This window comes from Carettochelys insculpta, chromosome 2 (genome assembly GCF_033958435.1).
Source record: "Carettochelys insculpta isolate YL-2023 chromosome 2, ASM3395843v1, whole genome shotgun sequence".
Taxonomy (NCBI): Eukaryota; Metazoa; Chordata; order Testudines; family Carettochelyidae; genus Carettochelys; species Carettochelys insculpta.
In genome coordinates this window covers 232,491,118-232,779,475 of record NC_134138.1, presented here as the reverse complement: position 1 = coordinate 232,779,475, position 288,358 = coordinate 232,491,118, and the positions used below count along the sequence as shown (strand labels likewise).

Here is a 288,358-nt window from a genome sequence, read left to right as displayed (position 1 = left end):
AAAACACCACAGGGATTGCAATAAAATCACAATAGCTGGAAATTCTGTTGTTATCAAATGGCTGATACTTAGCAGATAACCTATATACATATGCACATCTTAAATGCCCTGAAGCTATACTCACTGCATATAAGCCTTGCAGTTCACTGAGCTGTAAGTCACATACACAGACTCTGGGGCCATCTTTTCCCATACGCAGAATAAGCAGCTGCATAGGGCACCTGAACATTTGGGGCCCCACTGTGTCTTTCTGTCCGCACACCCACCTCTTTCTGTCCCTGCTCTGTGGCTCTGCTGCCTCCAGAGGATCTAGTTATTTAAAAGTTAAAAAGCCAGAGCTATTAGCAGAACACTGAGCCTGTAAAAGACCCATTCAAGTGGCAATGAAGCCTTTCAACAGGCATCTGCAAACTCAGGTATATACTGTCAGTTTCTGAGTTTACTACACAGAAAAGCAAAAAAAGCAGTCCTGTACCCCTTTAAAGACTAACAATACAATGTACTAGGTGATGAGCTTTTGTGGGACAGATCCACTTCTTCACTGGTTCCCAGATCTGATGAAGTGGGTCCATCCCACAAAAGCTCATCACCTAGTACATTATTTTGTTATAGTGCTGCAGGACTGCTTTTTTTGTTCTGTGAAGATACAGACTAACATGGGTACCTCTCTGTGAATTTACTGTGATAATCTACAGGACCCTAGTTTAGAATTTGCTTTAAAACTATTTTATTAGCATATTCATGGGCAGCGGTATCATAGGCAGGGGAAGGCCAGGCCTTCCCAAACTGCCTCCCCAGCACCGCCCACACTCGGCTGCGGGCTGCCTCACAGCTCAACTGCTCTGCAGAACTCTGGGGGTAGGGCAGACTGCAGCCGCACCACCTGCCAACTGCCCAGAGCTCTGGAGCTGGGGCCCACGGCCTCATTTTGGGGAATGACGGGGGGGCTAGGCAGAGGCCACAGTTGGGGGCAGGGCCTTGGGCAGTGTGTGGGGCCTCGTACAGCAGGGCAAGGCTGGGCATACTTGCCGCCACAAGCCCTGGGGTCGCGTACCACCCATGAGTGTGTTGCCAAAGATTATAAAATCACATCCCTAAAACATCATCCCTCTCCCCGGGCTGCTGCTGGGCATAAGGGCATCAATTTAACAGTACTGCCTGAGATCCCATAAATCCTTAACCAAAGAATGAATGGACACAGAGCAGACATTCGGAATCTCAACACACATAAGCCTCTCAGTGAGCATTTAAATGGAGTGGGCCAGGCTATTAAAAACCTGAGACTATGCATCCTACGACAAAGAGACTTTAAAAGCTGATTGAAATTTGTGAACTGGGTTTCATATTCAAATTCAACACATTAACAATTGGTATGAACGAAGACAGCAATTATCTCAGGCATTACAAGGGTTGCTTCCCTTCCTTTGATGTTCATAATTATCTCAGGCAAGACACTTAACATCCCCCACCCCTCACACTCCTCCTTCAGTTCATGTATTTGATTTGTCAATTTTTATTGCAATTGTTTTTGGACCTGTACTATATAACTGGGTCTGTAGTGGAAATTCTATAGATCTGAAGAGATGGGTCTGTCTCATGAAAACTCATCAGCTAATAAGCATCGTGTTAGTCTTTAAAATACTACACAAAATACTACCCTTTTGTGTAATACTGCTGAGGTGCTGTTCCTTTAAGAGAACAGACAACCCCCGAGTTGCTCAGCTAAGAGCTGTTGAAGACTGGAAATGGGTCACATAATAAAGCAGACAAAAGGAAATCAAATGGCTGGATCTGTTCATCTATTATCTTGAAAAGACACCAAAATACACACTGGAATAGGCCACCATCTACTTCAGGGATGATGATATTGCCTGTACAAGGTGGCATGCAGCATCTTGTACCAGTGCCCAGTGAGGCTAGTCACCGCTATCAACATTTGACTCTAAAGAATACCAATTCAGACAAGCAAACGAACTGCTTTGACCCTGAAATTAGCCTGTAGGCTTGTGAGGTCAGCATGTACTGAATAATCTCCATTCCTAAATTAGAGTCAAGTTAGAAAAAATACACAGGAGACACTGAACCAAGTTCTCTGCTGGGGTAAATCAGCATACCTACCTTGAAGTTAAAAATGCAGAAGACAGACATGTTCTCTCTGAATTTTGGGCAAAGAATCAGGTCGCTCCTCATTTTAAAAATAATTCTTTACATATTACAGAGCATCTTCTTCCAAAGATCTCAAGGTGTTTTAGGGAGGTACATTAATTTCTCCATTTTATATAGGGGGTAACTAAGGCACAGAAAAGTTAAGGCCTAAATTTTTGACTATCTGCTACTACTGCATACTTCAGTGTTTAAGTGTCCTGTTTTGGATATCAAAAATTAATGGGCACCTTAGAAAACTTATACACTGGGACCTCTGTACTCCAGGTGTCCATGATGTGAGACCACCCCTGGTACAGATGTGGGGACAGGTGGCAGCTCTTTGTACTGCCACTCTCCCTCCCCCACAGCTGGAGGAACAGCAGCGCAATGATGCACTTCACCAAAGAGGTTTCCCTTTTACTCCCATAGCAGTGGGGGTGTGGTGCCTGGGAGTGATGGTGGGCACAAAAACACCTGCGCCCCCAGGAGTGGGATGCCAGGTAAGCACACCACCCCCTTGCCCCTCATGCACCTTCCCTCCTTCCCTGACCCCATCCCAGTACCCACCATGTCCCACAAAACTTCCTTAATCTGGCATCCCTCTTGGATTAAAGAGGTTCAAGTGAATTATTGACTAGCCCCAAAATAAATAATACATCCCAAGTCTCCAGACTGTCAGCTCCATTTTCCATCCACTAGACGGACACCTATAACATTTGAACCAGTTCACCCATTCCTGATCCTCACTGTATTTTTGTCTAGATTATTTATCCACAAACACTGAGAAGGTTCCCAGTCCTTCCATTCTTGCAGACAAAATCGCTGCGAAAGTCAATGGGAGCTTTCTCCAGGTAAGGACTGAAGCTGTGGGCTGGAAACTAAAGAGTAACTCAAGCCAGAGAAAACACCACCCTCTTCAGAATCTAGAAAAAATATAATCAAAGTAAAAGAAAACATTAAAACAAAGGAAATTATTTTGAAAGAAAGAAAGGAGACAAGAACTTCAGGAAATATCTCCTCTTCCAACCTGGTCTAGAAGCAAAAGCAAATTTAAAGATATTAAGCGTTTTTGGTTTGCAAAAGCCACCAAGTTATAACATTTTGTTCTGATTTTGTACCCTCCACAACACTTGCAAAGACTCCAGGAGGCTCATCTGAAAAGCAGTCCAGGCCCATTTATCTTCCTTTCTCTCTCTCTCTCTCTCTCCGCTCAGTAACTCCCATTATATTTGCAGTTCAGAGAAGCTCAATCCTTGCTGTCTAATTCTAATGCAGAAAACTAAATGTTATCACGCTATTCATTAAGTCTGGTCCATTAACCAAATGTCGTGTAAGCCCCCAGAAGTGTTCTACAGTCAGAGAAAGGAGCAAAGAATCACAGGAAGATAATCTGACTCATCATGAACTGCGACGGAGTACCGCTGATCTCTCCCAATACGGGCCTCAGCATTCTTCCAATGCCTTCCCTTCTCTTCCCTCCCTCCCTCCCCCACTCCTTCACAGTTTTCCCATCTGTTATCTCTATTACTTGCTTTTCCCCAGCTTTTATTCCTCTAGGCTAACCAGTGAACACCGTCTGCCTGGTCACTCTCTGACTTAACTCCATGGCTGGGGCTAGATTGTCATGTGAAGAAACATGCAATTAAACCCACCTTGTATACATCTGACTCCCTTCCATGTGGAAAAGGGATCAGTCAGCCACAAAGCAGTATTCCCACCAAATGCTGTGGAGAGCTCCTTGCAGCATCCAGGAGTTGCTCACCTGGAGAGGAGTGCGCTGGGACCCCAGATAGGGCAGGGAAGACTCATTCCATACTCCAGCCCAAAGGGGAAACTCCTCAAAAAGTAATACAGCCCGGGCTAGTATGCATTCCTGAGGAGTGCTCATGCCATGCCTTTAAAGACTAGCTCACAGGATGCCAGTTGGCAGGGAAGGCACATCAGTATGGTTCTACTGCGCTGATAAGATGACAGGGAGCCTTCAGATACAGGCCTGACCCACCAGTGGTTCCCATTAGCTCCATTGGATTTGGGGGCTGACCTTGGTTCCATTTCTAGATCAAACTGGGTCCCCAGTAGAACAACCTGGAAAGAACTCCATTCAGGGAACACCAATGCAGTCCTCCCCCTGGCCTTGCTGCCCCCCAGGTCCAACAATGGGAAGGCTGATGGGGGGTAGTTGCCCTGGGGCCCAGATATTCAAAAGGGCCCAGGGCTGTTCAGCTGCTACTGTGTCAACAGCAGCAGCCAGAGCTCTGAGCCCTTTAAATCGCCATCGGCGCCCGAGGTGGTGTACCCCCAGTGGCACTGAAGAGGTGGGCAGAGAGGCATGAGACTAGCCCTGCCACCTGAAGCCCTGCCCTTTGTGCAAGTATGGAACCCCCTCCTCTCCCCTCCCTTTGCTGCCTCCGTATTTTTTTTTTAACCGAGAATCAAACAACCTGCCTCATGGTTTCTGCAGGAGTTTCCTAAGGAGAGCTTAGTTTGAGTGCTTCTGCCACTCACAACCCCAGGAGGACTCCCCCCCCCCCCCCCCCAAGAACAGGGCAAACTCATCACAGCTTATGGCAACAATCCAGAGCCTTGTGAAATGTGTTTCCCAACCTTCCACATGATTGTGCCCCCTCACAGGTTTCTAAAACCCACCACAGTTACCCAGCAGTCTGCCTGGGTTTCCAATCCCATTCTCAGTGTCCCACCAAAAAGTGCCTTGCAACCGATGGCACTTTAATTGTCCTAGCAGTTTCTCACCACCTTACTGCTCTCTCTTCTTGTCAGTCTCTCAGTCCAGTGAGTGCTGCATGGTCCTTCCACACCACAGCAACAGACTTTTGGCAATACAGTACATGGGAGACTCTGTAGTCCCCGCTCCAAGGCATCCGTTATCTCCAAACACAAACCCTCAGGTCCTGCACTGCACAGGTGTTGCGTGCATTGCTCACCAGGGGATGCACCGTATGGATTTTTTACTCTGAGCCTCACCTGACAGCACTAGTTTCATTAGCAGATAAAAATACTGTATAGTGACCCCCCTCACCACCCCGCCCCAAGTTATACAAAGGTTGGAGTGTGGTTCTGAGCAGGCTGACATTCACTCTATTTCTTATACTGGATGAATTGATGTACACCTTCCTAGCCTATAAGCCACATTCAGTGGGACCCATCCACACTGGGGCATGAGCTGTGCTTCCTGAAGAGGTTAACTTGTGGGGGTGGAGCCAAACCACACTGGAAACAATGCTGAGACTAGCCAGCCAAATCAAGTCCAAACCATTTAAGTCCAATGGGCAGAGGAGAGGGGGTTGCTACAGTAATACCATGATATGATTTTGTCAGGATCTTGGGTTTTGTACCTCAAGCCCCCCTCCCTCTTCCACCCTCAGTTGCAGGATGGGCAGGGTTCAAAACCACATAAGAAGCAAAAATGAATTTATAAAGAAAGACCAAAGCAAGTACATGGGACGGTCTTTCCCATATCACCCCGGTGCTCCTGCACACATAGTCCACACAGTCAGTGGGCTGTACAGAACAGAGGAGCCCAAGCAGGGAGAGGACCTGCATTAAGAAGTACAGTATGTGTCTCTGTATCTCCACCCCCTTCCAAAAACTGTGAAAAAGTGCCATGTGTGCTAACACATCACGAAGCAGCAGTAATTTGGTTACATGATCGGTGATCCCCACACAAAGCTATCAAAGGGCCCCTAGGTGGGTCAGCAGCCACTGGCAGCATGACTACTGGCCACCAGGGCTGCTTTGACTGCTGGTGACAGGACACAGAAGGAGGAAAAGCAAAGGATGAGGCCTTGTAGCTGGCAGAGGTCTGCAAAAGTGGAGCCTTTTTCTATCTGCAAAGCTCTGGCGTCTGCTGTCCTTGATTCCTAAGTCCAGGGGTTTGCCTCCTCCTCATGCGTCTCAGACTAACAGGAAACTGTGCTGACACCACTGGTTGGGTTTTTGTATTTGTTTCCTCTGCACACATCTTTGCCCAGGGAGACATCTGGAGCATCATGATAATTTTAATGAAAAGAGTAAACTCACATCTCCACTGCCAGGTAATACTTTCACAGATGCTAAGCAAGCCCCTCTATTGTAAGTAATGAAAATATTTGAGGAAGCTGAGTGCAATTTAATGAAAAAGGTGCAAAAGGAAACTCTGGACCAATTCAGTTCCCTCCTCTCTTTTTCTGCCTTACATTCACTTGCAAATGATTAGACACTTGCAGCAAAAACATATATTTTAGTTGGGAAAAGTCCCAGCAGGCTGATTGGGTGGGCCCTTGTGCTTTGATTGAGTGCCAAGTCCCGCTGTCTGGGAAGGAGGAGACCAGAAAAAAAGTTCTTCCTGTTACAGGCCTATAATAACAAAAATGTTAGCAGAAATCATGAGAGGCAAGTTGACTGAGTTCAGCAGTGGAGGGAAATTGTACTTTAAGGTCTTCTCTCCTTTTCCACATCCTCTCTCCTCACTTGACAGCCCCTCTCTTCTCCAAGAACAGTCTCATTTGTTTTTGAAGGGGTCTGTGCGGGGCTGTTCCTCAGAGAAACAGTCTAACTGCTTTGAAATGAGAGTCCACTGTGGCTCAAAATGGATAAGTGCACATCTATGTAATGCTGACAGACCCAGGTTACCAACCCCAGGGATAGAACCTACAAGCATAGGGTCTAAAGCCCTGCACCCTACCACATGAGCTAAAGGCCTGCTGGCTCTCAGCCAACACTGTAGAGTAGAGACTTCACTCACCCCACATGAGGTCGCAGTGCCTCTGGGTACTACATCTACATTACCCTCTACAATTTGCCACAAAATGGCCTTAGAATGCTTTGGCCTGAGGATCTTGCCAAGGAAATGGTGAATGTGAACTAGGGATGGCTATTTCAGTAAACAGCAGCAAGCGCCACTCAAGAGACCATCTTCATATACAAAATGCAGTAAATTGTAGTAATTAGTTGCAACGTGACTTGCAACGTAAAGCTTCAAGTTCTAATGTGATTTAGACATTCCATCAGCACACAGACTGTAATGTCCCATCTAACAATCTCATTTGAGCTGTTGTTTCAGCCTGTAACACTTTATTTAGGATTTGTCACCTTTCTGGTTTTTATGTAGTTTGTTCCTGATAAGCCTGTTCACAAGCCTTCCAATAAAAGGGTGGAAGTGGTTGCTATGTAACCATTTTGCCATTGATTGCCTATATAATGCACCTTTAAATCTCTGCCTGAAGAGAGGCAGCCATTTTGTGTTCAGGTCAGTGTGGACCTTCACGAAGGACATGTATGCAGACACACAGAATGCTCTCCCAAAGAGACAGTCAAAACAAAAAAGCAGCCCAGTAGCACTTTAAAGACTAACAAAGTAATTTATTCGGTGATGAGCTTTTGTGGGACAGACCCACTTCTTCAGACCATAGCCAGACCAGAACAGACTCAGTATTTAAGGCACAGAGAACTAAACGTAGTAATCAAGGTTGACAAATCAAAAAAATATAATCAAGGTGAGCAAATCACAGAGCAAAGGGCAGAAGGGGTGGGGGGAGTCAAGAATTAGATAAAACCAAGTACACAAAAGAACCCCTATGATGAGCTAGAAAATTCCCATCCTGGTTCAAACCATGTGTTAATGTGTCAAATTTGAATATAAAAGAAAGTTCAGCATACTTTTGCATACTTGGCTTTATCTAATTCTTGACTCCCCCCCCCACACCTTCTGCCCCTCTGCTCTCTGATTTGCCCACCTTGATTACATTTGTCTGATTTGTCAACCTTGATTACTACGTTTGGTTCTCTGTGCCTTAAATACTCAGACTGTTCTGATCTGGCTATGGTCTGAAGAAGTGGGTCTGTCCCACGAAAGCTCATCACCAAATATATTACTTTGGCTGTGTGTACACGTGCCCCAAACTTCGAAATGGCCATTTGCATGGCCATTTCGAAGTTTACTAATGAAGCGCTGAAATGCATATTCAGCGCTTCATTAGCATGCGGGCGGCAGCGGCGCTTCGAAATTGACGAGTCTTGCCGCCGCGTGGCACATCCAGACGGGGCTCCTTTTCGAAAGGGCCCCGCCTACTTCAAAGTCCCCTTATTCCCATGAGCTCATGGGAATAAGGGGACTTCGAAGAAGGTGGCGTCCTTTCGAAAAGGAGCCCCGTCTGGACGTGCCGCGCAGCGGCAAGGCTCGTCAATTTCGAAGCGCCGCTGCCGCCCGCATGCTAATGAAGTGCTGAATATGCATTTCAGCGCTTCATTAGTAAACTTCGAAATGGCCATTTGCATGGCCATTTCGAAGTTTGGGGCACGTATAGACACAGCCTTTGTTAGTCTTTAAAGTCCTACTGGGCTGCTTTTTTGTTTGGATAGTATATAGACTAGTATGGCTCTCTCTCTGTTACTATTCAAAGAAACAGTGTTTCTTGTTTCAATGTTCTTGTATAAACTAAGTCATTGTAACTGAAAGTATATGTTTTGTTGTTTAAGTATGGAAAAATGTAAAAGAAGCAAATATGTGCACTATGTAATCTGTAGGTGAAAGTCAGTGGGTTGGTATAAGATTTGACACGATTAAATGGTTGATTCCTCATTGTCTTACACCTGTAGTAAGAGCTTAGGCCCATTTTGTACTGTCTACGCAATGTGTAGGGTGATGCTGAGCCAAACTTTACAGAACTATAAAGAAGATTAAGCCCACCCTAGGTAGTTCTTTTCTGCACCTTTCCCAGATTTCTACTAGATTTAGTGTCCCTCTGCCAAGAGAATTGAGGAGCGCATTCATCCCATGACTTTAACTTCTCTTACATTCAAACAGTCTCTCTTTCCTCCATTGTTTTCCATCAATCTTTCAAAATGTAAGTAGTGATAACCCAACATGAAATGGTCCAACTTTTAAAATTGTGTGTTTAAAAGTTTGTAATTTAGGTACTATACATGTGGAGCAAGGGAGACCTGAACAGAAAGCATATTTTTTGATCTCTGATAATGAGTGATTAAGATTAAATTTATGTCTTCTTCTTATATCTTCTGTGATGCAATGTTTAGTAAGTAACTGAGAGAGGCTCCATGATATTTTTGCAATTAGCATAAACCCAACTTGGCATGGTGCAGTCTACACTCTATTAAACATATGCACCAATGAAGAATTTTGGGAGACAAAAGTATGAGAAACTAAGATGGGGTGGACAAAATCATGCCCACGGGCCAGATCCAGCCCACCATGCATTTGTCTCTGGCCTTCCCAGCTGATTAGCAGAGCGTGCATACTTACAGCCAGCAGCTTGTGTTCAGCTGCCCCTCCCCCACCTTGTTCTCTCTGCTGCCAAGTTCCTAGGATTCTCCTGCTAGCTGTGCGGAGGGGGAGAGGGTGGAGGAGTGAGGGTAGCACTGAAGTCAGGGTGTTCCTCTGCCCTCACTCCCCCATATCCCTTCTCTGCAGAATGGGATCAGTGAGAGGGAGATACACAGTGGAGCTGCTCCAGTCTGAAGCATGGATTGCAAGTAACTCAGGAGTGAAAAGCAGGGGTGGGATGACAATGGAGCAGGACCGATTTCCCTTAAGAAGACGGGGGGCAGCTTCTCTCAGAAACTTACCCAGCAGCCGCCAGCACATGCACTCTGTGTCACTGTCATACATACCCAGTCTGGGCCACACACACACATACACGCAAGACACTTAACTCCCCTCACCCCACTCCTTCAGTTCAATGTATTTGATTTGTCAGATTTTATTGCAATTATTTTTTTTGGACCTCTGTGCTATATAACTGGGTCTGGACTGGAAATACTATAGATCTGAAGAAGTGGGTCTGTCCCATGGAAGCTCATTACCTAATAAATCATTTTGTTAGTCTTTAAAGTGCTACATGACTGCTGGCTTGTTTTGTTAGAATACAGACTAACATGGCTACCTCTCTGTTACTACACATAGTCACTGTCACTTGTATACTGCAGCACACATTAAATCTGTGTCACAAGGTCTGTCTCTAACACACAAAGTATTTCTCCTTCACACTCACACACTTTGTCTTTCTCTGTAGTCCCCACACCCACCCCTTCTGCCCAAGCCCCGCCACTTCCTGGAGGCCCAGAGCCAGCTGGCAACCAGTACCAAACCTCATGGAATGACCCCTCTGCAAAAATTATTGCCCACCCCTGGACGAAGACCTACTATTAAAACACGTGTTGTGTGCATATGACTCTTCCCTCCTTCTTTTATGCATGCAATTATGCATGAACAATTAATTCAGTAAAACAACAACGCCTTTTCCCAAATATGTAACAAACTCTATGGCCAAAGAGGTTTGAACAAAAGGCAACTGACCCCTCCCATATTTTTGACCAGTCTAACTGCTATGCATAGTATTGTGGTTTTGTCAGGTCCCGTTTGGAACTCCAGCTATATCATTTAGAAGAACTTTATGTGGAATGCAGAATTTGAGGCATGCGCTCCTCTGGTGTGCTACTGACAGCCACGTCACCTCCTCCAGCTCACTTGTTTTTTTTTTTTATTTCAGATAATTCTCTGTCTTCTTCATCCCATAGATCATTACCTTGCTTAAGTATTACAGGTATGAAATATTTTCCATGTGTAAATTAAATACAACTCTGAGATATTTAAAAATCTTTAGTTTCAATTTGCATTTTAACTTTGTTTCCACTGAGGTGCTCCAATAACTTCTAAACTAGAAATCTATAGTGCTGTCATTCAAGGAGATCAATTGCTGTTGAACAAGTACTGTTGAAAGCAATCATGCTGTACTTCTGAATAAAGGTGTAAAGAATAGGGGAAAGCATTATAATACAGCTGAATAAAACCAAATTTATTCCCCAAAATCTGTAATAAGTGAATTGGTTGCACAGAGCCTCATATGCTGCTCTTGCACATTCCAGGACACACGCAAAAAAGTCATATCTTGGCAGTGCTCTGATTTCTACATTTCTGCCAAGGGCTGAATTCAATTACTGTTGCATCTATGGAAATACTTGCCTAACTAGAGGGGCTATGTCTGACTTTGATTAGTTTCATATAAAATGCAAAGAACACAGTCAAAGAATCTGGCCTGTCTAGAGAATGCTGGGAAGTTTCAAATATAAAGATGCATGAACCAGCCCCTAAGTTTTCTTTTTCCCTCTTGATTTTGCATGAATTTCAGCATACCAAAGAAGCGCAAGACAGGTAGTTGTGGAAAGCAAAACTCCTTTCTCTACCTGCAACATGGGAAACAGAATTGTAAGTGTCTCCACCCTCAACAATATGCTACAGCTCAGCTCTAGACGAACTGTTTCCAAGGCTAAGAAGTCACTGAAGTTTCCAAGAGCATCAAAACTGAAGGTCATCCTTCCACACACAAAGCCCAAGTAAATAGGCTTTCTCCAAGGAACCCAGAGAGACAGAGGGAGAGAGTGCCTTATAAATCCTGCCTCTCCTTTGGATGAAGCTTCCTTTTCTTTTTTATAATGCAATGGCTTGCGCAGAACTCAGCAGATACAGCTGAGACAGATGGGCTAATTACCGAATGTTTGTAGGTCAGCATCACGCTGCTGTGGACCTTCCCTGATGCAATTTTTGGCAGGTAACGTTTGATAACATGGCAGAATTTTTTTTCCAGTTAAAGCTAGGCTTCCTAAATGCAGGCCATTGCATAATACTATTTGTGGCAAATAATGTCATGATGGAAATATTCATGCAGTATGGCTATAACAGCAGAGACCTGGACACCCACCCCCACCGTGTGGACCACATTGGAGAGGTTGCAACAGATAAAGAAGAGCCCTAAAAGACAGAGGGAAAATTTGATTTGTGAAATGCTAAATCAATTAGCAAGTGAGTGCAGACATCAGGAACAATGCATGGAAAGAGAGCTGTGGAACCCTAGCAACCCCCAGGCTCTCTCCAGGCAGGCCACAAAACATATGGAGGAACAGGCAGAGATCCTCAAGTTTCTAGTGAAGCAGCACAGTGATCCCACACAGGTTCACCTCCGCTCCCACAACTGAGGTCAAATTCTTTGTCCAGCAACTTCCACGCTATACCCTCTCATTGCTTTTCACTCTCTGAGACTTCTCATGTTCCCGTGCACATCACCCCCTCTATGATATCTCAGTGGCTTGAGCGTTGGCCTACTAAACCCAGGGTTGTGAGCGCAATCCTTGAGGGGACCATTTAGGGATCTGGGGCAAATATAAAAAGATGGTGCTTGGTCCTGCCAAGAGTGCAGGGTACTGGACTTGATGACCTCCCAAGGTCCCTTTCAGCTCTATGAGATGATATCTGGACCTACTCACATTTATGGGTTGTCACCCTTTCCCAGCACCTCTCTTACCAGCTGTTGGAGGTGCTTTATTGTATATCAGTGCACAGTTTACCGAAGAATAAAGGCACACTTCTATATGATGGTTCTTGTCTTTTGTATATTGTTCAACAATCTCACAAACCAATCACAATGATCACTGGTGCAGGCTTTAAAGGCATGTGCCTAGCTACATGTTGCATTGTGGCAGCTTGGGGTGTGCAGCCTGGAAGCACCTGTAACAGAGGTGCATTTCAGTGACCCTCATTTTCAAAGTGCACCATCAAAGCTTCCCTGATGTTAACAGCGGCACTCTGAGTTTCTCTGATAGCTCTAGTGTCTGGCTAGGCAAACTCTGCAGCCAAGCACTGTGCTTCACCAACCCCTGGACAAACACTTCCCCCTTATTTTCACACAAATTGTTCAAAATGCAACCAGCCACAACAGCCATGGGAACATTGTCCTCACTGAGGTCTAGCCTGCCATATAGAGACACCTCCATCTTGCCTTTAGCCTCCCAAGGGCACTCTTGGCCAACATGCAGCATCCAGTCCACCTGTTATTCAAACATTCTTTACTGCTCTCCAGGTGCCCCAGGTGTGATTTCATGAGCAAGGGTTGGCAGGGGTAAACTGGGTCTCCCAAGATCACAGTGGGCACATCCACATCCCCCACTGTAATTGTGTAGTCCGGAAAAAATGTCCCTACCTACAAGTTTCTGTACAGGTCAGTGTTCCTGAAGATGGATGTGTCATGCACCTTTCCAGACTACTCCAAGCTGCTGTCTATAAAACGCCCACAGTGATTCATAAGCACGTGCAGCACCATTGAGAAGTATTATTGATGTACGTGGTGGTAAGGTGAGTTTGCGCTAAAATTGGACAATGTGTGTGTGCGCCATCTATTGCCCCCTGCCCCCCCCCCACAATTAGGAAATCCCATGTCTGCAAAGCCAGCCACTATATTGTGCACATTTTCCAGTCACGGTCCTCCACAGCAGAATGCAATGTATTGCCATGTACACTTGCAGCGGTACAGCACCAGTGGTAGCCTTCCCCAATCCAAACGGATTTGCAACTGACCGGTAGCAATCAGGAGCTGTCAGCTTCTGCACAGCTACTGCTTCTCAACTGAGAGAGCAGCTCTCATTCTGGTGCCTTGTGCCACAGGTCAGGGGCCAGCTCAGCACAGAGCTACAAGAAGTTTGCTTTATGCATCCTAAAGTTCTGTAGCCATTGGTCTTCATCCTGCACCTGCATTATGATGTGATCCACCAAACAGGGCTGGTTTCCCTAGTCCAAAAGCACCATTCTACCCTATACAGCTGCCCAGTGACTGCCAAGTGCCATAACAGGTGTCTACTGTCCATATCACACACACTGTCAGGCTCCTCCAAGTCTTCTTCCTTTGTCAGCAATTTCAAGATGATCTCCACTGCCATGTGTGAGGTCTTCAAGACAATTAACAAAGCTTGCAGAGAAGTGTGGGATTCATTCTTCCTCCCTGCAGATGTCGCAGTGCACAGCAGAGAATGACAGTTGGAAAAGAGGTGTGAAAGGACACCAGAAGCCCCTGGGCAAAGTGACAACTGACAGAATGTGTTGCACAGTCTCCAAATCCACAGGCTTTGTTCCACAGTTCCCCACCACCTACAGTCAGATGGTGCCACCAGGCACTGTGGGATACATACCCATAGTGCATTGCTCCCACTGCAAATCGGGGAATTCCCAATGTGAACACGGTCTACCAACAGAGTGGCAAGCGTGAATATTCATTAGTGACTTCGCTGCTGTTGATTTCTATGTGTTGGCATTGGTTTCCTCGACAAAACTTGGTAGTGTAGACTTAACCGAAGATGACCATTCCCCACACGTGTGTGCTTATGTGCAAAAACTGAAGCAGAGCTAGTGCTAGTATGTTCAGTCAGAAAGCAAATCCCCAGGTTTAAATATGGAGGCTTGAAAGACATGTCAGCTTTCTCTGAAGATTACACACACACTCTTAAAGCATTCAACGGCTGTTTAAAAACATGTAGATGAGGGCAGATAGAACCGAGGCAACTGTTGGACTCATTTTGTTTTGGCAGTACAGAAATGTAACTAGAAACAGAAGTCTGTACAAGAAAAAAAGTTTGAAAAAATGAAGAATTAAGCTGCATAAAGAATAAACTTGAAATTAGATTGTTTTGAAGGGCCTAAAATTATTCAAGGTGTAACTTTGTTAGATGTATATCAATAATACTGGAATTCCTCTTCAAATGTCTGAAAAAGTGTTGATTCTTTTTCCGCTCCAGATTGTCTTGTGTGTGGCACTCCCTAATACAATTTTTTTGTCTTCCCAACTGATGCTTCAGGTATTTACAAACATTAATCCAATGCCACTGATTCTGGCTCCCAACGTTAGTAATGAATTGAACACTGAAATGTAAAAGGCCTCTAAAGTTAATAACCATTACACAGTTTCTACAGTTTTACTGTGCACAAAAGTTTGAATGCACCCATTAGAAAAATTAAATGAAACCCGTTCCATTTCATAGCCTTGCAGGAGGAAGCAAGGTAGGAAAGCATGAAAGCCATCTATATGGGAATGGAAAGTTTTACGTGCTTAGCTTCACAAAAACCCTTATTTTAGTTCACAGTTGGATTTAATGCATGGCCATAAGGTACATATGTGTGTGTGCTTATTTGCAGAAACTTTGCCTTTACTCCCATTGACTTCAGTGGACTCCACAACCTGCCTAGGAGGATGTTTTTCCTGCGATTTAATCTAAATCTGCTATGCTATAGTTCGAACCCATTGCCTCTTGCCCAGCCCTTAATCTCCTATTTTCCAAACAAATCACACCCAGTTCCTTCAGCCTTTGCTCATGTACCTTGTGTTGAGCCCCCTGATCATCTTTACCACTCATCTGAGATTTGTGGAATGCTAAATCAATTAGCAAGTGAGTGCAGACATCACTCACCTCTGGATCTTTTACAGTTTCTCTGCATCCTTTCTTTACATTGGTGACCAAAACCAGACACAGTACTCCAGCTGAGACCTAACCAGTACTGAGCAGAGGGTGTTAGCCCCTTCCATGAGTTGTATGCTATGTCTCAACAACATTGCATTGCTGACTCATACTGAGATTGTGATGCACAATTCTCAGATTCTTCTCAGTGACTCCCCATTTTGTATTCGTGCATTTGGCTTTTCTTCCCTTAGTGTACCACTTTGCATTAGTCTTTATCAAATTTCCTTTTGGTGTCCATAGACCAGTTCTCAAGTTTGTCATGCTGAATTTTAGCTGTATCCTCCTAAATTTTCAATCCCCCATACCCCAGCTTTTGTCACCTGCAACTTTGATCAATATGCTCTCTATTCCTACATCCCAGCAACCAACAAAGATGTTAAATAACACCAGAACTAAAATAGACCTCTCTGGAACCCCAGCTGAGACTTCCCTTCAATTCAACATCATTGCATTAATAGTTCCTCTTTTCTGCCATTATATATACACTTTGTCAGAGGGGTCTTTGCCCACAAAAGCTTAAGCTACAATAGATCTGTTGGTCTACAAGGTGCCACAGGACTTCATTGTTTTTGCAGATACAGACTTGTCTACCCCTTTGACGCTATAGATTTAGCAGTTATTCTACTAAGCCCACTTATTTCCCTAAGAGTACTCTCTGTTGGGTCAATCATACACTGGCAGTATGGTCTACCTTCAGGCGTTTGGGGAAGTGTTACTTTTCACTTGGTACTAATTGGTTGCCTACACCTGGAGCCTGAGTACTGCACAGATGCATTCAAATTCCCTCAGAAGATATATTGTTCCTACTGGTATTTTAGACTTATAATTGCACATTTCAAGTACTTCAGGAACTATCAAGTTCTCCTCTCACATGTGCAACACCTAATTCATAAGCTATAAAAGCCCATGTCTGAGTTTTCAGCTTGGCATCTCTGGAGGCCTAGTGCCCATTTTTTATTAATTGTTCACGGTTCTATTCATGTTGCTTGCTGCTGTCTCACTCCCCCTATTACTGTGTGAATTATTATGTTCCAAGCTGCCTGGAGTGTCTTACAATCACAAGTGCCAACCTCAGAGCAAATTATCAAAAAACAAGGCTGACACCAAAATGGATGTTGTGTTCTATAGTTAGAATTTACTATCCCGGCAACAAATGTGTACTCCTAAAGCACTGGAGCATTCTTGTTACCATCACAGACAGTCCCCCTGGTGCAGGCTGGTCTATCTGGTCACCCAAAGGTGGTCACTTTACAACAAAAATCACAGCAATATTCAGTTTACTCCCAGGCCCAAACGACCAGTCACTTACCCCGGGTCATTTGTATCCACATCTCATACCAAAGGACAGGTCTATACTTAGGGAGAAAGTTGGCTTAAGACACACAACTCCAACTATGTGACGAGCATATCTGGTGTTGATGAATCTCAAGTGGAATTTCTGTGGCATTGCCACAGCATCTTCTAGCAATTTCCCTTACTCCTTGCAACCCCATGGAGTACCAGGGCTGGCAGCAGAGCAACAAGCGCTCAATTTCGGACATCCCTTCTAAACCTGCTAAATTGACCCCCTGGAAGATCTATGTCTGGAGTGTTGATCTCCAGTTAAATGTAGACGAGCCCAAAGACAACACCTATAGCCAATCCTGTAATAAACAAACTAAAGATTTATTATCAAGAAACAGAAATGGGTCCAGAAAGAAATGCCTTTGTGTACTGTCTCAACCACAGCTATAATGAAATCAGTTAATATATTATTTCTGTCAAGAAGGAATAAATATTATAAAGCCTAATGTGGCCAGTGGTCCAAATACAGAAATGTAGTCAAGTAAGGCAACATCAAATGGGGGATTATCTTTATTAGTGAGCAAGGACCTAAACTAAAGAGCTAAATGGTATAGTTACCTACTGAAATAAATACGGTCTGCTTTCTTGGGGCCAGACCTGCCTCTGCTGCAGTGACAAACCAGATGGGAACCCAGTTGGTTTGGCCTTCTGTGCGTTCGCCAGTGCAGGGGTAATCTCCAGAGGGCATATAGAGCAGCTCCAGTGGCTCTCTGTTGACATGCCCACACACTGGAACTCCAAGCACCAGGGCATAGCTGGAAGAAAGAGGGCCTGGCCAAAGTGCCACTGTGCTTTGGTGATCCCTGGCTGCCGAAATGGTCCTTAGGATGTAATTTGGGCATAATTCCACAAAGTCTCAAGGCTCTGAACTATAGTAGAAGCTGAGCCAGCTGGAAGCCAACCTCAGTATCTGGCAACCACAAGATGAGATTATACTGTGTTCATCCCTCCAACACTCACTCTCACGTACACTAAGGGTAGATCTACATAGCGAGAATTGACGTATCAGAATTGACTTTCTTACTTAGCGTATTCCAGGGCCCTTCAGGCTCACACCGACGTCCCTTACTTCATGCAATAGGGATAGCATGGAGCACAGGTGTCAATGACCAAGCTCAGAGATCGATTTTGCCATGTCTTACCACATGTGGCAAAATCAAACTCCAGAAGATTGACCACAGTGCGGTCAATCATCCAGTAAGTATAGATTAGCCTGAAGATATATCCCCAGCACAAGTCTAGTCATACGTTGGTAATAGTATTCCAAAAGTCTTCTATGATAGAGATGGTAAAATAGTACAAAAAGGCTTGCAATATTATCACATTTTCATAAAAGTGCTTCAGCTAGATTTGCTCTCTTTTTCTACTCTCTTTTAGGCAATAGGCAAATTAAGGTGCTTTGGAGATGGGTATGTTTTAAGTGAGTTATTGAGGAAATTTCATGGAAAGAGTGGTCACATTTGTGAACCCATGGTCCAAAGTAAATTCACAGTTCAAAATCTGACAGTCAGAGTTACAGTCATAACACTGAGGGATCTGAAAAATACTCCTGTGATTTGCATGTCCAATAAAATTTAAGCAGGGCATTCAGGTGTCACTGGATAGATCTCACTACAGGATGTAGGGCCATTTTGCCATTTTGTTACTAAATTTGGAGCTCTGGATGTATAGTTTCTCTTCATAATAATTAGAAAATTCTGTTTTGAAACACTGTTAGGTTTAATCCATCTCTGTCACACTATCTTGCCCTGCCATTGTCAGAAAACTATATGTATAGTAGATCCCGGAGTTTCTGGGCAACCTTGCATAACTCAAATTTTGGGCAAGTTGGGAGGAGCCAGGAACCAGGCGACAGCCTGGCTCCCAGCTCCCTTCTGCTGGCGAGAGCTGGGAAACTGGTTAGCACATCATTGGTCAGTTTTCCGACTCCTGTCAAGGGCAGCAACCTGACTCGAGGCTGCCGCACCTGACAGAAGCTGAGAAACTGACCAGCTCAGTATCTGGTCAGTTTCCCCACTCCTCTGAGTGGCGGGGAGCTGGCGCATGGCAGCCCAGAGCCAGGCACCAGCTCCCCACCACTCAAAGTTGCCTTAACCCAAGATATGCACAAGTTGAGTGTGCATATCTCGGGGTTCTACTATACAAAGATTTAACTGTGAGGCTCTGAATATGAATACAAGTTAAGGAAAGCAAACTGATGGGCATGTGCTCTAGTGAAGTTATAAATTGCTGTAACTGCATTGTTTCTCAACCAAATCTTTTTAAACAAGGCAAATGAGGATGAAATATGTGCCAATTATATGATCTTAAAATGTCTCATCTTCAAGTACACTAGTCACTTAACTGATGTAAAAATGCTTTTTTTCTGCACTTTCAGGTAACTCAAAGGTCACCTGAAGAGCATCGCAGGCTTAAGTTTATCACATCACCTTTGCATTGCAATATGACTCCCCCAAAATTGCTGCAAACTGCATTACTGTAAACTAACCAGCTCTATCTTCAGCACTTTCTACTTCAGTCACTTCTCAACTTCTCATGATGTTTCACAAAAGATGCAGCAGGCCTCCATAATTCTCTCTCTAATAACATGTTCCAGGTAATTGTTGGTTTCTTGGAATGCTTGTGCCTATACTTCAAGCCATAATTAAAGGAATCACATAAACCTTGGAAGAGTATTTGGAATCTGAAAATGGAAGTCTATTTCCAAATGTTAGGGAAGAATAGGAAGCCAAAGAGCTAAAATAGCAGGCTGTGGTGTCCACTTTGAATAGCCTGAGGAAGACACCTTTCTGTTTTAGCCATCAGGACTGGACATGCTACCATAGGGCCATTGACTTGCATAGGGAAAGAGGTCAAAGAAAGTGCCATCGGGTCTTCACAGAGGAAAGAAGAGGCACTTATTGGCAGAGAATGAAGACTGTGCTTAAAACTAAACAAATGATTGATTTCTAAAGTCCAAGAGTCAGTGCTACACATTTTTTTAAAGAGGAGGGATAGCTCAGTGGTTTGAGCATTGGCCTGCTAAACACAGGATTGTGAGCTCCCTCCTTCAGGGGGTCATTTAGGGATTTGGAGCAAATAGATTGAGGTGGGAGAAAAAGGGATGGTGCTTGGTCCTGCCAAGAGGGCAGGGGACTGGACTCAATGACATCCTGAGGTCCCTTCCAGCTCTATGAGATGTGCATCTATCTATAGATAGTATGGTTTTCCCAGGGGCAAAGAGTAAAAGACCTCCTCCTGCAGCAGCTCATCTACAACACTCACTGGCTTGGTTCTGAAGTCCCCATTTAAGGCTTAAATCTGGCTGTGCTTTCACAAGCAAAGGAATTCTGAAGGTGGTCCGGAGGGCTATGCTGCCATTGGAGTCCATAGCAGAAATTTTGAATAACTCAAGTTGAAATTCAGCTCGGAGGCTCTCAGAGAGTTGAATGGTAACTGCACCATCCTTTATCCATTGTATTATGTGGCTCTTTCATGATAAGAGAAGGCTCTGAACTATGTTCTTCCCTGAATCCAAACAAGCTCTTTTCTGACATATCTATTTTTGTCTGGATGCTCTTGCGGCTATGCCACCCACACTTACTCTAGGCCAGAAATGCTAAGTTAGGCACCAGCAAGGTTCTCTCCGAGGTATTGTTTGTCTTCTTAAAAACTGTGTGCCTGTCCCGCTAATAATTCACTTTCTCTTAAAGAGGGCCAGCCTTCAGTTTTTTGAATGAATGGTCTGACAATAAATAGCTTTTGCTAGAAAATCATTCTGTTCATGAAAAAAATGTTTTCTTTTTGCCAAACTTTTTGTGACTGTTTTTTATCAAACTGGTCTTGAAATTTTTCACTTACTCAAACCTGAGTTGCGTTGATTTCAGGATTCAGCATCACTTTAGAAGTCCAGACTGAGCAACCACAGGAAGCTTTTCCTGGCTTTTCTACAGTAAGCTCTGTTTTAACCAGTATTCGAATAACCTCACTTCTCAATTAACTGGCATGTGTGAGCGACCAGCAGCTCCTCCACTCTCCCACCCACTGCTCACCACCCAGAGCAGCTCACCGCACAGCACAGCACCCCGTCCAGAGCAGCTTGCCATGTGGGCATGCGTGCGCTGCCCCGGGCAGCTCCCCGTATGGTGTCCCACCCAGAGAGGCGCACTGCCTGGCCATGCGCAAACGAGCCAGAGCAGCTCCCCGCATGGAGGTGCCACATCCAGAGTGGCTTGCAGCACAGTCATGCACAAACTGCCCAGAGTGGCTCACCGCATGGCATGATGCCCTATCCAAAGCGACTGGTGGTGTGGTGCACCACCCAGAGCCTATTGGAACATCCGGCAACCTCCCAGTCCTGCGGCTGCCAGGTACTGGAGAGTTTACTGTCTTTCATTTGTCAATGAGTGTGACACTACTAGATCAGTTTCTTTTTGACTGGAAGACCTCCCCTTGAGGCCAAGAGTTAGGTGACCCCCCGCCTTCCCAACCTTCAACCTCTAGAGCTTAGTGCAGCAGCCTCTCCAGGCTACCTCCTTTGCGTTCTTGGTTCAGTTTCTCTGGCTTCCAGATTACACCCTTTTAAACCACCTCTGCACCTCCCTTCTTCTATTTCTCCAATAGCCTGAGTTAAAAATGCCACCTTCGCTACCTGCTGTGGCCATGTTATCCCCCCATCCCTGCTTCCTTGCTAAATCTGCCTTTTTGCATCAAGTTGAAGTTCTCCGCCTTAGTTTAAAATCAGCTGCATAGCCTGGCTTCTGCTGCTGTTTTATACCTCTTTACCTGTTAGTCCTCACTCCATCCCTCCCAGCACCACCACCGTGACCACTGTATCATTTGGTGGCTCCCTGTGGCTCTTCTTGCTCTTGTGGTCTTTCTCCCCCGACCCTGCTTTCTACATCTGGAAGGACCTCTCTCTTCCCTGTGTGCCAGTCACCCTCACTCTCCAATGACTGGTCAAACATTTTCTAGGCCAAGAGTTGGTGTTTCTATTCAAAGAAAAATTTTACATAAAGCATCTACTCCTCTCAAGATAAAAAGAATTTTGCCAGAAAACTAAACAACCTATATTCCATATTCAGCAAACGGTATTTTAGTTTCTAACCAAAAAATTTCATTTTTCAGGTTCTTTTTTTTTTTTAATTAAAAACTGAAATCTCCTTTTGGGGGAGTGAGTGTAAATGGGACTTTTTTTCCACCCAGCTCTATATTCACTCTTTTTAGATCCTTTCTAAAAATCTACCTTTGACATTTCTCCTTCCCTTTGCTGCATCATAAGAACATAAGAACATAAGAATGGCCATACTGGGTCAGACCAAAGGTCCATCAAGCCCAGCATCCCATCTGCCAACGGTGGCCAATGCCAGGTGCCCCAGAGAAGGAGAACAGAAGACAAGTGATTTATCTCCTGCCATCCATCTCCTGCCCTTGTTATGAAGGCTAGGGCACCATACTTTATCCCTGGCTAATAGCCATTTATGGACCTGACCTGCAAAAATTTATCAAGCTCTTTTTTAAACCCTAATAGAGTCCTGGCCTTCACAGCCTCCTCGGGCAAGGAGTTCCACAGGTTGACTGTGCGCTGTGTGAAGAAAAATTTCCTTTTATTAGTTTTGAACCTACTACCCATCAATTTCATTTGGTGTCCCCTAGTTCTTGTATTATGGGAAAAGGTAAATAATTTTTCTATATTCACTTTCTCCACACCATTCATGATTTTATATACCTCTATCATATCGCCCCTCAATCGCCTCTTTTCCAAACTGAAAAGTCCCAGTCTCTCTAGCCTCTCCCCATATGGGACCCTTTCCAAGCCCCTAATCATCTTAGTCGCCCTTTTCTGAACCTTTTCTAATGCCAATATATCTTTTTTGAGGTGAGGAGACCACATCTGCACGCAGTACTCGAGATGTGGGCGTACCATAGTTTTATATAGGGGAAGTATGATATCTTTTGTCTTATTATCGATCCCTTTTTTAATAATTCCTAACATCCTATTTGCCTTACTAACTGCCGCTGCACACTGCGTGGATGTCTTCAGAGAACTATCCACTATAACTCCAAGATCCCTTTCCTGATCTGTCGTAGCTAAATTTGACCCCATCATGTAGTACGTGTAATTTGGGTTATTTTTTCCAACATGCATTACCTTACACTTACCCACATTAAATTTCATTTGCCATTTTGCTGCCCAATCACTCAGTTTGCTGAGATCTTTTTGTAGTTCTTCACAATCCCTTTTGCTTTTGACTGTCCTGAACAACTTGGTGTCATCTGCAAACTTTGCCACCTCACTGCTTACCTCATTTTCTAGATCATTGATGAACAAGTTGAACAGGATCGGTCCCAGGACTGAGCCCTGGGGAACACCACTAGTTACCCCCCTCCATTGTGAAAATTTACCATTTATTCCAACCCTTTGTTTTCTGTCTTTTAACCAATTCCCGATCCATGAAAGGACCTTTCCTCCTATCCCATGACCACCTAATTTACATAAAAGCCTTTGGTGTGGGACCGTGTCAAAGGCTTTCTGGAAATCTAGGTATATTATGTCCACTGGGTGCCCCTTGTCCGCATGTTTATTAACCCCTTCAAAGAATTCTAATAGATTAGACAGACACGACTTCCCTCTGCAGAAACCATGCTGACTTTTGCCCAACAATTCGTGCTCTTCTATGTGCCTTGCAATTTTACTCTTTACTAGTGTTTCTACTAATTTACCTGGTACTGATGTTAAACTTATCGGTCTATAATTGCCAGGATCTCCTCTAGAGCCTTTTTTAAATATTGGCGTTATATTGGCCGTCTTCCAGTCATTTGGTACCAAAGTGGATTTAAAGGATAGGTTACAAACCACTGTTAATAACTCCGCAATCTGAGCATAGGATTCACTTACTACATAATAAAACAAAGCAGCAGAAATGTAGCAATTTACAGACTAACAAAATGATTTATTTGGTGATAAGCTTTAGTGGGACAGACCCACTTCTTCAGATTAATTCATCTGATGAAGTGGGTCTGTCCCAGGAAAGCTCATCATTGAATAAATGATTTTGTTAAAGTGCTACATTTCTGCTGCTTTGTTTTGTTGGAGTACAGACTAATGCGGCTACCTCTCTGTTACTATATAATGTTATTGCTTTTATTAACCTGTCTCCCTCTTTTCTTTACTCTCCTCCTGTGTTTAAACTCTGTGGTAATGGTGTTTTGTTTGCTTTTTTTGCAATCTTTGTAATGTCTGTAAAAGCACGTGCAAAATACACTGCTGTTTGAGTGTTTACTACACATGCCAATTTGCCTAGCTCCCAGACCTTACACCCCTAGGTGTAGTTCATTGTCCCATGTACTGGCACTTAGACCACTTACAGAGAGAAAAAATGAATCTCTTCTACAGCCTTAGCTGAGAGCCAGCTGGCTTTTAGCTCATACTGTAGAGGTTCCTGCACTAAGCTCTGGAGGTCCCAATGTGAGTCCCCCTGTGGGCGGTTACACTCCCAAACTTAACCTTTTCTTCTCAGGGAAGATATTTTAATAGGCTATCAAATGATAACAACCACCAGGCCTTGCTATTCATCTGTAATGTCTGCTTTCTTCTCCATCCTCCCAGCTGGCCGATCCTGTACAGAGCAATTAAAGGGGGACCTCCAGGTTGCTTATTGTGAGGGAAGAAGGGAAATAGTAACTCAAAAATGTACAACACGTGAAACATGCCAGCTTGATGAACCAGAAGGATAGTATCCTCTATTTCTTCAAAAGAGGGGACTTGTACAAGCAACAAGAATGCAAACTTCCCCACAGGCTGTTGGTGTCCCTCAGCCCTGACGTAGAAGAATCATTTCAAGGAGACAGTGGGTAGCCTAGTGTCCATTCCTACTCTCAGCGTACCAACCAAAGAGCTTTGTCTGCATATGAGGTAGATATCCACCCACTCAAAACTGGGCCAAGACCCCCACCACCCTTCACAGGGATCACCAGTAGTAATCCATATCAGATGAGGTCCAAAGCCTGGTCGCAAAGCACACTAAGGCTATTACAACAGGTACTGTACTTATTCAGATTCCTCGGTGTCTTTCTGAAAGCTGAGAGCATGACGCACAAGGGCGCACGTTAGCATTACTTTACGGATCACCAAGTCTTCCCAGCCATCATTCTGTTCCTGGTTTCCATTTGTGTTAACAAGTCTGTGTGCCCTGTCTCCTTTGGGTCTGACAACTGAGAGGCAGGAGCTTCATCTCAGGCAGAACACAGTGAAAGAAACAGCTCAGGAGAAGAAATGAAAAAGTGAGTTGGAAGGGAAAAAAACCCACCTACAGTGTGTGAACCATCAGCAGTAAGCTAGGAAGGGTTAATGGGTTTCCCTGTGAGCTTTAAACAGCCCCACACCCACCTCAGTCTGGAAACTCTCTTATTTCACTGTCTGGAAAACTTGGCAGCTTCATCCTCTGCATTCCAGTGGTGATGCCTGTTGCTGCTCTTGGATATTATAGCACATTGCTGCAAGCCTCAGTATTCCCAGTCGTTATTTGGAGAACTTCCTAAGTCCTGTTTGACTATTATGTCTGTTTACCTGTGATACTCTGGTTCCTTATCAAGGTTACGTCCCTCACTTGGACCATCAGCAATCTTAAGTGACACAAAGCAGAAATCCAGAACTACAGATCGTGTGTACACAATGGTAGCAAGGCTGTAGGTCCTAATTGCTGCATGTTAGTGTAACATTGCCTGCAAATTTCATCCCGTCTTGTACCTTTCCCAAAGCTCACAAATTCACAAATGCATCTTGTGATGATTGGATCATAGTGCTCCCCTTGAGACTGTCACTTGATGGGCTGATCACACCACTGAGCTGGCCTACCTGCCCTCTCCAGTGGTGCCCCACCAGCCTGTACCACTGATCCAGAACCTCTCAGCTCCTTGAGCAGAGGCATAGAGTTAAGAGCATCCAACAGAATCACATGGCTCTGGAGTTTGACAAAGCACCTTGATGTATGTTCCAAGGGGATCAGAACCCCAGATTAATTCATTTTACACTGTATGAAAGTTCATAAAATTTACTCTCTTTATCACTGGAAGAGAAGTATGCACAGCTGTTGTTCCCCCTTCTCTCCACTTCCCCCTAACAATTATTTACACTGGGTTTGATAATAAACAAAACTTATTTTATTGACTATGAAAAGTAGGATTCAAGTGGTTGCAAGTGATGCCAGATCAAAGTAAATTGCTAAGCTAAAATAAAACAATATATACCAGCTAAGATCAATACTCCAAAAATTAGTTACATGCAATTCCTTATCCAAATTATCTTGTCTCATTAACTAGGGAGCTTCTAGCTTGAACTCAATCCTTCCCCCTTCAGTCTCAGATATTTCCAGTACTCATCTTGATGGTAAGCATGGAGCGTCTTCCTGCCAACTCCCCACTTGTTTGGCTCCCTGCTTATAAATGGCTTTTGCTCAAAGCAGGAATCCTTTTTGGTTAGCTTCCACCCTTTCCCTTCTTCATTGAAAAGTACCATATTCAAAATGGATTCTAGCACTCAGTGATCTGGCAATATGTCTTGACAGAACCACAGGCTTACAGGAAAAGCAAGGCAAGTTCTAGATCACTGCCTTGAGCACCAGGCCATTAACTACCTTAAGTACCACTAATGGCTTGCACTAGAAGACCTAGATTAATAAGAAGGTTTACATGCAAATTTATAATTTAACATACAAGAATGACATATGGACACAAATATACACACACATTCAGAGGATTAAAAGCTTTTACATGACACATTTTTCATAAAGCATATTCAAATTATGCATATTCATATTGAAAATCACATTGTCATAAAAATATGGGGGTGAGGTGTCACCTTTTGAATGCAATAGTCATACAATGGGGCTTTCTTCACCTCTAAGTTACCTGAAAATCTGGCAATATTTATTTATATTAAGCTAAGAATAAGCCACAAGCTCCATTGTACATCCTTTGTAGCCAAAATGTTCTCTTTATTGGTAGACTAACCTGAGTAAGGAACATTTGCTGTATGCTGTCCAGGGCAATGCTTTAGGGAGCATGAGGGGTCACTTGCACCCCTATGCCCCCTCCACCACACACACACACTCGCTGTCAGTGCTGCACTGCTTCCTGAAGGGGAGCTCTAAAAAGGAGGGTGAGAAACTGTTCTCAGTGGTGTCAGATGGCAGAACAAGGAGTAATGGTCTGAAGTTGAAGAGGGAGAGGTGTAGGTTAGATATTAGGAGAAACTACTTCACCAGGAGGGTGGTGAAGCATTGGAATGGGTTGTCTAGAGAAGTGGTGGATTCTCCATCCCTTGAGGCTTTTAAGTCCCAGCTGGACAAGGTCCTGGCTCGGATGACTTAGTGGGGGTTGATCCTGCTTGAAGCAGGGGGCTGGACTAGATGACCTCCTGAGGTCCCTTCCAGCCCTGTGATTCTGTGATTCTGTGGTGAGTGCAGGATGGTCCCACCCCTCCCCCTGGAGAGGTGCAGCCCAGGAACAGTGCAAGCTAAAGCAGCTTGCATGGCTCTCAGGCTGCACCTCTCTGGGGAAGGGGTGGGACCACCCCTGCACTCACCGGAAGCAGTGGACAGGAGCAGAACCGGGTGAGGCGGGAAGGGGCAAGGCTGGAGCGGGGAGGGGATGGGAAGGGATTGAGGCTGAGTGTGATTGGGGCTGGAGCATGTGGCTGGTGTCCCCTCTGGAGCCCATCTCACCAGCTGCGATGGTACGCTGTGTTCACAACAATGGCAGGATTCCCGCTGATACCCTTTGCACTTGGGTCATCCAGAAGATCAAAAAAACTTCAGTGTGACTCCACATTTTGTCATCCAGGTGTCTTTATTTGACATACAACAAAATTACACTGAGCTGGTCAGGCTGCAGCATAAAGGATGGATATAGGTGTTCCACATATCCAAAGCTGCACAGAAAAAAAATCCTTGTGCGGCATGTTATGTCCATAGTTATGCTTTACCTACTCTTGAATTCATCTCTATATTCCTAATTTACCTTGTCCATTCTCAACAAATGGGTCCCTGGCAGTTCTCCCTCTTATCTCAGCTGGTCCACACATTCACTCATCTTGGCCTAATGCCCTCTTCATGTACCTCACTTCGCACAAACGTTTGGCTTCCTTGTTTACCACTGTAGTGCTATCATCCAAGAAATGGGACCTCCCTCCAGATGTTAATTACTCATATCAGGTCAGGCCTCAGCTATATTTAGTAGCTCTATTGATTTCAGTTAGACTATGCATAGAGTCATAGACGTGTAGGACTGGAAGAGATATTGAGAGGTCAACTCATCTGGCACCCTACACTCAAGGCACATCAGCAGAAAGCCATATATAAAGACTCCAGGACCTCGCCCAACATTATCTGTCTTTAAAGTGCTACTTTACTGCTTTTTTGTTTTGATAGTATATAGACTAGCATGGCTTTCTCTCTGTTATTATCTGTGTTAGTTTTCTTCAATATGTTTTCAAGATTTTTATGTTATTTTTCATGTGTCGCCCTCATTTTATATCTTTGACCCGCTTTGTGTTTCACATTAGTAGATTAGGAGCAAAGGGAGATGCTTGTGGTCTCCGTTCTTATTGCTGTTATCAATTTGTAATTTTTTTTCTTAACCCTGCTGCTGCACCTGTCCTCAGGTAAATGCCATCCAGTCCCAGATGGCCAGTTTTTAAAGGTGTGTAGGAAGGAAGTCATGGCTTGACTGTTAATCTAAGAACCCGGTCATCACTAGAGAGCAAAACTGAGAAATGTCAAACACAAAGCTGAGAAAACATCTGGGGAGAAAGGTAAGACTAAGCAACACAAAGTTACATTCAAAGAATAAAGAGTGGGCTGTCCAGATGACATAGGTGAAAAAACATTGATGGTCATCATAGGTTAATAAATAATAATTTCTGAAACAGCCCTTGCTGAGGACACAAAAGCCAAAATAACATGTGGTCTAAATCCTAATTAGTGCTACTGGAGTGGCCTGGGGTGGGGAAGAAGTATAAGGATCACGGAGACTCTGAGCTCTTTGAGTACTGAACTTTCCTTCTTTATGCAGTTCCAACCACAAGAAGAGCCTGGTCCATTTCTGGGGCTTCTGGACACTACGGCAATCTGTAATAAGAGAAATTCTCCCTCCTTTCACACCATCAGGGGGGAGCAGACAGAATCTATTTATATCACTAATGAGCCCATTACCGTGGCATCAAGGCTTACCACTTCACAATCTTTGAGGGGGAGCAAAGGAGAGCAGGTGCAACCAGTAGGAGGCCAAAACCCCCGATCAGCTGATTTCAAAAATACCTTGCAATTTTCCTCCTTGCACACCTGTTGGCACCCTATTGCAGCCACTGGGTGGAGCAGATGCTGATCGTTTTGAAACGGTAAGGATTATTGAGCACATTCCCCTCTGCAGGGGTCTCCTAGGTGAAATGTCACAATTGTGTTGTTAGTATATGACATTCTCAGCCTTACTTTCAGATATGTAATTTGATGATGTTACAGAACTCACATGAAAGGAATTCCAAGAAAGAAGTTTCTCTTGCAGAACACTTGCATTTTATTTTCTTTAGAGTTTATGTCTACTTTTGAATGTTGTAACTTTCTCCGGCTGATTATGTTGTAGAAATGCATGAGGGCCATTGCCATCCTTCTTTATATGCTGAAACTCCATACAAACACTAAAGAGACTAGCAGACTAGAGAGGTTCAACCTGTGTTTGTTAACAGTTTCCATTTGGAAGACTTGTAATCTGGCCTATATCTGATTCCAGCTGTGTGGCAGAGTAGACTTTCCTTTGTAGGCATTTTGAAAAGGATTGAAACCGGTTTGGGCCTCAGCAGCATAATGGAAGGATTGAGTTTCCAGGACTCAGCACCATCAGACATGCTATGCAGAAGGAGGATATAGGAGAGGGCTGGAGGTAGTCAAGAAAACAGAGGAAAGTGGGAGTACCCCTGCAGTTCTTAGCTGGCTATTACTACTGCATTCAAAGAGTAAATTGGCAGGTACTATTGGAAGGTCACAGCAATACTCTTCCCCTCTCCATTAGCTGCAGTGGGAAAGTGATATGTCTACAGTGAAACTCAGCTGCAGATTGAATAGGATCCAAGGGACTAGCATTCCCTTGTAACCCAACTCTTGCAGTTACTGTCTCTTTTTAATGCTAAATTATAGCAGTGCATCTTACTGTACCAATGTGATCACTAGCAAATGTGCTAGCTGTTGCTCTTTAAAGTTAGAGAGAAGCTAGAATTTTCCTGCTGTTACTTTGGAAAAATAACTGAGCAAAATAAAAGAAATTTGAACTCACAAAATATGGAGGCCTGAGAGCTGGGACTTCTCTTGCCATGCAGAGGGAGGGGATATCCCAGAAGAGAGAGTTGGGAGGTAAAGGGGGTGGAACTATTTTCTTGCTTGCATATATATAAGACCAACTGCAGTTTAGAAAAGCAGCTTTTGATTGGCTTAGACACTGGTAAAAAAAAATAAAGCAGAAATTCCATCATGCTTTAATCATGGTCTACTGCAAGTTTCCTTAATGACTTCCAGCTGCATTCTTGTTAGGCTATTGTTTCAGCACAGCTTCCAGACAAAATTTGGATCTGTTAACATTAAAAAAAAAAAAAAAAGTCCTTGCTCTGCCCTCCCCTATTTTCTAACAGAAAACAGATTTCACTTTGGTTATATAAATATGTGATGAGCTGGAGAAATAAAATGTCTGCCGCTGAGTTTCTTCAGTCTTCACGAAGCCTTTTGTTAGGGAGCAAAGGAAAATAAGAAAAACAAAGATATGCACATGAATCCCTATGGTGGAATAGTGAAATTTCTTTTCTCTATTTAAATGGAAATGTATTTAATGGGACAGTGAAACTGATTTTTTTAAAAAAAAGAACACCTCCCACTATATAACTGCAACATGTCTTTGAATAATAAATACCTGTACATTGATTTATGATGGGAAGCTCTGGAGTTGAACTGAGGCCTTGGGTCTATTCTTGACTCTGACACTGGATTCCTAGGTAACTTTGGGCAAGTCACTTCACTTCTCTGTGACTCAATTTCCCCACATGTTATTTGTCAAATATTTATTAAAAAACTCATTTTTTATCACCTAAAAGTCATTTTTCACAGTGTAACTGGTAAGTGGGGCAGGCAGTACATTATACAGCAATAATAAATAAAGCAGCCATGTCAGGAGGCTACATATTCTAAACCCACTGTAAGAGTAAGATACCATCGTTCCACTTTAGCATCAAATCTTGAAGTGAAAAGGAAGTTTGTCTTAGGGGGAGGGCTAACACGGATGCACAATCCCTCCTGGTGCTCCTCTTTTCATCATGCAGTTTATGCCCTGCCCCTCTGGGATTCTATTCCTGTGTAAATGTCTTTGTAGTTTACTAAAACTCTATTGCATCATTTATTTCTAACAAAAATATAAGTAACATTATTTAGCTGTCATATAGACTCCATCATGTACCCATTCAGAATTTTGCCATTAACATCAATGGGGCATATTAGCCTCAGCTGAAAGAAGAAAACTGTCATTCTGTCTATTGACATGATTGGAAGGGCCCGATTGCTAAAAAGTGGGGCCGATTTCAAAGTATGAAAGTATGAAAAGCCAAAGGACAGCATGGCTTTTGAGAGAGAGCGGGGGAGGGAGCAAGTGCACGCTCGGTGATTTGAGCAGTGGCCAACGAAATCCAGGGTTGTCAGTTCAATCCTCAAGGAGACCATTTAGGGGTGGGGGTAAATAGATGTCAGGGATGGTGCTTGGTCCTGCCAAGAGGGCAGGGGACCAGACTAGATGACCTCCCAAGGTCCCTTCCAGTTCTAGGAGATGCATATCTCCAATTTAAAAAAAAACAAAACAAAACAGAGGATATGCTCGTATTGAAGGCCAGTTCACCTGTAACTGAGCTGGTTTCTAGGGAAACACAACTCATTAAGAACAGGTTAGATAGATGTCTATCAGGGATGGTTTAGATAGTACTTGGTCCTGCCATTGGGACAGGGGGCTGGACTTGATGGCCTCTCGAGGTCCCTTCCAGTCCTAGTGTTCTATGATTTCTTCTTGGGGATGTATCAGGCCAGGTCTACATGCCAGTCTTCCCCTGGTATAGTCATGGAGTGTGAAAAATCCATAGTTACACAAACCTAGCCTCAGTATAGACAGGACTATGTTGATGAAAGGGCTTCTTTGAAAATCTCAAAATAGTAAATTAATTCGATAGACTCAGAGGCGTAGTCATGTTAGTTTGTAGCGGGGTGGCCAACCCATGGCTCTCAAGCTGCATGTGTCCCTTTGAGCAATGAAATGCAGGTCCTGCTGGAAGCCATGTACGGGGAGTGCTTATCACTGCTCTGTGCACACGCCCCAGCGCCTGGAGGCAGAAGTACGTGGCTGCAGTGGCAGCGGCTCTGATGAGTCCCAGGCATTGAGTTAGAGTGTGGGGGGCAGGTCTGGCTCTAGGGGAGGGTGGGGGATTGGGTTAGAATGTGTGGGGGGGGGAACTGGGAGTGCTTGGCTCTGGGGGAAAGGGAGGATTAGGGTTGGAGCAGGAAGGCTGTGGGTGCCTGGCTCTGGGACAAGGGTGGATGCATTGGATTAGAGCAGGCGGGCTGGTGGTGCCTGGCTCTGGGGGAGGGAGAGGGCATTGAGCCATATAGTATATAAAAACTAACGTCACTGCATTTTGCTAATCTGAGAGCTTCTAGGCAGGCATAGCGAACCTCACAAATTCTAATCTTGGGGGGGGGGAAGTGGGGAGGAGGGGAAAAAAGGCTCCCTTCTCTTTGATGAAGTTCTTTGCAATTGTCTGGGACTTGAATGCAATTTGCAGTGACCAGCCAAGTTGCTCCCTCTGGCCTGCAGCACAGTTTAATGATTACTTGAAATATTGGATTTAGGAGCCAAAATATCTTTGTGGATCCTGCCCTTTTGCCTCACTGGTCCTTTTCTCCTGTGCCTTCCCCATGTGTGTGGGATGGCTGGGCCCAAAAGGGCTTACAGAATCTTTTCCAGACTATTGTTTTTTAATCCTCCAAAGCTGCTCTCCAGCCTCACTTTGGATTGGATAGAGGCATCCTCTGGACATCCTGGTTGGCTGTTCACTTGCTGGGCCCCAAGTCTGGTTATTTGAAAGGGGCCTGAGCAATAAGCATGCAGACTGAACTACCTCAGGATACCTCAACAGGGCAGTGTGAGGAAACTTTAACGGTAGCTGCCTGTGCTGTGGAGAGTTTCAGCCTCTAGACCTTTCAGATTGATGCCATTCCCTGACCGCTACAGCTAGTCAATATTTTTTCACATAAAAATCTGCTTAATTAAGGAGGCCTTATTTTAAAAGTGGATTTAAAAAAAGCATCAGTTGAATTGTAATACTGTGGCTTGCAGACTGTACCATATGTGAATAACTCCAGTATGAAGTGATGTGTAACAAAAGCTTTCTCTGGATTGCATCCAGCCTTGGGCCATACCAAGATCCCAAAATGCAGTATGATTTGTACCTCCTTGACACGTCACGAAATGAAACAGTATTCTCTTGGCCAAGTTCCTACATCAGATTCCTTTTATCTAAGCCTCCACAGTACAGCCAAGTCCCACACTCTATCCTGGCTAAATCTGCATGTGTTTTCCAGATGAAAATTTTAACATACAGCAATGTGAACCAAGCTCAGATTTTAAGGTTTTGGTTTTTTTTTTTAAACTGCCACCTATAGTGTTTGTACTGTGGGGAGGAGCAGAGAAACCTTTTTTTCCTATGCTTTAAAAAGCCAAACATTTGCTGTTGATTAAAAGTGCTCTTCTGAACCCAGCTTTGGAGACTACTGATCATGCTCTATTGCAGTTTTGTTTCTTGGAGCAAAATGCACAGATTTTCTCTAGCTGCGAAGCAGTGGTTCTAAAGAGAGGCTTCTTTTTCATCCAAAATCATGCAGCTGAGCAAGTATCCTTTCCTGCACTTTTGCATTATTTCCTTGCAAACATTAGCAACAACACTCCATGGAGGGAAGTTGTAACCATGTCAGTGCCAGGATATGAGAAAGATAGGATGGGGATGGCAGGGTAACAGGAAGAACACTGTCATCCAGCAGCAGTCAATTATTTTTTTTCTCCGGGTCCAAAGTTATTGGTCAAGGTATATTCAAGATCCTAGCTCCAGAGAAAATAATAAAAATGATAACAAATAAATAAAATATTTCAGAATCCATTAAAAGTGATCCAGATTTGGGCCAGGGTCTGCCTATTGATTTCCCCTGCAAAACCTAGCTTATGTGCCTTATTTAATGTTGACCCCTGCATATCAATAGACTTGCTTTTGTACAGAGCTCAGCGCTCTTGAAATAATAAAACCATTCGGGAATGAAAACCCTTTTGCAACTTAAGCTAAAGCTGTCAAGTGCATGAAAAGGAAAGTACAACTCTTCTGTTCCACTGTGGACAAGAAAGAGAACTACCTCTTCTTGGGCTCTAGACCAAACATCAGGAAGGAGACATGCACTTGGAAAGAATGTTGGCAAAACATGTGGCTATGTGCTGAAGATGCAAATATTATAACAGCATGCAAGAAAACCTGCAGATTAAAAGGCTAAGGATTTTCCCTGCTCCTGAACCTCCATAATACCATTCCAGGGATTTGAGAGCTGCAGGATGACGTGGAGCAGGGGTCATAAAATCCAATTAGGAGATGGGTGTTCCATAGCCTGGATTTGTTCATAGGAGGACTAGGCACTTAAAATTAAAAGTCCCAGGGAGTGAGTCATTTTATCTTGTAGACTTTCCCCGTTCTCCAGACGCATCTACACTAGCCAGCTATTTCGAAGTAGCCGTGCCAACTTCGAAATACAGCCCGCTGCGTCTACATGCGCCAAGCACTATTTCGAAGTTGAAATCTATGTAAGGCGGCGAGACGTCAAAGTCGCTATCCTCATGAGGAGATGGAAATAGCGCCCTACTTCGACGTTGAACTTCGAAGTAGGGCACGTGTAGACGATCCGCGTCCCGCAACATCGAAATAGCGGGGTCCTCCATGGCGGCCATCAGCTGAGGGGTTGAGAGACACTCTCTCCAGCCCCTGAGCTCTATGGTCACCACATGCAGCAGCCTCTTAAAGCTCCCCGCCCCCTTATTTCCTGTGCAGAAAGTGGAGAGCTTGTGCAGGCAGCAGCACTGCCATGTGCCCAGCCTGCATGTCCTCAGCAGCCCCAAGCCACATGGCATCCAGCCAGCACCACATGGCACCCAGCCAGCCCCCCAAGCGTCCACAGGGCACCCCCCCCAAGGGGACCCAGGGCTCGCAGCCTGCCAGCCAGCGGCAGAAGAGGCAGCAGGGCACCTCCTGGACGGAGGCCGAGATCCAGGACCTGCTGGGGCTCTGGGGTGAGGAGGAGGTGCTCCAGGTAATGGGGAGCAAGAGGCGTAACACGGATGCATTCGCTCGGCTGGCCAAGGGCCTGGCTGCCTGGGGTCTCCCTGCCCGCACTCCTGACCACATCAGGAGTAAGGTAAAGGAGCTGCAGCAGGGTTATGCCCAGGCCTAGGACACGGCCAGCTGATCTGGGGCCGCCCCCTCCACTTGCCCCTTTTACAGGGAGCTCAGGGCCATCCTGGGCCCCTGGTACACCTCCTCCCGCCCCCGGCCACCCTTGACACATCGGCCGACGAGCCCCAGCAGGCCCCGGAGACGGAGTCCACCCCAGAGGCCAGCCCTGCACCACAGGGGCCCCCCCAGGAGCCCACCCCTGGGACACCGGAGGAGGAGGAGGGGGCTCCAGTGACAGGGGGCTCCAGATCGCCCTCCCCTCCAGCAGCTCCAGCAGGGCATCCGCCCTATGGGTGTCCCCCAACTGTGGGAGCGGAGCATTAGGTATGTACCCCCCTGGTGCATACCCCCGGGTGTTAAGGGGAAGGGACAAGAGACATGACCAGGGCCCTCCACACACGCAGATGACCATGGCCCCGAGGACAGCAGTGGCATGTCCCTCAGAAGAGTCCATCAGCCCCTGCCCCCCAGCAGGACAGCACCATGCCCCATCCCTGGGGATGGAGGGAGCGGAATCTAGCGGGGGGAGTTGGACACCCATCAGCAGCAGCAGCAGCATCTCCGGGGGATGGGGATAAGGAACCAGCAGCAGAGGGGTGGGGGGACAAGGGCCATGGGTCAGGGCCCAGACTAATGTCTGTCTCCACTCTTCTTCCCCCCTCTGTTCTGCAGCTGCGCCATCGGAGGGCCCGGAGAGCACCGGCGCACCTTCTGTGGTCCTGGAGAGCCCACCGGGGCCATCCCACCAGGCCAGCCCCTCGGTGGAGCACACACCAGCCCCAGGATGAGCCTGACAGCAGCAGAGCTATCTGCGGGCGTCCACGGACCCCCAGCTGCTCGCCACCCTCCAGCGTCAGCTGGAGGTGTCCAAGCGGCACCTGCAGGTGGAGGAGCGGCGGCTCCATCTCCAGGAGCAAGCGCTGGCCTGGCGCCAGGAGGCTTGGGGGGCCTTCATGCACATGTTCGATGCCATCGCACAGCACTTGGCCCCCCCGCCACTCCGCCCACCGCTCCGCCCGCCGCTCTGCCCGCCGCTCCACCCGCCACTCTGCCTGGCATCCCTCCACCATCGGCCATCCTGGGGCCTGCCACCGAGGGGGACCATGGGCCTCTGGACTCCACCCGGCCCTATCTGCCAGTTCTCCCGGCCCCCACGCAGCCTTGACCGGGCATCCGGCCAAGACGTGGGTCGTTGCCCCCCAAGGCCCCCTCCTTTGGACTTATTCCCCCCATCTTTGTAAATAGTTCTCGTTCTACCCCTGTTTTGTACCTGCCCCCCCATGTACATAGTTCCCCCCTTCTTCTTCTGTTTTAATAATTAATAATACAAGGTTGCAGGGTTTTGTTTAAAAAAAATTCCATTTTATTGCACAGAAGTGTGTGGGGGGGGTGCTCTCGAGGTCTCTGTAGTGTGGGCGTGGGGGCAGGGAGTGTTGTGGAGGATGGGGGGGTGCAGTGGGTGGCTCACCCGCAGCTGGCCCTGCCAGCATTCGCCCCACAGCCTGGTCACAATGGGCCCGCAGGGCCTCCCGGACCCGGATCCCCTCAGGGTCGACCTGGCGACTGGGGCCAGCGGGTGGCTGGACATCGGCCCTGCAAGCCTCCACAGCCCAGCCCTGGAAGAAGGCCTCTCCCTTGCTCTCCACCAGGTTGTGGAGTGCGCTGCACGCACCCACAACCTGGGGGATGTTGGTGAGGCCTGCATCCAGGAGGGTGAGGAGACACCGCCAGCGGCCTTTGAGGCGGCCGAAAGTGCGCTCGACCACCTGGCGCACATGATTCAAGCACGTGTTGAACCGCTCCTGGCTGGCTGTGGACATGGCCTGTGTAAGGGTGCATGAGCCAGGGCCGGAGGGGTACACCGCATCTGCGATGACACAGAGGGGCATGGTGGTGTCCCCCACAGGGATCTCCTGCTGGGAGATGTAGGTCCCCGCCTCCAGCCGGCGGCACAGGCCCGAATTTCTGAACACCTGGGCATCATGGGTGCTGCCAGGCCAGCCCACATAAATGTCCAAGAAGCGGCCCCGGCTGTCCACCAAGGCCTGGAGGACCACGGAATGGTATCCCTTCCTATTGAGGAAGCATCCTCCGCTGTGCTCTGGGGCATGGATGGGGATATGGGTCCCATCCAGAGCCCCAAAGCAATTTGGGAAGCCCAGGCTGGCAAACTCCACGATGGCAGCATCCAGGTCCCCAAGCTGCACGAGCCTGTGGAGGAGCAGGGCATTGATTGCGTGGACGACCTGCAGGGGAAGTACATGAGAGAGCACCAGTGAGGGGTCTGCAGGGTGTGTCTGGCCCTCCCTCCCCGGGCTCCCCCCCCTCTCCCCCCCAAAGCCCCCCCCGGGCTTCCCCTCGCAGGCTCCCCCTCTCCCCCACCGGGCTCTCCCCCCTCCCCCTGGGTCCTCTTACCTCCATGAGGACAGCCCCGATGGTGGCCTTGCCCACACAGAACTGCTGCTCTACAGATCGGTAGCTGTCTGGAGTGGCCAGCTTCCAGACAGCGATGCCGACCCATGTTTCTACAGTGAGGGCACGTCGCATGGGGGTGTCCTGGTGCCGTAAGGCAGGGGTGAGCCACTGGCAGAGCTCCAGGAATGTCTGCCGGCTCATTCGGAAGTTCCGGAGCCAGCAGTCATTGTCCCACTCGCCGAGCACCAGCCGCTCCCACCAGTCCGTGGTCATGGGGTATCTCCACAGCCAGCGGTGTGTGCAGCGGGAGGGGGGGAACTGGGAGGGCAGCAAGGTCTGGGGCTGCTTCCTCATCCCCCGAGGACAGCTCATCTTCCTCAAATAAAAGATGGTTAGCTGCCTCCTGCATGGCACTGAGCAGGGCAACCACTGCTCCTCCGGGGTGGGTGTGTGGGCCTCTGGCTGCTGCTTCTGCTGCTGCTGCTGGGGGTCCATGCTGCTTCCACGGGGTGTACGTGCCTGTGGCTCTGCAGACCACATGCTGTGCAGGCTGAGTGTGTCCGGGAGGGGCCCTTTAAGGCAGCAGCTTGCTGTTGCCCTGGAAGTGCTAGTCCGCCCTGTGACCTGTCTGCAGCTGTTCCTGGCACACTTATTTTGATGTGGGCCGCTTTGGTGTGTAGACACTCCCCTGCAGTGCCTACTTCAATGTAGTGCTGCCCAACGTCAATGTTGAACATCGACGGCACCAGCCCTGGAGGATGTGTAGACGCTATGCGTCGAAATAGCTTATTTTGATTTCACTATATCGAAATAAGCTATTTCGATGTAGCATCCCCATGTAGACGTAGCTTCCCTGAAAAAAAGGAGACAGCAAAGCCTACAGAAAGCAAGTCAAAGATTTCCCTCCTTTATGAATTGTGGGCCTTGCAGTGTATATTCGGGAACAGCAGCAACTTAGTTAATGCCTTCGAGGGTAGTGAGGCAATAAATAACATACTTCATCACTCCTGAAGTCTAATAATTCTAAGCATTCACAGGACAAACAAGATAATTGAGAAAACTGAAGAAATTTTGGTGACACATAGTCTGTGTTTCTTCTTGCAAGGCTTTTAATTTGGAATTGCAGAATGCCTCGGTGGTGTGTCTGTCACCAAAAAAAAAATTACAGCATGAATACTCTATAAGTGGGATGTGGTTTAGTCAGTTGCCACGTCTGTAGAGATCCAATGCACAAAAGGGGAGGCGGAGGTAACAGAAATACCTTCTATTTGACAAACGAAAAAGAACTAACTAGGGCAGCTTGGAATTCCCAGTGCCACATCAGCAGGAGTCAACTCCTTGCAGTCCAGAGTTCTTAAAACTACAGAATGTGGAAGATACAGAATAAAGATGAGTCATAGAATAAAGCTGGCATTTTTGTCTCCAAAATCCTGCTTATTGCGCCTTTCTGCCCACCCCTTCCAAATCAAATTTCATGCGTAAAATTGCAAACTTCAACACTGAAACCCTAAAAATGTCACCTAAACTCATACATGAATATCTGTAGCTACACATATCGTCCCCATTCTGATAGTATCTGAGCACCTCATAATCTTTAATGCATTTTCATCACAGCACTCCTGTAAATTGGAAAAAACTGAGATATAGACATTTGGGACTTGTCCAGTGTCACATCAGAAGTCTGTGGAAGTGCAGCCAATTGAACAATTGAACCTGGGTTCCCTGGTACACCCTAACTGTGGATCATCTTTCCTCTCTTGTATTTAGGAACACAAATGAAAGTGGTCTGATTTTCAGATGTGCTGTGTCTCAGCTAAATTCAGGAGGTGCTATGGATACTCAGCACATGGGTAAGTAGGGCCACTTGTATTTAGATACTTACACATGGGTTTAGCTGCCTAACTTTTGGCAACTAGATGTGAAAATTGTGGCGATTTTACAAATGTGAACATTTTTAGGCTCTGTTTCCTGTCTTCAGGCTAATTCCTGCCCCCCTCCCTGACTTAGTAAGCAAAATAAAAATTAGAAATGGATAGTTCTGAATCATTTTTCTGAGAAAATAGATTTGCATTTCTTTTAATATATTTGTATACACCTTCATAGAGTAAGTATCAGAGAGGTAGCCGTGTTAGTCTGTAGCTTCAAGAACAGCAAGAAGTCTTGTGGCACCTTATAGACTAACAGATATTTTGGAGTATATGCTTTTGTGGACAAAGACCCGCTTCATCAGATGCATGACTGGAGGTGGTGAGGAGTGGCTTCAGAGGGGTATGTAAAGAATGGGGTCCCAGAAAAAGGGAGGGTCAGAGCTGACTAGGTCTATTCAGCAAGGTGGAAATGGCCCATTATCAATAGTACATACTATAATACAATATCACTTACAAAATTCTACCATATTTTACCTTTTTCACATTTTACCATGTTTTGATTTTTTTAAAAAATATTATATAGTGTTTGCACAGGAGTTTCATCCAAAATATGGAGGATGTAAATAATCCCTGCCCCACAGAACATACAGTCTAAAATATACAGAAAGCCTAAATAAGCTGTGTCTCCATATATTTTTTCCCCCAGTTTAACAACAGAGGTTTAGAAACTGTTAATAAATCAGAGCAGCTCCCTTGTGTGGATGCAGTTATGCCTTCATAAAGGTGTTAGTTATAGGGAGAAAAGTCCGCACTGTGTAGAGATAAGGTTGCCCAGCACTTTCCATTATAAGGCCCAGTTTCAGTTAATTTTTTTCTGAAGAAAAAGGGGGGAAAACACATTGTTTTTCCCATGTTAGCAAACAGATTGTAAGACTTTTTAAATAACACATAAAATGTGATCATGTAATTAATACTACAGCATAATAAATATACACAAGGGGGTCAATTAAGGTTACATAGCTAACCTTAAGCATAGCATTTCCTAACTTTTGAATTGCTTGACTTGGCAATTTTAACATTCCTATAACATTGTTTGGGATATAAAATCAGTATTACATGTTTCAGTAAATTTTCTGAAGCAATACAATTAAATCAGTGCAAAGACTATGTGTAGACAAGGACAATAATTTAAGGAAATGATGTGGAACAAATAAGCAAAGTGATGAGGACTGAGACTTAGACTTAGGTCCTCCTTGTTGGGCACATTGGGCAACAAGTGCTCGCCAGCAATTTCAGTCGGCTGCAAATAACTCCACCTCCTCCCATGATATACCAATGTTTAATAAGTCTTCCTTAAATGTGGTGCGCCAGGTCTTGAGTGGTCTGCCTCTCTTCCTTCTTCCCTTTGCCGGTATCCATCTCATTGCAGTCTTTGGGTGCAGTTGATCTGGCAGACGCAGAATGTGTCCAGCAAACCGCACTCTGCTCTCTGTCACAATATCCTGCAGTGCCCGTGAGCCGCATCTTTGTAGTATCTCCTCATTGGTAACACGATCGCGGTACGTGACACCCAGGATCTTTCGTAAGCAACGCTGGTGGAATACATTGAGCTTGTGTGCTACTCTTGACGTTATTTTCCACATTTCGCTAGCGTAAATGGCAACTGGCATGATGATGGTGTTATACCGTCGAACTTTTGTTGCAGTGTTGATTGTTGGTGCAGACCAAATTGGGCTCAGTCTTTGGAACGCTGCTTCTGCCTTACCAATTCTGCAGTTAACATCTGCCTCGACACCTCCATCGTTAGACAGAGTGCTGCCAAGATAGGTGAACCGCTGTACTTCTTCTATGGGTTGGCGTCTGACCACTTGTGGTATGTTTGTCTGAGTGTTCCCAACAAGCATCAACTTTGTTTTATCACTATTTATCCTTAGCCCAATTTTGCTGGCTTCCGCTTCCAAATTTGTCGTCATGCCTTGCAAGCATTCACGTGTTTCTGCTAGCAGTGCAATATCATCTGCAAAGTCCAGATCCATGAGTCGACACTGATCTTTCCATGAGATACCTAGGTGTGCATCGCTCATCGCCTTTCTCATGATGAAGTCCACTGCCAGAAGGAACAAGAATGGAGATAGGCTGCACCCTTGAGGCACTCCGGAGTCGATGTTGTGATGAGGGCAGTGGATGAAGTGATGAGGGCAGTGGAGGAAACTCATCTTGTTAGTTATGTGCTGCTGATGGTAGACATTCTAAATTCCCACTTTTGTATCGTTCAAACCCTTCTTTTCCCCCTCCTACCCTAGCAGTTTCCAACCACAACTGCAGCGTCCTTATGCCTCTCCCTCCCAACATTCATCTCTTTCCCATTGTATACATGAGCAGTACACTACAGATAATTACTACTTAGTTGAATCAAGCAGCTAATTTCTTGCATACATTGCAGAAGGGGTGGATCACCTGGAATGATGGCACAGGTTGAACCTCTCTCATCTGGCAACCTCAGGACCTGACCAGTGCTGGATGAGAGAATTTGCCAGACAAAAGGAGGTCAATATTTTCTAGCATATCACCAACACTTTCATGCTTCCTGGGCTCTTAGAAGACATTGGGGGTAAATTACAGCTAAATAACAGCATGGAACACTGACAGCCAGGACTGTTGGCTGAAAACAAGCTTTATAGGACCACAGGAAACTTGGCCACACCCATAATAAGTGGTTTTCTGGCTAACTAAAATCAAGCCAGATTACAGAGTTTGGCAGATGAGAGAGTTCCAGATTAGAAAGGTTCAACTTGTAATTGAGGAGAAGGTTTGATGATGATCTTGTGAAGGACAGTGTAAGGAGAATGCACTGAAGAGGGTGTGGGGAAAGTACATGTCATACATGGAAGAGAGGGAAAGAAAGGTACTTGATATGAAACAAAGTCAAATTAGTAGGGGGAGCAAAGTTATCTAGGCACTTTAAAGTAATCACAATGACATTAATTGAATTATTCAACACTATTGAAAAACATGGTAGCGCTGTCAGTTACAGGTTGGACCTCCCTGATCTGGCATCTCAGGACCTGATCAGTCCTGATTTGCTGGACCAGAGGAGGTCCCCTGCCACTGGCCCTCCAGGTCACCACTGCCTTTATTTGGCCCTGGCCCTCCCCACCCCCATCGCCAGCCCTGGCCTGGCTGCCACAGGCTGCTGCCTCCTGCTGCTGGCTCCAGGCCCACTGCCACAGGCCCTGGCTGTGGCCCTGCTGCCAATGGCTCAGGTCCTGGCCATGACTCTGGCCCTGCTACCGTGGGCTCTGGGCACAGCCCTGGCCCTGCAGCCAAATGCGGCCCTCTCCAGACTGCCAGAGACCAGCCCTGCTATCATCATCTCAAGCCTGGGGGTCTTTAGTCCAGCAACATCCATGGCCCTGCCAGACCATGGATGTTGCCAGACCAGGGAATCCTGTTTTTTAGAGGTACTTGCTGTTTTCAGGCATCGTCTATGTCTATATGTTAGTTATCTAGGAAACAGAAGTAAATGTAAGGAAAATATATATACATCCCCAAGCTAGCAAACAATGTCATTCATCATGCTTCCCTTCTTCCTTGTTTGAATATAAAGATATTACCCACAAATCCCTCTGTCCTCTAGTGAATCTTTTCTAGTGTGAGCACAAAGAGTCAGGCTGGAGTGGTTAAAGGGGACAAACCTGCCTCAAAACAGAAACAGTTGAACAGTTTTCACACTACTTAGTACCTCATTGGTTTAATACCATGATTTTTTTCAGTGTGATGGGTTGCATTCCCCTGGCTCTGAAAGGGTGAACGTGGCCAGGGGGAATGCAGGTAGGTCAGATGTAACTAAAGATGAAGCTCAGAGGGGGAAAAGAGCATGATGATGACTGTAAAGGCAGGAAGTCTGGAGCACCAAAGAACTGCAAAGAGAGAAGGAAGAACTCTGTCCCCAGCATCTGAGATCAAAGGCTGAAGAAGCTCTAGGACCTTAGTTTAAAATTTACTTTAATATTATTTCATTAATATGTTACTGAAAATTGTAAAACTCACATCTCTAAAAAAAATGTCTATGTCCCTGGCTGTCAGTAAGTGCCGGAGCGCCTGTTTAAAGTACTGCATAGGGCCCCATAAAACCCAAGGACATCCCTGCGTAGGGGCAATGAGGAAGCCCAGGAAGAAAGTAAGTCCTGGGACTTCTCTGAAGCAGGGAAATCAGCAAGAAGCCAGGAGGGACATGGAGCTGCTCCTAGGGTATAAACGCGTCTGCTGGTAAGCCACGACAAAGGAGCAGGATCTCCGTGTCCAGTGAGAGAGTAGGAGAAGGTGTTCACCTGAGGTCCTGTGTAAAGAAAACTTGAGAGGTGGCAGGTCAAGTCTGAAGTGAGCAGAAGCTGGAATGACTTTAATTTGAGATTTACTGTGGGATGGCAGGAGGAAGGCCTCTGACCCCTGCCCTGAAAGAAGGGTGAACTTGAAGAGGACAGGCTAAGGCAAGAAGAAGTCCAGAAGGCAGAAACAAGGAGGAGACCTTGGCTGGTGGTTATGGGTCCCTGCACTGGAACTCAGCTTGGGAAAGGGGACCTTCCTTCAGCAAAGAAAGCTTCAGTGTGTTTCAACTCCATCTCTTTTCCCCTTCTTTAGATCAATTACCAAATTCTCTATTCCCATATACACAGTCGCATTTTCTTAGTAAATAGCACCTTAGGATACTTGGCTAAACAGGACCCACCCTTTCTCACATGTGGTTGCCATGAGTGTGTGTGAACTGGAAAAATGTGCAAGTGCATGGCCACTTAGACATTAGATAGTTGTCTGCACAGGAAACTACTGATCTGGGTGTGCAATTGCAAGCTGAAATATATTCTGGCAAATATATTTAAAAATATAGCCCCAATTTCTCTTATATTTTATTTTACTTTATTGTAAAAATAAGTTTAAGGTGGTCTTGTAACCTACTATATTGTATCAGAGAGGCAGTCTGTATCTTCAAAAACAAGACAACAACTATGTTGTATCAGAGAGGTTAGTCTGTGTCTTAAAAAGCAACAAGCAACAAAGCCTTTGACAAGATATCTCATCAAAGGCTCTCATGTAAATTACGTTGTCATGGGATAAGAGGGAAGGTCCTTTCATGGACTGAGAACTGGTTAAAAGACAGGAAACAAAGGGTAGGCATAAATGGTAAATTTTCTGAATGGAGAGGGGTAACTCCTGGTGCCCTGCAAGGGTCAGTCCCAGAACCAATCCTGTTCAATTTATTCATAAATGATCTGGAGAATAGTAACAGAGAGGAAGCCGTGCTAGTCTGCACACTATCAAAACAAAAAGCAGTCAAGGAGCACTTTAAAGACTAGCAAAATAGTTTATTAGGTGAGCTTTCATGGGACAGATCCACTTCTTCAGACCATACGAAAGCTCACCTTATAAACTATTTTGCTAGTCTTTAAAGTGCTCCTTGACTGCTTTTTGTTTTGATCTGGAGAAGGGGGTGAGCAGTGAGGTGGCAAAGTTTGCAGATGGCACTAAATTGTTCAAGATAGTCAAGACAAAGGCAGACTGTGAAGAACTTCAAAAAGATCTCATCAAACTGAGCGACTGGGCAACAAAGTGGCAAATGAAATTTAATGTGGGTAAGTGTAAGGTAATGCACATTGGAAAACATAACCTCAACTATACTTACAATATGATGGGGGCTAATTTAGCTATAACTAATCAGGAAAGAGATCTTGGAGTTATTGTGGATAGTTCCTTGAAAACATCCATGCAGTGTGCAGAGGCAGTCAAAAAGGCAAATAGGATGTTAGGTTTTATAAAAAAGGGATATAAAATAAGACAAGCAGTATCTTACTGCCCCTATATAAATCTATGTTACACCCACATCTTGAATACTGTGTGCAAATGTGGTCTCCTCACCTGAAAAGAGATATCTTGGCACTGGAAAAGGTTCAGAAAAGGGCAACTAAAATGATTAGGGGCATGGAAGAGGTCCCGTATAAGAAGAGGCTAAAAAGATTGGGACTTTTCATTTTAGAAAAGAGGAGACGGGGGGACATGATAGAGGTATATAACATTATGACGGGGTGGAGAGGGTGAATAAAGAGAAGTTATTTACTTGCGCCCATAATACAAGAAGTAGAGGACACCAAATGAAATTAATGAGTAGCAGGCTTAAAACTAATAAAAGAAAGTTCTTCTTCACTCAGAGCATAGTTAACCTGTGGAACTCCTTGCCAGAGGAGACTGTGAAGGCTAGGACTATAACAGAATTTAAGAAAGAGCTAGATAAATTCATGGAGGTTAGGTCCATAAAAGGCTATGAGCCAAGGGTAGGAATGGTGTCCCTGGCCTCTGATTGTCAGAGGCTGGAGATGGATATCAGGAGACAAATTGCTTTATCATTGTCTTCAGTCCACCCTCTCTGGGGCACCTGGCACTGGCCACTGTCAGCAGACAGGCTACTGGGCTGGATGGACCTTTGGTTTGACCCAGTATGGCCGTTCTTATGTTCTTATGTTCTTAACAAGAAGTCCTGTGGCACCTTATAGACTAACAGAGATTTTGGAGCATAAGTTTTCATGGGCAAAGACCCGCCTCATATTAATAACACTCCTCTCATTTCTGGCTGGGAACAGCAGATTTTAGATGCTGTGTTAGAGGAAGTATTTTTTTCCCCCTCTTGCATCAACAGTTGGCTCCTTGCAGAGCTCCACAGGAGTTTGTTTCAGTGGTTTCTTGAACTTTCATGTGGTTACAGGCAACACTGTAGCAAGTTTAAAAGTAAACTAACTCAGTCAGCCTGGCACTGTTTTCTTTGGACTTACTGATGCCCTGGGATTTGTGTACCTTCATGATTTTAAGGTTTCACTGAAACCGCTCCCGAAGTGTGTACTTAAAGCTGTCAACCATTAAAGAGAAAAATAGTTGATTGGTTTATTTTCTCAATCTAAACACTTTTTAACATGAGGCAACCAACATCTGATTAGCCTGTCTCATATTTTGTCATTTTACGGGTGTTTTGTCCTGGATAATCTATATTTCACATAAAAACATGCTAAAGGACCATTATAAGGGCTACGTCTACACTAGGATGCTACATCGAAATAGCTTATTTCAACGTAGCGAAATTGAAATAAGCTATTTCGACACGTAGCGTCCACAAATCCTCCAGGGCTGGTGCTGTCGATGTTCAACATCGACGTAGGACAGCACTAAATCGAAATAGGCCCCACAGGGGAGCATCCACACACAAAAGGAGCCCCAGTCGGAATAAGGGCGCTAGGAAAGCCTGCGGACAGGGTCACAGGGTGGACTAGCCCTTCCGGGGCAACAGCAAGCCGCTCCCTTAAAGGGCCCCTCCCAGGCAGACTCGGCCTGCACAGCACAGGTCTGCAGAGCCCACAAGCACGCACACTTCGTGCATGCAGCATGGACCCCCAGCAGCAGCAGCAGTAGCAGCAGGCAGAAGCCCACACAGCCACCCCCGGAGCAGTGGCTGCCCTGCTCGGTGCCATGGAGGAGGCCGCCCAGCTTCTCCTGGAAGAAGATGAGCTGTCCTCCTCCGGGAATGAAGAAGCCACCCCAGGCCATGCTGCCGTCCCGGCCTCCCCCAGCCAGATGCACTGCTGGCTATGGAGGTACCCCACCAGCACAGAGTGGTGGGAACGGCTGGTGCTTGGGGAATGGGACAACGACTGCTGGCTCCAGAATTTCCGGATGAGCTGGCAGATCTTCCTCGAGCTCTGCCAGTGGCTCACCCCTGCCCTGCGGCACCAGGACACCCCCATGCAACGTGCCCTCACTGTCAAGAAACGGGGTGGCATTGCTGTCTGGAAGCTGGCCACTCCAGACAGCTACTGATACATAGGACAGCAGTTCGGTTTGGTCAAGGCCACTGTCAGGGCTATCTTCATGGAGGTAAGGGGACCCCAGGGGAGGGGTAGAGACCAGGGGGAGGGAGGAGCTGGGGGGGAGGGGCGAGCTGGGGCTCAAAGTTAGCCCGGCTATTTCGAAATAGTCGGCTAGTGTAGACACAGCTAAGGTGTTAAACCAAGCACCTGAGAGTTAGCAAAGACTAGAATTAGAGTTACCTGCGTAACCCTAATTCCCCCTGCTTTGATATATGTATTATGATCTTTAATTACATGATCACATACATTTTTTTCCACAGGAGCTCTTCCCCATTCAGGGCACAGAACAGTCCTGCTCTGGAAAGGAACCATGGTTATATACTGAAGCAGACTGTTGTTGGTAGGATCTCTGCCTATTTTGCGGAAGCTGGAGCAGGTGCAGTGAATGAAGCAGGAAGAGAAAGGACAATCTCTTAGTTAAAGCATTTGAATTCTGCTTGGAAGAGCTAGATTCTCTCCCTGCCAATGGCAGAGATAGGGCTGCTAGACAAGTCACTTAAACTTGTCACAAGTGGAATAGTAACAGAGAGGTAGCTGTGTTAGTCTGCACTCTAACAAAACAAACCAGCTGTCAGGTAGCACTTTAGAGACTAACAAAATAACTTATTAGGTGATAAGCTTTTTTGTGGGACAAACCCACTTCCTCAGATCTGGAGATATCCAGACAGATCTGGAGGTTTCAGTGAAACCTTAAAATCATGAAGGTACACAAATCCCAGGGCATCAGTAAATCCAAAGAAAACAGTGCCAGGCTGACTGAGTCAGTTTACTTTTAATCTAGCTACACAACACTGTACCCACATGAAAGTTCAAGAAACCACTGAAACAAACTCCTGTGGAGCTCTGCAAGGAGCCAACTGTTGATATCTCCAGATCTGAGGAAGTGGGTCTGGCCCACGAAAGCGCATCACTTAATAAATTATTTTGTTAGTCTTTAAGGTGCTGCATGGCAGCTGGTTTGTTTTGTCACAAGGGATCACGGAGGGTACATCTGTACTGCAGCAAGGAGTCTGCATTTTATCATGAGAAGTGTCGGTCAATCATAATAGGAGCTACTACCAGCCTTGCCTATTATAATTATTCATATATTGAAATAATCTGTTGCAGGCATAGTTGTTTCTGCATGAGCTATGCGCATCTTTCAGGCATGTTGTGACTCAGGAATTTTGTCACCTATGCACTGAATGAAAGGCATTCACTCTTGGAATCCTGCGAGTGCTTTAAGAGTACAGAGCAGGGAGGGTAACAGCGCAAATCTGAGTGGTACTTTGGTACGGACACCAAGTTAAGCACCAGGCCAGGCATAGATGGAAGTGAAAGTCACAGGCCCTTCCTTGTCTCTCAGGGCTATCACAGGATAAAATATAAGCTGAGCGCGAGCATCATATGGGCCTATTAGGAGGAGCACATACAGTAGTTAAATATGATCCTCGGTCATATCAGGAATTCAGTCTCCTTTATATCCTTTCCCCTTCAGGAGTAAGTTGTTGTTCAGACCGCACACAGCAGCCTTCCTTCTTAACCTTCACTCCGGGCCTGACTCATCACTTTTTACCACATACCTCAGTGAGCCAGGGTTCTAGATTAACAAAGTAGAATCCTAAACAGAGAAAGATACTTTTTCTTTTACATGTAGTCTTCAATTTCAGTACCCGAAGGCTATGACTTGCCCTTGGTCTATGCTATGGACAGAAACTTGGTACAAATTTCAGCAAAATCTTTCTTTGGAGAAAAGTGTCTCAGGGTCCTGACAGTTTTATTACCTGCAGCAAAGGAGGGAACCCCAGCCACAGAGTCTGACTGCATTCACTGGAGCAATCTGTAAAAAACAAACTATAAATTTGAAACAATAGAAACAAGCCACTTTTCATATCTTGAATTCTGCCTCACAAATGATTCTCAGTCCTTTCCTGAAAGAAGCACAGCCCGGGTTAAAGTTCTTGAGTTTGACAGGCTCAGATGCAACAGAATATCACGCTTGCAAGCAGAAAACAGGGATTTTAATTCCAAGTTCCACCCACCAGAGACTAATTTGGGAACAAATTCAACTAGGGATGCTGGTGGTGAAGCAATCTTTATACTGAGGGTACACTCTCAGAGGTATTGAACCAAACTGTATGGGAATTGTAATGGTACAGTGTGTGACTCTGGGTGGCGGAGCAGAGGGGTGTATACAGTTAGCTGAACTAGCATTTCATTCCTAGGTTTTTTGTAGATTTGTGTGAGGGAGGTTGTATGTGCGTAACAACCCAAAGGGTTTCACAGTAAAGATGTCTGTGTGTTATTGTTAGGATTGGTAGCTCCACTTATGAAGGTTGTCTGACACTTGATATCAGAAGACCCTGTTCTTAAATATCATAAGACCTGGTTCTTAAGTGCTTATAATGTCAACAAACTAACAATTTTGGCAGAAATTTGCATGAGGTGTTTCTCCCTCAGGCTGAAATTCAGGGCACAGGACTCACAGGCCATCCCCCTGTCCCCTTCTGTCTCCACAGGTCCACCACCCAGGAGCTGCCCCAGACTTGTCTGGGACCAGCCTGCAGCCACAGAGGGCTGGGAGTCAGCCACCTCACCTGACTCCACGTCCCTGCATGGTCACCGATGGGCCAGGTGCCGACAACAATGGGGTGATGAGGAGGCAGCCGCCAACAGGGCCATCCTGCAGGAGATGACCTCAGTGCTCCAGGACTGGCTGGCGATGGAGCAGGAAGTGTGGGTGCAGGTGGCAGACAGCCTGGAAACCCTGACCCAGGCTGTGGCCACCTGCCTCACCCAACCTCCCACTCCCTCACCAGCCCTTCCCTCAGCACCACCCACAGCACCTCCCGCAGCCCCCGCCCCACTGCTCCCAGGGTGGCCACCAACCTTGGGTCCCTGCTCCTGCCCGCCCTCCCACCTGCCGCCCACCTACCACTCAGCCAGTGGCTGGTGGCCAGTGCCACCAGGGCAAACAGGCTCCTCCCTCCCCACCAGCTCCCCCATCCCTGCCACGGTTCCTACCAACCCCAAGGCTGCCATACCCCCGCAACACTTCTACCTTCCCATTGTCCCAGCCCAACCCAGCCCGACAGGGTCCCTGCACCTGGGTTGATAGGGGATCCCACAGCTGCCCTGGCTCCTGGCCCTCCACCCCAGTGGACGAATGAGACCTCACCCAACCCAGTCCCCTCCTCCAAGTTGGTTCCCTCCCCCAGTGCCCCTGCCCCATCCCTCGTGCATATCATTCCGCCCCGGTACATAGTTGCAGGCACTCATTTTGTGTAGAGGCTTATGAACATGCAAGTTTTATTTACAGCAGTCAAGTTCAAGTTCCACCCCTATTCCCATGGCCTTATTGTGTGGTGGGGGGTGGTGAGAGGTAGGGGTGCAGGGGGGTGGTCGGGAGGTGGCTGGGGGAGGTTACAGTGGTCCCTGGGTGAAGGCTTCCCACAGCCCCCCCCCCACATGCACCCCCTCTCTGTGCACCTGCTGGCAGGGGCTGCAGGTGGCTGTTCGTACCTGCCAGCAGGCTTGGTGGCCCAGCCCTCGGTGAAGGGCTCCTCTTTGCTCTCCACAGTATTGCAGCAGCCCACAATACTGTGGAGAGCACAGCGGGCCACGACCACCACGGGCACGATCAGGAGGCTAACCTCCACCCTTGGGAGAAGGTATCTAACTCGCCTCTTCAGCCCCCTGAACACCTATTCAGCTGCGTTCCAGGCCTGGTTCAGGCGTGGATTGAACATGTTCTGGGATGGGGCAGTGTGTCCTGTGTAGGGCCTCATGAGCCACGGGTGCAGGGGATAAGTGGCATCAGCCACGATGCAGGGAAGCCTGGTGATGCCTCCAACCGGCAGGTCCCACGGGGGAGGTAGGTGCCCTCCTGCAGTTGGCGACTGTGCCATGAGTTCCAAAACACCCAGGCATCATGGGCCCTCCCTGACCATCCACAAACACGTCCATGAACCAGCCTCAGGCGTCGAGGAGGGCCTGGAGGACCACTGACTGGTACCCTTTTCTGTGTGTAAAGGTGCCGGCGCTGTGTTCTGGGGCACGAATGGTGATGTGTGTGCCATCCAGCATGCCAAAACAGTTGGGGAAGCCCAGGTCCACAAAGCCGGCAAGAGCAACGTCCAAGTCCCCGACAGAGACCACCCAGCAGAGGAGAAGGGTGTTGATTGGCTGGACGCCCTTCATGAGTGCAAGACAGATGCCTTTATGAGTTCATGGCTGGGTGGTACCCCATGATACTTCTGTGAAGAGCCCTCCTTCCCAGGCCTGTGCAGAGCCACCCCTTGCCGGGTGCTCCCTCCCATGGTGGGGTGCATGGCCCCAGCCTGGCTTACATCAATCAGGACTGCCCTGACGGTGGCCTTGCCCACCCCGAACTGATGTCCGCCGGAGCAGTGGCTGTCCAGGGTAGCAAGCTTCCAGAGGGCAATGGCTACCCTTTTGCGCAGCGGAGTGTGGGCCACATGCTGGTGTACCAGTGCTGGAGGGCTGGGGCAAGCCAGTGGCAGAGCTCCTCGACTCTCTCCCTGGTCATCCTGAAGTTGCACAGCCACCAGTCATTGTCCCAGTCCCCCCAGCACGAGGCGGTCCACCAGCTGGTGCTGGTCGGAAAGCCCCAGCATTGCTGGATCACCAAGGTGGGGTGCAGCCACTGCCCTAGCAGAGGGCCTGACGGAGGGGGCCTATGCAGCTGGCCCTGGCTGGGTTGACTTAGATGGGGTTGATCCTGCTTGAAGCAGGGGGCTGGACTAGATGACCTCCTGAGGTCCCTTCCAGCCCTGTGATTCTATAATTTAAGGTCCAAGGTCCAAGGCCCTGGGGTGCTGCTGGAGGATGGCCACCAGCAGCATTGCCAGCAAGCTGGATACAGCCTGCAGGAAATCCCCCTTGGGGAACTGCTGAGGATCCATAAGGGTCTCCACGGTGTCCTCTGTGGCTCAGCTCTGTGCAAAGGATGTGCTGTGCTGTGTACAGCCTGGCAGCCCTGAGCATGTGCAGAGTGTGCATGTTGAGAAGAGTCCTTTAAAAGACCAGCTGGCTGCAGGCCCCAGAAGGGCTTGTCAGCCATGTGACCTCCAGCTGCGCCATTTCCTTGCCTCTTAACTTCCTAGATGCTTCCTTTCAAAGTGCCAGGCCACTACTTTGAAATAGTGGATGGTGAATTCGATCTGCTTTGTGTGTGTGGACGTGCATTTCCAAAGTTTATTACTTTGAAGTTGAACTGCAAAATAAGCTCCTTTGAAATTATGGTGTAGTATAGAAGCAGCGCATATATCTAACCTCTTTTTAAAAATTTCTGATAATAGCAGTTCCACCAATTCCCATGGAAACAGATTGCAGAGCTTAACTACCCTTAGAATTAGAAGGTTTTTCCTAAGAACCATCTTAAAACTCCCTTGCTGTACATTAAACTTGTTATTTCTTTTCTGACCTTTAGGGGACACAGTTGATGATTTTTGAGGTCCCCACTTCATCATCTTTTCTCAAGACTAACCACGCCCACTAATTTTCTCCTCTCCTAATAGATCAGGTTCTCTAAAACTTCGACCCGCTGTGTTGCTCTTCCATGGATTCTCTCTAATTTGCTTACATCTTTTCTAAAATGTGGCACACAGAACTGCGCATAGGACTCCAGCTGAGGCCTCACCAGTGCTGAGTAAAGTGCATCAATTACCTCCTGCGTCTTACGCGACACTCCTATTGGTACACCTCACAATGATATAAGCCTTTTTCTTCATTCAGCAGTATCACGGTTGTCTCCTATTCCATTGGTGTCCCATTATAAACCCCATACGAGCCTCTGAAAAACTGCACTGGATACACTAAAAATGTATTCCTTCAATGAAGTCAGTCTCCACATCAGCAGTACACATGAATGATCAGGCTAGAATTCACTTCAGCCTTTATACCTACTTGTCTAAGCTGTCTTTGATGACCCAAAGGTGTGCCACTTCTAGCCACCATCTCTCACAAACCATCACAGATCAAAAAGCCACTGGTACATGATGGGCTAAATTGTGTGTTCCGATTGCTTTGTACCTGGAGGGGAAGGAGCAGGGGATCTATTCCCTCTTCACTTTTTTGGCCACACTGTCTCAGCCTTGGATCCAGAATGCACTCATGCTGCTCTCGACTCGCGCCTACTGTTGCACTAGCATTTCCAAAGGGGGTGTGGAGACATAAAGAGAGAAGAGAGCCATAGATGGTGAGTATCTTGTGCCCCTTCAAAGGGTCTAGCAACAGTTGTCCTCCCACACCACCACGCCTTTGCAAACTGTTGCAGGGCTGGGACACTTCCTCACCATGCCTTAAAACAACAAGTTAGGCTGCATCTACACTACGAGATAAAATCGATTTTAAGCCAGTTAGCCCAATTTTTCCCAGTGTCTGTCCTCGCCGTAAATTCCATTAGCTCAGTTTATGGACCACTAAAATCAACAATGATATCGAAATCCTAAAATCAAAGTAACCTGAGAAGAGTAGCATTCTATCCAAATTTACAGCCCAAATGAAGGGTAGTGAGGATGTGTCATGTCTTTACATCAAATTCATTAGCCTCCACAGATGTCCCATATGTGCCCAACAATGCACCACAGTTCTCCGCTCTGGCCTCTTCCATCTCCACTGCTCTCAGTTGCATAGGGGCTGGCTGTAGCTGTGGCTCTTCTAGCCGCCCAGGGGATGTCTCCCTCAGCAGTCAAGATTTGAGGGGGCTGGCCGTAGCTGGGGGTTTTGTAGCCGCCCAGAGCCACACATGTCTCCAGGAAGGCAATGTATTAACTATGCAATTACCACAGTTGTTGAACTAAGGCTTGCAGCAGGGAATATTCATGTCCTAAGGGTCTTCTTTTCCTTGTGAAAACCTGGCTGTAGTCTGAGGTATTTTAACCTGATGAATCATTTGCGTTTCAGTGTAACAACAGTGTCTACTTTGACATAAGGGTCTTCTTTTTCAGGCAGCCTAAATCCACCTCAAGTCTGAGAGAGAGTCAAGTCTGAGAGAGGGACCCTGTGGGCAGTCACAATTTGCATGACTGTCAGCTGAGTACCATCTTTTAGTTCCCCCAGCCCATCAGTGATGATTCATTCAAGTTTCAGTGTAACAACCGGGTCTACTTGAACATACTTACCAAGGCAGGGGAAAGAAGGGAAGGAAATGTGGGAAGACGGCGTCATATACCCACATCTACTTGTGGGGCCAGAACGCAATGGGGCTCAGAGAACTGTGGGATAGGTTCCCACAATACACTGCAGAAGCACTGGATATGAGCTACTTGTGTGTGGCAGCAATAAGTCGATTTTGTGGGGAGCGTGTGGGAAAGTGAAGATGCTCAAAATCGAATGGATAAAATCCAGCATTAAGAAATTGATTTTAATAAAATCGATTTTATCTCATAGAGTAGATGCAGCCTTAGTTGTATGGACCTGTTTGTCAAGAGACGACCCCAGAGGAATTAACATTTTTGAAGAAAAGAAGCAGTCCTGTAGCATCTGAAAGACTAACAATGTTATTTATTAGGTGATGAGCTTTCGTGGGATCAGGAGAATAATGCGTTATTCTCCAGATCTGGAGAAGTGGGTCTGTCCCACAAAAGGTCATCACCTAATAAATAATATTGTCAGTCTTTAAGCTGCTACAGGACTGCTTGTTTTGTTTTGTGCAGATATAGACTAACACCTCTCTGAGATATTCCAAGAAATGTGTCGCCACCTGCATAGGGCTGCTCATGGGTCACTTCTGCAATGCCAAGAGACAAAGTATCAATATCCGCTGCTTATTCCTTGAAATAATTGGACCTTTATCCTGGTAAAGTACACAAGCTCTCTGCAGACTGTAAGGTGTAATGCAGACACCAATCATACTAGAACTAACGGCATCCTATTCTTTGGCCATAATGGACAAAGGCTGGTATATAAGGTAAATGGATTTTTATGCAATTTGACTTAAGATAGAGGAAAACAGTTCACCAAATAAAACAAAAAAAACCCCAAAAGAATCCATAAATGTACATTTCCCTTCCATCCATCAGACTGGTACTGTAATTTGCCCCCATGGAAAGAAAGCAGCACATTCCAAAAAAGGACTGGGATTGTCTTAAAATATTCTCTAACCTTAAGCTGTTCCTTTTAGAAAGCAGGGGGAGGGGCAGCAGGGAGCCAGGAGGAGACAGATTTCAGTATGCAACTCAAAGCTGCCTTGAGGTTTTTCTAGCCTGCCTGCTTACCATTTGAGTTTATATGTGGATGCTTGCCCTGGAAACAGCTGTGTTATGTGTTGTCCCACCCATGCAAAGACATACAGAAAAATCTTCAAATATGCATGCAGCAGCACTCGGCCAAACCCTGAGGCTCCCACTTTGCTCTTATTCCGTTCTTCCTTAGACCAAGCTCATTTCTTTGCCTGAGTAAAATCCAGGGATCTGGGTATTTGTACACGTAAAATCTGCTACCGTTGTTATTATTGGTTGGCTTCTAACCAGCCCCTGTGCACAGTTGGGAGAACAATCCTCCCCACCACGAGCCCTAGGCAGAGGCTGGGTCATCACCTAGCGTTCCTAGGCTCTGAAAAGGAGCGCTGCTGGAGTCCAGCACTGGTGCTGGTGCCAGACTCCCTACAGGGTAAAAAACAGGTCAGGCATAATCCTGTGCCTCTTGCAACAGCCATGGGCGCTGGCCCCCCACTGGGCAGAGCACACACCGCCCTGTCATTGGGTGGCTGTCCTGAAAGTACTGTGCCTGTCTGAAGGATTGTGCCGGATCAGACACATATGCCTACCTGAGGCACTTCGCTGCCAGGAGCTGCTGATAGAAGCTGGGCCTTATCCCTGACCCGTACCGCACACTGTGGATTACTGCCACAATTCATCCCAAAGCATCACTGGCATTCCACGTAAAAATATTATCTTGATGGAGCCTCTCAGTGTTTTCCCTTACTGAAGAAAAAAAGCAGCAGCTTGGACCTTTTTTTTTAAAGCAGCGAGAAAATGGCTGGGTGAAAATTTCCTGGGGAGAGACTGAAGCAGACCTCTAAGCTGCAGTGGGAAAACAAGCCTGAGACTGACTGAGATGTGCTCATTGTTTCCATACTGTTTTGTTTATAAATTCAAACATTTCCCTCAGACCAGAGCTTTCATCTGGCAGCTATTTCTAGGTTAATGAGAAAAATCTTACACAAATTCCAGTGCAGCCAAGAGCCCAGCACTTTTATGGACAAGAAATGGAGGGGAAGGGGCACTCATGTTGATATTTACATTTCTCAGCCAACGACTGTACAAGTTGATTAATTATACAGCTGGGCTATAGGTCATTGGAGAACCAGGCACACATTTGTTTATCTTTTTTTTTTTCATGAGGGTAAATTTACACAGATTTTGCTTACAGAGGTAAGGTTGTTCAGAGTGAGGGAGCCCTTATTTAGGCCACACAGTTAAATGCTGTAGATCAATGTAGCTAGAATGGCTTGTACCTCTTCAGGCTTTAATACTAATGTTGCCTGTTTAATAGCTTTGCCCATTTCCTCCTGTCAGCTTCAGCATACAGAAGTGCTGTATCCTGGCAAGGAAAACAGACCTGCCCGATTTCCATTTGGAGATTTAATTTTTATGTCAGGTTTAGGGTGTGCTTTTACACCAGAAAGAAACTAAATTATCACCTCTCCTGCCACAAAAAGTAAATGTCTTAATAATAATAAAAAATCATTCTCTTCCTTGTTATGCCTTTTTCCTCCAAGCTTCTCAAAGCATGTTAGTAATTAGCAATTTATTAATTAAGCATAGCAAAACAGTGCTGTGGGGAATTGAGATACACAGGACTTTCTGCAGATATAACTGAAAGGGAATGCAGAAACTATAACATTACGTAACACTTTAGTGCTTGTACAACAGTGACTGACAGTAGCTGGGTTGGGATTGATTCCAGAACCAGCTAACACTACAGGGAAATTTAAGTAGGGGGAATTCAGGTAGGTGATTGTTGGATTTCAGCACGAGGCTGAGGGCAACATCCCTCCAAAAGCACAAACTGCCCAGGGATCTTTAATGAATACAAGTCGTCAAAAGTTCAGTTTTATACACATCATAAAGGTGGCACCTCAGTAATACAGGGTTCTCCTCCCCTAAAACTCTGCTAGGCATTGCTTTAGTTGGTCTCAATGTGAATCTGGAACAACCCATTAAATCCAGTTGGGGGTTGGAATCCTGCATAATAATCAACTCAAAAAATAAAATATTTTGAGAGCACACCTCCCAAATGGATGAAAACCACCTGGACTGGAATTAGGGTGACCATGTCTCCGTGTCCCGAATCATAGAATACTAGGACTGGAATGGACCTCGAGAGGCCATCGAGTCCAGCCCCCTGTCACAATGGCAGGACCAAGTACTGTCTAAACCATCCCTGATAGACATCTATCTAACCTGTTCTTAAATATCTCCAGAGATGGAGATTCCACAACCTCCCTAGGCAATTTATTCTAGTGTTTGACCACCCTGAGAGTTAGGAACTTTTTCCTAATGTCTAACCTAAACCTCCCTTGCTGCAGTTTAAGCCCATTGCCTCTTGTTCTATCCTCAGAGGCCAAGAAGAACAAGTTTTCTCCCTCCTCCTTATGACACTCTTTTAGATACCTGAAAACCGCTATCATGTCTCCCCTCAATCTTCTCTTTTCCAAACTGAACAAGCCCAATTCTTTCAGTCTTTCTTCATGGGTCACATTCTCTAGACCTTTAATCATTCTTGTCTCTCTTTTCTGGACCTTCTCTAATTTCTCCACATCTTCCTTGAACTTCGGTGCCCAGAACTGGACACAATACTCCAGCTGAGGCCTAACCAGCGCAGAGTAGAACGGAAGAATGACTTCTCATGTCTTGTTCACAACACAAATATGGGACAGGGAAGCGGGGTGGCTCCCTGACTGCCAAGGGCTGCCATCCCGGAGGATCTGCCAGCCGCCCCACACCTTGGAGTGCTAGGAAGGGGGCAGCTACCAAGCTGGTGCACTTGGAGTTTCCCTGAGGTGCAGGGAGCCAGATGGCAGCTGTGCTGGTGTGCTCCCCGTTTCCCCAAGCCATTGGGAGCTGAGCGGTAGATGCACTGCTGTGGCTCCCCCAAGTCACGGGGAGCCAGGAATCAGGGGGCACCCACGTACCCCAAATACCTATATGGCAAGGCCCCTTGCTGGCTCCCTCTTCAGCATGGTCGAAGAGCACACAAGTACTCTTGGCCAGCAGCTGCACCTGCATTCAACAGGGGGCCTGAATACGGGGCAATTAGCCGCTTTGCTAAAATAAATTGGGACACCTTGCTGGCACCCCAAATACGGTGCTGTCCCAGCAGAAATGGGACGGATGGTCACCTTCACTGTAATCCTCTTTTAATGCAGTAAACCCTCAATTTTACAGATCCCGATTTAGTAGACTTCGGAAACAATGGACAACCCAGTTGTCCTCAAAGTCGATTGGGCTCCATAAAATCCTAACCCGCCCCCCCCAAAAAAAAAGTTAAGGGATTTGTCACGGTCACCTGGAGGAACTGCCAGTGGAGTCGCATGCAGCTGGAGATGCCTGGCCATGTACAGTGGGAGGGGCCTCGCCACGTGGCCGGAGGGGCCTCACCACACGCAGTTGGAGCTGTCTTGCTGCAAATGGCTGGAGGAGCTGCCATCGACGCCAGAGCTGCCACGTGCTCCTCCCTCTGGGGCGGGGCATGTATGTGAGTGCCATCTGCCCATGTACGCACCTCACCCCTGGTGACAGAAATGTGTGGCAGTCGACAGTGGCACCTCCAGCTGTGAGTGGGGGGCAGAAGGGTTACAACCGCAGTCCTGGCAGCTTCAGCCATGTGGCAGGCTCCAGCAGTTCTGGCTCCAATACCTGCAGTCTGGTGAGTCCCAGCTTTGTTTTGGTGGGGAAGGCAGACTGGGGCTGAGGGAGCCTAGCAGGGGTGGGTGGGTAAATAACTGATGATTTTAAATATGTATTAAGATCAAAAGACTCATTGGGGGAACACTTGGGACAAAGGATATCTGTGTTTAAAAACTGATCCAGACCCTTACCCTGTCTTGTTTTAAAGGCTGGGGATAGCTTACAGGCTATTACAAAGACTTCCATTGATTTCTCCAATGGAACTAGAGCACATCATATGGATTTTTGTAAGACTAATGAGAAACTGGGACTCTTATTTAATCATTCGAGGCCATATATGTGAATCATAAAGCAGCAAATTAAAAAACACTTAGGCTATGTTTACATTACACGACAAAGTCGAATTTCAGGCAGTTAGCTTGATTTTACAATGTCACTGTCTTCACTGTAAATTCCATTAGCTGATTTTAGGGAGGGCTAAGGTCGATATCATAACATTGTTGAAAGCGGCTGGGTATAGCATCAAGTTGGAATTTAAAAGTTCAAATTAACGCTTGTGTGGAAACACCATGTCTATTAATAGACTTTATTAGCCTCCAGGGGTGTCCAGTATGTATCCCACAATGCCCCACAGTCCTTCACTCTGGCCACTTCCATCTCTGCTGCTCTCCAGGCACACAGTAATTAGGTAACAGGAAGCCTGCAAATTTGAATTTGGCACCAGAAGGCCCATGGCTGTGGGGTCATACATGTATGAGAAGCTGAGAAGTTTCTTTCTTTTTTTGCTATCAGCACTGTGAGCTCATCTATTCATTAAAAATAGCCCCAACACAGAGTTCATGGTTGTTCCTCTACCTCTGCATGCTGAGCACTTGGATTTTTTTTTTTCAGTGCTGTTGCGAGCCCCTGCCCCACTGCCCCACATGGCAGCTAGGAGAGTTGTGCTTGTATGAGAGGCTGAGAAACAACTTTTCTGCTGTTTACATCCGTCCCCTCCATACCTCCCCCACAGGTGCCGTGCAGTTGGGGTCTTTCCCATGTCCATCCACATCACGCGGCTAGCCCCTGACCCAATAAGAGGATGTGCCTGATGCTCAGTGCAGACCATGCTGCCAGGTGGCACCATGGCCTGGCTTGTGCGCAGTGAGGGCTCCCAAGATGAGAAAGATTTTCAGTGCTTGCTGCCGCTGGGGGGACCATGTCAACTGGTTCTTCAGCCACAGACGCTGCACCTCATTATGGTGATGAGAGGGTCTGACCCCTCCACAGGCAATTGGGGGTGCCCCTCCCACCTAAGCAACACTGTTTGTCAAACTTTGGTGAGCCCCATCCCCCGTGTTGGACAACTCTGTGTAGTGATGTGGGAAGCCAAAAATCTTTTCCCTAACCTTTTCTATCCACTTTCTTCAAGCTTTGGCTCCCTTAATGTAGGGAAAAATGGCTGGAGGGCCAGTTGAGAAGATACAGACACCTGCTGCTTTTTGTAAAATATTTGATGTTTCAGTTGTAAAAGAGATTTCAGTTAATTTGGTGATCTTTGCTGATTCCCTACTTTTCCTTCTGGAAAAATGGCCATTTGTTTTCCACGGGAGGGCAATATAATGTGGGAAATGACATCACATACCCACAACCACTTGTGGGGCATTTTTTCCCCATGCTGCACCAGAGAAAATACCCAAACTGCTATGGGAATAAAGGAACTGTGGGACAGGTTCCCACAATGCACTGCTGCAACAGTCAAAGTTTGGCAATTGAGTGTGGCAGCAATAAGTCAACTTTGTGGGGAATTTGTAGGGAGAGGATGATACAGAAATTTCAATTTATAAAACCCAGCATTACAAAATCAATTTTAATACATTCAAATTTATCTCGTAGGGTAAACGTAGCCTAACCCTTTTCTTTTCCAGGATACGTTACATACGCTTTTGGGTAGGTGATATTTTAGAAAACTCCTATCTGAATAGTCTCAGCCAATCAGATAATTGTAATATATTGCAAGATTTTGTTATTGAAGTGAAGAGGGGTCTTTGCTAATGTAGATGCTTACCAATATGAGGTATTTACCCCTGAATAAATAACATAAGTTCTCGAACTTACTGGCCTTTGCTGGCCTTAGTGATGGTGGCTTTGTGAGGTTCAACAAGAATCTGAAAGTCCTTTCTTCCCACAGCAAATATTGTCATCCCATCTCTCCTTCCTGGTCCAGTCTTCAGCTTACTTTCCTCTATTCACAACAAATCCAGAGACATTTTGGTTTGCAGGCATGAGCTCTCCTGTCTGATAAAAAAAACAATATCTAGGGATTCAACAGTTCTGTAAGGATGAAATTCACCTCTGTGCAGTGAGCCAACATGAGTCTTTGTACCACATACCTCCCATTTCGAGAGACCGAACAGGATTTAAATTTCATGTAGGTTTAGGTGCTGGAGCTAAGAATGCTGGAAGTGCTGCCACATCCCCTACGTTGAAGTAGTAATAATAAGCCAAATACACACTTTTGGCCTTTAGCACCCCACTGTAAAAATAGTTCCAGCACCACTGAATAAAGGTCTTGCTCTGGTCCTCTGTAGCTGTATGAATTTCAATTCCAAAAATCCTCTAAGAATCTTTAGCCCAAGATGGTCAAAAACCAGAGTTTAGATGGCTTGGTCTTCTGAGGATTTGTTTAGCAAGAGTAAAGAGCAACCCATCCTTATGTGACTAATGAACAGGTTAATAGACCTGCCCCCTGAACTCCTGGTGTTAAGTGTGTGATGAGTAGACTATGAAGACTCTACCACACTGAAAAACAATGATGAAAATGTTTGTGCTGGAAATGCTGGGATGTATTTCTCCACCTTCCTCTCAGATCATGCAAACATCACAGTGGACGAATATGGCTTCCAGATTCCTCCAAGCATTTTCCTTCTTCCTGTAATTTGAGGGGAAAATGTAATTACTGCAAGGACAAGTTTCGTGCTTTTGAAAATACATAAAGAATCTGATGCCACCTTGATATATAGGCAGCCCACCCAAAGAGACAGTAGCTGAGATAAGGGAAAGCACAAAGGTTGTTTCTACAAATGCCACTTCAGAGAAAGTGACATGCTAATAAATGGCCTGAAATATGCTAATGAGATGCATATGTAAATTCCTGGTGCCTCATTAGCATACAGTCACGTGATTTGGAGTGCGGAAGACGCTCTTCCAGACTTCAAAATGGCGTGTAGAAGCGTAGCCCCTGGGGGTGGTCTTCCAGAAGGAAGTCCTCCGTCCAGAGGCCCCTTCTTCCCGAAAACTTTCCAGAAGACCCCCAGGGGCCATACTTCTACATGACGTTTTGGAGTCCAGAAGAGCGTCTTCTGGACTCCAAATCATGTGACCTTATGCTAATGAGGTGCCAGGAATCTACATATGGGCCTCATTAGCATATTTCAGACCATTTATTAGCATGCCGCTTTTGGAGAAAGTGGCATGTGTAGGAACAGCCAAAGAGTATAGTGATTTAGCCTCAATTTTTTAACTTAAAGGACTGAGTCCCATACAAAGGCACACAGATACATCTGATTCGGATTGCCAGATTTTTGCCCAAGCAATGAAACTGCAGCAATGTGTTATTGCTGTTGTCTCCCTTAATCTCTAAATGCAGTTCCCTCTGTAGGAGTTTAGAAAAGAAAATATGGTCGCTTGTTACAAACTGCTAACAGACTCTTGGTTTTCTTTGCTCACTTTAAGTATTTTGCTTAGTTTGGCCCGTCACTCTGTTTTTTCTGGTAACCTCATTTTTCTCTTGGTCCGCTTTCCAAAACCACAGTGCACTGAAAATGAATTCCTTCTTGAGAGTGTTGCTGCTTTAAGGACTCCTTGCTTTTTACATTAATTTTATCATATACTTGCACTCTAGATTTTAACAACTATATTTCTACCAATGCAGGATTTTGGTACCATTTTGTTCTTAACCTTTTAAATGCATTCTGTGAAAGTATTAGCTAGTTACAAAGGAGGATCCAGCTGGCATCTTCAATGGAAATGATTACAGCAGAAACATTTGCAAGCACTTAAGAGTGGGCTCCCATAATTCTTAGCAGGAAAAGTTGAAAACTATTCAAAGTCAGTATACTGTCATCTAAACAGGGAAGATGAAAATGAAAGACAATGACAAGTAAAAAAGACTTCCTCAGCATTCAGGGCGTGCTAGGTGAAAGATTCTTAAACATTTCTTCTTCCTGACCACATATGCATGAGACATAAACGTACATGAAACACATAACTAGTTTGCAGGTTGGCTATAGTCATGGTCATAGTGATTTCTGCTTTCAGTTATACCTCTCTCTGGCATTCCCTCGAAGATCGACAGTATTCTGCAATGTGGTGGAAGTTTAAAAATGAGTACAGGCCATATACTCAAGTGGTGTAAATTTGTGTAACTCCCTTGAAGACAGTGCAGTCTTTCTACATCCTGTTTTTGTGTTGATGAAAAGGTGTTATGGACAAAGTCCACAACAGAGCTCCAGCCTTAAGAACATAGCATTAGAATGGCCAAACTGGGTCAAACCAATGGACCATCCATCCCAGTGGCCTGTCTTCTGATAGTGGCCAATGCCAAGTGTTTCAGAGGGAACAAACTGAGAAGGTAGTCATCAAGTGACCCATCCCCAGCTGTCCTGTCCCAGATTCCAGCAAAAAGAGACGAGGGACACTTCAGGGCATGGTTTTGCATCCTTGCCTATCCTGAATAATAGCAATTGAAGGACCTACCCTCCATAAACTTATCTAGTTCCTTTTTGAACCTTGTTATAGCTTTGAGGTCAGAACACCTTCTAGTAAAGAGTTCCACAGGTTGACTCTGTGTTGTGTGGAGAAATACTTCCTTCTGTTTATTTTAAACCTGTGGCCTATTACTTTCATTTGTTGACCCCTAGTTCTTGTATTATGAGGAGTAAAGAATACTTCCTTATTTTTCTTCTCCACACCAGTCATGGTTTTATAGTCCTCTACCATATCAGTTCTTCATTATCTCTTTTCCAAGATGAAAAGTCCCAGTCTTATTAATCTCTTTTCAAAAGGAAGTTGTTCCATACCCCTGATAATTGTATCGACCTTTTCTGAAGCTTTTCCTGCTTCAGTATATCTTTTTTAAGATGCAGAAAACAGATCTACACACAGTATTCCAGATCTGGGTATGTTACAGATTTATAGAAAAGCAATGTGATATTTTCTGTCCTATTATCTATCCCTTTCCTAAGGATACCCAACAATCTGTTAACTTTTGTGACTTCCCATGCACATTGCTTGGATGATTTCAAATAATTATCCACTATGGCTCTAAGATCTCTTTTTTGACTGGTAACAGCTAATTTAGACCCCATCATATCATAAGTATAGGTGGGATTTTATTTTCCAATATGCATTACTTTGCATTTATCAACGTTGAATTTCCTTTGACATTTTGTTACCCAGTGACCCAGCTTTATGAAATTCCTTTTTAACTCTTCATGGCCTGCTTTGCACTGAACTATATTGTGCAGTTTTCCATCATCTGCAAATTTTACCACTTCACTGTTTACTTCAGAGTATGTTGAACAGCACTTGTCCCATTATAGATCCCTGGGAGACACCACTATTTATCTCTCTGCATTCTGACACTTGATCATTTATACCTATCCTTCGTTTCTGATCTTTTAACCAGTTATGAGTCTATGAGAGTACCTTCCCTCTTCTCCCATGACAATTTACTGTGCTTGTGAGCATCTGATAAGGCATCTTGTCAAAGGCTTTCTGAAAATTTAAGTACACCTTATCCACTGGATCACCCTTGTCCCATACTGGTTGAAGCCCTCAAAGAATTTTAGTCTTGTCAGAGTTGTATATGAGCTACTGTGTGATGTTTTGCTGGGAATCAGTGGAGTTAAGATTGATGTGCCCAGAAGAAACATTGCATAGTCCTAATCATCAGAATCATTCCTGTGTTGGCCTCTAGAATGACAAAATAACTAAATTTTAGAGGCATATATGTCTGAAAAGTATCCAGGCTAAAATAATGTGAAAATAAAGCAACTTGCTTGGGAGATGACTCAGTGTGCGATGGACATTCTTTCTTCTCCCGCTCTCTTCCTACTCCACTCTCATGTATATAGGTCTTTTTACATTCTGGCCATTCAAGAGATTGAAATTAGAGGGGGGGAGAATTTTAGCTTATGTCTATCCAGGTCTGAAAGGTTCATATAATGGACCTGCTGCCTATTATGAGCCCCTTCCTTGCATTTCTGGATGTGTTCTCCCGCAGATGTGTCCACTTGCAGTGCTGCCAACTCACTGTTTTAGTGTGAGTACTGCCATATGTCCTGTTTTACGGAAATCCCCAGCTCTTGGAGACAAGTGATGCATGTATAAATCTTGTCTTCTGTTTTTAAAAGCTTGTGAATAAAAGCCTGGAAATGTGCCCAAAGTGCACCCTGAAGTTTCAAAAACAGAGGACAAGAGAAAAAGAGCCCAGTTTTTTTTTTAAAAGTTATCTCATGATTTTGAGGAGATGGATTCATGACTTTGAACTTTGGGGTTACCACGTATTACATGGAGTTTACTACAGCTTGTGAGTCACTGGGCCAGAGAGAATAACTGGATAGTCTGGTGATTGAAGCGTAGTGCAGGGAGGCGAGAGACTCAGGGTCCAGTGCTCCTGTTCCAATAACTCAATTGCTTTAGACACCATGGGACAGATTAAATGGCAGAGACAGGGATTTCCCCATGCCAGGGTATCACATAGCTCAGTGCTTAGAGCACTGTCTCTGAGTAGTGTGAGACTCATGTTCAAATCCCTTCTCCCCTGGGGTGGGAGGGAATTGCACCTGCATCATTACATCCTATGCATATGTTTTTCCCCCCCTCTGGGGTATAAGCTGGTCACCATCGCTACTGCTACCATCTCCTACCTACACGTGACCATCCCTTTCAAAGAGACATGGAAGTCAGTCCCAATTTAATAGTAATCAGAGTGTAGTAATTGCCCAACTGGTTCATTCCTTATTGTACCCTATCTCCAACTGTCATCAGTACCAGCTGCTTCAAAGGAGGATGTGAAAACCCCAGGAACAGGGTGGTAAATTCTAAGATGTTTTATATGGATGAACCCTGCTGAAATATGATTGAAGCCTGCATAAAGACCAGTGTAATTATTGTTGATTCCTTATGGTTCATCCTGCTATCTTCAACATAGACATAAGGGAGGGAAAGAAGTTTGTCTCTTGGCAACAGTCAGAGGTTGGAAGTTCAGATTGGGCCAGGAGAGGCCCTGCACAGAAATCCTAGGGAAGACTAGTCTTGAGAAGAGCATTCTTATGCTAAGGTTTGTCTATATCTCTATCTTCTGTGTTCCCATTTCCACTCCATCAGAGCACCTCACCATCTGTAATGTACTTTATCCACACAACATGCCTGCAGGGTTGGTAACTAGTTTAATCCCCATTTTACAGATGGAGACCTGAGGCACTGAGAGACCAGTGACTTGTCTAAGGACAGAGTCTATAACAAAACAGAGAATCCATCCCAAGTGACCCATGCCCCAGTTTAATGTCCTAACTGCAGGGCCTCTCTGCTGCTCTGTGTTTCTTAAGTCAGTAATGGGAGTTGTTTGATAACACACATTCTGAATATTTTCTGTTAAGAACAAAGCTGGGTCTCCAATCGCTCACACTCTATGCAAAAACATACTTATCTGGGTCTTTCTCAAACCCAGTTAGTGTGTCTTATATCCTGAAGGGAGAGACTGATATCCTGAATATATATATTTCACATATCTTACAAAGAGCAAACAAATGGCCATACTGGGTCAGACAACGATCTGTTGAGCCCAGTATCCAGTCTTCTGGCAATGGCTATACCAGGTGGCCCAGAGGAAACAAATAGAACAAGTAATCATCACATGATGTAATCATCAAATGACCTAGTGTGATTTTGGATACTAGAACTGACTAGCTTTTTGTTTCCTACTAAATTGTTTCTTTCAATAACATCTTGCAGCAGCAATTCAACAGTTCAGCTTTATACCTTGTTTAAGGGTGAAAAAAAATCTTTCATCAGTTTTAAAGTCCTTGGAAGTCTACTACATAAGAATGGCCAACTGATTTCCTCTGTACCCTTCATTATAGTATATATCTCACCTGTGTTATTTCTTTCTTTTCTCTTCCCTGCATTAAATTGCCCTAACATTTTCAATTGCTGACCAAATTGGAGTCTTTCCTTAGCATCCACTGCTTCCATTTTCTTTCTTCTATCTTGCTTCTGAAATTGGGTGACCAAAACTGAACACACACACTTAAAGGAAATCAAACTTTCTATATTTACATTACTCTTCAACATACTGCTGTGTTATTTCGTTAAACAGTTTAGAACCCCACACATTCTGGAACACAAAATCCCATTCCAGGTCTTCACTTGGACCACGTCTACAAGAGAAGCCTCTGTCGACAGAAGTTACTGTTGGAAGGGATTTCCAGGCAAAACTTCTGCTGACAGATTGCACCTACACATAAAAGCAGATTTCTATTCATCCACTCCTAGTATTTTTGTTTAAAAGACAACAAAAGAAAAATATATTTCCTGTAATTCCTGCCATTTTTTTAAAAACAAAACTGTTAGAAGTGAATGAAAAGAAATCTGACTGTGTCATTGCTATACAACAAATAATCTCCTATTCACTGGCTTTCTTTTTTTCAAAATGTGACAACTCAGAGGTTAGTTATTTAAATATTTGGATGTTTTTCAAGTAAGCCTCGGTGTGTTTCTTTCTTATTATAACATTTCTGCTGTTAATTTTGTCTCACATTTTACAAACTTTCAAAATACGGCCCCATTTGTGTTCATGAAATTCAGAGGGCTATTGGCTATCCTGAGTTAGCTCTCTGTGTCTATATCTCTTGTTGGAGCTATGCTAATTCATATGAATAATTAAATATTCATTGGGCTAGAGAGTGATGTTGATTGTATAGGCTGCTAGTTGTGGCACGCACTGCAGCTGTTGGAGACATCCTAAGGGAATGTCATAATCACCAAGCTATTCTTTATGTTGAGGAGGAATTCTCTTCCTTTCACTGACCAGAAATCCCACCCTGGAGCCAAGAAACTTTGTGTCAAAACTTTGATATGTTACTGATATTTTCATAGAAAGTTTATTGGTTTCAACTAATTGTATTTCTCATTAAAAAAAATAATCACAAAACTCCTGACTGGCTTTACTGGAGCCACGTCTACACCACAAGATAAATTCGAATTTAAGGCAGTTAGCTTGATATTACCATGTGACTGTCTTCACTGAAAATACCATTCGCTTGATTTAGGGAGCTCTAATATCAAGATTACAAAATTGCAGTTACCTGAAGGACATAGTGTCAAGCTCAACTTCAAAAGTTTGATTAAAGGCCAGTGTGGAAGCACCACATCTTCAAATTGAATTTATTAGCCTCCAGAGGTGCCCATATGTAACCCACAATGTCCCTCAAGTGCTCGGCTCTGGCTGCCACTCTCCAGGTGTGTAGGAATTAGGTAACAAGAAGACCATGTATTTCAAATTGTGACCAGGAAGCCTGTGGCTGTGGGGTCATGTTTGTATGAGAGCTGAGAAATGTCTTTCTTTCTTCGCTGTCAGCACTGTGAGCATATCTACCCATTACAAACAGCCCAAGCATGAATTCGAGGGTCTGTCTTTACATGTTATTTTTTCTGCCCTGCCTGGTGCCAGCCACTGCCCCACTGCACCATGTGGCAAAAAGGCTGTTATGGGGGTCGTGCTTGCATAAGAGACCAAGAAACTTCTTCTCAGCAGTTACATTTGTGTGTGAATCCCCCTCCCTCCCTCACAGATGCCATGCAGTCGGGGTCTTTCCTGCACTCAGCCACATCATGTGGGTAGCCCCTGACCCAATAGAAGGACGAGCCTGCCATTCAGTGCTGACCATGCTGCCAGCTGTCCTATCTCGTGCATGTTTAGGGCTCCAAGGGTGGGAAAGAATTTCTGGGGCTTGCTGCCACTGGGGAGCTGTTTCCCCTGGTGGCTAAGATACTGGGGGAGAGTACTTCAACTGGCCTCCCACTGGAGCCCCCCATATCCTAGCAAGGGACCAGTGGGGCTTGCAGCTTCCGCGGGGGGGAATTCTCCCCTGGTGGCTAAGTTACTGGGGGGGCCTTGCTGCTGCCAATGGTAAGTCTCCCCCCGCGGCTAAGATACTCAGGGGCACTACTTCAACTACTTCAACATTTCAACCTACTCTGCAGCTGCAGACCACAGCACTCTCTCCCCCACCACCAAAAATATTTTCAGAGACTTGCTGTCCATTGCAGACACCTGCTGAATTGAAAATCTTTTTGCTAACATCTCCTACCTGTCTTCCTGCTTTGACCCTCCTCAAAACCACGGGGTGGGGGGCAAGTTGAGGTTTCTGTTTCTGTTGTAAGTTCAGTGTATGAGATTTCACTGCCACCCCCCATGTTGGTAATATCCGTGTAGTGAAGAGGGAAGACAAAAATCTTTTTTCCTAGACTTTTCTATCCTCTTTCTTCTAACTTTGAGAATACAGTCTGGGTCCCTGTGTTGTTTTCAGGGATCAGATGCAATCATGGGAGCAGCAACACTCAGTGGATGGCCAGTTGAAAACAGCCTAGAAGCCTTATAGTGCACCAAAAAGCCAAAGACTCTCCCCCCTCAACAACTCTCTTTTTTCCAAAACTTTCCTATGTTATCTTTCTTCAAGTTTTTCAGGGTCCCAGGATTAGTATTATTAGTATTAATATAATATTATTAATATTATGAGTATTAGTATAATACTAATCCTGGAACTTTTCCTTGCAACAAACCCTGTTGCCAACTTTGTCCACATATTTTCTCTGGAGATACCATCACTAGACCTAACCACATGAACTACAGAACCACAGGCACATTCTCCTGTTCCTCAACTAACATCATATATGCCATCATGAGCCAACAATGCCCACACAGCATGTATGTAGGACAGACTGCAGATACTCTTTGGCAAAGAATGGATGGACATAGAACACGCATCACAAACCTCCAGATACACAAACCTGTCAGCCAGCACTTTAATGGAGCGGGCCATTCTGTTAAAGACCTGAAAGTTTGTGTTCTACTGAGAAGGGACTTTAACAAACGTCTGCAGAGGGAATGCTCAGAACTAACTTTCCTATTCAAATTCGACACATTAACTTGTGGTTTGATCTGGGACAGCAATTACCTCACCCACTATAAGGCCTCTTTTACATACTTTGAGGTTTTATCTAACTCTTAACTTCCCCACCCACCACACCCACCACTGCCCTCCCTCTGCTCTTCTGATTTGCCATCCTTGATAACAATTTTTGGACCTCTGTTTTTTATATGTTGAGTCTGTTCTGGTCTGGCTATGGTCTGAAGAAGTGGGTCTGGCCCACGAAAGTTTATCACCTAGGAAATTGTTTTGTTAGTGTTTAAAGTGCTACTGGACTGCTTTTTTGTATTATTTTCAGGGATCGGATGCAATCTCAGGAGTGGGGGCACTCAGTGAATGGCCAGTTGAGAATTCAGCTACAGAAGAAAGACATTTCTGTAAACTTTTTTGCCATCTCTGTGGATGCCCTACTTTTCCGTCCTTCCAATGGGAAAAATGGACGTTTGCTTACCACAGGAGGGGAATGAAGAAAATGCAATGTGGGAAGCTGGTGTCAAAGACCAGGGAGCATACCCAGGATGCTACAGGGATGAGGGAACTGTGGGATAGATTCCCACAATGCACTACTGCAACAGTCGATGTTTGCCAATTGAGCATGGCAGCAATAAGTTGACTTTGTGAGGAGCATGAGGGGAGGGGAGGATAGTCAAAACAGAATTTATACTGTACAGAATTATAAAAGCAATATTAATAAATTCAAATTTATCTCATAGTGTAGACACAGCCTGTGTCGTGTAGAGGCAACCTGTGTCAGCCACACACAGCTCTGTGCAGAGGAAGCTGTGGAGCAGAATGTATCTTGGGGTTGCAGTCTGTCCTGGAGTTCCCAAATAATTGCATCCCTCCCTGGTCTCTCTCTCAGGAGCTGATCCTGATAAATCACAGAAGCATAGATAATTAGGGTTTACTTTGCATTAGAGATATGTAGCATGTTCCTGTTGATAGGTAAAGTGAAGTCCATTTGTGATCAGTAAAAATCAAATGTCATTTTTTTAAAGAAAAGCTGTCTTGAGTATGTACTATAGTCTGCTTCAGTTAGTTGTAGCTGCTGTCTCTCTAAATATACTGCAGGCTAAGCGGTTATGGTGTTCATAGACTCATAGAAGATTGTGTTTGGAAGAGACCTGAGAAGGTCATCTAGTCCAACCCAATGCTCAGTGCAGGACCAACCCCAACTAAATCATTCCAGCCAGGGCTTTGTCAAGCCTGGCCTTAAGAACCTCTAAGAACGGAGATTCCACTTCCTTCCCAGGTGACCCATTCCAGTGCTTCACCACCCTCCTAATTAAAAAGCTTTTTCCTAATATCCAGCCTTCACCTCCCCGACAGTAACATCAGCTCCTTGCTGTGTCATCTGCCACCAGTGAAAATAGCCGGTCTCCATCCTCTTTGGAATCAACTCCCAGGTAACTGAAGGTTGCTATCAAATCCCACCCCCATTCTTCTCTTCTGTAGATTAAACAAGACCAGTTCCCTCAGCCACTCCTCATAAATCAGGCACCCCAGCCCTCTACTCATTTTCACTGCCCTCCACTGGACCCTCTCCAATTTGTCCATGTCCTTTCTATATTGAGGAGGCCCAAAACAGGGCACAGTACTCCAGAAGTGGCCTCACCAATGCTGATTAGAGGGAAATAATCTCTTCTATCTGTTGGCAATATTCCTACTAATGCAGCCAAATATGCCAAGACTGCAGGGGTGCTGGAAGTGGGGCATTAGGAGTTGGGCAGCCCCGGTGGCCAGAAGTGGTTTCCATTACATAGAGGGCTTACAGTGTTGTTCAATGACTTTAAGCATTCCCACTGTAAAAACTGTTCTAATGCCAGTGGACAGATACTGATGGCAGGGGGAGTGGAGTCATTCAAAATACCTCATGGGATCGGAATGGTGGGTGGGAAGGAAGGAATTGTACATCGTAGGACTGAACCTTAAACTGTAAAGTCACAGATAAACCATTCTTAGTCTCAGCAGAATTAACAGACAAGCCCATGCTGTGTTTGAAAGGGCCATTCCTATTTCCACTGAAAGATTAGATCAGAATGGTATGGTTGGTTTTTCCTCTCACAGTCATAATCTGCATAAGTTAATTGATAAGTTACATACCTCCCATTGAGGAAATCCACTCAGTATACGTGACAGAAGAGTAATTCATGGAAGCACTTAGGCTGCTTTTTGTTAGATTAATTTGTCAGCCTCCCAACAGCTTTATTGGGATCATGGGCATAATGGCAAGTATTCATATTCAAACTGTGAGGAGAGAATGTACTTTTTTTTAATTTTCTTTTGAGCTCATAAATATGAATAGTAGATTCTAGAGCTGAGCAATCCATGGAGCTCAAGGGGACGGACGTAACAATAGGAGAATCCTATTGCAGTTATCGCAGCAATGCCACATAGCTGACTAGCTAGCACAAAGCCAGGCCGTAGTTTTTCATGAGATAGATGCAAACGTGGCTCAGAAGTAAATTCTCCAAACCAGAGCGCATGCTCCCATATGAAGGAATGTCAAGGCAATTTTGCCACGCTCTCCTCAGGTCTGGCATACTTGCTTTTGAACACACTTCCTGTCCTCCATTTCTCCTGCTTCTGTAGATTTCCACATACGCTTGCTAGCATCAATTGCCAAAACAGACAGATCACATTGACAGCCAGTTCAGTCTGTTCCAAACTAGTCTCTCTTAAAACCCTGCACAATGAGATGCACAGTCTCCAAAGAGGTATATTTTTGAGCATGAGCAAGCACTCTGTCAGGTTTAGTCATTAGAAAGCGAAGAAATGAAATGCTGCATGTTATTCAGTGTGTCCAATGGCAGTTACGGCTCAGCTGTATTTTTTGCATCGCCTTCTCCACACAGGAAATGCTAGCAGGCACTTAAACGTGAAGCATATGCAGCAACAACAGTTACAGAGCACAGTGAGGAGTAAGACGGCAATTCCTCATTTGACACAAACTAAAGCAAAGGGATTAAGAAGAGGTCTCCCTGAGACAGGTGATTGCGTAAGCATTTCAGCTTTCATTTAAGAACACTACTCTCACCTTCATGGTTGAAGGGAGAGCTCTGAAAATGTGACCCAAGTGTGCCCTTAAACACGCAAATCGGAGCTAAATGAAAAAAACCCACACAGATACGTTTACCTTTTGTAATATGTCATAAGTTGGGGGTGGGGGCAGGTGTTACTCAGGGTTTTTGCACTCTTGGAGTTGGCAACACTGACCATCAAGACCATCAACCCAATCACGTCACCAGGCCCCCATCCAATCCTGTAACCAAAAGGTCTCAGGAGGAGGATTTTCACATACTTTACAGGAGCAGGAATTGGGGCAGGAAACATCAGCCCCAGGCTCCCTCTCTAACTGTGGGTTTTCTGGCATGTGCCCGTACCTACAAGCCACTGTGCTTTTTGACCTTCAGGGCAGTGAGCTGAGCTTAGAAATGGATAGATAATGTAGTCCAAGACATACAATATATACAGTGCAATTACTGCGAATGAATCACCATTAAACTCTAAAATGGGCACTCTCTTGATCATCCTTCTCTAAATAAAAGAGTACTGCTAGATGCCCTTGCCAGACGGAGACCATAGTTCCAACCTCCCCTTCCCAACTGCCATTCGTATCTTAAAGTAACGTATGTATTTAGTTCTTTAATGTGTCTGGTTTGAAAAAACATGAGTCATGTGGATTTGGTTGCAAGCTAAATAGCTATTATACTGACCAAAGGGTGTGCCCTTCCATGGGCTTTTCATTTTGGGGACTGTGTTCATATGCAGCAAGCTCAATGTCTGTGAAAAGCTCCACAGCACTGATTAGGGAGGAATAAGGACAATAGAAAAAGTTATTTTCTAAAATGAGTTTTAACAAAGCAGCTCAATACCGGCTGTGTATTTTGAACTACTATGAGTTCAGGATATATCACAGTTTTTGTATATCTACATAACAACCCTCTCAAATCCCCCTCACCCCCAAAAAAACCACAGATTAGACTTTTTCCCGGCTCTAACACTCCTTTGTTACCCATCAATGACAGTACTGAAGAAATGACAACCTAATTTAGAGAATTTGCAGCCATCCAGTCTTCTCTTTAAATGTTGCTGTAACTACCAGGTTGTTTCCCTCCTGTACTTTAAAGTCAGAAGCATAAACCTACATGAACTGTCTTTGTTTAAAGAGTGAAATCAAGAAAGAGTTGCAAAGAGTTTTTAATAACTGGAAGGGAGTGGGGAATAGCTGCAGCTCTAAAGTGTAATTGCAGTTTTAGAGAGAGACTCTAATTCCCAGCCAGCTGCAATGTATCAAGGCAGACCACAAAATGGCTTGGTAGCAGTTCCCCAGAGCACACTGAAAAAAAAAAGCTAGATGAGATTTTTGACTTTTTGTTTGTTTGTTTGTCAGTTTAATGGCAAAGGGTCAGAGAAAAACAGTTGTGCTGTACACCCTTGTAATAGGTGTTTCTAAATGCATATTTAAGAACAGATAACATATAAAACATTTCATCTTGGGTTTGACTTATACATTGAATATACAACTAGGACACACACTATTAATAAAAATGAATGGCTGAATGTTCAGCTAGTTTTGGTCAGATTCTGTATTCACATCTACTGGGAATCATTGCATTGAGTTAATGGTCCTACTTCATATTTACATAGCATTCATAAGTAAGTCTGGAATCGTTTCACTGAGTTAATGGAGTTACTTCATATTTAAATAGCATTTCCAGTATCAGCTATTTTTTTCTCAGAAAACAAAAGCCAGTACTCTGATGTTGACCAAGCTGTCTTTTTACTTTAATTCTCTTATATGTAAAGAAAATGAAGCCCTTGTTGCTGGGTGTGAGGTGTTGAATTGCCTGGCTGTAGTACTGTCTGCATCTACCTGATATTAAAGTTGGTATGATCACAGGGTTAAGGAAAGATTGTTTCCTCCCCCGGATTTGAAACATCTGAAATCACAAGAATGTCTGAGTTGAGCCCTGTCTAACTCCCTGCCCCCATCCTCCAGACTGCATTTAATTTCAGTAGACTATTTTGGTGGAAACCATTCCAGAGGTCTACTCTGACTCACGCTCTCCACTCTGCTGTACAATCTCTTTAAGGCTTTATTAAAAGGTCTGTCTTAGCAAATGAAAAAATAACATTTGCAGGCAACTTATCAGTTCCTTAAATATATTGAGCTTGAGCTGGCTAGCCTTTACCTCAGTGGCACATCTCAGGTGAGCAAAGATCATAGGCTCTTGCCTTTTTTTCCTGAAAGAGAGTAGCAGAATTTTTGGAGAGTTTTACTCGTACAACATGATGAGGTGGATATTTTTCATTCCAAACTCCCATGCAAGGGGTGAAATCCTGGCCCCACTGAAGTCAAAGGAAGAACTCCCTGATGTCAGAGGAGCAACGACTTCACACTACAACTTGCTCATTCCAAACTTTTACTAATTTGAGGGCCAGCCCGAAAAATAGGAAACTTGATACTGGAGACAGCTGCCCAGAAGCGCCAAGAACTAATAAATGTGGAGACCGCAGTGTGGCCCCAGTTCTGCTGATAGTGACTGGTCTCAAACCAGGGACTTTGCTGGATTAGGTGAGGTCAATGCTGGCAGCAGCGAAGGGTCCAGCATTAATGAAGTGGGGCCATGGAGGGTGTTCGGGGGAAAGGGCAGGGCGGCTGCGGAATCCTGCCGCTGAGGGCTAGGAGCAAAGCCGGCAGTCAGCGGTGGAGTCCTGCAACCACTTGCTGCCGGTTGCAGGGCTGCAATCCCACCACTGGCTGCTGAGCTTCTCAGCCACCCTACCTCTTCCTCCAACTCCACTCTGCCCCGCTCCCTCCCTGAGCTTGAACACCACAAATCATCTATCTGAAGCACCTAGAAGCTCTGAAAGGGTGGGGAAGAGTTGCTGAGTGCAGGACCCCTGGCTTTTTCTCATGAGTGCTCCAGCCACAGAGCACCAATGGATGCCAGACCACGGACGTTGCTGGACAAAGGAACTCCAGACTGTAGAGGTTCATCCTGCACTGGTTTAATTTCATCCAAGGGAGTAGTCCCATTTAAGTTAGACTGAGGTTCTCACCCTCATCTGCACACAGAAACATGATGCAGAACTGTGATGAAAACCCTTGTGTATAATTGCAGGCGGTGACCAGTTTATATTATGAAATGAGATGACTGATAGCCCTTTGTGATCCCACTTAGCACAGCTGTAGCAAGTATTTATAGTAACATTTCTGAATCTTGCTAAGATTTATATAGAGCATTTCATTCTGAAGCATTTCACAGACAACAAATTAATACACACTTAGAATTTCTGGGGTTTGGGGTTCAATCATCTCTTTTTTCAGGCTTTATTTTTGCAAGGTTTGAATTTTATGTCGATATCCTAAACTGGAGTTTTCTCTTTGTGTCTGCTGTTATGAGTAATGTATGCTCTGCATTATATTTTATAATGAGTAATACTTTGCAATGTTGCCTAGTGACCTTTAATATACTACTATATCCAACAGCACTGCCTAGAGCAAACTCAGGAACCTTGGTGCTAACCAGTAGGGTCTACATGGACCAATTAATGTGTGACACATTAGTGCACTTTCTCACTCACATCCCCCTGTAGTGCATATTGCCACTCCATCTAGCCAAGCCCTTAGATATAAGTAACCATTTCTGATAGTTTTCTAATAAACACTGATTTCTTTCTTCTGTTGGTCTGTGCAATGGGGCTGTTGTATCAGCATATAAAACATAGGAAGCTATATGCAGCACGCTTCCGCCATGACTGAAAGGCAGCAACCTCTGGGCTGAAACGAAGCTGCTGTTTAAAAGTATAAAGTAGCAGAAGAGTTTTTAGGAGAGAGAGTCAAAACTATAGACAGGACCAGCTCAGTACAATAAACATCCAGAAACCCTGAAATATTGTGTAGCTTTAAACTAGTCACCATTTAGAATAGTTAGAAATCAAACCACTGTCAAGTTCCACCTCACTGCAATGTTAAATCCACTTCCTTTCTCTGCCTGTGCAGTACATCCCAGATCCCCAGCTTTCCTCTTTCTTCGCTCTCCTCCGCCCCTCTTACCCAGGACCCTGCTTCTTTTGCTCTGTGCACAGCGAGCAGTCAGCCATGCTGTAACTATGAAGTGCCACCTGGACAGCCAGACACTTCTCAAAGACCCTCTTTCTACCTGGTTTCCTATTCAGCAGGAGTAAGCCTCCCTACCCCCCATTGTATCCACAGCACAGTCATCCTGGGCTCATGGGCTATTAAAGGCCTGAGGTCAGCTAGGAAGAACATAAATACACCTAAGCTGAAATTAGTTAACAGCCTAAGAGTGACCCACAAAACCCATCTTCTGCTTTTAATGTGCATGGACCACAGCTGGCTACAGCCTCAGTTTCATGACAAAAATGGCAATTCTAGCAGCACAGAGCCCCTTAGGGACAAGTAGATCCCTATTCAGAGCTCTAAGCTGAGGGAAGCCAGCTCTTGCCATTCCTCTACCTTTCCCTCTCCTCCATATCCAACACCCGTCTCTTTACTTTGTCTCCCTCTCCTTGCTTGAAATACCCAATGTCCTTTAACACATCCAGGTCTGTGTCATGCTCAAACTAGCGGACAGGCCTGCACAAGTCCCTGATTCGCAGTGCCATAGAGAAGGACGCCAATTTGGGAGTACCTGGACGCTGCTTCCTGTTTTTCCTGTGCTCCTGACCATCAGGGAGCAAGGAAACATACACAGATTTTGTGAATCATTTCTCCACCCATTCCCTCACTAGCCAGGTGGGAGAGGAATGCACACTGGCTGTGTACTTCCCCCTGGCTCCATGATAGTCAGGGAGACAGGTAGAAGGACAAGCAGAGCCACACAGCTGCTGCCTCCCCATCCACTTGAAATGATGCCCATGGCCATACAGTCAAATACTTGTCTATTAAGCCACATGAGTCCACATCACAGCTTTACATGTGTTTAGCTTGTGCAAATAAAGCTGAGAGGACCAGATACCCAGGTCTCATGTCCGTCTACTAGCACATAGGACGAGGGGCCCACCAGTGTGCAGAGCCAGCACAGCTGTCCTTAGCCCACTTGCCATAACAGCTCACCCCTGTCCCTATTGCAGCAAGTTGAGGTAGTTGTGGTGTTTGACCAAACATATTTTTGTGGCTCACTTTGGATGCAAGAGACTTAAGTTCAAGTGCGTGAACTCCATCTCGCTGGCCCAAGGGTTACTTACTTATGCAGAGTGGAACAGCTCCACCAGGAGAGTGAGGCAGAAAAAGAGACTATTCTGTGTCCTGGTGGTTAGTGTTCTTACCTGCTCCTTAACAGACAGGTGTTCAAGTCCCTGCCTGGTAGTGGGAGAGCCAGGCCCTTGAAATTAGTGCTCCACAGCTTGTGGGAATGCCCTAGAGCACTGGGCTATTACCTGCTCTGGAGGGGCAGGCATGTGTTCTCCCTTGTCCTTTTGTGACAAATCTCCTGAGGTCTCAGTTTCACTCCTATGCAGAATGAAAACAAATTCTGATGTGTGGCTGCTGGGCCATGTCTTGAAATTCCACCCCCCTCCACCACCAGACGTCCATCAGGGGTATAGTGCAAGAAAGGTGAGGGGGTTGTCAAAGCAGGGAAAGGATCGATGGGAGCTTCTAGTCCTGACGTCAGAGATCCACACACAGTCACAGCCATATTCTTAGCTTTCTGCCAAGCTGCTGTTGCCTGGCAGACCATGCCTGTGCTGCAGCGACACTGGGGAAAATCCCAGAATGCACAAGATGGGTTAGTACTGATGTAGGAAGCATTAACTGATGTGAACTTGTATAATACTAAAGGGAACATGCAGTTTAGAGGGGCTGGGGCCTCAGCCAACATGTCTACCTGTGGACCACCCCGAAACAGCACCAAGGGCTATGTGCTGGTCTGGAGGGAAACATTCTGCATGGCCTTCATTTCCATGTATGTGAATTGTCTATAGCTATGCTTCACTCCTTATTGTGCTGATAAGGAGAAATAGAAAGCCTACAATCCTTATCTTATGATGCTACTTCTGCCTTAGCAATTGTATCATGAAAGGGCCAATTCAACCTACTTCTTTAATGCACTTCCAGGGGTAAGGCGTCTATCGATTACTCTCTGCTAATCTCTTTGCAGATGTGCCTGAGTTAAGTTTTTGCTGAGACTTTGTGTACATGTTGAACCTCTCTAATCCAGAACTCACTCATCCAACATCCGTAATCTGGCATGATTTTAGTTAGCTGGATGACCAACTACAGTCAGTGTGACCAAGTTTCCCGTGATCCCCTAAAGTTTGTGTACAGCCACCAGCCCTGGCTCTCAGTGCTCTGTGCTGTTATTTAGCTCTAATTTACACCCCCAGTGTCTTGTAAGAGCCCAGTAATCAGTGAAAGTGTTGGTAATGCTGCTAGGCAATATTGACCTCCTGTGGTCTGGCAAATTCTCTCATTGGGCACTGGTCAGGTCCCAAGGGTGCCGGATTAGAGAGGTTCAACCTGTAGTTACAGCTCTGTTATGTGTCAGTGATTATTCATGCCTGCTTTCCTTTTTACAGACAAGTGGTGAGTCCTAGAAGACATTTGACTTAGTGTTTATTCTGCTTCTCTGAAAAATTTGATGTGTGTTTTCAGCTATTTATAAGGTAGTATCAAAGGCACAACAGCTAAAAAATTCAGGACAAATGTTCACTGCTCTTTTAAAATTACATGGGGAATAGGAGTGGTGCTTAAAATCATTCCAAACAGAGATAGACGAAGCCTAATTAATTAGGTTTAAAAAGAAGCCTTAATTTTGCCCGTCCTTGTGTACTTTATCTAGTCCAATCTTGGACAAGGCAGATAATGGGATTTCCACCATTGTTTAGAATGTGTTCTGATATTTCAGCCTAACGTTTGGTTACTGAGTTCCATCCTATCACTCCTAGTTAAAGTGCATCCCCTTGGGCCACCCTCAACAGTTCCTCTCCCTCCTGGAGCTTGATTATAGCTTTTGCTAGAAGACTCTCCTTGAATCACATGTGAGATGCAGACTCCTGAGAGAGAGAGAAATTCAAGAGATTTTTTTCCACCCCTAATTTCTCTGGGTGTATCAGACATTGCAGCGCTGTACACTAGTCGAAATTTAGCATTGCAGAAAATGACACAGTCTTGTCCTATGATTCTAACCATCTGTACCTTATGATATGAAAACTGCAATAGAACATTTATTCTGTCTTTTCTTCCTGAGCTTTTGACAACATTCTATAAATATCTGAAAACTACTGTGCACTTTATAAAAGAATAGAACAAATGGTGACTCAAATGTTTACTAGAAATTCTACAGTCTTCAAATGCTTGCAGGTTTTAATAAGATCACCATACTATAAGTTCTCTGCAGGAGCAAGATGCAGATTATATTCCTAAAGAGGAAATCAACCAAATAGCTCCTACAGTAGATGAGCAGACTGATATTTTAGACATCAGAGAATAGATTAAAAAATCTATTTCCAAAAATTCAATGTATAAAGATGAAGAAACAGCCTAACATTTGGTGTGAGGGAGGGCTAATTGTAAATCATTTCTTTTTCAACTCATCTGCTGGTTTCTGGATTGAGGAAATGAAATTTTACACTATTTTCTAGCTGATTCACAAATCTGACTCATAAGAATCTCACTGAGGGCAAGTTAGCCTTTGTTTACCAACCAGCATCTAAGTTAAAAATTGCCTGGTCAAGAGTTTCTCTACACCAGTTACACTAGGAAGCGGGGGCAGATGCAACAGAGGAGTAATGCTTTCCTATATCTGTTTTATTTGTTATTCCTCACCAATGAAATCCATATTAACCAGTCAGAAAATGTCTTTAATACTTCAGGCAAAGATTGCACATACAATCTTCCATCTTCCAGAAGGAGGCAACTACCGCTAGTCATTCACTGAGGCATTGATCCTGTCTCTACTGAATACAGTGAGAAAATTCTCGTTGATTTCAATGGGCCCAAGTTCAGGCCTTCACGGTTACTATTCAACAAAACCGTGCAGATATAGCTTGACAAAACTCAAGAGTTCACAAATATTGTCTCAACAGTCAGAGATGCATTAGCATCTAGAAGTGTGATTCCTTTATTCACTAATTCATTTTACTTAAGGCATACCCCGGCATGATTGTATGTTTCATTACATCTAGTGATTTGTCTTGCATTTGGGGCAGCAGTCTGGTTTTTGCTTCCAGCAACTTGGAAGGATCTGAGAAATCTGAGAGTCTGGAAACTGCCAAAAAACTTCAGCTGGGCCAATGCAGTTTAAACATCAACTGGAATGTGACACCCTCAAGTGCTTTCCAATGTAAGTTATGGATTTGGAAACAGCTGCAGAAAATGTAATTTACCATTACTGAGAGCGAAGAAAGAAGTGAACTCCCTTACAAGCTAAGGCATGCACGCCCCTCTCTAGCTCACTTTTCTCCTTACTACAGCCCCCTGACTCTTCTAGCATCCCACATATCAGGACTTTGTGCACTCCAGCAGGAGTTCAGAAATGGTGTGTGATTAATCCTGCCCTAAATTTCTCACCTTTAAGCAAACTGTAAAGCCCAAATTTTTAGATGCAAGTTTGTCTGAAGTGACCATGCAAAAGGTACACATGCAAATTGAGGCCGCATGTGTTCTTGCACAAATCATTGAGTTACCTGAGGATATCAGGTATTTCAGGTGCACAACTAGGGTCTGTGCAAAAGCTAGGAACTCATAAGAACATAAGAACATAAGAATGGCCATACTGGGTCAGACCAAAGGTCCATTGAGCCCAGCATCCCATCTGCCGACGGTGGCCAATGCCAGGTGCCCCAGAGAAGGAGAACAGAAGACAATGATCAAGTGATTTATCTCCTGCCATCCATCTCCTGCCCTTGTTCTGAAGGCTAGGGCACCATACTTTATCCCTGGCTAATAGCCATTTATGGACCTAACCTGCAAAAATTTATCAAGCTCTTTTTTAACCCTAATAGAGTCCTGGCCTTCACAGCCTCCTCGGGCAAGGAGTTCCACAGGTTGACTGTGCGCTGTGTGAAGAAAAATTTCCTTTTATTAGTTTTGAACCTACTACCCATCAATTTCATTTGGTGTCCCCTAGTTCTTGTATTATGGGAAAAGGTAAATAATTTTTCTATATTCACTTTCTCCACACCATTCATGATTTTATATACCTCTATCATATCGCCCCTCAATCGCCTTTTTTCCAAACTGAAAAGTCCCACTCTCTCTAGCCTCTCCCCATATGGGACCCTTTCCAAGCCCCTAATCATCTTAGTCGCCCTTTTCTGAACCTTTTCTAATGCCATTATATCTTTTTTGAGGTGAGGAGACCACATCTGCACGCAGTACTCGAGATGTGGGCGTACCATAGTTTTATATAGGGGAAGTATGATATCTTTTGTCTTATTATCGATCCCTTTGTTAATAATTCCTAACATCCTATTTGCCTTACTAACTGCCGCTGCACACTGCGTGGATGTCTTCAGAGAACTATCCACTATAACTCCAAGATCCCTTTCCTGATCTGTCGTAGCTAAATTTGACCCCATCATGTAGTACGTGTAATTTGGGTTATTTTTTCCAACATGCATTACCTTACACTTACCCACATTAAATTTCATTTGCCATTTTGCTGCCCAATCACTCAGTTTGCTGAGATCTTTTTGTAGTTCTTCACAATCCCTTTTGCTTTTGACTGTCCTGAACAACTTGGTGTCATCGGCAAACTTTGCCACCTCACTGCTTACCTCATTTTCTAGATCATTGATGAACAAGTTGAACAGGATCGGTCCCAGGACTGACCCCTGGGGAACACCACTAGTTACCCTCCTCCACTGTGAAAATTTACCATTTATTCCCACCCTTTGTTTTCTGCCTTTTAACCAATTCCCGATCCATGAAAGGACCTTTCCTCCTATCCCATGACCACCTAATTTACATAAAAGCCTTTGGTGTGGGACCGTGTCAAAGGCTTTCTGGAAATCTATATGTGGAAAACTCACATCTATTTAGCCATTTTTCAAATATGTAGATATGACTGTTTACTACAAAAATATTAACTAAGGGTAAAACTGTCTCATATTCTCCACCAAATGCAAAATTAATAGCTTCAAGCAATATTTCACAAGAGATCTATATCCTGAGTTGAATTTTATAAACTGGTGTTTAAAAGAGCACTCATAAAAACTACAATGGGACCAGGTATCCCCTAAAGCATAATGCTGTAAAAGAACTGAAAGCCTTTTATATTTGGCTTCTCTCCAGTTTTGTGGCAAGCGTAAAAGGAAGGAGCCAAGCCTCATTTGCAGCCAATGTGTTTATTTATTTTTACACGTAAGCCATACATCATCAGGTGAATTCAGTGAGGGAGTTCCACTCCAGTTGGCTGCATAACACAATATCCATTGCCAATTTACTTAGAGGGCAGAAAACAGGGGCAATCATGCTCTCCTTTGTGAACGGCAAGCTTTTCATAGGAGAGAGATAGGGAGAAATTGGAAAAAAAATAAATCCCCAAAGGTAATTGAAATGATGTTGCTTTAACCAATGGTCATGATGCTAGCCATTACATTCCTGAGGATCCATGCAGCTGCAAAGCCCCTTCATCTACTTGTCCCTCCATGCTCTGCCCCACAGGTAATCCTCACAGATCAGGGCTCTGTGAATTGTCGGGACTGTCCACCTGGTATAAGCCCTTCTAACCCCAGCCCCTTACAAAGCAGAATTGCATTAGTCCTTAAGTCTCTCCACAGCTGCTGAGGAAGATGTTGATTTTGTCCATATCCCACATCTGGTTCTGCATAGTCAACTGCCTTTTTTCTCACTGTGACACTTCAGAGGGTCCACTGTGTAGAGAATCAGTGAATTAGAACCCAGAGAAAATTAATTGTTAATAGGGAAAACCAGCCAAGCGAAGTATCACATATTAGGAAAAGAGTTAACAACAGCAGGGTGAACCATTATGAAAGTCTTTATTTATTCACCCATGAGAATATACTAACCCTGAGGTCCTGAAATGTTTTAACATGGGGACACTTCTCAGGAGGTATCGCCTCATAGACACCTCCCTTCCCATCTGTTGATTCTCATTAATTTTAAAACTCATTTAATGATTAATAAGTGATACCGAAAGACATAAACCAGCAACATCTACAATCATAGTTGAGCACCTGGTACCTCTTGATTGAATCAGATGCTCTAATGCTATACTGAATGACCGAATAGCCTCATCTCTATGTTTCTCCTTCACCTTCCAGCATGAAAAAGTTTCAGATTACAAATAATGCAAACTCTGCTCCCCCCCACCCTGTTTCCTATTACAAGTAAGGGAGGGGGGGACGACAAATTCCGTGCATGGCAAGGGCAGGGCGGCGGACGGGTGGGGGGGACACAGCTGGAAATGTTTGCATACAATCAGTCTAATAGAAACTACTTATTATGTTATATAGTTGCCTGCTGTCTACAGACAAGAATCTTATGTGGGTATTTAATGGAGGGGACAGGGAAGACTGCCAAGAGCCTTCAGTTTGTGTGCGAAAGGGCCAGGCACAATTACAGTTCCTGTGTCCAAGACAGCACACAGGCAATGGCCCTATGGTGCATCCATGAACCCCCAGAATCCCAAAGGGCTCGAGAGGAGATGTGGTCATGGCCCACACACACCAGTGCACAGAGCAGGACCAGAGCACACACAGAGTCTGCTGTATACTGGAAAGGGACACCCCCACTGAACACTGGATTTTCCATCTCACTGTTGAGCTGGATTAATTCCTGGTGCCCGTCTGGGGCTAGGGTAGCTCTCCACCACCCACCTTGCAAAAGGCACATCTGTGCCTTAAAAAGGTGTGATTTCCATTTCAATAATATGCTTATTAGAAGTTTGCACAAAGCAGAGCACACCCAAACATACTGTAATAGAAGAGACTTGACAGTGAGTTCACATGCAGTCTTCACTACTGTGTCTTCTCCTTATCTTCATAAGTACAAAAGCAAGTGCACTCACCAGGATTGCTTGTGACACGTAATACTCTACCTCCTTTCCTTCACAAAAGACCTGCATAAAACTACAGTAGCAAAGGTGTAAGACATTGTAAAAGAGACACTGCCAACCCAACAACATAAAATCTAATGAAGCATATTTGTCCCTGGTTTAACTCCATTGACTTCTGACTTATTATTATTTAACCTGTTTTTTTAATCAAGTTATTGTAATTTTGGTTGTTTTGGTTTTTTAAGATTGAGAGCCACTGAGAGCTTCATGCCAGTCCCAAGCCTGGATGAAGGAGTAGGGTTGGTCAGATGTGTGTTGATGCACTGACCGTCAAACAACAATACGAATGAAATCTGATGCCAGTACAACTAAATGTTAAAAGATGCCAGCTCAGATGTCACCCAGATAAACGAGGTCCACGATACCAATCGAGCAATCGGGGTTGGGTCGATAAGTTGGCTACCGAAAGAAAATTACACCTAACACATATGCTATCCATTGGAACATGGAATGTCTGAACACCGTAGGCAATTGGAAAATTAGAACTGCTTCAGAAGGAGGTGGAGAGATACTGATGTGATATACTTGGACTGGCAGAGATGTGTTAGACGGGATCAGGAGAGAGATGTGGTTGCAAAGTCATTTGGTCAGGAAACAAAACGAAGCATGAAGCAGGAGTTGGAGTCCTTCTTAGCAAAACAGCTAGAAGGGCATTATTAGGATACAAACCGGTGAGTGCAAGAATGATGGTAGCGGGATGCAAAGCAAAACTGTTCAACATCTCAGTCATTCAGGTGTATGCACCCACGTCGGACAGTATGGAGGAAGAGATTGAGCTATTCTATAAAGGCTTGACAAAGACGGTGGAGGAGATACTGACGAAAGATGTGTTGATCATCGGAGGAGATTGGAATACAAAGGTTGGAACAGATAATGAAGGTTGAGAGAGAGTCATGGGAAGGTTTGGATTTGGAGAAAGAAACGAACAAGGTGAGAAACAGTTTGAGTTTGCTACAGAGCATGAGATGATGATTTGCAGCACGAGATTCCAACAAAAGGACTATAGGAAGTAGACATGGCGATCGAATGACGGGAAGTCCAAAAACATGGCAGATATGTTTTGATAAGAAGAAGATGGATAACCTCAGTACAGCAGTGCTGAACTTTCCAAGGAGCAGATGTAGATTCAGACCACAGTCTAGTGATCACAAACATCAAGATCAAACTCAAAAGAAAATGTAAGACACAGTTTAAGAAAAGAAGAGATGTGGTGAGGCTATGTGAGGAAGAAACAGGGAATGCATACAGAACAGTGCTCAAAGAGAAGATTAAGAATATCACCATAGAGAAAGACCTAGAAAAGAATTGCAGGATAGCCATCGCTACAGAAGAGGCAATTGACCAGACTGTTCCAGAAGAAGAAAAGATCAACAAGAAGTGGATTACCCAGAAGACACTGAAGTTGGTTCAAGAGAAAAGAGCGTTGAAGATCAGAAGAGATGTTTCTGAGATGGCAGAACAGCAATATAGGATGAAATGCAATGAGATAAGGAAAGCAGCCAGAAAGGATAAGGAGAAATGGTTAAAGGAGCAATGTGAAGATATTGAGAGGTATTATGGCAAATGTAAGGCCAGGGAGGTGTATAAGACAATGAGGAATATTAATAGGAAATGGCAACCGAAGCACAGGGCGATCAGACATGAGAACGAAGAAGTGCTCATGAACAGGGAGAAGATTGTGCAGTGATGGACAAGATATTGCACCAATCTATACAAAGCACAGTTGGACCCGAGCATCTCAGAGAGACTGATTGAAGAATTGAAAGAGATATCTCCCCCAAGCATCAAGGGCGAGACTGACATTTCAAAGGAGGAGGTAGAAAAAGCAGTGAAATGACTAAAGAACAACAAGACCCCCAGAAATGATAAAATCATAGGAGAGATGACCAAATACGGTGGACAAAGCATGATTCAGGAAATAAAACGACTATGTAATATAGATGGAAAGAAGGGAAGGTGCCTAAGGAATGGACAAGATCTGTGCTAGTGACAATACCCAAGAAAGGAAGTACATTGGAGTGCAGGAACTACAGAATGATTGCCCTAACGAGTCATCTAGGTAAGGTGCTGATGATGATACTGACTGAGAGTTTAAGATTGCAGATAGAAGAACATATAGCAGTACAGCAAGCAGGGTTCAGAAAAGATAGAAGTACCATACAGCAGATATTGGCACTAAGATTGATAGCGGAGAAAGCTCGACGAAAGAACAAAAATGTATACACTTGCTTCATTGATTTTCAAAAGGCATTGACAATATAGATCAGAAAGTGACTTGGGCGGTGTTGGAGTCATACGGAGTGGATAGCAGACTAATATGGTTGTTGAAAGATATCAATGATAATGTGGAGACAGTGGTGAGAACATGTGGGGAGTTGGGAAGTTGATTTAAAACAAATAGAGTGACGAGACAAGGAGATCCAATGTCGCCAAGTATCTTCATTGCACATCTGGAGAGAATGATGGACAAGATCAAGCAAAAAGGTAGAAGGGATATCTGTCCACGGGAAAAGAATTAACAACTTGAGGTTCACAGATGATACAGTTATCATTGAGGAAGATGAGGAGAAGCTAGCGAAAATGGTGCAGGTGTTAAACGAAAAAGGGAAGTGGCATGGACTGATTATGAACATTGATAAAACAAAAACAATGGTATTTGGAGATAAGGAAATAGGAAGGAAGATCAGTGTTGGTGGTATTGAACTAGAAAATGTAGAGAAATTCACATATCTGGGGAGCAACATAACGTATGATCTAGACTGCAAGAAGGAAATAGCAACTAGAATAGCGAAAGCAAGAGTGAGTTTGAAGGCGATGGATAAGATCTGGAAAAGCAAAGCAATTAGCTAAAGAAGAAGCTGGGCGTCTTGCAAATGTGTGTATTCAGCAGCATGTTGTAGAGATGTGAGACATAGGTGATAACAAAAGATTTGAAAAGAAGAATATTGAAGTTCGAAAGGAGTTGTTATCGAAAGATTCTGAGAATAGGATGGATGCAGAAGGTCACCAATGAGGAATTATATAGGAAGTTACATCCAAAAGAGAACCGTTTCAGAAGGTTATAAAATGGAAGCTACAACTATATAGACATATTTGCAGAATGAACGATGAACAAAAAATCAAGACCCTAGTATTTGGTATAATGGATGGTTTGAACAGGGTAGGCCGACCCCATGGAGAATGGATAGATGATGTAGTAGATTGGTGCGGAGCTAGTCTACAGAAACTAAGCCACTCTGCACTGGATAGGGAAAGATGGAAGGAAATAGTGAGAGAGGCATCAGACACCAACGGGCGCTGAGCCCACAGTTATTGATGATGATGATGATTATTTTAAAAGTAATGGTTTTATGCCCTTTTTCCTTCTACTATATATCATAATCATGTCAACACAGCCTGGACAACAGAAATAGCCAACAAAACTAAATTGATGTGCTGCTTAAAGTAGACAGAGGAGAAACTATAAAATTCTGTCATGTGGCTATTTTAAAAGAACGCTCTATCGGCCTGTCCCTGCTACAACTGAAATCAATGGGATGGCAGCAGAGTCAGACTAATGGTGAGTGCTCTTTTTAAATTCCAGTTAATAGTTTATAACACTAGAAAATTTGCCTATGGCTAAAATGTTAGCTATTTGAGAGTTCGGGGTTGTAAAGTGAATTTAGCTTCTGATGCGACTTAAATTCCTGCAGGCAATGGGTAACATTGTCAGAAGTGCTTAAGTTTCATGTTTTAAAAAGACTTGGGCAACCAGATCTCACCAGTGAGACATAGGGTTTTACTTTATTTTGATAGTTTTGAAAAATTTACCCAATGAGAATATTCTTTCCTTTTGGGACTGCTTTAATAACAAGTCTACTGAACAAAGAAGGCATTTCTTGCTCCTCTCTTCACCATGAAATTAATGGAGGGAGATGTTTCTGTTACTAAGATCTCCCCTTTTGCAAAGCAGGGAGAGGAGAAAAAATTCGGAAAATTAAATTGCAAAGTAAAATACAGAAAATCACGTAGTGAAGCTGAAATTTAGCACCTAGATAACTTGTTAATGACAATCTCATCATGGGGTGGGTCAAGATGATCTCCAGTGTAACTTCACTGAAGTTATACCAAGCATGAATTTGACCCAATCTCCCTAGAGAAATATGCAATGTTTATGAAGGATGAAGTTGTCCATGGATGCCCTTGCATGTACAGCAAGGAGACCAGGCCCTTTGCTTTGCATGCTCCATAGGATATCTAGGCAAGGGGCTCTGTGCAGTTGCAGTCCTCACTGCTCACTCAGGGGTAGGTTCAGAGTAGCTGGGAAAAGACAAGACCTTAGCTCTTTCAGCACAATTATCACCAGAACAAAACCACAGCTGCACGGGAATTCAGTTGCACCCCACTAACTGGGTGCAACAGTGGACCTTCCACCAGGACATCGCCACCCACACACACCTGAGGTGCTGAAGATCACATCCCTTCCACTTCCAACACACTGATAATAAATCCAGAGCTGATTAACAAAGCTAGTAACCTCCAGCAATCAATCCCCAGCCAGCTCAGGAAATAAACGGGGGTTTGTATTGAGTCCTAGTGGACCCATTTTCCTTTTCCTTTGTGAATGAGGGCTACAGTTGAATTGCCCTGTGCCAAGAAGGTCTTGATGTCCACCAATTGCTCAATCCTGACTACAAACAGCAAAGATCTCCCAATGACAGTGAGAGATGAACTGGACTCCAGGAACAGTCTAACCAGTCATAAAGACCATCTCTATACAGAAGGGAGATGGTTTCAGAGAGAGAAAGAGACCCTTGTCTTCTCAGCATTGCTGTAGCTCAATAATGGGGCATTTTCTAGAACATAGGATTTATGATACTGGATTAAACTACTGGGCTGGACAACTATTTCAAACTGAAGTAGAAATTCAGTCCATGCTTAAAAAATAAGTGGGAAGAACTTACTTTTTCCTCAGACTGGACCATATTGCAAATAACTATGTTACAGTATAGGTAATTATAAAAAATAAATCCCATTGGGCTTTCCTCTGGAAGTCCCTATCTTTCTAATATTGCTTTTGTAAGAGTGTTTTTGGAGGATATTTTGTATTACTAGCAATTTCACTTTAAATTTTGCCCATCTGTTTAGGAAAGATAATTTATTTCTAAAGCTGAATAAGATGCAATGCAAAAATGAATCCTAAGACTATGTCTATATTTCCAGGAAGATCAACCCAGTCAGGATTGATCTTCCAAAGTTCAGTTTTGCGTGTCTGGTACAGATGCACAAAATCAATCTCTTGGGGGTCAGCAATCAAACCGTGTACCCTGCACGATCGCATGAACTAAGGGAGGTCGATCGGAGAGTATAGAAGCTTGGTATATACTAGGGAAATAAGTTGATTCCAATACATCAACTCTAGCTACACAAATGCCGTAGCTAGAACTGCATATCTGAAGTCAACTTATTTCTCTTGTATAGACTTAGGCTTAGAGTGGGGTGTCTGATACTAAATTTTTCCCTTTCCTTTTTTTAAGGGTTGGAGCTCGGCCAGTCACTTCTGTTATGCTAAAGTCTGCTGCAAGAGATATCATAGTTCTCTTTCAATTAACTGCAATGTTCCAGTGCTAGCAAAGGTGTTTACAAAATAAGAAATTTGTGATAGCCATTTTTTCCTCCCAGAAATGCATGATTTTCCACTTCACAGCATGGTTCTAACAGGAGAGAGAATTAATGGAAGGTCCTGTCTTCTTCTGAAACACTTTGATCTTGTCAAGCATCCAATGAGATGGCCTCAGCATGCTTGTATACTTGCTAAATATCTACCACATCACAGAACCAGATGACTGATTTCAGTGGGACTACCTCATGTATAAAGTACTATTTATTGTAACTAATAGTGTCAGAAACACCATTATTTTCTTGTTTGACATGAGTCTCACTGAGTGAGTTTGCTACATCTTAAGAAAAATGTTTCATCTGGGATCTTCTTTAACACCTTGTTTTGCAACTTCTTTGGAGCCAACGGAGTCACTTTGGATTTGCCCTGGCTGTGTGTGAGAGTAAAATTTAAATCTAATGGAACAAAATGTTAACTAGGTTCTCTTATATGTCATATTGTATTTCAAACACAGTCACACCCATGAAATATGTAATACAATCATGATGCAGATCACATTTAAGGTATTATGTTGTGTTATTGTATTATATTCTGTGTGTCTGTTGTCTGGTAGGGTGTATTTTGTCAAACTAAAACATGCCTTACAAGGCTATCCTTTTGCCTCAATAGATATGCTGTTGATGATTTAGCTCAGAGTAGGAAGATTTGTTCCTGATGGTTTGTTCTTGAAGGTTTGTTCCAATGCATCTGACAAAGTGGGTCTTTGCCCTCAAAAGCTTATGCGCCAATGCATCTGTTAGTCTATAAGGTGTCACAGAACTTCTTGTTTTTCCTGATGCATGTGATTACAGGTTGAACCTCTCTAATATGTTATTCCGTGGCCCAGCAACACCCATCGTCCAGAATGAGTTTTAGTGAGCCAGATATCCACTTATCATGGATGTAGCCAAGCTTCCCATTGTCCCATAAAGTTTGTTTCCAGCTGCCAGCTCTGGCTGTCAATGCGTTGCGCTGTAATTTGCCCCTAAATGTCTTCTAAGAGCCCAGTAAGAAGTGGCAGTGGTCATGTTGGTAGACAATATTGACCTCCTGTGGTTGGGCAAATTCTCTCATTCAGCATTGGTGAGGTCCAAGGGTGCCAGGCTAGAAAGGTTCAATGTCTAGCTGCTGTGTTCTTGGGCTGTAGAGCAGGTCCCATCCCATATCATGACTGAGTGAGACTAAGAAGCAGGGCTGGTCTGGCTAGAAGAAGACTTCCCGTGCAGTGATGGAGCGGGTCATTTCTTTCTCCTGTGACCAGTTCTGGAAATGGTACTGCTGGCCAAGAATCTTTAAAACAACCCCACGTGGCATGAGCGGCTGAGTCAGTGGAGTAGCTATTCCGCTTCCGATGCCCCCGTATACCCTGCAAAGTTTCCGCCAAAGGCTCAGCGCCCGCCGCACCGCTACGCCGCCTCTGGCCGGGCGCAGCGCAGCAGGGGAGACGGGCGCCTCGGATCCGCCGCCTTTGGGCAAGGGAAGCAGAGGCAGAGCAGGGCGCGGAGCAGCCTGGCCCAAGGGCGGCCAGTTTCGTTCGCTTGCCGCGGGAATGGCTCTGCCTTGTACCAGCAGCAGACTGTGTGTGTCGGGGGGGAGATGCTGCAGCTCGCAGCCCTTTTCTCGCCCCTGCCGCTGCTGAGCCGGGACCGGCTGGGATCCCAGCCCCCAGGGCCTGGCGGCTTTGCAATGAACGTCCCCCGTCGGGCCTTGGCTGTTTAATGAAGCGCCAGGTTGGGGGGAGGGGCCGGGCAGTGCTCCGCGGGCGGGAGGTGGATGGGGCTGCACCTCAGAGACGCCCCGCGGCCTCGGGCCCGGGGAGGGGAGCGGAGGTGGTGGAAACTCAGCCCCGGCCCTTGGGAAGGCCCACGTCAGCTTCCCCGTCGGCTGCGGGCCCGGCCGCGGGGCAGAGCCGAGCGAGCAGAGGCAGGCCGAGGCCGGAGACAGACTTCACCCCAGCGCGTCGGGCTCAGCCCCCGGCAGAGCACATCTGCCCAGGGCGAGGCTAGACCGGGCTGGGCTTGGAAAAGCCTCACGCACCCCTCCCCCCCCGCACTCCGGCTGCACTGGGAGCTCGAGGCCGAACGCTCGCGGGCGGGAGGGGGAGGGGACTCAGGGCGTATCTCCGAGCCAGCTGTGCTCAGCTGGATTGCTGCCCCAAGGCAAAGGTGCAGTGGGGCCTGAGCACGCGGGCCCAGGCCGCGCGGAGGGCCCGATGGAGCAGCGCCTGTGTGTGATCTGGACCTGTCCCACATTGTGCAGAACGTGCTTTCCGGGGAGAGCTCAGGCCGAGCTTCCCACCCCCACTACACACACACTTTCCTTCGCCTCCGGGCGCTCCGTGGGGCACCCCGATTGTCAGTGGGGTGGGAATTTAGCAGTGCCCCTGCCTGCCCCGCTGCAAGAACAGCCACAAAATCTCGGACTAAGACTCGCCCGGGCCCCAAAGCGGACTTAGCTGGCAGTCACTTGTGCTGGAGCGAGGGGCTCGGGCTGGTTGCCGGCATGCGGCAGGAAGCGGGCACCTAGGCTTATTTCTGGGGGACGGGCTCCCAACTGGGCTGGCTGCAGGTGGCGGATCAGGGCTGTGCGGTGCAGCAGTGCGGGGACCCCGCTGGGGTCCATAAGAGCCGGGCTGCCACGTGGGGAGCTGGGGGGAGGGGATCTGCAGGCCGATCCAACTTTCCTTGGTTGCCCCTGCTGCTGGCCCCCTACTCCGCCCACCTTGAGCCGGGCGGGGACCGAGGTACGGCAGGACCTGGACAGCTCCTGCTTTGAACGCGGCCGGAGCAGCTTCCCGGCGGCCGCTGGAAAGCTCCGCAGCTTGCAGGCCCCGCAGCCCCCGCCCGGCAGGAGAGCCAAACCAGACCGCGAGTCACATTTTCCTTTTTAAACCCTCCAAGTGGCCACGTCCTCAGGAAGAATGGAACCAATTTGTCCCCCCAGCCCCTCCCCCTGCCCCCCCCGTCCCGGTCCCCCCCGTCCCCCAGCCCCGCCCTCGCCCCAGCCGCCCCCCCGCTGCAGCCACAGCAGCGGGGCAGGTCGGCGAGCAAGAGCACGTGACGGCCTGGGAGCCTTGCAGGGGCCCCCGGTGCTGCCGCGCTGCCATTGGCTGCGCCGCGTTCGGGGAGCCGCCAGCCCCGGGAACCTCCTGCCGTATAAATACGGCCGAGCGGGGCTTTATTATTTTAGCGTCCCGGGCAGCAAGTTTCTGCTAAGTTTGGAGTTACTCGCCACGACTGTATGCCTGAGTCCCATAGGTAATATCTAACCGCCGACCAGGGGCTCTGCAACACAAGGAGTCTGCATGTCTAGCGACTAGACATGCTCAGCTTTGTGGATACACGGATTTTGTTGCTGCTCGCAGTAACTTCATACCTAGCAACATGTCAAAGTAAGTGTCTCCAGCTTGTTGGCGGGGTGGGGTGGTCTCTTTCGAGGGGGATGCCCTACACTCCCCCGAGCCGTCTTCTTCGAGGGTGCGCAGGGGTGGAGGGCTGTCAGTGTGGAGCCATGCATCTCATTTCATTGCCCCTGAGTCGTGCGGATTTGCTCTCCCAGGATGTATTTTCGTGGTTTTTTAGCCCCCCCTTCACCAGCGCCTCTTTTTCTGGCTAATGGTGGCAGCAGGCCAAGGAGTCCCCGCGCTCCCCTTTCTTCTTAAAGAAGATGGGCAGTTTACCGAGGGAGAATGGACAGTCTTGAATTGTGAGCAGCTGCGTCAGATCCTAGCGGGGGGACAGAGCAATGCTCCTAGCTCCTCCGAATCAGCACTTGTGGAGCATTTCGGACTAACTCTTGGAAAGGTCCATGGAAGGGCAGGGGGGTGATGGTGGTGGTGGAAAGCAACAACTTACCGTCTGGCAAGAGCAGAAACGCTAGGGCGTTGTGCAGCTTTGTCTGGGCTGCTGCTGCTAGCTTCTGCCCAAGTGGTGCCCTCTGGAGGTAGGAAAGAAGTAGTGCGGGGGACTCCATCTGTGGAGCACAGAGGGACTTACTCTCTGGAAAAAATGTCTCAGAGGGGTTAGTCTGTAACTTTAAAGACACCAAGCGCCTTAGAGATGATCACATTTATTAAGGCATGAGGATGCTGCAGTTTTGACTCCAATTCATGACATGAAGTGGGTTCTACTCAGGAAGCTCATGACTCAAATTTTTTAGTCACTGAAGGTGCCACAGGATTGCTTGTTGTCTCTGCAAAAGAGCAGAGTGTTTAGGTGTATTGAAGCCCCCACCCCACCCCAACGAGAAGTTCTTAACGTGCAGATTGCTCAGGGACCACTGGGATGTTTTCTAGAAAAGTTAAAATTATGCATTTGAGAGAGAGGGGAAAAAACCCTCTTGTTAAAAATAAAGACCTGACAATGAGGACAAAATATTTTTTACTTGAGCTATTGCGTAAAAAATGAACAAATATTCCTAGCATGGCTGTATGGAAACACTCAACGCTTCCCTCCCATACTCAACTTAGGACTAGTGCCCCCTTCTGGGAAACTTTCAAACCACAACTTAGAGGAGTGCAGGGGCCCCTTTGCTTTAAAGCAACATTTAAAATTAATTTACACACCTAACACTTGTTCTTTAAAATGGCTCTCTGTAAAATGAGCTTTGCATAGAACCCACGTGGAAGCATCTCTAGACAACTGATCTAAATGGCTAAATACATCTGTGCCAGCTGTGTTCCTCCAAATGGCACAGGGATGCCATATGTAAGCTTCTGAACACAACAGTCCCATGAATTTCACCTTACATATCCAATGTTACATACATGCAAACTTTGTTCTAGAGACTGTGCTTTTATTCAGTGACACCTTCTCTGGAAGATGGTTGGTCTGTCAAAAAGCATTATGTCAGCAATGACTTCACAACGGTTAGGAGTGTCGAATTGGCCAGAGCACAGAAAAGAACTAAAGATGTAAAAAAGTTATCACTGTAGTGGCTTTACAGCCATATTGGCTTCCTCTCTTCCACTATTCACTTTTCTAATCAGTTTGACCCTCACAAGTTTTTAGCCAAGGCTAACCATAGACATTTTTCTCCCTCTGGTGGCAAGAAGGAATAGTAACACATTTTGCAAATCCAGTAATATTTTTAAAGAGAAAGATCTTCCGAAAATGAGAGGGGTTTATGAGGGAATTCCATTATGTTGGTCAACCCAAGCTGACTGTTTAGTTGGGGTTGGCCCTGCTTTAACCAGGCTGTTGGACCAGATGACCTCCTGAGGTCTCTTCAAACCCTAATCTTCTATTCTTCTATGAACCCTAAACTTAAGAACTTATGATCTTTCCAAAAGGGTAGTAAGGAGATAATTTAGCATGAATTAGTTATCCTTTAGCATCTAAAATTTTACATTTTACTGCGAGTTTGGATAGTTAGAATTCAGTTTAGTATTTGGGAGCACAGCTAATTGATGTTTTACTATTTACATATGAATATTGTGTATATTGGAGTACAACTGTTATCTTTCTGCTATGCTGGCATTAGAGTTCATCACCATAAATTTCCAAACTGAAAATTGAAAAGACACAAACCCAATTTTAAGCATATCAGTTCAGAGTGGTCAAAATATAGTGCCAAGTAAAATTTAGCATTCTCAATTTTGAACCACTTTTTGGCTAAATTGCTTGCAGGTTGCAAACATTAAATAAAACGAGAACATAATTTTATACATTTTTTCACTTTGAGTATTTAAAGCACTAAAAAGAAGTGAGAACCCCTTAGACAATTTGTTGTGTAGTAGTTAATAACAAAAGGGTCCATAAAGAAATTTAATGGCTAGTCTAATGACTTTTCTATACAATGTCTCTGTAGTCATTGCACTTAGAATTCTCATATCAAAAATGTTGCTGAGTTAAAATAGGCCCCTCCTCCACTTCATAAAAATCAGTTTGCGGCTACTTATAAGAAAATGGAAATTATTCCTTTCAGTCAGTATCTTTGCAGGTGTAAGCTAGAAGCACTGAGACCACTGACAAGGGGGAATAACAGCTGCTCTACAGCTTTCGCTGAGGGCCTGTTGGCTTTTAACTCCTGCTGGAGGCACGCTGCCGGAGCCCTTAAAGTCTCAGGTTCAATCCCACCTGCTGTACACATGCTTCAGCGTTGCTTGATTTGTTCTTCTGTCTGTCTCTATCACACACGCTTGCTCTCCTCTCATTTATTTGTTCTTCCCCCTGACAAGGCCCAATTCTTATTTTGATGGGAGATTCTCCTGAAAAAGAGCAATAATATCAGATCCACATTGTACATCAATTCTTTCCATATAAAATGTAGCTCTGTATTTAGTTTTTGCAATCTTTCTCCACATAAATCTCAATACATGCTACTGTAAACTAATATTTTAATAATTAAATGTTGGGGGTATTTTAAAAGCATTTTTAGATTTATTGTAACCTACAATCTCTTTTTTTCTTTTTCCCCCTCTTTTTCCAGTTAATGAGGTCAGTATAATTTTATTTTATATACAGTAGTCATCTTTAATTAAACAAGCTGGGCGATTTTACCTTCAGAATTAATGTTCACTTACCTTAATTCCCAAGATGGTCATGGAAAACCTAGCAACTATTAAGTGCTGTAGGGACTGTCAAGAAATGTGCCCACCCCAATTTCCAAATGGGCAGGGCTTTTTTTAAAGAGACTGCCTTCATAGGTAAAAATAATATAAAGAGGAAATAGCATAGCAGTGACATTTGGATATTATACGTTGCCCTTAGGTTGGAGATTATCATGCTTTAAAGCTTAAATCTCTTCCTAAGCATAATTTTATCACCAGGATTATGAATGCATTCAGGTGTGTTTTTATATATACCTTTTTTGCATGTTGTGCTAAATATAAACTAGCCAGTTTTTTATACACAGGTATTTAACAAATAGCTGTGTGCATTAAAACCTAAAATAATGTATGCCATGTATATAATTCCTCCTAGATTTTTAGAGCAATGTCACAAATGTAGTCAATATTTTCAACTATGTATTTCTTTATAAAATTAAATTAAATACAGAATTTGATTTAAAGGGCTGAATCTCTATGCTTGTATGTTGTAGTAATTTTATTGTGTTTGGGAAGCAACTATCATTAATTAAAGTTTTGTTATAATTCATTCCTTTCTAGGCAACTGCAGGGCGGAGGGTAAGCATTATTATTATTATTATTATTATTATTATTATTATTATTTGTTATCGTTTGTTTAAGAATTTTGATAACATGAAATTGTCACAAGCAAATTAACGTTTTACTGGATATAGGTTGAAAAGAAAAGTATTGAATCTTTTTTTCAGACACTTGACCAATTTAGCACATAAGTTTTTAGTAAAGAAAAAGAAGAAAACAGCTGTTGGGCCATATTCACATTAGTATAAACCTAGACTCTAGATTTACTTGTTTTACTTAAGAGCAGAATTGCACATACAGAGAACTAAGTTATATTTGGGAAAACATTCTTGACAAAATTTAAAAAAACAGTTGGTGACATGCACGTTTTATACAACAGCTACAGCTATTCAGGTCTGTAATGGCAGAGGAAATATATGTTGTTTTTAGAAATAAATATTAGTGCTATTTTTCAGTGTGGAATAAAAAAATCAACTTTATATGGATGTTTCCACAGACTATTCTGTGTTTATCTAACTAAAATATTGTTATAGTCTACTCCTGCTTCTCAATAAGTTATAGGAGAAGACCAGGTAGAGGTACCAAAATAACTATCTGTGACATATATAAAATAGTGGTTTTGTCACACTTTCACAAACTGATTATTCTAAGCAGTACCATTTGTTTACATGTGTTCATATATTTTGCTGGAAGCCTACCCAGCATGTTACATTGTTTTCTTTTTCTTCCTGCAGGGTCCCAGAGGAGACAAAGGGCCACGAGGAGAAAGGGTAAGGGAACCATGATTGTTGTTCAGTTATTTATATTAGAATAATTGCCTGTGGAGGAATAATAGGAAAGAGCCAACCACATGTAAGCACATGTAATGAAATAAATGCACCTATGAGAGGTTTGTTTACATAAATTTAAGAAAGATATAGTACATGGCAGACCAAATTCTGCCCTGAGTGAAATGTGTACAACCTGATTAAGGTGCCTGGGACTGCTCAGGTGTAAGTTCAGATACCTTGGCTTGATATTTTGGGTCAAAAGTTTGAAGAATATTTTCCAACTGTACACAGCGGAGAAAGGTGCCATGAAAGTGGAGAAGAAAAACTGACACGGAAAGATGCATGCTCAGAGCTGGTTCAAAGATAAAACTATTTAAAACATGAAGCAGCATAGACAACACCTGCTCTGAGAAGCTTTTGTTAATTTTAAATCAAATATACAGTGACTTGAAAAACCTTTTGGTGGCAAATGTAAGCTGTGTATGTTGTATTCGTCAATGGGAAGGAGGTGTGCCCTACTGAATATTGTGTATATAACTGTAGACAGAGTTGGATACATATCTGATTCCAATTTTCACGTAGTCATACTATTTCCAACCATTTCCTTTTTCTATTTTGCTTTGGTGACACACAAAGTTTTTGGTAGGGTGTATTTTTATCATCACAATGTGCAATAGTGGTGGCTGCAGTTTTGCCTCATTTTTATAATGGAAATGCCATAATGTGATGCATCTTTTGTGTAATGATCACTTGCAATCTTTAAAGCTTGCACTGTAAACCATCAAGAAGCATACGTATAGCTGGGGCTGTAAATTTGCCCAACACACCTTATTTCTATCTAAATCAATTTCAGAATTATTTTCTTTATTGTAACAACATATAGATTTTGTGTATGCATGGGTGTGGGTGTGGGTGTGCATAAAGTGGATCCAGTCTTGCTCTGTCTGAAGTCAGAGAGTTTTTCCACTGATTTTATCTGGAGAGGTATTTGGGTCCAAAATACAGAGTATGCTAAACGGTGTCCTCTGACTCCTGTAACCAAGGCCAGAATGTGGCAGGTTTGCATAGGTGTAAATGAGGACAAATATAACACACAGGTTGTGTGTATATGCAGTTTCAAGCAATTATTGCAAATGGAATGTATCGTCAATTGTGATAGAGGAACAGAAAATCTTTGGAGTACTTTGTTTTGCTTCTCATATAATATTTGTAAGTGTTGGGCCAGATCTGGAGTTCATGTGAACTGGCCTAATTACATTGAATGTAATGGAGCAATGTTGACTTTCTACCAGTGGAGGGTTGTGCGCACCGAACCTCAGCTGACTTCCCTCCAGCCTTTGAGTTTGCAAAGGCAGTTTTGTACACCCAGTGGTTTGTGCCCACTGTTGTTGCATGCCCAGTCATTTGCACCTGCAGATTCTGCTGTTTGTGGGCACATATCAGTAGACCAGTGTCTGCCATCCATAAATCACTTTGACTATCCCTTTATTGCTGCTAAGTGTGAATAAGGAAGGCAGAATCTGACCTAGTATGTGCAAATTGTTGGTACAAAATTTGATGGTGTTCAAAATTGAACACCCCAGTTTAGCACCCAATTTTGAGAGCATGAACCTAATGAAAACTCCAAAGAGCCTCTAATGCACTAAAATGTAGTAAACATATTGCTATGATGAAGCAACTTGGCAACGGAAGTTCAGACTATGCTAACTTTTTAGAAGTTGACAGTGAGTGTTGAAATTGCATATATGGGAATGTTGGAGAGTATGTCCTTTTTTACTAATGATTTCAACTGTTCAGAGTCTTCTTCCACTATTTCTAACATCAACTTCATTTTCATGTTTTTTGACTCTAGGGTCCACCAGGTGCACCAGGCAGAGATGGTGAAGATGGTCCACCAGGGCCGCCAGGCCCCCCTGGTCCTCCCGGTCTTGGCGGAGTAAGACATCCACATTTTTATTATTGAAACTGATCATCCGTGCTTTGTAGCATATAATGATTAAATATACATCTGTCAGAAAATAAAGGTTTTTCACTTTAGAATAGAAGAAAACATTCTGTTGAGCTTGGAATGGAATGGGATTCTTCCTTCCATTTCACTGGAATGTTCTTTGAGGGGTATATTTCTCATGCTGAATTTGGGACCCTTATAAACGCCTGTAGGGAGCCTAACATGTGCATGAAGGGGAGAATTAACTCCTTAATTTCCTAATGCTATTTCTTTTTCTTGTCCAAACATCTTAGATATGACATGGTTTTCTATTCAGAAATTAATCCATTGAAATCCATAATGATTAAGCACATGGGCAAACAGAACAGCACTTTTTGCTGTTGTCTTCAGGTAAGGGGAAGTTAGTGTTGAAACCAAGTGCAGAAATAGTATAGGCTTAAACTCATAAATTACATCTTTCTTCCCTCTGAGTTTTTCAGTGTGAACAATATTAGTGGCTTAGTGCTTAAATAGATTGTCTCCTCTGCCCTTCTTACAGAAACAATCTGTGCTTCGCTTTTCCTGAAAAGGCCTCAATGTGCCTTGAAAGGCAGAAGGTCTTGGACATGATGTATTAATGGGCAGACACTGTAAATCACCCCAAAGGACCCTGGGGATTAGCCCGCTTTCCTCTTCAGTAGGAGTAGCAATGGGCTTGTTTCTTGTTGTTTGGATCCTTTTAGCAGACATAAAGCTGAAATAAAAAGACTAAGTTAAAATAGTAACAATTTCAAAGAAACCTAAGCATGAAAAGAGTATTTTCTATTTCATTTTGGTTTAAGAGGTGGACAATGCATTTTCTCAATAAATATTTCAGTAAAGCAAAGATCTTTCTGTAAAAGTCTGCAAGGCTCATATTGATGGAAACTCACAAGGTCCTGTACAATATTCTTGAGAATGTAATCACCTCAGATCTTCTGAAAAACTGCGGAGTCCTAACTCATTTGCAGATTCAAAGGGGTGAAGTGTTAAGCTCAGTTGATTGGTGCAATGATAAATGTACATAGCTCTTCCAATTGAGATTTGTCCAAAATGGTATAGGTGAGCTAGGAATATGTATCTCTTCTAAATGGACACAAATTTTGTGTTCTGAGTTTTCAGCTCACACTATCAGCCTCAGATCCTGTTGAATAAATGTTTCTGAGAGAGTTTTGTAAAATGCAATAGTTATTATTAAGGAAAGTTTAATTTTTGGACTAGAATCAACACAAATGCACTCAATAAATGTTGCCATTGTTACACATTTTAAGGAAATGAAAATAACCTCTTATCCAGAAAATATAACAAATATCAGGTAATGTGGGTATATAGTATAGATCTAAAAACCTGATATGTTAAGGAAGATCTTACATTTAATATGAATTTCAAACATTTTCTCTCCTACAGAACTTCGCTGCTCAATATGATCCATCTAAGGCAGCTGATTATGGCCAAGGACCCATGGTAGGCAAACATTCTCCTTCATCCAACAGCTTACACAGATATGTTTATCAAATGTTTCAGGTGGATCCTTACTAAATATCTGTGTCATAACTGACAACATAGTTTAAAATGGGTGTGATGATCCCATCACAGTCTGAGTCAATGTAAAGTTCTTGCTCTGCTTTTGATGTTGGGCAATTGAAAATATTTGTTGTGCATTTTTAGAGCTAAACCCTTTACCAGTGTATCTCACTGCAACACCTTTGACATCAGTACAGCTATGCTGATATAGACCAGTGGAAGATCTGACCCTTATTTTATTGGAGACGCTCATGGTCTGATCTTAGGGGGTCATTTGGTTTATTTTCCCTCCCTTTCCCCATAAAGAGACAAGAAAATTTTGGGGAATAAAAAAACGTTGACAGTAAAATTAATCTCTGTCATATCAAGATAGACCTGGGTAGAATCACCTCAGCTAACTCATCTGAGAACCACTGATATGGGGAACTTGTGGGAACAAGTACTGTACAAGTCTTTTGAGTTCATTAACATTGCCCAGCTTTAATGAGGATGTAATTAGGACCTTGGATTCCATTTTGCATCATCTACTCCCAATAGGTATTACATCTAAGAGTAATTAGGCAAAACAGACATAAAATTGTTCTCACAATACAGACTGAGTAAAGAGCAAATTGCGTTTGATGAAAAATCCTACATAAGACCTATCCAGAAGGAGAGCCTTTCTACCTACCTCTGCTAAATCTGCAGAAGCGGACATTTTAGAAGTACAATTGCTTCTCCATGTAGGTCAGGGTGCTTGTGTATGTGGCTAGCTGCATATGAGCTAAATTCTGTCTTCAGTTACACCTGTGTAACCCTATTGTAATCGAAGGTGTACATGAAGGTAGAATGTGTCACTGTATCTCCAAGCATGGTGCGTACACACAATATCAGTGATGTCAGTGTACCTAAAATGTAAGCAATGAGTTAAATTGTGCTGTGCAACCCACACTGAAGTTACTAAGGCTGGGGGAGGGGAGTGTTGGTTGTAATTCAGGCTGGGTTTACACTTGCTGTGGAAGATGGAACGCTGACGTTTGATCTTCTGAGGTGCTGTTTCGTGCATGCATGAAACAGCACGTTCTGGGGTCAATGTCGACCCCAGAACTCCTTGTGAGCCACAAGGATTAAGGAAGGCTGACAGGAGGAGCGCTTGCATCGGCATTCTGCAGTGAGGACAGGGATAAATATCAATGGCTGCAAAATCAATTTTTTTGGTATGCGGCTGGCATACCTAAAATTGCATAGCAACTGTTGATATTCAAGGTAAGTGTAGAACCAGCCACAGTGAGGAATTTGTCCCCATCTGGTTCAGCTAAAGTGTTTCATAATGGGGCTGATCATATGTTTCCGTGCCTGAAAATGGCTTGGATCTGAAACTTTAATAAAAAGATGTTGACACACCTAAGTTTCACAGCATTAGTTACACTCATTCCCTTCATAGCCAGCATATATCATTGCTCTTCAGATTGCTCAGCTGTATATGAACTCTCTTAATAGGTCATAAAAATGTCTTCATACATGGGCAGTGCATAGAGAAACAAATAACAGGGCATCTCACAATGCTTTAGTGACAACTCTGGGGAGAGATAAAATAATTTACAGCTGAGCCTCTAGATGGAGGTTGTCTCTGTCTCTGGGAGAAAATGAGAAAATATAAATGAGGATTCATTCAGCTGGGACTGTCACAGCAGCAAAGTACTCAGTAATAAATTTTCCAAAAAGGAGAGTATGGTGCTCCCCCACCAGCAACTCCATTGGTGCTCCATGCACAAAGATGAGTCCAAGCCCTCGTCTTCACTCATACTTTTTCCGACTCTGACAGCCCTAAATAATAACTTAGTACAGTCAGAATCAGTCTTTACTCAAAGCTTTGCTTATCCTCAGTGGGAGTTCTGAGTGCAGAAGCACCGAAGGATCAGACAGAATAGAATTTAAACATATTCAAAACGAATCTGAGCTGTGCCCATGTTTACTGTATGCCTACCTCCTGCACACACCAATCATGTGTATAATCTATCAAGTGAAAGTAAACAACTGTTGCGGGCACCAAGCAACAGTCAAGATTAAGATATCATTGTGAGGTAACCATGGCTAAAATGGTTAAAGATGATTTTTTTTTATTGGAAGCCACTGTATCTATGGGTACTCTATGAGAAAATTCTCTTAACATGAATGGGAAAAATGCACCCATATGGTGAGAAGAATGGACTTCTTTATCATTTCAAAACGTATGATTTCATTGTAAAAAATCTCTGAGATATTGAATTTTAGCAAAATCTACTTGTAGGAGGGTTTTTTCCTTCCTTTTTTTCTAAATCCTGTAGAAGTAACAGGGAAAATCTGTGTGTGCAATTCACCTTCCTGCAGAGAGCCAGTGCAAGGCCTTTGTGTCACTTAGACCCTATTTTTAGTGTTTAAGTGACACAAATACTCCACAGGCCCTGTGCAGGGAGTCCATATAAGGAAAATTTTACCCAGGATGATGGTGCATATCGGTGGCCAATTACATACTGTAAAATACAGTTTGTGCAGTCTCACCCCGAATAAGATTGCTCTCGATCCCATAGGGAAATGTCCTTCTTTCAATAGGCACGTGTGCTTTTATTACTTTTAATGAGGTCTGTTCACATTTTAAGAGACTCTGATGTTACCTAATTTAATGTATTAAAAAGCTGTTGCATATTCTTTCACTTTACTCTCAAAATATCTAAAAATGTTCCCGAAGTTTTATTATTATAACCCATTAATACTTCATTCTTTCAGTCATAATATAAAGCACTCTAGATCCCATCAAATACAAATTTGTATAATGGGGTTTAGCTAGATGCATTTGGATGACTTGTATCTTGCTGTGTTTGCTCTGTAATGTATAAAACAATAGTAAACAATTGTGTGCTAGTTCGTTAATCCTCTGTGAGGATATAGTTTGACTTCATAATACCGGTTTAGCAGCATAAACTAGTAAAACATCATAGGTTTCCTAGTGAGGTTCATAAATAGAATGCAAAATGGAGAATGTGAGTGAAAATTATTTCTTTATAGCTGGCAAAACATTACATAGACAGTGTGTACCAAGAGTCCGTTTCCAAAGTAATACATCAATAGGGATTTTGCAGTGTGTACTAATATAACAGTAACAAATATAACTAATTAGCTAGATTTTTTTTCTCTTATTACCCTACCATGATACCAGTTTTCATTTCTCAGTATCTCTTCCTTTCCTTGGAAGAGCCACTGACAAGGCTGATAAACTGTAAAATGTAACCTTGAACGGTGTTTGTTGTTTGTTTATGACTGTGGATCATTCACTCTGGTTGTTTGCTCTCAAGAATAATACTGGCAAGCCAAGAGGAGAAGTGATTGGATGTGAGGGCACCTGGGTCACATCCTTACTTACCAGCCAGAAAGGAAGTAGAAAATCTCATGATATGTGAGCATTGGCAGTGTGCCTTTAATAGTTTCATTAGCTCACATAGCCTCTGAGGCAGCCTGATGGAAAGCTAGCAGGCAAAGCAGTCAGGACTCCTAGCTGATTGGCTAAATGCCTGAGGCAAATCACTTAGTTTCCTGTGCATCAGCTGATCCATTGCAGAATGGCAACTGTAATCTCTTCCTACCCCTCAAGAGTGTTGTTTGAATTAATGTTGGTAACATATGAATGGCCGGGTATTATTATTATTATTATTATGCTAACAGGTGTTATATTCTTTTTTTCTAGGGTATAATGGGACCCAGAGGCCCACCTGGAACAAGCGGACCCCCTGTAAGTATATTCAGATTACAAATAATGGGACAGAGAAAAGGATTATATGCACAGAGATTATAAACAGATCCTTCTATAAAACGATACTAAGAACTTATTTCCTCTAGGGTTCTCAAGGTTTCCAAGGACCTGCTGGTGAGCCTGGTGAACCTGGTCAAACTGTAAGTGGATATTTTTTTCCCCTTTACTGTTAATTGGTAGTCAATCTGAATGCTGAAATTTTTATGCATTCGTGTTCAGGGATATTTGAATTCAATGTTTCTGTTTGATCTTGTCACAGACATGAGCCAGCGCTCAGACTTCCCCAAGTGTAAATTCCATGAACCATAAAATCAGCAGGCTTACACAAACACTGGCATAGAAGGGTTCACAACCTGGGTGAATCTCTAATTCAACTTGAACATCAAAGCAATTGATCAGTCTTACTTCAATTGTCTAACTTCCCGTAATCCTTGTGCCTTTTTAATAGGGTCCTGTTGGTTCCCGTGGTCCACCTGGTCCTCCTGGAAAAGCTGGTGAAGATGTAAGTAGTTATTAAACACCATTCATCTTCGTTAGAGTCAGTACTTTCACAATTAATCTCTAAATTAAAAAGATCTTATCTTCAGGGCATACCTACTGTTGTGATGACAACTACACAAAAGTGTAAAACACATGCAAACCTCAACTCTCTCAGACTGCCGATCATGTAGAAACCACTTTGCATTTGGCAAACATAATGTAAAACAGAGAATTGTAAATCTTTCCAAATGTGACTTTAAGACTCAAAACTACAGGAGAAGTGAAATTAAACCAAACGTGGAGTCCATGTGCTGAAGATAAGCTCCACTGATTTTTAAAATGTGGTTCCATTCCCTTAGTTACACAACTAGTTTTCTTTTCTGTCACTTTTTAGGGTCACCCTGGAAAACCTGGAAGATCTGGTGAGAGGGGCGTTCCTGGTGCTCAGGTGAGAAATTGCCTATCATATATTAAGCAGAATAATTGCCTTGTAGGTGATAAAACTTGGGGACATCTAGGAAAAGGAACATATTAGGAGACTAGTAATCCCAGCCTGAATGGGCTACCCTGCTATTCTGGTGCCATTTCATACCCTGAAGGATTCTTGTGCATTTATATTCCTATTTATGGAGCTAGAAATTCTGTGCATCAGAAACACTTAGAGGCTGATACTAATTTTGTGTGTGTGTGCGTGCGTGTGTGTGCGTGCACGCGCAGGGGGGAATTGAACAGGAAGAGGAGAATTGATGCTTTAGGTTAGAAGACTAAACTAGTAGAGAACATGTTAGAAATCCTGACCACGGATCCCCGCCCTATGCATTGCACTCATGAACTTGGCAATTTGACTGCTTATTGTTAATATTTTGCTTAGTAGTTAAGTCCCTTGCATAAGATGGGAAATTACAGTGCTGAGTATTTCACAGATTCAGGCTCCCAGCCTACAGCAAAAAGCTTTTTCCTAATTAATTAATCTGTTCAATACCTGACTATATATTGCAGAAGTTATCTTCCCTTTAGCTGTACTTCCTAATGTGTTAAACATTCCTTCACACTTCCTCTTTTTCCTTTAAGGGTGCTCGTGGTTTCCCTGGAACTCCTGGTCTGCCTGGCTTCAAAGGAATTAGGGTGAGAATATTTCTTACTATATTGTCAAGTCTGAAAATATCTCAGGATATTGAAATTCCCATCAATCTTTCACAGATTGATATAGATGAGAAACATTGTAAATGTATGGACTGGCAAAATGAGTCTTGTTAAAACCATGAGTGTGACCATGGTATAACAAAGCAGAAAAAAACCAACCAACCATATGATGACTATTGAGTAAGAGTGGAAAGATGGACATTCCACATGTGAATGACGGTTTGTAGGCATGAATAAAGATTGGCAAGAATATACATTGTAACAGTTATTTTTTACTTCAATATAGGGACACAACGGTCTGGATGGTCAAAGGGGACAAACCGGTGCTCCAGGTGTCAAGGTAAAAAACAAATCAGAATAATGGCATTTAAAACAAAGGGTGCATACAATATCTTTCAGCAAAATACACATGCTGTTATCTCCAATTATTCTCCTGTATTGTCACCTAAACAGTTGTCAGGATGAAATAATTCCAGCATCAGCTGACCCATGTTAAAGGAATACATCATCTTCTTAACAAGAAAGATGGTGCCTGGGGCCTTGAGCTGTTATTGGGGTAATTCTCCTGAATAAGAGCTGCAGGATTGGGCCACTAACGATTAGGTTTCCAGCAGTACTTAAAAATATAATGATTCTACTGTCCCTGCACGTGTAATATTTTTAATTTCTAAGCCCATTACAATGCACATACCCATTTCTGAAACAAACATGCTGCCTTAGCCATGTATTCTTGTCTTGCCTTCTGTTAGAACATTGGTGGTTGGTGACGTTGCTTTGATTTCTTTTGAATAGGCCTCTCTGGAATTATTTTTTCACAACTCAACACTTTAGCAACACATTTAGATATCAGCCTTGTAAAACTGAATTTAAACATAGCAGAGAAATGCAGAACTACATAAAGTGTGCATTTACACTAGGAGCTAACTTTGAGTAGCCAGCACATTTTCCCTTACTTCAAAGTTAACTTCGATGTAGGGAGCCCAACTTCGAAGCCCTTACTCCATACCTGGGAATGGAGTAGTGCCCTACTTTGAAGTTTTACTTCAAAGTAGGGGGGGGTGTAGTCACTCAACTTCAAAACTGTACTTCAAAGTAAGTAACTTCAAAGTTATTTTTGTAGTGTAGACACAGCCAAACACAAGCATATTTACAACTTCTTGGGTTACAACTCCTTGCGATGCTTTTGCTTATTTCACATTAGAAATTTGATTTTGACAGTTATTAAATCAGCAACACAAAGTCCGGACAATATTCCTTTAGTCGCTTTTTTTCTGGGTGCCTAATAATAATGCTGTTGGTCACAGTATAAAATTCTCATACCACTATGCAGCATGCTATCTGATTGCTGACCTCTTTAATGACCGGCTACTAGGCTTTTCAGTTTTCTGTTAAATACTTATAGGTAAAAATCAGACAAAAATAGTGAAATGAATGAGAGAGCGGTTGTTATGAATATTACTATGACAGAAACAGATTAAGCCAAATTCACTAGTAGTGTGGTCTGTGCTGATTACAGGGAAATTATCCCGGGTTAAATCTGGTCACTTCTTTGCAGGACCCCTGATGAAAGGAGAACAGATACATTCATGTAGACTCACTTACATCAACCCGTGACATATAGAACACAAATGATACTATTGATTCCCAAGACTCAATGAGCCATTATGTGGGGAATTTTTGCTCTGCTAAATATTATTTTATACCTTTTTATTGGTACAGACCAAATGCATTGTATGGTATCACCACATACAAATATATGATATACCGTCAGCCAGTGAAATTTCTTTGTTCTCAAGTTACTTTGCAACAGTTCTTGCAAAACCATATCATAGCTTCATAGTACTTCTACAGAACAAAATATTAGCGTTCTGGCACAGTGATAGCACATATGGGCCAGCACCTATTGGGTAAAGGATGGGTGACTACCATACGTGTTTTGATCACTGGCCTCAAGGTGCAAGCTGTTGGAGTAATAGCTTACTTCTGGCTGTTAAATGGAGTGGGCTGACCCAGCATTTGTAATCTTGGTATTATCCAAATAAAAGAAGGTAGGCGATAATTTTGCTCTGGCTAAAACCCCCCAAAAACTAATGAAAATACTGATCAAACCTGGTCTTCGACATGCTATACATACCTTGTGTGTGTTCTACATGTTAGACATGTAAAATTAGGGACTGTAATTGCAAATGTGCTCTTACTAAGGGCAGTGATATGATTCCCATTGAAATCAATAAGCGTAAGATCAGGCCCTTAAAATTTCATCAGGGCCGTAAGAAATGTAATAGACGTAGGCCTAACTGATGAACAATTTTTATTGTTAACAGGGTGAACCTGGTGCTCATGGTGAAAATGGTAGCCCAGGGCAAGCTGTGAGTATTTGTTATTGTTCATAATTTAGAAACATGCTAAACTTATAAGATATTTCTCCATTAACTGTTCTAATGCTTGCCAATGACTGCAGTCAGTTAGGATCAGTCATATTTGTATGATAGTGCATGTTTAACTGAAACAGCATTCTTTGTATGTTCAGAATTACAGTATGAAACCTGTTTCTCTGAAAGATATTAATACAGTCAGAGAGACAAACCTTGTTCAGTGTCTTGCTCAATGAGTGTTTTGCCACATGTACACAAACTAAGTAATTAAATGTATTCTTCAAGGGTGCCCGTGGCCTCCCTGGTGAAAGAGGAAGAGTAGGCCCTCCTGGACCTACTGTAAGTAACTTTATATCTATATATGTTGCTTAGCTGGAACTCATATTTACTGTGCCTCTTTAATAGGCATTTTTAAATCCTGTGGCAGAAGCTAATCCTCATACTTTTCTCCTGTAGGGTGCTCGTGGAAGTGATGGCAGCGCTGGTCCCACTGGTTCTGCTGTAAGTACCTGCTTGGATGCCAGTAAAGGCTGTTGTTACTTGAGGGCTACGTCTACACTAGCCCCAAACTTCGAAATGGCCACGCGAATGGCCATTTCGAAGTTTACTAATGAAGCGCTGAAATGCATATTCAGCGCTTCATTAGCATGTGGGCGGCCGCGGTGCTTTGAAATTGACGCGGCTCACTGCCACACGGCTCATCCTGACGGGGCTCCTTTTTGAAAGGACCCCGCCTACTTCGAAGTCCCGTTATTGCTATGAGCAGATGGGAATAAGGGGACTTCGAAGTAGTCAGGGTCCTTTTGAAAAGGAGCCCCGTCGGGACGAGCCGCGCGGCGGCAAGTCACGCCAATTTCGAAGCGCCGCAGCCGCCCGCATGCTAATGAAGCACTGAATATGCATTTCAGCACTTCATTAGTAAACTTCGAAATGGCTATTTGCGCGGTCATTTCGAAGTTTGGGGCTAGTGTAGACACGGCCAAGGTCTTGTAGCCATCTCCTGAATTATGCACAATTTCTCATTATTCAGTGAAATATTGTGTGTGGCCTTTTCTGGTTGATTCTCTGTTAACCAACAGAGAATCAGTTCAATGGGAAGTACAATGCCACTTTTAGTCACCTCTTACTGAGATTCCCTGGCATTAAAATTGGCAGGACAGACCAACACTGAAAGGGGCAAAATGTACTCTACTTCACTCGTATGCCAAATGGACCAGGCAGCTGGGATTTTATTTTACTTTTCAAGGGAGAAAGCAGACCGTTTTGATTGTTTCAAAGGCAATTATTTCACACTGCAACAGATACTGGTGAGCTACTACTCATGTAAAATCCTTAGTGCCTGGCTTCCATGAAATCACTCTGGATTTACACTGATATGAAATCCAAATCAGACTTGCGCATGTCCAGAATTACTAACTTTGGCATACCAGATTCCAAGGAGTAGATGATTTAGTGTCCGGTCCTGCAATCCTCTTGTATGACACTTCTCAAGACATGCTTTAAAAAATCCCAAGGGCTTTTCCCTTTCCATTCTCCATGCCTTTCAGACTTAAAAACATTCCAAACATGAAGATGATGGGAATTCAGTAAATGGCTACTTTTCATGCAGTTAATTCTGATACATAATTTTAGCATACATTAATTTCATATTTATTATATACATGGTGTTTTTTGATGTTGGCAGACACACCCATTGTGTTTATTACCTCTGGGTTGACAGTCATAGAAAAATGGGTTGATGGTGGTTCCTTGGTTACATTGTACACTTGAAAGGAATAATCTACCAAATTCTCCTCCTGGTTACAATGGGAAACCCCATTGACTTCATTTAGATCTATGGGAGGCATTCATTGCCAAAGATGAGTTGCCTGAGTGCAACCGAGAGATCTTAGCCCAATAGAAATAATGAGATAATGACCACACCAGTAATCAGTGAATCATAGTTATGCTTTCCCTTAACAATTTAAGCACAAGTAACATGCTTTTTTGTGTAGTTAAGAACTGCAAAATAAATTGAAGGTTATAAAGGTACAAAACCAGAGAATTAGTGCTATCTCTAACTCATTCTATTGTGGCTATATACCAGAATATTTGTCCCATAATAATTAAAAGCATTAAGTCTCACACCAGCACCTTGATAAGACAGGTCCTGTGGAATGGCAGGTTAATGCCGGAGTTTCTTTGTTTTTGCCATTGATTAAAAACAAAGTCACTTTACGAAGATGGTTGTGTTACTATCATCCTGGAATTCTATGTCAGAAATATAATACCACTTGCCATTCTCCCGCCCCACTGCAGCTGTGAACTGTACTGTGCAGTGTTCACTGTGGATTGGCATAGTTGAAAAGTGTCAGTTGTCTCCTAGTCATCACAGTGGAAGTGCAAGTTAACAATCCACATAATCTCATCCACCCCATAGGTCTTGGTTTTCTTTTGGAGATAATCATAGTAGCTATTACAATCCATTTACATCTTAGGTCAAACCCTGTCCTCACAATCTCACATTGACTTTGGTGGGAGTTGCTTCAGGCATTAGCATGCAAGGGAATGCAAAGAGTGGAGGGAACTGCTCCCCCTCCCATGCAGGCAGCTGGCCAGTTGACATACACAACACAGGCCTACCACAGTGTGATGTATAGTTAATAAGCATCACCAACAAGGAGTAGCTGGTGCACTTGCTCCTTGTCAGAATAACGTTACCCCTTTGTGGTGGCAGTTTACTGTGAGGCATGATGCTTGGCACAAGCAGATAATCTGCATCAGCCCATTCTGTTCTTTCCTGGCCTGCTCATGTGTTTGGTTCTAGAACAGGAATCTTCCCTCATTTATAAAGACTTCATCCACAGTGCCAATATTGTTCAGCATCAATCCACTTTTTAATTGTTTATAGAAAGGTGCATTTGTCGCTTCTGATGAGAAGATGCATTGAGAAGTGGTCATATACATTTGTGTTTTGCCATATATTTACTGCAGCAACTAAGTAATCTCTCTGAACACGTCGTCTCTTTCATTTTGTAGGGTCCCATTGGTGCTGCTGGTCCTCCAGGTTTCCCAGGTGCTCCTGGTGCCAAGGTATGAATATTTTCATTTAGGGAAAGGTGAAGGGTACCATCAAATTCTTGTGCTCATCAAACTGGGCACTTACATCTGACACTGGAGGCTTTCACACCAAATCTAATTCTTACAGATCAGAATGAGGGAATGTCTTTTGGAAATATTATTAGAGAGATAACAATATTTTGAAATATGGAAGCTTGTACACGCAGCTAGACTATTTTATTTTTATCTAAAAGATCACTAATGTTGGCTCTTAATGATCATAGGAAGCATGGGCCTGAAAGGATTACACAAAATAGCGTACAATATTGTAAAATGTATCTATGGGCTGTTTGGTACAAATCTGTCCCTTGTTCAGCACTCAAAATCTGATTGCTGCATGGGAATTGGTGTACTAAACTTCTTAGTGTTGAATGATGATCAGTAGAGGAAATCTCAGTAGGACTCACACTGTGGCCCTCAGAGCAGGATTTCCTCTATGAGATGAAATCTGACTCAGGAGATGAACAGAGAAAGGTGCTTATGGAGCTTCAGAGCCTGGTTCAGCACTGTTTCACACCTTGTGCTGTTAGGTACACCTGTGATGAATGGAGGTGAAACATGGCAAATCAGCATGGCAACACTTTATACAGGTATCAAATTACACAAGGTACAGGTTGGTGAAGAATCAGGCTCTTGAGTTCCAAAATTTACTACGTTGAATCTACAATTAAAAATCATTATAGCTTTACTTTAATCCTTAAGTAAATAACTTGTTCCCATGACAGACTATAGGTTTAAGTAATCCATTTGCTCTAGGCCAGATCTTGGAGTTCTTATCACATTAAAACTCCCATTAAATAAAATGGAATTTCCGATGAAATAAAAATGGCAGAATTTCAGCTACTGAGTCAAGTTAGGCCCCATTTGGGAGCTGGATTGACAGCTTGCCAAGAGGCCCCAGGTTACAGTGGTTTTGAATAAACTAGAGTAGGTTGCTGATGGTACTCTCATCCTTAACAGAGATGTTTATCGCAGAAGACTACAGACACGAGAATCTCTCTTGATTCATGTTTAGATCAGAATAACAGACAATTGTTTGTTGGGATCCTTAGTCTTAACAAACAAACTCTGAAGATGAGGACAAATACATGGCACGTTCTTGATAGAAGGCAACAGCTTTAGAAACCAAAGAAAACCTTCCCTTGAGTTTATCCAGTAACAGCAGAGATTTTGTGATTTGTTCAGGAATCCGTAAGACATCAGAACAATTGTGTGTCTAAGGGCAGTATGAAAGCATTTGTCTCAGCTAAAATAGCCTCTAAGTCTGATGTACCATTGGAAAAAAGAAAAGATCCCATAAAATGACGTAATTGATGTCCCTGGCAGTGGTGAACTTACAACAAGTTCAGATGCAAAAAAATGTAATTGAACACCCCTTGCCTGCAGGCTCTTTGAGACACATTCATGGTTGCCTTGTACTTTGTGTCATTGTTTGCAGCAGTGCAAACTGGTTCTCTTATGACTTGCCTGTGGGATCTTGGGTGATCACCTATGGTCTGATTTTTCAGAGGGGCGAGGGACCCATATCTCCTGTGAAAGCTACTAACTTCCCTGGGAACTATGCAGGCTTCCAAAGTTCATTGCCTTTGAAAGTGGGTGAAAAGGCTATGAGCTAGGGGCATGATTTCTGCAGATTGTGTTCTCACTGAGGTAGCACGAGTATAACAAACAGTGTGGACGTGGTATCATGGGTACCAGCAATGGAGGCATAGGTGAGCTATGTCAAGTACACGCTCGCCTGTCACCACAAGGTCTGTATTTGGAGCGGTCCAGCCATGATTCTTTTACCACTACTTGTGCTACCATGGCTGCACTGCTAGTTGTACTCCCTCTGGCTTTCACTGAGTACATGTCCCTGAGCTGAGGAATCACGCTTTAGCTCATAGTGCAGACATAGCCTCAGTTTCTTCGTATCTCACACAGCAATAACAAGGTTGTGGAATCTCAATCACTGGAGATACTTAAGAGCAGGTTAGATAGACAACTGCCACAGGTGATCTAGAGACTCTAGATGGTGTTTGGTCCTGTCATGAACTAGATGACTTCTCAAAGTCCCTTCCAGTTCTGGTGTTCTATAATTCTGTGAAGTGCTAGCCTTTATGATTAATCTCAAGTTGCAGTGGTATGACTTCTGCATGCTGAAAGACATCATGCTTTGATATGTCTACCGCACAATGCTTGTAGATAAAAGGTCTGATACCATTTTCTCAAATAGGGTGATATTGGAGCTGCTGGTGCTGTTGGACCCAGTGGTCCTGCTGGTCCAAGAGGTGAGCCTGGACTTCCTGGTGCTGCCGGCCCTGTTGGCCCTCCAGTAAGTTAGCTTCAGTCTTGCTCTCAGCAAATGTGAATTCGTGGAGCTCAGGGGGGTAAGCAGAAAATATTAACTAATGCCTTTTTGTCTTTCTTATTAGGGCAACCCTGGTGCTAATGGCCTTGCTGGAGCTAAAGGTACAGCTGTAAGTATCTCTAAATTCAAGCCCAGTTGTTTCACACAGTGTGTTTCAACTAAAATGATGAAGATGATAACAGGACTGCTATGTTCTTTCTTTTTTGCTTAACAGGGTCTTCCTGGTGTTGCTGGTGCTCCTGGCTTGCCTGGTCCTCGTGGTATTCCTGGACCTTCTGGCCCAGCTGGTCCATCTGGTGCTAGAGGACTTGCTGTAAGTGGCATAGTCTGTAATATAGCTCTGTAATGGCCAAAGTATCCACACTTACAAAATCATCTTCATACTTTTTCTCTTTAAAACAAACATTTTAGTTTTTCTTTCCAAGACATTTTAAGTTACACATAGCAGCTTACTTCCATGTTTTGCTGCCTCTTGGCTTCTTGTGACTTACCCAAGAATGTGGAGCTCATGAATTCTCTGTGATGACCATAAAGCTTGGTAGCTCTTGCACACGAATGGTATCCAAACGTGTAAGGCATTTGAGCGATAAAGAAACAGTCTTAAGGTCGGTCCTGTGGCTGGTATAATGCCAACTGAGGAGCAGATCTTGAAGGTATTAGGTCATTTGATGTTATTTTAAATGATCTTTTAATGTATTGTTTTCTCTGCATGTTCCTTGTGTGTTAAACCGGAATAAGTCCATTGGACACATACCAGAAATGGCCCCTGAGTGTCTGTCAAAATAGAATGATGCAGGATAACCCCATTAGATTCTTGAATAGTACTTGGCTACATAGAGAGCTTGCACTGGTGAAAGAGAGGACCTGGTTAGTGTGCTTAATTCTGTGACCTCTTTGCTTTACTCTAGGGTGAGCCCGGTCCTGCTGGAACCAAGGGAGAATCTGGTAACAAGGGTGAACCTGTGAGTATGGTGGCACATGAAACATATTTCAGTGAATGAATTTACTCTAGCGTGTTGTATAAAATTCTGACCTTTTTCTCTATTCACATTAAAACAGGGTGCTGCTGGTCCACCAGGTCCCTCTGGTCCAAATGGTGAGGAAGGCAAGAGAGGCCCTACTGGCGAAGCTGGTGCTACTGGCCCCCCTGGTCCAGCAGGTCTAAGAGTAGGTTATATCCATGGACATTTCAGACATTAGCAAAAATGAAAGGAAGTGACATAGCAAAGCTATTGCAGCTAAGTCGAACCCACTTTGAACATGCCTGTTGAACCAATATTATATCCAGTGATCTGGGCCATTTTTACTTCATATATGTTAATGTTGCAAATTACATTGCGCCCTAAATTATATGTTTAGGGTTTGGTTTTAATTATTGTTTGTTAAATATATATTGTTTGTAGAGCACCACAAATGCACTTTGCCCTTTAAAAACCCACCGACACACATAAATGTAGTAAAAAACAAAGGGCTTGAGTCTGCCAGGTGGGTGAGTACCTCTGACAAAGTGCTGGCGGCATCTCAAGCTGGAGAGGAGCAAGGTCAGCTCCCTGCAGGAGGTACTGAGCCCTGCTTAGGATCAGGCACTGACCTGGGGAGGAAAGAGAAGGGAACTCTGATCCTGTATGTATTTCAGATGAAGGTTAGTGGTTGGCAATAGGCCCAAAGGCCCAAATATTGCAATATGAGCTGCCTGAACGGTTTCTTGTAGTCGTGGAACCTTTCACAAGTCAGGGCCCACCTGCATGGATCAGGTTATAGCATCATGGTGAGATCCAAAGCTGAATTTTACCCGAGACTGAGGGTGCTCAGACCTAACGTTCTGGCTCTACCCAGTAGAGGTCTGGGAAGTCACAAGGTTCGGATCTCTCTCGAGAGCCATATTTCCCCAAAGGTGAGGGTGCTCAGATCCAAGCTTCTCTGAGAGAGCAGCATCTCTGAGTATCAGACGGATAACCGTGTTAGTCTGTATCCACAAAAACAATGAGAAGTCCTGTGGCACCTTATAGACTAATAGAGGTGTTGGAGCATAAGCTTTTGTAGGTAAAGACCGCTTTTGTCAGATGCATGTGACTGGTTGGGGTTCTGAGCTTTAGCAATCTCTAATTTCGCATGTGATTTAATCTCTTTTCCATTCTTAAACTGGTGTGTGTTTGTTTTCCGTAGGGCGTTCCTGGGTCTCGTGGTCTCCCTGGATCTGATGGCAGAGCTGGTGTTATGGTGAGGTTTTGTACAGTTTCCTTCTAGTCAACATAATGCAGTATTTCTTTATATAAAGGGATGATACTTGCAGCTACTTGTCTCTGCCTTGGGTTTAATATTCATTTAATTATTTTTATTTTTGGTAGGGACCTGCTGGAAGCCGTGGAGCCCCTGGTCCCGCTGGTGCTAAGGGTCCTGGTGGTGATGCTGGTCGCCCTGGTGAGCCTGGCCTCATGGGTCCAAGAGTAAGTCTGAACTCAGTAGCCTTTCTGGAGAACTTCGAAAAGGGAAACAGCTTAAGTTTTATGGGATAAATGTGTTCACAAACTAGAGAACACCTTTGTCTATTGTCAGAGAAGAGAACAGGCCAAGTTCGACCAGCCTCTCCTTGCACAAATCTCTTCTGTATTATGAGACCTTTCTTCAACAAAATGAACCATATCAGTATTTAATGAAGTTAATTATTATTATGATATGGTGCTATCATGGTAGCAGCTAAGGCCCCTGGTGATGGAGCAGGACAAAGAGATGGCTGTCACAAGGATGGTTCCTGTCCTATTGATTATTACACAATGTGTAATTATGATCAGCGTTCAAATGTGTGTCTCTATGTTGTCTAAGTCATGTTGGCTTATGTGGTTATACACATTAACTGAAAGAACAATAAATCCTGTCCATATATTCGCATGGGTTGTTAGATTAGCTAGAGCCAGTCCTGCTCCTCTGGCAAAACTCCCATTGACTTCAGGGAGTAGTGCAGGGCCCGTCCCTAGTCTGGCGTGGCTTTCCTGGCATTGTTTTTTTCTCTCTCTAATTCACCTTCTATAAAATTTGCTTCCATCAGTTTTCTAATGAATGCATAAGCCATTAACCCCCCAATTCTGAAAATGCTTACGCACATACTTTAGAGTTGTATGTGTTTGCAGGGTTTGGGCCTAAATGAATTTAACCAGTAACACACACACACATATTATAAAATAAAGTATCTGGAATTAAAATGGCCATGTTTTCAATCTGTGTGGAAATATATTCCTGAGCTCTGCTTTAATGTGTTTTTTGTATAAACATAGTAGGAACTAAGGACTTATTTACTGCAACTTATTTAGATAGTGTATAGAAAAAGCTTGGTCTTGGTGGGGGACTGTTTGTTTGTGAGCTGAACGAATTCATTACAGTGAAATGTTTTGGTTTAGGGTCTCCCAGGTCAACCTGGTAGCCCAGGCCCTGCTGGCAAGGAAGGTCCTGTTGTAAGTATTTTTTTCTTTTCATTGTATTTTACAGATATACACAGTAAAGCACCGCTATAGAGCTGTATTTAGGAAGCTGAAATCTCACTGCTCAGCTTTAGCACAACTATGTTTAAAGTTTGCGCAATCTATTTCAAAGTATCCATTACAGTTGTGTATTTTATAACTTAAGAGACTGATCCAACATCCATGGAGGTTAGTGGGAGTCTTTCCATGCATTTCCGTAAGCTTTGGATCAGGCCCATAATCTTAAAAGGGAGGTAATACTAAAAAAGATGATTGTCGCTATCACAGAAAGGAAAAAATATGTAATGAGAATAACTGTATATTCAGACACGCACTCCAATTTTTAAAAGTAAACCATAGGCATTAGGTGCATGTGGCTTCCCCATACTGGTAGCTCTTTTCTTTATATCACAGAAGGAAACTGAGTCAATGATTAAAACACAGGCTTTCAACAGTATGATTGGTTTTCCTAGGGTTTCCCTGGTGCTGATGGTAGAGTTGGCCCCACTGGTCCAGCTGGCACAAGAGGCGAGCCTGGCAACATCGGATTCCCTGGACCAAAAGGACCCAATGTAAGCACAGTAGAGCAGAGTCTTGTATCACAGTGAACCTCTTCCTTGCTACACAGTTACGTCCATAGCAATGATAGCTAAGCACCTGAATCTGCATGCATCCTATTTGCATCACTATTCATTGAGCATATTTATTGAGTTTAAAATTCTGCTTGCTATGAGGCCATTTTTGTCTCACTAGTAAATTGTCCAGTAAACCAAAATAGAAATAATACATTTGTTTCAGTAAGCCAGTAGAAAATATGTAAGGCTTTTATAAGGTTAAGTGCATATGAAAATATATGTTCATTTTAGTACTACTCTCTATATTTAATTAATTCTGCAAGCACTGGTTCCCTGTATTCATTTCACTATAGGGGAACTGCAGGGTCAGGCCCTTCAAGAGCTTTCTGAATATGCCTGACTATGTAAGGTTGGTTGTAGAGCCCACTGAGGCCAGTAGAAGTACTTCTATTGAGTTTAGTAAGCTTTGGATCAGTCCTGTTGATGTGATTAGATAATTTTTATACTCAACCCCTTGGATTTATGGTGCTGCCTAGTGAAAGCCACCATTTGCAGAATCTCCGAGAGCAGAGCTGAGCCCTGCCAATATAGGTGAATGGGAATATGAAAAAAGGACAAGGTAATTATTTCTATTGTAGAGATATTTTCTCTTACTTCTTCAACTAGCCAGTGAAAAGGTTTGGAAACAAAGGGATAAAGGACCATTATACTAGATTACGTGGCATGGAAAATTACAATCTTTAATTAGCATATTGTTTCCAAAATTATGGCTTGTTTAATTTGCTTGTATTTTTTTCCATTAACATTAGGGTGAACCTGGCAAACCTGGTGAAAGAGGCAGTGCTGGTCTCTCTGGGCCACGGGTATGTACACGTTTTATCTGGTAATGTATAAATAGGAGAGCAATAATGGAGATAATCAAGGCCCCCACAAAGAGCATATAGCGTTAGTTTGTGTAAATGAACCAAAGAATAACACATGAAATAAGAGAACACTCTGTAAACAAGTCTAATTTCCTACCAGTACATGTTGCACAAATGTTAAATGTAAATTTCTCTGCTTGCTTCACCACATACATCAGACCCCCTCCCATATCAATCTATTCTGAGCAGAAAAGCTTATTAGTTTCCAACTCCTCTCTTAAATTCCATTTTTTCTTGTTGTTTATTTATTGACTCTCCAGTGGAAGGGACTGCTTGTCCTCCACATCCGGCCATCGAGAACTCCTTTTTTTTTCTTTTACTATGGCTGGTGGACCACATTCATTCATGTAACCTCACTCAAGGAAGTTTCACCAGGGATGAATTTGCCCTCCATGATTTCAAATTAGTTCTAGAACTACAGCCATCCCAAAACACTTACGAGCACTTCTGCTGTTCTCTTACAATGCAGCTGTTAAAAACAAATGGATACAAATCTGAGCTGGCTAAAGACTCTTGTTAATTAGAGCCGTCAAAGGAGGTATAAAAGCAGCTGTTGTGGCCCTGTAGTTTCAGAACAAGTGTGTATTTCAGAAAGATAGTAAAGCTTGGATTTATAAATTACTCATCAAATTTTCTCCAATATTGTGTTTAGGGAGTTCCTGGTCCTGATGGCAACAATGGTGCTCAAGGTCCCCCTGGTGTTGCGGTAAGTAACAGCTTCTACATCGTAAACCTCACTGCAGAGTAGTCTTGGTTTAATTTTAAATTACAGGACTTCTAATATGGAAGACCTTCTCTTGTGATTCTAATTCATCACTTTTCTTTTTAATTCCATCTAGGGCAATCCTGGTGCAAAGGGTGAACAAGGTCCTGCTGGCCCCCCTGGCTTCCAAGTAAGTAAATATTCAAATATGTGCCAAATACTATCCCATATATTTTAGCAATCATAATGGCAAATGCTACAGTTAGGCTGTGTCTACACTAGCGTTCCTCCTTCAAAAGAGGCGTGCAAATGAGTGAAATTAAAAATGCAAATTAGGTGCAGATTTATATATCTGATGCCTTATTTGCATATTCTCCTTTACAAAGAGCTTCTTTCGAAAGAAGAGAAGCCATGTAGACCTGACTCTTTCAAAAGTAAACCCCATCTTCGAAAGAACCCTTCTTCTTTCACATTCTAAAGTGGGATCCTAGTTCTATGTTGCTGGAAGCCACACAGGTTCTTTGGTGATCATTTGAAAAAAACACATATTTCAAGTAATAACTTCATTCATACATGCATTTCTTTTCATTTAGGGTCTCCCAGGCCCCTCAGGCCCTGCTGGTGAAGCTGGTAAACCAGGTGATAGGGTAAGTAACACACGTAGTTGCTTGCAAGTAGTTGACAGTTGAATCCCATAAGTGTCATGATTAAACTCATTCATAACGTGAAGAAAAGCTACGTCTAGCTTAAATTTTTCATTTAGTGTTCCATGTTGCATGAAGCTTTTCGTCCTAATTTGTTATTAAAGGCAGCAGTAAAGCAAGATGTTCACTGAGCAAGTGAGAAGGTTTGGTGTAAACAAAATGAAGCCAAACCCTGATATGACTGTTCAAGCCTGATCAGATTTACATCATGTATTCCAGGTTGAACATCTTTCAAAACAGAAACAATAAATGGAAATTATTGGACAATAAATTTCCATTCCAAAACTTCAGTGTCTGCTTGTGCATTATTCCAGTTTTATGCCACTGTAATTCTATTGAAATCAGGTGAATTATACAAGCATGAAATTGGGGTAACTCACTGGTGAAGCAGGCCTACAGAGTCTCCATAAGTTGGAAAGATAGACCTTCCAACACTATGGGATAGTGTCTGTATGTGGGCCTGAGGAGGAAAGGGTCTCTGTGCTCTTTCATCCTCACCCACCTTTGTGCACCAAAGGCATGGTTGTGGTATGCCATATTTGTCATCTTTTACTGCACTGAAAAGTATCTCTACCTAGTATTTTTAAAATTAAATATAAGACCATAACAATAATGACAAGCCTGCCTTAGAACTGAGCTTTAACCCATGTTTCCCTTTTGTCTAGGGTATTCCAGGTGAAATTGGCCTTACTGGTCCTGGTGGCCCAAGAGTAAGTTACTGTTCATGGTACATGTTCAAATGCTGTCTTGAGAAAGTTCTTTTTACTTATGTACAGTTCTAAGAAGACTTGATAAACTTGGTAGGAAGGAGAATTGTCTGCCCAAGTGCAGGCTTCAGGGGCTGATAACCCTCCCATGGAGTGCTCAAACAATGGGGATGGCCTGCTGCTACCTCTCATGGTACCTCTGGCTTCTGCATAAGCACAGAAGGGCTGGTCCAAAGCACACTGAAGACAATAGATTTCTTGGTGCTATGGATGAGTACACTGTGCATTAAACTGCTGGCCATGACCCCAACACACACATTTTCACTTCCAAGCCTCCTTTACTCCCAGCCCTAGCTTTAGGCCTAGCTTTAGGTCTAACTGTGGACCCATATTCGCTACTGCTTAGTGAAATCATTTATAGTGGTACAGAATGGGAGTAAAAGTACCAATTTGATTTGTTTGCATTTTATACTGACTTCGCACAGCGTAAGCGACATTGCAAGGTATAAGGTCTTGGAAAAGCAGGCCCTTTTGAATCTGTACATGGAGTGTATTTGGCACAGTATGAATGCCATTTTGAGTTTCCACAACTCATATCAGATAAAGAGTTTGACACAATCAACCAACCTTTTAATGTGTCTGAATCATAAAGAACCATTCAAACCAACCTGTCTCTTGTAGGGTGAACGTGGCCCTCCAGGTGAAAGTGGTGCTGTTGGTCCTGTAGGTGCCATTGGAAGCCGTGGTCCAAGTGGCCCACCAGGCCCTGATGGTAACAAGGTAAGCCTTTGCAGATTGCTACTGCCGTGTCTGCTGAAACCTTGATGACCGAGTATCTAACTCCTCCTGATGCAGATGACGATTAACTGCACATATCCCTTAGATAATGGGCCAGATCCTCAGGTGGTGTCATATGGCTTTGTTCCAGTGAAGCCTTGTTTGCTAAGCCCTGAGAATTTGCCCTTGACAGAGGATGGGAGTGGAATTCTGTTTAGGAAGCACTGGTACAATTTATTTTCACTGAGTATTCCATTTACTTCTTTTGAACAAGACTTATACTGTGCCTGACTGTTTGTGTCAAATATTCATCATTGCAAACATTAGCACCCATATTCCTAGATCTTAATTACTGATGTCTGTGTAGAAGTGTGAGCCCAACAATGAGCTGACACAAAGCTACCCCCAAAAAAACAGAAGCTTATTTGAAGCCCAGATGAATCTGGTACTGAAGGTTCACTTGACCCACAGATCAAATCACAAAAACTGGAAGCAAGAGCTTGATTTAGAATTTGAGGATCACAGCTGAAGTAACAGAGAAATGACGAAAGCCAGGAATTGTTTTATCTTTGCAAAATCTTGTCAGCGAAGTTGAGTTTGGAATCCGGGCTCCATTCTGCCAAGACCTCCTGATTCCAAAGAGCCAGGGAAATGTTCTGATCTAGGCCTTTCCTCTGGTAAAAAAAACTGGGATGGCATTGGATTTGGGATGAATTTCCTGGGGAAAATGGAAGATTAATGCTATTTTGGAAGAGCAGGCTATTTACCAGCAGCCAAATTCAATTATTACTCCGCTCCCTTCAGGGAACTCTGCTGAAAGCAATGAAGTTGCCTGCATTTGCAACAGGGATAAATTTAAACAAATCTTCTAAAATTCAAGGCAGAGTATTTGATGATAAGAATGATTTATCCAGTCAGTCCTTTCAAAAACTGGAAGGAAAATGAGGAGTTCAGTGCTATGATAACTTTGCAGAGACCATCCCAGAACAAACAATTCCTTTCTTACATATTCTGTTGTTACTGCTAGGGTGAACCTGGTGTTGCTGGTGTACCCGGTGGTCCAGGCCCAGCTGGCCCTGGTGGAATCCCAGGAGAGAGAGGTATTGCTGGTGTCCCAGGAGGCAAAGGTGAAAAGGTAAGTCACCAGTTTTACTACAAGTGTAACACACATGTACAGGTTGATGGTGGAAGGAGTTTTTGTTTTCAGTCAATTGAACGTAGAGATCCACCTGAGTATAACCTTCACCAAAGCTGAAAAGTTACATGAAACTGTGTTTCAGAGATCCACCACTCGCACATGAGTAAATGGGTGATTTGTTCAGCAAAGGCCTGATGCTGTGAGATACTAAAAGCCTCCTTTCTGTTGCCGGCACCCTTGACAACTCTTGGGACTCAGCAGGAGCAGTGGTCACCCATCACTTTTCAGGACTGGGTCCCATGAATTAATGGAGAGCTGTGTTTAACTTGTCTTCAGTGGCTACTAATCAGGGGTGAAAGTAACTTAAAATTTCAGACAGGTGCCTTTCTTACAGATTCCTGCCAGCTCTTTGAATAGCTCCCTGCTGGCTTTTGCTACAGTTCAGCCAGCCCTTGCCAGAGCTGTGCACCAAGATGCATCTGCTTACTTTCGCCTCTGGCTAATTACAGTAAAAACAGAGCTATGTTAAAAGGGCTCCACCTAGATTGCCAGAACTTGTTGAGGGCTGTGCATTTATTATAGAACCTGTAATAACTATGCTAATACTAATTTGGCACCTTTTTGTCTCGAGAGATGGTGGTTTGCAGCAGCAGTGAGGATTTCTTAGCAAATGTAGAATGACTACACATTAACAGTTTCACGTTTATGGCACAGCATATTCCTGCATCTGGCATCCAGACACAATTTTATTCTAGGGCACTGGATTAAGAGATGCTGATTTTAATTTTAGAGTTAGGAATCCTGCAGTGTGGCTGAACAGCTCACCTCCATTCATATTACCCCTGCATAAAACTCAGGGATGAATTTTGAAAACTATTGTCAGTCAGTCAGATACTTCAAATGTGAAGTGTCTTAGTAAATCTTTGACTAATCTAGGTATCCATGGGGAACCAGTGAAATATCTCAACAACCAAAGCCTTTCTCAGCTTGTGAGAATATAAACTCTAATATGTGATCTCTAAACCTGAGTTTGGCATCATTGCTTCATTTGTTTTGACTAAAGGAATAAAAAAGCATGCTGTTAAAGATGCAGTCAAAAGTGATGAGGCCTGGAAATGTTCCAGGCAATAGCACATATTGAGAACAACAAAGAGAGCTATATCATATTCTGATTCCTTGAGGCTACAGGGGTGGCCAATGACTATGTTGTCACCCTAGTTCCCTGTGTAACTATTTATATGCTCCCATTGTCTTCAACTATTCTTCCTGGTGTAAGTGTAAAGTACAATGCAGATTCCCAAGAAAATTTATACATATTGTTTTTATGGACCAAGGGAAAAGGGAGAGGGCTAGATTTATACTCTGCAGCCTGATTTGTGCTGCACCTGGGTACAAGCCATATTGAGATCAGTGTCAAGCCACTCATGTTTTTCACAGATTGCAATTTGTAATTGAATCTTTAATCCTTTCAAACATGCTGGGAGGGAATTTTGTGGGTATGGAGCAGGATTTCCAGTTGGGAGAAGAGACACTGAGCTTGCAGTTCTTTTAACTTTTCTTTTGTGCTTTTTGTGGTGGTCCTATAACATTCCTCTTTCTCAGCCACTTCACTCCCCAGCTTACAGCTTGTCACAAGCCGTGGCACACTGACCAATGCATTTGCTAGTAAACTCTCATTCAGGAGAGTCAGATTTTAGTCTGCATGTTAAAAGGTGACTGTGCCCTCAAATGAAGATTTCCCTTGCACTAAGAATACACAAAAGTAGGAAAAAATTATGTCTCCATGAATGAATAAGAGTTGAATGAGCACCACAGTGATGCAGTTAGAATCAACAATTTAGATCTCTTTTTGTCTCCAAACCCTGGCCTTCGTTAGCAATATAACATGATGGGGCTTTTTTTTCAATTTTTCCAGGGTTTACCAGGTCCCAGAGGTGAACCTGGGGCAACAGGACGAGATGGTGCTCGGGTGAGTATATCAAGCCACTCTGTTGTCACTGAATTTACCTTTGGACATTTCAGAAATATTTCTGTTGAAGGAGAACGAGGAGGATTCACAGAAGCATGCTCAAGCCTTTCACAGGGTCTAAAGTCTGTGCAGATCTCTTGCACAGCACTGTAGTTCTCTAAATTTTAAAGAAAAATGCACAACAAAAGTAAAAGAACAGCTTTGTTGAAAAATACTCAGATGAATCCAGAGTCTCCGTTTTGTATTAGTGAACTTGAGGACCTTACACTTCATTGCTCTGATAGGCTGAGCATACTTCTTACCCCAGCAACTCCTTGCACCCCTCCATGTCCCCAACCCCCAGCTCCCTGTGTGCCATCCTCCCCTCCCTCTGGGTTTTAAGATTCCCTGTGACTCTGCCGCTCCTTTCCCCCATGCTGGGGCTCAGTGTATCTTCCCGTTCTTCTCTTCCTCCCTGCCATACCAGAGTCTTCTGTCCTCCTGCCAGGCCAGGGGTTCTGTGTGCCTCCCTTTCAGTCCTTCCCCCGTCATCGCCCCAATTCTAATTGCTTTTCTTTCTGCCCAGCGACAAGTCGTTCAGGGTGTTTACACTCTGTTGGACAGATGGACAGGGCTGACATGGTGCTGTAAGGTGGTGATGGCGGCCATCAACTGGTGTTTTGTTGTTCCCTTTTTGATCCATAGACACTTGCAGAGCTGGCCCAAGCCAGGCCTCCTGATAGGGAAAGGCAATGAGGCAGATGCTCCAGAGCTTGGAGTTTCAAAGGGGACCAGCGCTCTTGGCTGCCATCATTACTACTGCAGCAGCCGCCAGGGGCCACAGGCCTCTTTGACTTGCTACTGGAGTGCTGTTTTATGCAGCTCTGAGGGGGCGTGGTCTGGCGGCACTGAGAACTGACTACTCTCAGACCCACCTCTTCCACCCAAGGCCCCACCCCTTCTGGGTGGGGACAGCCAGGGCTCCTCTCATCTTACTCCAGGACCCCCGGTGACTGTCGGCCCTGCTGAGTGAAACAGATGGTACGGCTAACCAGATGCGAGGGGCTTTCTGTACCTCCAGTTTTCACTTTCTACTTTTCTGCTTTTCAGCAAAATCAATAGGGTTCTGCCCACTGATGTCCAGAGCGGTCCCTGAAATTTCACAATTGATTGGATGCTGCATTTTTTTAGTTATCTGTTTCCATACTGACAAACGCCACTGAGCTGAGTAGAGGGCCTTGCTTCACCCCGACAATTACGCAATGTGATATTACTCTTTAGTTACAGATACTCCCACGGCAAACCCAGGGATCACAGGAGTAAAACTCACGTGGGCCACATATGTCTTTCATGTTTCACTGAAGTCAGTGGGTCTGCTCAAGTAAGGTTCCAGGATCAGACACTCTAAATCCTTCATACAGTAGATGAAGTGGAAAACGGTTAAACAATAGACATATACAAATTAAGGGCCCCACCCTGCAGTTCAGTGCATGAGCTCCAGTGGAAGTCAATGAGAGTAGGTCAATGACAGAAACAGGGAGGTAACGGTGAGCCCCTTTATTTGTTCTCACTGAAGATCTTTGCACCCCAAAGGCATGCTATTATTTTAAAGAAGACATTCCTTTTAATGTGAATGCTCAAAGATATTCACAGTCTACCCAGGAACTTACATGTTGGGAGGAAGAAAGTAATGAAACATCTGAGCCTCCCAAATTTTGCATCATATAAGTTCCTAGCTAATAATACCACATGGTCACAGTGTCTCCAGAAGGAGGAACAAAAAGGAAGGGGAACGGAGTAGAGAGAACACCCACTCTTACCTGTGTGCACGTATGTAACCAGAAGCCTGTTTGTGTCTTGCTCTTTAGGGCATTCCTGGTGCTGTTGGATCCCCTGGCCCTGCTGGTGGTCCTGGTGATAGGGTATGTCTCTTTTTGCCTTTTTGTTACCAATGTAACTTTTGCATGAACATGTCAAGGCTGCATGGGAAAATGTAACTAGTTCTCTGAACAGAAAGACATTCCATTCCAGCTAGCATTGTAAATAGACTTTCTAAATCTTTCATATTCTGCCCATGGTGGGAGGATTACCAGAAGCTATAAAGCCTCCCTGTCAAGTGAAGAAGGGTTGCTATAGCCCTGCTCTAGTCTAACTAAATACCTGGGTTGGGGTGTGAGGAAAGATGTGGGAATATAGAGAATTCTGGATGAGACCATCCCTTTCTCACTTCACGTAGCGCTTAGTTCTAATTGCACCCTTAGCATTCTGGCGGGGCGAGGAGCAGGCAGAGAAGATGGGGGAACACATATCAGCTCATCATTGTTTTGACATACTCCTGCACTTAGTCCTGGGTGACCATTCCAGCAATTGTCTAAAAATCATGAGAAGATGAAACTTGGTAACCTAAAGTAACTGAAAACTGGGGTATTTCTGATGAAGAGAGTAATATGTAGTGGTGAGGTCTTCTCATTTGCATGCCTAGAGGAGATGGTGACGTCATTCCCCCACATTCAAGAGAAGGCCATATTACCTACCATACATCTCAGTTTCTGTAGCACATCATGGTGAAAATGATCTGTGGTATATTTTAGGGTGAAGCTGGTCCTTCTGGCCCTGCCGGCCCTGCTGGTCCTCGTGGTTCTCCCGTAAGTAGCAACACAGAGAACATTTTCAGGTGCAAAAAAGTTTTTTTCAGAAACCAGCTTTATTTCTGATTATTTCTTATCTCACTCTAGGGTGAACGTGGTGAGACTGGTCCTGCTGGCCCTAATGGATTTGCTGGACCTCCTGTAAGTACCAAATATATGTTTCACTATCAAGCACTGCAACATTTTGTTGTTGTTGTTTTCCTTTAAAATATACTTTAATGTTTTTGTTGTTTTTTCTCTGTGTTTTTAGGGTGCCGCTGGCCAATCTGGTGCTAAAGGCGAGAGGGGTCAGAAAGGACCAAAGGGTGAAGTTGGTCCACAAGGTGCTATTGGCCCTGCTGGTTCTAGTGGACCAGCAGTAAGTAAACTGAATTTATTGTTAAAATACACTGATCCTTGGTTAAGCTGAACATCACCACAGCTGGCAACTAGGTTTTCAGAAGTTTTGTTTTCTCTCCAAAGCTGCGTCTACACGTGCACGCTACTTCGAAGTAGCGGCAGTAACTTCGAAATAGCGCCCGTCACGGCTACACGCGTCGGGCGCTATTTTGAAGTTAACTTCGACGTTAGGCAGCGAGACGTCGAAGTCGCTAACCTCATGAGGGGATCGGAATAGCGCCCTACTTCGACGTTCAACGTCGAAGTAGGGACCGTGTAGACAATCCGCGTCCCGCAACGTCGAAATTGCCGGGTCCTCCATGGCGGCCATCAGCTGGGGAGTTGAGAGATGCTCTCTCTCCAGCCCCTGCGGGGCTCTATGGTCACCGTGGGCAGCAGCCCTTAGCCCAGGGCTTCTGGCTGCTGCTGCGGCAGCTGGGGATCCATGCTGCAGGCACAGGGTCTGCAACCAGTTGTCGGCTCTGTGTATCTTGTGTTGTTTAGTGCAACTGTGTCTGGGAGGGGCCCTTTAAGGGAGCGGCTTGCTGTTGAGTCCGCCCTGTGACCCTGGCTGCAGCTGTGCCTGGCACCCTTATTTCGATGTGTGCTACTTTGGCGTGTAGATGTACCCTCGCAGCGCCTATTTCGATGTGGTGCCGCGCAACGTCGAAGTTGAACGTCGACGTTGCCAGCCCTGGAGGATGTGTAGACGTTATTCATCGAAATAGCCTATTTCGATGTCGCCACATCGAAATAGGCTACTTTGATGTAGGCTTCACGTGTAGACGTAGCCCAAGAGTCATAGTTTCAAAACTAAAGTTTTAAGCAGTGAGGAAACTGGTGATTTTGGTTCGCAAGAGATTGTGAAAATTGTCATGGTTTATTTGGGCTCAGATCCTGAATCTGAAATTCAAATTAACTCCCTTGCTTCCAGTGACTCTGACCTCAATTCAAAACACTGAAACTTTGAATTAAAAGCAAAACCATAAATATATTAAAAGCAACACCACAAATATGTTCAGGTTACTGAGAAAACCTCAGATCATCAGTATTCAGTACTCATCAGTCAAGTGTTAATAGTTCTGATAAAGGTTTATATCCATTTCTCATAACAAAAGCAGTGATGATTTACACAGTCGATTTCCCCTTTATAAAAACGCACCTATCCAAAACTTAAGTCTGAATTGTACAGTTTAAGTTTTAAAAGTACCTAGGACAAATTCAGGTTCAGGCAGGATCAGTATTAAGTTACTTCTAACACAAGAACTGAACATCCCTCACAGCCTTCTCGCTTGCTTTTGTCCACTCAGTTGACTCCTTCAGACAGGCTAAGGTTACACTAGCAAGTTTTGCCAACAAAACCATGGTTTTCTTGACAGAACTGGTGGAACATCCACACACAAAATGCATGTTGTTAACAGTTTGTTGACAAAACTCAGTACTTTCGCCAGCAACCTTCTGCCTCTCACAGATGAGGAAGAGCGCCTTTTGTCTGTCAACAAAAAAGTTGTGTGGATGCTCTTGCGGGGGCCGGGGGGCGCTTCTCTTGAAAGGCAGGCATCCAGAACAATGGCCAGCCCTGCCTGCCGTGCTTCCAGATGCCTGTTTTGTCAAGAGAGCAGAGTGCACTTCCAATTGGCTTTGGTGTGTGGCTGCGCTCTGTCAACAGAAGTTTTGTCTGGAAATCTCTTCCGATAGTGACTTCTGTCAACAGATTGCCGTGATGTTCAAGAAAATAAAAAGCTTTGCAACATACTCTGAAGGTCAGTACATTTAGGCTGTCTTGGCTCAAGCAGGAAGTTGTCTGTGGGTAAGTCCCAGAGTTGAGGATCCCTCACAAATGGCTTCCTATCAAAGATAAAATACGTTCTTTTAGGGGCCAGACTTTCAGACAGGCTCTTATTGTACATGTGCACCTGCCCATGTACTATTGAGTAAAGTGTCTTTGTGTCCAAGTGACATAGTCTTAGATGTTGAAAGGTTGCTGAAAGTCAGGACCTAGATCTTCAACTATGCCCCATTTACAAGAGGAAATTTATATATGGGATTGTTTAGGGCTTTCACCTTCTTCCATCTAGAGCGCTATCCTACTTTGGCCTTCCTTAGTCTGTAGAATTGTATCCATACAACACATCTGAGGAAGTGAGTTGTATCTCACAAAAGTTTATTCCCTAACGTCCTAATAAATTTGTAAATCTTTAGAGTGCCACCAGGCTCCTTGTTACACATAAGTAGTTTTTTCATGCCCTTTGCCAACTGCTGTTCTCTGTGGTCTCTGAGTTTGTGGGTGTGCATATAACACTTGAAAGCCAGTCTAAATTGAAAAATCTTTCACTTACATCCTGAAGCTTTCCCTCAGTGTGGACCCAGTCCTTGCTGTGCTGGCTTCCAGGAGTTTAGGTGCATAAGGAATGAACTCAGGATTTGGCCCCAGTATTAGGATATGAACACTGGAGGGGGTGGGGCAATCCTGCTGCCATTAAAGTTGGTGGGAGAAACTCCCACTAACTTCAGTCAGTTAGGATTGGGACCTTATTCTGTATCTGGAACTTTGGAAATTTTTTTTATATAGTTCATCATTTTCCCTTTCTCCTCCTCGCATGTAGGGTCCCATTGGTGCTGCAGGCCCTGCTGGTCCTCGTGGTGATGGTGGTCCTCCTGTAAGTCTTCAAGCTTCTTACACTAGTATTTTCCCTTGCCGTTGAATCATTGATCTTCTTGAGTCCTCACCTTCACCCTGCATTTTGTTTGTAGGGTGCCACCGGTTTCCCTGGAGCTGCTGGTAGAACTGGTCCTCCTGGCCCTGCAGTAAGTAACCACTGAAAATACTTTGGCAGATGGTAGACAGGCTGAACCATTTAGGGTTGAATCCCAATCTCAGTCCCATTGATATAAATCCTTGACGTCACAGGAGTTACTCCTGAATTACACAGGTATAACAGATACCAGAGACAGGCTCTTACTTGCTTAGCACTAGGTGTTTACATATGCTTAGGATCATACAGCTGCACATGGGTGCCTGGTGGGAATTTCAAAAACTCCCCCATTGGGAGTTGAGTGCCTAGGAGCTTTTGAAAATCCCACCAAACGTCTGTCTGCACTTCCAGGTGCCTAACTACCTTTTTAAATGTTGCTTTTTGTGCTAGTTTCTGCCACCTGTCTTCACACTGAGTAGCAACTTACTCTGGGAGCAATTCCTTTAACTTCCGTGGGATGTTCCTAGGGTAGGACAGCCCTCAGCTAGGGAAAGTGTGGCAGAAAGTCGCTTTTTGCCCAGATGTTCAAAACTGAAATTCTGCCCTCTTAATGTGCCCTAAGATGAACACCCAAAAATGAAGATCCCCAAAATCACGATTTCCTTTTGAAAATTCGGACCCTTATTTTTTTCCCCCACCCAAAGCTTTTCTGTAAGGTCAAGTATGTTATCAATTGTCATCTGTAAAGGCTGGCACGCTCATGAAGGTGCTTCCATTCATTTGAAAAAGACTCCTTTTTCCCCCTTGTCTCATCCCTGCACTTAATTGTGCTGGATATCGTCATAAATCTGACAGAGCTAAAAGCAGCTCTAGAGGGTCCAGCCACATAGGAAAAAGAAAACATCCAGCTATAAAATTGGTTACAATAATGTTAATCCTCACAGCCACTAGGCACAGACTAGTGAATTCTGGGCCAAGTTGTACCACTCTTTTATTCATCCTGCTTCTTGGGTAGTGCTACTGATTTCCAATGCACCTGGTGAGTAAGGGAGGTAGGTGGAACTTCTGAAGTGAGATCCCCCTAAATACCTTTGATGATCAGGGCCTAAATCACTAAAATAAATAATTATTAATGCCTTTTTTTTGTTCCACTGAGTTTGGTTTCATTGAGAAATAATGAATAATCTCTGTTGTGGCAAGTTAGTGAACTAATGCTTATATTTAATCCCAGGGTATCACTGGTCCCCCTGGTCCTCCTGGCCCATCTGGCAAAGATGGTCCTAGAGGCCCACGTGGTGATACTGGTCCAGTTGGTCGTGCTGGTGAACAAGGTATCGTTGGCCCACCTGGCTTTGCGGGTGAGAAAGGTCCATCTGGAGAGCCTGGTGCTGCTGTAAGTGACATAGCATCTCCTCTCATTCCTGTATGCTGCTTTTAATGTAAAAATGACACAGTCTAAGGCAGATATTGTGCTTTGGCACTTTTCTCTTGTAGTCCCTACCTGGCAAAGTGAATAGGCTCATGCTCCCTTCTGAGTAGGGCCCTAAATCCCACCCATGTCAATGAGATTTAAGCCCTTGCTTAAAATAAAATACAGGTTTAAGTGCTTAGTTGAACTAGGGCTATGCAGGGCAAAGTGCATAAGCTCCCTGGGTCAGACTCTGCCCCATTTACTCCTGCGGAGAAGCATATTAGTCTGAGAACAACCTTCTGAGGCCAGTGGGGCTATTTGCAGAGGAATGTGTAGTCAGTCTGAGTACAAGTGGCAGCATTTGGCCTTCTGCCATTAAGCTGTGGGGTAAGCATATTGCTTTTCCACCAAATAAAAGACCAAATAGGGGGCTAAGAAAGGAACTGGTGATTATATGTTTTAGACAAATGCGGGTCACTTGTGCATTGGAATGCTTTATCGGTGGTGGAAATCTAAGTGACTTGAAGGGTAGATATAAAATTCTACAAAATCAGCACAGGGCTACTGTTGTGTGGGTGGGGGGGGAGGTGCAAAAGGAGCAGCTGGCCCAGGGCCCAGCATTTTAAAAGGGCCTAGGACTAGCAGCTGTGGCTGCCACTATCACAACGGTAGCCAGAGACCTAGGCCCTTTGAATCGCTGATGGAGCCTGGGGCAGCACTGAAGGGCTGGCTGGGAGAAGCTAACCCTCAGCCCTACCCTTCCTGCCCAAAGTCCTGCCCCTTCTGGGGACCTGGAGCCACCCGCTCCCAACCCTGCCCAGTGCCCTGTGAAGTCTGTTGGCAACTCTGCAACAAACAAAATTGATCACCGCTCTTCAGTTTGCACTCTCAGATTGCTAGTCCTGATAAAGCCAAAATGATCTTTTGAGGTTCTGGGGAGCAGGCTACCTGGGGCAATAGCTTTCAGCTTCTCTATCAGTTTTTTTTTTCCCATGATCTGCTTAAATTACAGCAAACAGTGAATTTTCTGGTGCCACGCGTACGGTTTGTACATGCAACTGAAAATAATGCTAATGAAAGCTGAGTAGTTAAATCTTTATGCATCACATTTAAAATTTCCCCCGTTATGTCCAGTGTAAAGCTTTGTAGAACATTTCTGAACAAGAGTATCTAATTCTGTATTAGAAATAGTGGATAAAGTCATTAATAGGCCTCATTCCCAACTACTAGCATCATCATTTGCAGCTGATTTAATAACATTGTACGCTCACATTGCATAGGTATAAATTAATATGGGCCATAGCTGGCTACTCCTGGACCAAAGTAGCTCGCCCTTTCACAATTTCAGCAAAATAAAAAGAGTATGGTAAAGGAGATTCAATAGCAGAGTGTATGTTCTCAAATTATTATCTTTAAATCCTTCCAAAACTTAGAGGATTCGTTGTTATACCATAGCAGCTCAGTAAGTAGATGTATCCTTTCACTGTAGACAATGACCATAACATTCAATGTTCTCTTCCTCCTTCCTCAGGGTCCTCCTGGTGCCCCAGGACCTCAGGGTATACTTGGTCCTGTCGGTATCCTTGGTCTGCCTGGCTCTCGGGGAGAACGTGGTCTTCCAGGCATTTCTGGAGTAACAGTGAGTCTATGACATCAATTATATTCTTTTTATCAGACAGCTTCAGAGATAACATTGACATTTTCTTTAACATTTAATCTAGGACATCTCGAACCAGGTTCTGATCCTTCATACAGTTGCAGGCCAAGAATAACCACACTGTTATCAATGGAGTCACAACAATATAAATTGAGTGGCTCACCGTGGTTAATGCTTGTTTCAAAGAAACAATAAAATTGATTCTGAGAGTTAGGATTTCAAGTATAATAGAACCTCACTAAGCCTGACTACTGTGCTCATCTGTCCATCCCTTCTCTTAATTTGCACCCAAAAATCCCTTTTTACATTTTAATATAGATTATCCCCCTGTTCTTTTTGTCTGTTTACTCTCCCAATAATTGCAATGCACAGTAATTGGAAATGGATCTTTCTATCATTAATGTCGATTAATGAGGTTCTCTTCTACTTTGTATGACATGAGCTAATTTAAGTCAGTGTACACTTACAAATTAAAATGTATGTTAGATGACACACATGCTTATGTCACAAATCTGCCGTCATCAAGATCTTAGAGAGACAAGGTAGGTGAGGTAATCTTTTACTGCACCAGCTTCTGTTCTGGGGACAGACAGCATATGCCAAGATTTGCCAAAGGGCAACAGTCAAGGACCACATGCAAAAATCCAGCTGCAGAGTTGTATCTAACTTGCATGTCGAATTCCCATAATCAATATCTCTCTGGAAATGAGGAAACTAATTTGTACCTAATCCTCAGTGTCTCCCCTTTTGAAAATTTATCCCAACCTGTGAAGTACAGGTGGAACCTCTCTTATCTGGCACCCTCAGGACCTGACTGGTGCCGGATGAGAGAATTTGCCAGACCACAGGAGGTCAATATCATCTAGCACATTACCAACACTTCCACTGCTTATTGGGATGTTAGAAGCCTTTTAGGGGTAAATTGCACTAAAAGAACACTGAGAGCCAGGACTGGAGGCTGGAAGCAAATTTTATGGGGCCATGGGAATCTTGGCCAGACCCATGATAAGTGATTGTCTGGCTGACAATAATCATGCTGGATTATAGCTGTTGCCGGACAACTACAAAGCTTTTGTTTCCAACATTGGCTGGGGGAGGGAGAAGGTACAAAACATGGAGTAAAGGAGACTGATTATCAAGTCAAATGTGCATATTAATTTCTCCAAATTCTGCTTTACTTCTGGAATTCCTTAAGAGAGATTTCTTACATAACTGCAGTTCATTGGTAGAAATAAACATTTAGAAAAGAGTTGCTCTGTGAAGTTGGTGTGTGAAATGCAATATTATGTTCTTCTCTTCTTCCCTTACTAGGGTGAGCCAGGCCCTGCTGGTATTTCTGGTCCTTCTGGTTCACGTGGTCCCTCTGGCCCAGCAGGTGCTCCTGGTGTCACCGGTCCCCCTGGTGAAGCTGGCCGTGATGTAAGCTACGTTTTGAATTGGGGGTAGGGGAGGAACACATAAGAATAATGGAAGATGTGGGAAAACAGTACATTGCTGGGGAAAGCTCTGCTCGCAAAATTACATTCTGCTGAGTTTTAGGGGCAGGATCCTTAGGAATCCAGATCTCACATCAGCGGAGTCCTAGATGGAGCAGTGAGTACACATCATAATCGGAAGGTAGCCAGCTTTCCTCATGTCCTATGTAGCAAGTTCTTCCAGGTATAGATCATGTCAGAATAGGGTCTCGACCTTGATTGGTGCTTCTGGGCACTGTGGCAATGTAAGTCGAATAAAGGAATCAAGAGTTGGAGGATGATACGAGTCCATTAGAGGAGCTGAGAAGGATAATCTATCTGGGGGTAGAGGACTTGGCTGCAAGGAAGGATTGATCTGGGAGACTGGTTAGCCCGTAATTCTTGAAATACTCAGAACCAAACATCCTTTAGATTTAATTCACCTCTGCTGCATTTGTATTTCTCATAGTGAAAGAGAAAAATAAGATTTAATGGAGAATGCAATCCTCTGAACGCCCCCTAAAAGCAAAGTCTGGCCTTGGAATCCAAAGCCAGTTTGAAGGGGCAGAGATTTATTAAGCTCATAACTTGAACTTTCAGAATATAAGCTGTCAATGACTGCACAACAGCTGGCATGTTTTGGGCATGACCATATTAAAAAAAATTATGAAGACAATGGGAGCTAAAGAATAATGTCTCCTTGTATGCTTGAATTGATGGGAAAGAGCTTGTAAAAAACAAGGCTCTCAAAATCTGAAAAGCCGTATGCAGTCTAAAAACGTTAACCAGCAGATTAAAGACACTCCTATGCAATGGATGGCCCAGAGCCAGGAGCAGTACCAGAGGCACAATTAGTGCTGCAGCTGCTTCTTGCACACTAGGGGGCATGCAGGGGAGCTTTCTGCTCTAGCTATTAAGTTAGTGCTAACTGCTCCCTCCCTGTATACTGAACTGGCTCAGAAGTCTGGAAGGCAGGGCAATGGTTCCACCCCTTCTCTGCCCTCTTTCCCTTTCCTGAGGGGAATGCCATCCTTGAGAGGGGAAACCCTTTGCCCAACTGTGCTGTGAGGAAAGCATTTTGCCCAGCTGTAAAGCAATCGTGCAATATAGACCTATGGGGAGAGTAAAAAATAAAGTATAAATAAGTTATTTGGCTCCCTGTAACTGTAGAATAATCCCCACAGTTGATACACACTGGTGAAGCTTAATTGATCAGTGTAAGAAATGCCTCAAGTTGCTAGATGCACACAGGAGCACAGGGTGATCCGAGATCATTCACTTCATTTCCTTCATTTCCTTAAACCTAAATCACTTCAGAGAAGAGTCACTAGTTAAGCATCCAAAACATCAGGGAAGTGGCTGAAATCAACCAAAAAGTCACAAAGAAAGAAATTTTTACTTGCTAATATGAGCTGACACTGATAAAGTTCCACCAGTAGAATAATTAGGCTATGAAACTGTTGCTTGAATTCAGTGTGATGAATTACATTGATTTTTTTTTCTCCCACCAACCCGTACCACTGGAACTGTTTTCAAATCAGCAGGGTGCCCTTTACTAGGGTAACTAGTAAGGGAAGAGTACTGCTGTATTGATTTAAAGATAATTTTAAAGGATGGTGGTAACAAATAATTTTATTCTAGTGCTGAGTCTTGCCCCTGCCTTCTGAAATATTTGAAATCCATCCTGTCTCCCCTCTGATTTGAACGGATTTGAAATATTGAGAATAACCTTTACACGATGGGTAAAATTGTACAACTTGTCAGGATTGACCTACTGAAAATAGGTACAAATATCTGTGAAGTTTCCTGGTAGGGGTTGGTTGTTTTAATTTGTCAAGGTTTGTGCTGTCTTTTAAAAAAGTACAAAAAAAAAGGTCTGATATTTGATGTTCACAAGGAACTACAATGAATTCACAGCTCTCTGATGATACTAGGGTGACTGTTTTCTTATGCTGTTTTAACAGGGCAATCTTGGTCATGATGGTCCTCCAGGCCGTGATGGCGCTCCTGGTTTCAAGGTGAGCTTTTCTCCTTTGTTTCATGCTTGTGACAGAAATGTGTCAGTCCTTCTAAGAAGCCAGTATTGATAGCCTGTCTGCTTTTTCCTCTCACCTTCCCTTGTCATTAGGGTGAGCGTGGTTACCCTGGCAGCACTGGTCCTGCTGGTGCTGCTGGTGCTCCTGGTCCTCAGGGTTCATCTGGTCCTGCTGGAAAGGCCGGAAATCGTGGTGAACCTGTAAGATAAAACTTCAATTTCGCATGTTACTTCAAACTCTTGCTAATCCATAGCACAGCTGTCAGCTGTGAAACACTGTTCACTTGTCCTAGCAGCAAGGAGATGCGTGGGGCTTGTCCATTAAAATGTTGTGGAATTCATCATACATATTCTATATGTGTGTTTCAGGGCCCTGTTGGTGTTACTGGTTCCGTTGGTCCTGCTGGTGCAAGAGGTCTTGCTGTATGTATTTTTTCCCTAAGCTCTGAAAAAATTTTAAGAGAAGAAAATGTACATGTCATTGCTCATTAAGGAACCAGGCTTGGGTGACAGAGATGGTCCTGAGAGAAATGTTATGGATTTTAAAATATTTAAATATCTAGAATTGTTAAAATCTAGATCTATATCTCCCGTCTACGGGACTGACTCACTCTCTCTCGAGCTGATTCCACATGCGTAACAGAGCTTGTGTGCATGTTTCAAGAGGAGAATATGACATATGGTAGAATGCTCATTATTAGTTTTTGCTAACTATATCTAGAAAACGTTTCAAAATGTTCCATTTTGTATTCGTTTTGTAATTTGATGTGTTTTTTTATTCTTCAGGGCCCGCAAGGTCCACGTGGTGAGAAAGGTGTACCAGGTGATAAAGGACCTAGAGGCCTGCCTGGTTTTAAGGGACACAATGGACTGCAGGGTCTGCCCGGTCTTGCAGTGAGTAGACGTTTGTAATTATTTAGAATGAGGAGCACGGTTGAAATAAGTAAAATTACCACAATGTATAAAAATTAATATATGCAAATCTGCAGGCTGATACTGCCCTACAAACTTTTCAAAGCAATGATATTTGCCTAAATAGATTAATGTTTGTTACCATCCACACAAAATGTCACGTTCTAAAAAGTCTTCTGAAGCTATTTGGAAGAATGCCATCATGCATACGGGAAACACAGAGACACAATGTTAGAGACTGGTTTTGAAATTTGGCCATCGTTATATGTGACAGCATATTCATTGCTATAATTCAGTATTTACCCATTTCTGTTATAATGTTATAATACTGTAGAACAGAAAAGGACAAGATCTTCATATAGATTGTATTCTCTTTAAAAATGCAACATTCCCTTTTCAGGAACTTTGCCCTTTAAGTAAAAACCTCTTTTATTTATACAGAGGAGTGTTATTTTCTTAAAACGTCTTGCTTAGATTCCAGTTGACTTTATGATGGCTTTCCTACTCCATGCCGCCAAGAACAACTACTTTAGTTGTGACTGTACTTCACTAAGGAGACAGGGTCCACCCCATCTTCTGATTCTCAGAAGCCTTTGGGGCATGCCTGATCAGTATCACATTAATATAACTGTGTAGTAGTGATTTTAATCCTGGTGTTAATTTTCTTTTTTCCAATAGGGCCACCATGGAGATCAAGGTGCTCCTGGTTCCACTGGCCCAGCTGGTCCAAGGGTATGGGAATTTAAGTGAATGCTCTACTAACCTGGAATATGGAGAGGGCATGTAACCCTCTCCATGTGATTTGTGTTTGTTTAATATATTCCTATTTCTCTTGGATTGTTTACTTCCATTAAGAAGTTGTTGTTCTGTGGTAGGGTCCTGCTGGTCCTTCTGGTCCTCCTGGTAAAGATGGTCGCAATGGACTTCCTGGTCCTGTTGGACCGGCTGGTGTGCGTGGTTCTCAGGGTAGCCAAGGTCCTGCTGTAAGTTGGATTCTTTTTTTTTTTCTCTCTTTTGGTGGTAAATTAAGGGCACTGGCTGAAACCATCACTTAATAGTCCAAGTGCTTTGAGAGGAGGGGTTAAGAGAAGGCAATGGAAGAGATTTCTAAGTTTCATTTTTTGTTAACAGGTACAGGCATTTTTATTTTGCATTCTAACATTTCCCTAAAACAGTTAAGATTTGTTGCTGAAAAGCAACAGTGTAAGTTGCCCAAGAGGTGTTAGAGACAAAAGTACAGGAGTTGGATTCTGGAGAGCAGAGGTCTAGTCTTGGTTCTGCTATTGACATGCTTTGTAAACTTGGGCAAATCACTTAATCTTTTGCACCCTAAAGCACTTTGAAAGCCTCAGGTTAAAAGTACTGTATAAATAGTTGTTGTTGTTGTTGTTGTTATTATTTATGGTCTGTCTATATGACTGATCCTAGTCCTGACATTTCTGGTGTGATAATCAAATTAAATAATCATATAAATTAAATATGGGGACAAGATGAGAAAACAGAACCAGCTGTTCATTAAAATTCTTTTATTAGATGAGAATATCTACTTTATACCTAATTACAGAATCCTTTTTCAAATTGATGAGTGCTTACTGCTTTTAGCCAGTGAGTACATAAACAAAGATGCAATGGCTCTAAATCTTGCATCTGTCACCCCTTTACCCTGCAGTACCCATCACAAAGCAGCTCCCTACCAGCTACTTGAGAAGTGAGCTGTGGATCCTGTGCCTTAGGGTAGGGCTGTTCATGCAAGTAAGTAATTGGGTGTAGTGTGCACATCAGTGCAGTCCCTAGACTTTTACATAATGGGACGTTCTTTGTCTTTTGACTTTGAATCTCTCTAGGGTCCACCCGGGCCACCTGGTCACCCTGGCCCCCCTGGTCCCAATGGTGGTGGATACGAAATTGGCTATGACGCTGAATACTATCGGGCTGATCAGCCTTCTCTCAGACCTAAGGACTACGAAGTTGATGCCACTCTGAAATCACTGAACAACCAAATTGAGACCCTCCTGACTCCAGAAGGCTCCCGGAAGAACCCAGCCCGCACCTGCCGTGACTTAAGACTCAGCCACCCAGAATGGACCAGTGGTATGTTAATGCTAAATGGGTGCCTTTTCTGGCTCATTGGTTGTGTTCAGCTCAACATCTTTCTTTCAGTGCCATTTCCTGGTTGACTATTGCCCCATAACAGCAGTTTTATTCTCTAAGGGTGACATTTACCCCTATGCTGAGAGCCAGCCAAAGGCATATACACCACTTAAGTATTTCATAAGCCAGTCAGTGGTACTGAAGTTGTGAATAAAGTGCTTGTGCTGGCCTTGGAGCTGTGCGGTGGGGAGTAAATTTAGCTCTTAATTCTCTAGCCAGGCAGTGGCTATTAAGTATTAAACCACTAATGGAACAACATCTCTTACCTCTGCAGATAGCACAGTTACACAAGCTTACCCTGAAATTTCCCTTAATTTTCATGGTGCTATAATCCCCACCACAAAATCAGCATGATAACTAAATGTGCCCAAGTCTTGAAAGTAATGCACTGTTACACACTGACAACGTTCAAATACAAACGTCACGTGGGTTCCAGGTCGGCACCACACTACTGTTCCCAACTATGGTGTCTGTGCTCTCTCTTTGGGGAGTTCTGCCTTGCTGAGTACCATGGGAGCTGAGTGCCAACCTGAAGCTGATTTGCATTATTAATCACCAGTTTTGTTTTTTCAATGACAGGTTTCTACTGGATTGATCCCAACCAGGGGTGCATCATGGATGCCATCAGAGTGTACTGTGATTTCTCCACTGGTGAGACTTGCATCCACGCTAATCCAGAAAACATCCCCACTAAGAACTGGTATGTCAACAAGAACCCCAGGGACAAGAAGCATGTGTGGTTTGGCGAAACTATCAATGGTGGCACACAGGTGAGTGTCCAAACAGGGCAAACTTGAGTGAATTTGTTCCCTATAGTGCTGTCAAAAGAGTTGCCTTCACAATGACCCTTTGCAAGACAATGAAAGCTCTCTCCTAGTGGAGGGAGAGGAAGGAATGTACCAGTCTTTCATCTCGGCAGAGCAGAATGCAGATTTTGGTTTTGATCACTGTTGCAAAATGGGTTTGTTGCAATCATCCTAATTTTCTCTTTGGAAACGTCTCACAATCACAACATAGTCTATCACAACTGAGCAAGTTCACTAGCCCACTACTGAAAGGAAACCTGGGGTTGTCATATGAGGAATGTCACAAGTTCAGTAAGGAGAATACAAACTCTGAATCAGAGTAGCTGTGTCTACACGTGCACACTACTTCGAAGTAGCGGCACTAACTTCGAAATAGCACCCGTCGTGGCTACACGCGTCGGGCTGTTAGCCGACGGCCAAGGATGTTTGGTGAGGTGCCAGCTATGCCCGTTTTATACCATCCGTGACTTTAACCGCTAGGACGCACTGTCCCTTCGCGGCGGGCAGCCTGGGCTAGGCTGACGGATGCCCCAAGGTCCTAACCACCCGTGACTTTAACTGCTAGAGCTCAGAGCTCCTTCGCAGTGGGCAGTCAACATTGACTGACAGGTGCCCCAATGGCAGCACTAAGAGCCTTTCCACACCCGTGACTTTAACTGCTAGAGCTCAGAGCTCCTTCGCAGTGGGCAGTCAGGATTGACTGACAGGCGCCCCAAGAGTTTGCCCCGTGGAGGCGGCACAACTCAACGCTAGGCTCTTAGTACTCTCACCTAATGGCCAGGCTTTATAGCCAAAACGGCTGAGGTTCTTTAATTGTGTTGGCTGCTTTACAGTAAACCAGGGAAACAAGTCAGGCTTATGCACAAATGGTTACCAAAATTTATTAAACTAGATTCTAATCATGTGGTTACAAAGTTGCTAGTGCCTACTTATTTAAATGTATAGATGTTACACACACAAACAAGTTACAAAACTGAAGCCACAATCCCAAAGAAAGAAAACAAAGTATAGAGCTCTATTTCAAAATATGTGTACACTAAAGATAGGAGATCAGGTGTGGGTGCTTCTTACCCTCCTTGCATCTCTCGATTCCAGCGGTGCCAAGCCAGGATCGGTCACTCAATTCCGCGGAAAGACGAATAAGGGACAAGGCTTAGGGACCCTCTTAGCTGCAGAAGCCTTGGGAGGCTGTCACTTATCTGACCAGCAGATAGATAGTGAAAAGCACTCAAAAATCATGGTGCTGTAGGTCCCATACTTATACCTCTGTACTCCTTTATTCTCTTTCTCCTTTCTTATGCCAAATTGGGGCTGGTCTGTCTGGGCGACGCCAGCTCTCGCAAGAGTAGTTTACACTTGCAAGGGAGAGAAACAATAAGTTTCGACTACTGGACATTCTTTTATTAGGGTAAATATTTTCCCACCTAGGATGTGGGTGTGTGTGCATTACGTTATTTAGTAGGGGCTAAGAGCCATGTCTGTCACAGCTTCTCTGTCTGCTGTGAGCCTAATCGTTGTATATGTTCCCAGAGGCACATTGTAGCAGCACACCTGTGCTTCTCACAGCTTCAAAGGCTGTGCTGGAATTTATGTTAAGTGCCCTGTTGTTTTGGCTCCCTTGTGTTCCCAGCAATGCTGGTCTGAGAGGGGGCTGGCTGTCTGGCTACACGGGCGCTATTTCGAAGTTAACTTCGACGTTAGGCGGTGAGACGTCGAAGTCGCTAACCTCATGAGGGGATCGGAATAGCGCCCTACTTCGACATTCAACGTCGAAGTAGGGACCGTGTAGACGATCCGCGTCCCGCAACATCGAAATTGTGGGGTCCTCCATGGCAGCCATCAGCTGGGGGGTTGAGAGACGCTGTCTCTCCAGCCCGTGCGGGGCTCTATGGTTACCGTGTGCAGCAGCCCTTAGCCCAGGGCTTCTGGCTGCTGCTGCTGCAGCGGGGGATTCATGCTGCATGCACAGGGTCTGCAACTCGTTGTCGGCTCTGTGTATCTTGTGCTGTTTAGTGCAAGTGTGTCTGGGAGGGGCCCTTTAAGGGAGTGGCTGGCTGTTGAGTCCGCCCTGTGACCCTGTCTGCAGCTGTGCCTGGCACCCTTATTTCGATGTGTGCTACTGTGGCGTGTAGACGTTCCCTCGCTGCGCCTATTTCGATGTGGTGCTGCGCAACGTCGATGTTGAACATCGACATTGCCAGCCCTGGAGGACGTGTAGACGTTATTCATCAAAATAGCCTATTTCGATGTCGCCACATCGAAATAGGCTACTTCGATGTAGGCTTCATGTGTAGACGTAGCCAGTATGTGTCAAAAATCCATAAAGGTCTTTTCTTACATTTTTGAAAACCTTATAATCTACAGTCCATTTATCTTTAACACGTCACTCTTACTTATAGTGGACATCATAACTCCTCACTCTGCCATAATAAAAAGGAGATGCCCACCAGAGTGTGGGTGTTTTCATTTGTAGTAATATAATGGAAAAGGAGATACATAAACTCTTAACTGTAAATCATTCATTCAATTTTTCCAGTTACATAGATCTAATTAGGCTATTTTTCCAACTGAGTTGTTTTGGTCTTGTGGTGAAATCTCAAAGAATTCAAGCTAACAATCCCTGGCTTTCCATGATTTCGCATTCCTGTAGAATCTCCTCTATCCTTGAGACTCTCCCATGCCAGCACTTGCTGTGAGCATATTGTTTCCCATTCCAGTCCAACAGATAATCTGATTTGCCTCCTGTTTTCAGTTTGAATACAATGAGGAAGGCGTGACCTCCAAGGACATGGCCACCCAGCTTGCCTTCATGCGTCTGCTGGCCAACCATGCCTCCCAGAACATCACCTACCACTGCAAGAACAGCATCGCATACATGGATGAGGAAACCGGCAACCTTAAGAAGGCTATTATACTGCAGGGATCCAATGATGTTGAACTCCGAGCAGAAGGCAACAGCAGGTTCACTTTCAGTGTTCTTGAGGATGGCTGCTCTGTAAGTACTACTGGATACTATTACTGCATAGATTCCTGGTTTTGGTAATGGTAGAGTTGGATATTGAGCTGGAGCTAGATTACCACTCTCCTCTACAGAGCATTCGTCATTAAAGTTCATATTGTGTCAGAGAGAGCCTCTAGTACTGAATCCTACAGCCCTCTCAATAGGCATGTGCAGGCCAAAGCACAGAAATATCACTCTTTCACTGAACAGGGGTACCCGGAAGGTAGAAAGCACATTCTAGGCATTTTGCCCCTCTTCATACCCTGGAGAAAGTCATGTGCATCTGTGTAGTCTAAAGAAGAAGGAAGGAAATGTGAACTGGAGAAGTGGCAAAAGTCCACACATGCGGCAGAGCAAAGTCCCGTGTCTGCTGCTTCTTCATATCCTGCCTAGCCCCTGGGTAGTAACTCTGTGATATCTGCTGAGAATCCTGTTCTTCAGCCCAACGTTCTGCTCTTGGAGGTCAGCAACCAGCGAGTGTGGCAGCGTTCTCTCTCTCTCTGATAGTTTGCTCCTTAGTGCATTCATTACTATATTGAAGACAGATTCTGCTACTCTTGCTGATCAGACAACTGTTATATTAAGTAAAAAGATCAAAGTCAATGTTTCTTTATGTGAAAGCTTTGAATAGTTGGCCATATGACTGACAACCTATGGTAGCAAAATTAGTTACAACAGAGTAAATTCACTGGAAGAAATGTGGGTGCCATAAATCATTCAATAACTCTTCTAACCATCACCATTATTATTATCTTACAGAGAAAGACCAATGAATGGGGCAAAACAATCATTGAATACAGAACGAATAAGCCATCTCGCTTGCCCATTCTTGACATTGCACCTTTGGACATTGGTGGCGCTGACCAAGAATTCGGTTTGGACATTGGCCCAGTCTGTTTCAAATGAATGAACTCAAACTAACTTAAAACCAAAAAAAAAATCTCTCTTTGCCATTTCTTTTTTATACTGAAAGCTGACTCCTTCCATTTCTTCTGTTCATCTACTTGCTTAAACTCTGGGCAAAAGAGAAGGAGAAGGATTGATTGGAGCGTTGTGCAATGCAATTTAATACAGCCCCAAAAGGACTCAGAAGTCTTTCAAGATTTTAACACCTTGTTTTGGGAAATGTCAGCCTTTGTAAAAAAACAAAATAAAAAGATCATGAAAGTTTGCACCACTTGTGGCCTTTGAATATCTTCCACAGAGGAAGTTTAAAACCACAACTTCCAAAGGTTTAAACTACCTCATACACTTAAAGCCAAGTGTGATCCACAACCATGTTAGGTACTTCTGCATATGACCTGAGGTGCTTTTAGTTCCATGCATAATCCAAAAGGTGCTAATTTCAGTATGATAGAGGAGCTTTCCAATACTTGAATTTTGATGGTGCTAGCAGCATTTGAAATACCACTTTTCTGTATTAAGTTGTATTGTTTCTTTGAAATCTGTCTCAAAACTTTAGTTAGACTGTCCCATCTCGCCCCCAGATTAAGCATGTGGATCATTTCTCCCCTTTACCCCATCTTCATTCTCTTTCTCCAAATTCAGGTGCTCATGCTTTTAAATCTCATTTTCATCCTCTACGATGGGTAAAAAGAAAGCATCATTTCTCAAAAAAATTGTACCTATTTTGTATATGTGAGATGTTTAAATAAATTGTGAAAATTGAAATAAAGCATGTCCAGTGTTCCAAAAGAAAGCATTGAATGAGTAAAGTTCCTTGCTTAAGTGCATCTGTAGATACATGTACCCAGTGTATGCATTATTAAATACCTGGCTTCTAAAAGCAAAATACAAAAAGAGCAAGGTACAGCATTTCTGCTAAAATATCTGGCTGCATTCATGTCCATATTTGGTTGCTCTAAATTATTTGTTTGCTAAATACATGAGAACAGTCACTGGAAGCCTGCTTGAATATAGTGGTGTAGCAATAATGTACTGCATTAAGCACCAGCTAAGATCCACTTACCCACAAAAGCTCATTACCTAGTAAATACATTTGTTAGTTTTTTAATGTGCTATAGGCCTGCTTGTCATTTGGATTAATTTAGTTATACATGAATGGGAATATGCAATCAGATCTAACATTAGAGCTAAAAAATAATATATTTACTACGTTTTCTTTACATAGCACATACCTGATAACATCCCCACCCATCTGTGCGTTGCCATTTTCACTTCATTTCTTCTTTATCTCTGCGCACACAATCACATGCTAACAAGTTATTCTGCACTTTCTGGCATTTCAGTGAGGAAGTTGCCTTTCTCTTTTCTAGCCACACTATTTGCAAAGCTAAAATCAAAGTATCAGGATCGACTTTCTTCCCTGGTATAGATCAGGCCTCTGTGAATGGCGCATGCAATCTATTTGCATGGTCTCATTTGTCCCTCTTGATTACTGCAATGAGAGATTTGTTTGCTGTATTCCAAGACTATATGGAAATAGTTTAATGATATGTTTGTCAACTTAACTCTAGTTCAACACTTCTGTTCTGTAGAATCTACAGACTATTCAGTAGCATATAAGGCTTCTTGGTGTAACACTGTTGATAATAAGCAAGCGTGGATTTTTTCTTTTATTAAAATATTAGAGATTCATGGCCAATTGCCATGTGATACAGATCGGGCGTACAAAGCAGAGAGGGGGCACAACCTCTTGCTCACCCTCTGCATCCAACAGTAGCATCAAGATAGGATTCTTACTGAGTGCTGATGAGGGAAAAAGAGAAGGCTCCAATTACCCTGATTCTGAAGGGCCATTTTCTCCTAGCTGGTGACAAGCTGTTGAATGTGAGTGGTAGGAGCTATGTCCTACCTGAATACATATGCAGAAGTCTGACCAGGAAATCATTTACAAAAAAGTTCCCTAGATTACTAGACAAGGATGTGTAAGTAAGCACTAACAACCCTCACCACCGTACAAGGCACAGGAGATGCTACATTCCCTGTGCAAGGAATTTACTATCTAAGCAGATGGAACAAACCATGCTGGGAAAGGTCCCATCTTAGAGCTCTTTACATTATTATTATGCTGGTAATAGGCGTGTGATGGTACTTTAATGATATAGCTGGACTGAAATTCTTACTAGCTAAGCATTTCTGGATGTCTGAAATAGAGGTGGAGTTCTTGAGCCAGAAGGCAGCATGGAACACATAAGGACAACCACAGGAGACAAAGCAAGTGATGAGATGGACTTTGCTAACAGATACCTTTATAAAGCTAGATTTGCAGGTTTGCAGAACAAAGCTCTGTATAATGAGAGTGGAAATAGCATCAGCAAGGTGAAAAACCTCTCAGTAATGAAGAGTCCATAGAGAACTCAAACTGGTGATTGCTGGGTGAACCTACAGGCTAATAAAAAAAAGAGTGGAGGGAATCCTTTTACAGTCTTGTCCCTGGAGAGTGATTAAGACCAAAGGCCCAAGCTTCAAAATGTGCCCTTTATTTGTCCACATAGACGATTTACATGTCCATAAATGGAGTCCCAAGTTCAGACCTGTGAAACTGTGGCCCTTTGAGTCAAAAATCACTGTCAATTTGAACCGCAATCACTTTTAAAAACAAGAGATGCAGTTACAGGTATTATACATGTCTCCACCCTTCCCCCTCCCCTCCAACATTTTATTATTTTAGTCCTAGAAATATTCTGTCCTTTTTAAATCCCTCCTGTCACCATTGCTCTATGAAATAAAGTGTTTAAAACTTCAAATGCCTTGGTGCAAATCTGGGCCAACTAGAAACCGGTTTGTTTCTTCAAAGACCGAAGTGAAAGGATCTCAGTAAGGTATAAAAATTTCCCTATGTTCCAATGCCGCTAGGTGCAGCTCCAGCATATCTGAAAACCTTAACAGGGCTGCAAAGGCCCTATTCATCTTCATAGTGCTTTGGGGAAAGAGAAGGACACTGCCTCAGTGAATATGCAGGTGCTTGAGATCTAAGTGATTAAGGCTGAAATTTTTCAATGGGCCTAAGGGAGTTGGGTGCTCAACTCATAACATCTATGAATTATAGTCTGTTTAGCTGATTCAGGAGGGGGTTAGTTTCCTACTGCTCTCCAGAAATTAAGGAGCTGGCTAACACTAGTTGCAACCCCTATCTGGGTCCTTACAAACTGTATACAGTGGAGTTCCTTAAACCTAGGCTTGGTCTATACCAGAGCATAAATTTGATTTTAAGGCATTTAGTTCAATTTACAATGTGACTGTCTTCACTGCAAATACCCTTAGGTCAATTTTAAGGGGTGCAAAGGTCAGCTTTTCTGTGCTGCCCCTCCGACGCAGAGTAACACCAAATTCAAATGTTAAAAAGTCAAATTAATGCTAGTGTGGAAACAGCATAACTTTAAACTGATTTTATTGGCCTCCAGAGGTATCCCACAATGCCCCAAATGTGTCCATTCTGGCTGCTTTCACCTCCACTGCTCTCCAGGTGTGCAGCAAGTAGGTGACAGGAAGCCCACCAGGTTGAATTCATTTTCTTTCTGGCCAGCACGGCTAGCAGACCACACGCGTGATCGCATCTAGCCACGATTTCTCAGGGTTACAAAAGCAACTCAGCAAGGAGCCATCAGGCACTCCAGGATCTCATTTCTGTGTGGGTGAATGAATCTCTGCTCAGCAGTGATGGGTGAAAATCAAGCTCCCACCCACTCTATGTGGCAACAAGACTATGCAGACCATGCTACCACACAGCGGCATGTCCTTCACTGCATGAGCTTTAAATGCTTGAGAAGCCTCCTTCCACACACAGTATTTCACAGGAGAGGCCGAGAAACTGGGTTTCTGCATTTCACATTTTACAGGGCTGCCCCTCCCAAGCCACCATGTGGCTGGCAGGCTGGCCCCTATCCCTACCCCCACATGGCTAGCCCCTGCCACTCCATCCCACATGGCTGCCGAGCTATGCAGACCATGCTTGCAGACAGCTGCATTCCCTGTCCTGTGCGAGATTTCAGTGCTTGAGAAGGCTAATTCCCTGCACAGGATATAACAGGAGAGGCTGAGAAACTGGTTTCGTGCGCTGTATATTTTCCGGAGCTGCCCCACACCCGCCCAAAATACGGCACTATGCGGCTGTTACATTTTTAAGCAGTCACTGCTGGAACTGTGCTTCACTGGCTGTTTTCTACAGAGCATTGTCTTCTGTCCCTTTTAAAAAAGCAACCCCAACCCAACAGGTTCTTTGGTTAAAGACAGTTTCCTATGCTTTCCTGACAGGGCCACGCTTCCTTCCCAAAGTGTGTGGCTTGGGAGATAATTTCCTATGAAGGAATGGAACTTGTGGGCTCTCTCTCTTCCTTTCCTCTCCCACGCAGGCAGGTGAGCTAGGGCTTTTTTACCAAAAGAGACAATGGAATCCCTTAATTCTTTATTGGGGCCAACAGACAACAGTCTCAAGCATTCATCTTTCCTCAACTTTCATATCTTCTAATACTTCCTTAGCTTTTCCTTCTCTTCTCGAGCCACTACAACTTCTGGGGGTAGTGGTTCCTTTCAGCACTCTGACCACTAGACACCAACGCCCTCTGTGATTCCATACCATCTTTGCTTCTTTTCTGTTTAGCCCTGGATTTATAATGAGTCTTGGCACTACTACTTCTAATGGTCTCCTCACCTCATGTTGGAAACATCAGTATAATCATGCCTTCCAGCACACTACCCACTAGACACCAATTCCCTCTACCACTAGACACCAACGTCCTCTGGGATTCCATACTGACTCTTTCCTTTTCACGTCATTGTATCTTTTTTTTTTTTGAGAATAATATGAAATCTTTCTCTAGAGCATTCTCTGTGGTGGCAACTCAGAAATTTCTCTCTCTCTCTACTTCAAACCTGGCTCCTGCAGTCCAAAATAAAAATGTCAGACTCTTTCTCTTTTCACTTGTATTTAATGTCAATTTGAAGTCTTTCATAAAAACTCTTGTAAAACTTACCTCTTTCTGTAATGCGGATGACTCAAAAAATTTCTCTCCCTATCTCTACTTCAAAGCTGGTCTCTACACCAGCCGCAAGTGGCAGATGTAACTCATTTTCTTGCACATGTGGTGAATCCCACCTTCCAAATACACTATGTTCCACTTGGGTATCGTGGGCTTCAGCTACTGAACCATTCCTGTTTTGTGTATTTTCACCAGGGGAAGACTTCTGAAAAATGACTGTTTGTTTTCAAGAGTGGGGGGACTGAGGGCAATACACACAGGGAAGATGGCATCACACACTCACAAACATTTGCAGGGCATTTTTTCCCCATGACGCACTGGCAAAAAACCCAAAATGCAACAGGGCTGTGGAGACAGGTGCCCACAATGCCCTGCTGCAACAGTCAAACTTAGGCAGCTAAGGCTGCTGCTACAGTACCATTCTCTTGTCGGAGGTGCCATGGTAATGAGGTACCACGGCACCTCTGACGAGAGAATGGTAGTGTAGCAGCAACATTTGTGGGGATGTACTGAGTCGACTTTGTGAGCAGGTGTGGACACTCAACTTTAACTTTAATCTAGTGGTAAAACGTCAACTTCAATAAATTCAACTTTATTTCATAGTATAGATGTAGCCCTAGTCTAGTTACTCAGACAGTTATGTGCTGCCTGCAGGAGAGAGTCCCTCACCCACATCCATATTCCTATAGGTTTGTTAAACTAACTTGAAGACACCCATAATACATCACTTTGCACTTCTACCTCTCATGGACTGTTACAGAAGTGAAATATGAAGTGGGCAGGGGATTCTGCCTCTGAGCACCTCAGACAAAAACCAGTTAGAAAATTAAGTGAACAGGGAAATATTGTCCCCCCACTCCTTTATATTTTAAACTTCCCCTGGGGGCCATGAGTAGGGAAGTAAGACTATGAGGACACAGTTGAGGCAAAAAGCAGGGATGAGGATGAGCTGAAAAGAGCTGCTAAGAAGTCTGGGTTATGCACGGGTTGAGGAAGTATTTTGGAAACAGGGTAAAGGCAAGTCTTGAGCCCTGGGCATACTGGGGAAGGTTTGCATAAGCTGTTGCTACCAGAACAGCGAGAGGTGATTAGGGATCATGGGTGGGAAGTGTTGGTACAAGCCAATGCTAGAAAGAGGCAAGGCAGTGGGAGCATCCAAAAGTAAGAAGACAGTGGCTAGTCATGTTCAAGGTAGAGAGCTGAAGCCGCCACCAGAGGCTGAGAGAGCTAAAGGATAGCGTGATTGGCTACTCCTTCTTGTGGAGCTCAATGCACTGTAGGAGAAAGCTGGAAAGGGATGATGGGCTTAGTTTCCTTCATCTGGCTTCTGTGGCATGTATAACCCAGTACTTCTATGCTGATGAGGAGGGACCTCAACTGCCTCCTCTTTCTACCCCTTTTTGGAAGATACTGTAAAGCCCTTTTTTACTTAGGGCCCATCACTCCCAGACATTTCGTGCAGATAACAGAAGGGAACCGGTGATCCTTTTCCCCTTTACTTCATGTTTAAAAGCTAACATAACTTCCACACACTTCAGAGTAGGAAGGAAATTACAAAAGAAAGCTGCTACCTATTTGGCTGCCTTCTAGCTTCTCTCCTATTCCAAGTAGCCTATCACATTGCACCCTCTGCAGGTTGGATGATAGAACACATAAAACTTTCACTTAGCCCAACCTGGGTGCACCGATGGTAACCTCTAAAATAAAAAAAAAAATATTTAGAGGTTGTATTATACATGGAACTAGGGTCAGGGGGAATAATTATAAAACAGACACGATGAGGTATAGCCACAAGACGCAAATGACAACCGCACATGGGAGTTAGATTGGTCATCCCAAATGAGAGCTGCTAAGACCTTCCTCCAGCAGCAGGTACTCACAATATATACTGCAGACGGGACTTAGTCATGTGCCAATAGGAGCAGTAACAGAACCTGGTAAAGCAGATGCTGGCTGTGCTCCAGCATCAAACCATGACCTGGGTAGCAGGAAAAATACTCATTCTAGCCCCCTTTCCCACATTTCCTACAGCATGACACCCGTCCCAGGGAAACTGGCCAAGACGGCCTAAAGGCTAGTTCCCAAAATGAATAGGCAGGAGTTTGTCCACTTAGCCCATGACGTCACCTGTACAGGGCATTTAGGCTACGTCTACACTAGCCCAAAACTTCGAAATAGCCATCCAGATAGGAAGAAGGGCTTTCGAAAACTTGTGGGGCGGTCCTTTCAGAAGGTCCTGTCTCCACGGGCAGTGTGCGGTTCGAAAAGCCACACTTTCGAATCGCCACGGCCACCATTATGCTAATGAGGTGCTGCATAATCAGCCCCTTTTGACAGGAAGGGACACATATAGACCCAGCCCTAATGGAAACCCTTTTTGAAAGGGCATGATTGATCTGATCAGCCCACAAAAAAGAATTTGGCGGGCCAAAAATATATTCAGTGATCAGAGATTGTACAACACATTACACAGAAGCATAAAAAAATTTTTTGTCAGGGTAGGCCTGCCATGGGAAATCTTAATGGACCAGTGGCCCAACCTTATAACCAACCTAATACAACACATGTTGCTTCTTGGAGACAGACAAGTTAAAAACTTCAATACACCACCTGAAGACTGATGACTTGCCAGAATGTTTCAACACAAACCTCAGGTGGATGCTGAAGAAGTTCATCACCACAGACCCCAAACACTCAGATCAGCTGTAGCCACTTATTACTGTTTTGCCATCTGGAAGGTTCCCCACACTGCCGTAAGTTTCTCCCCTTGCAAGTCACTATACGGCTAGCAGCCTAGTGATATCTTCAATTGGTTGTGAGAGTCCTGGAAAAGTCAAGGGCCACGTGTAGAAAACTCAGTCTAATATGTATGTCCTCTAGTTATCTGTGCAGCTTAAAAACTGGGGGGCTTCACCTGTGAGACTCTACAGGGGTCCCAGCAATGCCAGGCAATGACTTACACCTGAGGATCATGATGAATAGTGTTTAAGTTAGGGGATCAAATTCTGCTATTGTTACCAAGTGCAGAGTCCAAGGTATCAGCCTGATGGCAGGGGCCTTTCAAAGGTGCTGCAAAGTGTAAGCCTGATCAGTTATGAGGTATGACACCAAGAGAGAAGCAAGAGCACACACATCTACCATGTTAACTAGAGGCCTGGTGGGACAAGGAAGCCATCCTAATCATTCCTCTTGCCACCAATCCTGAACTAAGGCCTATGGACACTATGCTTTGGCTAATTTGGACAATATAATTATATGTAGCCCAGATGCTATAATCAATTATCATGAAGTCAGACTAACTGCCAACCCAGCCAAATTTAGACCTGGAAATACTGAAATTATGTAACTGGGATATACAGTGGGAGTCAGGCATATTTGCCCATTTGTGGGCAAAGTATGGGCCCTGATCAGTACCCTATACCTTTGGCCAAAATAGCCGCGTCTACATGTGCCGGCTACTTCGAAGTAGCCGCGCCAACTTTGAAATAGCGCCCGCCACATCTACACGTGGCGAGCGCTATTTCGAAGTTGAAATCGACATAAGGTGGCGAGACGTCGAAGTCGCTATTCTCATGAGGAGATGGGAATAGCGCCCTACTTCGAAATTGAACGTTGAAGTAGGGCATGTGTAGCCGATCCGCATCCCGCAACATCGAAATAGCGGGGTCCGCCATGGCGGCCATCAGCTGAGGGGTTGAGAGACGCTCTCCCCAGCCCCTGCAGGGCTCTCTGGTCACCATGTGCAGCAGCCCTTAGCCCAGGGCTTCTGGCTGCTGCTGCTGCAGCTGGGGATCCATGCTGCATGCACAGGGTCTGCAACCAGTTGTCAGCTCTGTGGATCTTGTGCTGTTTAGTGCAAGTGTGTCTGGGAGGGGCCCTTTAAGGGAGCAGCTTGCTGTTGAGACCGCCCTGTGACCCTGTCTGCAGCTGTTCCTGGCACCCTTATTTCGACGTGGGCCGCTTTGGTGTGTAGACGCTCCCCTGCAGCGCCTACTTCAATATAGTGCTGCCCAATGTCGACGGCATCAGCCCTGGAGGACGTGTAGACGTTATTCATCGAAATAGCTTATTTCGAAGTCGCTACATCGAAATAAGCTATTTCGATGTAGCATTCACGTGTAGACGTAGCTAATGTCAGGCAATTCTGGGGACTGGCTGGATATGCCAGAAGCTTTGTGCTTAACTTCACTACCACTGCAGCTCCCCTTAGGACTTGAGAAGAGAAGAGAAATGTCAGAAAGTTCAGGGCCCGGATGATTGTGATACCATCTTCAAGATGCAGAAAGCGCTGAAACCTGGTGGTGTTCAATACAGATTTCTCAAAGGAGTTTGTACTTCAGACAGATGCATCAGATGTGGGAAGTGGCAGAGCTCTCCCAGATCTTTAAGGGAGAGGAACACTTCATACCATACTTAAATTGACAGTTGCTCCTGTGTGCAAGAGCTTTTAACCATAATAGAGAAGAAAGTTGCGTGTGTGAAATCAGCCATAAATTCCTTGTACTACTCCCTTCTAGGGAATGCTTTTTGGCTCATTACCAAACATGTACCCCTCAAATAGACACACATAATGAAGGACATAAGCACAAGGATCATTCATTGGTAGCTGGCCCTCCAAAGGAGAAAGGATGGACACACAGAGAGAGAGAGACCCCTATCTCTTCATGGCCGCGTCTACACTAGCCCCAAACTCTGAAATGGCCACGCAAATGGCCATTTCGAAGTTTACTAATGAAGCTCTGAAATACATATTCAGCACCTCATTAGAATGCGGGCAGCCGCGGCACTTCAAAATTGACGCGGCTCGCTGCCACATGGCTCGTCCCAACAGGGCTCCTTTTCGAAAGGACCCCGCCTATTTCGAAGTCCCCTTATTCCCATCTGCTCATAGGAATAAGGGGACTTCGAAGTTGCTGGCGTCCTTTTGAAAAGGACCCCCGTCTGAACAAGCCGTGTGGCGGCGAGCCACGTCAATTTCGAAGTGCCGTGGCCACCCGCATGCTAATGAGGCGCTGAATAGGTATTCCAGCGCTTCATTAGTAAACTTCGACATGGCTGTTTGCATGGCCATATCGTAGTTTGGGGCTAGAGCAGACATAGCCCATGATTCAAAAAGCTCTTCCCACAGGCGTCCACCACTGCTTAGAGCACGATGGAGTGGTAACCCTTGTGGTTGACATTTCAGCTGCCACTGTGGTCCGGGGCCCTGATGGGGACATGCATCCCATCAATCACCATGAAGCACTCGGGGAACCCGAGCGTGGTAAAGCCCTCGATGACTGCGTCCATGTCCCCAATGTGCACCAGCCGCCGCACCAGCACGTGGTTGATGGCCCTCACAACCTGCAGAGGAAAGGGAATGGGCGCACTCATGGGCATATGCAGAGGGGTCGCTGCCCTCTTCCCCTTCCACCCCCTCCCTCCCTACTGGACCCCCTGGAGGGGGACCCCTCTGGCAGCGGCCATGTGGTATTATTATTGATGGAAATTTTGTTGGATTGCAGATGTTGGGTAAATTTACTTACAAAAATCTGATCTCCTAAACCTAAAATTAACTAATGTCACATAGGCTCTGTGCACCTGTTACTTTCTATTTGCAGAACTGCCCTATAAATACTATGCACTAACCCACTGCACCAACACACAAGGTCTTTTTAGCTATCAGTGTCTCTTCATCTGTTTATGAATTTCAGCAAAATGGATCAACAATAGGTGAGAAAAGGGTTCTATCTGTTATTGAGTGTTTGTGAATACAGCCCTGTATTCACACTGCATATGATTTAGTTGTTTTGCACAAATATATGCTTTGTGAAGCACTATTTGAAAGCTAATAACTCACTAATCCATATCATGCTGAAAAGTTTTAGCAGTATGTGAGCATACATACAAGCTAAAATTAGATCTGAATATGTTTACCAGAAAAATCTGAGTAAACCAGTTTCCTTCAAAGGATTAATTTATGTCACTAGCCAGCTGTCATCAAAGTTGGAAGGACAATCACCTGTCAAAAGAACATGCTTTCGCAAGAAAGTGGGGCAAGAACAAACAGCAGCATTTTAGCAAAAAACAGTAATTCTTCTAGCATGAAACTTCTTGTTTATCCTTCAGGAAAATGCATTTCAAGGGGAGACTAGGTTCTAAAGTGAGGGGCCAAAACACCCACAGACATACAAACCAACTTCCCTTCCAGCTAAGCTGTGCTCAATATCCTGGCTCTGCTCCATTCCCCAGGACTCAACCCCACCTCTTCCTAACTCAGCTTTATTCCTACCTCACTTCCAGTCCACCCTTTCCCCTAGGCGCACAGCCCCACTCCACCTCCATTCCACTCTTCCACCACGCATCACCCGGCCTGCTCCCCAAAAACATGTTGCATCCCACTTCTTCACTGCTCTCCATAGTTTTCTAAATGTCTCATATTAGCTATGCATGGTGCTCCATAAGTGCTGGGAGGATGGGGAGTACATCAGAGAGGCCACCAGCCAGCAAGAGGCATGGGGAAGGAAGGCAGGAGAGCTTAGTTGCTGGCAGGTGCTCTGCACCCACTAACTCTTCTGTGGGTGCTCCAGTCCCAGAGCACCTATGGAGTCGGCACTTACACCCAAAGGTACCTCTCCCTAAGAAAACTGAGGAAGCAGACACGACTTTGTGAGATACTGACCTGAAATTTGATCATCCCTATTGCTGGGAGCCTGTGGTAAGAACTGTACCTGGAACCAGGTTTAGTTTAAGTGCTAGGACTATAAAGCAAACATTTGATCTTGTTCTAATCATTTGTTTACTTTAATGCCTTGTAGTTTATACTGACTTGAAAACTCTCCTTGTAATTATACAAACTTATTTTAGTCTTTAACCAAAGGGAGCTCTGGGTAACTTCACTTAAAGTGGGATGGTGTTCTCATGTGCGGCAATGGAGCTAAACCCCGTAACTGCCCAGGAGAGAGCACTCTGTTTTGTGTAAGGGATGGCAGAACAAGTAGCAATGGTCTGAAGTTACATAGGGACAGGTGCAGCTGGGATAGTATGAAACACCATTTCACCAGGAGGGCAGTGAAGCACTGGAATGCATTACCTAGAGAGGTGGTGGAATCTCCATCCCTAGAAGTTTTTAATTCCCAGCTTGACAAAGTCCTGGCTGGGATTAATCCTGCTTTGGGCTGGAGACGATGACCCCCTGAGGTCCCTTCCAGCCCCAGGATTCTAGGAAATTTAAGACAGGGAGTGTGCTGGGGCCACCCTGCTCCTGCTAACCAGGAGAGATGGACTCCAACCACGTGCATACACTCCGGCTGTGACCTACATGCTGTTTGGCAGGGGCCCAGCCCAGGGTGGGCGCTCCAGGGACAAAGTAACGGGAAGCGGGCGGGGCGCGGTGGGTGGTGACACAGGCCCTCCCTAGTCCCACGTGCGCGCGAGTACGTCCCAGTGTCTGTACACGAGCACCACCGGCGAGCGCCGGGCCCCAAGGCAGCGCGTGTTACACGACGCCTAACCCCGGGCGGTGCCCGCCTCGCCGCTGGGCAGCTGTGCAGGGCACGAAGCGCGGCTCGGACCCAGTACGGCGGAGCGGGTCGCGTTGTAGCACCTCCCGGCCCTGGCGCCTGCCCTGGAGCAGCCGGACCCCGCCACTCGGGCTGAGGCGCTCGGGGGAGGTAACAGCGGAACGGGGCGGGGCGGCCCCTACTGGCGGCTGAGGTGAAGCGGCGCCAGGGGAGAGGGCTGCGCTGCGCTGCGCGGCTGGGCGGGGTGTTCCCCCGCCGTCTCCGGGGTGTCGGGCACCGCTCTGCGGCGCCGGCGGCAGCGGCGGTTCGTCTCGCCCTCGCCAGCGCCGCGGACCCAGTGCTGCCCCGCTGCGCCCGCCCGCTCCGTCGCACGCTGTTGTCATGGAGGAGCCAAGATGGCGGCCCTGGCCTACACCCTGGGCAAGCGGGAGATCAACCACTACTTCAGCGTGAGGAGCGCCAAGGCGCTGGCGCTGGGCGCTGTCCTGCTGCTCGCCGCCTGCCACGCCGCCTCCCGCCGCTACCGAGGTGAGGGGAGGGACCGGCGCCGGGAGGCCCCGCGGGGGAGGAGCCCCGGGACAGCGGAGAGCCGGGACCTGGCGCAGCCGCCCTGCGGGTCGCTGGTCCCCTCCCCCGGCCCGCCTGGCCTGCTGGGCGCCCAGCGCCCGCGGGACTGACCCGCCCACCTCCGCGGAGACGGAGCTCTCCGGGGCCCGGCGCGGGGTTGGTACCCGCACGCTGGCGTCGCATAGAGGAGCGGGCATCGCTTTGAGGGACGGGGATGCGGGTGGTCCCTAAACTTCGCCTTGGATGAGCATCACCCTCCGCACACCGAGCCGTGGGCACGGGCTGGTGGGGCCACCCGGCAGGGTCCGCTGGCAGGAGCACGTTTGCCTCCTAGTCGGAGGGGCTGGCGGGAGGGAGTTGAAATTGGCTGGTGTGTCCAGTCAGGTCCCTGCCTTCAGGAGCTGGCAGCCTAGGACGCTCCAGGATGGGCGATAAAACAGACACCCACTCGCTGAGCCGGCATTGGGAGGCTTGGGCGGGGCAGAGGGGAACGAGGTTTGAGGATAGGGAATAAATCAAAACTCCCATGGATGCTGCTTAAAATGGGGGAGGTGTATGGTACCAGGGTGTTACAAAGCAGCCCTGACTTCGTTTAGCTTGCACGAGAAATGTTCCGTAGGCTCATCCGCCTTGCAGATTTCTTTTTTCCCCCCCTCAGCGTTGCAAAACGTGCATAAGTTGCTAGGATTGCAAGGGTTTTTGAATTACTTGTGGTGGTGTTCAGTTCTAGGTCACTAGTTGGGACCAAGTGTCAACAGCTTTGTGTCACACAAGTTGTACCGCTTAAATTATACTGGGACAGCCGAAATCCATGTTCCAGTGGATTTCTATGGGTAAAAACACTCTACTTACACCAATATAATTAATTCCCCTACTCGGTAAGTACTTTTAGACCTGTAAATGTGCATTCATAGCATCAGTGTAACTATTTTAGCTTGGAAAAAAAAGTCTTTTGCTGAAATAGTTAAAATGGTGTAAAATCTAAATTGTTATGTGCCTTTTTTCGATATGAGCAATAAATCCAAATCCTGAAATTGTTACATATGCTCTGTTTTGTTGAAAACAAATAAAATTCTAGGTAGATAGATATTACTGGAAGAGTCAAGGGTTGAGAAAGTACAAACATGGTTCTGTTTCTGTCTCATTAGAAATAAGCGTTCTTAAGGCATTTTGTCAGGATAGTACAGAAAAATTTCGTGGAAAAATTGCACTGCTGCCTGTTCAGTGGATAATTGGAGCATTTTTGTTCTAGTGCTGCAAATCCAGCAATGAAGAATTTAAAGGGAACTCATTGCTTGTTTCTAGTGTACACACAGACATCTGCTGCATAGTGGGTTAAGTAAGAAGTATATCTGTAATGAAGCACCATGGGACCTTGTCTATAGTAGGAAGGATTGGATGTATAAAAATTGAACTCGGTGTACATTTAACTCACAGCGGTAAAAAAAAATCTTATTGTTAAGGTCAGTGAAGTTTTTCTAATGTGGACATCCACGTTTTCCCGGTGTGGACTCGGTCTGAGTCAGAGATGTTGAGGAATGGAGTGACCACTCTGAGAGTAGATGTGAGATACGTATTGTGTGTGGAAAGGGGGCTTGTGTACAAATCTAATGCAACAAAATATCTTTTGTTGTTTTCCAAAATGTTAGTGAGCAGTCACTCTGAAAAAAGCTAATTTTTCACGTTTTTGTGTGAAGTGTAATTGAAACTATATGACGAAGAGAGAACACTGTCACAGGATTGAGATGATGCCAAGTACTGCTGATTATATAAAAGCTTAAAATATTGAGAAGATTGCCTGTGTTTTTGGAGAGAAATCAGAAAATAGTGCATTATATTTTTATTCTTCTGTGTTGTTTATTAAAAAAAAATCTTTTAAATAATGTTGAACGCATAGGACTTGATTGTTGGCTCATTTTGTGTGTTGGGGCATGTTTCCTAAATCAAGTAATATAGTCTTTACCTGATCCTGTTACACAAGAGGTCAAAACCTTTATAATTTGATTAATCAAATGTTCACTGATACACGTGGAGACCGTCAATAATTATACTTTTTCTCCAGGATGGTGAAACCTGGTTTTGTTGACTGTTAAACAGTGAGCAATAGAGAGGGACAAGAAAGGCAATAACCTTTTTGTGATTAGATTTTGTTTTCTATTTAAATGTGGTAAAATTGCTCTTACTGCATATTAGGAAGAAAAGTTAGCAGGGGAATGATGGAAAATTGTAGGTCTTATTGACTAATTTTGGACCTAGTCCTGCAACTGCACATTGGAATAATTTTACAGAAGTAATCTGTTGAATTCAGTGAGACTGTCCACCATTGTATAGATGATCATGTAAATGCAGGACTGTGGCTTATATAAAGACAGTGGAAGTGCTCCTATTTATGAACAAAGAGTTTGATACAGCTTTAAAATTAACTCTTAGTGATAAAGAGGTGTGGATACACAGAACTTGAAAGCTTTGTTGAAGAAACTGTCTTTATGCAAAAAATTGTGGAAAATTCAGCTTTAACCTATATGTACATCGTGCAGAATGTTTATTTGCCTAGTTGTTTATAAAATGTCAAAACAACATAGCATTAATATTGCATGTTTTGTCATCTTATTAATATATCCATGATATGATGCTGAAATTCTGTTGCGTATCGATTTGTTATTTTTAACTTTGCATTTTTCTTTATTAAATGGATCACCAAATATTTTGTACGCTTTAGAATTACCCTGCATTTTAACAAAATATTTATCAGGATTGTAATTCATAATCTGAAAATAAGATGTTTTCTCCATTCTGATTCAGAGAGTTTATTATGAGATTGTGTTGGTTTTTGTGATTGGTTGGAGACTTATTCCATGAATTCAGTTGAAAGATGTATAGAAGGAGTAACTGACAAAGTAGGATTAAACTGTATTTTCTAGCAACTACCACAGTATGTGTGCTTATGAACGTTAACGGAAATTAAACTTAATTTATTGTTTTCTCTCATGGTTTGCAATAGGAAAATCAAAGAATAGGATTGATGGTGGAATCCCATGGTTTGCAGTAATCCCTGTGTGTTAGCTTTCTATTGTTTACACACTATGAATATATAAACAATAAAATAAATAAAAAGCTAACATACAGGGATTCACCACAGCACTTCATTAGTAATCTCCCATGGTCCTGATTAGCGTGCCCCCTTCGAAGTTGGGGGCAAGTGTAGACACAACCTTAATGAGCCAGTTTGGTTATACCTATGCATGCTGTAGTCAAGACTTCCTGATAGTGGTGCAAACATCCACATGCTGATTCAGCTTTCTTAACGTTTGTTGCTCATTTTGGGGTCATGAGGCAGAGATAGTGGTCATTTTGAAAATACAGTCCTCTCTGCCACTCCTAAAATAATGTATTTGTAAAATCACTTGGATCCTAAAACATTTACTTGTGCACACCCAGAGCTCAAACTATAGATTTTTATCTTTCCCAACCTGATGTTACTTTCCCAGGATTTATTTCAGCACTCTTTGGTGTCCACTGCCCAACACCTGCCCCTTCCCTTGCCTCCCAAGGAAGCAAAATTGAAGAAGTTATTGAAAATTAAATGTACTTTTCAAGATAGGATTGACCCTAACTGATGGACCAAAGAGATTTAATTGTGCATGTGCAGCAAAACTAGGACTCTGCTGTCATGGCAGCTGGTTGGCTCAAGGTGATATGCTCTCATCTTTGAATCTGAGCCAGATCAGAACCAGGGCTTCTTTTTATGGTGGTACGTGCCAGTACAGAGTACCAGTACCTCCACAGCAATGTTCCCCCTATAGCCGAGGATCCTGCAGCTGAGGCTGGTGGGACTCCACACCCCAGCCAGCTCCCAGCTGCGGGGCTGTGAGATCCTGTCCCACCACCACCACCACCCAGCCGGGGTTTCTGCACTGAGGTTGCCGGTGGGGCTCAGCGCCCCAGCCATCTCCAGGCCTCAGGGCTTCTGGAGTCTCTGCCAGCCCTGTAGCAGTGTGTGCTGGGAGCCAGAGCCCCTACTGGCCATACAGCAGCTTGGAGTCAGAGTCTGTGGCAGAGTGGGACCAGTAGCAAGAGCCCCCACTGGCCTCACTGTAGTGGTGGTCAGACCCCTCACAGCAGAGCAGGCCAAGAGCTGGAGCGCCCGCTTCCCCAAAGCAGCATAGGCTGTAGCCAAAGCTCCCACCACCCACAGGAGCACAGCCTGGGAACCAGAGACCCCCTGCCCTGTTGACAGAAGCCCTGGTTCTGATCTGGCCCAGGTTCAAAGAGGAGAGCATATCACCTTGAGCCAACCAGTTGCCATGACAGCAGAGTCCTAGTGTGGGGTGGGGGTGGAGAGCTGTACTGGATCTTTTTACAAAAAATGAAAGCACTGATCATAACATTCTGAATTTCAGTCCTCCTTGAGCAGTTTTCAGAGAAATCGGTGATACACACGTCAGCTGTTTTCCTCCTACTTTTTTCAGGGTATGTTTTTAGGCATTTTGGGTTTTACAGCCAACATTTTAAAGTACTCTAAAATAGAAGTACTGTGAAGGAAACAAGCATTAATTAAATAGTGGGAAGATAAAAGAGGATAATAAGCTGTTAGGATGTGTAATCTTGGTCTTCACCTGTTTCCTGAACAATGGGCACGATTGTTAATAACAAAAAGCAAGTTGAGTTATTTGTTCAGGGGGATTAACTGATGCACAGCATCCCTTATATGACTTGCACATAATATTTCCACGTTGTTTGCACAAATGTAGGGAATGTGGAGTATTGGAGCAGTGCATGGGGTATGCAGAGCTGGGAGAGCTCTTCTGCTTTGCCAAGCTTCGCTCTTTAAGGCTGAACTCTGGTACAACTACTGAGAATCCAGCACGCGCCTAAACTACTACTTATGTAAGCCACGTACATCCGTAACCTGGAATTCTGTCCCCACTTCAAAACATGTCTCACTGACTCTTGATCACTGCACTGTTTCTGAATCCTGTCTCTAGCTCCTCCGTCAGTAGGACCCCTATTGGCCCACCCTTCAATGAGGAAGAGGACTGGGGATAGAGGATTGAGCTGTTCTGGACCAGCAGAGAAATGAGGGATGCACAGATGATACAGGGGCTTCTGGGCTCCTTTAATCATTGCTATGGCTCTGCAAATTCACAGCCATGCACAGCACATCATGGACTAGGAAATCTGATGTCCTCCCTTGGAATTTGTCCTTCTATGTGCTTTTTACCCTGTATTATAGATAGATCAGAAAAGTAGCCATTGGAAACCACTGAGGAAAAGAAACTAAACAGTTTACAGTGTGAAGAGTTCAAGGATGTTCTTAGCATCTGCTGGTTTGATTTTTTTTGTTACAAATGAGGAGCTACTTACATATTTCTTGCAAGTTGGAGTCTGCATCAGTTGAGAGCAAGATGACTGCAATGGTGGGGTTCCATGAACTGGTAGAACAAGGAATGTTTACACAAGTTTTGTAGAGCCAAAGGTGAAAGAATTTGAGCACAAAGGAGACCACGAATAAGTTTGGAAGATGCCATTTTGATGGATTTAAGAAACCAAAATTCTTCCAAAATGACTTTTGCAAAAGGAAGAAGCCTTGCCAATAGACTGCTCAACATGGAGGTCCAGTCTGCATACCACCATAACTACATCATCACCATTTGAATTTGCTGCTGCTGTATGTGGAATGCAATAACCTGACAAGAAAATATTTTTCTTTAATCAGTGTGCTTCTATCTCCTTTTCTCTTCTTCTGCCTTTTGTCATGATGCAGATCCTCAAGTGAAATGTGGTGAAGCTCATGTTAAGCCATTTCAGGATCTCTTTCTTTCCTGCAGATTTTCCTGTAACTTATTGCACATCAACTTGAACAGATTTTAGTTATACAAAATTACTCAAATATCCCCTCTAATTGTTTTGTTCTGTAGTACATGCTATAACAAACTAGTGTTTACTTTGCTTTGCTGAAACTCTGCTCTCCACATTAAAAATTCTGTATGATTTTTGCATACCTGGAAGTGAAGTCTAAGGTATCAGAACAGAGTGCATTGTACAAATGAGAGGAGTCTGTTAGTTATTGCCTATGATTCAGTCTTATCATACTTTTCAGGCTAAGCAGAATTTGGCCTGGTCAGTAGGTAGCTGGAACATGTGTGAAGAAAGCCTAGGTTCTTTGTGAAGTGGTGGTTATTCATTAGGTAGCCTTCTCTTTGAGTCAGTGTTCAATGACACTGTAGAATTGCTGTCCCCTTTGGATCAGATGAACAATAGATGCTTAGGCTAGTGATAGCCAAAAATATCATTGTAGTCTTCTCAGAATTAAGAGGGCTGATTCTGATAGAAACATTACATGCTAGGAAAATGTTGTAACAAACTGCTAAGCAGAGGGTGCACTTTACCTCAGAGATGGCTACAAAGGAATGATTTCTAAGTAAAGTATTTTGGAATAATTCTGGATGAAGGGCTAGTGCCCATGAATGTAATTTTTTGTGGGGGGAAAGGGTGGAGAAAATTCAGAACTTCAATTTAAAAAACTTTATCTCGGCAATGGCAACAAAACCTTATCCCTCCTCCTTTTTTTCCCCCAAATATTCATAACAGTTTTATTTATTGGTTTCATAAGTAAGATGAGTTTGAAGAAAAACATCAGCATGTATAATTAATCCTCAGTTTGCAACTTTTAGACTGAAGGAGCTAACTGTAATGCAGAATCAGACTGCAGATAATTCCTGTGCAAACCTTTTTCTGTGGGGACACTGGGATTTACTTTTAGTTTCTTTAAGATGGTAATTATATTTAAAGTAAGCAGATAGATAATCCTGCAAATTTCTTTTTTGGATTGGGAATAAATTTAAATAATTTTATATAGAATCTAAGTCATTACAGTGGAGCATTGCCTTATAGTAACAGTATGTTAATCACTTCACCTTATACACTCATCCCTTGCTATACGAGCACAATTGGTTTCCAAATGTCTGCTTGCAAGTGAAAACTCATAAGAGTAACACTAAATTCCCATTAAAATACATGTAAAAGTTTCCAGTTCATTCCAAGTGCTTGTAACCTGACATAAACCAGTAGAGTGTAGGTACTTTTCTGATGTATCTGAATAGTTTGGCACCAGAAATAGAAAGTAGCGTGTGTATGTATGTAGAGCAGGGATTTCCAACCTATGGGTTAGGACCCAAGCATGGGTCCCATTAGATTTGTTAAAGATCGCCAGCTGGGCAGTTTCTAGCCGCATGTGGCTGTTAAAGAAGCCATTTGCAGTTTCTTAATACTGCTGCCTCAGGCAGATATCTATCAAGAGTGATAGCTGCTGGAGATGGCAGCTATCTCTATAGCTAGCGATAGGAATTACCTTATGCCTAGGTGCTGAAACCTTAACACTTGAGTAAATTGCTAGGAGCAGGAGGGCTGGGGGAGCCACCCAGCCTAGCCGCCCCAGTGAATAGGCTGCGAGAGAAGGAGGAGGAGAAGTGTCTAAGGCTGGGGCTGTTGAGGGATGTGGGGTGGGGATGTCTGAGGCTGTGGGAAGTTTGGGGCTGCAGGGAGAGGCTAATGCTGGGGGCGGTTTGGGGCTGCTAGGAGGGTGTAAAGCTGGGGGTTGTTGGGGGGGTGTAAGGCTGGTGGTGGTTTGGGGCTGCTGTGGGGTGGGGTCTAAGGCTGGAGGAGCTTTGGGGCAGCTGGGTGGGTTTGAGGCTGAAGGCAGTTTGGGACTGTGGCGGGGGGCAGTTAAAACCTGGCCGAGGGTGAGGTCTGTGGGGCAGGTGGGTGGTCCAAGACAGTAAACCCTGGAGTTACCCAGGGGTTGTTCCTGCAAACCCTGCATAACTGGAATTTTCCTGAAAGGGGAGTGGAGCCAGGAACCACCAGGGCAGGTCAATTTCCTGGCTCCCAGAATGGCAGGAACTTGGAATCAGGGGCAGACTGGTTCCAGTCCTCCCAGGGCTTGTGGGGCTGGGAAACCATTCAACTCATGTCTGGTCAGTTTCACATTCCTGCCATTGCAGGGGAGGGAACCAGGCTAAGAGCCTTCTCCCTCTCTTCCCCCAGCCAAAGGGTTGTCAGACGGCTGCGTGTCTGAGGGAGGGGAGGGAGAAGGCTCCAGCTGCAGGTCTCCCCAAGGGGCTGGAGTGAGTCAGCCACAGGGCGGCAGATGTCCCCGCTTCTTGGCCAGGGGCTCCGCTCATATAAGCGGGGGAAGTTCGCTCATACAAGCTGGGGAAGTTCACTCATATAGTGAATAAAGGGAGTTATATGTGTTCCTCATTTTAGCAAGGACTCATAAGTCAAGTACTCATTAAACGAGGGATGGGTGTACTGTTATAATTGCAAGATGATAGGCGCTGCAGTGCCTTGATGCTCTGCTCTTTTAACTCTGGAGAACCAAGTATTAATCTTGCTCAGTTTATGCCCTGCTCCCTAGTAGAAATTAGGCCAGGAGTCAGCAACTTTTCTGAGGTGGAGTGTCAGAATTTGACCTCTGCATAGGGTCTGAGTGCCCGTGATACTTTTTAAAGTCACTCTTTTATTTTAAAGTCACTTTTTTAATTATTTTTACTTTTTTAATAGTCCTACTTACAACAGCTTCATTAGTAAATAAATTAGGATGCAGAGCTTTATTGTTTAGGTGGTGTTTGGTAGCATGGGCTAGTCTTTCATTAATCCTCAGGCGGTATGTGGGTTTGAGAAAGCTCCTGGCAGAGTGGGGGAGGAGAGAAGGGCCTGAGCTCCTGCTTTATGTGCCAATGAAAATCAGTTTGCATGCCACTCTTGGCACCCATGCCAGGGGTTGCTGACCCCTGCATTAGGCATTTATCACCTTTTGGCTTTGGATGGAGGAATGATTTTAGTTAGAAGTGAGGTGTATAAATGTCAAAATTACATGGAGAAGTTTGTGCAGGACCGCCGTACAAAATACTTGACTCTAGTGCTAATAAATTCTTTCTTGGTCTAAACTTCAACTAAAGTAGTTGGTTAAGGTATGGTAAAATATGTTTTTGGCGTAGGATTCTAATTCTAGTGTGATTTTTTTAAGGTGGTGATACATGTGAATATCTTCTCTCCAGTGGGAGATTTCTTGGGGAAAAAGTTTGGCAGCCACATAGTTGTATGATGCATAAATATAAAAATAGGTAAGACTATCACTTTAAAATCTTTCATTTTTATTTTGTTCTCTACTGAGAAGTCTTTAAAATCTGTGTACTGAACTGCAGTTTTGAGTTCCTGTCCCCTCATCTCTTTATTTAAAAAAAAAAAAATGGGTTACAGTGAATACCTGATTTATCAGTCACCAGAAAATGGGCATTAGTATAAGGCCTTTGTATTACATATTCTTTTCATTCTGTTTATAGAGAAGAGTGGTGGTAGTAATTTATACTGGTTGAACCTCTCTAATCTGGAACTCTCTTGTGCATTAAACTTCATAATCCAGCATAATTTTACTTAGCCAGACGACCACTTATGAGTGTGGCCAGGTTTCCTGTGGTCCCATAAAATTTTGTTACAGCCACAAGTCCTGGCTCTAAGTGGTGTTATTTAGGTGTAATTTATCCCTAAATTTCTAAGAGTCCGGTAAGCAGTGGTAATGTGCTAGTAAATTCTTTTGTTGTCTGGAAAATTCTCTCGTCCAGTACTGGACAGGTCCCAAGGGTGCCAGATGAGAGAGGTTCAACCTGTACTACGTATTTTGTTGTGAAGAATTTCAATTTCATTGAGTGGGCATCACATTTTATGTATGATTTCAAATTGTAATGTTTAGCAATAAAAGTACCTATCACTTTTCTGTTCATTCACGTAATGTAAAACCAGTGGCAGATACTTCTGTCATCCAAAAGCATTCTGTTACATAACTATTTAAGCTATACAACTATTCCAGTCTTTTTTTTTATTATTTTCAGCAGCACCCAATGCAGCAGTGTTTGCAATAAAATGGTCAGGATGGCTTCTTACTTCATGCTTATTCTTTTAGGTTGTTTCTATGCGAACCTGCTCCTTTTAGAAGGGTCATGTTTATGAAGGAGTTTGAAAGATGCTAATGAGGCGCTGCCATGAATATGCAATACCTCATTAGCATAATGGCAGCCGCAGCTATTTGAAAGTTCCGCTTTCTAATCGAGCGCTGCCTGTAGCTGGGGGCCTTTCGAATCGACCCCTCAGGACTTCAAAAGCCCCTTCTCATTTGTTTTGGGAAGAAGGGTCTTTCAGAGACTGGGGGGTTGTTTCAAAAGGCACCCAACCTCATGGGTGGCGTACAATTCAAAAGCTGCACTTTTGAATCACTGCAGCTGCCATTATGCTAATGAAGCTCTGCATATTCATGGCATCACCTCACTAGCATCTTTCGAACTCCCTCATTACAATGACCCTTCCGAAAGGAGGGGGCTCATGTAGATACAGCCTTATTTAATACAGACAATAATTTTAAAAAAGTGTGCGCGCATGTGTACGCGCGCACACAATATAAGTAAAATATTTACGTAAATAATTTTTTAAAATGTACTCTACTTTAGGGTGTCATTTTTTTAAAATTGTACCCTACTTTAGAATTAGATATGTTTTAAAATTTTCTCTCTTACATTCAAGATTTCCTGTATGGAAATGTTTTCATTAAATTAATTCTTTAAATAATGGAATATGTTAATTTTGTAATGCTGTTTCTTTTCTTACAGTGAAGCAAAAAACTGCCTCATCGACAAACATATTGCATTTATAGGAGATTCCAGAATTCGCCAGTTGTTTTATTCCTTTGTAAAACTCATAAACCCCCAAATCAAGGAAGAAGGAAACAAGGTAAGACTCTATTTCCTGCACGTTCCCCAGTCCCTCCCCCCAAGTTGCCTCTTAACTGTTAAAACTTCACTTAATTTCCAGGTTGAAAACACCAGAAAATGGGTTGTTCTTTTTTTAAGAACTTGGGTGTCTGGAATGGATATTTATTGGGAAATACTACTTGCTCTCCTAGCATTTTGGAAAGGAAGCCCTGTAGGATAGTTATGCAGAGAAACAAATCAAGCACTTGTGAAGGAGACTGAACCCAAGCAATTGTCAGAGGGTGATAGTAGAAATGTTTCGCTTCCTGAGAAGCGAAGTAGGAAGTTTGCAGATTGATGGTTCAGCAGATGATAGGTGAACAGCCTAGGAAGGAAAATCAAGGTGGCTTGTACAATGGAAACTAAGCATTTGTTTTTATCTGATGAGAAAATATAGCTTTTGAAGTGCATGATGACTCTGAAATCTGTCTCTGGAATTTATGAATTCTTTGTGAGATTATGAGCTGTCTCTGTTTTTACCAAGGAGCAAATCCTGTTTTGAATGTGGGGACTAGGTGCCTTTTCTGTGGTCTCTTTACTGCCAGATTAGAGTGAAATGCCTAGGCGTAATGATGCAGGACTGACAACAGACAGTTGTTAAATTTGTGTGGTCCTCTGTTCAAATACAGACATCCTAAACGATAAGATAATGTCTACATAAGACCTGGCTATTCAGGAGGAGTCAATCAGTGTGTGACTCCACTTTAACCCGTAAGCTGCACCCCTGCTGGCCCCCACCAAAAAAAAAATTGTCAAAGCATGTTTACACTTGCTTCCTCTATCTCCAGTTTTTGTCCAAATTTTTAACTTCCCGGTTGATGGCAGGAGCAATGCACTATGAGTTAGGGATGTAAAATCTACTGTTGGTAAACGTACCATTTGACCTGTTAACAAATTAAGAGGTAGCTAGCATGCCAGAGACTGGGGCTGCTGTGGCCCAGTTGGAGCTTTTCTGCCCCGTGTGCCATGGGCAGGGATGCTCCAGCCCAGCTGGAGCAGCCCTGGTCCCTGGTGCACAGCAGGAGAGAGCAGTTTGGGAGGAGTCTCCTCCCAGTGGCGCCACAGACTTGGGCTGCACTGTAATGTCCCCCATCTGCAGTGACTCCACAGGTCTGGAGCAACCTCCTGTCAGTGTCAGGTGGGGAGCTGTTTAGTCCCTACCAGTTTACCAGAACAATTAAGCCTCGTCCTCAATGAGGTTTTACCATTTAACCTATAACGTACTTACTGTGAGTATGTATCCCACAGTGCTTGGTGACATCATCTATTGCTTGGTGCTGTGGGACTATGGAGCAGAGTGTGGGGGAACCTTGGGACCGTGCACAATGTTCCATCAGGCACTGCTTTGTTCAGGGGTTTCCAGTGTTTTTCGTACCTTTTTTTCCATCTTCTGTTTTCTGCTGTATAATCTGGCATCTGCAGCGAAAGAGAGTGGATCCCACATTTCTCTGACGTGCTCTAACTGTTGAGAAGAGCTTGTGTGTGGCAGTAGAGATCATCTTGTAATTACTGAGAGAGGAAAGACTCAGAAGAGCCTGACAATGAGTGTGGTATGGACAGTGGCCACTTGCACTTGGCAGTCACAGAACAGTTGTGAAGGATGGAGTGCAACTTTTGGACTAGCAAAACCAGCTCTGATTGGTTTGATTCCTAATGCAGGTGTGGGATGAAGATCAGCGAGTACAGAAATTTAGGATGCATAAAACAACCTGACTGGTGCTGTGTGCTGAGTTGGCCCCTGACCTGAGGTGCAAGGACACCAAAATGAGCACTGTCCTTGGTTGAGAAGCATGTGGGAATAGCTGCGTGGAAGCTGATGATTCCCAGTTGCTAGTGATCAGTTGCAAATCAGTTTGGAATGGGGAAGTCTATTGTTGCTGCTGTACTGCTGCAAGTCTGCAGGACAATAAATTGCATTGTGTTGCGGTGGACCATTACTCTGCAAAATAAGTATGACATAGTAGCTATCTTTGTGCAGATTGGATGCCACAGCTGTGGGAGGAGCAATTAAATGGTGCCCATTGCAATTTTAGCACCAGCCCACCTTGCTATTGAGTACATAAACAGGAAGGGATACTTCTTGATGGTGCTGCGGGTACTCTTGGAACACCATGGGTGTTTTGCAGGTAGCAATGCGGAGTGGTGCACGATGCATGTATCTTCAGAAATGCGGACCTGTACAGACAGTTCCAGGAGTGCACTTTCTTTTTACACCATGGATTACAGTGCAGAATGTGGAAATGCTCATTGTGATCCATGAGACTTGGCTCACCCCTTGCAGTCCTGGCTCATGAAACCATACAAGGGGCACTTGGACAATAGTAAGGATCATTTTAACAACAGGCTGTGTAGGTGCAGCAAGATGATTTGAATGAGCCTTTTGGAAATTAAAGGCAAGACAGAGGTGTCTCTGTGGCAGGCTAGACCTCACTGATGATGGCGCTCCCATGGTTATAGCAGTGTTGCACTTTGCATAATTTACGTCACTCTAAGGGAGAATTGTTCGTAGGGGTGGAGCACTGAGGCACAGTGTTTGGCAGCAGTTTGTGCAGCCAGATGCTACAGCTGTCAGAGGAGCTCAAATGCTATTGTTAACCTCATAGAGGCTTTGAGAGTGTACTTAAAATAAGGGGTACTGAAAAAAGCCTCTGTTACAGTTGCTTTCAGGCTGCACCCTGTCCCCAGTCCAATGCAGCACATAGACAGGAACATGCCTTTAAAACCAGCACCTGGGATCACAGTGATAGGAATGTGAGATTGATGTTGAATAGTGAATAAAAGTGTTGTATCATTTTAAAAGTGTGTCTATATTTATTAGAAAACAGTGCACTGAAATGCAATAAAGCACCCCGGGCACCTGGTAAGGCAGGTGCTGGCAAAGAGTCACAACTTGCAAATGTGTGTAGGTATCCTAACCAGTTAGTGCTTCACGTAGCATTTAACGATCTCCATCCATTCTGCCATCTCCCTGATTATGCATTCCGTTGATGGCCTTACAAAGGCCTTGTTGTCTTTATGGTTCCACAGCTCCCTTTCTGTCATTGATGTTCATACTCCCTGTTTGTTTGATTTAACAGTTGGAATCAAATCCTCCCTCTTTTTGTATATTTGGGGTTTTGGGGGGCACTTCCTTATCTGCTGCAGTGTCTCCAACATGGTCTGTTGCAGAGCCATCAAAGTCTCTGCTGTTCAGTACAATGAACAAGGACTCTGTTAATATGGTAACATTTTACTTAAAAACCCCTTTTCTAACATTTCCACTCACTCTCCTGCTGACCCTTGCCAGGAACACATCATCACGAGCACTGGAATTGTGATGAGTTAGAAGGCGGGAGTGGCTGGCAACTGTGTATAGGTACGAAAGAAATTACATCTGGGGCTAGTAAATTTCCTTTGTGGGAACGTAGTTTTAATTATGCCCCTCTGTTTCACAGGCAGGTAACACTCTGACAGACATCTCCCTTCTCAGGGTAAGCAAGGAAACGAGGATATACTCCCCCCCTCCCCCCAACAAATCTTGCCAGTGTAGACAAAGCCTTGGCAATAAAGTCATCTGGTATGGGACTGTGGTCATCTAAGGCGGCTGTTCAGGAGCTCACTTAACAGAGGGGTTAGAAGGTTATAACAGCTGCTTTGTTGGAGATGCAGGAGGTAAGGTGTGGAGGAGGAGGAACCTGCCTATTTAGACAGCTATAGTCCTCTGAGTTAAGAGTGAGCTGTGATGAGAAACAGGGTGTCTTGTTGTATTTTATAGAGTCTATACCCTCTGTATTTGTCATGCTTAAGTAAAGAGTGATATAGTGTTAGTATATGTGTTGTTACACCTATCACGTGGCCCCTTGAGGAGAAACGAGGAGACTTAACACCTTTGGAGTTCTGGGTAAGAGTGTATTTAAGCTTTGGGTAGGCTGCGAGATTGCAGCCTAAACAAAAAAACCTGTGCTCCAAAGATGTCCCTCTCCTTGGGTCGCTAGGGATGTTGCCTGGGCTTTATTCAGACTATAGAGGCATAGCACACCCAGGGAACCAATGGTAGGCTCTTATTACAAGCTGCTGGGCTGACAGCAGGGGCAGCCCAATCATATATATGCTAGTATTTTGTTTTTGGTTTTTTTAGCCAATATTAATTAATTCAAGTCTTATAAGTCATTTCCTGAAAGGTTAATTGCTGATCTAATCTGCACTTGAAATCCTAGATATATTCACTGATACACAAGTCTGATTAGGACTGAATTAAAAATAACTTTTTGTCTTGCATTTGTTATAAATGCCTCTAAAAAGTGTGTGTTCATTTTCCAAAAAGCAGTGTGAAGCACAGCTAGCTAAATGGAGCTAGAGGTAAACCATAGCAATATATTCTACCAGGTACCCAAATCATTAACTTCTTGTGCTGTTCAGGGCTTGCAGTCAGACTTATCAATATTTAATACAACCAGAGTATTTAAATAGACAAAAAAATCTGTCTGGCAGGCATCATGTAATGAATTTTCATTTATCAAAGCCAGATGTTTGGTTAATTAAATAAGTCTCAGAACTCACCCAACTGGTGATTACAAGAGTTGGTGGGGAGGAGCAAACTATTCCCCACCTCTGGAAAGCAATGCAGAATCAACCCTCAGGCTGGGACAGCTCCTCTTCCAAGTAAAAAAAGCAGCCCTGTGCCACCTTGGAGTATTATGTATAAGGTGATCCACTACAAACAGCTAAACGCAGTGCCTTGCATGTGAATAATTGTCTCAGAGAGGTAGCCGTGTTAGTCTGTATCTTCACAAACAAAACAAGCTATCCTGTAGCACCTTAAAAGTTAACAATATTTATCCAGCTGTTAGGGAGCAGCGCATTTAAAAGACATTGGAAAACATCTTGGCTATGTCTACACTAGAGACTTATGTCGACAGAAGGTACATTACCCATTCTGTCGACAAAAATCGGGGAGCAGCTACACCCTTAACAGCATTCTGTCGACAGAGAGGACTTCTGGTTGCTGAGCAGCCCTCTTTGCAGAGCTGCCATTCTGCTTTCTGGCACCAGAGGGCAGTGCAGTGTGGCAGTTCTCTGTCGACAGCGCAAGTTGTAGGTAGATGCAATCTGTGGACAGTACTGTTGAGATTTTCCTTTTGACAGTGACTTCTGTCGACAGATGCTTCTAGTGTAGGCGTAGCCTTTAAGTTTCAGTCTAGCTAAGTAGAAGGAATCACTGGCTTGTGGGGAAAGAATGGCTGTTTTTGTCTATAGTACCTCAGTTGGGTTTGTAAAGGGAAAGGTATGCTTGTCCTTTCTGTTTCAGGAGTTGAAACTGAAAAAATAAAACTCAGTTTGTTAAAGGAATATCTATGCTTATTATAATTAAAGATACCTAGTTTATTCCATTCTAATTTCCTGTTTTTCAGTTAGTAAGTTATGCATTACATAGTTGAGACTTGATTTCTGCATGCAATGTTTTTATTTTTTCTGGAAACTTGGATGAAAATTCAGTTGTTGGAGTTCAGTGAGAGCTGAAAAACAGGCACGCTAGTGGTATAGACCAGGGAAGTGAGAGAGGAAAACATTTTATTTCTGCTTGTCCTTTTAGAAGAGCAAGTGGAGATGTCTAGAAAGGAAAGTTTTCAGACTTCTTGAATTATTTTGTAATAAAAAGCTTTTAAGCTCCCAGGAACTGAGCTATACTTCAGTTTTGCCAGTATAGCTGTATCAGTTAGGACCATGAAAAAATCAGTTGCACCAGCAAAAACGAAAAGCAATGTTTTGCTAGTATAGGTAGAAATCCTCTAGCCCAGCACCCTGGGACTAGACTGGTACTGAATCGGAGAATTTGCCAGGCCATGAGAGGTCAATATTGTCTAGCAGCATTACTAACACTTCCACTGCATATTGGGCTCTTAGAAGATATTTACAGGTAAATTAGACCTAAATAACAGCACAGCACACTGAGCTGAGAACTGGTGGCTTTAAACAAGCTTTAAGGGATCAAGGGAAACTTGGCCACACCCATGAGAAGTAGTCATTTGACTAACTAAAATCACGTGAGAATGCGGATGTTACCAGATTAGAGAGGTTCAACCTGTCTATCTTTCTAGGAAATGTAATAAGCTGAGCAGCCGATATGACTATTTTTCTAGTATAATGTGTGTCTGCTCTAGGAGCCATAGTACTAGCAAACTCTTTTTTTAGTAAAGGTGAGGCCTCAGATGAGTAGAGTCCTATGTGGGTACGAAAGTTATATCTGTACCTGATCCACAAAAATCGCTTGTGGGCATCTGTAGATTAGTAGGGCTCTAGAGATGAGAGGGATCATTATTTGAATACACACTGCCTTTCCAGAGAACAAGTTTAACTTGTTTCTTTTTTTGGCAGCATGGAAACATTCTTTTTGAAGACAAATCTGCATCAATTAAAGTGGTAAGTTTGGGTTTTTTGTCTAGTAATTAACCCCAAGCTATAATAATCTATGTATAATTCAGAAGAAAACAATTATCCTCTTTTCAGAGCTACTATTTGTCACAAATCAAACAGAAGTCAGTCCAGGGTTGCAGGAGCTCAACACCACTTATGGTCTAATTTCTTTTTGTCTTAAAGTTTAGTGAAACCTGAGTAAGGTCTGTAGAGGTGAGCTTGGTGTGTTTTTTTTTTTTTGTTGGGTTGGTTCATTATTTTTTTGTTTAACCGTTGCCATTATCGTAAAGGAGATTTGGACTCAATAGTAGTGACGTGCAATATTAGTCCTCATCAAATCTCATGTTTTTTTGGAAGGGCAAATTATATCTTTTGATATTTGGTGCAAGGAATATTGTCATATAGATGAGCTTTCAGTGTCACCACAACTAGTTCTCTGCCCAGTTTCTACTTTGATCATGCTAACCAGGGTGAGCCAGATGCATCACTAGAGTGTAGACGGTCTTGAAAAACTCATACAAAAAAACCTTGTGGATTTTGGATAGTTTTTGAGAAGAGCTCTGTTCTTCTCTCAGTGGTCTGGGAGTTGGGTCTTCCTCCTATGAAGACTCTGTAGCTGTACTTTCTTCCCACTCTTCTCCATATAAATCCTTGAGAGAGTGCTTGTCTAGTGGATTACTTAGGTCTTTGGAGCAAGCTGTGTTTAAAAGGATAGTTGGTGTTGTGTTTGGGAGAGAACTGTAACTTTGTGCTAGAACTGTCTTTCTGCCTGCATTATGAAGTCTTCATTTAGTTCTTTACTTTGTATTTTCTCATTGATCTGACACTGTCTCCACTGTACTTTGTTAGGAGACTGTAGTACGTCTTACTTGTGTAAGCAGAACCTACTTATCTCAAGTAACAGTGTGGGCCTTAAATGGCCTCTGAGGTCTTGTCTCTGCTCCAGATGGTGTTGATGGTGTGGTAATCTATGCACCAGGGGTTGATTTATCAGGTGTAAAGACCTAATTCGACCGCTGATCATACTCCGGTTGACTCCGTTATTCCACAGGAACAAGAAGAGTAAGGGGAGTTGATGGGAGAGATTCTCTTGTCAACCCAGTGCAGTGTGGACCCCACGGTAAGTCGATCTAAGCTACAATGACTTGAGTTACACTACTAACGTAATTCAAATCGTGTAGTTCAGATCAACTATTCCCCATAGTGTAGACATGCCCTCAGATTGAACTAGGAAGGGGAATAACATTAGCAGAGGTACAAATAAACTTCTACATAAATCTTTTGCAACTAACTGAAATATTTTATTTTTACTGAGGGGAAAGATTTAAATAAAGTTCAACCTCATCCCCACTGCTCTGTTTTTAGAAGCCAGTAAAATGAAATGCTAGTGTTTCCATGTCAGGACTTTTCGTAGGTTGAAGTCTGGAATGGTAAGCTTTTGGAAGGTAGTTGTTGCTTAAATTTGTGGCGAATGAAGCAAAGAGTTAACTAGAATACACTGGTCTGACCTGTTGTAAATCTTAAAACATTTTTTTCTCTTTGCTATCACTGCAAAACTGGGATTTTTCACTTCCAACTGGTGTAAAGGTTTTGATGCTGTGTGAAATCTAGGCTACATTGAAGTAAATGACACAACTCTAATTTATTTTACCTTTTGCTCCCTAGCTGGTTAAGATAGCAAATCTTTTATCTGTGATTGGTGCATCAATTTAGTAAAGAAATTATTAAAAACTGGACCAGTGTAATTTTCCATGTATGAAATTCATTGCTTGCAGTTGATGTATGTGCATTTTCTGAATGTGTCGATACATTCTTTTAACAGGATTTCCTGTGGTATCCAGAAGTTAATGGTTCGATGAAGCAATGTATTAAATCTTGGACTGAGGTATGGTCTAAGAATGTACCAGCTTTAGAAAACATGCATGCTAATAGGTTGAAGGACCTAGTTTCCTGTGGTACCTGTTAAGCACATCTAACTGCATACAGTTTCTGGATGTAGATGAAGAAGAATTTAAAAATTGAAATCCAGTTATACTCTAAGAGCTCCAGAAAGATATAGTATGTATCTATTATATCAACAATATATATTCACACAGACTACCAAACAGCCAGAAACTGCAGCAATTCACAATTTGGACTCAGAAATGTAGAGTTCAAATGAAAGAGTCCAAAGGCGCCCACAGCTCAGCAGTATCTGGTGAACTCTTACAAAGTTGGACTGCACTGGATCTTACAAATTGAATTATTTATACTTACTGTCTAATATGAAACTTGTTTTCATGCTGTCAGATGTTCTTGAAAATTACCAGTTAACAATTACTGTAGTAGTAGTAGGCATCCTTCAGTCTGCATAGACTATGGATCGTGCCCTTTATAGTTTCAATTGAGGACTTCATTTACAGCATCTACTATGACTATGAAGACCCACACAAGAGTGACAGTCCTTGCTGCATCTCTTGCAGATGTGGTGGGTGTCTGGCAAGTCCTTAGTGCGCTTTCTGTGTGCTCGCTTCTCCTCTGCTAGCTGTCTGATCCTCATCTCGCCCTTCTGAAGGCCCTTGTGTAACCCCTGCCTCCATCTGCTGCGGTCTTCTGCTAGTTCTTCCCAGTTGTCCAGCTCGATGTCTACCTCTCTGAGGTCTCTCTTGCAGACATCTTTGTAGCACAACTGGGGGTGTCCGGGAGGTCTTTTTTCAGAGGCTAGCTCACCATACAGGATGTCTTTTGGAATCCTTCCATCATTCATCCTGTGGACGTGGCCAAGCCAGCGGAGCCAGTGCTGCCTGAGGAGGGTGTGCATGGTTGGGATTCCAGCTTGCTCGAGGACAGCGGTGTTGGTTACTCTGTCCTTCCATGATATTCCAAGGATGCGCCTGAGGCAGCGCAAGTGGAAGACGTTCAGCCTCTTTTCCTGGCGGGCATACAGGGCCCAAGTCTCGCTGCCATAAAGGAGGGTGCTGAGGATGCAGGCTCTGTAGACTTGCATTTTGGTGTGAGTGTACAGCTTGTTGTTATTCCACGCTCTCTTGCTGAGTCTGGACAGAGTTGTGGCCGCTTTTCCGATCCTCCTATTTAGCTCAGTGTCCAACGACAGGGTGTCAGTGATGGTGGACCCGAGGTAAACGAACTTGTGGACGACCTCTAACGTATAGTTGTCAATGCTGATAGATGGGGATTCAGCAACATCCTGACCGACTACGTTTCTCTTCTTTAGGCTGATGGTAAGCCCAAAGTCCTTGCATGCTTTGGAGAACTGATCCAGCAGTTTTTGAAGCTAGTCTTCTGTGTGAGACACTACAGCAGCATCGTCTGCGAACATCGTGTCTCTGATGAGGACTTCCCACACCTTTAGACTTAGCTTTCAGCCTTGCAAGATTAAACAGTTTCCCTTCAGATCTTGTGTGCAGCAGGATGCCCTCTGTTGAAGATCCAAAGGCATGCTTCAGGAGGAGCGCGAAGAAGATCCCGAACAATGTCGGAGCAAGCACACATCCTTGTTTGACGCCGCTCCTGATTCTGAAAGCATCCGATAATGCGCCGTCATATTGGATGGTGCCTCTCATGTCTTCGTGGAATGACTGGATCATCTTGAGTAACCGTGGAGGACAGCCTATCTTGTGGAGCAGTTTGAACAGACCGTCCCTGCTGACCAAGTCAAAGGCCTTGGTCAGGTCAAAGAAGGCTATGTAGAGTGGCTTCCTCTGCTCCCTGCACTTCTCCTGCAGCTGCCTTAGAGAGAAGATGATGTCAAGGGTAGACCTCTCTGCGCGGAATCTGCACTGCGGTTCGGGGTACACCCTCTCAGCAATCTTCTGGAGTCTGCCAAGGATGATGCGAGCGAACAGTTTACCAGTGACGCTTAGGAGAGAGATTCCACAGTAGTTGCTGCAGTCGCTTCTGTCTCCTTAGTTCTTATACAATGTTACAATGTTAGCATCGCGCATATCGTGTGGAACCTCACCCTCTTTCCAGCACAGGCACAGTAGCTCATGTAGGGGTTCCAGGAGTGTGTCCGCGGCACACTTGATTATCTCTGGTGGTATACCATCCTGGCCAGGGGCCTTTCCTGCTGCAATGCTGTCGATGGCTCTCTTCAGTTCATCCGCAGTCGGTTCCTGATCGAGTTTTGTCCATTACTGGTAGGAGCTCGACTGCATCGAGGGCTGCGTCAACCACAGCGTTCTCGCGTGAGTATAGCTCGGAGTAGTGCTCAACCCAGCGCTCCATCTGTTTGGCTTTGTCAGCAATGACTTCACCAGATTTGGATTTCAGAGGTGCCATCTTGTTCTGCGTGGGTCCTAATGCCTTCTTCATACCCTCGTACATTCCGCTGAGATTACCAAAGTCAGCACAGGTCTGGATGCTGCGGCATAGCTGGAGCCAGTGGTTGTTGGCACAGCGCCTGGCTGTCTGCTGTACTGTTCTTCTGGCCGCTGTAAGTGCTTGCTGGGTACTCTGGCTCGGTGAGCGTTTGTACTCTAGGAGTGCAGCGCGCTTCTTTTCAATGACTGGAATCATCTCATCGGAGTTAGCTTCGAACCAGTCGTTCGTGTTTCTAGCTCTTCTTCCAAACACCGACAAGGCCGTGTTGTAAACTGTATCCCTCAGATGTTGCCATTTGGATGTCACATCGGCGCCCCCAGGGCCACTGCACAGATTTTCCTGGAGGGTCTCTCTGAACTTTTCAGCTTTCTCCAACTTTGCCGTCTTTCTGGCGTCAATGCGGGGACTTCCAGCAGGTTTAGAGCAGTACGGCTTCTTGGGTCTCAGCTTGAGCTTGGAGCAAACTGGTGAGTGATCTGTATCACAGTCAGCATTATGATAGCTGCGTGTCAGAAGGATGTTTTTGAGGTCGCACCTGGAGAGGTACTCCGGCATCACTGAACAGCTGAATAACGATTACTGTATTTAACAAGTATAACAATTTGAATATGTGTTACTATTGTTAATTAGTAAAGTTGTTCACAAATTAAAAAAATAATAGTTTCCATTTCCGGGTTTCTTCCATGGATTACTGTATGGAATGATTCCAAAATAGCTCATTATGCCAGCTTCCTTTGCCCACTTGTTGGATTTTCAAAGAAACATCTCCGTGCTTTTTCCCATCCTGCCTGTCCTGTTTAGGAGGAGCTCAGATCAGAGAGTAGAGGGTCAGAAGGTGGGGCGCGGTGGAGTCAAGAATTAGATTAAGCCAAGTATGCAAAAGAACCTTTCTGCATACTTGGCTTAATCTAATTCTTGACTCCCCCCGGCACTTTCTGCCCCTCTACTCTGTGATTTGCTCACCTTGATAATAATTTTCTGATTTGTCAACTTTGATTACTATTTTTGGTTCTCTGTGCCTTAAATATTGAGTCTGTTCTGGTATGGCTATGGTCTGAAGAAGTGGGTCTGTCCCACGAAAGCTTATCACCTAATAAATTATTTTGTTAGTCTTTAAAGTGCTACTGGACTGCTTTTTTGTTCAGGCAGCAGTGGTGCTTGGCTCTGCCAAGAGTGCAGGGGACTGGACTTGATGACCTCCTGAGGTCCCTTCCAGTTCTATGAGATGTGTATCTCCATTTTTTTTTTCTTATAATCCCCCATCTGTCTCAAACTCCTTGTGTTAATTTTAAAGTGCTGGCTCAACAGAATTCACATTCTTTTCTATATTATTACAGCACCTCGCATAGTGGGGTCCTGTCTAGGGATGTAAAATACTGTTTAGTTAACTGGCTAAACATTAAGTTTAACTGATTAAATGGTGGGGCATGTTGTAAGCTGGGGAGGCCACTATAGTTTGGCTGACACAGATGAGGTCGTGGGGCTGGAGCAATCTCCTGCTCACAAGGGGTAAGGGTGGCTTCATGCTTAACCTGTTAATCATTAACATCCCTAGTCCTGTCCCTGTATAACACTCCCAGGCGCTATAGTACTACAAATAATAGTAATTGATGTAGCTTATTATTTAGACAAATATCTTCAGTCATTGACCGCTACATAATGGTAAACATACCAATCATAAATGTCTAGACTATTTATTTAAACTGCTATAATGCATGTTTGTGTGACTTAGCAGTACACAGTATCTGATGAGTAGATGCCTGGATATCTTTTAAAGAGCAAACTTAAATATGCCCAACTCAATAAATGATTTTAAGTAAATGGAAACATAATGATACTTTGCACTTGCATGGGATCTCATTGATTGACAAATTTTTAAACTCACAAGAAAGTTGTGATATAATAAAATGGAAGCACAGATGTTAAATAACTTGTGCAGTAAACAGTTCAATAGGTTTTAGTGATTTGTGAATGTTTTTGGAAGACTAATTTCTTTCATTTTGTGTTTTAGGATTCTATTGCAAAACCTCATGTAATTGTAGCAGGAGCTGCTACGGTAAGATTTTTATGCAGTAGACACTGGTGTGAATATATGGAAATTTTTACAGGAGAGGACATGCTTCTAGAACAGTGACAAGAGAAAAGCAATGACTTTAATTTCAAAAGGGGAAATGCACATTCATTGTGAATCTTCTATTCCGACTGTCTTGTTCTTACTAGAGGAAATACTTTTTAAAATATCAAAGTAACATTTTTATTGAGATTTGTGTCATGTACAGTGTTAATAGCTCATTGTACCATGGTTTAAATATTTTATTTTGGCTTGCTGCATTAATGAAATATAGAAGAAATCCTAGAAGAAGATAGTCCTGGTAGTTCATAAATGTGTTAGCCAAATTATTAATAAATATATTTAACTGAATATAAACTTTTAAGTATTGTTTGCAAAAATATCGACCTTGATGGTGGTGGTGCCTGCAAGCTTTTACTTCCAGGAATCCATTCTTCTTACTTAATTTAAACTAATCTGTGCTCTTTTGAATACCCTCTTCTGCTGCTGCTCCTAGAAATCTGAGCTTTCTGAGACTGTGAGCTTTGGCGTCCTGTTTCAGGAATCTGAACCTCAGAGCAGGTGTACACTAGAGCACTACATCATTGTGGTAACAACAGTGCAGGTATACCTCTGTAGTGCATCTGCTGAAGACCTGCTATGTGGATGGAAAAGCATCTCCACCGACATAGTGGTGGTGTGGACAGGCTGCTGTAACTTACCTCACTTGGAAAATGTTGCTTTCACATCCCTGAGTAAAGTAAATTACATTGACTTAAGTGGTAATATAGAATAGTCCTCATTCTCACCCCACTTCCAGTAGAAAGAGTAACATCTTTCTGCCCATGCCAGGTATCCGCAGCTCTTCGATACATGGACTAGTGTTCTCACTGTCTCGCCTTCAATAGCATCATCCTATTACCCAAAAAAAACCTCTCGTATATAATGTAAAAGCTGTATTTAGTTGCAATTCAACATGTTTTAATGGATAGCAACTAAGAAGACTCAGCCTTTCTTTAGGAAAAAATTAAAATGGACAAATGCAAGACATGATTTAAATCATCACTTTCAGCCAAGGTTTTTCTTTTTCTGATTTAAATCATGATTAAATTTGTTGATTTAAATTGCTTTGATTTAACATACTTGGAACAAAATCCTTTTAGTGCCACTACTTACTTTATGAATTTGGAGATAATACTTCTCTAGGAGTCCTGCTAATATGCAAATCTCTGCACATTAAAAGTTTGCAAGAGGAGGTGATGTAAACACGTAGTCTTTTGTGGTCACAAAGTTCACAAGAGTCATCTTGTCAGGCTGTCTGGAGTGACTGAATGTGAATATTGGCTTCAGGGCAGACTGTTACAATCCCGGGCACAAACCACAGCCTTGATTGTGAGTTCTAAACTTAAATTTCACCAACTAAGTCTCAAGCATGGACGACTTAATCACTTAAAATGCCTTGATGTGGAGTTAGAGTCTTCTTTAGTACTCCTGTCTATTGTACTGCCTGAGGCAAGACTGCCTTTGGTTACTTACACCAAAAGTCAGAGTTATTCATGCTACTCTCAGGCCCAAAGCACTGGTCATTTTCCTTAAGTCAGTTGCATCTCAGAGCTCAAACCAAAAAGCTAAATGAAGATTTATTAAAAAAGGAAAAGAAATGTTGTTTACAAACTTAAAACATACACAAATGAGTTAAAGTACAGTAGACCCCAACTTATATGGACATTGCATTCTTGTGCAACCCCACAAATGTCAAATTTTGGGTAGCTGGATGAGCCAGGAAACTGACCAGTGCAGGAGCGCTGGTTAGTTTTCCCGCTCCTGTCAGTGGCAGCAGCCAAGCGTCAGCCTGCCACTCCTGACATGAGCTGGGAAACCACTCCTGTCGGGGTGGCAGCCTGACCCTCTCTGGCTACATCTACACATGCACACTACATCGAAATAGTCTATTTCGATGAATAACGTCTACACGTCCTCCAGGGCTGGCAACGTCGACGTTCAACTTCGACGTTGGGCAGCACCACATCGAAATAGGCACTGCGAGGGAACTTCTACACGCCAAAGTAGCACACATCAAAATAAGGGTGCCAGGAACAGCTGCAGACAGGGTCACAGGGCAGACTCAACAGCAAGCCGCTCCCTTAAAGAGCCCCTCCCAGACACAGTTGCACTAAACAACACAAGATCCACAGAGCCGACAACTGGTTGCAGACCCTGTGCATGCAGCATGGATCCCCAGCTGCAGCAGCAGCAGCCAGAAGCCCTGGGCTAAGGGCTGCTGCACATGGTGACCGTAGAGCCCCGCAGGGGCTGGAGCGAGAGCGTCTCTCAACCCCTCAGCTGATGGCCGCCGTGGCGGACCCCACTATTTCGATGTTGCGGGACGCAGATCATCTACACGTGCCCTACTTCGACGTTCAACTTCAAAGTAGGGCACTATTGCCATCCCCTCATGGGGTTAGCGACTTCAATGTCTCGCCGCCTAACGTCGATTTCAACTTCAAAATAGCGCCCAACACGTGTAGCTGTGATGGGCGTTATTTCGAAGTTGGCGCTGCTACTTCGAAGTAGCGTGCACGTGTAGACGTGGCCTTTGTCCCTAACAGCACTGATCAGTTTCCCCACTTCTGTGAGTGGCGGTAAGCTGGTACTTGGCTCCGGGCTGCCTGCCATGTGTGGGAGCCAGGAAACTGACCAATTCCATGTGCCTGCCGCCCCTGACAGGAGACAGTTCCAGGAGCCTGCTTACAGTGAACTGCAGTCAAGGGCCAGAAAGGTAGCCATGTTAGTCTGTATCTTTGAGAACAACAAGAAGTCCTGTGGCACCTTATAGGCTAATAGATATTTTGGAGCATAAGCTTTCATGGGCAAAGACCTGCTTCATCAGATGTGTGCTTATGCTCCAAAATATCTGTTAGTCTGTAAGCTGCCACAGGACTTCTTGTTGTTTTGCAGTCAAGGGCATCACCTTTGTCAAACTTTCACTTTGTGAATAGGAAAGAGAGACATGAGTTTGCAGCACAAAACCATGCACTCAGCTATCTGAATTCTTTACCTTATACAACATCATCTTCCACTAGGCCAAAAGTGGACTTTCAAGATTGAAATACTAGTGATAGAGTTCTGAAGCATTTTTGTTTCTGCTGCCAGTGCCCCCTGCCACTTCCAAGCATGTCTGCCCTCACATTAAGCTGTTTTGCTGCCTTTGGGTCCAGGGGATTACTCGAGCACGATTTTCACGTTCAAATACTGATGATAACAGAAGCTCCCAGTTCTGTCTTTGACTGGCCAGAAAACTGTGCCCTTTCTTCTTGGGCTTAACATTGGCCACATTGCTCCGCAGATTTGTCAACTTTAGGATAGTTTATGTGCGTTCTGGAAATGCTCTAACTAGCGTAAAATTCAGCTGCCCATCTGAGTAACAGAGATTGCTGTGAGTGCATCTCAGTGCCCACACTCATCTCTGGCTTGCCATTGGTACAGAATACCTTTTAAAGTACCTGTTTTGAAATTTGGTGTCCTCTATAGGATTGGACATAGATTCTGAGATTTTGACCTCTCACAACTGCTATTCTCCCCTGAAATAATGAAACTGTTCACCAACTGGAATAGGCTTGGGTGTGTGAAAGGAAAGACCTTTTGTAGGAAATGAACGTAGATCATGTAATTCAGGGGTGACCAACCAGCTAGGGGCTAAGAGCCAAGATAGAGTCCAAAGAGCCATGTATTTTTTAAATATATATATATATATATATATATATATATATATATATATCTGTCTCTTGTATGGATGCAAGACCTGGCGTACTAAAAAGTCTTCAAATCACAAGCTGCAGACATTTATGTGAGGCAGACATTTACGTGAGGCATGCCTGAAGTACACCCTTTACATCAAATGGCAAGACTTTTTCACAAATAAGGAGCTTTGGAACAGAGCAGGACATGAACCACTTGACATCCTACTCAAGAGAAGACAGTGGGGATGGCTAGGCCACAGTCTCAGAAAACCATCATCCAGTGTAGTCTGTCAAGTTCTTAAATGGAACCCGCAAGGAAAATGCGAAAGAGGAAGACCTCGGACAATGTGGAGAATATCTACTGAGACTGAAGGACAACAACTGGGGTACTCCCAGAGTCAGCTAGAAGTTTATCCCAAGACAGAGTGAAGCGGAGGAGAGTTGTATATGAGTTATGCTCCACTCAGAGTGCAAGGGTTTAAGTAGTTTAAGTATCTCTCTGTGTGTCTAGGTATAATTTATATAGCTAGATTAAAAATACATATATGATATATAGGTCAATGCCTACACCCCACCACCAGAGCCAGGCATTCCTAATCCCCTGCTCAAACTCTGTACCGGTGTCTCACTGGAGCCGCTGTCGCCATGCACTTCTCCCATCAAGTGCTGGCACGTGTGCGCAGAGCAGAACATTGGACAGCACTCCTGGAGCTTGGCTCCAAGCAGGAGCCACATTTAATTGCTGATGTAATTCATTCCTACCAAATGTTACAGTGGCTAGAGGCTTTACCGTATTCAGACTTAGACAAAATTCATCTTTTTTGCTCTGCCTTCCCTTTGTAATTCAACAAAAAACAATCATTTGAAGAATTCCTAAGTTAGTCTAAATACAGGCTGGGAAAGAAGGCAGAGAAAGATTGATGCTGTAGTTTATTTAAAACTTGGGAGGCACTTAGATTAATAAATGTACCCCTTCATCCTAGTACCTAAACAGATACCACCACAAGTCTTTGTAGCTATTTCTGATATGGTACTGTTTTACAGGTACTATGTCTTTCAGAAAATGTCACTTGAATGAATGAATTTACTAAAGGCCTTCCTTATCACAGCCTGCAAGCTATTGATACAAATCTCTCATTAAAGTCAGTGAGTGTTTTTCTTGAAGCGTCCAGGATTTGGCCCTAAATATTTGTCTGTATATGTTACAGCTACCTTAATACTATTACATTAATTCAGTGATTTTTTTTTCTAGTCAAATTTGTATCAGAACAACTTTTGAGCAGACAGATGCCACATTTGGTTAAACAGTTTTATCTTATACTCTTCATGATAGTCATTCTTTCTTCTGTTATGCATCTAGCTCGCTAAATCATTAAAAATGTTTTAATTCTGTAAAATGACTAATATGTTTAAGACAAACAGGTTCTATAGTAGTGTTGAAAATAGCTGGTAATGGTGGAGTGGAATCATTAAAGTTTTATGATTTAATATACTTTAGAGATACAGAATCTGAGGGGTTTTTTTTTAATTTTATCTTCTAGTGGTCTATCAAGATTCACAATGGCAGCACCGAAGCTCTTACACAATATAAAACCAATATCACTTCAATAGCACCTCTTTTGGAAAAATTAGCAAAGAGCAGTGATGTTTACTGGGTCTTACAAGGTAAACTACAGTAGGTAATATAATTTGTGCTGTAATTGTCTGATTTTTGAATCACAGTTTTGCAGGCTGTGGAGGGCTAAACTGTCTTTCACTGTGTTGGTTTACTTATGAATAATGTCAGGGCAGTCTAGTGGTTTTAAAAATACTCAGAATTTTTTTATGTAAAGTTTGGAAGACTTGGATCTTTATTAATACAGTATTGCTAGATTCCACCCATTTCCTCTTGATTGTACATTCCGTGTGGTTGACCTGATCCTACCTTTGCAAATTAGAGCAATCTGAAATTACATGTGTTAACAGTTACATCTAGACATAAGCAGCTGATTTCTTCTTTCTGGGGAAAAAAACGTAATCCCTTTGAACACTGTGGAAGCCATCTTGTATAGAAGCCATTTCACATCCCTTACTTCTCCACACACACAAGCCTGTCCTTTCCTTGACCTGTTTGGGAATGGCTGGGAGGATGAGCTCTATGGAATGCGTTAATGAACTGTTTGGAGTTGGGGATCTTGCACCTGTTTTTTCTTGCTGATAACGGTTTCTCTTTGGAAAGTGATTTACGATTCTCTAACTAATTGCCTCTGACACTGGGCTTGTTTGTGTAAGGGTATCAAATACCAGAGTTAGCTGCATCAAGCAGCTTTGCTGGATCTGGTTTTACTAGTGTCCAGTTTGGGTCATCTGTTGCCTTATTGAATTCAATAAAGCTGAATGTTAGCCGCCAAAACACAGAGAAGTCTTGTGCTTCAACAACACTGATTCCCTTGTTGAAAGATTCCTATAATAAATCTTTTTCAAATTGCTTGACTTGTGCAACCCATGGTAAAAATGAGGAGAAATGCTCCTGTTCAAATTTGCTTTCTGTTACAGAGTTAGCCGTTAGCCAGAAAGCGATACATTTTCTAAAATGGAGCACTGTGGCTTGGCATATCCACACCCAATATGCACTGCATGATTACTGTTAATTACGTACATCAAGTAGATTCTTGGTGTAAAATATTTTCACATTTTAATAACATGACGAGCTTTTAATTTGAAAAAAGAGAAATGTAAGAAGATGCTCGCCTTGCTTATTTAATGATTAAAAGTTAAGTGTTGCCAGAGTTAAGGTTATACATGCAGTCTTGATTGCACCTTTTGTGTGTTGTGTTCATTTTTAATTTTATTACTTACAGTTTCTCAAATAATAGAACAGGTGCAGTTTTACTCCAACTTTTTAACCTTAAGTTAACCTTAAGTTAAAATTTAAACTTATTTAGTGCATAATTATTATGCATAGTGCTTACTATCCTGATTAGTTCCTTAGCAATCAGTTTCTGTCTGAAATCAGAATAAGCGGGGAGAGACTGCTCATGATAGGAAGTACTGGGCACATGAGTTCTTTGCTGGAATAAGCTCTCAGATAGATACAGATGTGTGGCATGTGATAGTGTTGTGTATTATTCTGTATATCAATCCTTTGAAGTCATTAGAATGAAACAAAGAAAAATCAGTTGTTGCCTTCTATTGTACAGTTTCAGTATATCACCAAGTAAGAGTGAAAATTATGTTGAATTAGAGAGAGGCCATGTACATTAATTCATTTAAGTACCTCATATCCTGAACTCTACCAGCCGTGCTGGTGACTGGAAAAGAGTGATAGATTACACATTCACCTAGTATATATTTTAATATATAAAAATTCAGTGACAATAAAGATGTGCTATTTTCATAGTTGAATATAAGCATAGAGGTATGAAAAATATAACTGTTTTCTTTGGTTTTAAGGTTATGGGAAAAATAGTATGATATATTGAATTATTTGAGAATTAGTGTTTAAATGTGAATTTAAAGATTGTGATGTAATGAATGAAGGGACAAAATTAAGATGGCTAATCCTGTTTTAATTTTGATGTTTCAGGAAATTTAGATTGGCATATAAACACTTGTATGTGATCTTTAAAGTATTGATGGCTCATATGCCCATTCTAATATTCAAATGATATATTTAACATTATGCTTAAAAAAATCCTAAACTCCTATTAATGTGGGTTCACTGGACTAATGCAGTCGTGGGCAGTGATGATGTGGTTTGCCAGAGTTAGCCCCTGGTAAGCTGTGTTAATTTTATCATCCAGTGTAGCACTGAAAAATTGATCAATCTTCTAGGATGAATGTAGTCTACGGAATTTGAGTTGTGATGTTTTGGTTTTTTTTTTTTTTGTTGTTGTTGTTTTTTTTAATAAAGCTTAACATTCTTTTAAATTCAGATCCTGTTTATGAAGATCTGTTGAGTGACAGCAGGAAAATGATCACCAATGAGAAAATAGATGCTTATAATGAAGCTGCTATCAGTATTCTGAACAGCAGCTCCAGAAATTCCAAAGCTAAAGTTAAAGTGTTTAGTGTTTCTAAACTGATAGCACAAGAAACTATCATGCAGTCTTCAGATGGCTTGCATCTCCCAGAATCAAGCAGAAAAATGGTAAGTACTTTCACTGCTTGTTAGTATACCAAAGGAATAATAATGGAGCAAGATTTCAGTGGAACATGTTGTATTAATAATGGCACATACAGGTTGGACTTCCCTGGTCTGGCACCCTCGGGACCTGACGATTCCCACACAAGGAATTTGCCAGCCCAGAGGAAGTCCCCTGCCACCAACCCCTCCCTCTACCACGAGCCTGCCACTGGCTCCTTTTTTGGCTCTAGCCAGCCACCCTACCACCAGTCGTGTCCAGGCTGCTTGCTGCTGGCCCTGGCTCAGCTGGCTGCTGGGCTGCCCCACCCCCGTTAGGGCTTCTGTGCCAGGTCACCCGGGCTCCCAGCCCTTCATCTGCCTGACTCCCAGTCACTGGGGCTCTGTGGCCCAGGAATGGCCCACAAATTTTGGTGTACTAGAGAGCCCAAATTTAAGAAGGTGCAGCCTGTGCTCACATTTTTGTGCCTGTTGATGATTATATTATTTAAAATTATATGCAGTTTTCCATGAAATTGCAAGATCCCAGTGGATGAAAGGGTATTTTTGGGGATCTTGCAAATTACAACATGCTAACTGTGATACTTACCATTTTGTACATAACTTTATAGATGTTTAAAAAATATAGCTTTTCCTGTATGTTATACGTTACTTGAGACCATCACTAGACCCTTCGGATCCAGAGAAATCCAAGGTGCAAGTTTGTTGATTTCCTCTGCATGAATGAATGACAGTCACGGCTCTTTGGAGAGTTAGCTCTCAAGGCTAAATCTTAAATCTCACCTATTGTGGGTGTGTAAGATGCTCAGCATATCAGTGTTAATTGTCTTACAGAAGCAGTTGTGGGGGTTGTAGGGAATCCTTTCAGGGGAACATCATCCTATATAAACCTCTATAAGGGCTTCCTACAGCACAACATGGAGTTAGTGGTGGCAGGTTAATAATTAGAAAGTATATATTGTATCCATATATATGTAGGTAATCTGGCAAGCTGCTTGGGTTACTGCAACGCAAGAATGTTTGTAGTGTAGTTTTGCTGCCATTCGGCAATTTGTAGTAGAATTAACTACATTCCTACACCATCCACAGCTGATCTTCCCAGGTCTGCTTATTGGGTTTGTGCTCCAGCCCATGATTTTGGTCAGGGTTGGGCAGTAATTTTTGATGGGGGGCCATTCTGTGGTTTGGGTAGTGGTCAAGGACTGTACTTTTCTATTGAGGGAGTGCAGAGTATAGGATGGAGATTGGTTGCAGACGGGAGCTCGGTGTAAGGGACTGGGTTTCAGGATATGATGTGGGGTCTGAGTGTGAGAGTTTGGGTGAAGAAGGGGATTATGACCTAGAGTAGGGTATTGTGGTACAGGTCCAGGAGGTGATATGAGTGCCGGAAATGATTCTGGATTGGAGGAGAGGGTTAGGAGCAGGCCATAGTGGTAAGGTGCTTACCTAAGCAGGTCCTGGCCAGCACACTCTGAGGCAGGCTTCCCTGGCCGGCAGCCCTAGCCCACTGGCTGTTCCATGTGGCTCTCTGTGGGTAGCTTCAGGTGCTGCACTCACCTCCCTCAGCAAAATCTCTCCACTCCTATTCACTGGAAACTGGCCAGTGGGAGCTGAGACATTGTACTACACTGCTTCCATCCTCAGCAAAATCTCTCAGATCCCATTGGCTGGTTTCATGCACTGCCCCTGCTTCCACCCCCAGCAAAATCTCTTTATTCATATTGGCTATAAACCAGCTAATAGAAGCGGAGAAATTGTACTATACTGCACTGCATCCCTCCCCCTCGCCCCCCCGTAAAATCTCTGTTCCCATTGGCTGGCAAATAGAAACTGAGACTTTTGCATGGAGCAGGAGCAGCTGGTGAAACTGGTCACTCAGAGATGAGTGATTTTGCTCAGGGCAGGGACAGCACCCCAAGATCTCTCTCCCGGCCCCCTAAGCCATTGGGCCTGGCTGCAGGACAGATTAAGAGGCTTAGCAGGCTTGATGTGGTCCACAGGCCATATCTTGCCCACCCCGATTTTGGTTTTTTTTGCTTTATCAAAATCAAGAATAAAAATTGAAGCTTTTTGTTTACATCAAGACTCTTAAAAATATTGACTTAGATCTGTTAAAATGGACTATTTTAATCCTGAAATGAGTATGTAACTATGCATGCATACATGAAGTGGTTAAATATACAATAAAGGGAAATGCCTCTTTACTAATGTAAAATATTGTTGAAGAAAAACTCCTATCCCCGGAATGTTTGATAGCTACTTACATGTTTCTTTCGCAGAGTGCAATGATTCTTATGAACGTCTACTGCAATAAGATTCTGAAGCCCATTGATGGTTCCTGCTGCCAGCCTCAGCCTCCCCTCACTCTGATACAGAAACTAGCTTTTTGTTTTTTTGCTTTGTCAATTATTGGATATTTGATTCTCAATTTTATTTATCGTAATAATCATCGAAAGAACAAGCCATGCATGGATATGGAAAGTGGAGAGGAGAAAAAACCTGTCATCAGTACATCTCCTGTTTCTACTCTAGAGGGACTGTTACACTCCATCTGCAAGCTAGGTCTGATCATGGCCTATTTCTATCTGTGTGACAGAGGAAATCTGTTCATGAAAGAAAATAAATTTTATACACACTCCTCTTTCTTCATACCAATCATCTACATCCTGGTTTTGGGGGTATTTTATACCGAAAACACCAAAGAGGTAAAGAGCATGCTGGTGTCGTGTTCCAGTTTGAGATTGTAAATGAATTAATTTTTGTTCACTAAAATGTTACACATCAGATTTTCAGAAAGATATAATTGATGAACTCAATATAGTTAAATGTGGCAATTCAATAGTTGTGTATACAAACTGGTAATTAGATGCAAAAGATTGTTTTTGCAAGTGCATTGGGTAAATCATTTTTGTAGTTAGAGTTCATCCATTTACTGGCCACAATGCATGAGTCAAATCCTAGCTCAAGTTTGTAGATGAATATTGATTTATGGGGCAACATCTCAAAGCCAAGTGACCTTTACATAATGTCTTTAGAAGGTTTTTTTTTTTCCTTGGACCCAACTGCCTGTAATGTGGTTTATTGTTTTTAACTTTTTCTCCTCATTTTGTAGATGTTCGTTGTACTTGTTGGAATAGCAACACTCTTGTTTTGTTTTGCATAGACTAAGATGTTAAATAGAGAGCAGACAGATGAATGGAAAGGCTGGATGCAGCTTGTTATTTTGATTTATCATGTCTCTGGAGCAAGCACTGTAAGTGATATGAATTTTTTTTAAAATAATAAGGTTTGGAATCGGTTCTTTAAAGGAAGAGTAAGCTGCCATTTACCAAGATATAGAAGTTAAAATGTCCAACTATTTATTAGACTAGAGTATCATAAATAGTTCACATTTTGCTCCTTGTTTAAACTTCAATTTCAAATAATGGAGGGGTAGCCGTGTTTGTCTGGATCTGTAACAGCAACAAAGGGTCCTGTGGCACCTTATCGACTAACAGAAAAGTTTTGAGCATGAGCTTTCGTGAGCACAGACTCCATCAGATGCTGCATCTGATGAAGTGAGTCTGTGCTCACGAAAGCTCATGCTCAAAACTTTTCTGTTAGTCTGTAAGGTGCCACAGGACCCTTCGTTGCAATTTCAAATAAGTGATTTTTGTGAGGCCTCATATCATTTCCTTCAATAAGTAAAGATATTGATGGGGTTGTATCTTTTTTGCATCATTTATCAAGTGAAGGGAAATTATTTCCTCATTGTGGAAAACTATATTAACTTAGTTACAAAAACTTGCTGGAAATAGGGGTTGATTGGTAGGTTTTTCTTTTTTTTTAAAATATTTTAGGTTTTTAAACTGTAAAAGAAAACTTTATAGAATCCTTTTTTCTTTTTAATTCAGCTGTAGACACACACAAGAAAAGTAGAGCTGTTGGTACAGATATAAGAAATTTATTCAGTTTTTACAATTTGAGAGACCAGTTCAAAAGAGGATTACTTTAAGGAGTAGTTAGTAGGGTGTAAATTTCTTCCTTTTGTTACAGTCAGTTTACAGTGACACAAAGCTTTGTGAAACAGAACAAGCCTAAAATTCAAAAGAACTTTCTCCTCTTGTCCCCAAAATTATTTACTGTTAATAGTGCTTAAAGAGAGAGCACTTCTTCAGCCCCTTGTAAAGGGTAAATTATTTTTCTCAACAGTTTTTGCCTGTGTATATGCATGTTCGGGTTCTGGTTGCTGCGTATCTGTTCCAAACAGGTTATGGACACTTTTCATACTTTTGGATCAAAGGAGACTTTGGATTGTATAGAGTGTGTCAGGTGAGAATAAATCTTTCACTGATTTATATATAAATATTTTTAGAATATAGTGTGTGTCAGGTAAGAATAAATCTTTCACTGATTTTATATATAAATATTTCCAAGTTCAGATCTCTCTACTCACTAAAATATATGAGATTAAATTTATTTTGGTTGATATGATTCATAATACCAAACTGATCATTGTGTCTGTGTGTCTCTTTGAGTCTTATCAATTTAGTCTATCTAATACAATGAAAATTTTAATGAGAAGACTGACAATTCATTAGAACGTGGGTGAGATGAAAAATAACCATTTGTGGTTTTTTGTCAGAAATTGGGCACACTAAATAGTGATGAATATAAAGCAATTTCGTGCATACAAAGGCAAGGCTGAAAAAAATCTAAATTAACAATTGTGGATCTCTTTTTCTGCCTCTTTTCCCAACCATCACCCCCTCTTGGCTGTTTTAATGTGGTGATTCTAATTACATACCCACAAAAGCATTTTTCTATTGGCTTTTTCATATACAAATGATAAATATTTGGTGACTACAGGATACTACCACTTGTGATGAGTGTGATGCTTTTTAGGGCACCAGGACTGAGAAGCACTGTGATGCCACCAACCTCCAGTGGGAGAAAGTCTTGCCTGTGCGAGCTGCACGTCAGCTCCCTCATACAAATAGCCTGTTAGCAATGAAAGTGCCTTCCTGTGGGCGATATCAGCCCTGCTTTTTCCCACTGCAGCAGCTGTGGCCGGATCCCAGTCCATTTAAATTGCTGCAGCATGCTGCAGAGCCTCAGGCATCACGCTCTGGCTTGTACTGGAATAGGGGCGCAGTCTCAGAGGCACTGAGAGCTGGCTGCCCCGGCCACATCCCTTCAGCCCAACACCCTGGCCCTTCCAGAGGTATAGACTTGCCCTTCCCCACGACAGTCCATTTTGCCCAGGAACCCAGCATGTTAACAATGTGACCTGACAGGCAGGCTTTTAGTAGAGACCTCATATGCTACCCTTTATGGACAACTACCATGATGATGTTGTGTTAGATACAATGAGCTGTGTTGGGTGTCAGATGGTTGCTTGTAAAGAACAGCGTGAATCCTTGCAAACTGACACCAATGGACCTTTTGTTATCATAAACAGATTTTTCTTTCTCTGTATAAGAGCAGTTGGATTCAGCACTCCAGCACATTGGACTGCCGCTTCCAAGACTGTAGGTGTTAGTTTGGATGAGACAAAATGTTGTCATCTCTGGTTTGAACCACAGCCATTTCCATTCACTTAAGTTCTGTGAACTTAATTATAAGATGCTTGTATGCATGTTGGAGTGATGACCTCTTTTGTGATTAATAAAAGAGAAAAAAGATATTAGGTAGCTTAATTGAGACATTAACGCTTCCCGAAAGGCTGGTGGAATAGCTGCTTCACTGAAATGAGTATGTATTAGGCTTGGTCAAAGAACATAAGAACGGCCATACTAGTTCAGACCACAGGTCCATCCAGCCCAGTATCCTGTCTGCCAACAGTGGCCAGTGCCAGGTGCCCCAGAGAAGGTGAACCGAAGACAACGATCAAGTGATTTGTCTCCTGCCGTCTGTCTCCAGCCTTTGACTAAAGGCTAGGGGCACCATACTTTACCCTTGGCTAATAGCCTTTTACGGACCTAACCTCCAAAAATTTATCAAGCTCTTTTTTAAACTCTGTTAGAGCGCTGGCCTTCACAGCCGCCTCTGGCAAAGAGTTCCACAGGTTGACTGTGCGCTGTGTGAAGAAAAATTTTCTTTTATTAGTTTTGAACCTACTACCCATTAATTTCATTTGGTGTCCTCTAGTTCTTATATTATGGGAACAAGTAAATAACTTTCCAATATTCACTTTTTCCACACCATTCATGATTTTATATACCTCTATCATATCGCCCCTCAATCTTCTCTTTTCTAGACTGAAAAGTCCCAGTCTCTTTAGCCTCTCCTCATATGGGACCCTTTCCAAACCCTTAATCATTTTAGTTGCCCAAAGCTTCAGGATGACTGCACCTTTAACTCTCCCACTCTGTGGTCTGCTCCAGGAATGTCCTCTCCAGTCTCAAGCCCCTGGCTGTCACCACTGCCAGGCTGTCTTCTAGATTCACTTATTCTCTTTTCAAAATGAAAGTGCATCTCATGGTCCACTGCAGTTCATAACCATCAGTTGTTCCAGTGTGAGGATGACTGGAGAAAATGTTGTGTTTCAGGGATTTTTGGTTTTGGCCCACTGAATATGAGGAAGCGCACAATACATTTTTAAAGTGTCTGGCTCACCCTGTTGATATCAAATGGTATCCTGTTACAACAAGTGAGCTCATCTTCATTGCTAATTTTTTAGTTACTTATTGAGACAGCCATTCAAGTTTCAAGAAAGGTAATATTGTAGGTGTTTAATTTGAGCTTCATAATATTTATATAATTTGTATAGTGTTAAAAACACAGTTTGTTGATAATCGTAAATGAAAACATCCTGTTTTTTCCTTCTCTTCGCAACCGTCAACAGGTTTTATTTCGTCTCAATTTCCTGGTTGTGGTGTTATGTATAGTGATGGATCGACCTTACCAATTTTACTACTTTGTTCCACTTGTCACGGTGTGGTTCATGATCATCTATGCTACATTAGCTGTGTGGCCTCAGATAGTCCAGAAGAAAGCAAATGGTAAAATAAACGTTTCTTTTCTGTATAGGCGTTTACGTGATAATGTACACCAGTACAATCATATACAAAAGTTTGATAGCAATTGTGTTAGTCTTTATTTGACTGTGAATAATGTAGAATGAAATTCTATAAATTTGTAAACCACTGTCTTCCGAACATGAAAAGATAGTTCTTCCTCGAGTGCCCCCGTGGGCGCTCCACGATAGGTGTCGGGCTCACCCCGGCGCCGCAGGTCGGATCTTTTCAGCAGTTTCTGCCGGACCGCACATGCGCCGGCATGCGCCGCTCCCTTGCGCACTCCCAGCCACATGCGCGATCCGATCCCCGCCAGTTCCTCTTTAACCGCCATCGGCTGCAGATGGAATCCGCTCAGGCTACGGCCAGAGTTACCGTATTTAATGTTTTTAAAGTGTTTAGAGTTTCTTTTTCAGTCTTTTAGCTTAAGTTAGGTTGTTATTGTTTTCAAAAAAGAAAAGAGAGTAAAAAGTAGTTTTACAGCCTTAGTAGCAAGTGGAGCAGCGGAGGCCTGGGGACGTAAGGCCATTAGGCCTCCTGCCACGGCAGGCTGAGTCCGAGAGGGGAACAGGCACAGAGAAGGTGCTAAGTACCCTATTAACAACTCAAAGACTCACCACAATGTCCTCTTCAGGATTCAAAAAGTGTGAGACATGCCGCGAAGCGATGCCGGCCTCCGATGGGCACAGTCAGTGCATTAGGTGCCTCGGGGAATCTCATGTCACCCAGAAATGCTCCTTCTGCGCAAAGCTCACAGCCAGAGCAAGGAAGGACAGAGAGGTGCGGCTGAAAATGCTGCTCTTTGACAAGGCCCTCCAGCCAGACGCGCCGGAGCGGCCTCAGCAGGAGGGACCTGCAGGGGCCCATAAAAGGAAAGCTGCTTCCCTAACCCCATCAGCGCAAAAACGGAGGAAGCTTTCACCAACCTGATCCCTGCCGGCAGCCACAGCGAGTGGGACGGGTGGAGTGCATAGCCTCCAGCCACAGTCACAGCTGAGCGGCGGCGGCGCGGAGACGTACGTGGCAGAGGCTGAGCCTCCAATAATCAAACAGCCGCCCCGCACCGCGGGCAGGGCGGCGGCCAGGCAAGCGCCGGAACTGGCGGCACCGCAGCTAGCGGCACCGACCCTCGGGGAACCGGCGGTGCAGAGCTCGCAGGCACGCGGCCTTCAGGCACCGGGGGAGACCACCCGCGCGGCACCGCAGTGGAGCGTGCCGAGCACGGCGCAGACAGCGGGGCCGAGATCCCCGATGTGGAAAGGGGCGGAGCCAGCCCCACAGGAGAGGGGAAAGGCAGCACAGAAAACCCGGCACCGCAGCCCTTCTCCAGACAGGGCTGCAGGGCTACTTACCCTAAGCCCTCCACTTATGCTGCGGACTCCAACGAGGCGGCAGGGGTCACCTCCAGTATACCCTGACCCCCATCCCCGTTCCTACAGCCAGCATCACCATGGCTTGGACCACCATCGCCCTTCCTGGGCTTTGAACCCCTGGAGTACTGCCACAAATCAGTCTCTCCATTATCTCAATCACCCAGACGATCTCACTCCCCCAGACACAGGGGGTATGTGCCTCCAGAGTGGTCCAGGTCTCCATCTCTGGAACAGTGCCCGTGTTGCCATGGTCGCCCCTATCATGAGGGGCATAGACACCATAGGCATACTCCCAGGGACAGATCCCCCCAGATGGTTCAATATCCCCGAGGGCAATTGTGGACGGGGACGGAAACGCAGATATCTCACGGGGAGTTGATTCTGGAACCCCGAGATTTTCCCTCGCAAGTATCTAGCGAGAGGATGTATCACCGTCAACAGGACCCAGAGGGTTCCAGAGAGGCTTACCCTACCGGTTCCTCGCTATCTTCCCCTAACGAGGCCATGGCCCCAGGGGACGTCCATCCTCCGGACAATCTCAAACAGTTCCAAGAGCTGTTTAAAAGGGTGGCCTTCACGCAAGGCATCCAAACAGCAGAGGTGCAGGAGAAACACAATAAGCTCCTTAAAAACCTGAGACCTCCGGCCTCTTCCAAAATAGCTATTCCGCTGATGAAGCAATCATGGAGTCCGCCACCACAATATGGCAGACCCCTGCGTCCACTCCGCCTATAAACAAGAGAGCAGATAAGAAGTACTTCATCCCGATGAAGGGCATGGAGTTCCTGTTTAGCCACCCGCAACCAAATTCTCTGGTGGTGGAATCGTCTCAACAGAGGTCGAAAACTTCTCAGTACAAGACAGGGGGAACGGACAAGATGCCAAGAAACTAGAGTTGTTCGGCAGAAAGGTCTACTCCTCCTCTACCCTACTGTTGAGAATGGCGAATTACGCAGCGCATCTAGCGAACCATAATTTCGACAACTACTCCAGGCTGACTTCCCTCATGGACTCGTTTCCAGAGGACATGAAGCCAGTGCTCAAGGCCATCGTGCAGGAAGGCTACGCAGCCTCGAGGACAGGAGTTCAGATCGCCCTAGACATAGTGGATACGGCAGCACGCTCAAGAGCTACGGCAGTGGTCATGCGCAGGGAGTCCTGGCTCCAGATATCGGGTATCCCGAGGGATCTGCAGGCGAAGATCGTTGATCTCCCCTTTGACATGCAGAAGCTGTTTGCAGTATCAACTCCAGCATCCCCAGTACCACAGGGGCTACAAGCAAGGGCGACATCAACAGCACCAACAGTACAGAACTCACAGGTGACGTTCTCAACAGAGCCGTGCGTCCTCGGGGCAGGGCCAAAGGCCACAAGTTTGACACACAGATCGAGGGCTGCACTATCACTACCATCGCGCAATGTCATCCGAAGCTACTATTCCACCATCGCCTCCGACCATTCTACGACCAGTGGCAAAAGATCACCACAGACAAATGGGTACTGGAGATCATAGCCACGGGTTACGCGATTCCCTTCCAGTCGCTCCCACCGCCACGACCTCCACCCAGACCCCACCTAAAGGATGCCTCCCACGAAGCGAGACTCAAGCAGGAGGTAGACCATTTTATGCTTATAGGGGCAGTGGAAAGAGTGCCAGAGCAACTCCGAGGGAAAGGGTTCTACTCAAGATACTTCCTCACAGAGAAAAAGACAGGAGGCTGGAGGCCCATCCTAGATCTTCGAGGCCTCAACCGGTACTTGCGCAAGCAACGCTTTCGGATGATCACAGTCGCCTCTATACTTACGGCACTAGACGATGGAGATTGGTTCGCAGCCCTCGACTTATGAGACGCGTATTTCCACATAACTATTCACCCGACTCACAGGCGTTTTCTCCGGTTTATGGTAGGCAAAGAATATTTTCAGTACAAGGTTCTGCCGTTCGGCCTCTCCTCGGCCCCCAGAGTCTTCACCAAGACCTTGGCAGTGGTGTCAGCCTACCTGCACAGACAGGGGGTGTTTATATTCCCATATCTGGACGACTGCCTACTGAAAGGGGCCTTGAAGGAGGAGGTACTTCGCATGATATGCGTCACAGCAGACACATTCTCTTCGCTGGGCCTGGTCATCAATCTGGCAAAATCAAAGATAGACCCCGCACAGGACATAGAGTTCATAGGGGCACGTATAAATTCCATCACAGCAAGGGTTTATCTACCAGATGCCCGCTTTTGCGCCATTGGTTCCCTCGTGCAAGTCATCACCTTCAGCCCTACGGTGCCGGTTCTGACGTGCTTACAGCTGCTAGGCCACATGGCGGCAGCAGCAACGTTTGTGGTACAGAACGCCCTATTGCATGTGTGCAGCATGCAGCACTGGCTGGCGAGCGTCTACAAACCGGCAGCACACACCGTCCACAGGGTGGTGTCACCCACGACAGAGGTGCGCAGATCCCTGCAATGGTGGGTGAACCCCAAGACCACGCTAACAGGGGTGCCCTTTCACCAACCACAAATATCTGTTTTTCTCACTACCGACGCCTCCCACATAGGGTGGGGAGCACACATGGGCGAAAAGGTGATGCAAGGACTGTGGTCCTCCATGGAACAGTCACTGCACATAAATATACTGGAGCTCAGAGCAGTGTTCAACGCCTGCAAACACTTTCGAGCCCATATACAAGGCAAAGTAGTCGGGATCAGTACAGACAATACCTCCACCGTGTTTTTATATAAATCGGCAAGGAGGAGCTCGGTCCCATGCCTTATGTGCGGAAGCAGTCCGATTGTGGAACTGGTGCATCGCCAACAATATAACCTTGAAAGCCTCGTATTTACCAGGCGCTCACAATGTGAAGGCAGACCAGCTGAGCAGGCGCTTCGCACTCACACGAGTGGCAGATCCGTTCCGATCATCTACAACCGATTTTTCACGCATGGGGATTTCCCCAGATAGACCTGTTTGCCACTCAACACAACAAGAAGTGCCCACAATACTGCTCCAGGGCAGGACTGGGACGGGGGTCCCTGGGGGACGCATTCGCGATCTCATGGAGGGGCCCCCTGCTCTACGCATTTACTCCCACAGTGCTTATCCACAAAGTCTTGCAGAAAGCCAGGAGAGAGAGAGCCCGAATGATCCTAGTAGTCCCAATGTGGGATCGACAGCAATGGTTCCCCTTACTCCTGCACATGTCGGACCGTCCACCGATGCCCCTTCCGGTGGCGCTGGATCTGCTCACGCAAGCCCAGGGGTCCATAGTGCATCCACACCCCCGAGGCCTGCGACTGGAAGCATGGTTAATCCATGGCTCAGCACCCTAGAGAGCACGTGTACGGAGGGAGTGCAACAAGTCCTAGAAAGTAGCAGGAGGACTTCCATCAGGAAGACCTATAAGCAAAAATGGACTCGATTCACTGCATGGTGTTCTACCAAGCAATTAGCCCCCCTTGCTGCACCTATACCTGTAATACTAGAGTATTTACTGGACCTCAAGAGAGGCGGACTCTCCCTATCCTCGGTGAAGGTCCACCTTGCCGCTATATCGGCTTTCAGACATGAAGAGGAAGGGCACACGGTGTTTGCCCATCCCATGGTTACCAGGTTCCTCAAAGGGCTGGTAAACCTATACCCCCCTCGGAAACCGCTTCCACCTTCGTGGAGCTTGGACCTGGTGCTTAATGCACTAACGGGACCACCGTTTGAACCCTTAGCCACGGTTTCCCTCCGTCTCCTTACGATAAAGACGACCTTCCTTCTTGCAATCACGTCAGCTCGCAGGGTGAGCGAGCTTGCGGCAGTTACGGCTACGCCACCCTGCACAGTATTTTCCAAGGAGGCGGTAACCTTACGGCTGCATCCAGCCTTTGTTCCCAAAGTTTCTTCAGAGTTTCATATTAACGAACCTATAGTTTTACCCTCGTTTTATCCAAAGCCTCATAACTCCAACAAAGAGGCGCGCCTACACCTCCTGGACATGAGGAGGGCGCTGGCTTTCTATATAGACAGGACTAAGTCCTTCCGGAAAACGGATAGACTCCTAGTCTCTCTCGCTCCCAAATCAAAAGGAGAAGGTCTCTCTTCGCAGAGAATCTCGAAGCACATCGTATCCTGCATAAAAATGTGCTGCGAACTTAGAAAGACTCCTTTACTGGCCCCGCCTAGGGCTCACTCCACATGGGCGGTGGCGGCATCAACAGCCTTTTTCGAGGGCATTGCGCTAAAAGACATTTGCAGAGCGGCGACCTGGTCATCCTATGACACCTTCGCCAAGCATTATGCCCTTCACAGGGTATTCCAAGAGGATACCCGTCTCTCGACAGCAGTCCTCTCGGGGACAAGCTGCACATAAACCGATAACCCACCTCCTATCTTGGGTTACTGCTGGGTAGTGACCTATGGTGGAGCACCCACGGGGACACTCGAGGAAGAAAGAGAAGTTACTCACCGTAGTAACAATGGTTCTTCGAGATGTGTCCCCGTGGGTGCTCCACCACCCGCCCATCCTCCCCGCTTCGGATCTCTGTTTAGTATTTTTCAGGAGCATCCGAGGCGGTTGGTCAAGGAACTGGCGGGGACCGGATCGCGCACGTGGCCGGGAGCGCGCAAGGGAGCGGCGCGCGCCGGTGCATGCGTGGTCCGGCAGAAACTGCTGAAAAGATCCGACACCTATCGTGGAGCACCCACGGGGACACATTTCGAAGAACCATCGTTACTATGGTGAGTAACTTCTCTTTTTCGTTTGCTGTAGTTCTCAACTGAACACGTGAAGTGTTTGTTGAACTGTAGCCTTGTTTAAATTTTCTAGCGTTTGAATTATATTCCTGAGCTTTTGAAAATTGTTTGAACATTATAAGAAACAAACAATTGCTGAAACAAACAGTAGCTAAAACATCTCATGAACTTACTCCTAGATTGCTATATCTTTAATCGTTGAAATCAGTTCTATAATTTTCCTTATCTGTAGATGTTAAAAAGTTCACTTTTTAAAAAGTGTGGTGAAATTCAGAACAATAAATTTATTCACAACCATTCTTCCTTCTGCAGTTTTGAGAGGGAATATCATAATGTATTTTCTGTCTTACAAACTGAAGCTAATACTGTAGGAAAATATTTTGTCCACAGAAAATAGATAGCATGACAGCAGTTGCAAACTTTCCCTCTTCTGTGCTGTCAGTGTACCTCATCCATCTTGAGGGACCAGTTTTGTTATCTCTTAGTGAGTAAAGTCTCTATGGCATATTTTTTCTTGTAATGTGGATGCTTGTTTGTTAGAAACTAAAATAGACCACCAACTTGTTTCACATATAGCAGACTAGTGTACTGCTGTTGTGTTTTTGGAGATCACTTACCTCACCTAGAGATTAGAAACAGTGACCTGGAGAGTAAAGACTCTATATAATGTCGCAACAGAGAGAGCCCCCCAGGTGCCTTCATCTTCAAGTGGTGTGGCTGTGGGTACTTTACTATAGGTGTACATGCATCCCTGCACTTCCAATCAGAGGTCTTCATAATAGTATCTGTTCAGTGTGCATGTGCACTTCTCCCTCCTCATGCTCTGCCTTGAAGCTAATTAGCTCTGAATGGGCAAACTACCCTCCATTTCTTCTCAATCACTCTTGGCTAGAGACAGTGATTTGGAATCTAGTTATAGATACTTCACTCTTTCTGGATTTGTTCTTACCTAGTTTTAGCGTTGTTTTTCTTATAACCTCAGTTTTGTCAGTAAAACAGTATTGTGGAGATACCTTACAGATACTTCTCAATGAGGTAAAAGACACGCACCATAAGCTGCTGGACATTTGGAGTTGTTGGCGTTGGCTTTACTTGCTTGAATGAAAGGCCTACTCTTTTCTGCTACTTTGAAATTTAAAATTGCAAACTAAAAGATCTTGATATCAAAATATGATTACGTGCATTTTTTTCAAACTTAACAGCTTTATTGACCATCTCACGGAATCATAATGTGAACAATTTTGAGCAATTACCAATGAAGAGCAGTTGGTGATCAAAACAATACTCTAGATTGTACTTGATGTAGCTGACAGAGTGGCCCAATCCATCTCAACAGCAGTTGTGGTACAGTGAGCTTTGTGGTTGCATTTTTCAGGTTTCCCAAAGAAGGTTCAAACAACTGTTGAAGACCTGCCTGTTGAATACTTTGTTTGCTGAGAAGACCAAAGCATCAGTACACATACTTGAGGATTCCAGAGCCACACTTCAGTGACTGGAGATCTATACATCCAACCAAAAGAGAAAATTTAGTCCTTGTTCTCTCACACTGCATCTGCCACAGTTCTCCCCACAACACTACTAAGAACAACACAACAAGAAAGAAATCAAATTCCAGGGATGCAAGCCATCGGTTCCCGATCTTCAACATCACAGTCTGCCACTTCAGAACATCAGTTTTGACATCCAGGTCAATGCCTTGAGAGACCATGCCCTTCAACATCACCCTGCTACTTACCAACCCACTGCATCCCTTTGGATGTCACCTTGCTTTGTTTCCATCACCACTGGGAACACACAGTATCAAACAGAGAGGTTTTGGAGGCTATTTCCAGTGGGTATTTGATCAGCTTCATCTCCATCTCCCTTTCCCACTTCTCTTGAAGGACTCTTCTCATGAGAGTGTGTTACAAGATGAGAGAGAGCACCTCCTCCACCTAGGAGATATAGAACCTGCTCCTTTACATCTTCATAGCAAAGAATTTTACTCTTTTCTTCTTCCCTAAGGGGGAAAAAAAGGACTTTGGAGACCCATACTGGGTCTCAGGGCATTGAACACCTACGTCAGGGCCCCAATTCAAGATGGTCACACGAACAACGATTACTCCATCTCTGGAACGTGAAGATTGGTTGTCAGCACTCAGCCACGCCATTTGCACAAATCATCTGAGATTTACTCTGAGTCAGACCCCATATATAGTACTTCTCTTTGGCTTCTTGTTGGCTCTAACTATTCTCCAAGGTCATCCTCTGTAATGATGCTCACCTATGTACCCAGGATATGATGATCTATGCATACTTGGACAACAGCCTCGTCAGGGCCTGCTCCTTTAAAGAAGTTCTGCGTGCCACCCATGGAACGATGGATATATTCTTAAACCTAGGACTACAAATCTACATTAAAAAAATCTGCCTTTACTCTGTTACAATGTCTGGAGTGTATGGGGCCAGACTTGACTCACTGCAAGCGATGGCACTCCTTCCACAACACAGATTTCACAGTCTGTGCTTGTGGAGATAGTTCAAGTCAGCTCTCGGACTTCTGCCAGACATTGCCTCTTATTTCTGGGGCACACAGTGCTGGTATGTTCATAATACAGTATTTCTTGCTAGATTGCCTATGAGGGGTCTGCAGACCTGGTTCAGCTCAGTTTACAGACCATACAGAGACAGGTTAGACAAATGTCTTTTGATACCTTCCAGCATCAAACACGTCCTAGATTCATGGAAAGATGCAGTAAGTGTTTGCATGGTTGTCCCATTCATTGTGGCATACACATAGCTCATAGACAGAGATGCATACAAACTCACAACTCAGGGAAAATGGTCTCCCACAGAGATGACTCTCCCCATCAACCTCTTCAATCATAGAGGGAGTCAAAAATGATTGTTTGCTTTTTTTTCCCACTGATCAGAAATATACACACACAAGTTGTGACAGATAACATTAAGAACATAAGAATGGCCATACTGGGTCAGACCAAAGGTCCATCGAGCCCAGCATCCCATCTGCCGACGGTGGCCAATGCCAGGTGCCCCAGAGAAGGAGAACAGAAGACAATGATCAAGTGATTTATCTCCTGCCATCCATCTCCTGCCCTTGTTCTGAAGGCTAGGGCACCATACTTTATCCCTGGCTAATAGCCATCTATGGACCTAACCTCCAAAAATTTATCGAGCTCTTTTTTAAACCCTAATAGAGTCCTGGCCTTCACAGCCTCCTCGGGCAAGGAGTTCCACAGGTTGACTGTGCGCTGTGTGAAGAAAAATTTCCTTTTATTAGTTTTGAACCTACTACCCATCAATTTCATTTGGTGTCCCCTAGTTCTTGTATTATGGGAAAAGGTAAATAATTTTTCTATATTCACTTTCTCCACACCATTCATGATTTTATATACCTCTGTCATATCGCCCCTCAATCGCCTCTTTTCCAAACTGAAAAGTCCCAGTCTCTCTAGCTTCTCCCCATATGGGACCCGTTCCAAGCCCCTAATCATCTTAGTCGCCCTTTTCTGAACCTTTTCTAATGCCAATATATCTTTTTTGAGGTGAGGAGACCACATCTGCATGCAGTACTCAAGATGTGGGCGTACCATAGTTTTATATAGGGGAAGTATGATATCTTTTGTCTTATTATCGATCCCTTTTTTAATAATTCCTAACATCCTATTTGCCTTACTAACAGCCGCTGCACACTGCGTGGATGTCTTCAGAGAACTATCCACTATAACTCCAAGATCCCTTTCCTGATCTGTCGTAGCTAAATTTGACCCCATCATGTAGTACGTGTAATTTGGGTTATTTTTTCCAACATGCATTACCTGACACTTACCCACATTAAATTTCATTTGCCATTTTGCTGCCCAATCACTCAGTTTGCTGAGATCTTTTTGTAGTTCTTCACAATCTGTTTTGGTTTTGACTGTCCTGAACAACTTGGTGTCATCTGCAAACTTTGCCACCTCACTGCTTACCTCATTTTCTAGATCATTGATGAACAAGTTGAACAGGATCGGTCCCAGGACTGACCCCTGGGGAACACCACTAGTTACCCTCCTCCATTGTGAAAATTTACCATTTATTCCCACCCTTTGTTTTCTGTCTTCTAACCAATTCCCGATCCATGAAAGGATCTTTCCTCCTATCCCATGACCACCTAATTTACATAAAAGCCTTTGGTGTGGGACCGTGTCAAAGGCTTTCTGGAAATCTAGGTATATTATGTCCACTGGGTGCCCCTTGTCCGCATGTTTATTAACCCCTTCAAAGAATTCTAATAGATTAGTTAGACACGACTTCCCTCTGCAGAAACCATGCTGACTTTTGCCCAACAATTCGTGCTCTTCTACGTGCCTTGCAATTTTATTCTTTACTAGTGTTTCTACTAATTTGCCTGGTACTGATGTTAAACTTATCGGATTTTTTTATATGCGATTGTTTCACATCTGATCTTGCCCATGTATTATTTCCCACGTTCCCTATCTGACTAACTTTTAGCATGTAGTACAGAAACAATCTTCTAATTGAGAGATGCCAGATGATCCTTAAATTATGGAACTGGTGCATTTACCACAATGTTCTAATATCAACAGCCTACATATGGGGAACAAAGAACACAGAAGGGGACAGTTCCGAGTTGCATGTTTTCATACAAGCAAAAGTGGGAACTGAACCCAGCATTATTTCACAATATATTTAACCAAAGGGGGTGTCACCAATACAGTTGTTTGCTACTTACCTGAACAGGAGATGCCCACAGTTCTACTTTAGGACCAGTGTTGGAGAGACTCATTAGAAGAAACTCTCCCTCTTACTTAGGATAAGGGCCTTCTTTATGCCTTTCCTCTGTTCCCTCTATTACGGAAGGTTTTATTGAAATAAAAAGGGAAAAGAAAAAACGTACTCATTGCGCCCATCTGGCCGAGACAGATACGGTGTTCTTACCTGTCAGAGCTGGTGATAGGTCTGTCCAGCCCTCCAATGTATTCCTTACATCTGACAGAACCAAGGAGATATTCTCCATCTCAACCTGTGGATACTCCCGGCTCAAGGTTTGACTCCTCTTGGTTTCAACACAGAGTTCACCTCTGAGGAAGAACAGAAAGTATTACTACATGGTCGGTGGTTAGTTACCTAACATACTTAATTGCAGAAGTGATCAAGGTTTCAGGTTTGCTGTAAGTTCTAGAGTATTATCTCAACATACACTGCTTCTCTCTGTGGTCTTAGATGACCTGTTGGCTCTCAAGAAGACACAAGGGTGTACCTCAGTTTACTCAAAGTACACGTATGGCCAAAGTGACTTTCCATCCACAAGTACAGGAATACTCAGTTTTCTCACATGCAAACACAGCAAGATTCATCAAGGGCATAACACATCTATTTCTACAATTCAGATACCACACTACAACATGTGATCTAAGAGGGGTTGTCTAATCCAGTTGTAGAGAGCCTGACTAGATCGTCTTCTGAATCTATGGCCATTTTTCACTTACACGCCTGTCAGTGAAGATAGTATTTCTCATGGCCATAATGTCAGTAAGAAGAATAAGGGAAATATCTGTACTTATGGCACATCCCCTTTACAAAAATTTTTTCAGAACGAGGTTATTCTCAGACCATACTTACAGTTTATTTCTAAGTAGTCCTCATCTTTTCATATGAACCAACAAATTCATCTCCCAAGCTTCACTATGATAACAGAGAAGTCATAGTGCACACACTAGACTAACGGAGAGCTCTGACCTTCCACCTGGACAGGACAAAGATATTCAAGACATTTCCCAAGCTCTTCCTTTCCATTGTGGTGAGGTCTAGTGGTGCAGTAGTATCTTCCCAGAAGCTCTGTATGGGAGTCTTGAGGTGTATTAAGCTCTTCTATCATGTTTGCAACATAATATCTCTGTTAGCAGTTTGCACTCCCAACCCAAAGTCCCTTTTTGACTCTGTCGCTATCTTCAAGAATGACTCCATCTCAGAAATCTGCACGTCAACAAACTGGGTGTTAATACATAACTTTTACAGAATACTGTATGATTACTGGATATGTAAGTAGCCCTAAGATGCGTGGCTGCTATTAAGTCCTGCATATTGCCTTAGGGCTGCAGTGGGGAGAGAGATCTCTTCCCTGAACCCTGAAGCTGCCGGGGACTGCAGGCGGTGAGTGGGGAGGAGTGTGTGCTCCCCTCTCTGTAATCCCCCTCCCGAATCTCCAGCCCAGCGCCTGTACCCCCTCTTGTGCACCAAACCTCAGCCCAGAGCCTGCAGTCCAACCAGTGTCCTTGCACCCCAACCCTCTGCCCCAGCACTGAGAACCCTCACGCTCTCAGAACCTGTTGGCCCCAGTCCCATCACATGAATTTTCTTATTTGCAGCAATTTGAAGATGTCACATATCACCTCCACATTGGTGCACAGAAGAAAATTTATTCTGCTTGCCCAGAAAAAATTAGAAGTAACAGTGTTGGGGACTCTTCTTTTAAAGTTCCAGGTTTACAATCCATAACAAACTGGACTCTTCAGTCCCAACTTCCAATTAGGGATACTGCTCAGGAATTGCCTACAGTGTAGCGTATGTAGGGACACTACCTGAAGTAATTACTCACTTTGTGTGATGATGATGGTTCTTTGAGTTGTGTCCCGCTTTTGGGTGCTCTGCAACCCACTCTCCTGTGCTCTATTTTAGAGTTCTCGATTGGGACTCAGCAGTAGAGAAGGAAGTGAGGGTTGGTAGGCCTGGCCAGTGCTAATTAGCCTCAAAACAGAGCACATGCAGGCCAGATGGATGCTGTTACCAAAGATCTGTCATCAGAAGCACGGGGGTGCACCAACATCTCAAAGAACCATTGTTAATACTCAAGGTGAGTAACTTCTGCCTTCACATATTAGTAGTGTAATATGCCAGTTGTGTAAATTACATTTATGAGAGTGGAACACTTCATAATCATAGAATTAGTAATGCACCTGTATGTTGGTACAATTACCAGAATGTTTACTGTTAATTTTGAAGCACTGACTGCTAGCTCACAAAATTGCGTATAATATTCTGGTATTTCTCTTACAACCTTTCTCTTATTCTGTATTTCTCTGGTGCACTGTGCAATAGAATTTCCACTGAGGAACTCACAGCACTACTTCCTGTAGTACTCCAAAATGTCCTATTTTCAGTGACCACTTTCCCTCAGCGTTGTGCCTGTTGCCCTCTTCCAGTCTCTCTGAAGCAAGAGTGAAAACCATTTTCCACTGTATAGCCGAGTTGTGGGAACAAACTGACCAGCTCAGCTGTTGAGGGGCAAAGTTAAGTGTGCTCCATAGTACCTACTCGCACACCTGATTCACAATTTAAATACATGCTTATTTTAAGTAACTGCTCTTAGATTTTTATGTGCAACTAAAATTAGAAATTCCCATGCTGAGTGACTGGCAAAATAGTCTTTAAAGCAGTGTTTGTTATTAGAGTTAAATTGTACCCTTGGATTTATGCACATCAGTTTCATTCAATCCAGCAGAAGTTGTATTTTTGTGTCTATGGATTGTGGATGTGTGAATTCATGATTGTGAATGTTTGTGGTGCAGATTTTACTTCATATGAAAAAAAGCAAATCACCCAGTTAACATGTTTGGATCATGGCAAATTGTGACTGTCTAATATCTGGACAAAACACTTTAAATTATAAAGAATATCTGTGTATCACAGCTGCTGACTTCTTACTAAATGTATCTTTTGAAAAGTAACAGCCAGATACTCATTAATTTTTCATTTCTCCCACAGGGAACTGCTTCTGGCATTTTGGCTTGCTGCTGAAACTAATTTCCTTGCTTATGTGTATATATTTTCTAGCAGATTCTCAGGTTTGTAAATTTGTTTATTTGTACTCTTAGAATTAATAGTAGACCATGTATTCAGTTTGGAAAGCCACTCAGGCCGTGTCTACACTAGCCCCAAACTTCGAAATGGCCATGCAAATGGCCATTTCGAAGTTTACTAATGAAGCGCTGAAATACATATTCAGCGCTTCATTAGCATGCGGGCGGCCGCGGCACTTCAAAATTGACGCGCCTTGCCGCCGCGCGGCTCGTCCCGACGGGGCTCCTTTTCGAAAGGACCCCGCCTCCTTCAAAGTCCCCTTATTCCCATCTGCTCATGGGAATAAGGGGACTTCGAAGTAGGCGGGGTCCTTTCGAAAAGGAGCCCCGTTGGGGCGAGCCGCGAGGCGCGTCAATTTCGAAGTGCCGCAGCTGCCCGCATGCTAATGAAGCGCTGAATGTGTATTTCAGTGCTTCATTAGTAAACTTCAAAATGGCCATTTGCATGGCCATTTCGAAGTTTGGGGCTAGTGTAGACGCAGCCAGAATAGAACATTATGACCAGTTTTCTGTTATCATATAGGAGAGTGAGGCGGAGGGTGGGTGTAAATGTGTAAATGCTCTCTTTTCATATCTGATTTTTCTGTGGGAGGCTAGAATTTTCAGTATCCTACTTCTTTTTTTTCCCTCTCACAATGCTTCTAACATTGACCTTTCTGACAGTGTTATGTAAAATGAGAACTCAGCTTTACTTATTTTGGTGGTTATAAAAATATCTCTAAAATAGCACCTTATTACCACACTTGCTTTCTTTATACTTATCTTTCAGATCCTGCCTGTTTAATTCAGGGGTGGAGAACCTTTTTTGGGTGGGGGGGGGGCAACAAACCCACTGAAAAATCAGTCGGGGACACAAAGTGAGAAGCAGAAAAAAAACCCCAAAAACAACAAAACGAAAACTCACTGATGTGGTCCCTGACTGAGAGTCCTCACTCCCCTCACACTCCAGCACCATGGGCAGGAGATGGAGAATGGGGGATTGAGGTTCAGGGCTTCCTCCAGACCTTCTGGGGACCTGTAGTGCAACCAAAATGGGGGATACAGGATTCAGCATGTGAGAAGGGCCTGCCAAGGAGCAGGTGTGGGGTCTGGGTATGAGGGAGGGTACAGGAGTGCACTGAGACTGGAGAACTTGGGTGGGAGGTAAGGTGCTTACGTGGGCTGGGAGCAGTGGTGGGGGTGGGGTCAGGAGTGGGCTGGAGATGGAGTCGGGTTGGGAAGGAGGTTACAGGAGCAGGGTGGGTATGGAGGGTTTGGGCAGGAGGGAGGGTACAGGAACAGGCTGAGGGTGGGAGTCTGGGAGGGCAGGAGCAGGCTGGGGGAGGGGCACTTCCACATGTTGCCGCTGCTGCCCCCTCCCCAGCTGCGGGAATGGCAGCATGGGAAACATTCCCTAGGAGAGGCGGGGAGAAGCCTCTCTAGGCACCATTCTCCCATTGCTCTAATTGGCCAGAATTCTGGCCATTCAGAGCAGTGCGGGGAGGTGTCTGGGAGAGGCTAGGAGGAAAGCTGCTCCAGGGATATGTGAGCCCCCCGCTGGCAGGGAAAGCAGAGGAGCGATGGTGGAGCCACCACTGCTTCCTTCCTCCACCAGGCTGGCTGTGCCAAGTGCTGGATCCAGCCCCAGCTTGCCTGATCTGGCCCATGAGACTTGGGGCTGCCCCCTGCCCTTTACCAGACCACAGGCTGTATGCTGCGGAGGGGAGCCTCAGGGGCCAGATCCAGACAAGCCATGGGTCGGATCTGGGCCACAGTCTAGGGGTTTCCTACCCGTGGTATAATTTACTGGAAGATTGACACCAGCATACAGAACTTAATTGGTTTTCCCCAGCCCCCCATAACAGTATATGGAAGGCTTAATTTTGACTGCCATTTATTTGTTGGAAAGAGGAAAGCCTGCATTCATGCCTATGCAAATTTCAAGCACAAGGGTTGTGTACCACTTATGATCTATTATTGAAGATTTAAGTGGCATGTGAATAGTATAGACCTTGTGTAGGTCCTCTGTATCAGTGTGAATTTCCTGCCTCATGCGTGATTTATCTTTCACTGGGAAGATACAGGGTGGAGAATGAAAGGCCGAATTTCTCTTTACTAAGTAAATAAAAGAAAGCCAACCCCCACTAATATTAAACCTTAGTACTGAAGTTTTCTGAAAAGCTTTTATTTAGGTCTCCCAACACCTATCTAATTGACCCCATTTAAGCCAACAGTGCAAAATGGACTTGTAAGAGGAAAGATACTAAATGCTGTTAACAACGGGAATTTAGAAGGAAATGTCATTTTTTTTTAAAAAGTTTGTCTAGGAAATTGCTGTTTTGTTTGTAACATCAGGTGCCTCTCGGAGCATTTCTATCAGGCTACATTGAGAGTAACATCTATCTGAAGAAATACTCAAATTAGTATCTGTTTATATTAATGTTGCACCTATGTCATGGACTGGGCTCTCACTGAGAGCTAGGTTCTGTGGAAACAAAACAAAATTATGTTCTCTTCTCCAAAGAGCTTTCAGTCTAGCATATATGTCATATTTCTGGTACGTTTATAATTGTTCCAGTAGTATTAGGCCCTATCTTAAAACTCCAGCTCCTCAGAGTGATTGAATCAAGATTAGCACTAGTACTGCTGATTGAAGTATGTGAGAAAAAGTTTTAACACTTTTTTTTTAGCTGAAATTCAGAATTTTCAGAAAACTTTGACTATCCTTTAAAGTTGATGAAAAATATAAAACAAATTCAGGAACAGTTTCAGGTAATTATACTCCTTTTTGACTACTTCCGGTCATTAGTAAAGATTTTAATCTTCTGGAGAAATGGTAGACTGGCCACCTTCTTCCCCGTAATTGGAGGAACACTTCAGTAGCTAATTCGTGGTGGTGTCTGACCAATGATCTCAGAGAAAGAGGCCACGAGTTCATTCCTTCTGGCTGCTGAGAACTGCACTGACCACAGATAGGGAAGATTAGGAAATACTGTACAGTATATTATGTTACACAAAGGCACGCAGACTACAGGTGGTTGTCTCCAATTTGTGCTTATGGGAAAGGGATCAGGCAACAGTTTGCAGATACTGTCTGGTGAGTATTGAATGTGTATATCTAATACTTGTATTGAAATTAGATAATATGAAACATGCAGCATGTTACTTTTACTTCTCCCATATCTCAGATTATACAGTGTTTAGGTTAAATGTAGGGAATGGGAAGGGTATTTCAGTTTGACTGTGCTTCTCTGCTGCTTTTCCATTCAAAAAATTATCTGCTGTTATTTCAGGGTTTTGTTTGCTTGTTTTAAGGAATTTCTTTCAGGCTTTGGTCTCTCCCTGGTAGAACAAAATGTAGGCAGTGTAGACAAATCTCTTAGCTCTCAAAAACTGTGAAAATTAAACTATTGAACTAATATTAATTGACATAAGTATTCTGAGCCTTATCTTGAGATGGGCAGACTATGCACAATGCAGTTGGCTTTCTTTTGTGATGATGCCATCTGAGCTGATTTAGTACAGGTATGATGGTATTAAAAGAGAATGAAATTAATTAGATTGACTAAATGGGATTGAAGTCAATGTTAACTTCTTGCCACCTTTGTATTTTACAGGGTGTATTTGAGAAGATTTTTTCTCTTTGGCCAGTGTCCAAGTGTTTTGAGCTGAATGGAAATGTTTATGAGTGGTGGTTTAGATGGAAGTTGGACCGCTATGTACGTAATGCTTTCATAAATTAATTGTGGTTTTGTTTTTAAAAGTATTCTTGAACGTACTTTAACTTTTAGACTCTATTTCTCTCTCTTCCTCTGGAAAAAGTAAATGTGAAGTTCCAGTCAAAGGGTTGTTTTAGGGCCCGGGAACAGTTTTCATTGAAGCATTTGTCAAAGTCATGCAGAAAAGATGGACACTGACTTGTTTATGTTCTGAGCCTATAAAGTGTTCCTAATCAGAGCTCTGCATATTCTGTCTAGTCCCAGACTTAAATTTTGCTGGGACGCATGTGATTTCTCTGGCACTTCAAAGCTAAATTCTATAGGAAATTTTAAATTTCTCTCATAATGTGAAATAAATAGTTAATCTTGTTTTCTTTAAACCCATGACAACCTTGGAAGAAACTTTAATTAATCAACAACATAATTTATAAATTAAGGACATTTCCATGGAAGTGTTTCTTTTGAACACTGTGCTGCGGAAATCAGAAGGTCTTGATACAGAAATGTATTTCACCTTTTATGTGGAGATGTTAGTTTGATCTTATTGTTTATATATATGTATTTTAAATAAGTTTTTTGAGGGGGGCATTCTTCCTCCTCCACAATGTGATGTACTGGCAGAGGGAAAAAATTCTGTCTGTTTTCACCTGTGTCTTGTTTGGGTGGTGGGAGGATGTGAATGCATTTTTCTTTGACCTGTTGTTGACTTTAGCAGTCTTCAAATTCTTCCTGCTCCACAGAGTGAGTGGTCTAGGACCAACCAGTGACATACCTTGTCCCCTGCTGCCAACTGTAACAACTGCTTAAATTTTTTGCATGTCACAGACAGATCAGTGTACTTAACAAAATTCCAAATGTTGCAATTTGTGAAGTATATGTTGCATTCAGTGGAAGTGCTGAAGGGTAAGTGCCAGAACACCAAAAAATTTAAACCAGGCAACAGAAGCAGGGCTCCGAACCATAGCCTGATGTTAACTGAGGAGGTTGGAGTAATGTTGCATACTGCTTTTTTCTTATATATACCTCTCTAGCTGGAATATTATACATCTGTGATGTAGAAGAGCATCTTCAGTGTTCCCCGCTACTGAAGTAGGGGAAGCTCATAGAAACTGACCCTTAACAACCTCTTTTTCGAGAGACAGACCATTTCCATGAGGAGTAAATTCTGTTATTTCTGTGGATTTATAGAAAACATGAGGTCCTAACCCTAAAAAGTATCTGAATAATACTGGAAACTTGAGTGTCGTGTTAATAGTAACTAAAACAAAATGCAATGTCAATTTTTGAGAGTATTAGTTCTGAATTAAATGTACTTTGTAATTTCTATAAGCTACAGGAAGTTTGGTGTTTTTCATGAATTATAGTTTGAAAAGTAACTCTTCTGGATTGAGCTTTTATATTACAAAGCTTAACAACTCTGTTACGTTGGTGTTTTCACTTCTGTTTATTATATGCCATGAATGAGCATTTATCCTGTTCTTCATTTGCAGGTAGTCATTTATGGGATGATGTTTGCTTTTATTTATCTGGCATTACAAAAACATCAGATGCTTTCAGAAGGGAAAGGAGAGCCTCTCTTCTCCAACAAAATTTCAAATGTTTTACTCTTCATTTCTGTAGTTTGCTTTTTGGTGAGTCCACAATGTGAATTGCAGATTTGTGTATTGAAAACCATCACCCTGAAGATGATCAGATTTCCTGAGAAATTGTCATGTAGCAATGAGTGCACATTTCATAAGAGATGCTCTTGGGCTGCAGAAGTTTATTTCAGTTTATAAGCAGGGGTGGAATGTGGTTCCCATCTGCTGTCAGTCTCTGAGGCTGTGTTTACATTACCACTTTCCTTCAAAGGCAGGATGGTAATGAGGCTGTTCGGAGTTTACTGATGAAGTGCTGCTGTGCATAGGCAAATTGGCAACCCTCCCCCCCAGCAGCAACTCCGAAGTTTTAAACTTCAAAGTACCGATGCGCGTTTAGCCATGGTGCTGCTGCTGGTACTTTGAAGTGCTGGGGCATCTTCAAAGTCCCCTTACTCCTAAAAGGTTTTAGGAGTAAGGGGACTTTGAAGATGCCCCAGCACTTCGAAGTACCGGTGGGAATGCTGCAGCTAGACGTGCACCGGTACTTTGAAGTTTAAAACTTCGGAGTTGCCGTGGGGGAGGGGGGAGAATTTGCCTAATGAAATGCTGCCTATGCACGGCAGCACTTCATTAGTAAACTCCGAACAGCCTCATTACCATGCTTTCTTTGAAGGAAGGTGGTAATGTAGACACAGCCTGAGGGAAGCCATGCCTCTTTGCTACAAGCCATATTTTATAAACTGCTCCTACCCATTCTAAAGTTTCACTGGACTTCCCACCTCCCCCTTTTTGTCTGTTGTAGACTGTAGATATTGCAGCTTCTCTGCTTGATTATATTGATGCCTTTAACAATAATAATATAGATGACCTGAGTAAATAGTCAAGAAATGAGCAAATGTCTAAATGGTGATTAACAAAATTGTCAGTAGTGGGCTGGTTTTTTTTAAATAGAGTATTGCATTCATCATCTGCAAAGCAGTGTTTGAAACGTGCATTTCTGTGTAGCAGGTGTAAAGGATTGAGAGGTCCCTCCCTGCGCTTTGCCACTGCTGTTTTAACATGCTTTAAAATACTTTATCCTGTTGTTAAATCTTAAAATCTCTTAAACATAGTCTGTTTGATGACTATGCTTGTTTGTATCTTGTAGACCTACTCTATCTGGGCTAGTAGCTGTAAAAACAAAACCGAGTGCAATGAACTACATCCTTCTGTTTCTGTTGTGCAGGTAATTGTGCTCCTTTTCCTTAGTGATAGAATCTAGGATTCTATTTAACAAAGTATAGATGGTCTCTGATATCTTTGCACTTAATATCAGTTGATGAACTTCATTTTCATGCATGAATGGGGAAAAAGGCTTTTCACATTGCTGATTATTTTTCCTCAACCTATGTAATACAAAGTTTAAAATGTAATATTTTATGTACATATCATACACATTTTCAGTCTATTCTGTAAGGGTGTGGGTATATTTCATATACAGAGTAATATACTGTTATATAAATGTGTGTGTGTGGGTGCGCATGCATGCACTTGTGTGAAATAAATATATAAAAAAATAAAAATTAAAATACACATTGATGGCCATATACAGTTCCTGAATACTAATTCATAAACACTAGAATTTCAAAGTTACAATATAACCATTCAACCACACACCTCACTTGGAACCAGAAGTACGCAATATGACAGCAGCACAGACCCAAAAAAGCAAATACAGCACTGCCTTAATGTAAACTACAAAAAAAGGGAAAACAGGATTTTTCTTCTGCACTGTAAAATTTTAAAGCTGAGTCAGTTAAATCAATGTTCAGTTGTACACTTTTGAAAGAACAACCACAGTGTTTTGTTCAAAGTTGTGAACAACTTCCATTTCTGAGATGTTTGTAACTCTGTATGTAACTGTATGTAACATGGCTCTGATCCTGCAAACATTTACTCGTGTACTTAACCATTCACTTAGTATGTCTGTAAAGTGTTTAGAGGATCAAGACCTTTATAATGCAGGTACTGCATGTATTTTAAAGTTTTTATTCTATACCTACATAGTAAAAATATCTGATTAATTTTCATAGTGAGTGCATAATCTATTTTCAGTTACTTTTCGCAAATGAATTTCTTTGTTTTAGATTTTAGCTTTCATCCTCATCAGGAACATTCCTGGATATGTTCGTTCTGTATATAGTTCATTTTTTGCCTGGTTTGGCAGAATTTCTTTAGAGGTAAGTAGAGTGATAACAGTTCGTTTTAAGAATTTGTAAGTGATGGACTTGTAATCTATGTAACTAAATAGTAGAAAGATATTTTTGGTTCATTTGCTTTGATATAAAATTGTGGCTGTCAATATTTTCACTAAGAATGTCAAGATTATTGCGGTAATATTGAATTAACTTCTGTGGGCTACCCAATGAGACAAATTTTTGAGATATACAGAGCGCTTCTTTAAGTCTGGCAAAGGTAACTAGCGTATCACAGCTAATTACCAGGGACACACAGTTATAAGCAGTTAAGATGTTGCAAGAAACCACGAAAAATGAAGTGGGCAATCAATACCTCTTCAGTTATTGGTCAAAGGAAGGTTGGTAGGTTATAAATTGTAATGAGCTATAAACCAGTATTTTTGAGACTGATTTTGTTTTAATGCCTTGCAGAGTTATGAATTTAAGTTCCTAACAGTTGGTAACCTACTGACCCTCCTGTATCCCAGGACTGCAGAGATGTTAAATACCTGCTTCAGTTTGAGTGGTTTCTTTCATCATGTTTTAAACCCTTGTGCTTAATAATCTGGCCTGCTTTATATTTAGCTGTGACATTCATAAGAATGTTGAGAATGGCCTTACCAAGTAAGGCCAATGGTCTGTCTAACCCACTGTTTTGTCTTCCGGCAGTGTCTAGTGCCCCAGTTGCTTGAGAAGAAATAAATAAAACAGGATGGTTATTGAATGGTACATTTCATGTTATCCAGTCATAGCTATTAAAGGTATAGGGGGATTCAAAGCAGGGGATTGCTTCTCTGGTTTTCTTGGCTAACGGCCATTCATAGATTTATCCTCCATGAACTTATTTAATTCGTGGGGTTTTTTTTTTAGCTCAGTTATGCTTTTGGCCTTCACGGCACTCTGTGGCAGCAAGTTCTGTAGGTTGACTGTGAGAGGTACTTGGTTTGTTTTAAACCTGCTGCCAATTAATTTGATGGGATAGCCCCTGCTTCTTGTGTTCTGTGAAAGGGAGTAAAGTGTTTACCCATTCTCCACACCAGTCATGATTTTATAGCCCTCTACTTTATCCCCCCAAGTCATCTCTTTTCTAAGATGAACAGTACCAGGCTTTTTAATCTCTCTTCATATGAAAGCTGGTTCGTACCCTTAATCACTTCTGTTGTTCTTCACTGTCGTTTCTCAAACCTAAACTGCATGCAGTATTCAAAGTAGGTGTGTTCTTGGGCTTTATATGGCAGCATTGTGATACTGCCTGTCTTACTTTCTCTGTCTCTTTCTTAATAGTGCCTAAATCTAATTGTTAGATTTTCTATGGCCATTGCACATTGTGCAGATGTTCTCAAGAGAACTGTGCACAGTGACTCAAGATCTTTCTTGAGTGGTGCTGCTAATTTAGATCCCATCCTTGTGTATAATTGGAGTTATGTGTTCCGCTGTGGAGTACTTGGCATTTAAATACACCGAATTTCATCTGCCATTGTTTTGCCTAGTCAGCTGGCTTTGTTAGATTGCTTTTTATTTCTTTGCAGTCTGCTTCTGGCCTTTACTATCTTAAACAATTTTTTATCATCTGCAAACTTTGTCACCTCACTGTTTATCACTTAAACAGGAGTAGCCTATCTTAGCTATTGTAGGCATGATAGCACACTCGTTTATAAATTTAAATATGCAAATCTCTTTTCCTTCTAGCTATTCATCTGTCAATACCACATCTGGCTAGCAGCAGATACAAAGGGGATCTTGGTGCTCATTCCTGGAAATCCAGTGCTCAACATTATTGTCAGCACTTTTATATTTGTCTGTGTGGCACATGAAATTTCTCAGATCACTAACGATCTAGCACAGATGGTTGTTCCTAAAGATAATGCAACTCTGCTTAGAAGGCTGCTATGTATAGCTGTTTTTTTTTCTGGACTTCTCTTTTTGTCAGCGATTCAAGATCAGTCAAGGCATTAACTTCGAGAAGTCTTTAAAACTTACTTCAGGCTTACTTTTTGTCTGCCTGAAGAAAAATATTTAACTGGAGGTATAAAAAAACATATACAGTGCTGAGCTGCAGCAGGAAGACAGCTTAAAGTCTGTTAAATGTGTATATAATGGAAATGTACATATTTTGTGTGGAAATACCCTTCTCAAAAGAACCGAAGCAAACAAGAATGCACTGTACAGAATTGCATGTGAAAAGTGAGGATTTTTTTTCTACTGGATATATATTTCCATTTACATATGTGTTAAAAAATAACATGAAGAGAAATAGGTGGATTGCCAGCCTAATTTGGAGATTTACTGAATTTGCCTTGATACTTGCGGATATTTCCTAGCATGCTACGGTATACGTAAGACACACTTTAATTTTCTCAAGAAACTTTTTGTAACAACAAAGCGGACATGATGTATGATTTTTAGCTGATGGTTATGTTCACTATTTAAAAATGACGTATATCTTATTGGCAGTCAGGGTCATTTTTCTAAAATTGTTAACTCATTGTCTCGGGATCAGTATTTTGGTGTAGTCAGGATGTGAATACCTTTATACATTGAACAAAAAAGAGTAACAATTTAAAGCTATTTCATTTAACATTCTAGCCAGGTTTACATGCTATTTCATAGATGTTTTGTGTATTTATTTATTTTTATTTACTGAAGTGATCTTGCTTTTGCATTTTCTAATACGTTCACTTTATCACCAACATTTTCCAGTTATTGCTCTTCCACACTCTATAGTTCACAACATTAATACAGCCCACTGAAAAACAGTGAGCAATATTTTGGCTGAGTATTGAAAAGCTGGGAAAATTCCCCCCCCTTTTCCAGTCAAACCTCTACTGTACTGAGATCTTACAGAGTAGAGAGGTGCACAACAACCTTAGACCCCCAGATCATGTGTGATCTTGTTCTCCCAAGGGAGCTAGAGCCATGTGAGAACTTAGAGTAGTATCTTCAGTGAAGGTATGGAGAGCCAGCCTGCTTAGGAAAGAGTAGTAGTTGACTGTTAATTTGGCCAGCTGCAGAGAATAGTTTGCTTTTTAAATTGACAGTGAAATACGGTTGAGGTCTGTTGTTTAGAAGAGCCAGTTCTTCCATTTCCTTTTAGCTGTATCTTTCCTTGGTAGCTGAGATTCAAATGCAGAATCAAGTTTTTCTATATCATGTATCTTTCTTTTGCATACCGTATAGAATTGAAAGAAACATACCACTTCAAATTAGAACTGGTAAGTTGTGATTTTAATTCCTGCAAATTCAGTGGAACTAAAGAGATACTTTGTTCTACTGAACAATAACAGTACAGTTTTCACAGTTTTGTGTGAGTTTGACTTAACGTAATCTTGAAGGTTCAAGTACTTCATTCTGTCTTCTAGCTGGCTATTGTTTTAGCACTCGAATACAGTATTGTTTTCTCAGCATATGTGCAATTAATTATATGTAATGATAAACAATAAGAATTTTAATTTATACAGTAAGTTGTCTGATATTTATACATTTTCTGATGTATCAGTTGAACTGTGGAGTCCAGATGTGCAAAGCCACCTGTATCTATAGGGAAACTTTCTTGACAGTGAAAGAACAGCTGCATTTTGTTCCAGTAAAGAAAGCAATTTGTGTTAAGAATGATGGATCAAGTAATAAGAGGAAGATAGCAAGATAAAACTAATATAGGTCTCAAGAATAAACTTAGTGTATTAATTCAACAACCTTGGGTATGTAAACCAGTTTTATTGGCAATTAGATGAAAAATGTGCAACACTTTCTCAGTTATTGTTTCTTTTTGGACATGATTTCTAATGTTTGGAAAGTCATCCTTAGCCACTGATCAGTATATTTAATGTACTGAAAGATGAGCTATAGCTGAGCACTGTAGTGATAGTTATTATGGACAGGATGTACAACCTACATCTATACCATTATTAGAAGTGAGCTTGGAGGGAATTTTTTGGTTTTGTTCTTCACAAACTAAGCAATGTAGATATTTATTTATCTGTTGTACAGATTTGGTTAAAGATTATTTTTAATGTTTAAAATAGTGCACTTGTTTGCTATTGCTGTATGTGGGAGAAAATATATTTTCTTTTAAGGTTATGTGAAAATATGAAGTAATTTAAACATTAAATAAATGTACTGTGGATGCTTATTTTTGTATTGTGAGGTGCATTAATTACTCAGTTAGTTATATTTTTCTTACTGTTTAAAACCAGATCACTGGTAACTTATTAGCATACCTAGCCTAAGTCAGAGGGTTCACGTTTTAGAGCACTTCAAAAGTAATTTCCTACTCATCATTACTTCCCCTAATCCTTTTCAATGTAGAAATGGTCAGCCTTCCAGTCAGCAGAATGGGGCTGGCATATGGTTACAAGGTGGGGGTTGAAAGAGAAGGAAGCATACACAAGCCAAAGTGTGAGTGTGGCTACTCCACTGTCCATATTTCTGAGGCATGACGGCTCCATGCAGGTGTGTGTTGGTGGGATGACCCCCATGATGGGTCTAGCCCTATGATGAAGTACTGCCAGAGCCAGTGAGGGTGGCATCAGTATTTCCTGCACTGCCTGCAAGGCCTTTGGTGTCAATGCGACTGCAACTACAAGTCTAGATCATGCCTGCCACACTGGTAAGTGACAGAGGCCCTTGTCACTATTGATCAAGACTGCTCAGCTTGAGCTGAGGAGCACTGGGTTACCTCTAACTCTCTCCTTTCACTTAGGAGAAATGGGAGAGCTTCCATTCATGGTCTGCTTTGGCTTCTGGCTGGAGCTGGGAAAGAGTATCCATGTCAGCTTGAAAATAGAGCACTCTGCACCAGTGCTGTGGTGCTTGAGACCAAGTCAGACCTTTGCTCCAGTGCTGGAATTCGTGCCAACTCCACCAGGAGTGCCCTGAGCCAAATGTCTCCCCCCCCACCCCCGCCCCCAGTTACCTGATTTATAGATATGACTCTTGTTACTTATCTGTTCTTTGCCTAGACAAAATAAACAATTGTTTTCAAGGTCACTGATGGGCATAGGCTGCTTATGAGCATAGGACTTAAAGCCCTGGGAGCAGGGCAGGCCTCACTCCTTGGCAGAGTTCCACTTGGGTCTAAGGGATAACTTAACTATTTTTTTCAGGAAACAGTTGTAATGCTGAACGGTGCAAAAAGGCTAGCCAAAGTGGGCTATCAATAATAGTAGTTTTAAAGCATGTCCAATTTTGTACCTAAAGTTCAAAGTATCCTGTTAAGTTGCATCGCTAGCCTCACCTTGTGTAAAAGAAAAACAAAAATACATACCATGGCAAAACAAAGCACAAATGAGTTAAAATCAGAATATCAGGCCCAGAGTCATGATCCTGCCAATTCAGTGGAGATTTGCTTCAATGACCCCTTTGCCAGCCAACTGCAGAGTTTTGAATGTAGATTATAGAAATGAATAAAATATTCAAGAAATTTTTTTCTAAAGCAAACATTAAAATTGAAAAAAAAAACTATAGAAATAAGTCTAAAAATCTTTTAATCTGGCTGTTACTTTAAAAAAAAACTTGCTGTAGACTTCTCAGTTGATCATAAAGACAATCAGAAGAAAGGCTGATATTAATACATTTATTTTAAAGATAATTTTAATGTAACAAATATAAAAAGTTATCTGTGTCTTACAAATTGTCAAAAATGTCCAGAGTACAAAAAAAAAACATATAGTTAAATGGAAATGATTGTATATTCTGGGACTGAGTACTTAATACTGTGGGCATGCACACTATACACCAGAAAAGCGTGTGCATTATTTGCACAAATAAAGAAATAAGACGTGGTTACGGCATTATCCCATTCACAAATTCATTGCTTCTGTCAACTTTCTTTCTTCAGGGATACCATTTACCTGTAAATAAAAAGAATGTATATAATCTAATGGCTGCAGCTCTTCGTAAAATACAGAAACATTGTCATCATTATAAATATGAATTATATATCATTTCCATAAACCTCCAAAACTCAAAATACGCATTACAAAAGTCAGCAACTCTCAAGCCCAGGGCCAGCAAACTGTTGACAACTTCAGGATTTTTTTTTTCTTCCAGATTCTTCCAAACCAGAATCCAAATATGTCTCCCTGCTTAGAGTTTCTGTATCTGCACAGGCCTGCATAGTTTTTGGCTTGGAGTAAGCAAGTATGATAAAAACAAAAAGCAGTCAAGTAGCACTTTAAAGACTAGCAAAATAGTTTATTAGGTGAGCTTTCGTGGGACAGACCCACTTCTTCAGACCACAGCCATACCAGAACAGACTCAATATTTAAGACACAGAGAACCAAAAACAGTAAGATGTGGTGTTGGAGAGTTGTCTGGCTGCCTCCTGTTGGAGTTTGTATTACTGGAGTTGTCTGGCTGCCTATGAACTATGAACAGACTATGAACAGGAGGCAGCCAGACAACTCTCCAACACCACATTTTACAGACCTCTCTCTGCTGATCCCACTTTGGAATTCCAAAGGAAATTACAACAACTACTGAAGGAACTCCCTGCTGCTACTCGGGACCTCATTACCTCAGACACACCATCTGAGCCGCAGCCTGGATTATTCTATTTACTTCCCAAAATCCACAAACCTGGAAACCCTGGACGCCCTATCATTTCAGGTATTGGCACCCTTACCACCGGATTATCCAGTTACGTGGACTCCCTCCTCAAACCCTATGCCACCAATGCTCCCAGCTATATCCGAGATACCACCGACTTCCTGAGGAAATTACAAAACATTGGAAAAGTTCCTGATAACGCCATCCTTGCCACAATGGATGTAGAGACTCTGTACACTAATATTCCACATAAAAACGGATTACAAGCAATCAGGAACACCATCCCTGATGCCACCACAGCCAATCTGGTGTCTGACCTCTGTTACTTTGTTCTCACACACAATCATTTCCATTTTGGGGACAATTTATACCTCCAGATTAGTGGAACCGCTATGGGCACCTGCATGGCCCCACAATACGGTAATATATTTATGGCTGACCTGGAACAACGATTCCTCAGCTCTCGTCCCCTGTTACCACTCCTCTACTTAAGATACATTGATGACATCTTTATGATTTGGACCCATGGTACAGAGGCTCCAGAAGAAATCCACAGAGACTTTAACAACCTACACCCCACCATCAACTTATGCCTCAATTACAACGTGCAAGAGATACATTTCCTGGACACTACAGTACTAATCAAGGATGGCCTGATCAGTACCACACTGTACCACAAACCCACTGATCGCTACACTTATCTACACCCTTCTAGTTTCCATCCTGCACACGTGACTAGATCCATTGTTTACAGTCAAGCTCTTAGGTATAATCGCATTTGCTCTGATCCAACTGACAGAGACCAAAAACTACAAGAACTTTACCAAATATTCATAAACCTGAATTACCCACCAGGAGAAGTAAAAAAACAAATCGACAGGGCCAGACGCATACCCAGAAACCAGCTACTCCAAGATCATCCCAAAAAAGCCAAGAACAGAACACCACTGGTCATCACTTACAGCCCCCAACTCAGACCACTGCAACGAATTATTAAAGACCTACAACCTATTCTTAATCAGGATGCTACACTCCAGAAGGCCCTGGGTGACATGCCTGTTCTCTCCTACAGACAACCTCCCAACCTCATGAGGATCCTTACTAACAGCCACAGTCTATACCCCAGGAACACCAGTCCTGGAACCTTTCCCTGCAACAAAGCCGGCTGCCAGCTTTGTCCACATATCTTCTCTGGAAATACCATCACTGGACCTAACCAGGTTACTCACAGAATCACAGGCACTTTCTCATGCTCCTCTACTAACATCATATATGCCATCATGTGTCAACAATGCCCAGATGCTTTGTATATTGGACAGACTTCTAACTCCCTTAGACAAAGGGTCAATGGGCACAAAACAGACATCAGAACACTGCAGATCCACAAACCAGTTAGTCAACATTTTAATGGAATGGGCCATTCTGTCAACGACCTCAAGGTATGTGTGTTAGTGAAAAGACATTATCGCTCCTCTGTTGAAAGAGAATCGGACGAATTGACATTTATATTCAAATTCGGAACATTAACACATGGTTTGAATCGGGATGGGAACTTCCTTGGTCACTATAGGGGCCTGTCTGCATACTTAACTCAATCTAATTCTTGATCTTCCCCCCCACCCCTCCACTCTCTTTGATTTGCTCACCTTGATTATCTTTTTCTGATTTGTGCTCCTTGCTTACTGTTTTTGGTTCTCTGTGTCTTAAATATTGAGCCTGTTCTGGTCTGGCTATGGTCTGAAGAAGTGGGTCTGTCCCACGAAAGCTCACCTAATAAACTATTTTGCTAGTCTTTAAAGTGCTACTTGACTGCTTTTTGTTTTGATAGCGTATAGACTAGCACAGCTTCCTCTCTGTTACTATTCAAGTATGATAAATGTGTTTAACAACTCTGGGAGTAATTTTAATCCACTCACCTTGAAGATAACATCCCATCTCCTAAACCAAAGGATTTTTGGATTTTGAATAGAACAATGTGACTGAATCTATTGCTCTACCAAAGAACGAACAGGAAACATTTTCATCTGGTAATTCATTTGCAATTCCCAGCAGTGCAATACATATATTAGATGCGTGTTCTGATTTTCTCTCAATTATTTTTGTTTTGGCACAATCTGACCCTCTCTCAAAACTACATCAGGTTCAACAAATAGCCATCTAATTATCAGATTTTCAGAAGGCCTCATGAGGCAACACGTACACTGGAAGTTCTGTTTAGAGGGTATTCAAATAGTTGGTGAAACAGGACTTTGGCTGCTGGCCATATTCTTTATTCCCTTTCAATAAATGCAAAATAGTGCTAGTTCTTGGACTTCTCAAAATCAAGTGCTCATTTATTTATATTTGCAATATATTTATATTTTGACAGTAATTAAAGTTCTTAATTTTCCTTTTTCTATAAGAGCCATTTCTGCAACTTGCCAGGCCTGTAAATGTGGTGTAAAAATTCCATTTGAAAATAGTGGATTATAATTACACTAATTAGATGAGGCTGGGTAAAAATGTCAAGTGCCTAATTTCTACTGAAAGTCAATAAAAGAACATCTTTCTGCAAATGCAGGAGATAGATTTCCAATTACAGAGGCTATCCAGTCGTTCTTCTTTGGAACAGTTTGCTATTGAAGACCGAGGACATGGACAAGATGCTTCGGGGAGCGTGTCCAACCACATGGTCACTTGACTCCTGCCCTTCCTGGTTTATTAAATCTAGCCAGGAAGAGATCACTGGTTGGGTCCACAGGATTATTAATCTTTCTTTTAGATCTGGTATAGTTTCAGCTGTCTTGAAAGACGCAGTGATAAAACTGCTACTTAAAAAGCCTTTTCTGGACTCACATGACTGGAATATCTATTGCTCAGTTTCAAATATTCCATTCTTGGGCAAGGTGCTTGAGCAAGAGGTGGCATTGCAACTTCAGGCATCCTTGGAAGAAACAGACTATTTAGATCCATTTCAGTCTGTTTTTATGCTGGCTTTTGAAACTGAAATTGCTTTGGTCACCCTGGTGGATGACATACACTGGCAGAGAAAGAGAGTACGTCACTGTTAATTCTCATGGACCTCTCAACAGCTTTTGATACCATTGTACTTGGTATCCTTCTGGAACACCTGGGGGAGTTGGGTATTAGAGGCACTCTTTTGCAGCGGTTCTGGTCTTACCTGTTGGGATATTTTCAGAAGGTGGAACTATGGGGCTGTTATTCAACCCCATGGCAATTTTGCTATCAGGTCCCACAAGGTTCCGTATTGTCTCCTATGCTGTTTAACATCTACATAAAGCTGCTGGGAGCAGTTGTAAGACATTTTGGTGGACTGTGCCACCAATATGCAGATCATACCCACATTTATTTCCCTGTGACACCAGAATCAGGTAGGGCAGTAACTGATCTAAACCCATGCCTGGAGGCAGTGATGAAGTCTAATAAGCTGAAGTTAAATCCAGATAAGACTGAGGTCCTGTGGATCAGGAGACCATGGCTGTGTCTACACGTGCCCCAAACTTCGAAATGGCCATGCAAATGGCCATTTCGAAGTTTACTAATGAAGCGCTGAAATGCATATTCAGTGCTTCATTAGCATGCGGGCGGCAGCGGCGCTTCGAAATTGACGAGCCTTGCCGCCGCGTGGCGCGTCCAGACAGGGCTCCTTTTCGAAAGGACGCCGGAATAAGGGGACTTCGAAGTAGGCGGGGCCCTTTCGAAAAGGAGCCCTGTCTGGACGCGCCGCGCGGCGGCAAGGCTCGTCAATTTCGAAGCGCCGCTGCCGCCCGCGTGCTAATGAAGCGCTGAATATGCATTTCAGCGCTTCATTAGTAAACTTCGAAATGGCCATTTGCATGGCCATTTCGAAGTTTGGGGCACGTGTAGACACAGCCCATGTGTTCAAGAATGTGCCATGGTACCTGTTTTAGATGGGTATCAGAGAGGTACTTGTGTTAGTCTGTATCTTCAACATCAACAAGAAGTCCTGTGGCACCTTATAGACTAACATTTTGGAGCATAAGTTTTCCTGGGCAAAGATGTGTGGGCATCTGATGAAATGGGTCTTTGCCCAGGAAAACTTATGCTCCAAAATATGTTAGTCTATAAGGTGCCCCAGGACTTCTTGTTGTTTTAGACGAGGTTACTCTTCCCCTTAAAGACCAGGTATTACGCGGTTTGGGGGGAGTCCTAGACACTTCAACATTTGAATATCAAATTTCTTCAAGGGCTAGGAGTGCTTTTGAGCAGCTTCATCTGCTCCACCAGCTGCAACCCTTCCTGAGCAAGTATGACGTGGGCGGTAATCCATGTTCTTGTCGCATCTCGAGTGGATTATTGTAATTTTCTCTGTATAGCACTGCCTTTATAGAGTCTTCGGAAACTTCAAATAGTCCAGACTGTGGCTGCCTGAGTTTTAACTAACACTCTATGCAGTGCATATTATGCCAGTGCTCTGGCAGCTGCAGTGGTTTCCAGTATGTTTTTGGGCACAGTTTAAAGTATTGGTTATGACTTATAGGCCGCGTCTACACGTGCACGCTACTTCGAAGTAGCGGCGCCAACTTCGAAATAGCGCCCATCACGGCTACATGTGTTGGGCGCTATTTCGAAGTTGAAATCGACGTTAGGTGGTGAGACGTTGGAGTCGCTAACCCCATGAGGGGATGGGAATAGTGCCCTACTTCGAAGTTGAACGTCGAAGTAGGGCACGTGTAGACGATCTGCGTCCTGCAACATTGAAATAGTGGGGTCCGCCATGGCGGCCATCAGCTGAGGGGTTGAGAGACGCTCTCTCTTCAGCCCCTGCGGGGCTCTGTGGTCATCGTGTGCAGCAGCCCTTAGCCCAGGGCTTCTGGCTGCTGCTGCGGCAGCTGGGGATCCATAATGCATGCACAGGGTCTGCAACCAGTTGTTGGCTCTGTGGATCTTGTGGTGTTTAGTGCAACTGTGTCTGGGAGGGGCCCTTTAAGGGAGCGGCTTGCTGTTGAGTCCGCCCTGTGACCCTGTCTGCAGCTGTTCCTGGCACCCTTATTTCAATGTGTGCTACTTTGGCGTGTAGACATTCCCTCGCAGCGCTTATTTCGCTGTGGTGCTGCCCAACGTCGAAGCTGAACGTCGACGTTGCCAGCCCTGGAGGACGTGTAGACGTTATTCATCGAAATACACTATTTCGATGTCGCTACATCGAAATAAGCTATTTCAATGTAGCGTGCACGTGTAGACATAGCCATAAAGCCCTAAATGGGTACAGTCCACAGTATTTGAAGGACTCTTCCCCCTATGAAGCTGCTGGGGACTGAGGTCAGCTGGGGAGGCTCTGCTCACTGTTTCCCCATTTAGGGAGATTAACATCAACATGGAGCAGGGCCTTCTCAGCTTTGCTCCCAGGCTCTGGATTTCTCTTCCTCAGGATAGTCACATACTGACACCATTAACATGGTTTCAATGCCTGCTTAAAGCCACCCTTTTCACTCGTGTTTTTATTGGTGTTTGAGTTTGTGCGTGATCCTTCGTTTGAGATGTTTCATTAGGTTTTATGTCTTTTTGACATTTTGTATTTTAAATCTCTCTATTTTTAGATGTTTTGTAAGCCACCTCAAATATTTTAAATAAAATAAATAAAAATCCTGCAACAGCCATATGCCATAATGGCAGGGGAGTGTACTTGCGTTACATGGGGGGGAGGGGGGGTGCAACCGTTCCCTATGCAACCAAACCACTAGCCAGAGCTTACCCCCAAAACAGTGCTTGAACTGGAGATGAAAGAAGTGATGTCTGCGCCAACTCAACCACGCACAGTGAAAAGTGATGGGATAACTAACTGTGGCTTGTTCTGAGTGCTGCCTGTCCAGCCTACAGCAGAGAGTGACCACTTCTTGGAGGTGGTTGCTCAGGTGCATTCCAGTGTATGCACATGCATGATCACCCAAAGGCTTTTTCCTAGAGATACCCGTCAGGTCCACCATAGCACCCTCTCTGCATCACATATCTCGCCTTGCCAAGGTGGGGGTGAGTACATAGTGTCCTCCCTCTACTCTGCTGGTAGACTATAGAGCCCACCAGGACCTTCATCACAGGGTCGCTCAAAATCTTCACTTCCAGGCTGAAGAAGTGGTGGAGAAATCTGGCCCTACTGAGGACATCCACTCCCTGGAGGGCCCTGCTTGATTTGTCCTTCCAATTAAATCCATACAAACCACAATGAAGGTGCTGTGCCAGACCCCTACTTCAATCGCACCTACAGCCCACAAGATGAAGTGGCTCTGCTGTGTGGTGCAGCAGGGTTACAAACATCTTCTCACACACACCCTCCCTGGATATCTCATGGTGGCTGTGGTCAATGATAGGGAGCAGCTCTGGCTCATGCCCATGAACAAGGAGGCAAAGGTGCTAAACTTTTCAGATGGAAAATATACTCCACTGGAGGTCTGTATGTTCCGACCAGCCGGCACTCCTCAGCTGCTATGGCTCTAATCCCCGGAAGGCGATCTCCAAATTTCCAGAGCTCCTGCCCATACAAGCAAGACAAGTTTGCAGGAGTGGTGCAGGAGGTGCACGCAATCTCTAAAACGGCACTCCAGCCGGCCCTGGATTCTGCAGACTCCGCTGCCTGTACTAGGGCCACACAGATTTGCCTTCTGGCCTTCCAGCTGAGGCACAACACACAATTTAAGACCTGCCTTTTGAGGGTTTGGACCTTTATTGCTAAACCAAAGTCCTGCCTATATACCATTAAAGGGTCACCCTGAAATCCCTGCGAAGCCACACACCTACCCCCACAGTGGAGGCACTTTAGGTGCTAACAGCCCACATACTCTTTCTTTGGCCCTCCCAGACGATAGCAGGGATACCATAAGTGTCAGTGTAAAAATGAGGGAGCTTCCCAGCTCCTGTTCTGAGCAGCACCAGGGTGACTCCAAGCCACTCCCTGGGCCTAAGCATCAGTTTTGAGGATGCTCCTGAGGGCAGAGTACTGGACACTATCCCAGATCGTTCTACCCCTCCCCCGCCCCAGGAACCGACTGTCCCACTTCTGGGTGCCTGGACTCAGATCACCCTCACACTGTTGAATCCTGAACACCCTAGGAGCAGGTTACTCTATCCATTTCTGCTCCCTCACATACCACCAACCCCATTCTCTATCCCTTTTTAGGGACCCTTCTCTCACACAACTCCTTTGGCGGTGCGCTTGCTTCTTGCTTGAGGTGTAATATAGACAGTCCATTAGGAATTCAGGGGCAGGGGGTTTATTCCTGGTACTTCCTCATTCTCAAAGTCAAGGCAGGGGTTGCACTGCATTCTGTACCTCAAAAACCTAAACTTCATACACAAGTTTGGTTTTCAGAGGGTCGCTGTGGCCTCCATTATCCCTTCCCTGGATCCAGGGGACTGGTATGCTACCCTCAGTTTCAAGGATGCATGTCTCCACATTTCCTTTATCCAAGCCCACAGACATTTCCTCCAATGTGCAGTGGCAAACAGACATACCAGGTATGGTTTTACCCTTTGGTCTGGCCATGGCTTTTTGAGTCTTCATAAAATGCATGGCAGTGGTGATGGCATTTCTTCAACAGAATTGGGTGCAAGGCTTTCCATATTTACACAACTGTTAATCCAAGGGCCAGTGAGCATGTCTTCCAGCATGCAAATTTGGACAAGACTATGGTTTTCCCAGCTCGGTCTCATCTTCAGTGTGTCAAAATCTGCTCTCACACAAAGAAACTCACTGGGGCCTTCCTGATTCTATTCAGGCAACAGTGTCCTTAACCGAGTTCTGATGTGGCACTTAGCAGAGTTGTGCTGTGCTAATGACTTGAAGTCTACTTCCTCCTCTTCACAAACTGCTGGTAACTCACATACTGGAATCCACATATGAGCAACCTCTGTTATTCTTCAAGATGTGTTGCTGATATCAAGTCCAGACCTGCCCACTTCCCCTTTGGCAGGGGCTCAGAGGGGGCCTTTGTGAGGCTCTTGATTACATGATTGAGGTCCCAAAGTAGTTTGGGATCTCTTATATCAGGGAATGCATTTTGCATTCCCATCAAGAATTGCTTTGTAGTATGATGAGCAAAGACTGATGAGCCTTCAACTGTGTCATGAAAGGCCACAATAGGAGCCAAGTGAATCCTAAGGAAACTGAGTGGCAAACCAGAATGTGAGGGTTAGGAGATATTCCATGATGATTGAGATAGGTGTTGCTGGAGGTGGTGTTAGGTGCCTCTGATACCATGTTGAAAATCTTTTCCTTTTGCACAGGTAAGTTTTCCTAGTCATAACACAGCAACTGAATTGATGACTTCCAATACCCACTGATCGGTGGTTATCCCAGCACGTTGTTGGAAGAATGGACGCAAGCAATGGCCAAAAGATGGTCTCATCTCTGCGGGTGGGGAGAGGTTTGTCAGACCCTCAACCAAATTTTCAAAACTGTCATTTCAATGTGATTAGTCGAACCCTTAGACTGTTGGGGTCTGTGTACATTAGGTCTGTTTCTAGATCTTTGGTCAGGTGGGTAGTAGTGTACTGTAGGTATCCCTGGGTTTCTGGTATGGAATGTAATATTTGCATCTGTTGGGAGGGGTATCCCCAGTGTCCTAAGTGTGGCCCAACAGTCCTTTATTGTGTGGAGGACCTCATCTGTTCTGGTGATGAAGAGGGACACTTTGTGAAAGGGAAGGTCCTACACCTTCATTTGGAGCTGCCTGGTGACCCTGGATGCTTGAAGCCACGCAGCTGCATGCATTACTAACGCTACCACTGTAATACAGGTTGCCGTGTCTGCCACATCCATTGCTGCCTGGAGGGCTGTGTGCAAGATCGCTTGGCCCTCTTGGATAATGGCCTGAAGCTGTGGTAACTTTTGCTCTGGCAAATGGTCCATGAGCTCTTGGAGATTGGAATATGTGGTATGATCATAATGGGCCCACAGAGCAGAAAAACTGGCTACTCTTAATTGCAAAGTGGCAGACAAATTGATTTTTCACCCAAGTAAGTCCAGGCACTTGTGGTCTTTTGCTTGAGAAATAGAACTGGCCTGTGGTAGTTTGGAGCAGTGAAGGACTGCATCAACCACAAGGGAATTCGGTTGACGGTGGGAGAAGAGGAAGTCCATATCTTTTGCTGGGATGAAATACTTCCTATCCACTCATTGGTCTTAGGAGGAATGGCGTCTACCATATCATATCTTCTGGTTCCCAGATGGTCTCATCCATAAAAAGGGGTATTCTGCTGGTGAACAGTTGAGGGATCTTCAAAAGCTTATGTTGTTTTTCCTAGACTTCTTGGAAATCAGTCTCCTGGGCTGTGGCAACTCTCTTAAAGAGATCTTGGAATTGCTTCAGAGTGTCAGCTAAGGTTGAGGTATCTGGCAATGACGATGAGTTATGTTGTCAGTCTGATTGCTCTGGGTCCTAGTCCTCTATTGGCTGCTCATCCTCCCCCACTTCAAATGCAGCAGGTGGGGTTTGAGGTGGTGGGGACATAATGGCTCTTCTTATAGGGGTAGATGAAGTGGATGCCTGGTGTTTGTATGAGACCCATGGGTCCTGCAGTGGCCACTGCATAGGATGGGGGTGGAGTGTATGGCCATGGTTGTCTGTATCATTGTTGCATGAGGGAATGATGTTCAGGTCTGGCATGTATACACGCCAGTGTGGACAGTCTTGTGTGGGCAATGACTGCTGGGACAAGAACCTGCTGTCTTGTCCTCCCATATCTGTATCATTATGGGAAAACAGTGGTGTGGGAGATAAAGGTGGATTTTCATGCCTGGTAGGGGGTGAGCACTCGGTATGGATGATTGGGGATTGCAGCAGCAAATGGAACTCAATAGCCTTCTGTTGTAGGAATTGGATTGGTGCAGAGGATTGTTTTGGTGTATTTTGCTTTGACACCAAATTATTATTAGCACTCGGTTTTGACTATGACTTTCATGTCAGTGCTGTGGTCTGCAGAGGCGCCGGTGCTGACAGAGGTGGCACGTCAATGTGGGCTGGTCTTGGTGCCAACTCTTTCACTGGCATCATCAGCACTGTAGCAGAGTGTTAATACCATGGCTCTGACTCTGCCAGTTTGCATGCTGTTGGTACCCAGGCCATGGCAGTGCTCGAGGTGCTTGGTTTAGCACTGGAGCTAACTCTGGAAGATGGCGGACAATGATTTTGCCGGGGAGGCGCTCTTGTGAGAGTCTAGTGTGGCACGGAGGAGGATTGTTTCTCCACAGAGGAGAAATTCTGAGCTTTGTCTCTGGCCCAATTTTTGTGGTGGCTGGAAGGGTCCTTCTCAGAGGCAGGAGGGATTTTTTCTAGTAAAATCATCTTCAGGCACAGCTCTCTGTCTCTCCTTGCTCTGGCCTTCAAGTTACTGCAATGAAAGCATTTCTGAGGTATATGGCGCTCTCCTAGACATCTGATGCAGGAAGAACATCAGCCAGAGAAACGTATAGTGTCTTTTCAGGTGTCAAATCTCATTCCACTGCCAAAGATGGTAGAGAAGGAACTGAGGGAGCCACACTGCATGTGTAGTGAGCAGGCACCACCACGAGGCACTGACTGCGTGCATGGTAGGGCATTGCTAATGAAAAGCCTCTGATCACCAGTGTGAGGATGCAGACACTCAGAGTGGAGCACCCCCAAGGGAACATCCCTCGAAGAAGAACCCATAGCCCTTGGGCCAAACCCAGCCAGCAAGGTTCAGGGTTCACCCCTGCCCTCCCCTTCCCTCCGAGGCACAATCCAGCACTGGTGCTCCAGCCACACCAGGGGCCTTCTGGCTGGAGCACCAGCACCATATCTGCTACAACTAGAGAGGGGGAGCCACAAGCCTCATAGTCCGATCCAGGCAAGCCATGAACATGGCAAGCCCGTGGGCTCTGTCTGGCAGCGGGAAAGCAGCATTGTATACCACAGAGAAGCACCCTGTGCAGGCGCTGCCCCCGTTGCGCCCATTGGCTGAATTGCAGCCAATGGGAGAGGCCAGGGGCCATGCTGGCAGGGAGGGGGATCGCTTCCCTGATGTATGCAGAGCTACGCAGTGTGAACATGTCCCCCACCAAGAGCTGTGGCAGGTAGGTGCTTACACCCACCCTCTGATCCTGCACCCACTTCCAGACCCTGCAACCTCCCTCGCTTCTAAATGCCCCAGCCTGCTCCTGAACTCTGCCTCCCAGACTTAACACCCTAACTCCCATCCTGCACCCTACACCTCATTCCTCCACCCTATGTCCTGCCCTTCCCATCCCCACTGCAGTCTACTCCCCAGCAGCACCCTCCTATGCACTGAAGCCCTCATTTTTGTCCCACCCAGAGCCTGGGGGGGCCCGCACAAGATCTAATAGCCTCAGTCCCCCTAGTCTCTGGATTGAGTTTAAGAGTGGTGAGTTGTATGTCTGCTTCTCAGTTTGTTTAGTTATTTTGCTTCTGTGGGTCAGTGGATCCAAAAAGGTTCCCTGCCCTACTCATTGGCAGCACACAGCTGCCTAGGGCACCACTAAACATGGGGCATGCTGCCCTAAGTAGCTGTATATTCTGCATATACCTAAGTGATGCCCTTGGGGAGGAGAGAAGTTTGCAGCTAGTCACTAGTCATGCATATATGGTGCTTACAACTGACTAAAACATTTTCCACTGTGTAGTGAGTGATGCTAAATTTAAACCTGAGCCTCAGGACAGAGATCCAATATACCATCCACCATTTTCTTAAAACTACCTGAAAACGAACACATTTAATGACATTGTACAGAATTATTAAATTTTGTGTTCTAAGAATAACTAAAAAACCAAGGCCATAAATGTCTATTATATACTTGCCTCAAATCTTTGAAATGTTGACATACGAAATTCTCCTTTAATCCCCGAAAGCAGTAATGAAGAAGAATAATTTTGAATGAAAACACCAAACAAGGTTTCTTACATATCAGACAAACCTTTGTCTAAGAGATGCATATATATTGTGCTATGTATCACTCTTCTTTCTGTTATTGTGGATACTTTTCTTGTCATGAGCAATCTCAGAGTAGTTTGTCCCTCGCACACCCTCTAAATAACTCACTTACTGGTCCCCTGCATTTTCCTAGTAAGATTCTTATCCTCTTTCCTATGACTGTATATTTCTTTCTCAAATAAGAAATACTAACTGCAGATACGAAGCTGAAGCCTCAAATCTTTGCTCTCGGGAAAGATGGAGTTCAATTCACTAAGGCCACTGGAAATCTATATCATGGATTTAATTGTGCTGCCGAGAAATTTTCTGACCTCCATTGTTTATCTGTAGTAAAAGCCTTGACAATAGTAAGAAATTAGATGTGGTTGGGTGTTGGGATAAGAAAAGCTCATCAAAAGGTATTTGTTTTAACTTCACTGGATTTCTGGTGATAGCCCCAGTTGCACTGCAATTTTTCTGCATATTCTCAAGCTGCCTCCTGCCAAACTTTTCCAATGATTTTCACATGAAAATTGGGACTACAATTCTGCAACATCTTTTAACATTTCAAAATTGATTCCATAGGCCAAAGGCTGACTAAGTGCTGACTGTTGATTTCTTCCCCATTATCATCTGGTATTTCAGCATTGTTTTCATACTGACCTGCAGTCTGCTGCTGTGGAATCTGAGTCTGATGTGGCAGGTTCCTAAAAATAAAAATTTAACATCTTTAAAACACCTGTATATTACATATGGTACACATCTATGATTACTGTCATGGTATTTAAACTGAACACTCATTGTTCAAATATGGCTCAGTACCGAACCAAATGTGGCTGTTTTGTCATTCCCTAAATACACCCCAACTTTTTAAATTAAAATGAAAAACTAATTCAAAAATTTAAAAATATGTAATGACTCATGTCAAGATAGTCTTTTTTCATCTATTTCACCTTTAAATGCAGGTGGAAATAAGGGGGTAAGCCTGGTTTGCTGTTCTGGCAAGAGCCAGCTGGGGTATGCTGCTGAAAGCGGATGTAAGGTTCTGCAGGAACACCTGGGGTGTACTGAGACAAACCGAGCATGCTCAGGAGCTCTCCTGAAGACAGCCTTTTGGCAACAACAGGTAACCTGGATTCAGGAGCCTCTCACCCAACTCCCGCTCACAGCCCTGATCCCCCCTCCCCGCCAGCACTCCCTGCCCTGACTGACTCCCCACCCCCCTCCTCTCTCCAACCTCTTGTCCTGAGCCCCTTGCACTCCCCCCCACACTCACATTTTTTTTTACAGGTTCTGTCATATCGCAGCTTTCCCTCCCCTGCCCTGAGCCCCAAACCCATCTCCTGGGGTGGGAGGAGGGATGTGATAGGACAGCAACTAAGAAATTTGTTCCATTCACCCGTTTTTTACTGTTCATTTTAACAACCATCCAACCTTTCCACTCATTGGGGGTTGTATATATTCTCTTTTTATCTGATTGGTCAAAAAATCTTTCCATCATAAAATGATGATGAACTCTGTGACCCCTAAAAGTAAAAATGGAAAAGAGCAAGAGAAATGACGAGCACTGAAGTGTTCAAAAAGAGTGGACAGACTTGTATGCAGTTGTGCATGTGTCTGAATCCCCACACTGTCTCATTTGTAGTGAGAGACTGTCCTCAAACAAAAAAATCAAATGTAGAATGTCATTTCATGACAAAACAAAGTATTTGCTACAAAACATCTTAAGGGTGATCTGCAAAAATAAAGCCTGTGAGGAGCTGCAAGGAAAATGAACACCGGACAAAAAAGCCTGCTGGCACAATCATAAAAATGGTGGGAGCTTGAACTCCACAAGTTCTGTGGGCTCATACAACCTTATATGAAAGGGGAAGCCTTTCACTTATGGGTATTACATGGAATGACTCATGCAAATAGGCATTCTTATACTGGCTCTTTGCTGACCACTTGTTCTGAATTTTAGTGTAGTCTGGCTCTTTGGTTTGAAAAGGTTGCTGATCCCTGCTTAAAGAGCTCTCTCAGTCTTACTGCTTCTACTCTCCAACAGACCCAGGCAATAGCACCATGGGAAGCCTATGATATGCCAACATCTTTGTGAAGAGAAACTTGCCTTTCCCAGCCTTGTTGCCTCAGCGTACTAGGATATAAACCCAATCATCCAAACTCCATTTTCAGACTACTGCCTCACATCACTGGTCATTCTACAGACCCATTTCTCTCCTAGAGCCCAACTCTCCACCTTGATTCAGTGCAGATGTGTCCAGAACACTACATGAGCATCAGAGATAGAGCCAGATTAATTTCTGACTGAGTTTTGAAAAATGGAAACGATCATTTCTGGTTTTCAGTGATGTTTTGGCTGTAGTCTGGGAGGGAGGCTCACAGCAATGGATGTAGCTGATCGATCTGCACAGTTCTGTTGGTTAATCTTAATGAAATAAGATTTCATTTCTGCCTTAAATGAAAAATTACAACGCAACTTTGACTATGGAATTGTTACTGATGCCCACATAATGAATACGCTTAAAGAAATATTGGATTCCATGGCTAAATTGGCGTTAAATACCCATATTGATACTTACTGCTGTGTTTGCATTAGTGGCATGCTAGTATTACCATAGCTGTCTGTGTGAAGCGGTGGCACAATCTCACCAGTTACTGGGTGAAACACAGGAAGTGTTGAAAGAGGCCATGCTATCTCTCTATTTTTGGACATCTCACGAAGCTCTTTGGTGGATTTCTGTATAGCACTGTGGTGGACCAACTGGATGCTATTTTAAAAAGAAATACATTTTTCTTAAAGAGGGTTCTATGAATACGGTTTTATAAAACTGCTGAAAATTTGTTTTTTCTTTGAAATACAGGATTTTGATGCATACACCAGACTATCTCAGTATAACAATTATAGCAGAGCTTGAGTATAAAACAAGTGTTTAAATTATTTAATTCTGAAAGCATGAATTGTTCTATCAGTTTAGGCTATGAGCAGAAGTATTTTTCTAAAATATCTTAGACTATGCAACCTAACACTAACATCCCATTTCTTTCCTGTTGTAAAAATAAAACTTTTACTAATTTTTATGTTGTTGCTTCTTGTGGTGGATTCATACATGCTCAAAGAAACTTCAATTTATGGCAGAGTATTATGCCGACATGGTGTACCTTTTGTGAAAGTTCTTTCACCTGGCCAAAATATACAGGGCTTGTAAAAATGTAGACTGGGAGTCACATATGCTTGAACATAAATTGCATATTAATATTATGCTACATGATTTTATAGTAAATTGATCTTTATTAATTTCAACCACTTTTTATTCTCAGGTGGTATCCTTTCCATACCCCTATGTTTTTATAGCAGCTTTCACATATATGAATTAGAGACTATGAATTAAGGAGAGTGAGAGAAGGGCATGACACATGTATGAAGCATGAGAAGCTACTGCGAAATGAAAATTAAATGAGAAAGAAAAATAACAGGAAAGAAGACACTTACTCTGGTGTTTGCATGTTTCGCTTTTCCCTAAAAACAAAACAAAATTTATGAATTAAATAATAGCATTGATAGTTGGAACATTAAATCTATCTGCTGATGGAAACAGTATATGATGTGGAAATGCTGACACATCACCAAATTAAGTTGGTAGCATTTGCCACTGGATCAATGATAATGACTGGATGAGCGCACACATAGAGCTGTTGATACTGATGACAGACACCCACATCCAGATGAATGAAAATGCAAGTTAAGGAAAAAGCTTCTGGCTAAAATAAATTCTATGACAAAATGAAATTGGGATATGTGTAAGAGATGGAAGAAACTACGTTACTTGCTGCTTTCATTTCACAAATTTGACTTTTATAACCCTAACTTCACTTTAGGTCCTTGGTAATATTTATTTTACTGGTGTTAAAGTCTTTAAAATTAATGTTCAGTGAATATTTTAGTCAAATTAAATAATTGTCCTAAGCAGGTGTCTCCTTTATTTATTTATTTTTGTGTATAAACAATTTAACCATTTTGAATTGAAATACAGTCCCTAAATCCATCCTATTAATTTTAATGCATGTTTAGATGGAAAACAATACAACGTATTAAATATTTGTTGGTCTGCTTAGAAGTATTTTTTGAACAGAACAACATTTCTACTGAATGCTTTCATGAGTATTACAACCTCAGAAAAATATACAACTACTAATTAATGTCTTAAAGTACTCACACGCCTTCCCGTCGGCAGCACATGATATAAGCAAGTATTAGAAAAAGCACCAGGGCTACTGCCGAGGGCACTGCCAGTGTAATTAGGAAATCCGAGTAATAGTCTCTGCTTTTCAATGTATCAGATGGTGGTTTGTATTCTCCACCATCAGGTAATATTCCCTCTCCACGGATCACTTCGTGATAGGTGGAAACTTGTTTTGTTTTATCAACCTGGCACACAAAAAGAATTACAGAACCAATTAACGTGTATGGAAAATTAAAATAATTTTAACTGGTCATAACGCAGTAAAAGCAACACTAGAGAGCACAGTCTTTCAAACTATGAAACCTTCTGACTATTTTTCTGAAGACTTCTTCATGGAAGGTATTCCCTTGTCTTAATTCACTTTACAATCCAAACCATAGAAAATGCTCATTGATCTCTGGTGTGACTATCCCAAAATGGTAACAGTTTGTTATGTGAACTGAACTGAGATAATCGGTTAATCTGATTTAAGCCACTTAATAACTACCAAATAACAGCAGACAGTGCTGTCCTTTGCGCTGAGCATAAGGTTGCGCTAACACCCTCCTTATCCCTGCTCTGCCCACTCTCCACCTCCCTTCCACCAAGCTCCTGCTCCAGCCCATCCCAGCTTCCTCCCCCTCCACCAAGCAATGTCAAGAGCTGGTGGGGCAGAGAAGAGTGGGATGAGCAGAGACCAGGTTGCTCAATGCTACTAGCACCAGACCCTCTGCTGTCCCTCCAGACTGCCCTGAACCCTGCATGCCCCTGAAGCGCAGGGCCCAAGGCGATTCTGAGAGCAGGTCAATAAAAAACAATAAAGTCTCTGAAAAATTATCAAAGCCAGAAAGCCAATAAAATAACCATTTTTGGTTGCTTTCAGTCTGAACAAGCTTTTGTACTTTAAAATAGGGCTAAGGAAATATTTTATCCAAAACTTTTTTTTTTTTTTGGGTGACACTAAAACATTCAAAAACATTTTGGAACTGCCAATGAACCAAAGAAACTCATCATTCCCCCTTCTCTTCTGGCAACAAAGCAGAAAGGATGTACAGATTCCATTTTTAGTTTCCTAAGATATCCAGGTCCTCAGTATGATGAGGTAATATTTAACCATGCATCCGTTCAATTATTCATCCCACTTACACTCCAAACGTGTACTGTACCTCACTAGAAAGTAGAAAAAAGAAGCAATGTAGAACTTCAAAAATCTAACTGGATGGGGTTAATATAATAACTTATTATATAAAAGTAAAGCTCAATTTGTACTAACTTCGCAGTAAGGGATTCTGAATTTAATTATAAGCTCTGACTATGCTTGTATCTATTCAAGCTCAACATAAAATAAGTTGATCCCATAAAAAAACACAGACAAGCTAACAGACCTCAGAACATAATTAATACATGAGGTGAATGCTTCATTAAGGCTACATCTACACTAGCACAAATCTCTGAAATGGCCATTCAAACAGCCATTTTGAAGACTACTAATGCATATTCAGCACCTCATTAGCATGCTGCTGGGGAATAAGGGTATATCGAAGTTCCTGGGGTCCTTTCAAAAAGGACCGCTGTCTGGACAAGCCACGCAGGAGCGAAACGCAGCAATTTCAAAGAGTCATGGCCAGCGGCATGCTAATGAGGTGCTGAATATGCATTTCACCACCTCATTAGTAATTTGCATGGCCATGTTGAAGATTTGTGCTCGTGTAGACACGGCCTAAGTGATTTAAATCTAGGTAACAACAGGTTCATTCATTTCATTAGATGAAATACAGCCTTGATTATCACTTATTGGATGATTTAGAAGACCAGTATAAAAGTCACAAATTCAAACTTTTTTAAAAAGACAAATTACAACACATTCAATAAAATATTTCAGTGTCTGAATAGTTGTACAAATGAAAACAGTAAATTAAAATTTGTTGATCATTAATCTCCAAATAATCTTGGACATGACGAAAAGTTAAGTACTTCTCAAGTCTTATTCTAAATATTGCATCATGGGAAGGCTCGATGAAGAAGGTGGATGAGTAGGTGGGGTACAGGTAAATGCAATAGAGGATTGTAATAATCCTTTTGAGTATTATTTCTAGAACCTATCTGTCAGAGGTGAGGTTGCACCAGAGGTGGTTATATGGTAACAAGCAGTGGCTGAAAAGATGGTAAGTTTGGCTGCTGCAAGGTCGGGGAGAAGGGTGCTGAACCCCCAGCCAAAACTTTCAGAACAATTGTCTTGAAGTAGATGGCTTGGATTATGACATCTCTTCTAGGGTCTGATGTCATGGTGGGTGTTTTTGTCTTCAGAATCAGATCACTGGGTTTGTGGATGAGGTGCAGGGCAGAAGTGTTGGGTATAAAAGTGTCCCTGCTTTTCTTTGGTTGAGCTACGTGCATTCCTAAAGATTTTAATGTAGCACAAGAATCCTTGAGTGTATGGAGGAATGCATCAAGTAGATTCTGCAAATACTTCTTGTCCTGCAAAAGGCAGATCCTCAACTGTACTTTGTACCTCTCTCGGAAAGCTGGAAAGATAGAGACGAGAAGCATGATGCATCACAGCAGCTGTGGCTAAGGTCAGGTGGCTGTATTTGCCAAATTGAAGGATGTCTGCAGCATGGTCTTTACTATATGGGATCTCACTGCAATGATTGCCTGGTATTGCTCCCATCCATATTCTGGAAGTTTCTCAATAACGTTTTTCATTTTGTCAAATGTAGCCTATGTGTATTTTTCTGTAAGTTCAGAATTATTCTCAACGCAAAATTGGAGGAAGGGTGATGACTATGATTTTCTTCCAATGATGTCTAGGTGCTTCTAATCATTATCATATGGAATATGAACTTCTATTGTGTGTATTTGCTCCTGTGGTGTACTGCTTCAAATACTAGGAAATCAGGGAATGGATGTGTGAAAAGAAGTTCTGCTCCTTTGTCTAGGACATAGCATTTCTTGTCTGCCCACTTAAAGGGTGGTGGGACTGTGGCAGGCATTTGCCATAGGTCCTTAGCACAAGCCATAATAGCTGCAGGGTCACTTTATTTGATGGGGATGTGTGGAGATATCGGTTAACTTGTGCTGAGATGCCAGTAACTCTGCCAAGAAGATACCAAGTGAGTCTACCACCCTCTTAAAAAGTTATTGAAGATACTGATTTGAATTCCTCCCCAGTAGTCAGTTTGTGAGCCCTGTAGTTTTGTCTGGGGTGGAGGATAACATATGGGTGGGCTATGTGACCTCTTCCTCAGGTGCATCACCCACCTCGTCCAGATCCTCTTGTGGTTCCACGTGGGATGGAGCAGAAGGTGAAGGAGACTGAGTGGTGGTGTTGATTTGGGAGCAATCTGGAGATGGGCTCTGTAGTGCACTCAGGGGTCTCAATATGGCCAAGCAGGAGATATCTGTACCAGTGGTAGCATCCCTGGGTACAGTTGCCACAGTTGAGCTTGAGATGATGATGTTCAGTGAAGTTGCTTTGGGAAGGAGTGACATGGAATATGTGGTCACTTCTACCTCCACTTCATCATCTGAAGAGAATGGCAGTGCTGAACTAGACGCTTTTGTGATCAGGCTAGGTGCCAGGTACCACTGATATGGAATAATTGTGTCCCGGGTACCAAAGTTAGCACTTAACCAGCACGTTATAAGCAGCGGTGGCAGTGTGAAAGTCATATTACGGTGCTCATGGTTGTCTCCACTAGAAATTCCAAAGGTGCTTGCATTTGTGTGCCAGAAGCTGGCGACACTGCCTGGGAAGGAACTGGTGCTGACTTCTTCAGTGCTGAGCTGGAAGATAATTTCTTGACTCATGCACTGGAGCTAGGTTCTGGCAATTCTTTTGACTTTGCCACTCAAAACATCTGAGTACCACATGTTCCTGGTGCCTCTCAGTCCAAAGTGGATGGTGCCATCAATACCAGGGCTGATTTTTTTGCCTGGAGAATGTTTCTCTTTTGGGTGTTCTCTCTGAAGTTGGAAGCCTATGTTTAGTACTCTTCTTTGAAGGATGGATGATTTGTAGCCAGAGTCATTTTTTGCAGTAGAGACCTAGTCTCTGGGTCTGAGGATAGTCTAAGGGACTCTTCTGTTAAAGCCAAAGACCTGTAACTAAAGCTGCTTCTAAGGGACTTAGCTGACAGCTTGAAGTATGTGCACTTCTGTGGGATGTGCACCTCGCCGAGATAGTGGAGATACTGAAAATGACCATCACAGATAGGGACAGACAGTCTGAAAGTAATGCAGCATTTGAATCCTGGGGAACCTGGCATGTTGTTAGGCATTTGGCTCTAGTAGAGTTGCCTGGATGGTGTTAGGTTCAAAAGTAATTTTTTTTTTGTTAACAATAAAGGTAAGAAGGAGGGGGAAATGGACTAGGTTAAAAAGTAAAGGAATCTATCTGAACCTTGTCAGTGAGTGAAGTCACAGAGCTGCTCATGCTCCAACCTAAGCCCAAAGCAGGAAAGAAGGAACTGAGGAGCAGCTGATGGCACAGAGCAGTTACTCTGTTACACGAGTGAGTTACGTGTACAGCACATGCACCACCACGCAGGGTACTACTGCTGAAAGTCTCTGACTATAAGCGCAAGGCACCAACACACCTAACATAGAGCGCCCACAGGAACACTCCTTGAAGAAGAACTGCAGTTACAGTAAGCAGCTGGTTCTTCTGCAAGTAGATACAGCAGTATATTCCACTTAGATGATTCATAAGCAGTACCCACCCAAGAGGCAAGGTTCTGACTCCACCTGAACAAGAATTGCAGAACTGCCCTACCAGAACTTGCATTCGTCCAGGAAGATAAGGTAACGGAATAACAGTTCATAAATTTGTCTATGTATGACCACGTAGCAGCCTTGCAAATATCCAACATTGGGACCTCCCTGAGGAATACCACTGGCATAGTTTGGCACAGTCACCTGCTGAAATTGTCCATATGTAGTCTTCACATAGGTTGATATCCATTTAGAGAGAGTCCACAAAGAGACTACAGTAGACCCCTGACTTACACGGGGGTTTGTTGTGAAAGTCAAATTTCTGCGCAACTCGGGTGAGCCAGGACACTGATGAGGGCACCAGCCTGGGTCAGTTTCCTGGCTCCAGTGAGTGGCGGGGAGCTGGGGACCAGGCGGCAGCCTGGGTCTGGGCTCCCATCTGCTTGTGGAAGCCAGGAAACATTGCTAGTCAGCTTCCTGGCTCCCTGCCACTGTGGGAGCCAACCACAGTTTTCCACAGCTGAAAGAAGCCATGCTGGGCAGAGAGCCATGGTGGTGCAGTTTCTCCCAGCTGGAGGAAGCCAGGGAGAAAGAGAAGTTACTCACTTGTAGTAACAATGGTTCTTCGAGATGTGTCCCCGTGAGTGCTCCACAGTAGGGTGTCAGGCTTGCCCCGGCACCGCAGATCGGAAATCTTCCAGCAGTCTCCCCTGGATCGCACATGCGCCGATGCGCACCGCTCCTTCACACGCCCTCGATCATGTGAGCGATCCGGTCCCTGCCAGTTCCTTGACCAACCGCCCTGGATGCTCCTGAAAAACACCGGACAGAGATCCAAAGTGGGTAGTGGAGCACCCACGGGGACACATCTCGAAGAACCATCGTTACTACAAGTGAGTAACTTCTCTTTCTTCTTCGAGTGGTCCCCGTGGGTGCTCCAAAGTAGGTGACTACCCAGCAGTAACCCCAAGTAAGGAGGTGGGTACTCGATTCATGTGCAGCTTGCCCTTGAGAGGACCGCTGTTGACAGACAGGTATCCTCATCGAACACCTGATGCAGGGCATAATGCTTGGCGAAGGTGTCGTAGGATGACCAAGTCGCCGCTCTGCAAATGTCTTTCAACACGATTCCCTTGAAGAAGGCCGTTGATGCCGCCACCGCTCTGGTGGAGTGAGCCCCGGGCGGAGCTAGCAGAGGGGTCTTTCGGAGCTCGTAGCACAGTTTTATGCAGGACACAATGTGATTTGAAATTCTCTGGGAAGAGAGGCCTTCCCCTTTCGACCTGGGAGCGAGAGATACCAGGAGTCTGTCCGTTTTCCGGAAGGGCTTAGTTCTGTCTATGTAAAAGGCCAATGCCCTCCTCACATCTAGGAGATGCAGGCGCGCCTCCCTGCTGGAGCTGTGAGGCTTCGGGTAAAACGAGGGTAATACTACTGGTTTGTTAATATGGAACTCCGAGGAAACTTTCAGAACGAAGGCTGGGTGTAACCATAAGATCACAGCTTCCTTAGAGAATACTGTGCAGGGCGGCGTTGCCATCACTGCTGCGAGTTCGCTCACCCTGCAGGCTGACGTAATCGCAAGAAGGAAGGTTGTTTTCATGGTAAGTAGTCAGAGGGGTACCGTGGCTAATGGTTCAAAGGGTGGTCCCGATAGCGTGTGGAGTACCAAGTCCAAACTCCATGACAGTGGTAGCGGTTTTCGAGGGGGGTACAGGTTTACCATCCCCTTCAGGAACCTTGTGACAATAAGATGGGCGAATATGGTGGGCCCTTCCTCTTTGTGCCGAAAAGCTGATATAGCTGCGAGGTGGACCTTTAGCGAGGATAGAGAGAGCCCATCTCGTTTGAGGTCCAGCAGGTATTCCAGAATTACAGTTATAGGGATGTCGAGAGGAGCTAACTGCTTGGAAGAGCACCAGGCGGTAAATCGTGTCCATTTCTGTTCGTAAGTCCTCCTGGTGGAGGTCCTTTGGCTACACTCTAAGACTTGTCTTACTCCCTCCGTACACGTGCTCTCTAAGGCGCTGAGCCATGGATTAGCCATGCTTGTAGGTGGAGTCCCTGAGCCTGCGTAAATAAGTCCAGCGCTACCGGTAGGGGGAGTGGTGGATGATCCGACATGCACAGAAGCAAAGGAAACCATTGTTGTCGGTCCCAGGTTGGAACTATGAATATCATGCGAGCTCTCTCCCTTCTGGCTTTCTGCAGAACCTTGTGAATAAGTGATGTGGGGGGGAAACGTGTAGAGTAGAGGGCCCTTCCATGAGATCATGAAGGCGTCCCCCAAGGACCCCCACCCTACTCCGGCTCTGGAGCAGTACTGAGGGCATTTCTTGTTGTGTTGGGTGGCAAACAAATCGACTTGGGGAAACCCCCAGGTGCGAAATATGCATCGGAGCAGGTCGGAGCAGATCTGCCACTCGTGCATGAGTGCAAAGCACCTGCTCAGTTGATCTGCCTTCACGTTGTGGACGCCAGGCAAGTACGAGGCTTTCAACGTTATGTTGTTGGCAATGCACCAATTCCACAATCGGACTGCTTCTGCACATAGTACACGGGACCGTGCCCCTCCTTGTTGATTGATGTAAAACATGGTGGAGGTATTGTCGGTATTGATCCTGACTACTTTGCCATGCAGGCATTTCTGAAAATGTCTGCACGCATTGAACACTGCTCTGAGCTCCAGTATGTTTATGTGCAGTGTCTGTTCCGCGGGGGACCATAGCCCTTGCGTCACCTTGCTGCCAATGTGTGCTCCCCATCCTATGTGGGAGGCGTCGGTTGTAAGAAAAATAGAAATTTGTGGTTGGTGGAAGGGTACTCCCACTAGCAGGTTCTTGGGATCTGCCCACCACGCTAGTGACTTCCGTACCTCCGTCGTGGGCAATACTACCCTGTGGATGGTATGGGCTGCCGGTCTGTAAACGCTCGCCAGCCAATGCTGCAGGCTTCGCATGTGTAACCTGGCATTCTGTACCACAAACGTGGCGGCCGCCACGTGCCCCAACAGCTGCAGGCATGTTAGGATTGGCACCGCAGTGCTGTACATCATGACTTGTACCAAGGATTTGATGGTGCGGAAGCGGGCGTCGGGCAGGTATACTCTTGATGTAATAGAGTTTATGTGTGCCCCTATGAATTCTATATCTCACGTGCGTTCGGTCTTTGACTCTGCAAGGTTGATAACTAGGCCCAGCGAAGTGAACGTGTTCGCGGTGACGCGTATCATGCGTAGGACCTCTGCCTTTGAGGCCCCTTTCAGTAGGCAGTCATCCAGATATGGAAAAATAAACACGCCCTGCCTGTGCAGGTAAGCTGATATCACTGCCAGAGTTTTGGTAAAGACTCTGGGTGCCGAGGACAGGCTGAACGGAAGAACCCTGTATTGGAAATGCTCCCTGCCAACCGTGAAGTGGAGGAAGCGTCTGTGTGCCGGGTGGATTGTTATATGAAAGTAAGCATCTTGTAAGTCGAGGGCTGCAAACCAGTCTCCATCGTCCAGTGCCGTAAGTATGGAGGCAACTGTAATCATCCGGAAGCGCTGTTTGAGCAAGTATCGGTTGAGGCCCCGTAGGTCCAAGATTGGCCTCCAGCCTCCTGTTTTCTTCTCTGTTAGGAAGTATCGTGAGTAAAAACCTTTTCCTTGGAATTGTTCCGGTAGTCTTTCCACCGTCCCTATGTGATCTACCTCCTGCTTCAGCCTCGCCTCGTGAGAAGGGTCCCTGAGAAGAGGCCAGGTGGGAGGTTTCGGCGGTGGTAGTGACTAGAAGGGGATCGTGTAACCCGTGGCTATAATTTCCAGCACCCATTTGTCTGTTGTGATGTTTTGCCATTGGGAGTAGAACGGTTTGAGGTGAGAGTGGCACTGAGAGATGGTGTTGATAGTGCAGTCCTTGACATACCCGTCAAACTTGCTGCCTCTGGACTTGCCCCAAGGTTGTGCGACTTTGTTGAGAACGTCCCCTGGGGGCCCTGTACTGTTGCTGTACTGTTGCTGCTGTTGATGGCGCCCTTGGTCATAGCCTTGCTGATATTGTGCACGCTGTGGTTGGTAAGCGTAGTGCCTTTGCTGGGGATAGAATTTCTTTTTCTTGTATGGAGGAGTGTAGATACCCAAGGTCTTAAGTGTGGCCCTCGAATCTTTGCTAGAGTGGAGGACTGAGTCGGTTGATTCTGCAAACAGCTTTTACTTGTTGAAGGGAAGATCTATGATCTTCGCCTGTAGATCTCTGGGGATACCAGACGTCTGGAGCCAGGATTCCCTACGCATTACCACTGCTGCGGCTGTTGAACGTGCCGCTGTGTCCACCACATCCAGGGCAATCTGAACTCCCGTTCGCGAGGCCGCATAGCCCTCCTGGACGATCGCCTTTAACACTGTCTTCTTGTCCTCTGGGAGGAAATCCATGAGAGAGGTAAGTCAAGAGTAATTGTCAAAGTTATGGTTTGATAAATGTGCCGCATAGTTTGCCATTCTCAGTAATAAGGTAGAGGAGGAGTAGACCTTTCTGCCGAACAGTTCTAATTTCTTAACATCTTTATCTGACCCCCCTGATTTATACTGAGGCGTCTTTGACCTCTGTTGGGACGATTCAACCACCAAAGAATTGGGCTGTGGGTGGCTAAACAGGAATTCCATGCCCTTGGCTGGGACGAAGTATTTCTTATCCGCCCTTTTATTCGTAGGCGGGATAGAGGCCGGAGTCTGCCATATGTTAGTTGCTGATTCCATAATGGCTTCATCCAGTGGGATAGCGATTTTAGATGAAGCCAGGGGTCTCAAATTTTTCAGGAGTTTATGATGGTTCTCCTGCACCTCTGCTATTTGAATGTCCTGCGTGTATGCTACTTTTTTGAACAGATCTTGGAATTGTTTAAGGTCATCCGGAGGGGAGATGTCCCCGGGGACAGCTGCCTCATCTGGGGAGGATGAGGAGGCGCCACTAGGATAAACCTCCTCCAACTCCTCTGGTTCCTGAGTTCGCTGGTATGTTTGCTCCTTCGTGGGCTGTGAAGGAAAGTCTCAGGACTCTGGACCTATTTCCCCCCGGGACAACTGCGTTCCTCTCCCAGAGCGAGAGTGTATGCGGGGGTGTTGGCAAGGAGTGGGTGGGGATCTGCCCCTGGATCTAGATCTCTGATGTCGGTGTTCAGTATGATGAGGACGGCCATAGCAACACGGGCAAGGGCCCGGTGATGGAAACCTGGACCACGATCGGAGCGTGTACCTATGATGTCTGGAAGAGCGGGATCTCCGTGACGACATTGATAATGGTGAAGCTGGTTTGTGATAGTACTCGTAGGGATCCATGCCTGAAAAGGGTGAAGGTGGCCTGAGCCAAGGCGAAGGTGGTTGGAGGAATGGGGAGCGGGGTCTGAAACAGGCCCATGGAGTTGCAGCCTGGCGACGCGGCGTCTGTATCTTGGTGGGGGGGAGGGGCTGGGTGATAATGGCATCACAGCAATGTCCGGAGATGGACTGAGGTGCCGGGTTTTAGCCCTAGCTTTCCCCCGCCCCTGCAGGGTGGGTGCCGCTCCCTCCTGTGCTGGGGATCTCGGACCCGCTGTCGGTGCTGTCATATACGGTGCCGCGCGGGTAGCTTCCTCCGGCGCTGTTTGGCCCCGTGCTGGGTGCCCTTGCGCCGTCGGCACCATGAGAGCTGGTGCTGCATGAGGCGGTGCCGCCGATTCCGGCGCTTGCCGCACTGGCGCCCGCGGCGCCCTCGGTGCTGACTGCTGAATAGTTGGAGGCCCGGCCCCAGCCACGTGCGCAACCGCACTGCCGCTTTTATCAGCCCGCGGTTCAGAGCTCTGCATTGCGCTCGTCCTGCTCGCTGAGACCGCCAGCAAGGATCGAGGCGGGGAGAGTTTCTTCTTCTTTTGCACAGAGAGGGTCAAAGAAGCCGCCATCCTTTTGTGCGACCCTGAGGGCCCTTCTGTGTGAGGCTTCTCCGGTGGCTCGGCTGAAGGGCCTTATCAAACAAGATCATTTTGAGCCTCATCTCTCTGTCCTTCCTAGCCCTGGCTGTAAGCTTAGCGCAGTGAGAACACTTCTGGGTAACATGGGACTCCCCCAGGCAACGAATGCACTGACTATGCCCATCAGAGGCCGGCATAGCCTCGCGGCATGACTCACACTTCTTAAACCCCGAGGAAGACATCCCAGTGAGTCTTTAACTGTTAATAGGGTACTTAGCCACTAATCACTGCGTTCTTCAAACAAATAACATTTACGGCCTTCAGGGTAGCGGATGGCTTAACCAGCCTTCTTTGTCCGCTCCTCTCCCCTCCGTTCCTCTTCCCTCTTACTTGGTTACTATTTTTTTTTTTCACTTTTTGCTTGCTTTTTTTTTTTTTTTGTATAATAGTAAAACAACAAGCTAACAACTAGAATTAACTGTCTTATCTGTCTCAGGTGTTAGAGCTGGAGCGGATTCCATCTGCAGCCGTTGGCGGTTGAGAAGGAACTGGCGGGGACCGGATCACGCACATGATCGAGGACACGCGAAGGAGTGGTGCGCATCGGCACATGCGCGATCCAGAGGAAACTGCTAGAAGATTTCCGATCTGCGGCGCCGGGGTGAGCCCAACACCTACTGTGGAGCACCCACGGGGACCACTCGAAGAAGCCATGCTGCCACTTCCCCCGACTGAGGAAGCAAGGCGGGCAGACAGCCGCAGAGTGGCTTCAAGTTGTGCTTAACTCACATTAACACAAGTTAAACTCAAGTCAAAGTTGTGCATTTCGAGGGTTTACTGTACTTGTCCCTTCATTCAACCTGCATATGACACAAACAGCTAAAGCAAAGCATGAAACTTCTTCAATGTGTCCAGACAGAACAGCAGACATCAAATCACATCTCATGTATGGATATGCTACTCCCCTGGAGATTAATAAGGTTTAAGAAACAGGTACATATACAAATGAAACTGAGAAACCACTTTAGACAAAATTTTAAACTCATTTTATACATAGAAAATTGTGTGCATCATGGAGATTGACATCAAAGCCTGCAACTCAGACTCTCCTTGTGGATGTTACCACTACTGGGAACGCAGTTTTCTGACAAACACACACACAAAACCTGAAAGGGACAAGATACCAGGGACTCAGATGGAGATCCCAGCTCGTAGGGTTGTGTTAATCAGCTGGAGGAGTGGACAATGGAAATGAAGTCCTTTAAGAATCTTGCTACTGTGGGACTGAACAGAGGGATGAAACTCAGACTGCTACCAGATGTACTCTGAATGTGATAAGCACAAGGCTCAACGACTGAAGGTGCAGCAAGTATTCAGCTGTCCTGAATAGAAGCCACAATTGGTTAAACTCTGTCAGCCAGAATCACACAAAATACATTTTACCAAAAAGGCAGAGACCTACACTGATACAAAATTTGTATACATATCTGATCCATGAGCCACAAAAATGATCTGCAGATACAAAAAAGATATCTACAGATTTGCAACACTCTATGAATAGGTCATTCTGTAGAGCTTTCTGTTGTTACACTACAATCCTTCCTTGTTCAGCCATGAAGCAGATATGCCATGGGATACAGGGAAATGAGCATGGGATGGAAAGTGTGACAATGATTCTGTGTGAATAGACTGGGATGGAGAGCAACAGGTATGGGAGGTTGATTTGACAGTGATTTAAGGCTGGAAAAATGCCACCTTCAGCTTGCGGACCTGTGGGATGACTGGATTCAGGGGGAAAGCGTACAGAAGTGCCACCTACATCCAAGATAGAATACATCAGATGGGAAGTCCAGTCTGAGGTCATCCTCAGACCAGAAAAAATGGTTACACACCTTTTCATAACTGTTGTTCAAGATGTGTTGCTTATGTCCATTCAATTCTAGATGAGCACGCACCCACATGTATGGTCACCAGAGATTTTTACCTTGGCAATATCCATAGGATCGGCTGTGTCACCTCCTTGAGTGCACACCACATTGGTATATGAGGCACCACCAGCAAGTTACAAAAAGGTGAGTAACCTTTTCCCCTTCAAGTGCTTCCTCACGTCAGTTCCATTCTTGGTGTCTCACAAGCAACGTCTGTGGAGGTGGTCTTGGAGTTTACAGCCTTGCAGCCTGCAGCAGTGGTCTGCAATCGGTGTGCCACAAAATGGCACTTGGTGTGCCTCAGAGCCACCCACCCAGAGTGCCATCTGCCACTCTGTGCAAGCGCCCCAGCACTTGGTGGGAGAATCATGTGGCAGCAGCAGCAGTGGTGCAGCTCTGGGGTGGCAGCAGTGGTTCTGGTGAGTCACCAGCATCAAGTTAGAGCGGGGAGGGAGGCTCGGGGTGCCTGGCTCTGGAGGAGGGGAAGGGGGATTGGTTTAGAGCAGGAGTCTGAGGGTGCCTGGCCCTGGGGGAGAGCATTGAGTTAGATAGGGCGGGGGAGAGCAGGGGGTGCCTGGCTCGAGGGGGGGGGGTGCCTGGTTCTGGAGGAAGGGATGGGACTTGGGTGAGAGCAGGGGGCTGAGGTGCCTGGCTCTGGGGGAGGGCATTGGAGTTCGATAGGGAGGGGCAGGGGGTGCCTGACTGTGGGGGAGGATATTGAGTTAGAGCGTGTGGGCTGGTGATGCCTGGTTCTGGGGGAAGGGGAGTGGATTGGGTTATACATACTGGGTGTACTGTGAAATTATAATGAGCGTGGAAGCGTGCATGAAGTGAGAGAGGATGCTGAGCACTGGCCTACAGCGCTGCCTTACAAAAGCCAGCATCATCTCAAGCTTGCTGGGTCAGCACGAGACATGAACATGGTGATGAACAACCAGGCTGCAGGCCAACAGATTTCTTAGAAGATAAGAACAGCCATGCTGGGTCAGACCAAAGGTCTATCTAGTGCAGTACCCTGTCTCCCGACAGAGGCCCAGAGGGAGTGAATAGAACAGGCAATCACAAAAGCAATCTCTCTCCTGACACCATTTCCAACCTCTGACAAACAGGCTAGGGAAACCATTCCAACCCATCCTGGCTAATAGCCATTGCTGGATTTAACCACCATGAATTTATCTAGTTCTTTTTATAACCCTGCTGAAGTCCTGGTCTTCACAATATCCTCTGCCAGGGAGTTCCACAGGCCTACTATGAGCTGTATAAAGAAAAGCTTCCTGTAGTTAGTTTTAAACCTGCTACCCATTACTTTCATTTGGAGACCCCTAGTTCTTTTGTTAAGGGAACAAGTAAATAAATAGCTTTTCCTTAATTACCTTTTTCCACACTGGTCATGATTTTATAGACCTCTTCATATTCCCCCTTAGTCTCTTTTTTCCTAAGTTGAGAAGTCCCAGTCTTTTTAATCTTTACATGTATGGCACCCATTACAGACCCTAATCATTTTATTGCCCTTTTCTGAACCTTTTCCAATGCCAATCTATCTTTTTTTTTTTTTTAGATGAGGCAACCACATCTACACACAAGGTTCAGGATGTGGACATACCATGGATTTATATAGAGGCAATAAGATATTCTTTATCCCTTTTTCAGTGATCCCTAGCTTTTTGTTTGCTTTTTTGATTGCTGCAGCACATTGAGTGGCTGTTTTCAGAGAATTATCCATAATGACTTCAAGGTCTCTCTCGGGCAGTTATAGCTAAATCAGTCCCCCTCATTTTGTATGTATAGTTGGGATTATTTTTTCCATTATGCATTACTTTATATTTATCAACATTAAATTTAATTTGCCATTTTGTTGCTCACTTAGTTTTGTGAGATCTTTTTGGGTCTGCTTTGTTCTTAACTAACTTGAGCAGTTTAGTATCATCAGCAAATTTTGCTACCTCCCTGTTTACTTCTTTTCCCAGATCATTTATAAATAGGTTGAAGAGGACTGGTCCCAGAATAGACCTTTGGGGGACACCACTAGTTACTTCTCTCCATTTTAAAAAATTACTATTTATTCCTATTCTATGTTTCCTGTCTTTTAAACAATTTTCGATACATGCGAGGACTTTCCCTCTTATCCTATGAGGAGCTTATTTTACTTAGGAGCCTTTGGTGAGGCACCTTACCAACAGCGTTCTGGAAATCTAAGTTCACTATACAAACACTGGATCCCCCTTGTCCCCATGCTTACTGACCACATCAAAGAACACTAGCTGATTAGCAAGGCACGATTTCTCTCAAAAAAACATGTTGACTTTTTCCTAACAAATCATGTTCATCTACAGGTCTGACGATTTTATTCTTTACTACAGCGGACAGAGTGACTATTAAGAATGTAAACTATCAGATATATATGATCATGCTATGCAAGTCAAATATAGGTTTTAAAAGATAAAAGCCTTGACCCTGGTGTTTCAGCAAATCTTCCTCCACTAGTCCCAAAGCCAATAGCGAGTAAAGCTGCTTGAGAATAGTATCTCATGAGAGGAGTTTCTGAAAGAGAGGATGGAAAGGAGTTAGGAGCCTAGCTCAATCTAATGGTCCTTAGAACCCAGCTGTTGGTGGTGATCGAGTCCAAAGCACTGTGAAAGAGAATCAGTTTCTCTGCAAACAGAGAGGGCAGAGAGATGAAAATGACTACTGGAATATCACTCTGGACTAAGCAGTCAAAGTGCTTCACATGGACAGGGAAGAGATGATGAATGCTGAGGCAAGTGTGTCATCAACTGACCAAACCCTGGATTCAAATGCCACTCCCTTGGGGACACATGCTCCTTTCTGGGGGCAGTCCCTTATCTCTTGGGGAGGGGCAGAGGCTGCCCAAACATGCATTAAGGACAGTGGCACTGCTGTAGCTGTTTTCCTCTAGAGCTTCTTAAAAGAAAAGTGCAAGAATCTTTAGAATGGAAAGTATGGCACACAGGCCCTCTTCCGGTTCACTGCTCTGGGGCAGTAACTTTTGGCAGGCCTGGACTGATCTGGTCTTAGACATCTTTCTACTGACGTGTATAGTTTATGCTAAATTTTATGACAGACACCAGAAAGAATGGACATTTTGTGGACCTTCTTTTTTGCACTAATTGTAATTAGAAGCTTTTAAGCAGCTTTCCTGATTCAAAATTTATTTAAAAGACAGATGAAGAGTGATCTATGGGGTTGCACATGGACAGACAGACAGGTGTGCTTATGCTTTGAAAGCTCCAATCCAATACACTCTCTTTTACTGACACCGGAAAGATATTTCACCTCTTTTCATCTGTTTCATCATTTGTGAAATAGAGATAATGCTTATTAACTTACTTTTGAGGAGCACGTAAAAATAAATTAATACTTGTAAATACAATGAAGGTGAGAAAGACTATGTATATTGAGCATTAGCATGTGATTGAGATTACTATGACAGCCATTTTAAAATTTCTGTTTGCACTTCATCTGGCTCTCATGAGATACGGGTTTTACTGAACATTCTTCACCACCTTTGTTTGCTTTACATTCTTCCCACTCCTCAATATTTTTGCTTCTCGTTTAAAACTGAGAAAAACTATTCTAAAAATTCAGCCTTTATCAGAATTATTCTCCTTCCTTGGCCAACAGCACTATTAGAATTTGGAGTGATTTTACTGTGGGGATAGAAGTGTATTACAGCACAGACAATATTTAAACCACCAATCACAAGTGAGGCGCATTTAAGAGAACTGTGTAGTGAAGTTTGAAAAATACTTGGCAACGCCGTCTAAGTAACAAATTAACAAATACACCACTTCTTTTGTAATCACAAGGTAACTCACCAAAGAGATTTTACACCAGTCAATACTGAATTGACTACGAAATTTTTTATCACAAGTTATGACAGGTTCCATTTCTTGGCTGCATCTCAGCTGATTTTGGGGGTTTTCTACTTCTCGTAAGCATGAAGAGAATGGAACATCTGCACCAACCATAACATACACACTGCAGAAAAAGATGTGTGATAAAGTGTCACCAGGATATCCATTAATAAATAAATATCTAATCTAGTTCTCTGCATTCCAATGGCAACCATAATTTATTTGTAAAATAGCCTTTAAAACACAACTATGTCATCACTTTTTCCAATAAAGGCACAATGAATCAAGCAAACTGTTTTTTCTAGCTACTTTTTATATTCCTGCTACAGGCATGAGTGCATACGTATACATAATGTACTGTGACTAGTAGTAGACAATTTCCACAAAAAAGCTCTGAAGCTCAAAGTTCACAAGTTTGAGATAAAACTAACAATAAATCATTGCTAAAGTACTTCATAAAGTTCTGTTACAATAGCTCAATTTTATATGAGACAAAATTCCATGTCTTTTTCAACACAGCATTCTTGAAAATTCATGGATATCAGCACTTCTTCCCATAAATAAACTGCGAAATGTATATGGAACTGTTTTAAATCCAAACGGTAACTTCTTAATTTCTTATTGATGCCAACCTTTCAAAACATCCTGCTTCCTCCAATAAATTCCACTGTACAGTTATGAACTATTAATACAGGTTGAACCTCTCTAATCCAGCAAACTCTGGTCTGGCAATATCTGGGGTCCAGCATGATTTTAGTTAGCCATCTAGCTGCTTATCATGGTGTGGTCAAGTTTCCCGTGGTCCCATAAAGTTTGTTTGCAGCCACCAGTCATGACTCTGTGTTCTGTGCTACTATTTAGCTCTAATTTGCCCCTAAATGTCTTCTAAGAGCACAATAAGCAGTGGAAGTGTTGGTAATGCTGCTAGACCAGGGGTTAGCTACCCCCAGCACAGGTTCCAGAAGTGACACGTGAGCAGATATTCATCAACATGCAAGGTGGAAGCTCAGCCCTGGCCCTCCTCCCCATGCACCTGGGAGCTTGCTCAAAGTCATGTTGCCTGAGGATTAAAAGACCAGCTAATGCTACCAACCACCACCTAAATGGTAAGGCTTTATATCTTTACTTATTTATTTATTAATGAAGCTGTTGGAAGCAGGACCATTAGTAACTTTAAAAGGTATCACTGACACTTTGACCACATAGAGGTCAAAGGTCAAATTTTAGCACTTCGCCTCTGAAAGGTTGCTGACCCCTGTACTAGACAATGTTGACCTCCTGTGATTTGGCAAATTCTCTGGTCTAGCATCAGTTAGGTCCCAAGGGTGCCAGATTAGAGCATTCCAACCTGTACAAAATTTTCCAACATACAAAAAGCAAAGCGTGAGGTAAAAACTGATTATTTTAATGACAAAGTAAATGAAACGAGGGCTACTGTACCTACATTATTCATCTTCATACTTATCTCAACTGAAATTTAAAAAATGAAGCTGCTGGAGAGTACAATCTGCTTCCTGTACCAGAAAGTCACAGAATCCAGGGCCCCTGAAGCAGAATTTAGGTCCAGTTTGCTATGAAGCACACAGAGCATTGCTTGACTGGCACTCAAAAACACCAAAGATGAAACTCTATGTAGTATCTTATGTACACTGTTGTGTTTAATACAGGAGGAGGAAGCTACTTAGTTCTTCAGATCATGTGTTTTAAAAACTCCAGGAACCAGTTTATTAGCTAGTATATATCATGGTAATACATCAAAAATCCACATTAAGACACTGTTCAGTGAACAAATGTCACTGATGCTTTAATTGGGGTTGGACAGCACATTCCTTTTAGCTCCTGTTCAGTTGTAGTGACAGACTTAAAGAAGTCTCTCAGTCAAAAAATAGAAAAAAGGAAAACTTTGCAGAAGGTGTATTTCTCTTATAAGCTCTTACCTGTACAATTTAAAATAAATTCTAAAACTTGTAAACGAAGGACATGACCCCCTTCCCAAGCAATATTAGTCAGTGAGCTCTAAATTTAAGAGCTATTTTACTGGAAGGCGTAGTTTTAAATGTGCCTGTGACATATGGAATAGAATGGAAGCGAGCTAATTTTAAGTTTTGTGAGGTCTGTGTTGTAGAACTTCAGAGTCAGGAATAGAAATTAGCTCTGTAATTACAGGGACATAAGACTGGAATTGTAGGTTAAGAAAGTCTTACTTCCTTCAATCTGTTTTATAAGAAGGAAAAACTGTTAACGTTTCTTTGACTGTAAACTCTCTAGAGCAGGGACTGCATCTTTGTACAGCACCTAATATGTAAAACTTGACCCTCCCCCACCTGGAACCTCAGGGCCCTTACATATTTTTAATATCTAATAATGATTTCCAAAGGTTAGTTCTTTAAGACATATCTTTCCAAAAGTCTTGAATGCCTCAAAGGCATAATAAACACTCCAGTGACACTTATTTTGAATGCTAAATATTTGCAAACAGATTGGCTATACATGCATGTGCTTACCCCTCTTTCATATCATTAATAGGAAGTGGAACTCTGCCTCCCCTGTCTAGAGCTGAGGTGATGTTTATAGCATTCAAACGCTCTGGTTGCCACACATTTTTTACTGCTCCAAGAAAATCTCCAAGAACCTCACTTGCTAGCATTTCTTCTACATTCATGTTCTTTATGAAGAATTCCGCTTGATATGGTAAAGGGAAATCTAGTTGTAAAGAAAAAGAGTTCTGTTTATTGCAAAAGATCTAAAACAGTGCTTGAGTGTTGCAGTACTGAACTAAAGAAAACTGATGAGGTAGCTTCCTAAAATCCTGTTATGAATTAAGTTTTATTTTGAGTCTCAGCTGGCCAATCACGCTTAATTGTAATATGTATATGTATTTATAACAGTACCAGCTATTCTTAAAAAAAACATTCAAGCTTTGCTCTCCTGATGGAGCTATTGGCAACCTGCAAATAATCTGAGGCCTAATCCTCAAGTGGTATAAATTGTCATAGTGGTGTGATTTCAATGAAGCTATGACAATTCATAAACACAGAGAATCTGCTTCCTAAAGGCAACCCTTAATCTGCATTAAATTAGGGTAATTGCAGCTATACTTCTTCTGGGCACACAAGAGTGGCCTGCAACAACCGTAAGTCCCAGTCTTCAATCCTTCATACGCTGACCTGAGCAGTATGAGATGACTCATTCAAGATGAAATATGTTCAGCTGGAACCTGTAAATGCAATAGGCCACAACTCCAAGGTGAAACTGAAGGTGATGACAGACTATTATAGGTCTTACTTTAGTTTCAGTCTGCCTATGTAACCAATAAGTTCAAAATGTACACGCTGTCCACACTCCGAATTAGAATGGTTTGCTCAACATTAAAGAGAGTTGGGCAAATAACTGATTTTTCAGTTAGATGGCTGTTACGAAATATATGTTAAAAATCAGCTTGGTCAAACAAAATCTGATTTTTTTTCCCTGACTTTTCAGTTAATTGAGAAATTCCAATTCAGTCATATTCCAGAGCAGGAATTCAAGCTTCTATCTCCCAAAATACTATTAGATCAAAAACAGCAGCAGCATCAACACAACACTCTATCACTTCTTCTACCATTTTATGAATGACCAAAATTATTAGCATCAAATTCAAAATAAATTCAGGCAGACTAAAACAGATTTTCAGTGAAAAGAAAATTTCCCTGAAAAGCATACCTGCTATAATTTTAAGACAGATCAGGATGGTAGTATTTTTAAGTTGACCTATATAGGTTTCAGTTTTGAACTGTGACTTATTTTCAACTTGGTTAACCTGAAATACCTATTTTTTTAAATACAAATTTTACCACAGAATTTTGTCTGCTGCACCTGAGTGCCAGTTTTATGTACATCTACTTTTAAGGTATTGTACATCTGCAACCTATGCACATTCATACATTCAATATGAACATCTAATTTTTCCCCAGAAATAGATACTCTAAAAGTTCTACAGCAAACTAGGAGCAGTAATCAGAGCTTTGATAAAGTAAGAACCAATCTTTCAAATATTAAAAGAAAAAGCGCAGGAATTTTCATTTTACGTGTCTCATTAACTCAAATTACATGTGTGTATGTCTTGTTTTCTCATTTTACAATCTATTGAATATTTTACTTACAGTTACATGTTGCAATCTCATTTCAAACTATACTCAAGAACACAGCTTTCCTACATGAATGTTTAAGTTCTTTCAATTTTTCTTGGGGATGACAATTGATTTTTTTCATTTGGTTTATATATTTAGTTCTGCAATAGTTTTTAAATTTAGTAAAACAGGAATTTCACAATCTTCCATAATAAAGCAGATGCTACTAGTTAAGCATGAAAGAATATATTGTATAAATTAACATGGCAACATTATGAAAACAACAGTAATGTTCACTCTGGAGAAAATGTGAGGAAAAAATGTATGTAAAAGATCATTGCCTGGCATTGTAAAGAGCTTCTTTTGTGACAGACAGATAATGTGTGATCAAATACCAGTTTTCTTTCTTAACTATCAATTAAGTCATGATCTCAGGTTTTATGACATCGACTACTATCGAAGTGATTGTCACACATTCACTATTATGATTTAACTGTATTGAATAATTTCATAATTACTTAAATGCATTTCAGGGAATTTTCCTCCTCTAGTGATATATCAGCCACTGGTCTTGGTGTGTTTTTGGGATTTAGCAACGAAATAGGGTTGTAAATTCAGGGTCAACAGGTGCATCAAAGCTAAATGTCTGTGTGGTATTTTTACAATGAGGAAACAAAGGTTCAGTATTGCAGAGCCCCAAACATTCCAGCTCTGATTCACTAATGTGCTTAAACACATGCCTGAAGTTAAGCGTATGAACAATTCCATTAAAGTTAATGAAAATAACCATGTCCATCAAGTATGTACATAAATGCATTGCTGTATTGAGGCCACAATGATCTGCACACTACAGTGTTGGTCCCTAAATAACAATTTGAAAAGGAAAAAGAAAAGAGACAGTGCTTTTTGGCACCCATTTTTTTTCTGATAATAAGACATCTCTCTATTCTATATAAGTACTACACTGTCAGTTGCAAGAATGGGACTTCTGTATATCCAGTAAGAGAGAACGCATCTAACATTTTTACATAATAAAGTAAAAATGTAGAGAAGTTGCTCTCCAAAAAAGCAACATTGTGTAAGGATTTTTTATTTGCTGGGAGTGCTAAGGAGAATATGTACCAGAAAAACTAGCTAACAACGGTGTGAAAGAGAATGTAGCCCATTATCTTATACAAAAACATTCTATTACGTGCTTCTTTTGTGTATGACACTAGTTTTGCCTATCCATTGAATACCTAATGCAGTGATACTTAGACCAGAGCTCTGGAGCTGCAAATGTCTCTTTAATATGTCTCCTGTGGTTCTTCACAGGACATGATAACAAAACATTGATATAATTATTAACCAATCACAATATTTTTTCTATGTTATTAATCAATTGTAGTTGATAAAATAATAGTCAAGCAGTCCAGTAGCACTTTAAAGACTAACAAAATAACTTATTAGGTGATGAGAATTCGTGGGATGGGTCCCACTTGGTATGGCTATGGTCTGAAGAAGTGGGTCTGTCCCACAAGAGCTCATCACCGAATAAGTTATTTTATTAGTCTTCAAAGTACCACTGGACTGCTTTTTTGTTTTGATAGAACATAGACTTACACGACTATCTCCCTGTTACTATTCAAAATAATAGTCAGTTATTTTGCTGTGAGAAGAATATATAAACTAAATATTTTCATTGCCGTATTGTTTAAATATGAATATATACTACTACAGTAGATGAAACAATGAATTCACACTACTATGGATCTTTTTGGTAATGTTGATTGCTAATTTAGCTCTTGAACCACTACTGGCTAAGTATTAGTGAGATCCTAATCAATATAAATTATATATTTTTTTTACTATTATGCACCTTTTTTGACAAACCTGCACCATAAGCTATGTTTCAGTTGAATGTGGCACACTGAACCATGTTCTGATATTGTTAATATTACTATAGTAGGTCTGCAGAAGTCCATAGATTTCTGAGCTACTCAAGACTTTTACTGATCTAAATGAGATTAGAATTTAATCATTCTATTCACTTGGAGATTTTTTTCAATTCAGCTGATAAAACATACACGTGGCCATTCTGCAGGGCAGTTGAATCTTGAAGGTCACTGTTGTTTAAATTGACTGACATAATGAAATTCAATTTCTGTCATAAAAACATTAAAAAGCACATAGGGCCTCCCTGCCTCTATTTAAAAATGCAAGATTCATTATTACCAACAACAAAACTGTGCAACTCAATTTACTTCAATGGAGCACTACTTGATTACGTCACTGCTTAATTTGATCCAGTGTCCCTAATTTGTAAAAAGTTCTTTAGTCCTTGCTTTAAAAGTCTAATCCCCCTAACTTAGATATATCTTTTATTAACAAACTGAGATGCATAATAAGACTGGCATTCCTACATGTTTGTCTTTTAACTTCAATGGCTTGATGCACTCCTCAAATATAGCTGTCATCACTACTAGTTTCAAAACAATAAGCTAAAGAGATATGTACCTCTTTTATTAAAAAAGACATATCCCTAGGTATAGAAAATATGTAGTTTTATACAATTTGGTTCCAAAAGCAAAAAAGTTGGCTCTCAGAAGACTATTTTCAAGAATCAGACATAAATCAGCCCTGATAAATATGGTTTAGCACAAAATAACGAACAGAATGAACTAGAACAGGGAAATTTTCCTTCCTTCCAACCATTCATGAATTTAGATGGAATACTATGTAATGTTTGATGGTATTTTATCAAATCTTTAAAATATCTTCAAAATTTATCATTTTTACTATCTACTGTGCAGCAAAAATCTCCTCTGTACATACCTTCTGCTGACATTATATTAATGATCAAGTTATGTCTTGCAGTTTCAAAGGTACGCCTGTTATAAGCAGTGATCTAGGGGGAAAAAATGTCATCAAAATAGCAATACAAATATGAAAACCAAAATTAATTAATTCAGCATAGAAAAGCATTGTTTTCTTAATTTAAGATATTCACTGATATATGAAACTATTTTTATTTTTGATTACTAGAAAAAACCTCTGTCAAAAATAAATATAGAAATGTGAAAAATAAAACGGCTGTGCAAACCTACCACTTTGATGAAAGCACTGTATTAAATAGAGTACTGGGATTCATACCCTAGGCTATCCAGTTATTTATATGGCACCGATATTCTCAGATACGGTAGGGATGACATATTTACACACAAGTGAATGGTCTACTTTAAGTTCTGTATTCTTTTCTATCTCAGATCCTTTCCAGGTAGAAGAAGGAGCAGGTTTTGTTTGTTTGTTTTTTCTCTGCGAGTTTTTGTTTTATTGGCCCAGGTATGATAAAACCGAAGAGTAAATATAGATTTTATATTTTGTCCTGAAGATAGTAAGATTTCTGTCTACTCTTAGCTCCTGGTAGAATTAACCTGGTGATATTTATAGGAATAATCATTGTAAAGTCTTTGGGACAGGAACCAACTTTTAATTTTACATTTATACAGTGGCTAGCACAATACAACCTAGAGCCATGACTGGGACTTCTAGGCACTACGGCAAAACAAATAACATGCATTCCAGAGTTTTCATCTTTAGGTGGTTTGAAAGCTACTGGGGAACGCAAAGTATATGCTCTTTATTTTTGGAAAAAATATGTTTCTGATACAAATTATATACGAGTACACAGAAAGGTAATTTTTAAATGCAGGAAGGACCTATGGGGTATGTCTACACGGGCACAAATCTTCGAAATAGCCATATTTCGAAGATTACTAATGAAGCACTGAATTGAATATTCAGCGCCTCATTAGCATTAGGACGCTTATGGCCGTGGCGCTTCGAAAGCACCGCTTTCAAAAGCGCGTGGCTCGGCTCGGCTACACAGGGGTCCTTTTCGAAAGGACCCGCACCTTTCAAAATCCCCTTATTCTGATCAGTGAGCTTTTGAAAGTGGCCAGAAGCGTCCTAATGCTAATGAGGCACTGAATATTCAATTCAGCACCTCATTAGTAAATTTCAAAATACGACTATTTCGAAGATTTGTGCCCATGTAGATACAGACATGGTGTTTATCTGATGGCCAAATGTGGTCCCTATTGATCATAGTCTGCGACTGTGTTGAAGTTATACCATGATCAAATTTTGCAATATGGTTTGGTACCAGAATGACATATTTTTCCTCCCCTTTCTTCACTGCCACCCCACTCCGCATAACCCAGAAAACACAGGTATCTTCAGCGGGGCCAAAAGCCATAAGCCAGGACATTATCCTCTCCTCATTGGTGGGGCCAAAAGGTGAAAGGAGTGGGGCCTAGGCCATTCAGATCTTATAGCTCCTAAGGGTGCAGCGCTGCTCCCCCTTAGCCATGCAGAGAATCGATGCATCAGAGTTTCAAAGGGACCCAGAGCTCTGCAGCAGCAGCCAGAGTTCTGAGCCACTTTGAAACACTGTGCCATGGGACAACTACCCCCTCTGTCCTCCAAGCCCTGTCGGTGGACTTCAGTATCTCTTAACACAAATAGAAATAGATGGTCTCTGTCCAAAAGATCTTACAATCTTGCATGACATGATTCAACAAGGGAGTTAACAAAATATCAGAAGGTAGAAGGCAGGATAGTGGTTGTATGAATAATAATATACAGTCTCTCCAGAAATGGTAGGAATACAATAGTGGAGCACATTAGTTACAAAGAAATCAGTAAATGACTAACTCATGCCTTGCAGCCTTCACAGTAAAAGTGTTTCTTGAAATGGATTAGAATGAGGAGAAGACAATGTTCTGACTTATCAATTACAGGCAAATTTATGTAAGTAAACAAAACAAATATTAAGCTGTAAAAATAGTAAAACAAAACAGCAGTCATATAGCACTTTAAAGACTAACAAAAGCCTGCGTGACTGCTGTTTTGTTTTGTTAGAATAAAAACTAACCCAGCTACCTCTCTATTGCTGAAAAACAGTTTACTGTATGTAAAAGGAATACTAACAAAAATCAATAGAAAATTAATCTTAATTTAAGATTTTTAACAAATTAATTGAGTACTAAAAAATTAAATCTACTGAACAACTAAATGAACCACTCATATTTAGAGTGGCATTCTTTCCTCCTTTAGTTTGTAATATCAGTTTAGTTCAGACATCTAAAAGATAGATACTGGTTACTAAAGCTACATCACAACCTATGTATTTAAAATTCCTATAAAAGATGCAAGAAGTCACCTATATACTAGGGAGTGAATCAAATGAAACAAAAATCAAGCTTCTGTATTAAGAAACCTATTTTAGACCTCAGCCATATAAAATACTTGGAATTTTGTTCAATGGAATAAAAATTATAGAATATCAAAATGTAGGCCTGCAATCATGCATTGAGAGCAATAGCATATTTCTGTGCCCAGGTGAAAAAGTCAGTCCCATACTGGGATTTGTTAATGCATATGCACCTGTGCAAAGTCATGCTGACTTCAATGGGGCTTTATACAGCAGCAAGGGTCCATGTTAGAGGATCCTGATGTAAGTTTGGAAACATATTGTTTAAAAGGAGAACGATTTTTAAGCCATTTTTAAACCATCCATAGTTCTTATTTTGCAGACTGTTCTACACCTGGTTAAATGTTATGAACGTGATTAGTGTCACTGAAACCAAAGGGACTAATCATATATATATAAAATTAACCCCATGCAGAACTGTTGGTAGGATCAAAACCTAGGCTGATGTTTACAGTTTTATTTTTGGAGAACAATTTTTCATTAAAATCTAGAAAAGCCATTAATCAAGAGTTAACAAAAATGTATGACTATCCATATAAAATTGGTGAAACTGGTAATTCAGCAAGATGCTGCATTTATTCCCTAATCCAGCAGTGAGCAAACTTTTTAGGTTGCACCCCTTCTTTTGGCCCTGCAATTAGTTGAGGCCTACAGCCTGTGGGAGAACCACAGGAAGGGATATGGTCAGGGGAAGGGGGGATAGTCAAGAAGAGAGTGCTGGAGGCTCTGGGGGTACCCCCAAGGGGGAGGGGTGTTCAGGGGAAGGATCCCATGAAAGTACCTCTTCAATCCAGGAACTTGCCAGCTGCCCTGTTGCTTGACTCAGGGCCTTTGCACATGCTGATTGGCCCAGCAGCCAGGGGGCGTACCTTGGCAACACAGTGGCCATGCAGGAGAAATCAGAGGGCTGGGGATGCGGTGGAAGCTGCGGGCTGCAGGGAGCCAATCAAGCAGCATCCCCCCCGCTTACAAAATGTTGCGCCGCCCTGTACTTTGCACACCCCTGCCCTACCCTGTGGTGGGGGACAAAAGGCATAACAGACACTCATACAGTTTTTGTCCTTCAACTGCTGTGCTATGTAGAGTAAGTACTCCTAAAATTTTAGAATCATATTCATGTTTGTGACACAGATACAATGATTTCTGTCTGCATTACTAATTCTGAGACCCCATTAGGAAAATAATCTGGTGTTACTTGCAAAGTAAACATGATGAAGTAAATAAAATGTGTTCATTGGTTTAACCAAATGTATTTGTTTGCACTAAAAGGAAAAAAAATAGCATACTTCTAGGGAAGAGGAGTGCAAAGTTAAATATTTAGACACTCAATTGTTTATGAAGTTATTTTGCACACTGTTTTACACTGAGATATAAACATTTAAAATGAAATAAAACCTTCCAATGCTTTTAAAGGAATTACCTCAATGACAGTTGGCTTGCCCACATTTTCTATAGTTGGTGATCCATACAACACCCCATCACTGTATGGTGTCCTCTGAATATAACGTAGCCATCCAGGTCTGTCAGGATAACCCATTAAGTTGGTGTTAAATGTTATAGGATCATTACTTATCTCACCTAGGTAAGACAATATTAGAATATTTTCAAAAAATGAAGTTTATGCATCTTGTTTTTGATGTTTTCATTACATAACTGAGTTCAGTTTTCTTATATAAACACAATTACCATAATGTTTTCTGACATATTTCTGCAATTCCATGGGGAATTAATAAAACTGTAATTCCTTATCAGCAGAAAAGTGCAGTTTGAGAGATCCACACTCCTGAGTCCATGTTCCAGCATGTGTAATTAGCAGGAATCCTGTACTTAATATGTACAGCCAAGAGCAGAGTGGAATGTGCTTGTATGTCCTTAGGAACCTACTGACCCCTTGTGCTTCTACCCAGCAATTGCAAAGACCTTGCTTCATGGGGTTTTGAGGTACTCAGAACAGAAAAATCATACAGCCTCCCTACCAACAAAAGGAAGATGTTCCAAAAGCCCAACATTTCCAGGCGACAAACACATAAGTTTTAAAGGGCTCTAGAGACCATGTCTATCTCTGAGGACCTTACCATAAGAGGGAGACCAAGGCTTTTTCATACGTTAACATGTATGGTCATGTGAAGTCAAACAAGTCACACACTGAGACCTGACCAACAGATTTGCTTAGAGAAACTCTTCTGAATTTACCACAGAAGACCAGACAGAGACCTCACAGGAAATGTAGTCCTTCCTGACAAAGGGCGCGTCTACACTAGCCCTTCCTTTCAGAAGGGGCATGGTAATGAGCAAGTTGGGATGATGCAAATGAGGTGTTTTAGGAAGAAGGGGTTTTCCAAGTTGGGGTCCTTTCGAAAGGCCCCCATCTACATGGGTGGTGCACGATTCAAAAGTGCCACACTTTCAAATTGCACGGCTGGCGTTATGCTAATGAGGCACTGCATATTCATGGCAGCACCTCGTTAGCATCTTCCCAACTCGCTCACTACCATGCCCCTTCCAAAAGGGGCTAGTGTAGACATAGCCAAACACTGTCAACAAACTCATGCCATAGGACAGAAGAGGGAAAGGGTTTTGATTAATCTGCGGAGGTTCAAAAGGCAGGAGGCACAAGATTTCCCTAAGACACTTTTTAACTAGTAAAATAACACAAATATGAGATCCTGGCCTTTCAAGGACAGGCTCTTCAATGAACACAGTCCTGATTCTGATTCCAGTACAGATCTAAAGAGCATCGTGATCTGTAGTTCATAGAATCATAGGGCTGGAAGGGACTTCAAGAGGTCATCTGGTCCAGTCCCCGACTTCAAGCAGGATCAACCCCAGCTAAGTCATCCCAACCAGAACCTTGTCAAGCCAGGACTTAAAAACCCTAGGGATGGAGAATCCACCACCTCTCTAGACAACATATTCCAGTGCCTCACCACCCTCCCGGTGAAGTAGTTTTTCCTAATATGCAACCTACTCCTCTCATCCTGCACCTTCAGACCATTGTTCCTCGTTCTGCCATCTGTCACCACGGAGAACAGTTTCTCTCCACCCTCCTTAGAAGACCCCTTCAGGAATTTGAAGGCTGCTATTAAATCACTCCTCAGTCTTCTCTTCTGTAAACTAAATAGGCCCAAATCCCTCAGCCTATCCTTATAGGTCATGTGCTCCAGCCCCTTAATAATTTTTGTTGCCTTTGCTGAACCTGCTCCAGCACATACTCATCCTTTTTATATTGGGGGGCCAAAAACTGGACACGGTATTCCATATGTGGCCTCACCAGTGTCGAATAGAGGGGAACAGCCACTTCTCTAGATCTGCTCGCAATCCTCCTCCTAATGCGTCCTAATGTGCCGTTAGCCTTCTTGACTACCAGGGCACACTCTTTACTCATATGCAGCCTTTCATCCACCATAACCCCTAGGTCCCTTTGCGCTGTACTGCTGCTTAGCCAGTTGGTCCCCAGCCTATAACAATGCTTGGGATTCTTCCGCCCCAAGGGCAGGTCTCTACATTTCTCCTTGTTGAGCTGCAACAGATCCTCCAATTTATCGAGGTCATTCTGGATAATATCTCTACCCTCCAACAAGGCTACCTCACCCCCTAGCTTAGTGTCATCTGCAAACTTGCTGAGGGTGCAATGCAGTCCTTCATCCAGGTCATTAATTAAGATGTTGAACAACAATGGCCCTAGAACTGAGACATGGGGCATTCCACTTGAAACTAACCACCATCCAGACAATGAGCCACTGACCACTACCCATTGGGACCAAGCATCAAGCCAGTTTTCTATCCATCTTATATCCATGGATCCAATCCATACTTCCTCAGCTTATGGGCAAGAATATTGTGGAAGACTGTATCAAAAGCTGAGGAAAGTTTCAGATTCCAGGTAAGGTATTCTGGCAAGTAGATAAATAAGCAGTTTACTTTTCCCCTCACAGCAGAAGGATGAAGATAATGAGTGAGAGCCGTGGGCAGGAAATGTCTAAGAATGGCATAAGAAGTGCCATAATGGTTCAGACAAAAAGTCCATTTAATGTAATGTACCTTTTTTCTTCTGACATCAGCCAATGCCAGATGCAACAAAGGGAATGAACACAACAGCTAATCAAGTGGTTCATCTCCTGTCACTCATTTCCAGCTTCTGGCAAACAAAGCCTATTGACACCATCCATGCCAACCCTGGCTAATACCATTGATGGACTTATCTTTCATGAACACAGTAGTTCTTTTTTGATGGTAGCAGCCATTGAAAGTACTGCATAGAGAGCTGGATGACTGAAGAATAAATGCCAAAAGACCTAGCCTGACATTTAAGGCTGTTTTATTAGATGAAGTGAGGAAGGAGAAAGGACAAGTGGAAGCAAGTGAACCAGAGAGCTTGGGAAAGCAGAACACATGGGTTTGGGGTGTGATCACAACACTTGTTTGCTTTTCATCCCAAGGATACAGCTGTCAGTCAAGGGCAAGAAGAGCTTCTCATTCATTTTCCTACATTAATGGAGTGAGAGTTTTCCTGAATGGAGTGAGAGTTTTCCTGAATGTCTGTGCAGAGAACCTGCTTTCTGGAATGAGAAACATCAGGAAAAAAATTGTGCAGATTCTCAAAGGAGCTAGGAAGCAACAGGGGGAGACAGAAAAAAGAAAATGTATGATTTGTTGTTCTGCTTATTTGGACTTTCATAATGCAGATGATGAATGGGTCTTCATTTTACTTGGAGAGTTAAACAGAAACCAAGTGCAAAAATCAATGAAGCTTTTGGAGGTCCAGGGGAAACTGAGACATTACCTATGATATTATAGCAACAGGCTAAGATATCAGTCAACCATTTTACTGTGGTAACAGAGAGCGCCTTCACATCACTTCTCTGGGAGTAATCTCACACAGGAGCTACACCTGGTAGGGTTTATCTTAAACTACCCTAATTCACACCATTATTTCCCAAAATCAATTTTACTACATTAACCATCTGACATATGGGTTGTTTCAAAGTTCTTCTCCAGGAAAAGCTCTGTAATGCCAAGGATCTGGCAAAGCAGATTTGTCACACACAATAGTTTTAAATAAGTACTATATTGCAAATGTTGCAATGATCAACATGTATTCATGATGCCTATGGGCATTTTCAATGGATGATGAGGTCACAGTTGTACAAGTCAGAGCTTCACACAGAGATTTAACCTGTGTAACATGTCTAAGAGATGGAATGGGGTACCAATGTTCCAGAGACAATCTGCAAGTAGGAAATTCCTTCCATTTACATCCCAATGCTGTCATCTCAGGAGGCAACAAACTGAACCTGATACAGGCACATTTCACTTTATTATTGGCTAGCAGACAAATTCTGCAGCTGCAATAGTTACACACATGTAACACAAACTGAAGAGTAAAGGTCTATTGAGACATCCACCTTTAAAGATTGAAGAAAATAAAAGCAAATCAAGTCATTTTTCGCTCCTGAGAATATTTTTTAACATATAACTTTCAAACAAAAGCTATTTTCTTAAATGGGGTTTCAAATTGCCGTCTTCCAGAATCAAAATTGGCAAAATTAACAGTGAAGTACAACATTTCAATTTTACCTATATAGGTTGAATCTCTCTAGTCTGGAACCCTCAGTACCTGACTAGTAGTGAACAACAGAAATTGCCAGACCACGGGAGGTCAATATTGTTTAGCAGCATTACCAACACTCCCAGAGCTTATAGAGCTCTTAGAAGATAATTGGGGCAAATTACAGCTAAATAACAGCATGGAACACAGAGAGCCACGACTGGTGACTGTAAACAAATTTTATGGGACCATGGGAAACTTGGCCACACTCATGATAAGTGGTTGTCTAACTAATTAAAATCCTGAGAGATTACAGATGTCACCAGATGAGTGTGCCAGACTAAAAGAGGTTGAACCTGTATTTGCTTCTAGAGAAAAAAATTATTTATAAGCAAAGTGAAAAAAATACATTTTATCTTCAAACTGTTTTGAATTAATTTAAACCTATGCCTTCAACATTTCTAATTATTTTCTTTTGGTTTTAATTCATGGATGTAAGTCAAAATACTACACTTATGAAAATAAAGCTCCTATGAGAAAAGATTGCTTTAAATTTTGTAGAAGTTACTTCATATGGAAACAACCCAACGGGGCTTTTATTTTTTTTGAAAAAATAATCATCACTGTTCTATGCAAAAGACAATGTAATTTTAAATGTTACTTGTGTATTTAAAGTTATTTTATAAAATGTATAAAATGCTTTTTGACACAAATTATCATCACAATTTATTCTGTAAGAAACTGAGGTATTTTTACAATAACCACCATATGATTATCTTCTTAAAATTAAAAATAAGTTTGTAAAACTAAGAATTTCATGAATAGAAAAGAAGTTTGTCACATTCTAGCTTTAGATGCCTGACATGCAATACTAAAGACTTCAAAATCCATAACTGGGCTTCTGAAAATGCACAGCAATGCACACCTCTCCTCTCAAATTGTAGTCTGTAAGTCTTAAGATTTAAAACTACCTGAAACTAACTTTCGTTGAATCTTGTAAATGGGTAAGTGTTGCATTTAAATATTGTGTCAAAAAGTATTCAAGATACATTTGAAATCTTGAATTTAAAAATAATGTGTTATTTTTGTAAGACATGAAAAATCTAAGCATCCCATACCAGGCTTTGGATAAGGAGGAAACTCCCCCTTAAAGCATTCTCGTTCCAAAACATGAACAAAAAGAACTCCAGCAGAAGGGTATACATTCCGATCAGAGTGCACCTTAGAGAGAATCGTATATACTGAAAAGCAGAAGGAAAGATAAGAGACAGAAAAGCAAAAAAATGAGACATGCTCTAGGCAATACAGCATGCATTACTATGGAAATTTTCGTGTCTAGGAAAGGAAAGTAACAAGAATTAGACATCTGTTAATAAAGTTTTTAAAAGATTGAGTGAGTTTAAGAACACAAACACAAAACAAATTTCCTCTTTGTCCATTATGTATCCTCCAAGTCTTGTCCACAATTCCAGTAAATAAAATGAGACTGTTTTCAATATATTAAATGCTAATCAGGGTCCTACTTTTATAATAATAAATAACGAAGTCAATGAATATTTTGCAAACGTGTTTATTTGTGATATTCCATATAACAAAACCACATATGATTGTATAATCAAATTTCCCCCAAACATTTAACAGCAAAAATAAGAAACAGATGAAACAAAATAGTCTATATTGGCTTAACTTGTTTATAAAGTAGTTAAATATGACTATTTAGTCAAATGCTGTTCATATGCAAGCAAGTACTTTATTATTATACCTTACTGTAATTTTTCCTTGTTCTTTGTTATTCTTTGTTTGTACACTACCAATAGCCTCAGAACATAGGTCATATTCTTCCACTGTTCTGCATGCAAAACTCCCAGACATCCATAGTAGTGCTGTACACAAACTGAAGGTAGAATGAATTATATTAATCACACCAAACACCAAGGATAAACTAAAAATTTCATAGTTCCTCAGTTGCATTATTTTAAAACATTAAGTATTTACTAAGAAAACTGAGTGCTTCTGTCTTCTGATTACATCGTATGTTCTAAGTAGACATACTATCAAAACCCTATACAGTAAACCCTTGATTAAATGGACCCTGATATAACAGACATCGGAAATAATGGACGCTGTCTGCCACCCTTCCTCCCCCCACCCCCCTGCTACCACAAATAAATGCCGGAGACTCACAAAAGCCACCACCACTGGGGCTGGAGGGGCCACCACAGCAGCTAGGGCTACCGGAACTAGAGGAGCTGGTGGGAGGGTGCGGCATGCAGCAGGGTGCGGGGGCACTCCTACCCCAGCCCCATGTGAGTGGGCCATGTTAGCACCCAGCCACCGCTGCCTGCAATGGTGCTGAGCAGCAGCCATGGTGACGGAGGCTGCGGCCCACTGGCAGGCTGGGGATGGCCATGCTCTACCTTTGTGTGGGTGGCTCGGAGGTGGGGGTGGAAGGAGCTAGGCTAGCATTCAGCCCCACTCCTGCTAAATGGGAGAGAGAGAGGGCAGTAAGAGGGAAAAATGGGGCAGGAAGGAGAAAGGGAAGGGAAGAGGAGGGGCCAGAGGACAGGAGCGAGTGATGGGTTGGCAGGGGCAATGCATCGTCATACAGTATAATCATTCGGATATAATGGACTTTCAGCATTAGCGGACACCCCTTTTCCCACCATTAGTCTGTTAAATCGATGGTTTACCGTATGCCTATAAAGTTATCTTTGATGATATATCAGAAATGTGAATATTAATTTCTTTCTATTGCTTGAGAGACACTTCAGAAGCTAAATTTTAAAGAAGTCTCCATCCAGCCTCCCACTCTACAAGTACTATTTCGAACCTACAGCAAACCAGGTATTGAAACAAAAACAGGCATTCTATTATTTTTATTTGCAAGGTTCAAAATGGAAGGCCAATTTTAAAAATCAGGCCCTAAATATGTGACACAAAGGCCATGGCCACACTAGCCCCTCTTTTCAGAAGGGCTATGGTAATGTGGCACTTCAGAATATGCAAATGAGGCACTGACATAAATATGCAGTGACTCATTAACATAATGGTGACCATGTGCGCCTTGAAACTGCCAATTTCAAAACACACCCTGCCTGTGTATCCGGGGGCCTTTCGAAACAACCCCGATTTCAAAAGCCCTTCTTCCCAAAACCAGATGGGAAGAAAGGGCTTTCAAAATCAGGGGTCTGGCTGTAGCCGAGGGTCTTTCAGCCACCCAAGGGATGTCTCCTCGGCAGTCACAATTTTCAGGGTCTGGCTGTAGCTGGGGGTCTTGTAACTGCCCAGTGGACGTCTCCCTCAGCAGTAATGATTGTCGGGGGCTGGTTGTAGCTGGCGGTCTTTCAGCTGCCTCAAGCCATACATATTTCAAAGAAGTCAGTGTATTAGCTATACAATGATCACAGTTGTCAAAGTAAGGCTTGCGGGGGCAAATATTCTTGTCCTAAGGGTCTGCTTTTCCAGGTGTAAACCTGACTGTAGTCTGGGGTCTTTTACCCTGATGAATCATTCAAGTTTCAGTGTGGCAACCATGTCTATTGAGACATAAGGGTCTTCTTTCCCAGGTGATGTAAATCCAGATCCTAAATTCTATGAGTTAGTTTACAGCATTATTGTAATTATTCTAATATAATGATTTATTATCATTAATACTCTTACCCAGGGAGAGTTTTGAGATAACTAAAACCAGCTAACATATTTAAGCAACAGTTGTTCTTTCTACATTATGTTTAAGTCCTGTTTAAAATAGTGTTAAAACTGTTACGTGAACACTTTTTTAAAAATTTTAAATTTTAAAAATGTCCTAATCCAAATCTGGCCTTGACATTTAGAGTTCTACCCTATGAATATATATTAGCTTAACTGATCCTAATAGAATCGAGCACATGCATCCATAAAAGAAAAAACATATCCTTTCCACTTCCCTGTCTGCTTTCATCAACAATCCCACACCTTTAAAGGGTAAACTCTAAAATATTCTGAGAAAATAAGCACCCTAAATTTTCCTATGTGCAATCTAGTTTCTAATCCCAGTTCCAGTAATGGGTCCCTACTATCTTAACATGTTATTTATCTACTTGCTTATGCCCTATTACCATATTATTTAAGCTTCTTATTCATTAATGGATTTTATCCTCACAATACTCAGGTGAGACACAAAACATCTTTATCATCATCCCCATAGAAAGAAAACAGAAGCGCAAAACACAATGACCATGTTATTAGTTTCAATTGGACATGGCCCTGGAGGCAGATCCCTCCCATCCCATCCCACTCAGGGCAGACTCCCAAGGCCCTGAGCTTTAGGGAGCCCTGTGGCAACCACCACAGCCATCCTATGATGGGACGCAGAGGATTACTTGGACAGGCCTGGCATGGAACGGCAGGAGCTGCGGTTGGCTCTCCAAACTCATCCTGGAGAGGAAGCCAGAATGACCTGGTAGCCTCCTCCTTTCCCAGGCCACTGTGCTTCATTTCACTGCAAAAGCAGGAAGCTGATACCTGGTCCCAGGCCTCACGTTCCCCTAACGATGACCTACTTGGTGGTTTCATCACAGAATCACAGGCCGGAAGGGACCTCAGGAGGTCATCTAGTCCAGCCCCCTGCTTCAAGCAGGATCAACCCCCACTAAGTCATCCCTGACAGGACCTTGTCCATCTGGGACTTAAAAACCTCAAGGGATGGAGAATCCACCACCTCTCTAGGCAACCCATTCCAATGCTTCACCACCCACCTGGTGAAGTAGCTTTTCCTAATATCTAACCTACACCTCTCCCTCTTCAACTTCAGACCATTACTCCTTGTTCTCCCATCTGACACCACTGAGAACAGTTTCTCACCCTCCTTTTTAGAGCTCCCCTTCAGAAAGTTGAAGGCTGCTATTAAATCACCTCTAAGTCTCCTCTTCTGTAAACTAAACAAGTCCTAATCCCTCAGCCTATCCTCATAGGTCTTGTGCTCCAGACCCTTAATCATTTTTGTTGCCTTTCGCTGAACTTGCTCCAGCAAATCCACATCCTTTTTACACTGGGGGGCCCAAAACTGGACACAATATTCAAGATGTGGCCTCACCAGTGCTGAATAAAGAGGAATAACTGCTTCTCTAGATCTGCTCGAAATGCTCCTCCTAATGCACCCTACTATGCCGTTAGCCTTCTTGGCTACAAGGGCACACTGTTTACTCATATCCAGCCTTTCATCCACCATAAACCCATCATCCCTTTCCATCGTACTGCTGCTGAGCCAGTCGGTCCCCATCCAGTCGGTCCCCATCACATGACAACTTTTCACTGAAGATTATTTTTTAAATGTTGGAGACTCCTGGACAACTCTGTAAGGCTGACAACCCTACATACTGAATAACATGCCCTCTCTGAAAGCCTGTGGCCAAGTTGTGAATTGTTCCCATTAGGTGTCCTGAACCCTGATCCACTACCTTAACCATTAAAACATCCTTCTTACTTATAATTCAATGTAATTTGAATGATATATTCTATTTATTGTATAATATGAATTTTGGCCTTACAAATAACCACATATGAACAGTTATAATACAACTTTGGAAACTGAATTCCAAAGGTCTCCATCACAGTCTTTCTTCCCCTCCCCCTGATGTTTCTTTAAAACAAAAAAGCAAGTGGAAGGAGAATCTTCAGCCCAATGTGGCACTTGCTCTTCTTCTTCAGCTGACAAGAAAGTTGCTTATTTCTGGATAGTTTGTTATCTTCAGCCTGCGCAGCCTTGTGACAATCTTCTGCAATTGACCATTATGAGAAAAAATGTGTAACTACCCTAAAATGGCAAGAGATGTAAGTGAACAAGCATACTGACTCCCCCTGTCTTTTCCATGAGCCAGACTGCCAAATACTCTGAATACCATTTCACAGTTTTGTGTGACCTCACCTTGTGAAACAGAGAAGTCTTGGGCTACTGCAGAATCATTCTGTGCCTGTTCCCAAAGAATATTTAATTTCTTTATTAATGGTCACACAGACTATGTTGTGCTAGATTAGGTATTCTCAGAGCAGTTAAGAGCCATCAGCTACCTTCACTGTACTGTTTTGCCCCTCCTTTACATCCTGACACCATGATAGCCTTCCTGTGAATCCCTGGATGTTCATGCCGAGGATTGCCCGGAAGGATTGGAAGATGCATAGGCTGGGGGATAAACACATAGGCTGGGAACACAGGGGGAAAAGGACATAAATTGTCTCTCTTTGGTCCAGTAAGGATTTCCCAACAAAATTAATACTGTCCCAGGCTGTATTACCTCTTATGATTAATGTTCTTTCTCCTTCATCATAGATCCTGGGGACAGGCACAGCCAAAAGCCCCACACTACCCCCACTGGAGCTCCACTGTAAGGCTACAGTCACATAGCCAAATTCTTTCAAGATAACAGCTGTTATTTTGAAATAACCTTGCTGTCACCTCAGGCAGGAGAATAGCACCTATTTCGAAATAACTATTTTGACATAGATGCCGTTAAGATGCAGGGTAGCTCTTATTTCAAAATACCTATTTCAAAATAAGTTCTATTCCCTATTGAAATAAGTGCTCTGTGAAGACTAAGTATTTCAAAATAGCTAAGTGTTACTTCAAAATACATTTTTTTGTGTGGTGCTATTCTATTTCATTATAGCTATTTTGGGGCCGTGCGGGGTGGGGGGGATGCTTGGGGTCAGGGGGAGTGGAATTTTGAGTTGCGCTTAACTCACCTTAATGCGAGTTAAGCACAACTCAAAATTGTGCATTTCAAGGGATTTCTGTACAGAAGCTTCTTCCTCCAGAGCCCCTTTTTCCAGTTCCATACACAGAGATGGCCCTGGCAATGGCTTGAGGAAGATCCAGATTCTTTACCAAGCTATAAGGTCCAGATGTTGTCTCAGATAACTGTTGGTGTCAGTAAAATTCACCTACAATATTCTGTGTGTATTTCTATAGTAAAAAAAATGTGGTTTTCTACGTATAAACATGGAATGAATTATTTTAATTGTTTAACGAGTTATTGCATTAAGCACACTGTAAAGATGTTTTCAAGCAACCAGCAGTGACAAGAAAATATGCAATATTAGGCTATACACACAGCTATTATTTTAAGCAAAGCCGTAGGCAACGGAAAAAAAGAGGGAAACTGAACTTAAAGACATTCAGAATCCTGATGGTTTAGAAGACTGAAGAATTGTAAGATTTTTTAAAAATAACTTACCTTGAGATGTCATTTTGTTAATAAACACTGACTGAAAAAGCAAAGATAATATTGAAAGCAGATGTTGACTGAACCCACAATGGGATTTAAATTTACAACCTAAACTCACCATTCTTTTTAGCAGCCCTTATTCTGCTGATAACATAACTGTTGGGTTGCTTAGTCTTCCAGTTAATTGTTCCATTTATCCCTTCAGCAGAGCTTAACAAAAAAGCTTTTCAAAATAAAATAAATGCAAACAAAACAAAAAAAATTAATGTCAGATGAATGGACTCCCACAGATCAAATGCCACTAGCTAGGATAAGATTCTTTTAAAGTCAGCTTTTGTTTTCAACTTTTTGTCAGAGTGCAGAAACAGAAATAAACAAAATAGATTATGCTGGTTTATATATCCCTGTGGCAGTCACCATTTCAGCCCGGTATATCCAAATAAGGCTAGGTCTACACTAGTCTTCTGCCGGCCTACCTATGTAAGAGACGGTATGATGTTACATGGTCTATGACCAGGACAGCTATACCAGCAAAAGTGCATAGTGAAAATGCAGGTGCACTGAAAAACTGTACTTTTAGTATCATAGTTTGTTTTGCTTTGGGAATGGGGGTTTAAAAAAAACAACAGTACTTGAGAAAGATGCAGCTTTGCCACTATCAGCTGCATCTAAACTATGAGTTTTGTCACTATAATGTACTTCTATACCTATAACAACCAGTAAAATGCAATGTTGACAAGGCATAAGAGGTTGAATAAGTCACAATCAGTTCATACCATTACCACACTATTAATTGGTTAACAGCTTGCTGAAGACAAAGCAATTTAAATTTCCCTCAAAGATCAAATGAACTATTATGGGTCTATGTGGGCACCACATCACATTAAGTGTAATTATGTCAAATGTGTAATATAATTGTTTTAAAAATTTCATAAAACAAATTCAAATACATGTTACTGCAATCTGGCCAAACTCTCAAAGCAGAATTCCTTCTTCACCTCAGCAGCAGAACCAAAGCCCAAGTGGAGGAAAGCCAAGACAGAGAAAGAAAGAAACTAGCAGCACGTAAGGACTTTGTAATCAAAGAAGAAATTGAGAACAAGAGGTATCTGGATAATGAGGGACATGATGAAAGCGGATGTTGTGACTAGATTCTCCATCCTTCTTTCTCTTCTTTGTACCACTCCAGCAGGGCAGAAGGAAAAGAAATTGGTTAGATCTTCCATACAGGCATAAAAACCAGTGGCAGATTAGCAACTTGGCCAACAGGGCCCATGTGAATAGGCCCCAGCCAATAGGGTGACCCCTGGAAAAATGGACACGTTGCACCCTGACCTGTCCTTCTAGCCCAAGTGCTCCTGCCAGAGAGCAGGGTCATGGAATGGGGGCTTGCCCCACCCTGTCTGCCCACCTTGTGCTTCTTTCAGGATGTGAGTTGGGGAATGGGGGCTTTTCCTATCCTCTCCCTCCAGAACTCCTGCTGGGGAGTAGGGTTAGGGTGTAGTAAGAGAAGCCTCCATGCCTCAACCTTGCTCCATAGTAAGAGTTCCAGGCAGACATGGCAAGCCCCTGTACTCCAAATCCATTTCCCTGTCAGCAGGTCCTCTGCAGGAAGTGGCCTGAGGGGAATTCAGGAAGAATAGTAGGGAGGGGCCCCAACAAGCTCTGGCCCAGGACCCCACAAACCCTTAATTTCCCACTGATAAAAATCAATGTAACTGGCTCCTGCCTATCACACACTCTGAAATCCCTGCCATAGTCAGATGGGGGGAGGGAATGGCCGGGGGAGGCTGTACACCAGCAATCCCAGATGGTTTGGGCACCTGGCAATATCACCAGATGATACACAATTACAGCAGCTCTTTGACTAGAAAAAGCACAGAATTTTCAGATTTAGGCTATGGTAATAGGTTCAAACAATTAAAAACACAGTAAGTCAACAGAAGCAATCAATATCAAGTCACTGAAATTTCTGCATAATCAGTATATTTTTTTAACTGTTATTCTCATCTTGACACACTTGTAATGCCTACTGTAACTCCCACTCCCCTTATTTGAGTGTAAGGAAGCAAGATGTCTTCGAGGACTTGAAAATAAAAGCATTTCACATCTACATCATTTGTTCAAATCCTGCCAAGTTGTCAAAAGTTAAGAAAAAAAAAAATCAGACAACTGTTCAGTGGCCCATAAGTAGTAATTTCACTAGTTGTAGTTTTCTTTATGTGGATGTCCAATTCAAAGACCCATGACTACACTTTTGGCAAGTCTCAGTAAAGAAGCCAATGGCTAAATGAACAGGGAACACATCGTTTTGAAGTCAGTACTTCCAGACCTTTCCTAAGCAATTAATTGTATTATTAAATTAAATCATATGTCCTGAAAATTGTTAAAACCCCAAGTGAGGCATGGTATATATATCCTATCCACCCCCACTGGTGCTTTAAATACCTTGTATGACATTACATAAAATATTATAATCACATTCATATCAAACAAATTATATTTCTATTCTGAATAACAATAATGTGTCCATGGCAATTCTACTGGGTTGTGCAGTCAAACAAGAAGGCTGTATCTACACTTGTATTCCTCTTTGGAAAGAGATATGCAAATGAGGTACACTGGAAATGCAAATGAGGTACAAATTTGCATAGCTGACACTTCATTTGCATATTCTTGTTTTGAAATAACTTCTTTCGAAAGAAGGAAACCAGTGCAGACACTGTACTTTCGAAAGTAAACCCCATCTTCGAAAGAATCCTTCTTCCCTTTTTTTATGGGAAGAAGGATTCTTCCAAAGATGAGGTTTACTTTTGAAAGAGCAGTGTCTACCCTGGTTTTCTTCTTTCAAAAGAAGCTAATTTGAAATAAGAGTATGCAAATGAAGTGTCAGCTATGCAAATTTGTACCTCATTTGCATTTTCAATCTACCTCACTTGCATACCTCTTTCGAAAGATGAATGCAAGTGTAGAAACAGCCGAAACGTTTCAGTGCCTGAAGAGTAGGTGTAGCTGGAACTCACGTACCTACCAGACACAGCAGCTGGGTACAAAGGAAGACACAGCCAGATCAGAAGTAAAGAACTAAAAGCTGTTTTTTTAAGATAGTTATTCTGACCAATGGGGAGGATACTGTTTTTCAAATTGGCTTGTCTCAGAAAGGTAAGGCTATTTATTTGACCTTTAGTGATACCCTGGAAAAGAGAGAATTTAAAGGTGTATTTATTTTGTGACTTTGTTCTATGAGAAGGGAAAGTATACTTTATAATAAAAGCAAGTAAGAAATTGTGAAGTTTAATTACAACATACAAATAGCTTTTAAATGTTAGCTGTCAACTCAAAGTCTTACCTATCTCACATAGGTCTTCTATCAAGGTATGTGATTTTTTTTTCATCATCATCATCACATATTACTACTTCTGTAAACATATATTTTCTCTCTCCTGATACTACCTGAAAAGCTACCCAAAACAGGCACAAGTAATTGGCTATATGGTAAACATTTTCAATTTATTTTTACAGTTGACAACTTATAACATTATATTATCTTTTGCGTTAGGGCCACCCAGGTAAACTGAAGTTGCTAAAAGGAGATTCTCCCCAACCCAGTTACTCTCCCCTTTATCTAATGTTTTATCAGAAACCACTCAACTGGTTTAAGGGATATGGGGTGGAAAGAGGATACATGTTACTGGCTTTTTTAGTTTCTACATCTGCTTCTAAAATATTTATTTTCTGTACTACAAATTAAAATAGCAATTTTGTAAATTTATGCAACCTGGGGGGAGGGGAGGGAAGGCACATCTAAAGAATACAAAACAAATTCAAGAAAATATATCTGAGGAGTTCTAGAAATCTACACCAACATTTTTAATGCACAGACTCTACTACGCTTTCCTCACGCATCTGAAGGCAAAAGTTGTGTAACTATATAATGACACTTCTCAGTATTATTAGAAACTGTAAATCCACCACTGAAATATTCAAAATATTCTGTACTTTTTTCCATTTAAATTATACCACCACAAAAAAGGTATAATTGCACTCAAGCCAATCACATGATTATTGTAAAGACTCACCCTTCTCTGTCTATTTACCTCCATTAATATCCAAACTTAAGATATTAACTCAATCATTACTTTTTGATGATGAGTTATGTTAGCAGGAAGGACAATATGGGATGTATTAAGGCACGAGCTTAGAGCCACTCCTCCTTAAGTTATGGTACGTGCCTTGACTTCCATGGGGTTGAAGCCCCTAGCTTCACTACCCTGTTGCTGAAAGGCAAATGCCCCCAGTTTAGTGCCCCAGTTAGTGAGGTAGAGAATGGGAACTGAGAAGAGTGCAGGGGAGGAATACACAAGCAGCACCTTCACTTTAAAAAAAAAAAAAGAAAAGAAAAGACAGATGTAGCTGAAAAGCCACCACTTGGCCACTCTTTTTTATAAACCTGAAGAAACAAGTAAATGAAGTGCAATAGTGTAATAAATACAATAATGCAGAAGTTTGGTATGATGTAAATAAATAGCATCTGCATGCTAAAATATAGTTCTTATTAGGATGCAGTCTTTTGTACTATATACATAGATCATCCAAAAGCGTGTCCTATACTTTGCTCACATGGATGATGTTGTCAGATACTCTGAAAAAATTAAGGCTGTAAAACTTCAAATGGGTGGTCTTCCACATTCACATTACAGAAACTCATAAATATATTTAGAAGTATTATATTTTTAAAAACTAATCCATTATTTTAATTGTGGGATTACCCCTTCTTAAATTACCATTCATTGATTACACAGCCTACTTATATCCTATCCACTGAGCCCATTCATCTGTAATGTACATACAAATAACCTAAGGTATCTCACAGTGAGCACCAGAAATGAGCAACTCATCTTCCAAAAATTTTTTTCGCCCACTTTCTACATATATTTAGCTAACAGTGCTGCAAATGTATGTCCATAGAGATTGGCCTAATTCATCCTTTTACTGACAGTCTAATCCTACTATGGGGGAGAGAACAGGAAAAAAATGGAAATTATACCTCTATGCTCTCAGCCAGGGAGTTCTTTCACACATTTATGCTTGCTACACAGAACTGGTATTATGCCCATTTTGCAATACTCTTGTGAATTAACCATAAACATATGAAACAAAACCCACAATACTTATCAGACCCATCTCCCAAAATTTCATGTTATTTCAATGTTTTAATATATTTTAATATGTAAGGTCACCGCATACATGGTGTTTAAGGTATGTGTTCCTAAATGACCGTGCTAAGCAGTTTCAGAGAATTAAACTTTTGATCACAGCCAAGCAAGAGAGAAACCAGCGAATAAATAAGCATACTGAACAGCTATAAGATACTGGATGCATTCTTTTTGGTAGGGTGGCCTAATGTTTTCCTCTGTAAGAAATGTCTCTTCTTGAATAGCTAATGCTTTTTGTGGCAGGAGTCTGAAAATAGTATGTCATTAAAGACCGTCATAAATGTATGCACAAGGGAACAAAAGAAAAGTGGCCTGTGCAACTTTAATTTGAACGAAACAAACCAGCAGTCATGTAGCACAAAATAGTTTATTAGGTGATGTTAGGAAGTGGGTCTGCCCCGAAAAAACTTATCACCTAATAAATTATTTTGTTAGTCTTTAAAGTGCTACATGATTGCTGGCTTCTTTTGTTAGAATACAAACTAATATTTGCTACCTCTCTGTTACTACTCAGCCTTAATTCTGGCAATCTAATTTCTGAGTGCTTGCGACTGGTGTGACCATAATGTTCTTAAGTCCTTGCTGTACATAATTATTTGCACAATTCCAGAGACACGTATAGTGCTTTAGACATAGGTCATGAGAGGTAACGGGGAAGGGGGCAGAGTGTGTGTAGCTTTCAGCAAAACCAGATGCTTGCTCGCAACCTTAACTGAGTGCAAGGATTCCTGTTAATTGACTATACCCCTGAATTATCTATCTCCATGCATCGTAACTTTTTTCTGGGGGCGGGGGGGAAGAGTATGATTTCCTACAGCCTGTTCGTCTACCGAGGCATACGTAGCGTAGCCATTACTATGGCATCAGGGTACCTCTCCATGTACGGTCACAGCCGAAGCGAGGACTGCTGCTAACATGGGCATGTTGCTCCCGGTGCAGCGAAGCAGTGGTGGGCATGGGGAGGGGCTGGCCCGCAATAGGTTACAGGGAAAGGGCCCATCACAGCTCGCATCCCAGATGTTTATACAAGCCGAGGGGAGGGGGCAGCGGGGGCGGTGCCAACCCTACCGGGGTGATGCAGTGCCAGTGAGCCGCTGAGGCGGGCTGCGCCGCGGAGACGCCTGTTTCCGTTAAAACGAGCAGCCGCGGGCAGGGGCGGCTACTGGTCGGGCCGGGCGGCTGCGGGCAGCGGAAGAACTGGGGGCGGGGGGCGGGTAAAAGGGCTCCAATCGCTGCGGCTGCCGGAGGGCACAAGGCAGGACAGAGGGCCCAGCGGGGTGGGGCTCGGCGCGGCGCGCAGCCGAGGCGAGACAGGGGCCGGCGAGGGGCTGGGGGCGCCCGCTCGCTCGCTCGCTCGCTGCTGTCGCTGCCACTGACCTGTCAGCAGGAGGGTGGTGAGGGCGCCCCCGCTCCGCGGCCGGGGCCCCGGCGGACAGCGCCGCATGGCTCCGCGCTCCTCTTCCAGCCGCCGGCACCGCCGCCGCTGCTGTTGCTGCTGCATCCCGCGCCCGCCCGCTGCGGGCCGCCGCCCGACACCAGCCCGCGGCATCCTCCCGCCCCTAGTGACTGTCTCCAAGCAGCGCCGGCCGGGCGCCTCCATCGCGGGGCATGCTGGGAGCAGCCAGGCTCCCCTCCAGCCCGGGAGCGAGCCGAGCCGGCAGGGGCGGGGGTGCGCGGGCCGCTCTCGCTGAGCGGGGCGGAGCTTCCTCCCTCTCTCCCACTCGCCTCGGCGCGCGTCCGCGCTGCCAGTCTCCATGCGGGTTGCCCGCGCGTGGCTGCTCCCCTACCTTGCTGCGGTGGTGCAGCGTGAGCAGGTTTTGCCTCGCTTCTCTCTGCAGCCCCTCCAGGGCACCAGCCGGCTGGGTGAAGCTACTGCCCGTGCGCAGCTACACAGCAGCTACCTGCCCCCCAGGAGTGCTGTGACATGCGCCTCAGTGCCTCTCAGCAATCCTGCACCAGCTCTGGCAGGGCCGCCGTGGGGCCTGGCCAACTGGGAATCCCCAGAGAAATCAGTGCCCCCCCCCCGCACTTCGCTCTCCCACCTTGCCCAGCACGGTCTCTGGGTAGCAGCCTTGCTGCACGAGGACTTGCCCTGCTT

At 43.5% G+C, this 288,358-nt stretch overlaps 3 protein-coding genes across 7 annotated transcripts; 2 read left to right on the top strand and 1 right to left on the bottom strand.

Annotated features, from left to right (window-relative positions):
- Positions 1 to 99,102: 99,102 nt before the first annotated feature.
- COL1A2 (collagen type I alpha 2 chain) lies at positions 99,103 to 147,086 on the top strand. The gene is made up of 49 exons (XM_074984724.1): positions 99,103 to 99,132; positions 100,985 to 101,068; positions 102,506 to 102,562; positions 106,323 to 106,367; positions 106,475 to 106,528; positions 106,837 to 106,890; positions 107,263 to 107,316; positions 107,940 to 107,993; positions 108,298 to 108,351; positions 110,336 to 110,380; positions 110,672 to 110,725; positions 110,843 to 110,887; positions 113,405 to 113,458; positions 115,701 to 115,799; positions 115,900 to 115,944; positions 116,050 to 116,148; positions 116,744 to 116,797; positions 116,895 to 117,002; positions 118,002 to 118,055; positions 118,184 to 118,282; positions 119,231 to 119,284; positions 119,764 to 119,862; positions 120,675 to 120,728; positions 121,441 to 121,494; positions 121,628 to 121,681; positions 122,085 to 122,138; positions 122,861 to 122,905; positions 123,584 to 123,682; positions 124,707 to 124,814; positions 126,733 to 126,786; positions 128,634 to 128,687; positions 129,357 to 129,410; positions 129,501 to 129,554; positions 129,664 to 129,771; positions 132,398 to 132,451; positions 132,546 to 132,599; positions 133,719 to 133,880; positions 135,430 to 135,537; positions 136,867 to 136,974; positions 138,974 to 139,027; positions 139,138 to 139,245; positions 139,414 to 139,467; positions 139,831 to 139,938; positions 140,635 to 140,688; positions 140,832 to 140,939; positions 141,801 to 142,047; positions 142,687 to 142,877; positions 145,666 to 145,908; positions 146,674 to 147,086. The coding sequence occupies exons 3-49, from the start codon at positions 102,560 to 102,562 to the stop codon at positions 146,818 to 146,820; spliced, it is 3,819 nt and encodes a 1,272-aa protein (XP_074840825.1). The 5' UTR covers positions 99,103 to 99,132; positions 100,985 to 101,068; positions 102,506 to 102,559; the 3' UTR covers positions 146,821 to 147,086.
- A 12,221-nt stretch (positions 147,087 to 159,307) lies between these two features.
- On the top strand, positions 159,308 to 224,072 carry CASD1 (CAS1 domain sialic acid O acetyltransferase 1). Of its 2 annotated transcripts, none has more exons than XM_074984722.1 (18): positions 159,308 to 159,886; positions 168,957 to 169,053; positions 170,590 to 170,710; positions 177,085 to 177,129; positions 178,946 to 179,008; positions 183,458 to 183,502; positions 188,778 to 188,901; positions 191,151 to 191,365; positions 193,639 to 194,064; positions 194,523 to 194,612; positions 195,551 to 195,670; positions 198,186 to 198,342; positions 212,232 to 212,311; positions 215,923 to 216,024; positions 217,515 to 217,655; positions 218,752 to 218,829; positions 219,731 to 219,823; positions 221,510 to 224,072. In XM_074984722.1, exons 1-18 carry the CDS (start codon positions 159,754 to 159,756, stop codon positions 221,774 to 221,776), a joined length of 2,397 nt encoding a protein of 798 aa, XP_074840823.1. In that variant the 5' UTR covers positions 159,308 to 159,753; the 3' UTR covers positions 221,777 to 224,072. The 2 variants fall into 2 exon arrangements, with proteins under 2 accessions (XP_074840823.1, XP_074840824.1); XM_074984723.1 differs by lacking the exon at positions 159,308 to 159,886 and adding an exon at positions 160,708 to 160,803 and having other exon boundaries at positions 221,510 to 224,070.
- Positions 224,073 to 225,378: 1,306 nt separating this feature from the next.
- On the bottom strand, positions 225,379 to 287,876 carry SGCE (sarcoglycan epsilon). 4 transcript variants are annotated; one of them, XM_074984717.1, is made up of 12 exons: positions 287,638 to 287,876; positions 281,163 to 281,267; positions 274,961 to 275,083; positions 269,715 to 269,872; positions 265,855 to 265,927; positions 261,436 to 261,634; positions 258,893 to 259,055; positions 242,488 to 242,699; positions 241,764 to 241,790; positions 240,853 to 241,041; positions 238,934 to 238,977; positions 225,379 to 225,669 (listed from the first exon to the last, which is right to left on the bottom strand). In XM_074984717.1, exons 1-12 carry the CDS (start codon positions 287,858 to 287,860, stop codon positions 225,653 to 225,655), a joined length of 1,533 nt encoding a protein of 510 aa, XP_074840818.1. In that variant the 5' UTR covers positions 287,861 to 287,876; the 3' UTR covers positions 225,379 to 225,652. The 4 variants fall into 4 exon arrangements, with proteins under 4 accessions (XP_074840818.1, XP_074840820.1, XP_074840819.1 ...); XM_074984719.1 differs by lacking the exon at positions 274,961 to 275,083 and having other exon boundaries at positions 287,638 to 287,866; XM_074984718.1 differs by lacking the exon at positions 281,163 to 281,267 and having other exon boundaries at positions 287,638 to 287,866.
- Positions 287,877 to 288,358: the final 482 nt, after the last annotated feature.

What these genes read in the sequence shown, in the direction of transcription:
- CASD1 (XM_074984722.1), top strand. Translation starts at nt 159,754, where the DNA reads ATGGCGGCCCTGGCCTACACCCTGGGCAAGCGGGAGATCAACCACTAC. An exon ending in TTGTAGCAGGAGCTGCTACG is followed by an intron (nt 183,503 to 188,777) that starts GTAAGATTTTTA and finishes TTTATCTTCTAG; the next exon opens with TGGTCTATCAAGATTCACAA. An exon ending in TTGGCAGAATTTCTTTAGAG is followed by an intron (nt 219,824 to 221,509) that starts GTAAGTAGAGTG and finishes TTTTCCTTCTAG; the next exon opens with CTATTCATCTGTCAATACCA.
- SGCE (XM_074984717.1), bottom strand. Translation starts at nt 287,860, where the DNA reads ATGGAGGCGCCCGGCCGGCGCTGCTTGGAGACAGTCACTAGGGGCGGG. An exon ending in ATTAATGATATGAAAGAGGG is followed by an intron (nt 259,056 to 261,435) that starts GTAAGCACATGC and finishes CTTTTTCTGCAG; the next exon opens with TGTGTATGTTATGGTTGGTG. An exon ending in TGCTGCCGACGGGAAGGCGT is followed by an intron (nt 241,791 to 242,487) that starts GTGAGTACTTTA and finishes TTTTGTTTTTAG; the next exon opens with GGAAAAGCGAAACATGCAAA.
- COL1A2 (XM_074984724.1), top strand. An exon ending in CTGGACCAAAAGGACCCAAT is followed by an intron (nt 119,863 to 120,674) that starts GTAAGCACAGTA and finishes CATTAACATTAG; the next exon opens with GGTGAACCTGGCAAACCTGG. An exon ending in AGGGTCTGCCCGGTCTTGCA is followed by an intron (nt 139,939 to 140,634) that starts GTGAGTAGACGT and finishes TTTTTCCAATAG; the next exon opens with GGCCACCATGGAGATCAAGG.